The sequence below is a fragment of the Tachyglossus aculeatus genome, chromosome 3 (assembly GCF_015852505.1).
Source record: "Tachyglossus aculeatus isolate mTacAcu1 chromosome 3, mTacAcu1.pri, whole genome shotgun sequence".
In the NCBI taxonomy this organism is placed as follows: Eukaryota; Metazoa; Chordata; class Mammalia; order Monotremata; family Tachyglossidae; genus Tachyglossus; species Tachyglossus aculeatus.
The window spans coordinates 90,185,419-90,473,776 of NC_052068.1; the positions used below are offsets into that span (position 1 = coordinate 90,185,419).

Sequence of the window (288,358 nt, forward strand, 5' to 3'; positions counted from 1 at the left end):
AGTCCAGTGCTCTGCACACAATATGTGCTCAATAAACACCATTGATTGATTGATGGGTATTTATTGCACACAGTGCAAAGCATTACCCTGAGTGCTTGGGAGCTTATAATGAAGTTGGAAGGGTAGATCCCTACCCTCGAAGAGCTCAGAGGCTACAGGCGGGGAGAAAGACAAACTAGATTACAGATAGAGAAAAAAATAATGTGTAAGGACTAGATTACAGATAGAGGAAAAAATAATGTGTAAGGATATGTACAATAACTGCAACAGGGCTGGGGTGATGATCAAAGTAACAGAGTACCACAAATAAGCACTCAATACAACTGATTAACTGATTGATTGATTAATTATGTTGTAAGACCCCTTAAATGCGTGGGCCTAGGTCAGTGGCCCAAAGACTCTCCCTGCAGACCACACCAGGCCAGGGGAGAGTGCAAAATGCAAAGGACAAAGTTAGGAGAAAAGCCAGAGTGAAGAAATTGGAACTGGAATCATTGTGATAATATATTTCTGTTGCCCCAGGAATGTGAAATACAACAGAGTAAGTCAAACTGTGGGGACTGAGACTGCAAGGAAGAAAGACTCTTGGCAGATACCTTTCCTGACACATCCAGGTTGTGCAGAAAAGAACTACGGTTCTGGAGGAAAACATCTGGAATTCCACTTGCGGCATAAACATGTGGACTCTGATTTGCTAAGCTCCCAAAGGGAAGAAAGGTTACAACTTGGAACGAGAAATAAACTTTATGTATGGAAGGTGGTGACACGCAAGGCAGATTTGGCAAAGGGAGGGCGGAAACTGAGTGCTGTCATTTAGGAGCAGTAAAATTTCCCCTACATAGTTGGAGTCAACCCTCTAGAGTGCTGCTCTTGGCCTTGGTCATAAGTTGAATTTGTTCGGTTGTTGGTTTGTTTGTTTGTTTCCTTCTTCCGTTTGCTTGTTCTATCCTTGCTTTCTATTGTTTGCTTTCTTGCTTGCTTGCTTTTGTTTGCTTTCTTGCTTGCTTGCTTTTGCTTTCTTCCTTCCTTGATTGCTTTATTTTGTTTTCTCACTTTCTTTCTTGTTTGTTTTCTTTCTTTCTTTTGCTTGCTTTCTTTTGCTTTTTTTCTTGCACACTTGCTTTCTTGCTTTCTTGCTTCCTTTCTTGATTGCTTTACTTTGTTTTTTTCTTTGCTTTCTTTCTTGCTTTATTTTGCTGTTTTCTTTTTTTCTTCCTTCCTTCCTTACTTTCTTTTACTTCCTTACTTTCTTTTACTTCCTTTCTTTCTTTCTTTCTTTCTTTCTTTCTTTCTTTCTTTCTTTCTATCTTTCTTTCTTTCTTTCTTTCTTTCTATCTTTCTTTCTCTTTCTTTCTTTCTTTCTTTCTTCCTTCCTTTCTTTCTTTCTTTTTCTTCCTTCCTTTCCTTCCTTCCTTCCTTCTCCTTCCTTCCTTCCTTCTCTTTCCTTCTTTCTTTCTTTCTTTCTTTCTTTCCTTCTTTCCTTCTTTCTTTTCTTTCTTTCTTTCTTTCTTCCTCCCTTCCTTCCTCCCTCCCTTCCTTCCTCCCTTCCTCCCTCCCTCCCTCTTTCTTTATTGAGGACATTTTTCTTTCTATTCTTTTCTTTCTACCTTCAGTCAGCAGAGCCATTTTTCAGTCTTCCTCTCCTTTATGTGCTGTCTCTGGCTCTAGGGCTGGGCCTGCCCCATCCTGTATAAACTGGTTTAACTTGATTAGAGAGTCTTGGCTCTTGAACAGGGTTAATCAGCATCCCTGTGCTTTTACTGTAACCATAGATTGCAACTCTTTTCATTTGGGGGAGGTGTTCATTCATTCAATCGTATTTATTGAGCACTTACTGTGTGCAGAGCACTGTACTAAGGTGTTTGTGGGAGGGAGAGGAGAGGGACGGAACATAGCAAGTGAATAGTAGGAGCTTAACAAATACCATAAAAAGGGGGGGAAAAGAGAGGGAAGGAAAAGGGAGGGAGGGAATATAGTAAGCACACAGTAAGCACTTAACAAAAATCATAAAAAGGGAGGGAGGGAGAGAGGGAGGGAGGGAGAGAGGGAGGGAGAAAGAGAAGGAAAAAAAGAGATGGAGGGAACATAGTAAGCACATAGTAAGTGCTTAACAAATACCATAAAAGGGGTGAGAGAGAGAAGAAAAGAGAGAGGGAGAAAGAGAGGGAAGGGGGGAACATAGTAAGCACATAGAAAGGGCTTAACAAATACCATAAAAGGGAAGGGAGGAAAAAATGGAGGGACAGAGGGAGGGAGGGAGGAGGGGAGGGGAGTGCTAAGGACACTTTCTCCAAGGCTGTTCAAGATCAGCAGGAGCCTGGAAGAATTAGGCAAAATGAGGGAAATAGAAAGGCTTGTGAGGTAGTTAAACCTTAGAGGAGAGGGGAGGGAAGGAGAGGGAGACGTGTGCTGGCCAGATATTGGCTCAGAAAATGACAAGATTGAGAATCCAGAACTCTGGTCAGGAATGTTATTTATTGAATGCTTATTGTGTGTAGAGCACTGTATTAAGCACTTGGGAGAGTACAAGACAGTACGGGGTAGACATATTCCCTGCCCAAAAGGAGCTTAAAATTGTAGAGGGGGAGACAAACATGAATATAGATCAATCAATTGATCAATTGTATTTATTGACTGCTTATTGTGTACGGAGCACTGTACTAAGCAGTTGGGAGAGTACAATAGCACAGACTTGGTAGACATGTTCCTTGCCCACAAGGAGCTTACAGTCTAGAGGGGGAGACAGACATTAATATAAATGAATAAATTAGGAATATGTAGCTAAGTGCTACGGGGCTGAGGGAGGGGTGAATAAAGGGAGCAAATCCAAGTGCAAGGGATTTGCAGAAAAGGGAGTGGAGAAGAGGAAATGAGGTCTTAGTCAGGGAAGGCCTCTTGGAGGAGATGTGCCTTCATTAAGGCTTTGAAGGTGGGGAGAGTCATTGTCCGTCAGATATGAAGAGGGAGGGCATTCCAGGCCAGGTCGGTGGCCAGATAGATGAGATCATGGTACAGGGAATAAGTTGGCACCACAGCAGCGAAGTGTGGGGACAGGATTGTAGTAGGAGAGTAGTGAGGTGAGGTAGGAGGGGGAAAGGTGATGGACTGCTATAAAGCCTATGGTAAGGCGTATCTGTTTGATGTAGAGGTGGATGGGCAACCACTGGAGGTTCTTGAGGAGTAGGGAAATACGGACTGATCATTTTTGTAGAAAAATGATCCAGGCAGCGGAGTGAAATGTGGATTGGAGTGGAGAGAGACAGGAGGCGAGGAGGTCAACAAGGAGGCTGATTCAGAGGTGGGATAGGAGTAGTGCTTGGATAAATGCAGTAGCAGTTTAGATGGAGAGGAAAGGGCTGATTTTAGCGACGTTGTGAAGGCAGGACTGACAGGATTTCGTGACATTGATATGTGGGTTGAATGAGAGAGATGATCAATCAGTCGACCGTATTTATTGAGTGCTTAGATGAGTTGAGAATAACACCAAGGTTATGGGCTTGTGTGACAGGAAGGATGGTGGTGCTCTCTATAGTGATGGGAAAGTCAGGGGGAGGACAGGGTTTGAGTGGGACGATATGGAGTTCAGTTTTGGACAGGTTAAGTTTGAGGTGTTGGGGGGACGTCCAAGTAGAGATGTCCTGAAGGCAGGAGGAAATGCAAGACTGCAGAGAGGGAGAGAGATCAGGGCTGGAGATGTAGATTTGGGAATCATCCGCATAGAGGTGGCAGTTGAAACCATGGGAGCGAATGAGTTCTCTGAAGGTGTGGGTGTAGATGGAGAATAGAAGGAAATCCAAAACTGAACCCTGAGGGTGGGAAACAGAGGCGGAGTCCAGGAAGGAGACTGAGAATGAGCGGCCAGAGAGATAGGAGGAGAATCAGGAGAGGGCAATGTCAGTGAAACCAAGGTTGGATATTATAAATAAACCGTTTGTAATATAGAATTGATAGCTATGTATATTCAGTAGATTATAGTACTGTATATTCCCCGAGATGCATGTGCTTCTTGACTGTAAGCTCGCTGTCTACTGTTGCATTGTATTCTTCCAATAATAATAATAATGATGGCATTTGTTAAGCGCTTACTATGTGCCAAACACTGTTCTAACACTGGGCGCTTACTTCAGTGCTCTGTACCCAGTAAGCACTTAAACATACAATCGACTGACTGATATACTTACTGGAATTAGGTTTATCATTTTGGACAAGCTGTTTTGCATACTTTGAAGTAGCGTACATTGTGATAGACGGCTATAGTGGAAATCTGGGCTCTGTACTGGAACCAGAACTCTTTTTTAAAGGTATTTGTTAAGCGCTTATTATGTTGCGGGCACTGCAGTAAGGGTTGGGGTAGATAGGAGGTCTTCCCAGGCTAAGCCCCCCTTTTTGTCAGCTCTTCCTCCCCTCCCCATCGCCCCAACTCACTCCCTTTGCTCTAATAATAATAATAATGGCATTTATTAAGCGCTTACTATGTGCAAAGCACTGTTCTAAGTGCTGGAGCACTGTTCTAAGCGCTGCTCTACTCCCTCTCCCTGCCCCACAGCTCTTGTGTATATATGTAATATCTATAAGTCTATTTATATTAATGCCCGTTTACTTGCTTTGATTTGTATATGTATCCATAATTCTCTTTATTTATATTGATGCTATTGATGCCCGTTTACTTGTTTTAATATCAGTCCCCCACTTCTAGACTGTGAACCCTTTGTGGGCAGGGGTTGTCTTTGTTGTTGAATTGTACTTTCCAATCACTTAAGTACAGTGCTCTGCACACAGTAAGCGCTCAATAAATATGACTGAATGAACAAATTAATAAATACAACTGAATGAATAATAATAATGATGGTATTTATTAAGTGCTTACTATGTGCAAAGCACTGTTCTAAGCACTGGGGAGGTTACAAGGTGATCAAGTTGTCCCACGGGGGGTTCACAGTCTTAATGTTCATTTTACAGATGAGGTAACTGAGGCGCAGAGAAGTTAAGTGACTTGCCCAAAGTCACACAGCTGACAATTGGTGGAGCCGGGATTTGAACCCATAACCTCTGACTCCAAAGCCTGGGCTCTTTCCACTGAGCCACACTGAATGAATGAATCCAAACAGAAGCTAGTCAAGTTGGACCCAATCCATGCCCCACATGGGGCTCACAGTCTCAGTCCCCATTTTACAGATGAGGTGACTGAGGCCCAGGGAAGTGAAATGACTTGCCCACAGTCACCCAGCAGACAAGTGGCAGAGCCGGGACTAGAACCCAGGTCCTTTCCACTAGGCCAGCCCTCCGCCCAGGCCCTTCAGAGTCCCAACTCAACTCCGTCAGAGTGATTTTCTGAACTGCTCGAGGTCGACCCACCAGCGGTTCATGATAAACATCCTGAAACGTTTCAAGTTGGGGAGGGAAGCGATGCAGAAATGCCATTAGGGCTCCGTGTATATTTGTTTTAAATCCAGTTTTTTCCAAAATGGTCCTTCGGGTTGCCTGGGGACAAACTCGTATTTTTATCCTCTGCTATCTCTGTTTATAAGGTGGCCTGCCTTTGTTTGAGAATGCATTTCAACTTGCGAGCTGAAATTCCATCTCTCTGCCGGTCGTAAGGAAAACCACAGTTTTCTCTGCCGGGGAACGTGCCCAGGGAGAAGGAGAAATTTCCCAAACAAAGGAATCACTGCTCTACCGACGGCAGACATAGGACACAGCTGAAGGACACCAGTCCGCTTGGAGCTCAAACTTTGCACTAAGAAAAGATCTGAGCTCTAGCCTCCTCCCTGCCAGTATTCTTAGGGGAAAAGCTGATGAGCTTTACCTTTTTGAAATTTTAATGGTATGTGTTAAGCGCTTACCATGTGTCAAACACTGTTCTAAGCACTGGATTTTAGATTCAATTATTCTATCGTATTTATTGAGCGCTTACTACATGCAGAACACTGCACTAAGCACTTGGGAGAGTGCCATATAACAATAACCAGGCACACTCCCTGCCCACAAAGTGAGCTTATTCATTCATATTTACTGAGCGCTTACTATGTGCGGAGCACTTTACTATGTGCGGAGCACTTTACTAAGTGCTTGGGAGTACAATATAACAATAAACAGACACATTCCCTGCCCACAGTGAGCTTACAGTTTGGGGCTGGGGGGAGACAGACACTAATATAAATAAACTGCAGTTTAGATGGGGAGACAGAATTAATGTAAATACCTAAATTACAGATATGGACATAAGTGCTGTGAGGCTGTTGGGGGGGATTAATAAAGGGAGTGGGAGAAGAGGAAAGGAGGGCTTAGTCAGGGAAGGCCTCTCGGATGAGATGTGCCTTCAATACCTTCTTCCCCTCCCCACAGCAGCTGTATATATGAATATATGTTTGTACGTATTTATTACTCTATTCATTTTTTTTGTACATGTTTATTCTATTTATTTTATTTTGTTAATATGTTTTGTTCTCTGTCTCCCCCTTCTAGATTGTAAGCCCACTGTTGGGTAGGGACCATCTCTATATGTTGCCAACTTGTACTTCCCAAGCGCTTAGTACAGTGCTCTGCACATGGTAAGCGCTCAATAAATACGATTGAATGAATGAATGAATGAATGAATGAATAAGGCTTTGAAGGTGGGGAGAGTAACTGTCAGACTTGAAGAGAGGGCATTCCAGGTCAAAGGCAGGACATGGGTGAGTAGTATGTAGAAAAGGGGCAGAATACTTCAACTTAAATAGGAAGGTTTGGCAATCCTTAAATCTAACTTAGATTTCTGGGGACCTACATATTGCCACCATTTCTGTTTCTGGAAACACTGGATGCTGACTAGGAGGGGGGAGTCTCATTCTACAGGATTCTCAGCTGTTTCCAATCTTCTGAGGTCCTAGATTTGGGATTTGGTAACGTGGAACAGTTCTAATAAAGACATGCTTTTTATCTAATGGTATCTGTTAAGCATTACTAAGTGTCAGGGCTGTTCTAAGCGCCGAGGTAGATACAAGTTTTATCAGGCTGGACCTAATCCGTATCCCACATGGGGCTCACACTCTAAGGTAAGAGGGAGTGGGATTGAATCCCCATTTTACAGTTGAGGAAACTGAGTCACAGAGAAGTTAAGTGACTCACGCAAGGCCACACAACAAGCAATTGGCACAGCCAGGACTAGAACCCGGGTCCTCTGACTCTTAGGCCCATGCTCTTTCCACTAGGTCATGCTGCCTTTTGTGTCTTCTCCTTATTTTCTTAGATAAAGAGAAAGCCTCAGGCCTCTACGGGCAGAGAATCCCAATTTTTCAAGCCCCTTCTCTACTTCCCAATATCCTCATCTTCAAGTAAACAGTTGTTTGGGCAGAGCCAAGTTTTAAACAACGAGAGATTAGTAATTGGGTTTGTCAATGTTCTGGCGCTCAACGCACAGGGCACGTTGAAGATGGAAACCCTGACTTGGAAGAGACTTGGAATTTTTAAACAGTCTCCGGTCCTAGTTTGACGCCAAACCATTTCTACTAGTTGGGGGAAAAACAAATTGAAATACTTTGTCCTTGTATAACTGCCCTAGAGTCCACAATCCCTCCATTCTTTCATTCAATTGTAGTTGTTGAGCGCTTACTGTGTGCGGAGCGCTGTACTATGCACTTGGGAGGGTACAATATAACAACAAACAGACACATTCCAGCCCTCTCTAGACTGTAAAGTCATTGTGGGCAGGGAGCGTGCATACCAACTCTGTTGTATTACACTCTCCCAAGCTCATAGTACAGCTCTCTGCATTCATTCATTCATTCAATCGTATTTATTGAGTGCTTACTGTGTGCAGAGCACTGTACTAAGCGCTCACTGCACACAGTAAGTGCTCAACAAATACCACTGGTTGATCTACTGATTTACGTAAATCAATCCAGCAGGAGCGACAATCCCGAAATAAGTTCCAGTTGGGAGGAAAGGGGAAAAGGAGCCAGGTACAGAATTCACAATCTCCCACAGCACTTCAGTCGATAAATGCCAATGATCGATTGTTTGATTGATTGATTGATTAAGTGCTACCGGAGGAGATTGTGAATTCACAAGTGCTCAGGTTTCCATACTCTCTTATAAATGGTGGGGGGGGTTTTAATCGTATTTGTTAAACCCTTAATAAGTGCCAGAGACTGTACGAAGCACTGGGATAGTCACAGGATAATCAGCAAGCGTTTAATGTTTGCCAAGTGAGCACTGTACTAAACGCTGCGGTAGATACCTCCATGCCCTCATCCTCCCTCTTCATAGCTGACAATTACTCTCTCCCTCTTCAAAGCCGTATTAAAGGCACATCTCCTCCAAGAAGCCTTCCCTGACTAAGCCTTCATTTCCTCTTTTCCTGCTCTCTTCTGCCTCACCCTGATTTATTCCCTTTATTCACCCCTCCCTCGGACCCACGGAAATTATGTCCAGATCTGTAATTTGTTTATTTATGCTAATGCCTGCCTCTCACTCTGTGAGCTCACTGTGGGCTGAGACTGTGTCTACCAATTCCGTTGTACTCTCTCAAGCGCTAAGTACAGAGCTCTGCACGTTTAACTAAACTTGACTGATTGAGTCTCATCCATTTTCTCCTCCCAATGAGCCCCAACTCGTCATCGTCAATAGTATTTATTGCACACTTACTGATGCCCAAAGCCTTGTACTCTTGGGAGAGTACAATATAGCAGTGTTGGCAGACACATTTCCCTGCCTACAAGGAGCTTACGGTCTAGAGGACTCAGACTCTTCCTCTCAAGGTAACTTTGTCACTGTACTTCATTCTCATCTCTCCCATTCTTGCTCCTAATAATAATAATTGTGGCATTTGTTAAGCGCTTACTATATGCCTACAAGGAGCTTACCATCTAGAGGACTCAGACTCTTCATCCCAAGGTAACTTTGTCACTGTACTTCATTCTCATCTCTCCCATTCTTGCTCCTAATAATAATAATTGTGGTATTTGTTAAGCGCTTACTATATGCCAGACACTGTACTATGCGCTGGGGTGGATACAAGCAAATCATGTTGTACGCAGTCACTGTCCCATGTGGGGCTCACGGTCTCAATCCCCATTTTACAGGTGAGGTAACTGAGGCCCAGAGAAGAGAAGTGACTTGCTCGAGGTCACACAGCCGACAAGTGGCGGAGTTGGGATTAGAACCCATGACCTTCTGATTCCCAGGCCTGTGCTCTCTCCCCTCCCCTGCCTGGTATTCATTCATTCAATCGTATTTATTGAGCGCTTACTGTGTGCAGAGCACTGTACTAAGCCCTTGGGAAGTACAAGTTGGCAACATAGAGAGACGGTCCCTACCCAACAGCGGGCTCACAGTCTAGAAGGGGGAGACAGACAACAAAACAAGACATATTAACAAAATAAAATCAATAGAATAAATATGTACAAGTAAAATAAATAAATAAATAGAGTAATAAATATGTACAAACATATATACATATATACAGGTGCTGTGGGAGGTCGAATGGAATAGTAATAATAATAATATGCATTTATTCATTCATTCAATTCATTCAATTGTGTTTATTGAGCACTTACTGTGTGCAGAGCACTGGACTAAGCTTCTGGGAAGTCCAAGTTGGCAACTTAGAGAGACGGTCCCAACCCAGCAGCGGGCTCACAATCTAGGAGGGGGAAACAGACAACAAAACAAAACATATTAACAAAATAAAATCAATAGAATAAATATGTACAAGTAAAATAAATAAATAGAGTAATAAATATGTAGAAACATATATACAGGTGCTGTGGGAGGTCGGGTGGAATAGTAATAATAATAATATTCATTCATTCATTCAATTGTATTTATTGAGCGCTTACTGTGTGCAGAGCACTGTACCAAGCGCTTGGGAAGTACAAGTTGGCAACATATAGAGACGGTCCCTACCCATCAGTGGGCTCACAGTCTAGAGGGGGAAGACAGACAACAAAACAGAACATATTAACCAAATAAAATCAATAGAATAAATATGTACAAGTAAAATAAATAAAAAATAGAGTAATAAATATGTACAAACATATATACAGGTGCTGTGGTACTCCCTCCACCCTTAATATAATAATAATAATGATGGTATTTGTTAAGTGCTTACTATGTGCCAAGCACTGTTCTAAGAGCTGGGGGGATACAAGGTGATCAGGTTGTCCCATGGGGGCTCACAGTCTTAATCCCCATTTTACAGATGAGGGAACTGAGGCCCAGAGAATTGAAGTGGCTTGCCCAAAGTCACACAGCCGACAATTGGCGGAGCCGGGATTTGAACCCATGACCTCCGACTCCAAAGCCCGGGCTCTTTCCACTGAGCCACGCTTAATATCTGACAGTCCACGGGTCTTCCTGTCTTCAAAGTCCTACTGGGTTTTCATTTTCCCCATTTTAATAGCCCTCAAGTCCTACATCAGCATTTTGAGACTTCTAAGCACTCACAATCCCCGGAGTGCTTAGGTACCCGGCATTTAGAACAGTGCTTGGCACATAGTAAGCGCTTAACAAATACCCGAATTATTACTATTATTATTATTACACTTCTTAAATTCCCTTTTACTTCCTCCTGTCTGTATTATACTTTAGGGTAACTAATTATATGTGTCTGTTAGCTCATCTGTAAAATGGGGATTAAGATCCTGAGGCCCATTTGGGACATGGGCTGCATCCATCCTAATTAGCCCAGTGCTTAGTACAGTGCCTGGCATAGTTTACGCGCTTAACCAATACCGTTAAAAAAAAGATAAACAGATTGAAGTCTGTGTCCCATAGGGTGCTCACAAAGTAAAATAAAATAAAGGCGTCCGGCTCTGCCTCACCGTTCTTTCATTCAGTCGGTCAATCATAGCACACAGTAAGAGCTCAGTAAATATGACTGACTGAATGAAAGTAGACAGTATAAAGCGCTTGGAAGAGTACAACGACAAAGCGCTTTTCTGTATATATGTATATATGTTTGTACATATTTATTACTTTATTTATTTATTTATTTATCTTACTTGTACATATCTATTCAATTTATTTTATTTCATTACTATGTTTGGTTTTGTTCTCTGTCTCCCCTTTCTAGACTGTGAGCCCGCTGTTGGGTAGGGACTGTCTCTATGTGTTGCCGAATTGTACCTCCCAAGCGCTTAGTACAGTGCTCTGCACACAGTAAGCGCTCTATAAATACAATTGAGTGATTGATTGATTGACAAAGAGGCACATTCCCTGCCCATAACGAACTCGCCACCGGCCTCTTGCCCACATCCTGCTCATAACAGGGAAGCAGTGTGGCTTAGTGGCAAAATCCCGGGCTTGGGAGTCTGAGGTCATGGGTTCTAATCCCGCCTCCACCCCTTGTCTGCTGTGTGACCCTGGGCAAGTCACTTAACTTCTCGGAGCCTCAGTGACCTCATCTGGAAAATGGGGATGAAGACTGTGAGCCCCACGTGGGGCTACCATAATTATTATTATAACAGACAATTTCTCGACCGTTATTGGGTAGGGATTGTCTCTATCTGTTGCCGAATTGTACCATCCAAGTGCTTAGTACAGTCCTCTGCACATAGTAAGCGCTCAATAAAGCCACTTAACTTCTCGGAGCCTCAGTGACCTCATCTGGAAAATGGGGACGAAGACTGTTAGCCCCACGTGGGACAACCTGATCACCTTGTATCTCTCCCAGCTCTTAGAACAGTGCTTGGCACATGGTAAGCACTTAACAAATACCATAATTATTATTATAACAGACAATTTCTAGACCATGACCTCGTTATTGGGTAGGGATTATCTCTGTCGCCGAATTGTACCATCCAAGCGCTTAGTCCAGTGCTCGGCACACAGTAAGTGCTCAATAAATACGATTGAATGAATGAAGTCCAAGTTGGCATCATCTAGAGACGGTCCCCGCCCAACAGTGGGCTGACTTCCCAAGCGCTTAGTACAGTGCTCTGCGCACAGTAAGTGCTCAATAAATACGATTGAATGAATGAATGAATGAATGAAGTACAAGTTGGCATCATCTAGAGACGGTCCCTACCCAACAGTAGGCTCACTTCCCAAGCGCTTAGTACAGTGCTCTGCGCACTGTAAGCGCTCAATAAATATGATTGAATTCATTCACTCATTCATTCAATCGTATTTATTGAGCGCTTACTGTATACAGAGCACTGTACTAAGCGCTTGGGAAGGACAAGTTGGCAACATATAGAGACGGCCCCTACCCAACAGTGGGCTCACTTCCCAAGCGCTTAGTCCAGTGCTCTGCGCACAGTAAGCGCTCAATAAATACCATTGAATTCATTCATTCAATCATTGATCAAATCAATCATTTATTCAATCATTCATTCATTCAATTGTATTTATTCATTCATTCAATTGAGCGCTTACTGTGTGCAGATCACTGTACTAAGTGCTTGGGAAATACAAGTTGGCAACATCTAGAGACGGTCCCTGCCCAACAGTGGGCTCACTTCCCAAGCGCTTAGTCCAGTGCTCTGTGCACAGTAAGCGCTCAATAAGTAGGATTGAATTCAATCATTCATTCATTCAATCGTATTTACTCATTCATTCATTCAATTGAGCGCTTACTGTGCGCAGAGCACTGTACTAAGCGCTTGGGAAGGACAAGTTGGCAACATCTAGAGACGGTCCCTGCCCAACAGTGGGCTTGCTGCCCAAGCACTTAGTACAGTGCTCTGCGCACAGTAAGCGCTCAATAAATACCATCGAATTCATTCATTCATTCATTCATTCAATCGTACTTACTCATTCATTCATTCAATTGAGCGCTTACTGTGCGCAGAGCACTGGACTAAGCGCTTGGGGAGTCTAAGTTGGCATCATCTAGAGACGGTCCCTGCCCAACAGTGGGCTCGCTTCCCAAGCGCTTAGTCCAGTGCTCTGCACACAGTAAGCGCTCAATAAATACCATTGAATTCATTCACTCATTCATTCATTCATTCAATCGTATTTATTCATTCATTCATTCAATTGAGCACTTACCGTGCGCAGAGCACTGGACTAAGCGCTTGGGGAGTCTAAGTTGGCATCATCTAGAGACGGTCCCCGCCCAACAGTGGGCTCGCTTCCCAAGCGCTTAGTACAGTGCTCTGCGCACAGTAAGCGCTCAATAAATAGGATTGAATTCATTCATTCATTCAATCGTATTTATTCATTCATTCATTCAATTGAGCACTTACTGTGTGCAGCGCATTGGACTAAGCGCTTGGGGAGTCCAAGTTGGCATCATCTAGAGACGGTCCCTGCCCAACAGTGGGCTCGCTTCCCAAGTGCTTAGTACAGTGCTCTGCGCACAGTAAGCGCTCAATAAATAGGATTGAATTCAATCATTCATCCATCCAATCGTATTTACTCATTCATTCATTCAATTGAGCACTTACTGTGAGCAGGGCACTGTACTAAGCGCTTGGGAAGTACAAGTTGGCAACATCTAGAGACGGTCCCTGCCCAACAGTGGGCTCACTTCCTAAGCGCTTAGTACAGTGCTCTGAGCACAGTAAGCGCTCAATAAATATGATTGAATTCATTCATTCATTCAATCGCATTTATTGAGTGCTTACTGTGCGCAGAGCACTGGACTAAGCGCTTGGGAAGGACAAGTTGGCAACATCTAGAGACGGTCCCTGCCCAACAGTGGGCTCACTTCCCAAGCGCTTAGTACAGTGCTCTGCACACAGTAAGCGCTCAATAAATACCATTGAATTCATTCATTCATTCATTCAATCACATTTATTGAGCGCTTACTGTGCGCAGAGCACTGGATTAAGCGCTTGGGAAGTACAGGTTGGCAACATCTAGAGACCGTCCCTGCCCAACAGTGGGCTCGCTTCCCAAGCGCTTAGTACAGTGCTCTGCGCACAGTAAGCGCTCAATAAATAGGATTGAATTCATTCATTCAATCATTCATCCAATCAATTATTCAATCATTCATTCATTCAATCGTATTTATTCATTCATTCATTCATTCAATTGAGCACTTACTGTGCGCAGAGCACTGTACTAAGTGCTTGGGAAGTCCATGTTGGCAACATATGGAGACGGTCCCCGCCCAACAGTGGGCTCGCTTCCCAAGCGCTTAGTCCAGTGCTCTGCGCACAGTAAGCGCTCAATAAATCTCATTGAATTCATTCATTCAATCATTCATTCAATCGTATTTATTCATTCATTCAATTGAGCGCTTACTGTGCGCAGAGCACTGGACTAAGCGCTTGGGAAGTCCAAGTTGGCATCATCTAGAGACGGTCCCTACCCAACAGTGGGCTCACTTCCCAAGCGCTTAGTACAGTGCTCTGCGCACAGTAAGCGCTCAATAAATACCATCGAATTCATTCATTCAATCATTCATTCAATCAATCATTTATTCAATCATTCATTCATTCAATCGTATTTATTTATTCATTCATTCAATTGAGCGCTTACTGTGCGCGGAGCACTGGACTAAGCGCTTGGGAAGGACAAGCTGGCAACATCTAGAGACGGTCCCTGCCCAGCAGTGGGCTCGCTTCCCAAGCGTTCAGTACAGTGCTCCGCGCACAGTAGGCGCTCAATAAGTAGGATTGAATGAATGAATGAAATACGGGGAAAAATCACGCCCCCTCAGAGAAGAAAAAAGTGGGGTGGCCTGAGGCGCGGGGGGGGGACGGACTAGGCGCGTTTTCCCGCGCAATAGGGCGGAGCAAACCATTGCGCAGCACGGTATGGGGGGGGGCCTTCGCAGGGGCAGCCCCCCGCGCCCCGGCCCCGCGTGGAACGCCCTTTTCCCGACGTCCCCCTCGCGCGACGTCACCCGGGCGCCTCCCCCCGATTGGCCCGAGGCCGCGGGGCCCGCTGGGCTTCGTGGTCCAGCGCCGCCCGCGGGGCAGGCCGGGAGCCGTAGTCCCGGGCGGGCCTCGTGGCGCGCGTCACGTGACGCTGGGAGGGGCGCGGCCCGGTGATGTCAGCAGAGCGCGACGTGGAGCTGGACCTGCGGGAGCCCCGGCCGCGGTTCGTATCCCATCCCCCCCCCCCCCCCTTTCTCCCCTCACCGCCCCGGTTCCGGGAGGGGCGCCCAGCACCCCCCCCTCCCCGCCACTCGGCCGCGCGCTGCCTTCTGGGGGGCGCGTGCGCGCGCGCGCGCGCGGGGTGAGGCGGCGGGGTCACGTGACGGGCCCCGGCCGCCGCCGCCGCCGCCGCCGCTTTGTGCGAGGCCCCTCGGCAGGTAACGAGCGTCGCCGTGATGTCCTTCCCCCTCCCTCCCTCCCTCCCTCCGCCGCCTCATTATAATAATAATAATAATAATGATGATAATGGTGTCTATTAAGCGCTTACTATGTGCAAGGCGCTGTTCTAAGCGCCGGTCCTCCGCTCTCCCCCCAGCTCCCCTCACTCCTCCTCGCGCCCCGATTCCCCCCCCCCCCCCCCCCCTCAGGCCCGGCTTCATTCATTCATTCGTATTTATTGAGCGCAAGTCCCCCTCTTTCCTCCTCGCGCCCCAGTTTCATTCATTCATTCGTATTTATTGAGCGCAAGTTCTCTCCTCGCGCCCCGGTTTCACTCATTCATTCATCCATTCGTATTTATTCTCCCCCCCCCCCCCCCCGGCTTCATTCATTCATTCAGTCTTATTTATTGAGCGCAAGCTCCCCTCTCTCCTCCTCGCGCCCCGGTTTCATTCATTCAGTCGTATTTATTCCCCGCCCTCCACCCCCGGCCCAGGCTTCATTCATTCATTCATTCATTCAGTCGTATTTATTGAGCACAAGCTCCCCCTCTCTCCTCGCTCCCCGGTTTCATTCATTCATTCAGTCGTATTTATTCCCCCTCCCCCCGCCCAGACTTCATCCATTCATTCATTCAGTCAGTCAGTCGTATTTATTGAGTACAAGCTCCCCTCTCTCCTCGCTCCCCGGTTTCATTCATTCATTCAGTCGTATTTATTCCCCCTCCCCCCGCCCAGACTTCATTCATTCATTCATTCAGTCAGTCGTATTTATTGAGCGCAAGCTCCCCTCTCTCCTCCTCGCGCCCCGGTTTCATTCATTCATCATTCATTCATTCATTCAGTCGTATTTATTGAGCGCTGACCGTGTGCGGAGCACTGTGCTAAGCGCTTCCCTCTCCCCCTGCCGAGTCCCGGATCTGCTTCCCAGCCGCCCTCCCATCCCCGGTCCCTTCTAATCATAGTAATAATAGTGGTATTTATTAAGCTCTTACTATGTGCAAGGCACTGTTCTAAGCGCCGGTCCTCTGCTCCCACCCCAAGCTCCCCTCTCTCAAGCTCCCCTCTCTCCTCGCGCCCCGGTTTCATTCATTCATCATTCATTCATTCAGTCGTATTTATTGAGCGCTGACTTGTGTGCGGAGCACTATACTGAGCGCTTCCCTCTCCCCCTGCCGAGCCCCGGACCTGCTTCCCAGCCGCCCTCCCATCCCCGGTCCCTTCTAATCATCATCATAATAATAATGGTAGCATTTATTAAGCGCTTACTATGTGCAAGGCACTGTCCTAAGCGCCGCTCCTCCGCTCTCCCCCTAGCTCCCCTCTCATCATCATCAATCGTATTTATTGAGCGCTTACCGTGTGCAGAGCACTGTACTAAGCGCTTGGGAAGTACAAATTGGCAACATATAGAGACCGTCCCTACCCAGCAGTGGGCTCACAGTCTGTCTCCTCCTCGCACCCCGGTCCCCCCCTCCCCGCCTCATTCATTCATTCATTCAGTCGTATATATTGAGCGCAAGTTCCCCTCTCTCCTCCTCGCGCCCCGGTTTCCCCCTTCCCCACCAGGCCCGGCTTCATTCATTCATTCATTCAGTCGTATTTATTGAGCGCTGACTGTGTGCGGAGCACTGTGCTAAGCGCTTCCCTCCCCCCCTGCCGAGCCCCGGATCTGCTTCCCAGCCGCCCGCCCATCCCCCGTCCCTTCTAATCATAATAATAATAGCGGTATTTATTAAGCGCTTACTATGTGCAAGGCAGTGTTCTAAGCACCGGGCCTCCGCTCCCACCCCAAGCTCGCTTCTCTCCTCCTCGCGCCCCGGTTCCCCCCCACCCCCCCGTTTCATTCATTCATTCAGTCGTATTTATTGAGCGCAAGCTCCCCTCTCTCCTCCTCGCGCCCCGGTTCCCCCCCCCCCCCCCACCAGGCCCGGCTTCATTCATTAATCATTCATTCATTCATTCACATTTATTGAGCACTGACCGTGTGCGGAGCACTGTACTAAGCACTTCCCTCTCACCAAGCCGAGCCCCGGATCTATATATATGTATTATATGTATATATGTTTGTACGTATTTATTACTCTATTTATTTATTTTATTTGTACATATCTATTCTATTTTATTTTGTTAGTATGTTTGGTTTTGTTCTCTGTCTCCCCCTTTTAGACTGTGAGCCCACTGTTGGGTAGGGACTGTCTCTATATGTTGCTAACTTATACTTCCCAAGCGCTTAGTACAGTGTTCTGCATATAGTAAGCGCTCAGTAAATACGATTGATGATGATGATGATCTGCTTCCCAGTCGCCCTTCCATCCCCGGTCCCTTCTAATCATAATTGTAGTAATAGTGGCATTTATTAAGCGCTTCCTATGTGCAAAGCACTGTTCTAAGCGCCGGTCCTCTGCTCTCCCCCTGGCTCCCACCCCAAGCTCCCCTCTCTCCTCGCACCCCGGTTCCCCCCCCCCCCCCCCATTCATTCATTCATTCAATCGTATTTATTGAGCACTGACTGTCTGTACTAAGCGCTTCCCTCTCCCCCTGCCGAGCCCCGGATCTGCTTCCCAGCCGCCCTCCCATCCCCGGTCCCTTCTAATAATAATAACGATGGCATTTGTTAAGCGCTTACTATGTTCTAAACGCTGGGGAGGCTACAAGGTGATCAGGTTGTGTCACGGGGAGGGGCTCACGGTCTTTATCCCCATTTTACAGAAGAGGTCAATGAGGCCCAGAGAAGTGACTTGCCCAAGGTCATCCAGCTGACAGTTGGTGGAGTCGGGATTTGAACCCATGATCTCTGACTCCAAATAATAATAATGGTATTTATTAAGCGCTTACTATGTGCAAAGCACTTTTCTAAGCACTGGGGAGGCTACAAGGTGATCAGATTGTCCCATGGGGTGGTGGTGGGGGGCTCACATTCTTCATCCCCATTTTACAGGTGAGGTCACTGAGGCCCAGAGAAGTGAAGTGACTCGCCCAAAGTCACACAGCTGACAGTTGGCGGAGCCGGGATTTGAACCCATGACCTCTGACTCCAAAGCCCGTGCTCTTTCCACAGCCACGCTGCTTCTCCCCTCTCCCCCACCCTTATTCCTCACCCACCTGGAGGGGTTGGGAGCTCTCTTCCTCCCTTCAAAGCCCTACTGAGAGCTCACCTCCTCCAGGAGGCCTTCCCACACTGAGCTCCCTCCTTCCTCTCCCCCTCCTCCCCGCTCCCCATCCCCCCCCGCCTTACCTCCTTCCCCTCCCCACAGCACCTGTATATATATATATATATATATATATGTTTGTACGGATTTATTACTCTATTTTATTTGTACATATTTATTCTATTTTATTTTGTTAATGTGTTTTGTTTTGTTCTCTTCTCCCCCTTCTAGACTGTGAGCCCACTGTTGGGTAGGGACCGTTTCTAGATGTTGCCAACTTGTCCTTCCCAAGGGCTCAGTACAGTGCTCTGCACACAGTAAGCGCTCAATAAGTACAATTGAATGAATGAATGAATGAATGACCGGGAGCCGGGCATTGTCCCCTCCCCACCCACCTTTCATTCGCTCATTCAGTCGTATTTATTGAGCTTGCTGTTGGGTAGGGATCATCTCTATTTGTTGCCAACTTGTACTTCCCAAGCGCTTAGTACAGTGCTCTGCCCACAGTAAGCGGTCAATTCATTTGTGTATGTTGCCAACTTGTACTTCCCAAGCGCTTAGTCCAGTGATCTGCCCACAGTAAGCGCTCAATTCATTTGTATATGTTGCCAACTTGTACTTCCCAAGCGCTTAGTACAGTGCTCTGCCCACGGTAAGCGCTCAATTCATTCGTATATGTTGCCAACTTGTACTTCCCAGGCACTTAGTACAATACTCTGCACACAGTAAGTGCTCAATAAATACCATTGAATGAATGAATTGAGCGCTTACTGTGTGCGGAGCACTGTACTAAGCGCTTGGGAAGTACAAGTCGGCAACAGATAGAGACGGTCCCTACCCGGCAGCGGGCTCACAGTGTAGAAGACTTGCAGCTTTCCACTCCCTTTGGAACCCATCTTCCTCCACCCCTTCCTCCATCTTTGCTGCTTCAACCCTCTCCGCCCATCCCTAAGCTGTTTTTGGGCCCTGGGGTGGGGTCAGCATTCATTAATTCATTCATTCAACCGTATTTATTGAGCGCTTACTGTGCGCAGAGCACTGTACTAAGCGCTTGGGAAGTACAAGTTGGGGGAATCCACCCCTCCACCACCTCCGGAGGAATCCCGACCACCTCCATGCCCCCTTATTTCCGTGGGGTTTTAGGGTTTGCCCCAACCCCATAATAATAATAATAATGATAATGTTGGTATTTGTTAAGCGCTTACTATGTGCCAAGCACTGTTTTAAGCACTGGGGTAGGTAAGGTGATCAGGTTATCCCATGTGGGGCACACAGTCTTCAACCCCATTTTCCAGATGAGGGAACTGAGGCCCAGAGAAGTCAGGTGACTCGCCCAAGGTCACACAGCTGACAAGTGGGAGAAGCAGCGTGGCTCAGTGGAAGGAGCCCGGGCTTTGGAGTCAGAGGTCATGGGTTCAAATGCCGGCTCCACCGATTGTCAGCTGTGGGACTTCGGGCAAGTCACTTCACTTCTCCGGGCCTCAGTTCCCTCATCTGTAAAATGGGGATGAATCCCGTGAGCCCCACATGGGACAACCTGATTACCTAGTACTCCCCCAGTGCTTTGCACATAGTAAGCGCTTAATAAATGCCATTATTATTATTATTATTATTATTATTATTTTTAAGTGGCGGAGCCGGGATTAGAACCCCAGCCCACACTCTTTCCACTGAGCCATCCATTTCCTAACCCAATTCATTGTGGGGAGACAGATTTGGCTTCATCTTTATCCCTCGGCACCTCAGAACCCCCCAGGCCCCGACTTCAAAAAGCCCAGCTCTGGTTTTGTTTTGTTTTGTTTGTTTATTTAATGGTATCTAAGTGCTGACTGTGCCACGCGCTGTACCGAGCACCAGGATAGATACAGTCCCGGGTTGGACACGGTCCCGGCCCTGCAGTGAGGTTCACAGTCTTAATCCCCATTTTACCGACGAGGAGACGGAGGCCCAGAGAAGTGAAGTGACTTGCCCAAGGTCACCCAGCAGACATTTGTCTGACAGAGCCAGGTTTAGAACCCAGATCCTTCCGACTCCTAGGCCCGAACTCTCTCCACTAGGCCATACCGCTTCTCTGCCCAGGGCGGGCAAACGTGGCATCCCTCCCTCCCTGCTCTTCCCGTTCACCTTCCCACCCCATACTGTCCGGGATAGGGGAGAGAGCGCCATTTTCCAGGTTTCTTAGGGAAATCCCTTGTTTTCCTTCATTTCTGCTGGAAGAGAGGAACCCTGCCCAAATGCCATGCCAGGGCCCCAGCTATTAATTTCTCTCCTACACCTGAGACCTGCCCTTTCCTGCCAAATTCGGTTTACGATCGAGAAAGGCTTTTGTCCTTAACTCAATCCCCGGGGCCTGGGAATGAATCTCCCTCTTTCCTCTGAGTCTGCCTCACCCCTCTTACCAGAGTGGGTACATGTAGGAAGAGGAATTTAGAACAGGCGAAGATCGAGTACCTTCCTTTGAGGGAGACCTAACTCATTGGAGCTCCCCTCCTCCCCCCCACCCCTTACTGTCCTACCTGCAGGACATTCAGTGCCTCTTTTCCCCTCGCTTTCCTTGCATCGCTCTCTTCCTCTGGGTTCAGTCAAGGGCTCCCCCTTTTCTTGCCTTAGTTTTCCCCTCCAATCTCACTTAAGTTACTTTCCCCTTTTCTCCTTTCCCAATACCTAATCTCTTCTTTCCCCATAGGGGTTCTCCTTTTTTCAAGGCTGCCGATTCTGGGATTCTTTTTTTTTTTTGTCTTATCCTAGGCAGTAATGAAATGAGTTTCTGGAAACGGCCTTGCCCTCCATTCCTCCCGACGTCCCTCCTGGGGACTCGGAATAAATCCCCTTATGTGCCTTTCTTGGCCTCGGCAGCCCTCGGTTTGAGCGGTTCTTCTGGTTCGTCCTTCACCCCATTCCGTTTCCCAGATGCTTTGGATTCTTCCCGTTCTTTGGGAATCCCCCCTTCCCTTCCTCCCCCATCCCTCTCCCATCTCAGGACATTTCCACTTCAAGGGCTGTGAAGCCGGATTCACTGTTTCCTTTCTATTACTCGGGCGGTGGTATTGGTCTGCCTTCCCCCTCCTCCCCGTCCTGTGCCCAGCTATTCTGGCTTTTCTATCTCAGGGACTTCAGGTCTCCCTTCCCTGCTCCTTAGGAAGGGATGGGGGAAGGGGAGGCTCTGTATCAGACAATCCCCAGGAGGGGGTGGGCCGCGAGAGGAGAGGACCTCTGGGGATGAATCCGCACCGATTCCTGATGCTTTGGGCTTCCCCGGCCTCTCCCTTTAAGTGTGGGAGAGAGGGGAAGTCACATGGAGCTGCCATCAGAGGTAGGCCCTCCTTTTCCTCCTCTTCCTCCTCCACTCCTCCCTCCCTCCGGGCACCAGGAGCTGCCCGAGCTAGGCACGCTGTAGGCACTGCCAGTCGGGGGCTGGCTCTCTTTTGGGGGGTGCCGGTGGGAGCCCCGGAGCTTGGGTGGGGGGAGGCGTCCTCTCTCTCGGTCGGTGATTTGCTAGAGCGAAAGAGGTTACTGCTTCGGCAGTGGAAATCAGAGCTGGAACCCAGCTCCTCCCACCCGCTCAACCAGGGGCCGGTTGTGGGGACCGAATCCAGCCTCCTTCAGTAGTGGAGTCAGTCCAGGTCAGAGATGCGGGGTGGCTTTAACGTGAAGGTAATCGATTGCCTGGGGATGCCCGAGGGGCTTTCTTTTAGGGTGGGGAGAGGAGGTCACAGTGAGAGGGAAGCTTGAATGCCAGGGAGTCTTTCGGGTGGATGGGCCTGAATTTCCAGATGTACAGAGGGAAGCTCCCTCCCGCACACGTCCAGTGGGTCGGGACAAAACCAGAACGCACGTTGACCCCCGTGGGGAATTTACCCTCATGTAAATTCGACGTCTGCGGGTCAAGGTGTCGTATCGTCCTCTCCAGAGTGCGCCATGCAGTGCTCTGCGCACAGCGAGCACTCGGTAGATACCACAGACCGAAAGGCCGTCTCCTTCCTGGGGCGGGGGCCGCCGCGACTCTGTAGTTGTGCGGTGTGTGTCCTGCGACCCCCAGCGAGGCGGGCGGTCCAGGGGTCCCGGAGGTCTCCGGCCGGCCGGGTGGCATTGGCTGGTGAGATGGAGGGGCCCAGCAGGGCTGTGGAAAGCCAGCGGGGTTTCTTGTTGTTTTTTCTTCTGGAGAAAAATCAGAGATGCTCGAGGGAGGAGGCGGGGAGGTGCTGCCGGCGGGGAAGTGAAAGGTGTATCAGCGGAACATTTAAACACATGGAAGCTCGTGAACGGCCACGGTCCCCTGACCCAACTGGATCTGTCGGTGCTGGGAAGCCTCTCGGCCTCTCCGGCCGCCCAATTGGAAAATCCACCCGGCCAAAATAGCGTCCCAGCGCCAGGCTCTGGCGGGGCCCCGGCCTCTGCTCCGGTGCCACCTACGTCTTTGGGCCGTGGTTCGGTTGGAGAGAATGAAAGGCAGAAGGAAGACTTGGGCGTGTGAGACCTTGAAACCCTAATTTGTTGGGAAGGAATCAGCCCGTGTGAGCCCAGATGTTAAATGGGAGGCGAAGTAAGTAAAGGCGGAGCGGAGGTTTAGGCTCCCGGTTGAACGGAAAAGAAACGGATTTGGAAAATCCCGTTTGTGCTTCTGGATGACGTCGAGGTAGAACTTAGTGTTCGGGACTTGGATATGTTCTATAAGTTTCACCCTTTGCAGTATGTGGTGTTTTGATGTGTTTTTTAAAATCGAATTAAGGCAGGAGAATGAAACTGACAAATATTAACCAGCAGGCTGAGTTGAACAAGTCAATTAAAAGCTTTTCAAGTTAGAAAGGTAGTATTGAAACGGGAGGTTGGATTTTAAAATGGCTTCTAACCTTTTGTCCTTTCAAGCTTCTAATACAAACCCGCTGGGTCTCCCCTCAAAAAACCTTGCTTTACAAATCAGACGGCGTTGGAGACAAAGGGAGATACAAATGTTTAGAACAGAATCTGCTAGAATTGTGCCCTGTCACTTTCTATCGCACTCTGAAAATTATTTGATAATTGTAGTTTTCCGCAGTTTCTTCTCTGTTAATGAACGCTAGCAAAATTTCGAGCAACAGACTCAGCCTTACAGTAAAAAGCTGCTTACCAAGGTATAAGCTTTTTCACGCGCGTACGTGTGACTTGAAAATGGCCATCTCAATTCTCTGAAACTTGGCTCTGAAAGATGCCTGGCAAGCTTGAATCTGCAGTGGATTTTTGCAGCCCGAGTATGACTTCTCATTTTTAGGGAGGCCGTTGGGTCAGAACCGCTGACGGTGCCCTAACTGGGGGAGTGCAAGAGGTACTGTCCCCAGTGACTCATGCCTGCGCTTTGTGTTTAGAAAATTGCAGAAGAATGGTAACCCTTCGATAAAAGCTGGACTTGTCCCACTGGGATGGTAAACTTGTTACCAAACCAAGGAGAACTTGTTACCAAAGACATGAAAATCCGCCTCTCTTTCGAAATTTGTGGACCTCCTTCGTCACCGAAAACAGCGTTTTTGAGATTTGCCCCTTCCTTCCTCCATCATCTACGTCCGAGGCACGGTGCTATTTTAACGCTGCTCTGAGGTGTAAAGCATCCCCGATGGTGTCCGTCGAGCACTTACTATGTGCAGAGCACTGTACTCAGCGTTTGGGAGAGTATCCTACGACGGAGCAGTGGGTAGATACGTTCCCGCGGCCCACACGATCTTACCGTCTAAGGGGAAACAAATACAAATCCACAGACCTGCTTTTGTGGCTCCGTTGCTGGATCGGACGAGAGCTGGGCTACGGAAGTCGTAGCCGTGGGCCCCCGGAATGATGATGCGTTTGAATTTGTGTCCAGGTTTTTTGGGAATTCTTTTAGGCAGGTGCGGTGTTTAGGTTCCGACCAAGGATGTTTCCCTAAGCTTCCCCCCGGCCCCCGCCCCGTCAGCCTTCCAGCCGAGTATGGATAGAAACCGTCCTGAGCCAAGGGGGATAATGACACCCAGAGGCGTTGCTAGGAGGAGTTCTCCAGGTACGGGAGCAGGGCCAGAGGAATTTTTGCTCTCGACCTAACGCTGAGGCACTGACAACTTGCATTTTTAACTTAAATTAGCCTTCCTGAAAATCTCCTCTTGCACCGAGAAGAGAAACAGTGTGGCCCCGGTGGGTAGGGTACAGGTCCCGGAATCTGAGGGATTTTAATCTCGGCTCGGCCACGTGGCCGCCGGGACCTTGTGAGCCCGTTGTTGGGGAGGGACCGTCTCTATATGTTGCCAGCTTGTACTTCCCAAGCGCTTAGTCCAGTGCTCCGCACACAGTAAGCGCTCAATAAATACGATGGAATGAATGAACCCTGCACAAGGCACTTCACTTGTCTGGGCCTCTGTTACCTCATCTGCGAAATGGGGATTAGGACTGTGAGCTCCATGTGGGACAGGGACTCCGTGTCCAACCCGACAACCTTGTAGTGACCCCAGCTCTTACTTAGTAGCGTCTGGCACGTGGTAAGCGCTTAATAATAATAATGATGGCATTTTTTAAGCGCTTCCTCCTATTAAAAAAACGAACTGTAACTTTGGCTGGAGAAGCAGCGTGGCCTGCTGGCTAGAGCAGGGGCCTAGGAGTCAGAAGGACCTGGGATCTAATCCCAGCCTCGCCACTTTGTTGTGTGACCTTGGACAAGTCACTGCACTTCTCTGTGCCTCAGTTCCCTCATCTGTGAAATAGGATTAAGACCGTGGGACAGGAACTGTGTCCAATCCGATTAGCTTGTGTCTATCCCAGTGCTTAGACTAGTGTCTGGCACGTAGAGGTACTTAAAAAATACCATTATTGTGATGATTCTCAGGTGGTGAGAGTTAGCTTTTAGTAGTCACTTGCACAAACAGCTGCGCTTCTTCCCTCTAGAGAAGTGTTGTTCTTCGAAGGCATAGAGCCTCTAAATAGTTAAAAACAAAAACAAACCTCCAAATTAAAAAGCACACATGCCCTAATATGGGCTTCTCAACCAAGCGGGTAAGAGCCATGTTTTATTTTGCTTGAAATATTTATTTTTTTGTTTCGCTGAAAGGGAGTCGGAAGGGTCAGCGGTGATCCTTGTCCGTCTCTGATGCCGGGGAGCACCCCCTGTCTCCTCAGGGCCTGGGGTTGCCCCCTCCCAAGCGCCAGTGGATGGGGGGGGCGACTTCTGGACCCCTGGCCTTCTTCCCCAAGCCCCCAGCCTGGCGCTGGTCCCCGGGCATCTGACCGCGCATCCCACGGGGCACCCTGTGGGTTGTTCCACAGCGGCCGTCCGGTACGTTTTTTTAAATGGCCACCTCATTTCCCCAAACTTAGTCACTCCTCATTTCGGACAAGTATTAGCAAGCCACGAGGTGCATCACCCCACTTGGCATTGCAGTCTGTGGCTCCGGCATGGGCCCGGGCACTCTCACCACCCCTCGAGGCCTAAGACAGCAGCTACCAGCCGGTGCCTCCTTGGCTGGAGCCCGCCCTGGCCTAAGTTCTCCCGGGTGGGACGAGAAGCGGCGGCGAGGGGCCGGCGTGGTTCCCTCACTCCCGGCTCGGACCTCTCGGGCACCCACTTACAGAAAATGATGGCGGTACTTCGTTGGAAGGGACCAGGGATGCCTCCAATCTTCGACTTGCCAAACGGGATTGCTAATCATGATGGTGGTAGTTGCGAAGCCCTTACTATATGCCAAGCGCTGGGGTAGATACACGCTAATCGGGTTGGAGACGGTCAGGGCTCGCAGTCTAAGTAGGAGGGAGAACAGGGGTCGAATCCCCATTTTTACAGGCGGACCTGAGGCGCAGAGAAGTTAGATGACTCTCCAAGGCCGCACGTGAGGCGGAGCTGGAACTAGAATCCGGGTCCTCTGACACCCAGGCCCCTGCTTTTTCTGCTTGGCCACACTGCTTGATTCTGACGCCTTTTCTTCCCAATTCCTGAGGTAGCCCATAAATGGGAGGCTCACACTGCAGGGTCAATAGTGTAGCCATAGTGCAGTTGAGGAAATGTTGGATTTTTTTAAGGTGGTATTTAAGCGCTTACCATCTGGCAGGCACTGTACTAAGGTCTCGGGAAGATACAAGTTCATCAGGTTGGACCAGGCCTTGTCCCACATTCTTAATGCCCATTTTACAGTTGAGGTAACTGAGAGAGTGAGTGGTGGTATTTAAGCGCTTGCTATGTGCCAGGCACTGTCCTAAGCGTTGGGGTAGATACAAATTGACCAGGTTGGACCCAGTCCCCGTCCTACGTAGGGCTCACAGACTTAATTCCCCATTTTACAGATGAAGTAACTGGGGCCCAGAGAAGTTAAGTGACTTGCCCAAGGTCACACCCCGTGGGAGGACCGAATCATGCACACGTGTGATCGTTGCCTTCCCTGGATTGGGGAGGTCAGTGGCCTGGATAGGCAGGAAAAAGGTTCCCAGACTCTTGTTCAAGGAAACGACGCTGAGATGGAAAAGAGTAGCTTTTCAGTCCAACCGTTTGATTTAGCTTTGGTTTGACTTGCTCCCTCTCCTCTTTGCCCGCCCCTCCCTGCCCCACAGCACTTATGTCTGTATCTGTAATTATTTATATTGTCTGTTTATTTGCATTGATGTCTGTCTTCCCCCCTCTAGACTGAGCTTGTTGTGAGCAGGGCTTATCATTAGTGCCGTATTGTACTCTCCCAAGTGCTTAGAACGGTTCTTTGCCCACAGTAAGCGCTTAATAAATACGATTGAATGAATGAATGAAAAGCAGATATGCCCCTTAAGCACACTCACACTCTATTTATATTTTCATTTATTTGTCTGTGTAAATACTTGGACCGATACTTTTTCATCTTGCTCTATTTGAACTACCTAATAGTAATGGGAGTGGTATCATCCTCATCAATGGTATTTGAGTGCTTACTGTGTGCAGAGCATTGTAAAAAGTCCAGTGCCGCAGAGTTGGTAATAATAATACTAATAATAATGATGACATTTATTAAGTGCTTACTATGTGCAAAGCACTGTTCTAAGTGCTGGGGAGCTTACAAGGTGATTACAGGGTGATCAGGTTGTCCCACGGGGGGCTCACAGTCTTCATCCCCATTTTACAGATGAGGGAACTGAGGCACAGAGAAGTGACTTGCCCAGAGTCACACAGCTGACATTTGGCAGAGCCGAGATTTGAACCCCTGACCTCTGACTCCAAAGCCCGGGCTCTTTTCCACTGAGCCACACACGTTCCCTGCCCACAAAATGCTTAAAATCTTATCGGCCAACCGATCAGTGGTTTTTATTGAGCACTTGGCGCCCTACTGAGCGCTCGGGAGAGGACTGTATGACAGAATTAGCAGATTCGGTTCCTACCCATAAAGAATTTACAGTCTAGAGAGGGAGACAGACATTAATCCATGTATAGTGATGTTTATCGGGCATCCGCTTGGTGTTCTGCACTGCGCTTGTCTTATGCCGTCGAGTCGTTTCCGACCCATAGCGACTCCCTGGACACATCTCTCCCAGAGCGCCCTGCTGTCCCTCTGCGATCGTTCTGGTAGCGTATCCGTAGAGTTTTCTTGGTGAAAATACGGAATTGGATTAACATTGCTGCCTTCCGCGCAGTAAACGCGAGTCTCCGCCCTCGACTCTCTCCCCTGACGCTGCTGCCCAGCATGGGAGAGTTTTGACTTGCAGCAGATTGCCTTCCACTCGAAACCGCTGCCCAAGCTAGGAATGGAATGGGTAGGCCTCTGCTTGACTCTCCCATAGCCAAGACTGGTGGAGTACTGGAAACTCTGTAGGTGTGACCCTGAGAGGGGCCTGCACTGTACTAGATGCTTTGAAAGTACCAAATAAAGAGGCGACATGTTCCCTGCCCACAGGGAACTTAGACTCCAGCGGGGGAATGCTCATTTCCTCGTCATTCTGCCCAAACCCACTAGTTATGCATAACTTTTGCCCGGCTGCCCCCGTTAGATTATAAACTCCTTTAGGGTAGGGAACCTGCACAATCTGTAGTAATCTCCCAAGGGCTTTAGAACGGTGGGTGCTCAATAATTGGCAGTGCTCGACTGTTAGGCGGTGATTGCACTGGAAAAAAAAATAGGCTTAGCCACCAGAGGCGTGGAAAAATCAGGTTTTGTTACCACCAGGGTCCTCCTCACACTAATCACATTAGTCTCACTTCTTTATAAGCATTCTATTTTCTCAGTCCCAACTTTTATATTTGACAACAGCAGTGATAGGACGACCTGGTGTGGCAGTTTCGAAGTCCCGGGAACCAGAATTGAATTTTCGTACGAGAGCAACGGCCCCCTGGATGCGGCACTAGAGTGAACACCACATTCTCCTGGCAAAGCTCCCCGCTGCTGGGCAGCAGCAATATTCAGGAGAAGAAATCCTGGGAAGGTAACCTGGGGACTGGATTGTATATAAGCTTCCCCTAATCATCAGTGGTGTCTGTTGAGTGCTTACAGTGGGCAGAGCGCTGTACTAAAGCGCTTTGAGAAAGAACAATACAGCAGAGTTGGCAGACACATTCCCTGCCCACAGGGAGCTTACAATCTAGAGAGGGAAACAGACATTAAATATAAATAAGTACTTTAAAGCATATAATAGAATATGTTCCTTAAGGGGTGTAAACCTACTCTATGAACATACATTTTTTTCTCTTGTAGACCGAAATCCTGTGTCAGGTTTCCAGTCAGTCTTGAAATTGTTTTCTAATGAGGGTAGAACTCACTCTTGTACAACCAGCTTGGAAGGGCTAAAATCTTTTGAAGCAGTTCTTCCGTCGTGTAGCATAAAGGTCCTTTAAAGCCGGCCTTCTGCGCCTTCTGAGAAGCGTGAAGGCATCGGTTCCGAGAGGTTTGGGAAAGGATGTTGGTGGGGCTATTTTGGGATCTTGGTGGAAAGAGAAAATTCCGAGGAGAGTTGTTTTCTCGGTGAGAGGTTATTAAGTTAATAGTGGGTAAAGGGAGAAAATTCCCATTCTTGGCAGCGAGCCTGGGATATGTACATGCTTTTAACTGCCAGGGGATGGAGGCAGGGGGAGTAACTTTTGTTTGGGGAAGATGGGTGTGTCTTCACTGGTTAGAGAACGCAGAGCACTGTGGCCTCCATTTCTGATGCTTTTAGAAGAGTACTGTACATACAGAAGACAATCGATAAATACCATTGCTTCATTCTTTACTGTGTAATGTATAGTCACTCAATTGTGTTTATTGAGCACTTACTATGCTCAGAGCACTGTACTAAGCACTTGGGAGTGTACAGTATAACAATATAACAGACACATTCCCTGCCTACAGTGAGCTTACTGTATATACAAACCATGCTTGATATGTCTCAAGTATATTTTTTTTGACCTATACTGCAGTTGAGAGAGGATTTCCCTCAAGTAGATTCGGTTTTTGTATTTATCAGTTGATATTTACTGAGCGCTTACTGTATGCTGAGCACTGTACTGAGCGCTTAGGAGAGTACAGTACAGCAGAGAAGATGAGGCCCTCAATCACCTTTCCCCTTGCTGATCTTCTCCCGTAAGCCGACTTGCGTGCTTCGGTCCTCTAACACCAACCTACCGCCTGTACCTCGAACTCATCTGTTCTGCCGTCCTCCTTGTCCTGGGACTCTCCCTCCCCCTTTGTATCTGCCGGACCACCGCTCTCCCCCACCTTCAAAACCCTCCGAAAATCACAGCTCCAAGAGGCCTCCCCTGCCTAAGCTGTCATTTCCCCTATCTGCCCTTCTCTCTGCTTCGCTTATGTGCTTGGATCCGTACTCCCTAAGCACTTAACATTCCCACCATAGCACTTATGTACATATCCTTACGGTGCACGTCCTTACGGTCTCTAATTTCATGTCTCTCTCCCCCTGTGGAATCAAAGCTCCTGGTAGGCAGGGATTTTGTCTGCTAGCCTGATTGTGTTCTTTCTCAAATGCTTCGTACAGCGCTCTGCACACAGTAAGCACTCAGAAATGTCGTTGGTTGGTGAGAATGTCTTTAAAGTAGGGAGAGTGATAGATATAATTATTGTTATGGAATTTGTTAAGTGCTTACTATGTAATAAGCACTAGGGTGGATATAAACAATTCGGGTTGGACACAGTCCCTGTCCCATTTAGGCTCACAGTCTCATTCCTCATTTTACTGATGAGGTAACTGAGGCACGGAGAAGTAAAGTGGCTTGCCCAAGGGCACGTAGCAGACCCGGAACTCGTGACCTTTTGATTCTCAGGCAGGTGCTCTATCCACTACGCCATGCTGCTTCTAAGATATGGAGGGGGAAGGAGTTTTAGGCCAGAGGGAGGATGCGGGCAAGAGGTGGGCGGAGAGACGGACAAGATGGAGGTACATTGAGAAGGTCGGCAGTTGAAGAGCGAAGTGTGCAGGCTGGATTATAGTAGGAGAGGAGTGAGGTGAGATAGGAGAGGGTAAGGTGATCGACTGCTTTAAAGCTGTGGGTAGGAGTTGGTTTGATGTGGAGGTGACTGGACAACCACTGGAGATTCTTGAGGAGTGAGGAAACACGGACCGAACGTTTTTGTAGAAAAACGATCCGGGCAGGAGAGTGACGTATAGACTGCAGTGGGGAGAGACAGGAGGCAGAGAGGTCAGCAAGGAGGCTGATAGTTATCAAGGCGGGATAGAATAAGTGCTTGGATTAAGGCAGTGGTTTGGATGGAGAGGACGGGGTGGATTCGAGAGACGTGGTGCAAGCGGAACCGACAGGCTTCGGTGACAGTTCGAGCGTGCGGATTGAATGAAAGAAGTGAGTGGAGGATAATGTCAAGGTTGCGGGCTTGAGAGATGGGAGGATGGCGGTGCTGTCTACGGTGATGGGAAAGTCACGGGGAGGACGGGGTTTGGGTGCGAAGATGAGGAATTCTGTTTTGCACGTGTTAAGTTTGAAGTGTGCACCTTCCTAGGGCTTTGCAGGGTGATGCTAGTGAATGCGGGTCCTTATCCAAGGACCTCTGCCCTGAGGCTCTCTCAGTTCTTTCCAGAATAACCCCTGTGGGCAGGGAATTTGTCTGTTCACTGTTGGACCGTCCTCTCCCAAGCGCAACAGTGCCAAGTGCTTAGAACAGTGCTTGGCACATAGTAAGTGCTTAACAAATACCATCATTATTATTATGCTGCTTTGCACATAGTAAGCACTCAGTAAATATGATTGAATGAATGAACAACCACTCATTCTTCCAAGCAGAGCAAGAGTAGGTTTTTTTCTTTTAGACTCTAAACTCATTATGGGCAGGGAACATGTTGACCAACTCTACTTTTCTTAGTGATTAGAACAAAGCTCTGCACACAGTCAGTGCTCAGTAAATACCAGTGATTGGTTGATTCAACCTCCATTTCCTTTCACTCAGTCAGTGGTATTTATTGAGCGCTTACTGTGTGCAGAGCACTGTATTAAGCGCTTGGGAGAGTACAAGAGAACAACGTAGCAGACACACTGTAACTGACTTCACCCTGCAAAGCGGGGGCTCTTGAGAAGTCTGACTTCTCTGCCCCTCTAAACTGTAATCTTCTTTTGGGCAGGGAGTCTGTCGGTTATAGTGTTTTTATTGTACTTTTATCTGTTGTCTTATAAAATGGCAGGGGGCAAAGTAGGGTCTCTCGCAGTGGCAGCCTCAGGTATTCGGCTCTGCTCTGAGGCCACACCTTGCCTCCCTTCTCCCTTCCAGCCGCCTGGAAGAGCGTGGCACTGAGCAAAAGGAGACCAAGGGAGTGAGTGTGGGTGGCTCAGTGCCAGCCATCGCCACTGTTGCACAGACCACTTGTGCTTTGCCGACAGGAAGTCATTCCCCTTTTAACCACCTATATCAGAGCAGGGCTCGCCGGGAGTGGCAGAGTGAGGCAGGAAAGGGGCACTTCTGCGCGCAGAAGATGGCTTGTCCCATTCCCACCCCCGGGTCTCCGCTCACGCTCGGCAGCGACCTCTCGGAGCAGAAGGACGGCTCTACTAATTCGACTGGAAAGCAACGGGCTCTCGGCCGTGAGAGTCTTCAGCCGGGACTAGCCATTCGACCTTTACCCATCAGCTGGCCAAAGTCAGCCAATGTTGCCTTCCAAAACCAATGCTGATTTTAGTCATGGGAAGGGAACGTATCTGCCAATTCTAAGCGGGATTTCCCACCTCTCTCCACGGCTACTCCCCTACTTGCCCTGTGTGCTCCACACCAGCCTTCCTCGTGATTTATCCTGCTGTCTTCTTGGAGCAGGATATAGGGTTGGAATTCTGTCCCCCACTCCTTGACAGGCCTCAGCCTGCCCTGCCTCCAAAACCTGCCCCCCCAACGCCATCTTCTTCGAAAAGACTCTCAACCAATTGGCAGTACTCCACCCCTTCGGAGCCCTTCGGCTGTCTCTTGCACTTAAGCACTTATCTTTTCCCATCCTCAGTACACGCGGGCGTGTACATGTGCATATTTCATATTTCCATTATCTCTCTTCCCCCGCCCGGCCCCGGTTAAGAGTGTAAGCTCCTAGGGGGCAGGACCCGGGTCCAGGAAAAGAGTGCCAAGTGGAGTTACAGGGTCCTCACATTGCATCCAGCGGGCTCGGTCTCAGAGTTGATAGTTCCCACCCGTCCGCTTCCCATCCGGCAGGATCGTCGACTGGGGAAAAATGTAAAGGAGCTGAGTACCCACCCGAACCATTTCAGGATTTAACTGCTCAGGAGATTCCTGAGGAAGTGTTTTCAGAGTGTCCGGCGGATTTGTGGAGCGGCGACCGTCAGATGACTAATGTGTCGTGGCCTTTTCCTACACGCGGGCAGAAAACGCACGGGATGGGTTGCCACAGGTGGTTCCGCGGGCTGAAGTTCAAGGAGTTTGGATCCGTTCTCAGACCAGAGGCCTAGACGTTACTAAAGGAAAAGTTTGGGATGCCTTTGGGATGACGGACAAGGAAGGAGTCCACCACAACTGTTCATCCCTATGTTCTATTAATAATAGTAATAATAGTGCCATTTGGTAATGCTTACTGCACATCTGGTGTGCTGCAGTAAGACGTGGCAGCGTGGCCTAGGGGATAGAGCATGGGCCCGGGAGCCAGAAGGACCTGGGTTCTAATCCCGGCTCCGCCCCTTGTCTGCTGTGTGGCCCTGGGCAAGTCACTTCACTTTTCTGGGCCTCAGTTTCTGCATCTGTAAAATGGGGATTAGGACTGTAAGCCCCATGTGGGCTATGGACCATATCCAACCAGATTAGCTTGGACCTACCCTAGCACTTTGTATGGTGCCTGGCACATAGTAACTGCTTAACAAATACCATTAAAAGAAAAAAAATGGTGCCAGGCAGGTTTAGTTCAATCAGATGGGACACTGTCCCTGTCCCACGTCAGTGTCAGTGAGGGGTATTTTACTGTGTGCAGAGCTGTGGGTCTTACAGACTAAAGGACTGTGGGAAACATGGACTGTTGGTTTGATCCGGTAGTAGTGGTTCTTCTGTTCTGAGGTTGACCAGTCCAATTACAGCGGCCCCTGGGTTTTACAGCACGTAACTCAATCAGTGATATTTACTGAGCACTTACTGTGTGCAGAGCACTGTCCTAAGCTCTCAGGGGAGTACAATACAGTACAGAGTTGGTAGCCACGTGCCCGCATTGTGAAGATCCTGTCCCGGTACTCCCCGGGACTCCCCGTTCTTTGGTGTCGTCACCCATCGTGATGTTCATTTTTTAAAAATGCGGTAGACTGTGCAGATCCTCACTGCCTTGATTTTAACCAAGTTGTGTTTTTTATCAGCGTATCCGGTTTATCGCTTTGCCTAATATTAGCAATGGGAGTTGACGAGCCCTGGTTTAGGTCTTGAAACAAGATAGTCATTTGTAGTTTTTTCGTCAAGATGCTGTAGGGTGGTGAAGGATATGCTCGGTGGATGGCATTCCACAGAAAACATAGTCAATTGGAGCACCCGTGGAAAGCTTCAAATAGTTTGGCTGCAGCTGTAGTAGAAACCCTGGACCTTACCAGATTTGCTTCTTTGTAGTCCTTACTGTTTTCTGGCTGGTGTAGAGGAGGCTGCTAACCACCCCATTCTCATTTCTAATTTTTATTTATTTATGGTGCTCAGAAAGCGCTTACAAAGTGCCCGGCACGGTACTGAATGCAGGGGTAGGTAGAAACTGATCGGGATAGACGAAGTGCCTGTCCCACATGGGGCTCACACTTTAATTCCCACTTTGCAGATGTGGCAACTGAGGCACAGGGAAGCAAAATGACTTGCCCAAGTTCACTCAGCAGATAAGTGGTGGAGCTGGGATTAGAACCCACGTCCTTCTCACTCCCAGACCTTTGCTCTTGTTTACTAGGCCATGCTGCTTCCCAATTGACAATAATTGACATTCTTTGTGTAATGCAGCTGAATCTGTTTGGGAGTGGAACTCTAAAGACCTTGAAAAAGCCAGCCAACCCAGAAAAGGAGTTCTTGATAAAATACAGTCCTCCCTTTGGCATCAGGGATCCAGCAAACTGATGAAATGCATCTGCTTTGTTTTTTGGTGGCAGCAGAGTTGGGCTTGAATGCTTGCCTGGCAGTGGGTTGGTTTTTTTTTTTTGCCTCAAATGGCAGTTTTGTTCCTTCTGGTATTGGAAACTGCAATCTGATCTAGTGAGAATCGAATGAGGTTATCGGTTTGGCTGCGCTAAAATGAAACAACTGCCCGGGCCTCGATCTCTTTCACCAGTGAGCTTTGACTGGTGAGTTGAGAAACACAAGCTGTAAAACAAATCAGTCAGTCAGGGGTATTTATTGAGCACCTAGCCTGGGCAGATCACTGAATGAAGCACTTGGCGGAGTGCAGTGCCACAAGTTAACAGACCCGTTCCCTGCCCGTAACAAACTTACAGACTAGAGGACAACAAAGCGGAGAGAGCAGGGTGCATATAGTCAATCAGTGGTATTGAGCACTTACTATGTGCAGAGCACTGGACTAAACACTTGAGAGAGTTCAGAACGGCAGAATTAGGCGACACCTTCCCTGCCCCTAACAAGCTTATAATCACCTTGCACTTCCTCTAATTCAAGGGCTTCGGGTCTGTCTGAATCTTTCTTGGGGCTATTTATAGAATCCGTTGCTCCATTCTGTTTCTATTCTAGGAATTCTTAGGGAACCTGTTCCAGGGCAATAGAACCGCAGAAGTAGAGGGGCGGGCCGGGAGAGGAAAAAGGCTTTGAAGTGTGAAGTGTGTTCTTGGGGCCTAACAGGAATGTGGGACCCCCCCGCCCCCTTGTTTGTGGATCAGCGTTAGTTTCTTCTGCGCGGCCCGATTGGAAAATGAAGGGCAGAGCGAATTCCCAGCCTGAGCTATTTTGATTTGGCTCACCGCCCCCAGGGCTCGTTGTTCTACCCCGGGGGCAACTCGGGCAGGCCGCTTGGAAGTCTGACCTGCCGAGGAGTCATTTTCACAAGGTAGTGGTGGTGACAAGCCCCGTCAGGTTGTGGCCTGCTTGTAGTCAGTGATTTTCCCGGGTGGACAGCGTACCGTCTCTTCACCCACCAGAGGTGATGACCACCAAACGCCAGATCGTTCGAGAGAGCCTTTGGTAGTTTGGGACCTGGCGCTGAATCCAGGGTAATCATAATATTAATAATCGTGGTATTTGTTAAGCACGTACTTTGCGACAGGCACCGTATTAAGCGCTGGGGCGGATAAAAGCAAATTGGGTTGGACATACGCCCTGTCCTACATGGGGCTCACGGTCTTAAACCCCATTTTTCAGATGAGGTAACTGAGGAACAGAAAAGGGATTTGACTTGCCCAAGGTCATACAGCAGACGAGTGGCAAAGCTGGGATTAGAAGCCACATCCTTTTGACTCCGAGGATCATACTCTGTTCACTAGAAATAAGAAGCAGCGTGGCTTAGTGGAAAGAGCCCGGGCTTGGGAGTCAGAGGTCATGGGTTCTAATTCCGGCTCCGCTACTTGTCGGCCGTGTGACTTTGGGCAAGTCATTTAACTTCTCGTGCCTCAGTGACCTCATCTGGAAAATGGGGATTCAGACTGTGAGCCCCACGTGGGACAACCTGATGACCTTGTACCTACCCCAGCGCTTAGAACAGTGCTTGGCACATAGCGCTTAACAAATACCATCATCATTATCACTAAGCCACATTGCCTCTCTGTTGGTTGACCATGCCTGCACCAACCCCCTACAGTTTCTTTTACCGGAGATCACGTCTCCTCCACCTTCCCTGATGAAGCCCTCTTTTCCTCATCTCTCTGTCCCTTCTGCATGGTTTGCACACCTGAATCTGTGACCTTTAGGCATTTAGTATTCTCCAAACCCTCAGCCCCACAGAGTTTATTCATCTGTTTATAAATCATCTATTATAAATCACTGATTTACGTTAATGTCCGTCTCCCCCTCTAGACTGGGAATTCGTTGTGGGCGGGGAACCTGTCTGCCAGCTCTGCATTGAACTCTACCAAGCGCTCAGTACAGTGCTCGGCACACAGTCAGCTCAAGAAATACCACCGACAGACTGAGTGAAGGAGAAAGCCGAGAACTGCCTCTTAAGCATCTCCAGAATTGACGAAATATATGTTCCTTCCAGGTATAAAGAAGGGTGGAGAGCTTAATTTTTCTCCTTGTTCTCTCTTTGGCTCAACCGAATGTCTAGGAGAATCACCCTTCACCCTGGGGATCCACTGAGGAGACCCACCTCACTTGTTTCTCTCAAAGTGGAGGGTGAGTTGTTTTTTTTTTCCCCTGAGATTCCCTCCGCCAAATGCTCCCAAGTCCTCCTAAGGCTTTGCAGTTCTTTATGACATTTGTTAAGCGCTTACTGTGTGTCAATCTTTTGAGCACTGGGGCAGATTCAGGTTTATCAGGTTGGACACAGTCTCTGTCCCACATTGGGCTCACGGTCTAAATTGAAGGGAGGAGGATGTAATCCCCATTTTGCAAATGAGGTAACTGAGGCCTAACGAAGTAACTTGCCCAAGGTCACACAGCAGTTAGTGGTAGAACTGGAAACCCAAGTCCTCCGACTCATAGGTCCGTGCTCCTTCCACTAGACCACGCTACTTCTCCGGGCTTTAAGGGAAAAAGGGTTCCCCGATATGTTTCCCTCGGTCATCGGTCACCCCCTTTATTTGGTTGAGCATTTCCAGTAAGCATAAGGAGAGGAGAGAAGGAAGAAGGGTAAGAGGAGGCTCATGTGAGATCCAAGGGAAACACGGGCAGGTACAAATGGACCAATTTACAGTCGTCAGGTCTCATATGTCAGACCACGGTAGACGTGGGACTCTATGCAGGACGCCGCATTGAGCCGTCGGGAGAGTACAACAGTAGAAGTAGACAGAGGCCCTGCCCTTGAGGAGCTGTCAATCTAATGAGGCAGCCGGACACTAAAATCCGTTCGAGGTAGGACAAGCTTATGTACACAAGTGCTGTGGGAGTGGAGTGAGGAAGAACTTCCAGGGTTGGGACTGAGTGCATAGGCGATGCCGAAGGGAGGGAAAACAGGGTGGGGGTGGGGGAGTTATTGGGGTGAGTTCAGTCAAGGAAGGCTTCCCATAGGAGATGTGGTTGTAGTTGGACTTTGAAGATGGGGAGAGGGGTGGCCCATGGGTGATGGAGCAGGGAAGAGGTCGATGGAGAGAGCGGATGGTATTGGAGGAGCGAAGTGTGCGGGCTGGGTGGTAGCGGGAGAGGAGCTAGGCGAAGCCATGGGAAACAAACTCAAGCCGATAAATTTAGAGCAGATGAGTAGATCAGTCAGCTCGTGGTATTTATCGAGCGCTTACTCTGTGCAGAGCACTTAACTAAATTTTACAGCGTTGGTAGACACGCTCCCTGCCCGCAACATATCTAAAGTCCACATTGTAGCTGTCGAAAAATTCCATTAGTGATATTTATGGAGCACCTACAGCCTGCAGAGCACTGAACTAAGAGCCAGGGGAAGTGCAGTCACTGGTAGACATGATCCCTGCCCGCAGTAAGCTTACAATCTAGTGCCGGAGGGAGACACCAGATAAATTACAAATGGAAGGAGGTAATGGAGTATAGAGCTGTCACGTGCCTAAGTTGGGGATGGTAGTTGGGGGGCTGTGAGAGTAGCCAAGTGCTTAAGTGGTGCCGGAGTTCAGAAAAGACTATAGGGAGGGGAGGGGAGGAATTGAATCGGGAGGCCTCGTAGAGCTGTGATTTTTGGCAGGGCTTTTAGGGCTGCGGTCTCTTGGATTTAAAGGCAGAAGGGAGGGCAGCAGCAGCAAGCAGTCAGTGGTAGGACAGAGGAGGAAGAGGCAGAGTGTGTGATTGGCTTGAGTGGAGCAAAGCTTTTGAGCTGAGGAGGGGTAAGGGGAGGGAACGGATAAATTGGAGGGAGAGAGCCGATGGATGCCTCGAAGCTGATGGTCAAGGGTTTCTGCCTGATGTAGCGATGATTAGGCAGACTGGTTAAGTAGGAGGGAGAGAGCTGATGGATGCCTCAAAACTGATGGTCAAGGGTTTCTGCTTGATGTAGCGAGGATGGGCAGCAGTTGGTGTTTTTGAAGTCGGGGAACAGATGTGGAGAATGATGTTTTAGAAAAATCAGTCAGTGATATTCAGAGCCCTGTTTTAAGCACTCGAGAGAGTGCAGTTGAGTTGGTAGAAACAATTCCTGGCCTCCAGGAGCTTACAGTCTAAAGGGGGAGGCAGACATTATTAAAAAAAACTATGGGCAAGGGAAGCAAACTGAGTATAAGGGTAACCTTGTTATGGGCAGGAAATGTTTCTGATAATTCTGTTGTACTGCACTCTCCCAAATGGTTAGTACAGTGCTCTGTGCACAATAAGAGCTCAGTAAATACTACTGATTGATAACGATGTGTACTTAAGTGCTGTGGGGGTACCTAAATGCTTTGGGAGAGATTGTAGTAGTAGAAGTAAGTAGAAGTAATAGTATTAAGCACTTACTGTGTTCAGAGCACTGTACTGAACAGACTGAGCCCCCTCCTTCCTTACCCCCTCATCCCCCTCCCCATCCCCTCGCCTTACCTCCTTCCCCTCCCCACAGCACCTGTATATATGTATATATGTTTGTGCGTATTTATTACTCTATTTTATTTGTACATATTTATTCTATTTATTTTATTTTGTTAATGTGTTTTGTTCTCTGTCTTCCCCTTCTAGACTGTGAGCCCACTGTTGGGTAGGGATCGTCTCTATATGTTGCCCACTTGTACTTCCCAATTCCCAAGCGCTTAGTACAGTGCTCTGCACACAGTAAGCGCTCAATAAATACGATTGAATGAATGAATGTACTAAGCGCCGGGAGGGAAGACTCAGGTGAGAATTAGACACGAGGTTACACGGCACACAAGCGGCGGAAGTCGGAATTATTATTATTATTATCAATAGTAATAATAGTGATAATAATAATGATGGTATTTGTTAAGCACTTACTGTGTGCCAAGCACTGTTCTAAGCTGAGGGGTAGATACAAGGTAATCAGGTTGTCCCACGTGGGGCTCACAGTCTTAATCCCCATTTTACAGATGAGGTAACTGAGGCACAGAGAATGAAGTGACTTGCCCAAGGTCCCAGAGCTGACAAGTGGCAGAGCTTGGATTAGAACCCACCACCTCGGACTTCCAAGCCCGGGCTCTTTCCATTAAGGCAGCTGCTTGGAACCCAAGTCCTTCCAACTCCCAGGCCCCAGGGGTGCCAAGCACGCGTTTTCCAAAGCAGTTGAAAGCTGTGGATCGGAGTTTCGGGAGCGAGTCAGCTGTCACCGACCCGGACTTCGGAGCGAGGGAAGGCTTAGGCAGGGGAATTTTAGAACTGCAAGCAGCTGGCATCCCCCCCGGTGTTGTAGACAGGACCCCTCCTTCAGGGATTGAAGCTCCCTGCCACATGAGCTATTGTCAATTCCCAGACCTCCCCAAGGATGGTTTGGGAACCGTCTCTTCAGTGCCAAACCCTTGTTTAAAAATGGGAGCGGGAGGAGATGGCTTCGGACGCCATTTCGTCAGCCTACGAGCGGCAAACCAACCACGTCGTTGAAAGGAGTAGGAAGGGATACGCCCCATTAATTTAGTCAGGCCATTCTCGCTGTAGTAATAATTATAATCAATCAATCGTATTTATTGAGCGCTTACTGTGTGCAGAGCACTGTACTAAGAGCTTGGGAAGTACAAGTTGGCAACATATAGGGATGGTCCCTACCCAACAGTGGGCTCACAGTCTAGAAGGGGGAGACAGAGAACAAAACCAAGCATATTAACGAAATAAAATAAATAGAATAGATATGTACAAGTAAAATAGAGTAATAAATATGTACAAACATATATACAGGTGCTGTGGGGAAGGGAATTACAATTCCTATACTGTACAATTACTATATTACAATTATAGTAATTGTGGTGCTTGTTAAGCACAGGCATTGTACTAAGCGCTGGGGTGGATACAAGCCGATCGGGTTGGACGCAGTCCCTGTCCTACATGGAGCTCACCAGTCTCAATCCCCATTTTACGGATGAGGTAACTGAGGCCTAGAGAAGTGAAGTGACTTGCCCGAGGTCACACAGCAGACAAGTGGCAGAGCTGGGATTAGAACCCATGACTTTCTGACCCTCAGGCCCATGCCATATCCACTATTCCGTGCTGCTTCAGTACAGGGATGAATAACGCTACCAAACAATTCAGCCGTCTTTGATAATTGAATCTGCTACTCTTAGGAGATACCCGTCTGGAGGCTAAAACTTGGATTTTCTGTTGCGGGCTTATCTGTTTCTGTCTTCTGGTTCTCAGACTTAGTTGGTGAAATATTTCGATTTTTGTAAAGAGTAGATTTTCCCTCTGTCTAAGGGTCCAGCCTGTTTTAATGGTTAAGACATTTCAGGATCACTCTCTCTGTGATCCTGCAAAATGGATAAGATTCCATGGATCTACCCTGCAAAGCTATAAGAACTAGTAAGAATGTTTTTAAAGATGTAAGGAAGTAGAATGCCCTTCCCCCTGAAGATAAGGTGCTGTATATTTTGTGGGAGGTGGTTTAGAATTAAAGCTCTTGGGCCTAACAGTCTTGAAGTAATTTTTTTTTTTTAATGGTTTTTAGGTGTTTACTATTCACCAGGCACTGTACTAAATGCTGGGGTAGATGCAAGCTAATCGGGTTGGACACAGTCCATGTCCCACATGGGGCTCACACTATTAATCCCCATTTTACAAATGAGGAAACTGAGGCACAGAGAAGTCAGGTGGTTTGCCCAAGGTCACAGAACAGACGAGTGGCAGAGCTAGGATGAGAACCCAGGTCCTTCTAACTCCCAGGCCTGTGCTCAAAGTATAACCCACTAGAACCCAAACACAAGTTTTAGAAAATTTAGAATTAGAAAGGCCCGTATTATGCTTTGACACATTTCTCTCGGCCAGAGTGTTTTTTCATCATCATCATAATCAACAACGGTATTTATTGAGCATTTTACTGTGTGCCGAACAGTGTAGTAAGCGCTTGGAAGAGTACAGTACAACAGAGTTGGTAAATGCATTCCCTGCCCACAGTGAGCTTGCAGTTTAGAGGGGAAGACGGGCATTATTGTGTTTCAGTATTGGAACTTAAAGATTATTAGGTATTTTTAAAAAATACATTTTCTCTGTCCTTATTGTGCTTCTGGTAGTCAGTTTGGTGGCAAATCCTCCGTCAGTGAGAGAGTTTGCGGTTTCTTGTGGTTTGACAAACGGAAATGTTGCTTAAGTCAGTGTTCCATGTCATTGGTTCGTTCTTGCTGAAATGAGTATTGTAGCAGGCTCAGTTTTTAAAACAGGATTCAATTTATCACCTGAAACATCCTGAGGCGTTCCCATGAATCAGAGCCTGTAGCATTGTAGGTAAAGAGCCACATTACATATGCATCTGCCTGATTCAGCCCAATCTTGGTGAAATAATTGGCAACGGGCTTGAAAGGACAATGGCGTTTGTAAACTGTGACTTTTCTTAGCACTCTATTTAATGAACTGCTCCTCTTTAAGAGCCTTCCCGTGTAAGACTATCATTTCACTTGAGGTGGTTTAACTTTGTAGGAAGGACTGCCAAAGAACGATCGACTATTACCACCCTAATTAAAGTAAAAGCCGATTGGTGTATTAGTACAGGCAGCGTGATTCATTAATACAGCAAGCCCATGGGTGTGTCTCTTATTTCGCCTTTGATGGAATTTGAAAATGGTCTATTAATTATTGCACAGCACCCGAATATTAGTGGTAAAGCAACCCAGTTATCTGACGAAACCTTCCTACACATCCCCATTCATTCATTCAATCGTATTTATTGGGCGCTTACTGTGTGCAGAGCACTGTACTAAGCGCTTGAGAATCCCTATTGTTGCCAGATGCTGGAAAGTCACCATCCCTGACCCTGGAGTAATAGAACAGAAGCCCAGAGTTTTTCAGATCAGTACTCTGGCCAATACAAGTAATCAGTTGAATGATTTCTGACAGTAGAGCACCTTGTTCTAAGCGCTTGGGAGAGTGGAACAAAGCAGGAGGTGATGGACGCAGTCGCTGCCCACTAGGAGTTTACAGTCCAGGGGGTGGAGACGGATGTTAATGAGAACAATTAAATCACGAATGTGTATGTAAGTGCTGAGCTGGGGGATGAATAAAGGGTGTAAATCCAAATGCAAGGGTGACGCAGAAGGAAATAGAAGAGGAAATGCGAGCAGTCGGTTCTGTGGACTAAGTAAGGTCTGTGAGTCGCGTTTTGGTGGCTTTTGAAAGCAGCCTCCCGGGCTGCAATTCTTGGTAGGCTGCAATTTGAGGCTCAGCCTAAGCAGAGCCCTGAAAGAAGGGGACTCACTCTTTTGTTGGGCCCGAGCTAACTTCTGGGGCTATCTAACCTTGATTTCCCCGGCACCGTCCTCTCCTGGTTCTCCTCCTCCTACCTCTCTGGCCGCTTCTGGTTACTGGTTTCTGCCGGCCCCTTCTCTGCCTCTCATCCCCTAAATGTGGGTGGGGCGGGGGGGGGTCCCTCAAGGTTTGATTCTGAGTCCCCTTGTACCCCTACTTCCTTTGCGAGCTCATTCATTCATTCAGTCGTATGTATTGAGCGTTTACTGTGTGCGGAGGACTGGGCCAACCCGATTTACTTGTATCCATCCCAGCACTCAGTACAGTGCGTGGCACATAGTAAGCGCTTAACAAATACCACTGTACTTAGCATAAGGGAGAATACAAAAATGCCAATAAGCTGACCACCACTCTCCCCACTTTCACAGTACAGTTAATGCCCCATCTTCTCCAACGAAGCCCTCTTTTCCCTGGCTCGTTCTCCCTTTTGCGTCGTCTATACACTTACATCTGTGACCTTTGCACATTTGATACCCCACCACCAACCCCATAGTGCTTCTGTATATATCTTTAATTGTAGTATAATTCATGTATATTATTGTGTCGCGCACCCCGTAGGCTGTAAGTTCTTTAGGGGCAAGGAGTGTGTGTACTGATTCTGTTGATTCTGTTGTAAGAGAAGCAGCGTGGTTCAGTGGAAAGAGCCCGGGCTTTGGAGTCAGAGATCATGGATTCAAATTGCGGCTCTGCCACTTGTCAGATATGTGACTTTGGCTAAGCCACTTAGCTTCTCCGGGCCTCAGTTACCTCATCTGTAAAATGGGGATGAAGACTGTGAGCCCCCCATGGGACAACCTGATCACCTTGTAACCTCCCCAGCACTTAGAACAGTGCTTTGTACATAGTAAGTGCTTAATAAATGCCATCATTATTATTATTGTATTGGACTCTCCCAAGCTTCAGTGGTATTTAAGCACTTATTATGTGCAAAACACTGTACTTTGCTCATAGTAAGTACTTAAATACCATTGATTATCCATCTGTAACTCATTTTAATGTCGGTCTCCCCCCTATTCTGTAAGCTGCCTGTGGGCAGGGGTAGTATATACTTACTCTTCTCTGTTTGTATTCTCCCAAGTGATCAGTACAGTGCTCTGCACACTGTAAGTATTCAATAAATACCTTTGATTTAGGCACGTTGTGTTGCATGTTCTTGGTTGACTCAGAGAGTTGCAAGGGGTTTGTTCATTGAATTGGCTAGCAGATGTGGAGGGACGTTTCCATGTCCCTCACCTGAAGGTGCCCTAGCATATTTGCTGAGCCCTCAGTGGCCCACCTAAAATGTAGCTTGGCCTTCCCCAAGGTGAGGCTCCTCCCTCGGCCCGTACAGGGAAGCAGCATGGCCTAGGGGAGCGAGCCCAGGCCTAGGAGTCGAGGACCTGAGTTCTAATCCCAGCTCTGCCACTTGTCTGCTCCATGACCTTGGCCAAGTCACTTCACTTCTCTGGGCTTCAGTTCCCTCATCTGTAAAATGGGGATTAAAACAGTGAGCCCTGGGTGGAACCAGGACTGTGTCCAACCTGATTAGCTTGTATCTACCCAAGTGCTTAGTGCAGTTTCTGGCACATAGTAAGTGCTTACCAAATACTTTTTTATTGTTGTTGTTACTGTTATCATTATTACGCAGGGCTCTTGTCTAATAAAGACACCATTTTCTTCCCAAACTTATTGAATCAGTTGGGTTAATGCAGGTAAACGCTTTCCCTCCAACAAAGCAGCGTGGCCTAATGGGTAGAGTGTGGGCCTGGGTTCTGATCTGCCACTTGTCTGCTGTGTGACCTTGGGCAAGTCACTTGACTTCTCAGGCCTCAGTTGCCTTATCTGTAAAGTGGGGATGAAGACTGTGAGCCCTATGTGGGAAATGGACTGTGTCCAACCTGATTACCTTGTATTTACCCCAGTGCTTAGTACAGCACTTGGCACGTAGTAAATGCTTAACAAATACCATAATTATAATTGTGATAATTATTATTATGCAGAGGTCTACTCTAGTAAAGTTAATGCAGTTAAACACTCCCTCTCCAACAAGCTGTCTCCCTTTCTTTTTGCTTCCCTTCACCTCCCCAAGAATCCTATTTAACTTTACAACCAAGGTGGTGTTCCTCTCTCCTGAACCTTCTCTGCATCATTAAAGTCTATGTTGGTCAATCTGTCGCATGTGTTGAGCACCTGTTGAGTGTGAAATCCAGTTCTAAGAGCTTTGGAGAAGCAGGTCTCCTATCCCTTGCTCTTAAGGAGCTCACGGTCGAATGGGGAGGGGAAATGCAAAAAATTCCCACAGAGGAAGAATAAATGGTTGTAGTAATTGTATACGTTGAGGCCGTCAAAGAACAGTTGAGCAGTGCTGTGCGAAGCACACGGGAGGTGAAGTTCAGGAAACGATTTCTGCCCCCAAGCTCTAGTGAGGGAGGCAGGTCGAGAAATATCAAACGTGCACATTACACCCAAGTGCCGAGGAGGGGCACAGGGAAATACGTACGTGCAAGAGGTGGCTGATGGGTTGATTAGATTCAGGGTTCCGATATCTAGTCGGGAAGGGCTCGTTGAAGGAGGTGGAGTCTTAGAAAGGCTTTGAGGGTTGGGAAAGCTGGAGGTCTGATGGGTTTGCGGAGGGGAAGAAGTTCCAGGCCATGGGAATAATGTGAGCTGGGGCTTGGAGGTGAGTAGGACAAGGAAGTGCAGCTAGGAAGTGGGTTTGGATGAGAGAGTGTGAGCGAGGGACTAGCGGCAAGTAGGGAGTCTGTCAGGAAAGAATGAGTGCAGCTGGTGGAGAGAAGCCATTTGGGACAAGTTCTCGCTTCATATGGAAAGGAGAACCCTTGGAGGGTTTTGAGCAGTGAGGAGATGTTCACTGAAAGATAGCTCACGATATGTGAAGATCCCTCCAGCAACCCTAGACTGGAGGCGTGGCAACCAGTGAAGAGGCCGGAACAGTCGTCGTAAGTTGAAGGGAATCCTTTATTTGAGAAGCTGTAGTTGGAGAAAAATGGTGCTGACAAAGCCTCTGATTAATATCCTGTTTCAGTCTCGCCGCACCTCTCTTTGAACCGGACAATACCGGCCTCTTTTATGGCACTAGTACCGATGGTACTAACAGCCGAGGGCCCGCGTGGTGTAGTGCACTGTACTGGGTACTTGGGAAGTACGAGACAGAGTTGAGACGTGCCTGGTCCACAAGGCGCTTATACTGGAGTGGGGCGACGGACGCAAAAATGTTTGTAAAGAGGGTAATCAGAGTCAGTAATACGTAAACTTGAAATGAACATACACATGCCTAGAGTGGGTATAAATATGTTCCTAAGTGCTAGAGGTGACTGATGGGTTTTATGGCTTAGAGGGCTGGGAATTTTCATTAGGGAAGGCCTTTTGGGGAAAATGGGGTTTTAGAGGGCTTTGGATATAGGGAGGGCCACGGCCTATCAGATCTGGGGAAAGGGTACCGGTAGGTGTGGGGGAATTGAGTGTGAGGTACAGTTGGAGGGTAATTTGGGGAGGAACCAAGAGAGCAATCAGGGGAATAGCGGGGGAAGAGAGCAGGAAGCGAAGATGAGATGAGTTAGTAGACAACCATTAAGGTCGTGAGGAGTTTCCCGTTGGAGGCAGAGTGAAACCAGAAGCCATTGGAGGGTTTGGAGGTGAGGAAAATATGGACCAAGATGCTTCTAAAAAGTGTTTCATGCAGAACTAGCCCTAGCGTCGTGAGTGGTGGCAGACTGGAAGATATAGGGAGGTCCCAGGGAAATGGGGGAATAATTCTAAAAGCCGTAGTAGGGGAAGGGGGGTGGGGGACCAAGTTTCTAGAATCAAGGGAGGGATGGAGCAGGAGGGAACAAGGTTACCTGAAGGCCAGTCGGAATTGCCAAGCAGTCCGCACAGCCGTTTTCCTTCCAATGAAGTAAAACGAAAATTGGCCACCCAGTCATGGAACCTCTCTGACTCATAAATACATTAATGCAGCTGTATTACTCACCTGTAATTGAGATGACAGTTGTGGATAATTTTGGTATCTGACTTTACTTCAGGAACCAATCCCCCATTTATGATATCATTCCCAGAACATTATAACCAAGTTAGGCCATACAGTATTAGGAGTTAATCCATCCACAGTATTCCTCCAAAATTAAGTAGTTAAGGTGAGGCCTCGGGGGTGAACATGGCCTCAGCTCTGGTCAGTCACTTTTTATTTTTTGTGGTATTTGTTAAATGCTTGCTTTGTGCCAGGCACTGTACTAAGCGCTAGGATAGATATAAGATAATCAGGTTGGACACAGTCCCTGTCCCACATGGAGCTCACAGTCGTAACCGCCCCTTTTACAGATGAGGCATCCGAGGCACAGAGAAGTTAGGTAACTTGCCCGGGATCACATAGCAGATAAATGGTGGAACTGGGATTAGAACCCAGGTCCTCTGATCACTAGGCCCCATTGCTTCCAGGTGCTAGGCTGGGCTAGAGTCAATGAGTTAGGGCTTTTCTTGTGTAGGTAGGCAGGCTTGCCCCCTGGACCACTGAGCTTCTTCCCTTGCGCTCTTCTCCCCCCCGAGTTGGCCACCGTACCGATCACTAAGAGGATCTCGGGATCTCTCCTACCTGAGCAGCCGGAGCCAGGTTTTCTCCTTTGAAACTCCCTCTTCTCCAGGAGTAGGGCCAGTGTTCGCTTCCCTTAGCTTTCCCAACTTGCCCCACAATTTAGAGGAGGGGACAGTGCTCAGGGGCGAGGACACACCGTGCCCTGCCCCTCTTCCAGAACTCGATTGATGAATGTGAGACCCAAAGGAGCATCACAATTGGGTCGGCCCACGGCCCACTTAGCTCGGAATTGTGTTTCCCACAGTGGCAACGGGAGGCTCATCCTCCTCACCGTCCGGACTTAGGGTTTTATCGGGTTTCAAGTCCTAGCGCTTCCCTCGCTCTAGCAACCCATTATGGATTCATTATCCATGGATCTGTCGACTACCCTCTTGAACCTACTGACTTTTCCAGCCCGCTCAACTTCCTCTGAGAACCGTTTTCATGTACTTTGCCCCTGCTGAGGGAGAAAAATATTTATTTCCACGGTTCTAAACCTATTGTACCGCTCTCAGTGTTCATCGGGCTTCCCTTCATCCTGCTGTTGTCCCTCCGTATTCCTGGAGTTCAGCTGATCGGGCCCGGCTCTCCATCTCGAGGGATGTGATACTCCGGCTCTTAACGTTTTTCCTCTCTTCCTTTCCCCATTATTTCATAAAATGTTACCGCTGGTGTTCCCCTGTAATCCTTGTTTTTTCTGGGTAACTTTCACCCGCCCTGTTAAACATAGCCTAGTGGATAGAGCAGAGGCCTAGGAGTCAGAAGGACCTGGGTTCTAATCCCGGCTCCAGCACTTGTCCGCTGTGTGACCTTGGACAAGTCGCTTCACCTCGCTGGGCCTCAGTTCCTTCACATGTAAAATGGGGATTAAGACTGTGAGCCCCCTGTGGGACAGAGACTGTGTCCAACCTGATTAGCCTGGATCTACCGCAGCACTCAGTACATTGGCTGGCACATAGTAAGCGCTTAACAAGCGCCGTTAACATAATCCAGAAAACAAACCAGCAACAGAAAAAGCCTTACTCTTCAAAGGCATTCAGTTAGCCGTATTTATTGCATGCTTACTGTGTGCAAAGCACGGTACTAAGCAGTTGGGAGAGTCCAACCTATCAGTTGGCCAGGTGGGCCTCCGTGAGGGGTTAATAATAATAATGATGATGATGGCATTTATTAAGTGCTTACTATTTGCAAAGCACTGTTCTAAGCTCTGGGGAGGTTACTAGGTGATCAGGTTGTCCCACAGGGGTGCTCACAGTCAATCCCCATTTTACAGATGAGGTAACTGAGGCCCAGAGAAGTTAAGTGACTTGCCCAAAGTCACACAGCTGACAATTGGCGGAGCCGGGATTTGAACCCATGACCGCTGACCCCAAAGCCTGGGCTCTTTCCACCGAGCCACACTGCTTCTCTGTCTGGTCCATCTGGTCCAGTCCTCTGCTGGGATGGTATTCTGCCATTTTCCAACTGATGTCTGAGCCCCTCACAGCTCAGTGAGTTTCTGGACCTGTTTGTCGGTGATAATTCAAGCTCTCTGACTCAGAAGATATTCTTTGGCCCTCTCTAGGCATGTACTCTTATAGGCGTGTGAAGCAGTGTGGCCTAGTGGATAGAGCACGGGCCTCGGGGGCAGAAGGACCTGGATACTAATTCCGCCACATGTCTGCTGTGTGACCGTGGGCAAATCACTCCACTTCTCTGTGACTCAGTTACCTCATCCGTAAAATGGGGGTTAAGATTGGGAGTCCTGTGTGGAATAGGGACTGTCCAACCCGATTATGTTGCATCTATCCCAGTACTGTGTGCTTTTGCACATAGTAGGTGCTTAGCAAATACCATTTTAAAAAAAAAGAGTCCCCGAGTAAGTGACAGTATACGTGCCTCATTAATCAGAGTACCAACAACTGGGGGTCACTGCTGCCCATTTTAAACCCTTGCAGTGAAAAATGGCATAAATCATCATCCATGGTATTTGAGTGCTTACTTTGTGCAGAATACTGTAGTAAGCGCTGAGAAAAGCGTGGTACATCAGAGTTGGTAGAAATGTTCCCTGTCATTCATTCAATCATATTTATTGAGCGCTTACTGTGTGCAGAGCACTGTACTAAGCGCTGTCCACAGCAAGTTTACAGTCTAGAGGGAGAGACAGGCATTGATACAAATAAAATAATCTGTAATTCATAGATATGTACTCAAATGCTGTGGGGCTGAGGGTGGGGTGGATATCAAATGCCCAAAGGGCGTACATAGATGATGCAGAAGGGAGTGGGGAAAAGAGGGGTTAATCGGGGAAGGCTTCTTGGAGGAGATGTCCCCTTGAATGTGGACTCAAAGATTCCTTGGTATTCCATGTGAATCAGGGTGGCCAGAGTACTACTGATGGGAGTTGAGTGTAAAGGGAAACGTTAGGCCCCATCCTTTGGGTAAGGAAATTTGAACTAGCAGAAGGAAGGACTGGAGACTTCGTGAATCGAAGAAATACAGTTTGTTGTGATAAGGGAAGTTGAATAGAAATGGAAAACACGCTGACAAGTATTTGGTGAGTGAAATTGCTCCGATGCTACGGTCCTGGGCCAAATTAGTCGTAAGAGAAAGTTTTGGAAGACGTAGTTTTCCCCCTGCAGCCTTAAAGATCTAAGTTGTGCTGATGGCCCTTCAGCTGCTGCCATACGTTATCTTTCCTGAAAGATGATTTGGCCTGGAGAAGCAATGGCTCCTGGCTTTTTTCATTGGGGCGGGGGAGGTGAAAGTGGGGGGTCACTAAAGGACTTGCACATAGTAAGCGCCCAATAAATACGACTGAATGGCAGTATGCCATTGCTTTGGTGATGCAGTTGAAGTGACAGTAGGGGACAAATAAATTGTGGAGAATTAGAAATGAATCAGGTTAGGGGTCCAGAGATGTGATTATCAGAGGGCGTGGCAGGTGGGAAGTGTGTGTGCGTGGTGAGGAAGTGTTAATAATAATAATAATAATGATAATGATAATGTTGGTATTTGTTAAACGCTTACAGTGTGCCAAGCACTGTTCTAAGCGCTGGGGGGGGGTGGGGGGGAATGCAAGGTAATCAAGGCTGGCTCACTTGGGGCTCACAGTATTAATCCCCACTTTACAGATGAGAGAGCTGAGGCACAGAGAAGTTAAGTGACTTGCCCAAAGTCACACAGCTGATGAGTGGCAGAGGCGGGATTAAAACCCACGATGGGCCGGGCAAGAAATCGGTGGGAGGAGCCATGAGAATGAGGCCTAGTGGGTAGGTTAGCGTGAGAAGAACTGAGTCCTGTGAAGACATATGGGTCCCACCTTACCTACCTGCTCTCTCTCTGTCCATTTTTTCCTAACCTGCCGTCTTGGCTCCTCCCAAGCACTTAGCGCAGTGCTGTGCACGCCGTAAGCGTTCAGTAAATACCATTGATGATGATGATCCCACATCCTCCAACAAGCTTTCTCCAGTGAGTTTCCCAATACCGAGAGCCGTATCGTCCCTACAGTCAACTCAAACACAAATGAATTTATTTACACTTGTGTCTACGCCATCTCAATTTTATTTGTTTTGACAACTCTAGTTGTCAATATTTTTATGTTTGTTGCCTCTGCCAGGGCTCTTTGTCTGCAGGGAACGTGTCACTTTGTTAACGCTATAATTCCCAAGCGCTTGCACCAAATGGATGCTCAGTAAATGCCGCTGCTGTAGTTGAGTAGACAGGGAATGTGATTACCAACTCTTGTTGTATTGGACTCTAGCGAGGGCTTAGTTCCGTGCTCTGCACAGAGAAAGTGCTCAGTGAATACCATTGAATGAAGGAGTGAATGAGCGACAAAGGAGAAAGTAAGAGGCTAACAAGAAGAGGACAGGGGAACCTAAAATAAAGATTCAGTCTTCCGAGTTTTTTTTTAGGCAGTCGCTTTGGCTGCCAAGAAGAGGCACATTTGGTTCGTGGTCATGGACTATTGAAAGTATGATTCCTTTTCTTAACTTTAATTTTGGTTAAGCAATCAATCAATCGTATTTATTGAGCACTTACTGTGTGCAGAGCACTGTACTAAGCGCTTGGGAAGTACAAGTTGGCAACATATAATGGTTAATGGTTAGTTCCCGTTCTCCCCCCGAACAATCCAAGATAGGTAGTTACTCTGGGATAAAAGGTACACATTTTACCAGGAAACAAATGCTCATTGGCCATTAAATGAATGCCAAGCACTTTTAATGTTTCATGCTACAGAATAGTAGTGGATCTTTAAAATTTTGAGTTGGCCTCCCTAATTTTTAGAAATCCCCCCCCCCCCCCCACCCCGACTTCCTCCCCTGCTTCACTAATAATTATTGAGGGCAGACACTTGGAAATACACTTCGGTTCCTGACCATAAGGAGCTCACAACCTAGGAGAGGGACAACAAGCCTGATGAACAAATACTATTTTAATGTCAAGCATTTTCAGCATTAAAATCAGTGTTATTCAGCAGGATAGTTTAGCACAGCAAGGCAAATTCTCTCTTTCTTTTCCCTTGGTGACCCAAGACTCCATGTACTGTAGCCTGTAAGTGTTCTAATGTTTCTGAAGTTACAAGATGGTGGGGGAAAGCCGGAGGTTACAGTCTTCAAAGCAGCCTGGCCCCACCGATAGGGAGTTCGGACTGCTTCTCCTCTACCCAATGGAGGACTGGAGCTTTGAGCTGTAATGGCAGGTGGCAAGATGGGAGGAGACGACAGTAATAGGAATAAAAAAAAAAAAAAGAATAATTGTGACATTTTTGCCTTGTACTGTGCCTAGCACTGTGTCAGATACAAGATAATCAGGTTGGACACAGACCCTGTCCCACATGGGGCTCACAGGCTAAAGGGGAGTGAGAAGGGGTCCTTTTTTCAGCTGAAGAAACAGGCAGAGAAGGTTTGTGTTTTGCCCAGGGTCACAAAGCAGGCAAGGGCAGAAGTGGGCTAAGTACTCCGGTCCTCTGAATCCCAGGCCTGTGATCTAACTACCAGGCCATGCTGCTTCGTCAAGTGAGAGGCCTGAAGCCAAGGAGGCCTTAGGTAGCCCTGCCCCAGCCCACAATTCCAACTCTTGTTCTCTTTTCTGTCACCTCCTCTCCCCTTCTCCCATTCCCCCGCCCCCTCAGAGAAACTTAACTCGTGGTTAGCTCACATTGCCTTGCCCCGTACTGGGATCCTTTGGTGACTCGGCATCATATTTGCTCCAGCGCTGCTACGGAAGAGTATGGCATTGTTCAGAAACTCCAGTCACATTGCTCCTAAAAAGACCACGATGGTTACTGTGTAGCACTATTCATGTTACTACTACGACGACTATTCTCATTGCAGCTGGATCCCTTGTTCGTGCTTACTGTCCTCTTCAAACTTTGGGGCAAAACCAAAATATAAATAGAGGGATCTTGTTGACTCTGGAAGCCCAAAGTCAGTTTTATGGGGAATAACAGTCTTAGCTTGGAGGTGTAAACAGTTGCAGACGTAATGAGGTTGAGAGCAGCCCTTATACCAGACAAGATTTTCATGTGAATTATGATGAAAAATAAGATGTATGTTTTCAAAATGTTGCGTAAAAACATTTTATTGTTTTCTACAAAGACTTCATCCTATTAGCTCGTATCTTCACCTTCGTTTATTTAGTTGAGGTGTTCAATTTGTCACAGCACAGGTCATTTCCATTATTACTTAGACCGTGAGCCCCGTATGGAACATAGACTGTGTCCAGCCTGTTTAACTTGTATCTACTCCATTGTTTAGATCAGTGCTTGACACGCAGTTAAGTGCTTAGCAAATACCATAATAATAATGACAGTAGACTGGTATTAATAAGAGGATGGGAGTGGATGCAGAATCAGGTGACAAGGAAATTGTTCATTCATTTGTATTTATTGAGCACTTACTGTGTGCAGAGCACTCTTAAGCACTTGGGAGAGTACAGTACACCAATAAACAGACACATTCCCCACCCACAACGAGCTTGCAGTCTAGAAGTGGGGAGACAGAATCCAGGTTAGAAGGGAGGAAAGATGCCCCTAAACCACAAAAACCACCTCAAATCATAAGGACCCGGGTTCTGATCTCATCCCTGCCACTTGTCTGCTGGGTGACCTTGGGAAAGTCATTTAACTTTTCTTGGCTTCAGTTTTTTGAGCTGTAAAATGAGGATTCAGTACTTGTTCTTCCCACCTCCCTCCTCCTTAAATTGTGAGACTCATTAAAAAAAAATTAATGGTCAGTCGTATTTGAGTGCTTTCTGTATGCAGAGCACTGTACTAAGTGCTTGGGAGAGTCCAACACAGTATTATTATAATAATAATGATGGTATTTGTGAAGCAATTACTTTGTGCCAGGCACCGTATTAAGTGCTGGGGTGGGTACAAGCAAACTGAGTTGGACACAGTGCCTGTCGCACTTGGGGCTTACAGTCTCAATCCCCATTTCACAGATGAGGTAACTGAGGCACAGAGAAGTGAAGTGACTAGCCCAGGGTCATACAGCAGACAAGTGCCAGAGACGGGATTAGAAGTCTAGGGGTCCTGGGTTTTAATTCTGGCTGTGCCTCTAACTTGCCCCGTGACCTTTGGCAAGCTCCTTAACTTCTCTGGGCCTCCGTTTCTGCATAAAATGGAGATTCAGTGTTTGTTCCCCCTCCCACATAGACTGCCAGCACCATGTGGGACAGGGATTGCATCCAAACCAATGATCTTGTAGCTACCCCAGCGGTGCTTGGCATATAGTACCAAATACCAGTATTATCGTGATGGTCATCATTATGATTTTACCTGCAGGTGGAGAATTTTAGGGTCCGTGTGGTTTGTGAGAATTGTATGTCATGCACTTGAATTGTGCATTTGAGAAAGGGAAGTTGGTCCCCGATTGCCTTTCTCTGCTGTGCGGTGGACCAAAGTTGCACATGTCTGATTTAATCCCCAGAGGAGCTTGCGGGATCTGGGGTGGTGTCAGGACAGCTCACCCACCTGACCAGATTGTAGGCGAATTCCCTATTTCTCCCAAGGCCGGGAGGCCTCTATACTGAGTGGGGGTGAGCAGAACCCCTTCTTTGTCTGTAGCCCCGTCCCCAGGGAGGTACATCCTCCCCAGTTGTTTGTATTGCTCTATTTCTTATTTTGTACCTGCATAGGGGGAAGCAATAACACTCAATCAGTGGTATTTACTGAGCGTTTACCGGGTGCAGAGGCCTATACTAATTGCTCGGGAGAGGACAGTAATACAGAGTTGGTAGGCACGTTCTCTGCCCACAAGGAGCTCACAGTCTAGAGGAGGGAGACAGACATTGATAAAATAAATAATTTACAGTATGTCATTTATAGATAAGTAAGTGCTAAGGAGTTGAGGGTGGGGCAGATTCTGATCAGTAATTTTCAGTTGAGGAATTCTGATCAAGTAGCTGGACAGTTCCTGCCAAACGAAACCATTTTTTTTCCTTATTGAACTCGGAGTAAAAAATTTTAGACTGGTTTTCAGCATTAGGCTTTTTGTTGGTTTGAAGGAGTGAGAACTTAGCCTAACTCAAACATTGGGCTTGACCAGGAGGTTGATTTAGTCGAGTTGCCTTTTCTAGCCTGAACATTTTTGCAGCCCAGAGTGGCCCTGAAAGTGTCTTTGTGATCCAGATAGAGGGAGGGAACGTGGCCTTGGCCCAGGAATCACGACAAAAGGGGCCGAACCCAACCACCGCCTCTAAAATGTAGCGCAGAAAAACATTGTTTCTCGCCAGTGGCCTTCCAGCTCCCCCACCTTCCCTAAGGCTGGTGATTTGGAACAGAACCCGGGAGTGATAACGTCCTCTCTTTCTCTCTCTTGCAGATTTTCTATTTTGTACATACACTGTTTTGTATATACTGTATATGATGACTTCGGTGGGCAGCGAACGCTCCCGGGGCACTCGGGACAAAACTCCGATTTCGACCACCCCGACGACACAGCCACAGAAACAAGTAGTCCAGGTAAGTGGGGCGGAGCCCGTGCTCACCTGGCAGAGAGGAAGCGAGACGCAGTGTGGCCCCCGGGGAGAGAGCCCGGGCCTGAAGGCCTGGGGACCCGGGTTCTAATCCCCGCTCGGGCAGGTCGTGTCACTTCCCTTCTCTGCGCCTCAGTTCCCCCGTCTGCGGGATGGGGACTCGATACCTGTTCTCCCTCCTGCTTTAACTGGGAGCCCCAAGTGGGACCTGATGATCTCATATCGACCCCAGCGCTTAGTACGGTGCTTGCCACATAGTAAGCGCTTAACTTTTAGACTGTGAGCCCACTGTTGGGTAGGGACTGTCTCTATATGTTGCCAGCTTGTACTTCCCAAGCGCTTAGTACAGTGCTCTGCACACAGTAAGCGCTCAGTAAATACGATTGATTAACAAATACCACAGTTGTTACCATTCTTAAGTCATGGAAGCCTAAGTGGGTCCCTGGGCAACATAGCCTAGTGGCAAGAGCCCGGGCTTGGGAGCCAGAGATGGGGTCTCTAATCTCGGCTCCGCCGCTTGGCTGCTGTGTGACCTTGGGCAAGTCGCCTCACTTCTCTGGGCCTCAGTTACCTCATCTGTAAAATGGGGATTAAGATGTGAGCCCCACGTGGGACAACCTGATCACCTTGTACAAATATTATTATTATTATCATTGGTTTCCAGGGGAGGCCGAACCTCTGAGACTGTTGATGTACATGGGGTTGCAGGATGGTAAGCGGGGAAGAGGCACCCAATGTTTGGGGTCATGTTAGGTTCCTGTTCTCCTGCTGTAATCTTCAGCCAAATTTAAGGAGGACGCTGAGCATGGTTGATCTTTTCCCCCCTCCCTGACTCCTCTGACAGCTCAGAGATGTGTTCTGCCTGATCAATCAGTGGTACTTGTTGGGCACTTACTACTGTGTGCAGAGAGCATTGTCCTAAGCGCTTGGGAGAGTGCAGTAAGATCTTTTTTTCCCAGCTCGCTCTCCCTTCTGCATCACCCATGCACTTGGATCTGTGATCTTTGGGCTTTATAAATTACTTATTTATATTGTTTCCCCATCTAGACTGTAAGCTCGTTATAGGTGGGGAATGTGTCTGCTAATTCTATTGAATTGTCCTCCCCCGAGTGCTGAGTACAGGGCTCTGTACATAGTAAGCATTTAATAAATACCATTGGTAAATTTCAGTGGGTGGTTACCTTGAAGGCTGGGATCTTACTGGAAAGCAGCGTGGTCTGATGGATAGAGCACAGGCTGGGAGCCAGAAGGACCTAGGTTCTAAACCCAGCTAGGCCACTTGTCTGCTGTGTGACCGTGGGCAAGTCACTTCACTTTTCTGTGCCTCAGTTATTTCATCTGTAAAACGGGGATTCAATCCTACTCCCTCCTACTTAGACTGTGAGCCCCACGTGAGACAGAGACCATCTCCAACCTAATGAACTTGTATCTATACGAGGCCTAGAACCGTGCTTGGCATACGGTAAGCGCCTAACCATTACCACTATTATTATTAATATTATTAATGACGCCTGCGATGGCTAAGATTGCCGTTCTTCAGACAGGTTAGACACAATGGCACTGGAGTGTTCCATGTCACAACAGGCCAGGGGAGGAAAACCTCGGGATTCATGACTTCTCTGATGGTTTCAAATAGGTCAGTGCCACTAGGTATGTCGGGGCAGAGAGAGCGGGGAGGCGGTCGTGGTCGGGGCAAGATGAGGAAGAGAGGAGAGAAGAAAACGAGTACTCTGGCTTGTCTTGGCCAAGCCTCCCCCTTAGGTGCCCATGTCGTCGGTAACAGTTGGCCAGCTGAGCCAGGGGAAGCGGGTGCCCATCCTCCCCTGGCCTTATCCCATCCTGCGGCCGTTGGTTGCCCATCTCCAGAGCAGCAGAGCTTCCCGATTCCCTTGGCCCTTCTTCCAAGTTGGAGAAAATGGGACTGTCAGCTTGGCCTAATGGGTAGAGCTTGGACTTGGGAGTCAGAAGGACCTGAGTTCTAATCCTGGCTCCACCACTCGTCTGCTGCATGACCTTGGATAAGTCACTTCATTTCTGGGCCTCAGCTACCTCATCTATAAAATGGAGATTAATCAACCAATCAATCAATCAGTCGTATTTATTGAGTGCTTACTGTGTGCAGAGCACTGTACTAAGCACTTGGGAAGTACAAGTTGGCAACATATGGAGACAGTCCCTACCCAGCAGTGGGCTCACCGTCTAAAAGGGGGAGACAGACAACTAAACAAAACATGGGAACAGGTGTCAAGTCATCAGAATAAGTAGAAATAAAGCTAAATGCACATCATTAACAAAATAAATAGAATAGTAAATATGTACAAGTAAAATAAATAGAGTAATAAATCTGTACAAACACATATATGCTCTGCACATAGTAAGCGCTCAATACGATTGATGATGATGATGATATGTATATTAAGGCTGGGAGCCCCATGTGGGACATGGACCGTGTCCAAGCTGATTCTCTTGTATCCACCCTGGCATTTAGTAAGCACTTAACAAATAATAATTATAATAACGATGGCATTTATTAAGCGCTTACTATGAGCAGAGCACTGTTCTAAGCGCTGGGGAGGTTACACGGTGATCAGGTTGTCCCACGGGGGGCTCACAGTCTTAATCCCCGTTTTACAGATGAGGTAACCGAGGCACAGAGAAGTGAAGTGACACGCCCAAAGTCACACAGCTGACAATTGGCGGAGCGGGGTTTGAACCCACGACCTCTGACTCCAAAGCCCGGGCTCTTTCCACTGAGACACGCTGCTTAATAAAGATCCTATAAATAAGCATACTTTGTGTTATTTAAAGATTAGGTTTGAGGATTTTCTCCTTAATATGCCAGAGTGGGTGTGGGTAGATTATGCAGTTAGTAAATTTTAAACTCAAGATTAAACTGTGAGACCTATCCTAAAGAATTCCTAAAACGAGGGGACACCCCACAACAAGTCGACCCACTCTGTTGTTTAGTCCTCTCCCAAGCGCTTAGTTCAGTGTCCTGCACACAATATGCACTCCAAAAATTCCGTCGATACATTAGGGCAGCTCAGCTTGTGTGCACCTGCATATATGTTTGTACAGATTTATTACTTTATTTTACCTGTACATATTTACTATTCTATTTATTTTGCTAATGATGTGCATTTATAATAATAATAATAATAATGATGGCATTTATAAGCGCTTACTATGTGCAAAGCACTGTTCTAAGCTTTGCACTTTGTTTATTTAGCTTTAATTCTATTTGTTTTGACGACTTGACACCTGTCCACATGTTTTGTTTTGTTGTCCATCTCCCCCTTCTAAACTGTGAGCCCGTTGTTGGGTAGGGGCCGTCTCTAGATGTTGCCAACTTGTACTTCCCAAGCGCTTAGTACAGTGCTCTGCACACAGTAAGCACTCAATAAATACGATAGAAAGAATGAGTGAATGTCTTGACCCACGGGTAGGTTGTCAGGGCACTTGGAATTTTTTCTCAGTCTGTTATTTTAGAAAGTTCCCTAGTGTTCATGTAAAGCACAGATCTCTGTTGGGGTTTTCCTGAGGGTCCAATCCAATTTGCATATAAATTCGGACAAACCCGTATAGACTCCGAAGTCTATTTTCTGGGACGGTTTTGAAGGTAGCTGCCGGCTTTGAGGTAGTAGTTTCCTGATTTTTTTTTCTCCTCTTTCTTCCTGAAGCACCCACTATTAATTGACCCAGATCTCCGTTCCGGAAGTTATCTGCAGAAAAGGGGGGTCCAAAAGGGAGGGATCCAGATAAAACTTATCAGCGGTACTGAGTGCTTGGGAGTGTATAATAGTGACTGTTCCCTTCCCATAATGAACTTACAATCTAGATACCCCGTGAAAAAGTCAGGGTAGAATATAAAGGGCCACTGGCCCCACCGGCCATGCTCTGCACACAGTAAGCGCTCAATAAATACGATTGATTGAGTAAGGGGCCACAATTTGGGAAATAGTGGCTGATCTCTGGACTCTAAGCTCCTTGTGGGCAGGGAACATGTCTACCAACTCTGTGTACTGTGCTGTTCCAAGCTCTTAGTACACTGCCCTGCACTCAGTAAGCACACAGTAATCAGTCCTGTTGATCAATCAGTAGGAATGATTGGTCAACCAGGTAGAGGGATTGTATAGAAGTTTGGGTAATCTGTTGATTTCCATTTGGAATTGATTTTCACATATTTCCTTTAGCCAGTTTTTTGTTTTTTGTTTGGTGGGAGCTGGGGGTTTCTCCTACCTTGGCGGGGCAGCAGGATTTTTTTAGCTTTCCAATCAGCGGTACTTATTGAGTGCTTACCCCATGCACTCGCTTCCCCTGCTGAAACTCCATGCCCCCACCCTCTGTGGCCTGTTGGTTCGGGAGGACTGTACTCTCCTTTTTCTTTTTTTTTTAATCGTGTTTGTTTCCTGTGTGCCAGCACTGTTCTAAGTGCTGGGATAGAGTTCGATCAAGTTGGACACAGTTTCTGTTTCACATGGGACTCAGTCTTAATCCCCATTTTACAGATCAGTTAATTGAGGCCCAGAGAAGTGCCTTGCCCACAGTCACACAGCAGACAAGTGGCGGAGCTGGGATTAGACGCAGGTCCCTTCCGACTCCCGGGCCGGTGCCGTACCCACCAGGCCACGCGCTGCCACGTTCTGTCGTGTCACCGGGATGAACCTGAAATGGTCTTGGTGATCAGACAGTTCCCGGGTACCCCCCTCTAGGCTGGACAGGTAAACCCAAAGTGAAGTCTCTAAAACCAGGCACTAACGGAGTTAGCGTTTATTTTCGTGTGGACGTGGATCCCCCCCGTATTTGTGGTGGTTTTCCTTAGGCTTGTTGACTCATGGCATTTAGGTAGATTTTTTTCATTCATTCAGTCGTATTTATTGAGCGCTTACTGTGTGCAGAGCACTGTACTAAGCACTTGGGAAGTACAGGTTGGCAACATAGACGGTCCCTACCCAACAACCGGCTCACAGTCTAGAAGGGGGAGACAGACAACAAAACAAACCATGTGGACAGGTGTCAAGTCATCAGAATAAATAGAAATAAAGCTAGATGCACATCATTAACAAAATAAAAGGAATGGTAAATATGTACAAGCAAAATAAATAGAGTAATAAATCTGTACGGACACATATGCATGTGCTGTGGGGAGGGGAAGGAGGTAGGGTGGTGGGGATGGGGAGGAGGAGAGGGAAAAGGGGGCTCAGTCTGGGAAGGCCTGGAGGACAGAGTGACCAGGTTTTGTGAGAGGTACAGTTAACAATGCTGCCTACTGGAAAGGGCACAGGCCTGGGAGTTGGAGGACCTGAGTTCTAATCCCACCTCTGCCATTTCCCTGCTGTGTGACCATGGGCAAGTCGCTTCACTTCTCTGGGCCTCAGTTTGCTCATCTGCAAACTGTGAGCCCCTTGGGGGACACAGTTATCTTGTATCTACCCTTTTAGACTGTGAGCCCACTGTTGGGTAGGGACTGTCCCTATATGTTGCCAACTTGTACTTCCCAAGCGCTTAGTACAGTGCTCTGCACACAGTAAGCGCTCAATAAATACGATTGATTGATTGATTGATCATCATCAATTGTATTGAGCGCTTACTGTGTGCAGAGCACTGTACTAAGCGCTTGGGAAGTACAAGCTGGCAACATGTAGAGACAGTCCCTACAAATACCATAGTAATAACAATATTTTTTTCTTGGAAAAAAATATAATTTATTTCCAGGATTCCTGGGAAACACATAAATGATTAATCTTCATTTCATTCAGTCGTATTCATTGAGCGCTTACTGTGTGCAGAGCACTGTACTGAGCGCTTGGGAAGTACAAGTTGGCAACATATAGAGATGGTCCCTACCCAGCAGCGGGCTCGCAGTCTAGAAGGGGGAGACAGACACCAAAACAAACATATTAACAAAATAAAATAAATAGAATAAATATGTACAAGTAAAATACATAAATAGAGTAATAAATGTGTACAAACATATATATATATGTATATATATATATGTATATATATATATACACACAGGTGCGGGGAGAGGAAGGAGGGGGCTCAGTCTGGGAAGGCCTCCTAACAGTAGGGGGGAAAAAATAAAGCTGTGATGCTTTTGGTTTCCCTACAGGCAGCCAGGAAATTTTGAAGAGTTGAGTAAGAACCCCAAAATCGGGCCATCAGGATTGTGTTCCATTACATGTTTTTCTTAAGGCCGTTGAGACTCTTTTTTTTTTTTTTTATCCCCCCTCTGGCTATTTGGAATCTTCAAAGGTTTCCTGAGCTGTTTCTGGTGTTCTACATTTTTTTTTCCCCTGATTGTTCTTCTTTCCTTTTTCCATAAAGTCAGATATAAGACTGATTGATTGAGTTTACTTTGTATTTTTTGAAGCAGGTGGAAGCGAGGTGGAGGGTACTTCTGTAGTTCAATGTGGAAAGAGTATCATGGCTATGTGATTAGTGGACAGCATTTCGTACATTCATTGCATTTGTTGCAGCTGGTGTTTATAGATGATTTTTCTCCCTGGAGCAGGAAACCTGTACAGGACTTGAGCTGTACAAATAATAAAAATGGTAGCAACAGTGATAACAACTGTGGTATTGGTAAGCCCGACTGTGTGCCAAATGCTGGGGTAGATAAAGGATATAAATTTTATTATAAATAATTTATTCATATTAATGTTTGTCCCATTGACTGTAAACTCATGGGCAGGGAATGTGACTCTGCCAACTCTCTTTTATTATTCATATGTGGTAAGTGCTCAACTACCATTGATTTACTGTTAATAATAATAATAATGATAATAGTATTTGTTAAGCATTTACTATATGCCAAGCACTGTTCTAAGCGCTGGGGTAGATACAAGGTAATCAGGTTGTCCCGTGGGGCTCACAGTCTTAATCCCCATTTTACAGATGAGGTAACTGAGGCCCAAAGAAGTGAAGTGACTTGCCCAAAGTCACACAGCTGATAAGTGGCGGGGCTGTGATTAGAGCCCACAAACTCTGACTCCCAAGCCCGGGCTGTTGCCACTAAGCCACCCTGCTTCGCCCCAGCCCCTGGCTCACATGGGGCTAAACAGTTTTAAACGGGAGGGATAATATCTATTTTCCCCATTTTACAGAGGAGAAAACAGAGGCACAGAGAAGTTACATGACTTTCTCGAAGTCATACAGCCAGCCAGTGCCAGAGCTGGGATTGGAACCCGGTTCTGTGCCCTTTCCTCTAGACCACGTTGTTTAAGAATAGTTCAGGTCGTGAATACTTGCCTTCCCTGCCCAGTTGGTCCCCATCCCTGTTTTTTGAGGAGGAAATAAAATATTATCTGGCCCCTTATATTGGTTATTTTAAGGCGTTAGAAGGAGAAGATTTAGAACAAGGTAAACTCGGAAGAGGAATTTCTTTAAAACCCAGGGTCGGGAGAAAAGGGAGCCGAGTTTACCCTTATTCATCGAGTACCTGTTAAAAGCAGCACTTTTAAAAGCAGAGTGCAGTAGTCGAGGTAAGCGATACATTCTCAAGCACCCTCTTTCCTTCCTTCTCCCCTCATTTTTTATTGTCCTCCTCTCTATTGCTTAACTTGACTCCCTGCAAAATAGCCCCTCCCCTGCTTCCGAATTGTAAAAATCATGCAAAAAGTGGGGCAGTTGCGTTCACCCTTGGAGCGTCTGGAACCTGCTGCCCCGAGTGTTGGTGATTTCTGGAAAAATGCCAGCCAAGTGATTGGCCACATCTCTTTTTGGTCCATTCCGGGCTGGCTGCAATGGCCTCCTTGCCAAATGACCAAGTTTTGCTTTGGTAGAAAATCTGGGAGTACCGCTACCAACTCAGCCATCAACAGGCTGATTTCTTGCCCTTCTCCCTCGGCTCCATCTACTCCCCTTACCTGAAGGGCAACATGGGATTCAGTTTCTTGAGGGAATAATGGTGATCAGCAATGTAGCCGGAGGAGATTCAGGTCACGCGGTAGCTAATCAGAGGTGGACCATTGTAATTGGGTTAACTTGTTCCATTTTTATGGCCTCTATTTTGATATACATTAGAAGTGGTACACATGGCTTCTCTGTGTCCATTTCTGTTTTAGTTACTGAATAACCACTTAATGTAACGTTTGGAATTCTCGGACATGAGTGCAAGTTTTTGACCCTTAACCTTGTATTTTGATTACGGCAAGCTTAAACGGCACTGTGTATTTCCTAGGCAACAGCCGAACAGATTCGCCTCGCTCAAATGATCTACGATAAGAACGACGCAGAGTTTGAAGACAAAGTTAAACAGGTAAATTTTTGCAGAGATCGCACTCTGGTCATCTTGTGCTTTCCTGTTACCGTATCAAATTCTTTCCTCAAAGTGTGGGTGCCGTAAAATGGAAAAAATATAGACAAGCAGTGACAGTAAGTGAAGACCAATGAAAATCACCAACGTCCTCCCTAAACCCCCATATTTAAAATCATGAAACTTAAATAGCACTTTTGGAGTGACACCAGCTATGGCAAATGGTCTCTTCCCCCGGCTTCCTGGCACCAGGCGAGGTGCTGTTCTCCCCCCTTTTCTTTAAAGACAAGAAGTAATCAGGAAAAAAAAATGTTCCGTCTAAAGGGAGTAAGGCAAAATGGGATAGATTTTTCTCCTCAGACTCTTCTCTCAGAATACAGCTTCTTGGCTTTGGTGAGGTCTGATGGGATGTGCTTGGTGTTAATCCCTGGAATGCTTTCCAAAACTTCAGCGATTGAGGTTTTGTTTTAAAGATTAGAAGATTGTACCTGGATCATGGTCATTCTCTCCTCTGCTCTATAGGTTCTGGTCATTCTACTAATTCTTCTACTGTTACTGTTACTACTACTACTACTAATTGTGGTTTTTATATTGTGGTATTTCCCGTGAAGATCTCAGGGTCTCTAGCTTTGGTCAGTTTCAGTTGTCCCTCTGGTTTCCTATCCTCATTCCAAGAAGGCGTGGCCATAGGCCTGGTGGCTGAAGCGCGGCCTCTGTCTTATGGCCCTGGGCTCTTCACTTGGCCCTTTCATACCCTCCCTTCCCAATTCCCCATTATTCACATAGAAAACCGTTTTGTACTCACCCAAGCGCTTAGTTCGGTGCTCTGCACATAGTAAGTACTCAATAAATACCATTAGTTGATTGAATTTCACCTTTCCTCTGGTCCCTGGCTCTTTGGTGAAAATATTCGTTCAGCTTCTGCTTCTTAATTCTTACCTTAGGCTCACTAGGATCTCCCTTTTGAATACCTGAGCACACACATTCATTCATTCAGTCAGTGTCATATTTTTGGAGCGCTAACTGTGTGCAGAGCACTGTACTAAGTGCTTGGAAAGTACAATTCAGTAAAGTACAGTAAAGCGAGATAATCCTCCCCCACTCTGGGTTTACAGTCTAGAAGGGGGGAGACAAACATCAAAACAAATAAACAGGCATCAATATAAATAAATAGAATTACAGATATATACCCATCAAAACAAGAAAACAGGAATTAATATAAATAGACATAGATATTTACATATATGCACAAATACTATGGGGCGGGGAGGGGGGCAGAGCAAAGGGAGCGAGTTGAGGCGATGGGGAGGGGAGGGAGAGCTGAGGACAAGGGGGGCTTAGTCTGGGAAGGCCTCTTGGAAGAGGTGAGCCTTCAGTAGGGCTTTGAAGTGGGGGAGTGTGATTGTTTGTTTGACAGATTTGAGGAGGGAGGGCATTCCAGGCCAGAGGTAGGATGTGGGCCAGGGGTCGACGGCCGGACAGGCGAGAACGAGTCACAGTGAGGAGATTAGCACCGGAGGAGTGTGCGGAGTGTGCGGGCTGGGCTGGAGAAGGAGAGAAGGGCGGTGACGTAGGAGGGGGCAAGGTGATGGAGAGCTTTGAAGCCAAGAGTGAGGAGTTTTTGTTTGATACAGACAACCACTGGAGATTTTTGAGGAGGGGGGTGACATGCCCAGAACGTTTCTGTAGAAAGGTATTCCGGACAGCAGAGTGAAGTATCTCCCTTTGCTCCCTCTCGTCACCAGTTCTTGTTGCCTTTGGACACTTTATTTGGCCGGTTGGGGTGGAGAAGGGGGTGAGGAGCAAGCAGCTTGGTTTTTTTTAATCACCCGGGATAGATGTGATGAAACCTGAACCTCCCCCTGACAAGAGAATTTGGGGGCGAGGGAGATATGGTGGGGCGGGAGCTGACATTTTGGCCATTGTTGCCCTACTTGAAGAAAACGAACCCTACCATTCTCTTGTCCTGACGATAAAGATTGATTGCTTATTATAGAGCGTTTGGAAATTGTAAAGCTCTTCTGAGATTAGTGTAACCTAAATATAAGCCGTTGCTCCTGTTCTGCTTAGCCCACGGGGAAGACGAAATTGAAGAGTTGGAGGTTGGGTGCTACACAGTACGTGATGGCTTTGTTCTCCAGATTGCACTCACCCCCTCCTCAGTGAAAGAACACAGTGGGTCCACCTTCAGCCCCTTGGCTTGTTTCAGCTTGGCCGGGAAATAAGTCTTTGGACGGCTCCTCAAATGACTTCCTGGAAGCCTTGGCATGGTTCTTGGAACTGTGAATTTCCTGAAGGCACTGATTCCTGTATGAATCTTGCTCAGCTGCGGTTACTTTTTTTTTTTTAATCCTGTCCCATCCTTTACCTTGTTCCAACAGCCCCTCCTGTCCCGTCTCCCACCCTCCCCGACAAAATAAAATCCCATATTTAAAAACTGTTATTATTCCTCAGATTTTAAGGTGATCAGGAAATGTGTACATTTCAGGTAGCCTCCACGGCCAATTCCCTCCATCTCCTTTCCCCGTCTAATGTGATCCATGTAATTGTTTACTCGTTGGCTAGAAGAGGTAGGCTTTAATATTGCCAAATGTGCCCGGTTTTGATTTCTAAGTAGAGTTGAGGGTCAGAACTCTCGTAGCTTTCTCAGCTCTGGCTCTGGATTTTTCTCAGCCTGCTTTTAGGTTACACTGCTTGAATCCTCTGGCTGGTCTTTTCCCCCTTTTTTATTTACTCTGTTTTTAAGAAGTTTGTTAAGAGCTTACTATGTGTCGAGCACTGTTCTAAGCAGTGGGGTAGATACAAGTTAATCAGGTGGGACAGAGTCCCTGTCCCACCTGGGGCTCACAGTCCAGTTAGAATGAAGAACAGGTTTTAAATTCTCACTTAACAATTGAGGACTCTGAGGCATAGCGTTCTTAGGCCACACAGCAGGCAACGGGTAGAGCTGGGATTAGAACCCAGGTCCAGTGACTCTTAGGCCTGTGCTCTTTCCACTATGCCAGGAAAATTGGAAGAGAGGCTGCCTTTTCCTCCTCACAATTTGGGACTGCTAATTTAGTCTCTTCCTCTCCTAGAACAAACCTGTTCAGTTTGCCTCCTGGGTCTGGCTGTATAAGAACGTGTGACTTAAAAATTATCCCATGCCTCATCTTCATCCTGAACTGAAAAATAAAACACCCAACCATTCCTCTCCCGTCACCCAAATATCTGGATTGTAGATCCTGTAATTGCCTTATGTCGGTCCAGGAAATGTATAAATTACATCTACTGTGTAGAAGTTTAAATTACATATCGGCAATTTGATTTATATTGATGCCTGTCTCCCTGCCTCTAGACTGCAAGCTCATTGTGGGCAGGGAATGTGTTTATTGTTGTAGTGCTCTCTCCCAAACACTTAGTACAGTGCCCTGCACACAGTAAGCACTCAATAAATACAATTGAGTGAGTGAATGAATGAATGAATGGTGCATGACTCTGGGAATCAGGAGGTTTGGGTTCTTGTCCCAGATGTGCAGGTAGCTGGCTATCGTGAACAGAGACTGTGTGTACCCCCTTCTCCCCCTTCTGCCCCCCATAAAACCTGGCTGCTTGCTCATTGTGTGCCATGCTTGAGGGCACAAATGACACTGCACAAACTATTAGGCCTAAAATTCATTCATTCGTTGTCGTATTTAATAATAATAATAATGATAGCATTCGCAAAGCACTAAGTGCTGGGGAGGTAACAAGGTGATCAGGTTGTCCCACGGGGGGCTCACAGTCTTAATCCCATTTTACAGATGAGGTAACTGGGGCACAGAGAAGTTAAGTGACTTGCCCAAAGGCACACAGCTGACAATTTGCAGAGCTGGGATTTGAACCCCTGACCTCTGACTCCAAAGCCCATGCTCTTTCCACTGAGCCACGCTGCTTCTGGAGCGCTTACTGTCTGCAGAACAGTGTACGGAGCGTTTGGAAAGTACAACTCAGCAACTTCTGCCTCCATTGGGCTTACAGTCTAGAAAATCAATTCCGAAGTCTCCGAACCAAGGCTCATCCGTCATTCCTCATGGGAGATTCCATCAATTGGTTTCTCCCAGAATAACTCCATCTTGGCAAAGGGAGTGGGAGGAGTGGCGTTTTTATCAGCAGCTCCATCTGAACATGTAGCTTTCTACGGCTGCTTGCTTAGGATGCTAATTGTTGTGGTTTTCTCGGAATAGAATCCAACTTTGCTATGTTCTGGGGCAATCACCGCACTGCTCATAGAATTACTGATTGTGTTTTTGGCCCTTTAATTGCAATGTGCATATTGTATTTCAGCTTGGAAAAGGGCATCACCTTGACTGTAGCCTTCGAGTCCATTTCCTCTGGTGGCTTTTTGCATTTTTTTTCATTGTCTTCATCAAGTGCTTACTATCTGACACATGGGGACTTACAGTCCTAACAGGAGGGAGAACAGGTATTGAATCTCCAGTTCATGAAACTGAGGCACAGAGAAGCCACGTGACCCCTCCAAGGTCACATAAATAAGCAGTTGCCCAAGCTGGGATTAGAATCCAGGTCCTCTGGCTCTCAGACCCGGGCTCTTTCCACCAGGCCACGCTGCTTCTCTTGAAATATACTAGAATGGGGGGAGGTTTGGTGGCCACCTCAGGACCCTTAGGACCCTCTCTCTGGTTACTTCAGGGTGGTCTTAAGGATCAAAGCGCATGCTTTGGGAGGAACAAGTCCTCGGGTTTCATCTTTTGAGGTTTAAAGTGCCTACCTGTTTGGGGGCCCCATTTTTAAGTGACAGCAGATTTGCTTCCTTGATTTGTTGGTGTGTTGGTGCCCCTGCCCAACCATAACCTGTACTATAGCATAGTGATTCTGCTGCATTTGGTCCTCAGACGTGAGATTTTAAGCCATTTTAGCTTTAGGAATGTCCAGTCAAGTGTCTTCCGTTGGACTCTCTAGTGCTTCCCTGAGTTTCAGAGGGAATGAGCGTTGGGCTAGGTTTTTGGGCAGCGTGCGGGGAAATCACTGCTCTGTGTAAAGAAAGTAGATTTAGCATTTGGCTGCTTTTCAGGAAATCTTGTCAAAAATGCCGAAAAAGGACTGGAGTTGCCTTTTTAAAATGGTGTGAGATTCCCGCAGAATATGTTTAGGCTTCAAATTTAAACCCTGATTTTAAAAATAGAACTGCGCGAACTCCGTTTCCTCCTTCATTCACCGAAGGCCAAGTTCAGATGCCAGAATGAATCCTGTTCATTTTCTCATACCACCCATTGACCTTCTGGACTGTTTGTATTAAAAATCGCACTCCTGCTTCGTGGAGCTTGTGACACTGAGGCAGTCAAAAAGGGGAAATAAATTTGGTCAGGTTGGCCTCTGTGATTGTCTCTCCTCCCCTCCAACCCCCCCCATCCTTTTTTTTTAAGGGAGTTTGAAGCAAACACTTGTCTTTCACCTGAGGAGGAAGCGAGTCATAGAGACAGTGTCAGTTATATCATGGAAGCTTGGGGCGTATCATTCATTCATTCAGTTGTATTTATTGAACTCTTACCATATGCAGAGCGCTATACTAAGCACTTGGGAGAGTTCACTATAATAATAAACAGACCGATTCCCTGCACACAGCGAGCTTCCAGTCAGGAGGGAGAGACAGAAATTAATATGGATAAATAAATGATAGAAATTACATTACAGATATGGGTAGGGCTGTTCAGTTGAGCACAGAAGGGAGACTCTGGGAGATGAGGAGATAGAGACTTGTTAGCAGAGTTGGGGTGTAGTTCAAGGAGTTAAAACGTCCCTCTGGGAAGAGGTGGGTATTTGGGGAAGGTATAGCCTGGGAGCCGAACTTGTTGGAGGCAGTTAAGAAGAAGAAGCGATGCTGCAGAGCAGTGAAGGGTGATGGTGGAGGAGTTTTGCTTGTTGTGAACAGGGAACGTATCTGCCAATCCTGTTGAACTGTACTCCAAGTGCTCTGCACGTTGCGCTGAATAAATAACATCCTTGATGATGGTGGTGAGGGGAAAGGGCTGAACAAGGCAGAGAAACCAGGGGTTCCTAACTGGGCGTTCCTTGAGGTTCAGTTCTGGGTCCCCTTCTGTTCTCCGTGTACACCCATTCCCTTGGAGAAATGATTCACTCACATGGCTTCCACCACCACCTGTCTGCAGATGATTCACACAGCTTTTTTGTGTAATAAATGGAGGTGATTACGCCGAAAACCCCCGATGGAATTTCTCAAAACTCCACTGCTCTGTGTCTCGGGATGGCATGGCGGGAAGAGTCTGGAAGCCGGTACTAAGTATTCCTTTCTAAGAATATTTTTGTTCTGTAATGTCTCAACAGCTTATGGAGGTGACAGGGAAAAACCAGGACGAGTGTCTAGTGGCCCTCCATGACTGTAATGGTGATGTGAACAGAGCCATCAACATATTGCTGGAAGGGAACTCTGACACGGTAAGAATTCATTCCAAAAACACTCCAGTTTGGAGTGCCAAGTGATCATTTATTGTCTAGCTAATAAGAATAGTATTTGATGCTTCCTGTCCATTGAGGAATGTACTAAGCGCTGAGGTAGATAAAACAGAATCAAGTTGGACACAGTCCTTGTCCTATAAGGGGCTTGCAGTATAAGTAGCAAGGGAGTAGGTTTTAATTCCTGTTGTACAGATGGGGGAAAAAGAGGCACAGAGAGGTCAAGCAACATTCTCGAGCAGGAAAGTGGCAGAGCCAGGATGAGAATCCAAGTCCCCTAACCCATGCCCTCCCAGCGCTTGTTCTTTCTACTAAGCCATGCTAAGCCTCTCCCTCCTGCTCCCCAACCCCACTCCCTCACCTTCTCCTTCCCCAACACAAACACACCTGGGCATATAGCAAGTGTTGTGGGTCAGCCTTGAATAATAGAAAGAGTTGACATAGTGCAGCTTTGTAGACAGCAACCATAGAATCTCGGGGGTCCCCATAACATTTCAGCAGCCGATAAAATAAGAACGGCGTGCCCCCTTTCAAGTCCTAGACTAAGAGCAATCAAGTGTCTAATGCTGTAGAGACTCTGCAGGGGGTGATAATTTTGGGATAATTTTCAGGCAGGCAGAAGGCACACGCTTCCTGGAAGGACTGAATCCCAAGTATCTCAAACAGATGCTGGTCATCCTTACTTTTTAGAGAGCAGATTTAACAGTGTCCCCACACTAGTCCATGAAGTGGCTCGGAAGCCTAACGGTCCAGGAAGCTGACAGAGTAGGTCCTGGGCTTCCGTGTTTAGTGTCTAAGTGCCAGATGTGGTCAGTTTTTTGGCTGTCAAGGCTTTGGGGCTAGTGGCGTTTGTAAAAGGTTCTCGAAGGCAAAACGCTCAGAGGGGTTTGCAGTTTGGTCACAAACAAGCAGAGGAAACTTTGGCCAAATAGGGAAACGGGCGACTTTGACAACTAGATTGACTAATTAGCTGAATAAATTTGACAGTCGGCAATAGATTTTGGTGAGATTCCAGGGAGGGAAATGAGGGAAAAGCCTCCAACTGACTTTTTCAAGGAGGAAAATATGCCGTTGGCTAAATTTCTTTCTGGGAAATCCACTAAATCATCTTAGAAACGGGATCAGTGACAGTCCCGAGGAGGTTTGGTTAACAGGAATTCAACCGTGTATATTTCCCTGGAGTCTTTGAAGTGAAATTCAGGGAGCCCACTGCATTTTGTGGCTCTACGGCACGGGAGGAATAAATCAAATTCAGGGCCGATCTCCACTTGGGGTTTTTACAATAAACCGGGATCAGGACCTACTTGTCCTGATCTTGTCCAGATCTTCCTGTCCTGTCTTGACCTTCAGAGAAGCAGCGTGGCTCAGTGGAAAGAGCCCGGGCTTTGGGTTCAAATCCCGGTTCCGCCAATTGTCAGCTGTGTGACTTTGGGCAAGTCACTTAACTTCTCTGGGCCTCAGTTACCTCATCTGTAAAATGGGGATTAATAACAATAATAATAATGATGGTATTTGTTAAGCGCTTACTATGTGCAAAGCACTGTTCTAAGCGCTGGGAAGGTTACAAGGTGATCAGGTTGTCCCACAGGGGACTCACAGTTTTAATCCCCATTTTACAGATGAGGTAACTGAGGCACAGAGAAGTTAAGTGACTAAGACTGTGAGCCCCCCGTGGGACAACCTGATCACCTTGTAATCTCCCCACTGCTTAGAACATCATCATCATCAATCGTATTTATTGAGTGCTTACTGTGTGCAGAGCACTGTACTAAGCGCTTGGGAAGTACAAATTGGCAACATATAGAGACAGTCCCTACCCAACAGTGGGCTCACAGTCTAAAGGGGGAGACAGAGAACAAAACCAAACATACTAACAGAATAAAATAAATAGAATAGATATGTACAAGTAAAATAAATATATAAATAAATAGAGTAATAAATATGTACAAACATATGCATATATACAGGTGCTGTGGGGAAGGGAAGGAGGTAAGATGGGGGGGATGGAGAGGGGGACGAGGGGGAGAGGAAGGAAGGGGCTCAGTCTGGGAAGGCCTCCTGGAGTAGGTGAGCTCTCAGTAGGGCCTTGAAAGGAACAGTGCTTTCCACATAGTAAGCACTTAATAAATGCTATTATTATTATTATTATTATTATTATTATTATCATTATCATCTGAAGCATCCAGTGTGCAGAGAGCTGTGATGAGTGGGTGCCGGGGTAGAGGTGTGGACGCTGACTGAGATCTGCTTGGTCCCCAGCCCCCAAGGGGCCCACAAGCCAAAGGTGGTGGGGATGGAGCACAGACACAGATTCAAGTCAGTAGGAATGTCCCGATAAGTGCTGATAAATGCAGCGATCCATGAAGTAAAATAGGAAGATGTGACGGTTCACTACTCCCCAGTGAGGGCAGATCCTAGGCTCCTCATTGCTCCGGGCGGAACTGTCTCTGGTATGATGGGCGAGTCTTATTCGCGGTTCTAGGAAATTAGTCAATCAGCAGTATTTACTGAGTGCTTACCATGCACAGAGCACTGTACTCAGCCCTTGGGAGGGAACAGTATAACAGAGTTGGTAGATGCTCTGTATCCGGCTTAGGACACCTCCCTCTTCCTAGCCAACAGGCACCCTTCCCATCCTCAAAGCGTTATTGAAGACACATCTCCTCCAAGAGGCCTTCCCTGACTAACCCCTCATTTCCTCTTCTCCTACTCCCGTCTGCATCACCCTGATTTGCTCCCTTAATTCTCTTACACCTCGCCCAGCCCCATTGCCAGCATCTTGGTAATTTATATATAGTACTGTCTTTCTCCCCCTCTAGACTGTAAGCTAGTGGGCAGGGAATGTGTCTTTCAGCTCTGATATATTGCACTCTCCCAAGAGCAAAGGTGACCTCCTCCCCACCAGCCACATATATGTGGGACGTGGCGTGGCTCTTGGTGGCAGTCAGAGGAAGGGAAGTGTGCCTTGCCTACCTCCCTTTACGTTTCCACCTTATTCTCCCTCCCACCCCCAATAGAGGCCTAGTGATTTTTAGGCCGAGTTGCTAGGTTTCTCACTCTTCTGTTTGGAATAATGAAATTCATTGTGCGCAAGCTAAGCGAAAAGCTATGTATTCCCAGACACAAAGAACTCCAAATTGAAAACCAAAAAGATGGACTATTTTCTCATTCGTTTGGGGGATTATTTGTCCCTCGGGTCATGTTTCTGCTTTTGACTCCATTTTCAATTGAAATGTTGCATTCTGATGGTCACAAGGTCCAAACCCGTGCCTGATGGTCATAAGTCAAAACTCCCTTTTCCCAGTGGTGATGATTGTGCCTCCTGTTCCCTGTGATGGTCAGTTGTTTCCAACTGGTGTGCTGTGGGAACTTCCCCATTTTTGCCCTAGAAATTTTAGGCTCTGCCACCTTTGATTTCAGGGCATGAGCGTGGATCTGCTCAGTCAAGTGAAAGGTGGCACTGGGGCAAAACAGCAAACTTTCTACTCCCAAGGGGACTGAGAGCCAACCCACACCCCTATGATAGGTATTCCTTTTTTCGTTTTTAAGCTTTATTTTTATTTTTTAATGATACTTGTTAAGCACTTACTATGTACCAGTTACTGTATTGAGCGCTGGGGCAGGTATGGGCTAATCAGTCTGGACACAGTCCCATTCCCAGAGGGGGGCTCACAGTCTTAATTCCCATTTTACAGATGAGAGAACTGAGGCCCGGAAAAGCAAAGTGACTTGCCAAGGTCACACAGCAGTCCTGAGACTCCCAGGGCCATGCTCTCTCCACTAGGCCACACTGCTCGTTCATTCAATCGTATTTATTGAGCGCTTATTGTGTGCAGAGCACTGTACTAAGCACTTGGGAAGTACAAATAGCAACATATAGAGACGGTCCTTACCTAACAACGGGCTTACAGTCTAGAAGGGGTCTCACAGTGCTCCTTCTGGTGGCGGTCCCAAGGACACCGTGGAGGGTTTTACATCCACCTGTCAGATCATCATCAGTCGTATTTATTGAGCGCTTACTATGTGCAGAGCACTGTACTAAGATCAGATCAGTAACCTGTAATAGTAGGATTCGTAATAATGGTATTTTTTAAGCCCTTACTGCATGCAGAGCACTGCCTCAGTGTGTACAGATGAGAATTAGACCTGAGCGCTGATGCTTGAAGTGTTCAAAATCTATGATTAGAGGCCGGGGGCGAGGAGAAGGACTGGAGACAAACACACTGGGACACAGTGAAACAGAAATCCTAAAACAGTTTAAGGGACTAGGACCACGTACCCAAAATATAAAAAGTCAGTAGGAAGCTATGGCTAGAGGGGCAGAATCTCTCCTCACGATACAGGGTCCACCGCACCACAGCCACTGTATTCCTCGAGGTCATACAGTAGAACGAATAGTATTAATCCCTAACTATGTGCAAAACACTGTCCTGAACCCTGGGGGGGAAAAGAATACCCAGATGAGAATTAAACAAGGTTCTGGGTTCCCAACCTAAGAATGAGTGAGCCGATAGCAGGTAACGTGAGGGAAGAAGAAAGCACAAATGCACAAGACGGGAAGAGCAGAGTCTTTTTGGCCCCTTGTGATTCAGTGTGACAGGTACAATGTTGTAAAAAGCGAGAAGGCCTCATACTGCCAGAGACCGTTTGCTCTACGGGCCGGAGGGAGGCTTACGTGTGGAACACCCGGTGGCTTTTAGGCCGGTCCGCTTCACTCCCGGACAGCCGGCCCCGGTGCTGTGATGGAGGAGGTTCTGCGTTCGACCTCCTGGAGGGAGGAGCCGGGCAAGGGGCTGACGTGAAGTCCCCGCATTGGGGAGTTGGGCGGCTCTCACCCCTTCCTCAAATTAATTTTTCCCCCTCCTGAAGCAGGCTTGTTTTTCAGATAATATAATAATAATAATAACGATGACATTTATTAAGTGCTTACTCTGTGCAAAGCACTGTTGTAAGCACTGGGAAGGTTACAAGGTGATCAGGTTGTCCTATGGGGGGGCTCACAGTCTTAATCCCCATTTTACAGATGAGGTAACTGAGGCCCAGAGAAGTTAAAAGTCACACAGCTGACAATTGGCGGAGCCGGGATTTTAACCCGTGACCTCTGACTCCAGAGCCCGGGCTCTTTCCACTGAGCCACGCTGCTTAACAAATGGGATTTGTTAAATGCTTACTATGTGTCAAGCACTGTTCTAAGCACTGGGGTCCATTCATTCAATTGTATTTATTGAGTACTTACTGTGCGCAGAGTACCATACTAAGCGCTGATACTAGTAGATCAATTTGGACCCAGTCCCTGTCCCACATGCGTCTTACAGTCTAAGTTGGAGGAAGATTTAATCCTCATTTTGCAGGTGAGGTACCTGAAGCACAGAGAAGTGAAGTGACTCGCCCACGGTCACCCAGCAAGCAGTTGGCAGAGCTGAGATTAGAATTTAGGTCCCATAACTCCCAGGCCTGTGCACTTTTCACTAGACCCTGCTGGTTTTCAAAGGCCTTCACCTCTCCTGGAACCGTGGCCTTCTTTTTATGACGAGCTCTGGGAATCTGTCACGTTGGAAAGAAAGAAGCATTTTAATTACCCAGTTGGCCTTGATAATATGAGCTGCTGAATCGGAGTTCCCTTGCCCACAGGCTCAGTGAAGGATTGGCCTTGGGTGGGTCTTGGGCAAGGACCCAGAGAATCTCCCTAGTCACTGCTTTCTAAACTTAAACTGCTTTGTTTTTTTAAGGGCCAGGGTTTATTATCCCTCTTAGATTAGGCAAAGGAGGGCTGGGGACTTGAGTATCGGGCTGTGAGATTTGAGGGGAGAGCGAATTTGAAGACCATAGTCGAAACCTCTCAAGTACGGGTCCACTTGTTTTGATTTCCCCTGACCTGCTTCACCTATTCCTTATCCTTTGACCAGCAGAATCAGTCAGTGGTGTTTATTGAGCACTTAGTGCAGGGCACTGCACTGAGCGCTCGGGAGAGTACAGCACAGTGGAGTTGGTAGGACATGAGCTTATAGTCTCAAGTCACCTCAGAAGGCAAGGGCCAGTTCTGTAAGGAATTTGGAGTGCCTAGTATAAAAAGCCCAGGGAAGCAGTATGGCTTATATCTACCCTTGCCAGTACTTAGTACAGTACCTGAAACATAGTAAGTGCTTAATAAAGTATTTTTTTTTTAAAAAAAAAGCGATTCGTTTCCGTTCTGCAGAGTGGGTAGCAGAAATCGGAGTTCAGCCTGCTGGGAGCAAAGAGACTTAAGATAAGCAGTGAAAGTTAAGAAATCGTAGCCCACTAACCTCATTAAGCGTTCTTTGTGTCCTCGGAGGCAAACAAGAGTGTGCTGCCTCGGGCGGATTGGTTAGGACGTGTAAATGGAAAGTCCGTGCCTGCAGATCTGGGTAATGCGCAGTCCGATCTTGTAAAGATTGGCCCTTCAAATTTTCTCACATGAAAACTATGCCCTAGCCTGAACCTCAGCCCTCAGTGGACGCTAGCTCATCAGGGTGGAAAAAAATAGCCTGGAGAGTAATTACCAGCACGGTGTCCCCCAGGGCACCAGCTATTTTTAGCGGATGGTGCTGTTTAGCTCAGGATAGAGTCGAGGAGGTGGGTAGCCCAGTCATTTGGAGCGGGCTGGGGATTGGTGGAAGCGTGAGTATGCTCTTATGATGACTCCTTGGGGTGCATTCCTCCCCTTTGACCTCTCCCCCTCAGCTTGGGAGCATAGAGGATGGCACGACATGACCCCGGGTTCCATCTCTTGGGCCATACCGAGCCATCTGCTCGCAGACAGGTCAGCCAAGCAGTGTCGTTAGAACCATAGCCTTGATGGGAAAACGGAGGTGGCATTCGGACGCGTTGTCTGGCGGCTTGAGTGCTGACCTCGGAGTTTTTTTAACCTGGTGCGTCCTCGGGGTTTTTTTTAGTACTGTGCTTTTTCTCGCCAAAAAACATTGTTTGTGGTTGGGAACGTCTCGGCCTAAAACAGAGTTGCTGATCGGAAGCCGCCTGTTGCCAAGTAAAATATCTCTCTGTTAAGCGCTTACTATGTTTCAATGACTGTACTAAGCGCTGGGGTTGATAATCCCAAGCAGATGTAGCATCCCACTTCCTCTCGTGCCAACCAGTCGATCATATTTATTGAGTGCTTATTGTATGCAGAGCACTGAACTAAGCACTTGGGCGAGTGCGGCAGGGTTGGTAGACAGATTCCCTGCCCACAGCAATTATACAGTGCGGAGCCTCGACAGTCAGTGTACCGGCTAATCATCATCATCATCATCAATCGTATTTATTGAGCGCTTACTATGTGCAGAGCACTGTACTAAGTGCTTGGGAAGTACAAATTGGCAACATATAGAGACAGTCCCTACCCAACAGTGGGCTCACAGTCTAAAAGGGGGAATCAGACCGGACGCTTTCCTTGTCCCACATAGGGCTCACAGTCTTAATCCTCATTTTACAGGTGAGGTAACCGAGGCACAGAGAAGCTAAGGCGACTACCCGAGGTCTCACAGCACTCAAGCGGTGGAGCCAGGATTAAAACCCGGGCCTGTGCTCTTTCCACTAGACCACGCTCATTCTCCTGACAAGATCTAAAAAGAAATCCTATCTCCTTGTGGACAGAGAAATTCAGCACACAATTTAAAATAGCCACCCGTTCCCGCTGTGTGCCCCGGCCGCCTGCCACTTTAGCACTTCCCCATCACCTTTGCACTAGGGTGATAGTAGCAATATTCATTAAGCACTTCTTGTGTACTAAATTCTGGGAAATAGTATACAGGTGGCCCACATGCTTCGCTCCTCTAGCGCTAACCTTCTCACTGTGCCTCCATCTCGCCTGTCTCACCGCCGACCCCTGGCCCACATCCTGCCTCTGGTCCGGAATGCCCTCCCTCCCAAATCCGACAGAAAAAGACTCTCCCGCTCTTCAAAGCTTTACTGATCGCACATCTCCTCCAAGAGGCCTTCCCAGACTAAGCCCGACTTTTCCTCATTGCTCCCTTTGCCCCGGCCCCATAGCGCTTATGTATTTATCTGTAATTTTATATATCTGTATTGATGTCTGTCTCCCCTCTCTAGACAGTGAGCTCATTGTGGGCAGGGAATGTTGTATTGTACTTTCCCAAGTGCTTAGTACAGTGCTGTGCACACAGGAAGTGCTTAATTAATACTAATGAATGAATGAATCAATCAATCAGGGAGCCTGAGATACTACTCTCTTCTCCCAAATGGAGAAGTAGAGTTGCCTAGTGGATAGAGCACGGGCTTGGGAGTCAGAAGGACCTAGGTTCTAATCCCAACTCTGCCACTTGTCTGCTGTAATAATAATAATAATAATAATAATAACATTTATTAAGTGCTTACTATGTGCAAAGCACTGTTGTAAGCGCTGGGGAGTTTTGAAGGTGATCAGGTTGTCCCACCTGGGGCTCACAGTCTTAATCCCCATTTTATAGATGAGGTAACTGAGGCCCAGAGAAGTTAAGTGACTTTGCCCAAAGTCACACAGCTGACAAGTGGCGGAGCCAGGATTTGAACCGATGACCTCTGACTCTAAAGCCTGGGCTCTTTTCACTGAGCCACGCTGCTTCCCACGCTGCTGTGACCTTGGGCAAATCACTGAACTTCTGTGCTTCACTACCTCTTCTGTAAAATGGGGATTAAGACTGAGCCCCCTTATGGGACATTGGACTGTGTCCAGCCTGATTGTCTTGTATCTACTCCAGTGCTTAGTGCAGTGCCTGGCGCGTAGGAAGTGCTTAACAAATACCATAAAGAAGTGCACAATGAAAGCCGGAACCAGTGGGAATGAGTACTATAGACACATCTTACCACTTTATGATCATAATTCAACAACTGCTCTCCATTGCGGAATCAGAGCCTCTCAGCCCTTTTTAATTCCAGGATTTCTCCACTTTCCATTAGATTTATGACAACAGGAAAAGCCCAACAAATATCCTGTCTTTCTTCTCCCCTCCTCTCCCTTCCCCCACCCCCCAACACACACACACATACACACACCCCCACACCACCCCCTTATCTTTAAACTCGGCTTCTTCCCCAACGTAATGTAATATAGGGTCCCTTCTCCGGTCAGCGCTCCGCACATAGTAAGCACTTAGTAAATACTATCGATTGGTTGTGCATCAGACCTCAGTCTGAATTCTAATGGCAGCACGTTGCAGTTTCTTCTTCAATTTTCATAACAATTCTCCTCGCCCCGTGGCCAGGACAATCCTGGCATCTTTGTGGCCTTTTTCTGGCTTTGAACCTCTTGGTTCAGTTGCTGCTCTGAAGCAGAGAGCAAATAGGGGCAGAAAAGAGTCAAGAGTCTTTGGAGAGGAATAGTTGAAACGTGACTAAAATAAGGATTTGGGGATACATTGAAACTTGGCTTTATCTACCATTCCTTTCCCAAACTGGTACAGATAGTAGTTATTTAGATGTTATTTTTTAAGGTGAAACCATTTGAAATATTGGTCCTAGGGTTGGATTTATTCCCATCAGGTAAAATCAGTGCCTTAGGCAGAGAATGAAAGGAATCGTCACGACCCACCCGACTCCTCACCACCACTGTTTTCAGAGAAATCTCAACCCCTCCCTTGCAGTGTTCCAGTTTGGGAGACTTCACTCCTAATAATGTAAAGTTTCTCTGCAGAATTGGATAACTTAAGGCATGACTGAGGCCAAAGTACTGTACTTATATATGTGGAAGTAGGCGTCCACCTGGTGTGCTTGCAAAGTCAATTTAGGAGAGCGTTATGTGGTCCAAAAACCTGCAGGATGTTAGAGTTTAGACTGTATATTGTGCCCTCAGAGCTTCATACGGTGCCTACTAATAATAGTTAATAATAATGATTGTGATATTTATTAAGCGCTTAGTGTGTGCCGGGCACTGTACTAAGCGCTGGGGTGGATTCAAGCCAGTTGGGTTGGACAGAATCCCTGTCCTTCGTGGGGCTCACAACCTCAGTTTTACAGATGAGGTAACTGAGGTAACTGACCACTCCGTCATGCTGCTTCTTGTCACGTAGTAAGCACTTGGTGAATACAGTCGAAGAAATAAACGAGGTGGAGGGTGTAAGGGCAGTTGGCATTGTTGTGTGCTGGCCACTGCCCTAATGTGGCCTGCAGATTATGGGGAGGGGAAAGCGAGCCTCTCACAAGGGAAGTGTGATTGAGCTCCTTTTGGGCAGGGATCCTGTCTACCAACTCTGTTGTGTTGCACTCCCTGAAGTGCATAGTACAGTGCTCTGCACACAGTAAGGGCTTGAGGAATACCATTGCTGCTGCCACCGAGGATGATTCACGGTAGGAAGGGCACCGTGGCCTTCAGTCTTTGTAGACCGCAAGCCCTTGCGGGCGGGGGTTGCGTCTTCCAGCTCCGTTGTTCTCGCCTAAGCGCTTCGCCTAGTGTTGTGCATGCAGTTGGCACTCAATAAATAGCATGGACTGATTGACCGGCAGTTGAGCGGGGGTCTTGGAAATGATGCTGGTTCCCAGTCACGCTGAACGACGGCACTTCTGGAAGCTTTTGGCCATTTGGACAGGGTGCCGCCTTTGCCCAGGACTAAAGTCGGGAGGGCCAAAAGTCACTGTCACCAGAGCTGACCTTCCACTCAGCTGTGGCCCCAGGGAGAGGCTGCCGACTCCATCCAGCTCTCACGTGCTCGACGGCGGGTTATCTGTCACGAGAAGCCAGACTAATGCGTCTCCCACTTCATTCCCCCTAGACATCCTGGGAGACGGTGGGAAAGAAGAGGAGTCTAGGCAAAGAAAGCTCAGAGAACAAAGAGAACAGAGAGAAGAGAGGCGACAGAGAGACGAGCCGTGGACGTGGCGGGACCCATCGACGGGGAAGAGGCAGCGGTCGCGCCCGCGAGTGTAAGCGTGGAGCTCTGCTTTTCATACAACCCCCCCCACACACCCACACTCACAAACACACACACACCCTCTCTCTTTGAGTTGATTCTTGAATTCAGAGTAGTCTGATGTTGTAACTTGTAACTTTGCACTGGCTTTGAGTGCACCTGTGTGTGTGTTTGTGTAGCTACCCCGTACTGGGCTTAGAGCCTGTATGTGTGTGCATAGCTCTCCCCCCATCCCCAGCATATATTTTGTGGTTTCAGAGACGAAATTCTTGCATTGAGTTGTGTGGTTTTTTGGTTGGGTTTTTTTGGTGGATTTTTCTGCACTTGCAGACCTCGGTGGTGCTATTCTTGTGTTAGTGCAGACATGAAGACAAGGATATTTTTAGTCCTCCCATTCTTTTTTAAAATCTGGAAGTGGCTCAGGTTTGGTTCCTGAACCCTAAAAAAAGTCAAGGGAAGCTGTAGTTGCCAACTTGTACTTCCCAAGCGCTTAGTACAGTGCTCTGCACACAGTAAGCGCTCAATAACTACGATTGATTGTAGTTTTAAATACAAATCTAGACTAATCACTATCAAGGTGCTTTTAGGTGCCCACGCTGAGAGGGTGATGGGGGTGATGACTCCCCACAGTTTTCTGAGCGTAGACTGCTTGATGTACTCATCCCAGTCCCCCGACCATACCTGACAGTTTCCTGTTTGGATTAAAAAGATCCAAAATGATGGCTTTCTGACTTTTAAAGCCTGTTTCTTCCCAGTATTTTTTCATGGTATTGAAACGCTTACCGTGTGTCAAACACTGTTCTACATGCTGAGGTAGGTTACAGGCAATTAGGTTGGACATAGTTCCTGTCCCACATAGACCTCACAGACTAAGTAGGAGAGAGAACGGGTGTTTTGATCCCCATTTTACAGTTGAGGAAACCGACACACTGAAAAGTAAAGTGACTTGCCCAAGGTCACACAGCAAGCATGTGACAGAGCTGGAATTAGAACCCAGGTCTGGGAATTGGAATTCCGAGGCTTGTGCTCTTTCTGCTAGGCCAGGCGGCTTCTCCAATTCTCACCCTCCTTTAAAATTTCTGCCCCTCTTAACCTTCCCCCCTCTCCCCATCTAGAATGAACAGTTGCATTGCTGTTCCTGCTTTTATTCTCCCAAGGCTCCTTCACATTTAATATTACTAGTGATAATAATCATGGTCTTTGTTGAGCATTAACTGTGTGTCGGGCACTGTACTAAGCGCTAGGGTCGATACAGAATAATCAGGTCCCACAAGGGGCTCTTAGTCTAAGTAGGAGAGAAAAAAGGTATTGAATCCTCATTTTGGAGGTGAGGGAACCGAGAGACCCAGAGACAAGTTCTGCTACAAGAATGGAAAACCTCACAGTGGGGAGAGATTGCGAAAGAGACCGTAAATAGCCTGCATAGAGCCTTTGATGAGGCGGTCGATTCTTTCTGGTAGAATCGACTGTCACTTTTCTTTCTAATACGAAGTGGTAGGATCTAAGGACTCCACTCAAGTTCTCGGTCCCACAAATAGTGTTCTTCCCATGTGCGCCGATGCCCTGACGAAGAACTGTGTTCTTACTGTGGAAGCTGAGTGGTAGATCATGTCCCCAAGATGCCCTGACGAGCAAAGTGGAATTCTCTGCCCTTCTTTTTTCTTCAGTTCGAGCCGAGGAGAACGGAGTGGACAGCAACCAAGGGGAGAGGCCCTCAGATCGTGGCAAGCGCGGCCGTGGGAGAGGTAAGGCCGACGAGGCTGGGCTAGAAGTAGCCTACGGGAGGGTGGGGGGGGCTCACCGGAGTGGCATACGTTGGGGTTCGGGATTACAACAAAGTCACAAGATGTCCGACAATCAGTACGCAGCTTTCAAAAGAACATCAGCTATGAGGAAGGAAACAGCCTGGCTGTCGAAGAACCAATCTTGCTTCTGAAATAATAATCATCTGTTAGGAGAGTGATGTATTCTAACTAGACTTTCTCAAGGTTTTGGTTTCCAACTCACATTACGCGCTCTTTGATAGGTTGGATAAATATCGTCTCCATCATCCCAACTGTTGGGGGAGAGTTGGGGGTGTGGAGGAATGCACCCCAAAATGTGCTTCTGAGTGTCCCAGCGCTCACCTCAGACCAGACTCCTTAGAGACCAGCGTCTTGAAATAGGGGTTGTAAAACCCGGGGTTAATTGGTTTCTCATCGTGAGAGATGGAAACGCAAAGATCACAATGTACACAGTAGAGTTAAACAACCATTTGCATGTATAACAATTCTCCAGGGACAGAAGAGAGATTCATTAGGGTAATTGCAGTCAATTCATTTACGTAAAGGTTTATCGGATCCCGAGTGGCCAACTCGGTACCCAGGATGATATTAGAAGGTTCGTATGTTGGGGCTGCCAAGGGAATGATCACCTCAACTGACTGAGAAACTAGTTATTTTACTGTACAGCATGGAGTCAGCAGAAAATCAGAGATTCACCTGTAGCAACAACAAAAACTGTATCCCGCCCAACCCGAAGCATAGAGTTTTCCTCCCATCAGGTTGTCAATCTCGTCCGGTATTCAGGCCCTTAAAGACGCAGACAGGCACAGGCGTCCACAGCCTAAGAGGCCCCTGGCCCCGAGCTGTCCCTGCCTTCCCTCAGGATAACAGTGAGCCACAAGGCGGATCTCATTTCCCCCTCCTCTTTTACTATCCTTGTTGACCGAAACATCGAACTTCTTCTGGGTACGCCCTCATCTATTACTCCCAAATAGTTTGCTTGGTTTTTGGCAGTTTGGGGTGACAGCGCGGTTTTCTCTCTTCTCCGGTTTTCCTTTCTTCTCTGATCGCTAATCCAGGGGTCCCTCCATCTTGGCAGGGTGCAGTAAGCAGAAAGCTGGACGTAGCGTTTGTTGAGAGAGTTAGTTTAGGAAGCAGATTAGGGGTCGAGTTAATGTTAAAAAGAGTTAGTCTCAAGGATTGGGGCCATGGGTTGAGTTAATGCTGGAATCTTTAGCTTATTTTCCTTCAACCCTCCAGCCCAACCACAGCAAGAGCCAGGCCCTGGCTCACTTCCAGTGTCCTGGCTGTGAGTAGCCCAGTGGGGGCTACGAGCCTGACATCCCTTACACAGAGGCAAACAACAAAGTGTTAGGGGAATCAACAGACACAAAAATACGAGGAATAAAACAATATGTGATGTCATTTGGTCCCTCACTCAGAGCATATCCGTACATCTGGCTGCGATGACAGGAAGCTATATGCCGAAGGGCATTAAGTTCAACACATTGCTTTACGCAAGGTGTAAACTGCACTCGTCAGGGTTACGAAGAGATAGATATAAAGGGGAACTAGTACCATATCAGCGTCCTTCTGGCTAGAGGGGGCCCTGGATTTCCAAGCGGACCTTCTGCTCCCACACTGTTTCGGGTTTCCTGGCGTCAGCCATGGCATTTCTGGACACAAGGCTGAGTCTCAACTCCCTAGATCTTTGCAAGGTCTTACAAACCATTTGGCTGTCAGGCGTCTCAGTGCAGCTGGGCCTCTTATCAGCCCGTTGCCTCCCTGCTAGTCTTATCAATTGATAGACATTTCTTCCTGCCCTGGGCCCATTCAGCTGTCTGCAGGGCTGCCCAGTGCCTTTGTGGAAGGCCACAAATCAAAGTGTTAGGTAAACTGTGTGTCGGGGGATTCCCCCCCCATCCCCAGATGGATGGTCAGTCCTTAGGCACAGCACCCCACATTCCTCTGGTTAACCATATAGGTTTCTCCTCGAGGTCAGTGTTCCCGTGCAAAGCCAACGCCTACATCTTACCAGTTCTGAGACCGGTGTCTTCAAAGTATTTATTTCTGAGCTAGCGAAGGGAGTCCAGTCCATACTTATTGAATTCCCAAACGGGCCCCAGTTGGGTGGAGTTGCTTGCACTTCGGCAGGCCAGAATGGCCTCCTTAGGGAAGTCAGGCCCCCAAAGCAGGGAGAAATCAAGTAAGAGCAAATAGAAGGTGGTGCACTAAAGGATGAAAAACAGCACTGGTATCAGAAGGGGAAAGATAGACTCCAGCGCAAGCAAAATATAATGCCATTTGAAAAGCCAACAGCAGGGAACTGTTTTGTCCAGGCTAACTGATTTGGGAATTAGCCTGCTTTATTCTGCCCTGGTCAGACCTTTATTAGAGGAGCGATCCCAATTTGGACCATTATGCTGGTTAAAGGATGAAGAGAAACTGGAGAGAGTCCTGAGGAGATTGATGGAAATGATTTAGGCATTGGAAAATGGATCCTGTGAGGAGAAGTTAAAGGACGTGGGAAAGCATAGTCCAGTGGAGTCTTCAGGGGCAACTCAGTACCTGTAGTCTTCACATATATAAAGAAGTTCTGAGAAGCAGCATAGCCTAAAACACAGGCCTGGAGGGAATCAAAGGACCTGGGTTCTAATTTCGGCTCCTCCATGTGTCTATTGTGTGACCTTGGGTAAGTCACTTCACTTCTGGACCTCAGTTACCTTATCTGTTAAGTGGGGATTAATACTGCGAGCCCCATGTGGGAAAGGGACTGTGTCCAACTTGAGTAGCTTATATCTATCCCAGCACTCAGAACAGTGCTTGACACATAGTAAGTGCTTAAAAATACCGTCATTATTAGATCAAAGGACTTGGGGAAGCATTGTCTAGAGGAGTCTTAAGGGGAAACTCAGTATCTGTTGTCTTCACTTATATAAAGAAGTTCTGAGTAGGAACATGGCCTGGTGTACAGAACACAGGACCCGGGTTCTAAACCTGGCTCCACCAATTGTCTGCTGAGTGACCTTGGGCAGGTCACTTAACTTCACTGTGCTTCTCGGTTTTCTCACCTATAAAATGGGGATTAAGATCGTGAGCCCCTTCTGGGGCATGGACTGTGCTCAACCTGATTAGCTTGTATCTACTCAGTGCTTGGTACAGTGCCTGGCATGCAGTAAACGGTTAACAAATACCATTTCAAAAAAATGGTCTGGGGCAAGGATGTTAAACACTTGCTCTGTTCTCTGGGCAGCATGTGAACGGGTGAAGGTGGTTGTGTGGTGGAATAAATAAATAAACAGTATTTATTAATGGTATTTACTGAGCACTTACTGTGTGCTGAGCACCATACTAGGCACTTGGGAGAGAGAGGATAATAGAGTTGATCAGCAAGTTCCCCGTCCACAGGGAGCTCACACAGTCTAGGCAAGCTCAAGAAAAGAAGAGACATCCCCCTGCCTCAGTTCATCTAATTCTCTCGAGGTCTCTCTCAGCTCTAGGATTGCATGATGGTCTTTCATTTTGGCCAGTCGTCATAGACTGCATGTCTGAAATATGAAAGACCGTAAGGAAAACCACTGGCCTTGTCTAGGTGAATTGGATAAGGCCTCGGGTAAGAACATTCCCGGGTTGACTTGTGGATCTAGCCAGGGATTCTTTGTCCAGCAGAGGCACCGGGAAGCTTGGAGGAGCCCTGGAATGAGGGCCTTCTTTGTTTCCCTATCTTCCTGACTTAACGACTTCTAACATTTGATCACCTGTGACCAAAGCTACTGTGAAATGCCCAAGCGCAGCATTGGTGTTTGTGGGAAGGGATTTCTTCCAAGTGGCAATTGAGCCGTTCCTGCCATTGGCCTCCTCTCCAGTTTTCTTCGGAACCTATCAGTGGTATTTATTAAGTGCTTAGGAGAGCACTGTTCTAAGCGCTTAGGAGAATACAGTGCAAGAGAATTAGGAGACACATTCCCTGCCCACAACAAGCTTACATATTTCTTGATCACTTACTGTGTGCAGAGCTCTTGGGAGTACACTATAACCATAAATAGACACACTTCCTGCCCCACAACGAGTTCACAGTCTAAAGGGAGAGACAGACATTAATATAAATAATTCAAAATATATAATTTAAAATACATAAGCATTGCGGGGTTGGGTGTGAGATGAATATCCAATGTCCAAAAGTCGCAGCTTAAGTGCATAGATGAAGCAGAAGGGAGAGTTAGCTCACTGTCTTAATCCCCGTTTCACAGACGAGGTAACTGAGGCACAGAGAAGCCAATTAACTTGCCCAAGGTCACACAGCAGACACGCAGCAGAGCTGGGATTAGAAATCAGCTCCTCTGACTCCCAAGCCCATGCTCTTTCCACTAGGCCATGCTGCTGCTGGAAATATGGAAGCAGTGTGGCCCAGAGGGAGAATATGACTCGGGGAGGAGAAAACTTTATCAGGGAAACCTTCCCGGAGAAGGGAAATTTCAAAGAGCTCTTAGCCGTTCCCCTCCCCTTGTCTGGAGCTTCTTTCCCTTCACATCGGACAGACAGACCACAGTCTCCCTCCCCTCTCCCCCGCAGACTTCAGAATCCTTCCAAAATCACATTTCCTCCAGGAGGTCTTCCTGATTAATTTTTAATCTTCCCAGTTTCTATCTCCCACAAGTGCCACTTCAGCACTTCTGCACCACCTAAGCACTTAAAGTGTTCGCAGCCTCCTTTATCACTTACACACATGCCGTACATGCCTTATTAAGCACCAACTCATGGCCGTAACCCTCTTTCTCCCAGGTCCAATTTGTTGTAGGGTCAGTTTCCCTCAACTGGATTGAAGATCACAGAAGGCAGGGGTTGTCGGGATTGGTTGTGTTGTGTTCCCCAATGGGCTCAGGTAGGATGCACTGCATATAGTAAAATGCTCTATAAATGCTGTAATTTGATTGAAAGGCAACTGAGAGGTCAAGGATGACTAGGAACAAGTGGAGACTATTAAATTTTGAAAGGGGGAGGTCACTGATTACCTGGCGGGGATTGCAGTGGAGTGAAGGGGAAGAAACCAAATTGTAACGACAGCAGCATGGCCTAGCAGAAGGAGTGCGGGCCTGGGTTCCAACCCTGCCTCTGTGTGACCTTGGGTAAGTCACTACACTTCTCTGGACCTCAGTTACCTCATCTGGAAAATGGGGATTTAAACTGGGAGCCCCATGTGGGATTGGGACAGGGACTGGGTCTGCCCTGATTATCCTGTATTTACCCTAGGGCTTAGAACAGTACATAGTGACCGTTTAAAAATGGAACGGTGGGTTTATGCAACTCCCCCGCAGGAGTTTGGACAGAGATGGAAACACAGGGAAATTAAGTGGTAGCTTTAAGGTATGGTGGGTTCCAGAGAAGGCGTTTTTAGAATGGGAGAGGCTTGAACAGAAGCTCCAAAATGGGGATCACAGGGTAAACTCTCGATTATTAGCTCACTGTGGGAAGGGAACGTGTCTGCCAACTCTGTTACGTCTTACTCTGCCAAATGTGCAGTAGAGTGCCGTGCATACGGTACACATTCAGTAAATACCATTGATTTGATTGAGGAGGAGGGAGAACAGGTATCATATCCCCAGGCTGCAGATGAGGAAACAGAGGCCCAGAGAAGGTAAGTGACTCACCCAAGGAGACACAGCAGGGAAATGGGAGAACTGGGCTTAGAACCCAAGTGCCCCTACTCCTAGGTCTGTGCTCTTTCCAGTGGGCCATGCGGCTTCTCTTTCTTCAGAGCATTTGTGCCTAATCTTTTAACTGTTTTAAAATAGTTGAGGCCGTCAGGGGTAATGGAGTTGGTAGCAGTGGCCGTGGGCCTTGAGGAGAGAATTAATATAAAAAAAAATGCTACTGCTACTAATAATAGTTATGGTACTTGTTAAGTGCTTACTGTTCCAAGTGTTGGGGTGGATACAGGTTAATCAGGTTGGGCACAGTCCCTGTCCCACATAGGGCTCACACTCTTATCCCCATTTTACAGATGAGGGAACTGAGGCCTAGAGAAGGGAAGTGACATCCCCAAAGTCACACAGCAGACACGTGGCGGAGCCGGGATTAGAACCCAGGCCCTTGTGCTTCCCAGGCTCAGACTCGATCCACTAAGCCCCACTGCTTCTCTGTGATATGAGGATTAGGACTATCAGCCCCATGTGGGTCAGGGACTGTGTCCAACCTCACAGTAGTCACGGCTGTGGCCGAAGACATTGCAACGTTAAGGAAAATCGAGATGTCTTCGCACAGCTGCCGGTTCCCTGCCCTTCCAGCTGGAGAAGGGAAGGATGATAGTTCTGGGGGACACGGGGAGGGGATGTGGGATGCCGTGTCCTACCCAAAAGGCTTGGGGGGTCGGATGTGAAGGCACTGGTGTGGTTTCCCACCTGGGTGCAAGGGGGTTCCAGTGGAGAATGAGTTGTGTGTTTCTGTCTCTGGGTTGTGAGAGCTGGGGATTGATGGTGTGAGATGGAAGGTGATGGAGTCGAGTACAGCGCTTGACACATAGTAAGCGCATAACAAATGTCACAGTACAGTGGGCAGTACTGAAGGCATGGATTTGTGCATGAAGGGAGTGGAGCGTTGAGAGGGAGTCAGGAAGGGATATAATGATTTGGAACAAGGGGAAGGAACTAAAGAACGTGTGTTGGTTACACTGCTGTCTTTGGAGAGGGCCCACAGGTGCGTTCAGATCTCATGATATGTGAGCTCAGCAAGTCTTCTGATGCTAACGGAGTTCAGGTTTTCTTGAGAGGCATCAGAGTATAGTCAGTAAATCGATCAACCGTATTTATTGAGCGCTTATTGGATGCGGAACATTGTACTAGATGCTTGAGGGAGTACAAAATAACAGTGTTGGTAGACGTGCTCCCTGCCCAGAACAAGGATACAGTTTCAGGGGGCTATGATATTAATAGAAATAAATAAATTCCAGATATGTACCCAAGTGCTGTGGGGCTGAGGGAGAAGTGGTTAAAGAGTATAAATGCTAGTGCAACAGTTACGCAGAAGGGGAATGGGAGAAGAGGAAATGAGGGCTCAGTCCAGAAAGGCCTCTTGGAGGAGATGTGCCTTCAATAAGGCTTTGAAGGCACGGAGGTGGGGAGAGTGACTGTCTGTGGCCGGGCTGTGGATTTTTTAGGAGACTTGGGCATGTTTGAAAGCAGTGGGGAAGTAGCCATTGGAGAGCCAACCTTTGAAGATGGCTGCTAAGGAGGGAAGAAAGGATGGGGTCAGAGACGCAAGTGGAGGGGGTGGATTTTGAGAGAAGGCAGGAAGGCAGTTTTAGAGAGAACACAACTTGCAGTTTTGATGTATTTTTTTTTTTTGAAAGTAGGTGGCCAGGTCATTAGGGGCAAGGGGTGGGGGAAGCGAGGTGAAGAGGGAGTTAAATGTGTGGAACAGCTGGTGAGGGCAATGGGCATGGGTATCAATAAGGATGGAGAAATAATTCTTCCAGGCAGTGGTTAAGGCAGAGTTTAAGCACGTAAGGATAAACTTTGTGGACGAGGTCAGCCTGATATCTAGATTTCGCGAAGGAAGTAGACTGTGGAGGTGATCCAGTGCTGCAGATGAGTGGCATGACGTCGAAGATGAAATACACTCAAGAAATATTTTAAACCGAATCTGAGCCCTGGGGAATTTCAAATTCTTAGTGCGTCCATCCTACTAAATTTTCCTTCAATTGTAAGGTGGCTGGGAGGACAAGTAGGTGGCTGGGAGGACAAGTAGGTGGCTGGGAGGACAAGTAGGTGGCTGGGAGGAAAAGTAGGCGGTCTTAAGCACTTAGTACAGTACTCTGCACACAGTAAGTGCTCAATAAATACATGTACATGAACGAATGAACTTACAGTTTTATAGGTTGAGATTCAGGGTGATAGCATATGGGACAGAAGCGGTTTAGCTAGCCCAACCAACCCAATCAGAATCTGACTACTTTTTAAACAACCGTGGAAAAGTTAACGGAAAGCATTGTGTCGTAAGAGAACACCAGCACTGCCCCCCCCCTTACCTCCTACACTGTGGTGTTAGAGATCATGAAGAACGGAGGTGGTCTCTGAGGAAATCCAGGCCGAACACGTAACCCGGGAGGTGGGAACAAGGCGCCGACCTGTCGTAGGCTCGCTCCTGGTCCTTGCTGCCCCTTCTAGTCTGGGCTTTTTTAGCCTCTTGGGGGAACTCCAGCCCTGAAGAGCCTCCTCCTCCCACACCCAAAGGAAACGTGCCAGAGGCAAGGGAGGGCAAACAACAGCAACTGGAGCAAGCTAGAAGGAGACAGTGCTCAGGGCTCTGCCACCCACCACTGCTGCTCCCAACTCTTGGAAGGAAAACCAGGAATTTGTGCTTATAGAAGCGTGACGGGTTTTTCTGCTTCTGAAGTTCCCCTCAGCCAAGACATGAACTCCAAGTCAGCAGGGCAGCAGTCGCAACAGGGGCTGTTTTTCACTTAGCCCAACTGCCGCCACCTCTGCTGTGCCTTCACCATCTGGTGTAGCTACAGGCTGCCGTCTCAAACCTGCCCAAGTTCTTCTAGGGGGCTAACCATTTCAGAAGGGAGAATCTTGATCATTCCTCATGTTGCTGTTTCCAAATAGCGTGCCGTGTTCCGCCAGGAAGGTAGGATTCTGTCATTTGCTAGCATCAAGCCCTCTTCCCCACCCCACCAACTCTCCCTCTCCCTTCTGCATCACCCACTCACTAGGATCTGTGCCTCTTCACCCACCCCTCCCTCAGCCCCTCAGCATTTAGATGCATGTTATAAATTAGGCATTTATATTAACGCCTGTCTCCCCATCTAGACTGTAAGCTCCTTGTTGGGAAGCCATTTCTGTTGTATTGTGCTCCCCCAAGCACTTAGTAAAATGCTCTGCACACAGTAAGTGCTCAATAAATAGGATTGAGTGAATGAATGACGATATCCATCTCCTACTGATATTAACGATATCCATCTCCTACTGATATTAACGTCCTCCCCGCTCCAGGCTAGAAGGGGCAAGGTGATTGAGTGGTGTAAAGCCATCAGGGATGGCTGAGGTGGATGGGCCAACCACTGGAGGTTTTTGAGAAATGGGGAAACGTGGATTGAATGTTTTTGTAGGAAAATGATCTGGACTGGAGTGGGTAGAGACAGGAGACTGGGAGATCAGCAGGAGGCTGATAGGGTAATCAAGGTGGGATAGGTTAAGGGATTGTATGAATGTGGTAGCAGTTGGGATGGCTATTTGGTTATTTGGTAAGCGCTTACTATGTGCCAGGCACTGTACTCACCTCTGGGGTAGATATAAGATAATCAGGTTGGAAACAGTCAGTGTCCCACAAGGAGCTCACAGTCTTAATCCCCATTTTATAGATGAGGTCACTGAGGCCCAGTGAAGTGTTTTGCCCAAGGTCACATGGCAGACAAGTGACGGGGTCTGGATTAGAACTCAGGTCCTTCTTACTCCCAAGCCTGTACACAAGACTTCGCTGCTTCCCTCCTTGTGGGCAAGGAATGTATCCACCACCTCTGTTTTGTTACACTCTCCCAAACGCTTAGTACAGGGCTCTGCACAAGGTAAACACGCAATAAATGCCATCGATCGATCGATCAAGTGAACTGCGATATTTTCCACCCTCTCTGCCATGGAAGTTCAGGTGGATAGCTTGAACCCTTACTAGATTTCACTACCAATTGATAACGACCTGTTTACATAGCATCTCTAACGGGAGAACTGATCAATCTGGATTGTTAGCTTAAAAAGTAATGTCATAGACCTTAAATCCAGTTTTGGGTAGCTTATTAAAAGTCACGGGTGTATTTGCACAAACACCCATTACGTTTGACATAGTATTAGGTTGAATTGTGGGTAAGAACATTTTTTTTTAATTAGAAATGTGACTTGAGTAATTGTTATAAGTCATCAGGCATCCTAGGACGAATAGGGGTGGTTTTGCTTAATTTCAAGACTCATTTATTCTTCAAAGGGCACTTACCCTAACCTGTAAGAACATCTTCTCACTGTGGTAATCCACTGGTCAGTTACATGCTGCAAATGGTCTAAAGATTTTTGTTTTGGAAGGGTTTTTTCCAGCGTAAATCCATCAGCTATAAAAAGGATAGGCCAGTGCCTGGGGAAAAGTCTCTCGTGACTTGGAGATTTGGAGAAGATTCAAAGTTCTCGATCTCAATTTTAGGGTGGTACTTTCTTCTAACGTCCTTCCTGGAAACTGCAAAAGTTACAATTCCAAGCAGATTTTCAGTAGCATGGCCTGATCTGCTGGCCCACAAAATTACTGATTAAAACACTGCATATAAAAATCAGATTATATGTCAGGATTCAGTGCAAATGGCCTCTACCCTTGAAATCTAAGCCGAATTTCCTTTCAGGGGGTGCGCAGATATCTTAAAAAGTACTGCTTTGTCAGACTCCAGACTGTAAGCTCGTTGTGGGCAGGGAACGAGCCTACCAAATCTGTCGTATTGTACTCGGTCAAGTCCTTACTACAGTGCTCTGCAGAGGAGGACCACCCAGTGAATATCATCAGTTAGCATTGTTTGCTGCCACTTGCCTCATACTTAATAGTGAGTCCGTCAGTTCCAAGTGACTGATTTACCTGTAATTCCTTTTTGTCTCTCTAAACAGGATTTGGACGAGGCAGAGGCAGAGGAGCAGGCAGGTTCTCGGCCCAAGGCATGGGGTAAGTGTTTTTCAGTTGAGCCAGACTAGATGAGAGGCTATCACTTTATCCTCTGAGCCTTTGCTTATTTAGCTCTGAAAACAGAGGTGACGGTTACCTCAGAGGCCGCTCAATCCCAGCTCTTCCACTTGTTTGCTAAATGCCTTGAGCCAGTCACTTAACTTCTCTGTGCCTCAGTTACTTCATCTGTAAAACGAGGATTAAGACTGTGAGCCCTGTGTGGGACAGGGACTTGTGTCTATCCCAGTGCTTAGTACAGAACCTGGCCCTTGGTAAATACCATTAAAAAAAAATATTGAAAATAAACAGTCCACCCATTCAGCAAATATCCAGACCTTTCACCAGACACATAGCCATCTCTTAAATATCCAAATGTTTAGTCATCTTTTTGCTTTGCCTTCAGCCCTGCTTTCCAAATAAAGTGATGAAAATTGAAAGTTGAGTGAAATATGCTATGTTGATGTCATCATTCATATTTTGGTTCAGGTTCTCATTTGAAAACATTGTGTTGTACTCTCCCAAGCACTTAGTACGGTGCCCTGCACAGAGTAAGTGATCAATAAATACCAGTGATGGATTGATTGTAGTATTTGGCCTCAAAGGTAAAAAAAACTAAATTGTTCTGTTCTTGGGTAACCCTTGATGTGTTGTGTTTTGGGCGTAAGTGCTCTATTCAGTATTGCATCACCTACTGTCGAGAGTACATAAATTATTTATATTCATGTCTGTCTCTCCTCTAGTTCATGGTGAACATGGCCAACTCTATTGTGTCGTACTCTTCCAAGCGTTTAGTACAGTGTTCTGTGCACAGGAAGCGCTTAATAAATGCCATTGATGAGGCTGGTGACTGTCAAAAGGGCATTTCTTGGCTACCAAGGCTTTATCCAGAATACACAGGGAAAACATATACGGTGAAAAACCTTAGTTTGTTCCTTCCTGAGATTAGAGAAGTTGCTGCTGTTCAAAGATTATCTGTAACTCATTCTTCATTACTAAGTCTGCCTCTCCCTGTTCCCTTCCAAATCCCAGGACATTTAACCCTGCAGATTATACAGATTCTTCCGCCGCTGATGGCTTTGGGGCAAAAACAGATGCTTGGGAAAGTGGTCAGAATGATGCCGAAGATGGAATGGGTAAGATGCTTCCAAATAGATGGAGTTGAAAGAAGCTGTAGCCAAACGGGATTAAAAGCCGGGTGCCTGGGCAATTTCCTGGGCACCTCCCCACCCCCATATGGGTGAAATTTTCATGATTGGCTTACGTTTGGATTTATTTGTGTCACACACATGCCCAAACTCAAGGATTCATGGTTTGGGTTCTAAACCCGTAGATCTCTGGAATGTTATTTTTGGTCTGGATGAAGCATTGGCAACTTCAGTAATCAGCAGAAAAGGTCTGTTGAAGACATTTTTAGGGATGAGTAATCCTAAATGTAGCCAAAAGACAAAATTCATGTGGGGAAGGGGATTTGAATGACCTCACAGCAAATTCCATGTGTATCAGTTTTGACTGTGAGCCTCAGATAAATTGTGTCCACATTGAATTTCCTTTTCTATGCTCTGGAACTTCCAAAAGTAAGAAGAGTAGAGTCCCTTCTTTTGGTAGTGTTTCTTCGGTCGAAATGCAGGAATATAACTTTTCTTTAGTGCTGTGCAGATTTAAAAGTGTACACAAATGCAGATTTGTTCATTTCCACACGTGACAAGTTAATAGTTTGAACGTCCACAAACATGGGAAACTGTGGGCCAAGTTCCATCTTTTGCCTCTTCATGTTTTGAGGTAACCCATACTAACATTGAAATTGGAAATTTTGAGAAGGTTCGTGAACCCGTTCACTCAAAGTGGGATTAAAGGAAAGGAGGAAAAGATTGCGGTTACGGATCGTGGCCACGATAGTGGGTTTGCAATAGCTCATAGGAAACTTAGGTTCTAGTTCCCATCGAAGTAATGGATTATGAGAAGAATCTCATTACTCATGCCAGAGTGGAAGTATTAGCAGAACATTTGTACCTGGGCCTGAGTAGCACAAACCCAGGCAGATGTTTATGGCTAGCAGAGCATAAATTCCTAGGAGGTCTGGGGAGGAAGAAAAGCACCACTCTGCAAATGTTGGAAGGCCAGGACAGGTGGTGTTGAGGTACTGGAGGCATATCTAAGGAAATGGTGAAATGGCAAACTCTTAAATATACCCTGACATCACCCCACCCCGCCCAAGTTAGTCACTTAAATATGGTTTGGATAATGCGCTAGGTATTAAACTTTGAAGGAGCCATCTAGCCATGAGAACCTTAGAAAATGGGTAAACTTCAGCTGTGATTTCTTCGTTTCTAGTTTCTGTTTCTTACGCTGTTCTTCAGTATACTGACCCATTTAAACGTTTTGAGGTAATCTAATCATGCTATAAACCAAGTGGCAAAATAGCCCCCCCCCCCCCCCCCCCCCCCCGCATCAAGAGTATTCAGATTACTTTCCCCAACTCTGCCATTCACTTGACTTCTCCGTGGGGATTAAGACTGTAAGCCACATGAGGGACAGGGACTGTGTCCATCCCTATTCATTCAGTCGTATTTATTGATCGCTCACTGTGTGCAGAGCACTGTACCAAGCCCTATTAGCTTGTTTCTACCCCAGCACTTAGTACAGTGCCTGGCAGAGTAAGCTCTTAATAAATACCATTTAAAAAAAAAAACGGAGACGGAAACTAAAGGACGAACTTTAGGAAGGAGTTTCAGGTGGAGCTGGTTTTAATAATTCCAATTAATGTGATAGAGGTCATTTTTTGTTGTTCCTCAGAACCAGCCCAGAGTGGACATAACCTTGCGCAAGAACTGCCAAGTAAAAATAATTTTGGACTCAAAGGTAAGGATCCTCCCTTCTTCGTCATCTTCATTTTCTTTAATATGTCTGGGTGACCCACAAAAATCCCAGCAGCTATTTGGGGTGAGGAAGGGAAGAGATCACACGGAGGGTTGTCACTGAATTCAGAGAAACTGCATCAGACGTTGAGGCCTTTTTGGACGCTAACCAAGTTTGAAAATTCCAAGAAATAGTCGAATCTAACTTTGAAGTGCCACCTTGGCTGTTGTACGATATTTAGCCGAATGATTTTGCAGTTTCCAGTGATAAACATTTAATGTTTTTGAAGTTTCCTATACTCAAGGTGGAGATCCATTGTACTGTGTTCTCCCAAGCGCTTAGTTCAGAGCTCTGTACACAGTAAGCACTCAGTAGCAATTGATTTATTTACAGCCGGGCAGTAGTCTGGGGTTTTGTATAAATAGTGCTAAATCAGAGCTGCAAGAATCTTTTCTCACCAAGACATGAAGCAGCGTGGCTTAGTGGAAAGAGCACAGGCCTGGGCATCAGAGGACCTTGGGTTCTCTACCCGGCTCCATCACAGATCTGCTTTTAGGCCTTGGGCAAGCCACTTCACTTATCTGTACCTCAGTTTCCTCATCTGTAAAATGGGGACTCCCTCCTACTCAAACTGTGAGCCCCAAGTGAGACACGGACTCTGTCCAACCTGATTAATTCCTATCTACCCCATCAGCTTTTGCTGCTCTGTTGTGTATTGTACTCTCTCAAGCGCTTAGTACAGTGCTCTGCACACAGTAAAGGGCTCAATAAATTCAGTTGATGGTGAGCAATGATATATCCCAGCACTTAGTATGGTGCTTGGCACATAGTAAGTGCTAAACAAGTACCTCGATTCTTACCGTCATCATAAGAGTAATAATTAGTGGTGTTTTTGAAAAAGATTTCGGTTCCTAGTATATTATGCTTTCCACATCTGGATCTTGGCTGAAGGTTCTGGGAAAATTCTTGACCAGGGTACGCCCGAGTCACCTCAAGTGATTGTTAAATACTTGCTGTGGTGAAGTTCTCCACTGCAGCTAAATTAGAGGTTCGCCTTGAGCAGCCCTAAAGGAAAGGTGATGGGTCCGTCGGGAGAGTTGGGAAAGAGGTCTGTGGGTGCAGTCAGTTCTGCCAGAGCTCACGGTTTGCCGTGGCCAGAAGGCAACGGTAGAATTGGCCACACTTCTCCGGCCAGTACTAACCCATCTGGCTTCAGGATGGAAATGGCGTTGAAAGAAAGAATTGCACGGTTTTCAGCATGCTAAGTACGCACGCCCACCTATCCCCTCTTCACTCTGCGCGTTCTCGTGCAGTGAACTTTGAGCAGGGAACAAGTGTTGTGAATTCAAGCCTTCCGTTTCCCCCACTTAAAGTCGGATGTCTCCTCAGGGAAGATGAGGGCAGCTTAGGTGATTTCTCAGAGTCATTTGAACTCGCTGTATAAATCAAGTCCAGGTTGTGGCATGTACCTGTCTTGCTGATGCAGGCTCTCAGATCAGCCCTTTCCACCAAACCACTTTTGAACAGAGATGAGGTAACGATGCAGATGTCTCTGTAACTGGCTGGGAGAAGGTACAGCTGTTTTGGGCCTGCCGGGACAGGAATTGTTTGAGATCCTAGGTGTCAAAAAGTGACGCCTAGATTAATCAGAGTTCGGGGGACATAAAATAGATTTCAGAGGCCTTAGGAAAAGCCCGAGTTTAAATTTATCATAGAAGGGAAAGGTGAGATCACTGTCAGTCGTATTCGTTGAGCGTTTAGTGTGTGCAGAGCACACATTTGTAGAGAGAATTAGGGAGCAGTAGCATCCAATGGGACTTGGGCAGGATTCCAAATTTCTAAGTCCCTAACATTTGGGTGTTGTGCTTTTTGGTTTTGGTTTTTTTTATTCCTCTCTCTGTGCTGTTTCTCTCTCTGCAAATATGGGAGCATACCTCTTCTGGTGTGGCCTGTTTTTGAGCTTTTGAGGATAAGGGTCGTAGTTACTCATTCTGTCGTACTGTCCCAAGCACTTAGGACAGGGGCTCAGTGAATACTGTTGATGTGAAATACCGACTTGCATTTTACCGCTGAAAACAATTAAATGCCCCTCTGTGTTTCTCATTCAAAATGAGAATTTGAAGTTTCTGGGGAGCACAGCGACTTACCCCGATTCTTGAGCGGAATTTTTAGTGGCTTTTGTGGTCACGGTCCCCCTAAAGTAACCCGGATACTCTGCAGTCTGAAGAATAATAATAATAATGGTATTTGTTGAGTGTTTACTATGTGCCAGGCAGTGCAGTAAGCACTGGGGTGGATACAAGCAAATCAGGTTGGACACTGTCCCTGTCCCTCATTTGGTTCACAGTCTCAATCTCTTGTTTATAGAGAAGTAAAGTGACTTGCCCAAAGTCACACAGCAGATAAGTGGCAGAGCTGGGATTAGAACCCATGACCTTCTAATTCCCAGGCCCGAGCTCTAGCCACTACACCATGCTGCTTCTATAGGACCTAGCCATCCCTCAAGTAGCGTTTCAATGTCTTAACTTTTAACTCTGTCAAATCCCAACAGGGGCGTGGAAGAACGCGATAGAAGAATGGACAGCAGAAGACTGGAATGAAGACGTGAGTGGAACCAATATAGTTGGCCAGATTACATGATTTCTTCTGGGGTTGAGGTGTTCAGAAATCTGGTGTTGGGTATTTGAGTGCTAATGTGTGAGTCTGCCATGGCTTTCCTTCATGTTTCTCCTGTTCAAAACACTTTCCTTGTTTCACTAGAAGATGAGCCTCTTTAAGCAGGTTCTTCTGGTGAACGGGAGAAAAAGCTTGCCAGGTCTTCATTTGGAGCTTTAAGGGCCATGCTTGGGAGTTTTTAATAATCCTTTTGAAAAATTTCCGAGTCTGCCATTTCTTATCCCTAAGAAGAGTGGCAATCTACTCCTAGCTTCCTCGATTCCACTTGTCCTAGTGATCAGATGTTTATAGGATTCAGGCTGCTGCTTTCTACTATGCGTGTCTACAACCCTTGGAAATAAAGGGTCAACAGAATTGAGGTGGTGTAATCCGTTTAAAAAGCAGAGAACTGGAAGAGCAGATTCAGACTCAGTGCCCTTGAATGAATCACTTAGCCTCAAGTTTTCCTCAAGGTGGGGCTTAGATTTTCCCGGTAGAAGCTCAATAACTAGATTATTTAAGTTAGGGTGGGCAGGTGAAAGTTTCCATTCCTGTGAAGTCATTAGGAGGGCTGTGCTGCCCGTCTCTTGCTTTTCCATCCTTAGTCAGTTCACTGTGTTGTCTCTAGAAGTCCCCAAGTTGCCTCTTGCTCCGGAGGTCCCTGCCACACACACACTTTGATGAATTACACACAATGGGTAGGCAGGCAAGGCTTTCACAGTTCACGGCACGGGAACAGGACTGAAGATCTTTCGGACTTCTGTCTTCCTTGGGAAAATGGCATCTCCGTGCCAGGGTGGAATTCTGGACACTACTGAAAACGGTGCTATTCATTCTCAGTTCTAGAAATGTCAAAATATCTGGAGCGGTTCCTGCTCCCTAATGTGCATGTTTGTGTCTGTGCACAACACACACACACACACACTCTCTCTCTCTCTGCCCCTCTCTCCCCTTCTCCCCCCAGCCCCCAACACACACTCTGCTCAGAGGCAGACACATTCTTTCTACGAAACCCTGCTGACATCTGTAACAAAACACGGTTCAGCTGCCTCCTGTGTCATGTGATGTGGCAAATGGCATAATCCCAGTACACTTTCTGAACAGCTACTCATTTGCTGTTCTGCCACAGTCCAGACTGGTAGTCACCTGTGTTTGGGAATACCGTTGCTTTTAAGTTTCTCCAACTAGGTAAATCCACTATGCTTCTCATGGAAGCTCAAGGCTTTTTTTACTTAGTTTTTTATCTGTGGTATTGGTTAAATGCTTACTATTTGCCAGACACTAAGCACTAAATACAGTCCATGTCCCACAGTCCCCTTAATCCCCATTTTTCAGATGAGGCAACTGAGGCAAAGAGAAGCTAAGTGACTTGTCCAGGGTTACACAGCAGATAACTTTCTGGATGGCCATGCATTGATTCATTCAGTCGTATTTATTGAGTGCTTACTGTGTGCAGAGCACTGCACTAAGCGCTTGGGAAGTACAAGTTGGCAACCTATAGAGCCAGTCTATAGACTCAGATATAGAGGGACTGTAGGGACTGTCTGTATAATTCTTGACATCAACTTAAACGTCTTTCATTTAAACTTACCCCTCATCCTTCCCCACAGCTTTCGGAAACGAAGGTCTTCACGGCTTCCTCTGTTCCGGCGGAGAATCACGTCACCCCTGGCCAGAGGTAAACTAATCTGCTTTTGATCCAGTGCTTATTGGCCTAAAATGATTTTGTAGTGGAAAGCATTGTCAGGGATTTCCTACTCTTAGCAAGAAGGCCATATTTAGTAGACGCAGTTGAGACATTGCAAGTTTTTCACCCCAACTTTTTGTTGTCCCAAACTAACTGTCCATCTGTACCTCACTCAACTCTCCCGCCTCCATCTCCTTGTAAAGACTGTTCACTTGGCTTGGCACTCCCTCCCTCCCAAAATCTGACCGACCTCAGCTTTCTCACCATTGTCAAAGTCCTTCTGAGATTCCCCCCACATATTTGTTCAGTCATTTTTATCGAGCGTTTAATGAGTGCAGAGCACTGTACTAAGTGCTTGGGTTACTAGAATGTAACAATGCACACTCCCATTCCACTTCACAGGCTTTGTTCCTCTCAAGTCAGCTTGGTCTTTGTGCTTCTTTATTCTTGTCTCTCTCTTCCCACCTCTTGTCCACTCCATCCCTTTTATGTGGAATCTCTCCCCCTTCACATCCATCAATCCAGCGCTCTCCTCATCTTCAAGGCCCTTCTGAAATCAAACCCTTTTCGGCAGGTCCTACCTGATTAATTTCTCATCTACGCATCTTCCCCCCACCAACTTCTACTTCAGCAGTCCTAGGTCACATAAGCAAAACTTGAGTCCACTCCCTCTCCCTTCCCCAACTTCAGCTAGGTGTGTATCTTTATATTCTTACCGTGCCTTCCTACCTGTAATTTTTTTTTAATGTTGGTCTCCGCCACTAGATTGTCAGCTCCTTGAGAACAGGGATTACGACTACTAACTAGTCTACCCTCCCAAGGGCTCAATACAGTGCTCTGCACAGAAGCATCAGCTTGGCCTTGTTGAAAAAGCATGGTCCTGGAAGTCAGAGGACATAAATTGTAATCCCGGCTACTTCACTTTGCTGTGTGACCCTGGGCAAGTCGCTTCACTTCCTCTGGGCCTCAGTTTCCCATTTTACAGATGAGGTATTAAGAATGTGAGCTCCACGTGGAACATGGAGTGTGTCCAACCTGACTAGCTTGTATCTACCCCAGCACAAAGTACACTATCTGACACGTAGTGGGCACTTAATAAAAGCCATTTTTTTAAAAAAAGCCCTCAAGTTCTATGGATTGATTGCTCTCTAAAAGCCTCTACAGAAATGAGGGCATAGGTTGGAAGCCAGCAAGCTGGAGGATTCAGATAGCGATGCACGTGAACAAAGTAAGAGAGAAATCATTTTAAGAAGCCTCTTTTGAGAGTGCTCTGTTCGACCCCCTAATGCCATTGATGGTTGTAGAGCCCCGCTGTAAAAGCAAAAAATAAAAAACAACAAAGTACTACTGAATATCAGATCATCGTTAACAGTACTTTTTGGCTTCTGAGAATTGCACTTAGGTTGAAAAGGTTGTGGAATATTCCTCAGGGTTTCTGCATGTTCTTTGACTCTGTTTCTTATTGCACTGAAGCCTCTGTTCTCATGCAAAGGTCATTAGTAAGTGAAAAATGATAACAATTGCATTTAAAAAAAAATGTCCCTGACACGTCAGTAAATATCAGGACAAGTTATTCAGTAATTGTTTTTATGGCCCCAATTTGTGTCTAGAAGACAGTGATGTGGTATTTTCCAAGCACATATCTGATTGGCATGTGTGGAAATCATTCTTTCTGAATTTTCTGGACTAAGGACCTACAGTATTATGTGCATAATTTCCCACTCTTTTGTATAGTCATCAATTGTATTTATTGAACGCTTATATTGTGCAGAGATCCTTACTTCACATTTGGGAGAGTTGGTAGGTTCCCTGCCTACAAGGAGCTTGCAGTTTTTCTTATATTAAAAATGGGTGGGGTAGTTATTGGCGGTTACATAGCATTGAAGTCTTAAAAATAGGAGAGGTGAAGGAAAGGAGGAGGAAAGGAAAAGCCCTTGAAATTGTGGTTTTTCTGTTGCACTCTCAGAAAGGGCTACATGTAATTAGGTATTCAGTGAATTAACCCCCATATCAATGAAGAAATACTCCACACACAACCTCTTTCCCAGCCCTCGCTCGAGACTGCCTCTGGTGAACTGTCGGTTCTCACCCTTCTCCTCCACCCCCAGGGTTTGCTGCTACGACCCCCTCATAATTATGAGGCACAAAAAGCAAACCTTTATTTTCTTCCTGGAAAACAGGGCGGGGACAATCATACACCTAAATATGGTCTACCAATATATCGCCGCACTTGGTGTGAGAGGCGTGGTTGAGCTGCCCGTACTTCGGGCGTACTGCTCAGTGTAAAACTGGGAAATTTAGCATCCAGCCCAGCAAATGAAACCCGCCCTTGAAGCAGACTCCAGGGAAGGAAGAATTTCATAACTAATGAGCAAACCCACAGGGCTAGTACGTACCCTGGGTTATGTCAGCAGGGTCAAACGGACGGGGTGGACACTGCTTCCCTGTCTCCTAAAAGCCCTTCATCCTTCTTGGGTAGAGTTGGGACCCCAAGAAGTCAAGCTCCTGCCCCAGAGGCGGGGAAAGCGGTGAGTGGGGTGGTTCGCCGGCACCTCGCCACAGCCTTGGAGAATCCTGAGGGAAGGATTCAGGTTGTGCTGAAACGGAGATCTGTATTTTTGGGGGGTTTTTTGGTTATTTTTAATGGTATTTGTTAAGCGCTTACTATGTGCTGGGCAGTGTACTATGCACTGGGGTAGTTAAAAGATTATTGGGTAGGACACAGTCCCTGTCCCACATAGAAATCACAGTCTAACCCCCCCAATTTGCTGTTGAGGCAACTGAGGCACAGAGAAGTGAAACGCTTGTCCGTGGTCACACAGTACAGAAGGGGCGGAGCCGGGATTAGAACCCAGTTCCCCTGACTTTTTGGCTCTTTCTACTGGGCTATGCTGCTTCTCAATCGATTCCTTGAGGATTCCTGAGGGGAATGGACCAGGGCAACACGAGCACCAAAGCCTTCGTGGAAAGTAGAGTGGATCCTGGGGAGAGGCACGTGTTGGAGGAGAGGGAATGGCTTTTGTGGATTGGAGTCATTCTGTATTTGTTAGGTAATTGACTCCTCCATCCCCACCTTCCCTCCCGCCCCCCCAAGATGCCCCTGCTCCTGGCCGTTTCCATGCTGCCCACCGGGCCGGGGAGCCAAGTGGAGAGGGGTTCCCTTGGTGTTGGGGTGCTCTTCTGAGAAGCAGAGAGAGGTTCGAGGTTGTGGACAGAGGCTGGACCGTCATCAGTCCGCCATTCTCCGCAGATACTGCAAGGGAGAGGCCGGATGGGTTTCTGAGACTTCTTATCTAGCTGCCTGGAGAAGGCTGATGAGCTGAACATTTTTTTTTTTTCATCTTTTGGGTGCTAGGCACAGTACCGTACCCCAGTGCTTGGCACATAGTGTGCGCTTAACAAGTACCATAATTATTAGTATTATTACTCTGCACTAGGGTTGATATAAGATAAATCAGGTGGACACAGTCCATGTCCCACATGGAGCTCACAGTCTTAGCCCCCATTTTAAAGATGAGGTAAGTGAGGCACAGAGACGTTAAGTGGTTTGCCCCAGGTCACATAACAGTCAGGTGACAGAGCCAGGATTAGAACCCAGGTCCTCTGACTCGCAGGCCTGAGTTCTCTCCACTAGACCACTCTCCTCCTTCCCTTCAGCTGTGGCCGTCTCTTTCACCCCACCAGCAGCAGTGCTCCTATCCGCCTAGAATATCCCCTATGACAGTAAATGCACTAAATGGTATCAACTGCACTTTCCAGCATGAAAAGCAGTATGGCCTAGGGGACGGAGTGAGAGCCCAGGATTCAGGGGACTTGGGTTCTCACCCTCCCTCTGCCAGCTGCTTGCTGCGTGGCCTTGGGCAAGTCCCTTAACTTCTCTGTGCCTCAGGTTCCTCACCTACAAAATGGGGGTTAAATCCTTTTCAGTTAATGGTATTGATTGAGCGCTTCCTTTGGGCAGAGCACTGTAGTAAGCGCTTGGGAGAGTAGAGTCGGGAAGATCAGCAGAATTGGTACTCCCCTCGTACTTAGACTGTGAGCTCCCAGTGGGACAATGCCTGTGTCCAACCTGATGAACTTGTATCTACGACAGCACCTAGAATAGTCCTAATAAGCGCTTAACATACCATAATAATAATGGCGTGCCACCATTTCAGAGAAATGTTGATCGTGGAAAGGTATCTCAGATTTTCAAGAGAGTGATCTCCCCTTGCTAACCTTCTGCTGCCTTTCCGCATCCCCTCCCGGCTCCATCTGTTTTATTAACCTCTAGGCCCCTGCTCAAACTCATCTAGCTCTCAACGTTTCTCGTGGCCGCGGCCTCCCCCTTCTTCCAAAGGGCTGGAGGCTGCTTCTCGACCGTAAAAGTCCTCCAGTTCACCCCTTGAACTGCCACTCTCCCATTTCCTCCTGATTGATTCCTTCTCCACTTGAGGAATGTGTCGGTTATAGCGTACTCTCCCAAGTGCTTAGTACAGTGCTCTGCCCACAGTAAGTGCTCAGTATATGCGACTCACTGACTGACTCACTCCCCCCCGGCGCTTAGCATTGACCTGGTGGCCCTGCTCCAGAAGCCCGCTACTTCCAGCCAAGAGACGGAGGTCAACTCCTTTGACCCTGCTCAACAGCAGAGCTTTGGACAGGCGCTGGTCTTCACCAACTCTCAACACAACACTCAGATGGCCACGGGAACCGGCGGCTCCAACACCGTTAACTCCTACGCTCCTCAAAGTCTGGTAACCGAGTTTTAAGAACTCTGCGGTGGCGGGCTTTACATCTGGAGTTTCCTTGTTTGGAATAAGCAATCATCCCAAGAGGGTCCCAGCAGCAGTAGTACGAAAAGGGACACTGCCAACTGCTGAGGTTGGAAGAAGTGCCTTGTGTCGCCTAGGAGACACTGACTTAAAAAGAAAAAGAGCTTCCTCCCTGTGTAGCCCTTTCATTCTGACCCCAGAAAACCCGTTTCGAGTCCAGGAGACGATGATGTGTGATTTCCAAGCACATATCTGATTTCTCCATGTGGAAATCCAACCTCGACTGAGTTTTCTGGCCTAATAGTCACGGGTGTTGGCAAACGGAGTTACAAAAACCTGCCCACCGATGTGGTGAATGTTGTTGAATTGATTTTTTCCCTTTGGAATCTGGTCTTGCCGTTTAATAAGAATGCAGCTATGATGCTCTTACTGTCTGCATGTCTCCAGGTTGTGTGTCATCTCTGCAAAGCCAAAGTAGGTGTTTTCTTTAAGCTGGACAGTTTTGGGGGGATTGTACTCCTATTTTCTTTGAGGCCAGAGCCCAGCGGGTGAGGTCTCTGAGGTCTGGGAGGGAAGAGGTTTAGGGGAACCATTAACCGGGTACTGGTGAAACCTCCATGGAACAAGAGCTAATAAAATCCCAAATGAGTGTCCCAACACAGCAGATACCGTGACTGTGCAGTAAAAGAGTGCTTCGGTTTCCTCTGCCCGGCCTAAATTGGTCACTCTCGGCCTTTCAGGTTACCTAGAGGTAATGCACCAAAGCAGTGTAGCCTCGTGGGAAGGGCGAGGATTTGGGATTCAGAGAACAGTGAGGCTCAACGTAGCTCCCACTGACACGTGGCCATAGGAAGGAAAGGGGAGGATTGTTTGGGTGACGCCCCTTCTTAGAAGGGGCTGATGTGGTCAGCGGTACAGAAACAGTAGTATAGTCAGTGTTTTATCTTCTTGTCCCGGGTCATTTTTTCAGTTCCCCCAATGGGTGCCTTAAAGTAGGATTCAGAGAATTGAGCCGCCCGGTTTGGAAAGCAGAGACTTGCACATTTTGTCCTTTTTTCATCACCACTGAAACAAACAGGCTGAGGCCAGAGTTGAGTTTTGCGTTTTTAGTCATCCTGAGCCAAACCAGAAGGACTATGCAGGCACCAAGACCTGAGTTGTATTGGTGTTATATTCGCCAAGACCAAGAGTCAGAGTTGTTCCGACTAGACCATTCTGTCGTGTTCTCAGTTACCTTTGTCTATAAGAGGTGAGGTCACCTGGGCAGATGATTATAAAAAGAAAAGGCAGCTTATTTTTAAAAGTCGATATTTGAGATTTGAAGTCTTCGGATAGAATTCCGAGGCATCCATAGCATTTGTATTTGACCCACATGTGGCTGTGCATGCTGCTGTTTTGGAGTATTAGCTGTCAGATTATTTATGAGTACCGAGACCTAGAACAGGGATTAGAACCCAGGTCTTCTGACTCCCGGCCTCGAGTCATCTCCCTTAGGCCAAGCTGCTCTGGAGCATTAGCTCCATGTAATTCATCTCTGGACTGTAAGCTCGTTGTGAGCAGGGAACACGTCTGCAAGCTCTGATGTATTAAACTCTCCCAAAGCACTTAGTACAGTGCTCTGCATACAGTAGGCACCCAGTAAACACCAGTGATGATGATGTTGTTATCAGAAAGGCCTAGAGCCAACAATTCAGGATGGACAGAGGAAACTGAGGCGATCTCTTACTCCACAACTGAGGGATTTGCTTTGAGCATAGTGACACTCATTCTAATAAATCATCTTGGGATTATATTAGTGCTTGTTTTGAGGAAGTTTCACCGAACCTGGTTAGTGATTCCCCTAAATTTTCTCTCACCCAGCCTTCAAGATTCGAGAGAGGGAGAAACCCTTTGGGATTTTGTTTGGGGTTTGGGGAGAGAAGGAGTGTTGTGAATAGATAATGAAATGGAAACGGGCTGTTGAGTGAGTTGGTGTTAAAAAAAAAATGATCAAGTCCACAATAAAGGATTGAACTCTGTATCAGCATGAGAGAGCTGAGAAGGTTGACTTCAGGTTTATGGGTTCTTACTGACAGAATTGCATTTCTCAGTAGCATTTTCTGAAGTTTTCCTTCAGTACAGTAAGCAAGTGCATACACTAAGCAAGCACATGTAAGTACTGTCTAGTGCTGTGGGCCAAATGTAGAAAAGATTAATGTCTGAGAGTGCACGCTCTCTTTCTCTCTGGTTTTTCCCTCCTCTCTGCAGTCTTCAGTTCTTGGATCTGGGTTTGGAGAACTTGGCTCTTCGAAAATGGCCAACTCGACTGGTTCCCAGATCTTGGACCAGTTGAAATCCCCTAGTTTGGGCCAGTTCACTCCCCAGAGCTCCCAGCAGAGCAGCAGCCCTCCCACCACCACATCCTCCTGGGATCTGAAGCCCCCCGTTCCCCAGTCCTCGGTTCTCAGTCAGTTTGGTAAGTTGTGTGAGTCTGGGTCAGTCTTTTCTCCGTAAACGGCAACCAAACGGATGATTCAGCTCTGTGTCTGTTTGCTGCAAAATGCCGACGTACCTCTCAAGCTGTTTAAAAGCAGTGGTCACCTTAACCTCACAGCTCTGCGGGGGAGTGTGATAGGGTTGCTTACTGTAACTTGCAGTTATAATTATGGTATTTGTTAAGCGCTTTCAATGTCCCAAGCACTGTGCTAATTGCTGGGGATAATTATGGTATCTGTTAAGTGCTTTCAATATGTCACACACTGTACTAAGCGCAGAGATAGATCGGATTGGACACAGCCCCTGTCCCACATGGGGCTCACGGTCTTAATCCCTATTTTACTGATGAAGGTCCTGAGGCACGGAAGAGTTATGTGACTTGCCCAAGGTCACACCGCAGAGAAGTGGATTTGTCTTGCCGTACCGTAAAACCATAAACTGGCCAAACCGGGAATTTCTGCCCGCTGTTCTGGCAACCGCAGTTTATGAAAGATGCAGATTGCTTGGAAGGATACAGATATGGACAATCTGGGAATCACAGTCAACTCTATACCAGTAGTAGTAATAAGAATGGTACACATTAACTATGTTCCAAGCACTGTTCTAAGCACTAGGTCAATAAAGGTTAATCAGGTTGGACACAGCCCTTGTGTCTCATGAGGCTGACACTCTTAATCCCCCATGTTACAGATGCGGAAACTGAGGCCCAGAGAAGTTGTGACTTATCCAAGGTCACACATCAGACATGGCAGAGCCAGGATTGTAACCCAGGTTCTTCTGGATCCCAGGCCCGTGCTCTATCCACTAAGCCACACTGCTTCTCTATGATTCCCAAGCGCCTAGTACAGTGCTGTGCCCACAATACACAATCGAATACCTCCGATTGACTGATTGGGCAGAATAGCTTCCTTACAAAAACAGGCTAGAACGATTAGCTCTCTTTAGTTTCTGGAATGACAGAGGGCCAAAAAGAGGCACGATGGAGGTTTCCAGACTCACAAAGGCCAAACCCAAGTCGCCGTTCACAGTACCGGGACTGGAGGGCCACCCAGTGAAGCTAGAAGACGATGGGTTCCCTTCAAGGCCCTACTGAGAGCTCACCTCCTCCAGGAGGCCTTCCCAGACTGAGCCCTTTCCTTCCTCTCCCACTCATCCCCCTCTCCATCCCATCTTACCTCCTTCCCTTCCCCACAGCACCTGTATATATGTTTGTACATATTTATTACTCTATTTATTTTACTTGTACATATCTATTCTATTTATTTTATTTTGTTAGCATGTTTGGTTTTGTTCTCTGTCTCCCCCTTTTAGACTGTGAGCCCACTGTTGGGTAGGGACTGTCTATGTTGCCAATTTGTACTTCCCAAGCGCTTAGTACAGTGCTCTGCACATAGTAAGCGCTCAATAAATACGATTGATGATGATGATGATGGGTTCAAGACAAACACAAAGGCACTCAACACAACAGGTTGTAAGGATGTGAAATTTGTTTCCACAAAGCTTCTTGGGCAGAAAAAGTGTTGAGTAGACTTAGGGACAATGGATCCCCAATAGGCAGTCAGAGATGAGTTGGAGTTGTTGGGCGGTACTTTCCTCCCACTCTACAGTCAGTCGTCCTCTGTGGGAAGGCGGGGTATATACTGCAACCAGAATCCTAGGCTGGGTGGAATATCCTTTCGACCCAGTGAGGTGTTCATCACGTCACCGCTGGCAGCCCTGGCCAATTTTATGGCCATTAAGAGGAAGCAGGCTGTATCGTGCAATCGGTGAAACACTGTATTACTCACCATCTTAATACAGTGCCGTTTCTGCCTTTCCCCTCCCCCTCCAAAAAAAAAATACAAAATACCGCACAGCTACCAAACGAAGGGGATACTGTATTTTCAAGCAACTCCCTAAAATCCAGTGATCCAGAATGGAAAAGAAATACGATGCCTACAGTCAGTCTGTCTGGTTTAAGTATTCCTAACCGAAGTTTAAAAGCAAAAAAAGACTCGATGCTATCCACATCCAGAAAGTGTCATAATCAACCAGATAAAGTGTCAGGGACGGTCAGCAAAGCGGAGCCTGGGGAACCACAGGCCCAAATAAGATATACGGGGAGCCGGGTCTGGAGCAAAGGCAGAGGATTCAGGGCTAGAGACCGACTAGGGCAAAGGGACTGATAAAGAGCCCAGAGAAGCAGAGCAGGACCAGACCGTTTGGTGAGGCGGGAAGGAGCTTTCCTCATCCCTCGCTAACGGAGGCTAGCGCTTAGAACAGTGCTTTGCACATAGGAAGCGCTTAACAAATGCCATCATTATTAGTACTTCCGTGCTCTTGGCCTGTACATACTAGTCAACCCGGTCTGCGTGTCGCATCAGCAGTTCCTCTTGCAGTGTGGAACTTCATGAGAACCCCAGGCCTGGGAGTCAGAGGACCTGGGTTCTAATCCCGGCTCGGCCACACGTGCCCTGCCGTGCAACCATGGGCTGGTCACTTCTCTGTGCCTCAGCTACTTCATCTGTAAAATAGGACTTAAGTCCAACTCCCTCTTGGTTAGACTGTGAGCCCCGTGTGGGCAGGGACTGTGTCCAACCTTATTAACTTGTATGTACCCCAGCGCCGAGTACAGTGCTTGGCACATAGTAAGCGCTTAACAGATACCGCTGTATGTTATGAAGATGGTGGGGATTGAGGCTGGGCCTTCCTCTCTGCTCCTTTGCTTCTTCCTAATTGTTCTTCCTCCCAGCCCCATCCCACCGTATGCCACGTGGTGGACGAGAACCTTTGCCATCACCCCTTGGCCTTAGGGAAATGAAGCCCCTGATTTTAGGGGTACGCTCCATTTTCCAATGTTTGTTCAGTTTTTCTTGGTTTCTTTCCTTCCAGTCTTTTTCTGCGAAGGGACTTGGCGATGGCTTCCCAAACTTAAAAAAGCCTTACATCTTCTATCCTGCGAATATCCCCAACCCTTGCATTCAAACCCTCACTTTAGGGCCCCTTGGAGTGATAATAATAATGATGGCATTTATTAAGTGCTTACTGTGTGCAAAGCACTGTTCTAAGCGCTGGGTGATGCATCTCACCTCCCCCTCTAGACTGTAAACTCGTTGCGGGCGGGGAATGTGTCTGCCAACTCTGTTGTACTGTACTCTCCTAAGTGCTTAGCACAGTTCTCTGTGCGTAGTAATAAACACCATCGACGACGATGACTCCCATCTAACAGTTACCTCCTTTCAAACATTCCAGTGATATCTTTAAAAAAACAACTAGAAAATAAAGAACAAAAAGCAAAAACTAGCTGTTAAGAGATGAATCCGGTCATGGGGGAATAGATGAATGGCTTACGTGATGTCACCCTCCCATGGAACATGTACTCTTGTAGCGAGCCCCAACCGAGGGAGGGCTAAAGCAGAGGGCCTAGAAAATCCAGAACCTGGATGACCTGATTTTTTTTTCCTTTCCTCCCTTCCCCTGTGGCCCAGACTTCAAATCTCAGCCTGAGCCATCCCCAGTCCTGAGCCAGTTGACCCAACGGCAGCAACACCAGACCCAGGCGGTCCCCGCCCCCCCTCCGGGGTTGGAGACCTTCTCCTCCCAGGTCAAACTCCGAGAGCCGTCGCCTGTAGACAACGCCACAGCCGTGAACAAAATGCTGCAGCTCCCCAGCATGTCTGTGGAAAGCCAAGTGGTCTCTGCCCAACAAACACAACCAAAACAGATCAAACCACCAAAACGGAGGATACCTCCAACTTCAAAGGTGGGTAGCACATTTAGGGCAAAGCTTCTCCTGGCCAGTCTTTGAGGTCTGGGTGGTGGGGTAGAGTGGGTGGATATTTGGGTCAAATGGAAATTGTATCTCTTCATTAGTCCAAGCCCATATCCGCCTCCTCTCTGTGGGAATGAAACCATTCCTGAGCGACAGGGGTAACGAGAAAGACGGAAAGAGGCGGCGAGTAGTTGTGGGTGAAACCTGGAGTCTCTCACATGGGCCGAATGGCCAAATCCTTCCAAATCCAATAAGAATAATAAGTATTATTATTATTATTATGGTGCTTGTTAAGCACTTATTATGTGCCAAGCACTAAGCCCCGGGGTAGATACAGATCGATCAGATTGGACACAGCCCCTCTCCCACATGGGGCTCACTCTTAATCCCGATTTTACAGTTGAGGTAACAAGGCCCAGCAAACCGAAGTGGCTTGCTTAAAGTCGCGCAGCAGACGTGACGGAGCCGGTATTAGAACTTAGGTCCTTCCGGCTCCCGGGCCTGCGTGCTATCCACGAAGCTGTACTGCTTCTCTAACAGAATTCCGGTAGCGAAAACCTCTCATCCTTCCCTGGAGCCCAACTCTTGGAAAGTAGCAGTTGTTTCAGTTACATCATCATCATCATCATCATCAATCGTATTTATTGAGCGCTTACTATGTGCAGAGCACTGTACTAAGTGCTTGGGAAGTACAAATTGGCAACATATAGAGACAGTCCCTACCCAACAGTGGGCTCACAGTCTAAAAGGGGGAGACAGAGAACAAAACCAAACATACTAACAAAATAAAATAAATAAGATAGATATGTACAAGTAAAATAAATAAGTAAATAAATAGAGTAATAAATATGTACAAGCATATATACATATATACAGGTGCTGTGGGGAAGGGAAGGAGGTAAGATGGGGGGGATGGAGAGGGGGACGAGGGGGAGAGGAAGGAAGGGGCTCAGTCTGGGAAGGCCTCAGTTACATGGCGGGAAGGTACGTGTGATAGGCATGCCCTAGTCGTTGGCGTTTTCTCTGAAGTGATGTGACCTTGCTTTCAGATCCCTTCATCCGCAGTTGAAATGCCCGGCTCAGCCGACGTCACGGGCTTAAATGTTCAGTTTGGAGCACTGGAATTTGGAACAGAGCCCTCTCTCCCTGAATTTGGATCAGCTCCAAGCAGTGAAAGTAGTAATCAGGCCTCTATCAGCTTGTATTCGAAACCTGTAAGGTATACCATTTCTCTCTACTATTAATTTTGGGTCGTCCAAGAACCAGGGCGCTATCCATAAGGAGATTGGGTTGAGGGAAGCATGTCACCGGAGGAGCTGAGGTGTCTTGGGGAGTGGGTTTTGGGGCAGAGATGCAGTGGCCACTGGAAGGTATGGCTCTGGCAACTGACACGGCCATGTTTTTGTTGCCTGGAGAAAACTCCTGGGATTGGGTTGGAAAGAGGGAGAATAAAACATAGTTTAGCGTGAGTCTGAGGTGTCTCCTCTCCCATTATTTATCACTTATGTTACCTAAGCAGTTAACAGATACCCAAATAAACGACCAGATCTTGAGAAGTTTTATGAGCTCTAGAAGTTAGAGGATAAAGACCCCAAGGTAGTGAAGCCTCAGTGGAAGCAGGTAGATATCCAGCGTGGTCACTGTTCAATCCCTTCATTAAGACGTGGACAAGAGAAATTCTTTCATTCAGTCATATTTACTGAGAGTTCACTGTGTGCAGAGCACTGTACTGAGCCCTTGGGAGAAGACAATACAGTCTCATCTAAATGGTGAAAATTGCCAAAAAGTCTCTCAGCGGGCGTGTGAAGGTCTTCTGAGCGAGGAGTAATTCTCCCAGCCTCGTCCGGTTGGCCGCTCCTTTCCCCAGATGGCAGATGAAGATTTGGAGAGACCTTTTAATCAATCCATGGTATTTGAGTGTTTACTGTGTGCAGAGCACTGTGCTAAGCCCTTGGGAGAGTCCCATGGAACAGATTTAACTGATGATTAACTGATGTTTGGCTAAAGTGGAAATGCAGGTGCGCTTCTGTCCCTGGGTGGGTCGCCATAATGCCTTGGGTGATTTACTCTAAACTTGACAAGGTGCCAGAATGATTCTTTCCTTTGGGCTCTGTCAAAGAAGGCTATTAGTGTGACATATAGCTAATACTGCATGCCGCCGCTCCCCCAGCCCCTTTCTTATGAGACACAGTTGGTTAAATTGTGGGCTGCACATTTTGCCCTCATCACAACCCCACACTTGGCTCCAGTGACTGGGCCTGGCCCCCAGGGGAGAAGGGAAGCCACTCAAATCTCTCTGGGGACCAACGGAGGAGTTCATGCAATCTGAGAAAAGCCAGGCGACGGCTTCCGAGGGGTATAGCGGTGCCATTCCCCCGATGTTAGCTTAGTTGTAGAATGTTAGATGGTAGCCTGTTGAGGTGAGGGTAAATTTCATGAAGGTCTCTCAAATGACACGTATTTACTGAGATGATAAATAACTTTTACTTTTTTCAGTGATCCTTTGAATACCTCTTTGCCAATATCCAATACAGTACAGGAGTCCACTTACACAACCTCCGTCATCACCTCTTCCAGTTTGGCCAGCTCCTGCCAGAGCACTAGCCCCGTAACCACATCTTCCTACGACCAGACTTCTGTGCATAGCAGGATAGCATACCAAAGCTCCATGGCTCCATCCGAGGCCTCCCCGGCCGCCGTCACGGTGCGTATCTCTCCCGGCCCCCGGCCGCGGGACCATCCGGGGGATCCCGGGGTGGGTCTGGGAGCCGGCGAAGCCTGTGCCCGGTGCACTGGTCCGTGCTTCGATCTCGTCCCCATCTCTTGTCTGTCCTGAGCCAGGCTCTGGGCCGGCTTCCCCTCCCGGTTCTGGATCATTTGCGGGAGATTTGTGTGGTCATTCGCCTCCTTCCTCGCCTCCCCGGCAGTTCAGTACGTTGAGCAGGAGCTTTGGCTGTCGTGCTGTCCTCCATCCCTCCTTGCCCTCTGCCGTCGGCCGTGGCCACTTCTCTTGGGCCTGGGCCCGCTCACGGTGGGAGAGTGCGTTCAGGAGGATGGAATGGCCCCTGGAGCCGACGGCCCTTGGTGGGGCTGTTGGGCTCAGAACGGATTCTCAACAGGAGCCAGGCTGGCCACCCTTTCCCGTTGGCTTCCTATCCTGGAGGGTGCCCAAATCGGGGTCACGTGAGCCATCCTGAATTGAAGCAGGGAAGCAGCACGGCCTAGTGGGTCTCTACAGGCCATGGGAGTTAGAAGGGTCCTGGGTTCTAATCCCGGATCAGCCACTTGTCTGCTGTGTGACCTTGGGCAAGTCACCAAGTCACTTAAGTCTTCTGGCCCTCATCTGTAAAATGGGGATTAAGACTGTGAGCCCTATGCGAGACAGGGACTGTGTCCAACCTATTTATATCCACCCCAGGGCTTAGAACCATGCACATAATAAGCGCTTAACGAATATCGTAATTATCAGTTACAGTCAAGCGACTTGTCTATTCTCTGGTGACCTGCAGAGTCCGTAATGCCCAGACAGCCGCAGGGCCCGTGGGTCTATTGACTTCACGTGCCTGTGATCTTTAACACTTGAAATGGCTTGTCTTCTGGGATGGTGTAAACCAGCCTTCTCAATTTGTATCATCCCTATCTCTCTCTGACAGGCTGTGAGTTGCTTGTGGGCACGGATGGTATCGACTAACTCTGTAGTATGGTATTTTCCTAAGCGTTTAGTACAGTGCTTTGGATCCAGTGAGTGCTCAGGAAATACCATTGAGATCTTGGAGCCGTGGCATCCCATGGCTTTCATAACCTCAGTTGGCCCCGAGAGCTGTTCCTCAGGAAATTCTTCGTGGTTATCTAACCTCCTGCTACAGTCTAAACCGTTTTGTCTTGTTCCGTCCACAGTGGAGGAGAGAACGGTTTATCAGCATGTATTTCCAGGGGTCAGCTGCCTAGCCCCAAATTTATCACAGCTCACTGATAGTAAAACTTGTGGGAGAATTTTCCCTTTTGTCTGGTATTCCCGTTAAAAATTACAAGTCCAGTTCTGGGATGTATTGACTCTGCTCTGTTGAAGATAACCAGACATGCCTCATCTTACATTTGGGTAGCTTGTCTTTCTTTCTAAGCTTTTCTAACTTGTCTAATTTGAATCCCTTTTATCAGCATCATTGGTGTTTATTAAGCACTTACTGTGTGAAGCGCACTGGACTAAGTGCTTGGGAGAGTAGTAGAGTACAGCAGAGTTGGTAGACACATTCCCTGCCCACAACGAGCTTAGATTCCCCCTCTCATTTATGAATTTCACATTTGGATATAGTATGCGCAAGTATACCCTTCCATCCAACAACCTAATTATTGAGTTAATTTCATTGGCCAAAATGCCAAGGACCTGTGTAGCCCTTTATCTAGTGTTTGGTTTTTGAGTATTCTCAGCCCTCACTATCCTCTGTACTCTGCTCTTGAGGAGTGTAAAATAGGAGACAATAGGAGTTTATCCAGTTAGGACTTGTCTTCTTTCCTTTACTGGCAAGTTTCCGTTTTAGCTTTCTGTGGCCACGACAGACTCGAGTATGTCCGCCCAAGTACAGCACTTCCGAAGCCGTGCCTACACAGCTACCAAGTTCTATTGCTTTGGTGTCTTTTTGTTGCTAAGTGGCATTTGTTAGGCGCTTATAGTGCACCAGGCACTGTACTAAACACTAGGGTAGATACAAGCTAATCAGGTTGAACGTAGTCCATGTCCCACGTAGGGCTCACTGTATTAGCCGGTAGATGAGGTAACTGAGGCACAGGGAAGTGAAGTGACCTGCCCAAGGTCCCACAGCAGGCAAGTGGCAGAGCGGGGATTAGAACCCAGGTCCTTCTGACTCCGAGGCCCATATTCTGAGAAGCAGCATGGCGTTGTGGACAGAGCACAGGCCTGGGAATCAGAAGGTCATACGTTCTGATCCTGGCTTCGCTGCTTGTCTGCCGTGTGCCCTTGGGCTAGTCACTTCACTTCTCCAGGCCTCAGTTCCCTCATCTACAAAACGGGGATTAAGACTGCGAGCCCCATGTGGGACAGGGACTGTCAAACCCCATTTGCTCGTAACCCACCGCAGCACTCAGTACGGTGCCTGGCACAGAGTATACCCTAATTATTATTATTACTATCGTTATCCATTAAGCCACGCTGCTTCCAGGGTCCTTACGGGGCTCTGAAAGAATTCATCTTAAGTCAGAGGGTTAGTGCAGAAGCTGTTCCTGCAAAAGTTGTTGGGTTTCTTGAATGTCTGCCAGAAGATTATCTTGCTCTCCGGAACCGGTGTGAGGATTTGAGGACGGGGCCTCGGTTGAGATGACCCCCTCCTCCCTCTAAAATATCTTTTTTAGGGTGATGGGTTCCTCCCAACTGTCAAAATGGGATATTGTGAGTGTGAAGTCTTCCCAGCTGTGTCATCTTCCATTTAATCAGGCTGGGCCCCCTTTAAATATGCTGACAGCCCTGTTACTTTTCTTTTCTGAGTCTTCTGTTTGGTAGAGCTGTTCTCTTGTAGACAGAGAGGGCAAAGTTCTGTGCTTTTTCCCTCCCTCTTAATGCAATTGAGACTGGGTTGTGACAGATTAGCTCAAACCTGGGCAAAGGAATCCTCCTCCAATTTGTTTAACTCTTCTTCAGTTCACTTGGAGGCTGCCCCCCGCCAATCCCTTCCTCTAAACGCCCCCAGCCTTCATTCTCCCCTCCTCGGGCAGATCCCAGAAAAAATTACAAGCCATGGCACCTCCTTCACAACACATCCAGGAAACAGCTGGATTTCATTGTCGGTGGTTGTGACCTCGCTTCTCTCCCTACTCCCTGAGAGAGAACTGATTTCAAGAACAGTGTGTCCTGTGCAACTAAATTAATTGAAGGTTTAGTGATGGTGGAGGCCTCTGGGGTACGTTTGAACAGGAACTTTACTGGCCTGTGTTGGTGGAGCACTGTCTTCTCCCTCTGAGTTGCACTTTAAGCTTTGTATCCTAGAGATCTTCCTTCACGACGGACTCTCCTTAATCCTCTCCAGTTCTTGAAAGCATTATCCCTTTTGGAGTCTGCTAACTGAAATGAGCATAAGATTTTGATTGAGAGCTGAGCGGACACTCAGCAGAGTGATTCAGCCCCCTCCCCCCCCCCGCCCCGGCCTTAAAAAGCAATCATTTTTTGTGCATGGCTAACTGTTCTCTCTTCCTTCCCTTACAGAATGGACACAGTGGTGTTCGAACACAGCAGACACTAGACAGTAAGTACACAGAGAGCAGGGCGCCCTGCTCGGTCTGCACCGCTAGCAGAGAATTTCATTTCCATTTCACCTTTGGCTGGACTGCGAGTGTGCCGATTGCCAATGACACGACACCCCTGACCGATCCGTCTCCTTGTTCAGCCGGCTGGGTTTCATTTGTCTTCAGAGGCTTCTCGATTCCTGGGGTGTGGTGCTTGGTTCACCCAAGAGGGGCCCTCGGTTTGGATCTTCACCGAAAACCCGCAATCTCGCCCGCTCCTAATCTGGTGGGAGATTTTCCCGGTGCCTTTTGCGACGGGCATTAGATCGGCCGATTTTTGGATCGATTTCAGCCCGCTACCATCATAGGGAGCTGTGGGCGTTCAGGTTCCTGAACCGGGTTGAGTTTGAGTCTTAGGCTGGAGAAACCCACGTGTCATCTGCTCCTGTAAACTTGTCGGGGATTACTCGATCTGGCTGTGGTTTGGGTAACCGACATGGGATGATTGGCTTTCCGCGGGATGTTTTGAAAGTAACTCGGCTCCATCGAGGGCTCAACATCCCAAAAGCTGGTCATCCGACCTGTGGAGATTGAATTAAACGGAACGGTTCTCAGGTCAGTTGGCGGGGGCGTGCCTCGAGGGGACCCGGGCGTGTGAAGCGAAGAGAAGAGTCCTTGAGGGACGGGGGCTGGAGCGGTAGAAGAAAGGGGAAAGAAAACAGGGCCCGGGGAGAGAAGGGAGAATCCCCCAAGCCTGGAGCGTGAGGTGGGTGAGTTGGGCCCCAGGGTTGCAGCTGTCACAACAAGAATCATGAGTTGCTCTAGCGAAGTTGGGGGCGACCTTGGGGAGGAGCGTCTGGAGTATTCCAAGGCTGTCCCAGGGACAGTGTCAGCTGAGGAGGGATGGACAAGGAATCTAGGAGGCAGGAGACGCTTTTCTGGAGGGCGGTTGCTGCTTTTACAGGCCGATGTAGATTTCATTGAACGTGCAGTGGTGGAGCTGGTGGAGTTCTCATCTCAGTGCTTGGAAACCTGGCCCTTCAAATTAAGGCACAGAGATCATGAATTGTGGCCAGCTAACTTGACAGAGCGATTGGCACCGAGGCCTAGAAACGGGACTGTTACAGAGTGGGGTGAGCAGGATAAAGCTATAGCGTTGAGGCCAAACTTGAGAGACGAGAAACCTGACCTCCCTGCTTCGGACGCTCTCGCTTTCAAACTAGACCTTTGCCTCATTTTGTCCACAAATTCTCTGTTCACAGTCCTTCTTCTGGCATACTGTCCCCCCCCCCCACCAACACGCACACCCTAAAAGTTCCAAACACGGGGTTGGCCGTCTGCATCCTCTCTTGGACACGGCCCTTTGAGCAGAATGATTCAGTGCGTCTGCTTCTGTTTTTTAAAAAACCGCACTTTAAAAGCAAAGACTCCCCGAGCCCGTGGAAAACTGTCAGATGCTGGATTTTTTTCTCCTTTCTGTATTTTGGCTCTTCTGGCGCCTGGCACCGGTCAGTGCTGGCCACTCCTTTCGAGATCCTTATTTTCCGTCTTGGCTGTAATCCTCCTCACTTGCCCCAGCCTTGTGTGTTTCCTCTGGGAGTGACGTTTTTGGAGGGGAGCCCAGAAGACTTAAAACAGTTCTGCTTGGGAGGAACCCTGCTTTGTAAACATGGGCTTGTTCAATGAATTGGATAATGTCCCCTTAGGATAAAACATTTCTGGGGCTAACGTGATTGACAGAGGCGTGCCATCCGGGCTTCTAGGCTCAGTGTTAACCATTCAAGTGCTGAAGGATGTTACTCTCTGGTGGCCATCTGTAACCTTGCAGTGACCGTATAGTTTGGGTTTTGAGACCCGTTGAAAACTGGATTGGAATAAAAAGTACAGACTCGCCACCTTCCTTGGAAAAAAAGCAAATTCCTTCGTAGCTCTTGAATGAATTCTGATCTGTAAATAAAGTTCTGAAACTCTTCTCCTTTGGAAACAGAGAACCCTGCCTGTTAAAAGACAGTGCGGTAAGAGGGCAGAATGATCAGGGCATGTAGGTGGAATCTTAGCCCTTCTGGGAGTTTTGTTAGCAGGTGAAACTGTGAGTGCAATAATCATGATGATAATTGTGGTATTTGTTAAGTGGTCACTACTAAGCGCTGGGGTAGGTAGAAGATAATCGGGTTGTACACAGTCCCTGTCCCAGTTAGGGCTCCTAGTCTCAATCCCCATTTTACAGATGAGGTAACGGAGGCCCAGAGAAGTGAAGTGGTTTCCCCAAGGCCACAAAGCAGGCAAGTGGCAGAGCCAGGATTAGAACCCACGTCCTTCTGATTCCCAGGCCCATACTCTATCCGTTAGGGCACGCTGCTTTGATGCCTCTCATTTATTTTTTGGTCTGGCATTACCGGGTTAACAGAAACATGATGCTAACGTTGAAGCCCGCTCTGGCAGATTCCAGGATGCTTCCTGTCTTGGAGACATTTCCGCTGGTGCCGTCTTTGGGTGGCATCGTTCGTAGGTGTGACGGCCACGCCATGGCACGCTCCACCAGCGTCTCCCAACCTCCGGCTCTGGGCCGGCTGTCCCGGGATTTGAAGCTGGCCACCTTTCTCAAAGCCGTGCTCAACCTCCCTCACCCCTGCCCCCCTCCCCAATTGGGCAGCCGTAGCCTAGCCCCTCAGTGGCACCTGTTCTTCTTCAGACCTCATAGGTATCACGCAGCCCACCCTGCTCCTCACCCGTCAGTAGTTCACTGGGAGGCAGTGTGCTTTAGCAGAAAGGGCGTGGGAATCAGGAGATGCTGGCCTGCTGAGTCATTCATTCATTAAGTCATATTTTTTGTGCGCTTACTGTGTCCAGAGCACTGTATTAAGCACTTGGAAGAGTACAGTACAACAATAAGCACAGTTCTTGCTCACAACGAGCTTACAGGCTAGAGGGAAAATAAAGGCATAACTAAACAGCACCTGCCAAGATTCGTGCTCGCGTCGCCGGATTCAGAGTCCAGAGCACTAACCGGTACAACGGGAGTCCCAGCTGCCCTGGGCCTTGGTTTCCTCATCTGTAAAGTGGGGAAAATTGGATTGTTCCTGCCCCTCTCTTCCTCACAGGGTTGTTGTTGGGAGGGTAATTGAAATGAATGGTGTCAAAGCGCTATGGAAAGAGGACAGCGCTCAGCCCAACCCCAGATATTATCATCTTCATCCTTATAATAATAATAACGATATTTGTTAAGCACAAATAAGATACAAGTTAATGAGGTTGGACCCAGGCCTTATCCCTTATGGGGCTCCCAATCTTGATCCCCATTTTACAGATGAGGTAACTGAGGCACAGAGAAGCGAAGTGACTCGCTCAGGGTCGGGCAGCAGCACGACCTCTGACTTTCCGGCCCGTGCTCTGTCCGTGAGGCCACGCTACTTCTCGGGGGCTCTGCACTTTGAGGCTGATGGTGCCTTGAATTTGTTGGGAAGAACAGCTCTTCACGAATACTGATGAGGCTGCCCAAGAACATGACGTGATTGACAGGCTCGGGCCACACGGCTACAAACCCCGCCGCACACAACCGTCCCTCTGCAGATAGATCTTTCCCAGACCCCGGGCCACCTTTTTTTTGCTGTTGTTGTTGGTAGTGGTGGTTTTGGGGTGTTTTTTATGGTATTTTTTAAGCACTTCTTACGTGCCGGGCACAGTTCTAAGCTCCGGGGTAGATACAAGATAGGTTGAGCACAGGCCCTGTCCCACGTGTGGCTCACGGCCTTAACCCCCATTTTTACAAGTGAGGTAAATTCCAGACAGACACACATGGGGCCAGCAGTTGTTTCCTCACTTGAGATGTTGGACCCCATCCTCGATGGGTAGAGAGAACCCATAGCATAACTGCGCAGAGTAGAACACCCCACTATTTCCCACCTTCCAAACGACAGAGCGGATCCGAGTTAGAAACGGTGCCACTTTGTCCACTGGGTCACTGCTCGTCAGAGGGAAGAGAAAGACATTTGGAGTCCCAAAGCTTTTAGAAAGCTTGTTTTTAAAACTTAAGTTTTAAAACACCCAGGTTTTAAACCGAGGTGGTGTTCTGGCTTTTTTTTTTTTTTTAACGCCTTTGCGTTCCTGCTATTACATAGAAACTGGTTCTAGAGATCTCACCTTGACCTAAAGCCTTTCCCACAGGAATGTCAGTTGAAAAGACAGTGATGTTTCCTTTCCAAGCACATATCCGAATTGTGTGTGTGTGGACAACTTGAAGACTGAGTCTTTTCCTTAGCCTAAGCGCTTTCTTATCCACTAGGTGTTTACTCATTGAAGCCGTGAGGTCCGAAAAATGAGGTGTGTCAGTCCGGGCAGGGTGTATCGGATTGCAGGTCTGACCCTTAGAGTCAGAAGTTAAAAGAAGGCGGCTCTTGAGAGTTTGAATGTGAAGGGCAGGAGGGAACGACATATACTCTCCAAACCCAAAAGGTTTAAAATATGCAAGCAAGCCAACAAAGCAAAGACAGTTGGATTTTTTTCAACCTGATCTGCATGGTTAGCTGATAAACTTGAAGGAATATGTGATCTGACACTTTCGGGGGGTGAGGGTGGAGAGGGTAGCGTGTACGTGTGTGCTTCCCCTATCTCAGCAGTTTTCTTGGTTTTTTTTTTTTCCTTATCTGATGTAGCACCCAGCGGGCCTTCCTCTCGATTGAAGGATTACACCGCAGTCCCAAGTAAAGATGGGAGTTAGGGCTGTCCCACACTTTCAGCCCCGTTTTTAAAATTGGCCAATCCTTGTCGGGAAGATCGTGACTTCTGCCGTGCAACCCTAGCTTATGCGATGGCAAGAAAAATATCCTTTGGAAACGGAAAAGGAACAATTCCCAGTCATTTACCCTCGCCTCAGCCCGGCCCCCTCAGGTAGAGGTCGGCCGCGGTTCCTAATCCGGCACCTGACCCCAGTTTGACCCGACCCCCGCATCTTGCTGCTCACAAAGTGTCTTCTTTTTTCTTTGACGCTCAAGGCCAGGGTTTCCGTTCCCCCCACCCCGGGGGGAGCCCTCTCTGACTTAAACCGCCTCGTTGCAGCTACGTCATCCGTCCCGTCGCCGAAGACCACCGATCCCTCTCCCGCGTTGCCAGCGGCGGGGTCTCTACCCAGCACGGCTTCCACCACCCCGCTTCTGCCTTCAGCTCCACAGCACACAGCCACGCTGCCCTCCTTAGCCCAGGCCAACGACCTGTCCGGCAGCTCCCTCTCTCAGCTGAGCAGGTATATCTGAAGGGGGAAGGCGGGGGGACCCGCGTGGAAAGCGGGGTGAAAGCCAACGCGACACCCAAGAGGGTGGGCGCACACGTCATGGGAGACGCGCCCGGGTGGTATCGAGGGGCGGTACGGTTTCTTGACCCCGCCAGCCCGTCCTGTTCCCCGGCGAGGCGCCTCAGGCTCGTTGGCATTTGGCTCCGGTTCAGGATGGACCTACCGGACCGGAATTAACAGGACACCCGAGAAAGACAATGATGCCTGATTTCCAAGCACATATCTGACCTCATTTGAGGAGAGCTCAAGACTGAGTCTTTCGGCACGGGTTGCAGTGCAGTGGACTTTGGGGTCTGGTGGAACTGTCTACGCTCCTACCCGGGTGTTGGTTTTTTAGGAAGGAGGGGCGATCCTGCCTCTGATTCGAATCACGGAGGCTATAGGGGTTTAGCTCTTACCCAGCCTCTGATATGGAGCATGCTGAATGTGGAGTCAGATCATTCGTCCTGTACGGCCCTCTCAGGTGCTGGCTGGCAGCACGTTAGGGAGAAGGCCCTACTTCTCCCAAAAAATCTGGTGTTTTTTCTCACGGGGAGTACATTACTGGTCACCAGGACTTGTAGGTTTATTTGTAAGGAGCCATTTTACGGGAAGGGCAGGGAAAGAAAACCAGAGCTTTTCCTACCACGACCCACCCGTGTAAGTGCATAGCACAGTGATTTGCACACAAGTGCTCAATTAATAATAATAATGATGGTATTTGTTAAGTGCTTAGTTTGTGCCAAGCATTGTTCTAAGCACTGGGGTAGATACAAGGTAATCAGGTTGTCCCACATGGGGCTCAAAGTCTTCATCCCCATTTTACAGATGAGGGAACCGAGGCACAGAGAAGTTAAGTGACTTGCCCAAAGTCACACAGCTGATAAGCGGCAAAACCGGGATTAGAACCCACGACCTCTGACTCCCAAGCCCGGGTTCTTTCCTCTAAGCTACGCTGCTTCCCCATTGAATGAATGCAGCTGGGGGGACTTGGAGAGAATTTCCTGTTGATTCAAGGCCTCTTGGGACGGGGAGAAGGAGGAAGCACGAAGAGAGCCTGGCAGGGTGCTGCCTTTAGGTTGACAACTCAGCCCTCAGTACAGTGCTCTGGATGCAGTAAACACTCAATTACTATCGACTGATTGATCCCTGGGCCAACCCGGGCAGACGTCTCAGAGCTGGAGGCTGGGCTGCCAGAGGCAACCCTCGCTGCCGCTTCTCAGTTGGCACCTCCTGGGTTCGGTGCCCATCCTCCTCCCTCCCTCATTCCCCAGGGGGTCCTTGCTACCTGAGCGGAGGTGGGGGCAGACAGGCGGAAAGCCGGCCAAGGCGGCCACGTGGGACTCGGGAAGCGGCTGCTGTGATGCAGGCGTCGGGGCTGCAGTCTAGCAACGGGAATCGACGCCGGGTCAGGTGGTGACCGGAGCTGTGGGGGCAGCCGGGGGGGACCGACTGCCCACTGGCATTTGGCCCTGGACCCCTAGGTGGGCCCTTCTAGGTGTCAGTAAAAAGCAGAGCGTAACTAACCCCTGAGCCGAGGGGACCCTGGCTGCTGCTCTGGTGCCGGGCAAGTCTAACTGGAAATCCCACTGTCTCCGCTTTTTTGTCTCGTAGCTCACTCTCCAGTCATCAGAACAGCCTTTCCTCGGCAGCAGCACTGTCATCTAGCACTTCACACACAGTAAGTTCTCCTCCGGCTACCAAGGCCAGCCTTACGGTCCGCTTTCCGCCCGCGACCCTGAGGTCCGCCGTACGTCTTTCTCAAAAGATTGGCCGTTTTGCCGGAAGGTCTGTAGTCCCCCCGAGCCGTCCAGATACATCCGAACGCGGAGTCCTGGCCACAGTCGGGTCCGTGGAGCCGTTGCGTTCCGGGAAGGTAGGAGGAGATTCGGAAATGCCTCCGAATAAGGTCCCTTCCGAGGGTTGGGCTTCCTGGCCTTCCATCGTTTTCTTTCATGGAGCGCTTACTGTGTGCAAAGCACTACACTAGGCGCTTGGGAGAGTTCAGTAGGTGTTTGCGGCGGAAAATGAAATACTAGCTGGCTGCTGATGATTGAGGGCTGTCCTCGGGGGCACCACGTGGTCAAAGAAAAGGCTCCTGTGATGATCCATTGTCAGAGGTCATGGGTTTGAATCCTGGCTCCTCCACATGTCTGCTGTGTGACCTTGGGCAAGTCACTACGCTTCTCTGAGCCTCTCATCTGTAAATGGGGATTGACTGTGAGCCCCACGTGGGACAACCTGATCATGTTATATCCCCCCAGCGCTTAGAACAGTGCTTTGCACGTAGTAAGCGCTTAACAAATGCCATCATCATTATTATTATTATTATTATTATTTCCTCCTTTGAGTAAGGGAATTGAATTCCAGAGAAGGCTGAGGTGAGCGGGCCTTGACATTTTAGGCATTGGTAGTCGCTGCCAAATTGAAAGCAGCTCAGCAAGGTGGTTAGCGTTCCTGCTTAGACTGTGAGGCCCAGGTGGGACAGGGACTGGGTCCCATCTGGTCACCTTGTAGCTATCCCAGTGCTTAATACAGTGCTTGGCATATAATGAAGTGCTTAATAAATACCACAATTTATCATTATAGTATGATTAGAGAAGCAGCGTGGCTCAGTGGAAAGAGCATGGGCTTTGGAGTCAGAGGTCATGGGTTCAAATCCCGGCTCTTCTGATTGTCAGCTGTGTGACTTTGGGCAAGTCACTTAACTTCTCTGGGCCTCAGTTACCTCTTCTGTGAAATGGGGGTTAAGACTGTGAGCCCCCCGTGGGACACCCTGGTTACCTTGTAACCTCCCCAGTGTTCAGAACAGTGCTTTGCACACAGTTAGCACTTAATAAATGCCATTATTATTATTATTATTATGTGCCGATGGTTTGCCACTGGGACACAGAGAAGTGAAGGGACTCGCCCGAGGTCACACAGCAGACAAGTGGCAGAGCCAGGATTAGAACCCACGTCCTTCTGATTCCCAGGTCTGTGCTCTGTCCACTGAGCCATGCCACTCCACCTCGCCAAATCAGGTGATCTGTCCCTGGCCAGCCCGGAGTTACGGCCGCTTGGCTGGTGCTTGGGGGAGATGGGGACCCTTGGGCCGCGCTGCTCCTTGACGTTCTTCCAGTAGTGCCCCCAGGGACTGCCCACCGGGCTCGTCTCCCCCATAATGAAGGGGCCCAAGCCTTGCCGCCCCCCTTCTGGGCCCCTGCATTGCCAGAGTTCCCAAGCCTGGTGACCCCCTCCTCCTCGGCTTGTGCTACTGGGACGGACCACCTGATGGGGCCACGGCCCAAGCACATGTTCTGGGGGAGATTTCAGTGAGGCCCGTACTGAAATAGGGACATTTGGGAGTTTCCCCCACCTCATTGAATCTTTCCAGCTTCTTAGGAAGGAGATCGTAGCCAGTGTTGCAGGGTGGACTAGCCCTCCGCGTCCTCCATCACCATCAGGAATGGTTTGATTGGAAGGAAGAGGGAAAAAAAGGGATATCAAAGATCCCCTTGCAGCGAAGGAAGCGGTTCATTGTTACCACTCTGATCTTCTCTTATCTCTGACCAGAGCCTCCCATCAGCAGCCCCCCGTCCTCTCCCCATTTTGATTCCCTCCTGTCCGCTTCTGTTTTCCTTCCCTCATCCTGCGCCCCTCCGCTCCCCCTTCCCCGGCCCCACACGTGCCCCCAAGCTACACTCGTGGCTCAGTCGGGCGGGTGTGATGTTGTGATGCTTGGTGTGCCTGTGTTGTAGGAGTGCATCGTGGTGGTGTGGTGCTGTAGGTGTTTCTGTTGGAAGAGTGCACTGCGGTGGTTTGATCAATCAATCGATCGTATTTATTGAGCGCTTACTGTGTGCAGAGCACTGTAGTAAGCATTTGATGCTGGGTGTGTGTCTCCTGATCTGTTTTCCAGCTCTTCTTCCCCCCCTTCGACTTAGCAAAACCTGCAGCTTCCCCCATCTGCTCTTTCCCAGCTGTCAAGGTTCCCAACTCTTGCCTTGTGTCCTCATAAGGGCTTATTGTAACGGCTCAGCGGCGGGGAAGGTGTGCCATCCCCAAGGGCGCGTTCTGTGGCCAAGGATGACGCCGCTAAGCATTTCTCCCTCTGCCTCAGACCCGACTCTCCTCCCCTCTCACACCTCCACTCCGTCCTTCACAACTCTTGCCAAGACACCGGGCCCCTGAAATGCCCGGCCGTGCCGCAGAATTTTCCGTAAGGGATAAAGGTGGTCTTCCGTAGGGACTCGCAGCCTTCAGGCCGGGAACAGGGAGGGTGCCATCGGGACTGGTATCTCCGTTGGGGCGGCTGCCCTGGGGCCCCGGGAGATGCCAGGCTGCTTCCACCCCCTGCCTTGCATGCCGTGAGCCTCATTTGGGTGGGCTTGAAGCGGCCAGTGGCAACAGCATCTGGAAAAGGAAGGAGATTGTAGCCATTGTCGCAGAGTGGAAATATCCCTCCGCTTCCTCCACCCCCATCAGGAATGGTTTGATTGGAAGGAGAAAAACAGAAAAAAAGGATATCAGAGAACCCCTTGCAGCGAAGGAAGCGGTTCATTGTTACCACTCTGCAGCTTACTCCTGATCCCGTGTAATGGGAGCCCCGGTAATAACTGTGTTGGGACCCGCTGATCGAGCCAGGGAGCGTGAGGAGGGGTGGAATATCAAGGCTTAAGGGATCCAGGCTTCGCAAGCTCTCATGAAATCGGAGATTTCTACTACTTCTCTTCAGAACACACATACCCTGGTTCCATCTCTCCATATGTATCAGTTGCCAGTCCCCTCTTCTCCTTTTTATTTTTAGGTTGTGAGGCGCTAAGGGACAGGGATGCTGTCTAATTCCCACCTGTTTTTTTCTCTAAATGCTTTTAATAAATAATAATAATAATAATGGTATTTGTTAAGCACTTACTACGTGCAAAGCACTGTTCTAAGCGCCGAAATACCGTTCTCAGTAAGACCGGGGCTGGAGGGGGAGCTCTTGCCTGCTCCTTAGTCCTCTTTCTGGGCTGAGAACAATAATAATAATAGTATTTGTTGAGCACTTACTATGTGCAAAGCACTGTTCTAAGCGCCGAAATACCGTCCTCAGTAAGACTGGGGCTGGAGGGGGAGCTCCTGCCTGCTCCTTAGTCCTCTTTCTGGGCTGAGAACAATGATAATAATAATAGTATTTGTTAAGCACTTACAATGTGCCAGGCACTGTACTAAGCGACAAGTTGGATACAGTCAGATCGGGTTGAACACGGTCCCTGTCCCACACGGGGCTCACAGTCTTAATCCCCATTTTACAGTTGAGGTGACTAAGGCACGGAGAAGTAAAGTGGACCTGACATCCACTTGAAGTGACGGGAAGCTCACACAACAGACACGTGGGAGAACTGGGATTAGAATCCAGGCCCTTCCGATTCCCAGGCCCTTGCTGTATCTTCTAGGCTGTGCAGTAAGCAGCAGCCATGTGGCACGGGTGGCCAGGTTTCAGCCACCGGCCCCCCCGGCTCCTTCAAGCTGAATATCCGGAGGCGCTCGGCACTCCCCCATCATCATCATCATCAATCGTATTTATTGAGCACTTACTATGTGCAGAGCACTGTACTAAGCGCTTGGGAAGTACAAACTGGCAACATATAGAGACAGTCCCTACCCAACAGTGGGCTCACAGTCTAGATGGGGGGAGACAGAGAACAAAACCAAACATACTAACAAAATAAAATAAATAGAATAGATATGTACAAGTAAAATAAATAAAAAAATTAATAGAGTAATAAATATGTACAAACATATATACATATATACAGGTGCTGTGGGGAAGGGAAGGAGGTAAGATGGGGGGGATGGAGAAGGGGACGAGGGGGAGAGGAAGGAAGGGGCTCAGTCTGGGAAGGCCTCCTGGAGGAGGTGAGCTCTCAGTAGGGCCTTGAAGGGAGGAAGAGAGCTAGCTAAGCACTTAGTACAGTGCTCTGCACACAGTAATGCACGGCAATAGAGAGGAATACGGCTGCGGGGGGAAATGGGGGCTCTGGACGAGACCGCGGGTGTTCCCGGCCGATATAAGGGTTATGAATTAGCCAGCTGGCCACCCTCCTTCTCCAGGCAGTCCTTCTTCCGTGCTGCTTTCCTGACCTCATGCAGGCTTACGTTGTAAATCCCAGCCGAAAGAGGTGGTGTTTGTCCCGGAGAAGGAGCATGGGTCCGGAGACCCGGGTTCTAACTTCACTGGACCTCCATTGGACATCCATTTCCTCTGATGACTCCCCAGGCCAGTAATGGTATTTATCGAGCGCTTACTCTCTGCAGAGCACTGTGTTAGACGCCTGGGTGTGTACGATACAACAGAATCGGAAAACACGAGCCCTGCTTTCAAAGAGCTTACAGTCCAGCGAGGGAGACGGGCGTTCAGTCGATCGTATTTATGGAGAGCTCACTGTGTGCAGAGCGCTGTACTAAGCGCTTGGGAATGTCCAGGACAACAGAATCGGTAGACATGATCCCTACCCACAAGGAGCTTACAGTCTGAAGCAGGGAGAGACGTTAATTTAAGAAAATAAATTACAGCTATGTACGTAAGTGCTGTGGGGCCGAGGGTGGGGAGAATAAAGGGGGCAAATCTAAGAACAGGGGCAAGACACTAAAACATATTACAGCTTCCTGCTGACGGCGAGCTTGCAGTCTACGTAGTGAATGATAGGGATAAGGTACTTTCTCTTTCTCTCTCTCTGTCTTTGAACAGAAACTCTTGTCTTTATCTATCATGGGGTAATAAACCTAATAAATACCACAGTCATTAAGGTGAGCAAGAAAGAGCCGATAGGGCTCATTGCCTGTAGACGTGAGCACTCCTCAGCTGATTTTGTTGTACTCCCCCAAGCCCCTAGTACAGTGTCTCGCACATAGTAAACTTAAACTCAGTAAATGCCGTTGATTGATTGATTAGTCACGCCAGCCACTATCCTGTTGAAGGATCTTTCCTTTGGACCCTTCCCCCTGGGTTCGGATCCCGCTCCGCCACTTGTCTGCCGTGTGACCTTGGGCAAATCACTTCACTTCTCTGTGCTTCGGTTACCTCACATGTGAAACGGGGACTGTGAGCCCCATGTGGGATGGGGACCGTTTCCAACCCGATTAGCTTGTATCTACCCTGGCGCTTAGAACTGTGCTGGACGCGTAGTAAGCGCTTAACAAATGCCATTTGAAAACTGAAAAGACATTTCCGTTTTCCTTTTTAAACAACTGCACAAGTCATGGCGTTGGGGCTGTTGCCACCTGTTAAAGTCTGCTTTTGCCATTACTTCTATTGGGAAATTAACTACATCAGTCACCGGCTCAGTTGAGAGAGAAGCAGCGTGGCTCAGGGGAAAGAGCACGGGCTTTGGAGTCAGAGGTCATGGGTTTGAATGCCGGCCCCACCACATGTCTGCGGTGTGACCTTGGGCAAGTCATTTAACTTCCCTGAGCCTCAGTTACCTCAGCTGTAAAATGGGGATTAAGACTGTGAGCCCCACGTGGGGTAACTTGATCACCTTGTATCCCCCCCAGCGCTTAGAACAGTGCTTTGCACATAGTAAGCGCTTAACAAATGCCATTATTATTATTATTGTCAGTCAATCCATTGAACATATTGAGTGCTTGCTGTGTGCAGAGCACTGTACTAAGTGCCTGAGAGAGTACAGTCTAACAGAGTAGGTAGAAACGTTTCCCGCCCACACCAAACTTATGGTACCTAGAGGGGATAGTGGGCTGTCACTTTCCCCGCCCGTGGGGTTGCACTTGCCGGACATGGCTCTCCGTGTCCTTAGTTGAATAATAATGATGGTATTTGTTAAGCACTTACTATGTGCAAAGCACTGTTCTCAGCGCTGGGGTAGATACGAGGTGATCAGGTTGTCCCATGTGGGGCTCACAGTCTTAATCCCCATTTTACAGATGGGTAACTGAGGCCCAGTGAAATGACTTACCCAAAGTCACGCAGCTGATCAGTGGCGGAGTTGGGATTAGAACCCGTGACCTCTGACTCCCAAGCCCGGGCTCTTTCCACTGAGCCACGCTGCTTCTCTGAAGTGAGTCCCGAAATGCAGCCCCTGTTCCCCCATCCTGCAGAGGGAAGGCAGATGGACAGAGGCCTTTTTTTTTTAAAAAAAAATGCTATTTGTTAAGCACTTACTATGTGCCAGTCACCGCGCTAAGTGCTAGGGTAGATAGAAGCTAATCAGGTGGGACGCGGTGCCTGTCAGTCAGTCAATCAGTGGTATTTATTGAGAACTTAATATGGGCAGAGCACTGTACTATGTGCTTGGGAGGGGACAATACAACAGGATTAGCCGAGACATTCCCTGCCCATTGCAAGTTTACAGGCTACGGGTGGTGGTGGGGAGCAGACATTAAATATAAATAATTCATAATATATAATTTATATACCTGTACATAAATGTCGTGGGTTGCGGGTGGGACAAACATCAGCTATCCACAGGTCATAGATCCAAGCGTATCAATGATGTGGCAGAGAGAGCAAGCTGGGAAGAAGAGGGCTTACTGGCATATAATGGCTTAATGTCACACATGGGGCTTATGTACAGTCTTAATCCCCATTTTACAGACAGAGGTAACTAAGGCCCAGAGAAATCAAGTGAGTTGCCCAAGGGCACACAGCAGACAAGTGATGCTGATGATGATGGCATTTCTTAAGCGCTTACTATGTGCAAAGCACTGTTCTAAGCGCTGGGGAGGTTACAAGGTGATCAGGTCGTCCCACAGGGGGCTCACAGTCTTCATCCCCATTTTGCAGATGAAGGTAACTGAGGCACAGAGAAGTGAAGTGACTTGCCCAAAGTCACACAGCTGGCAAGCGGCGGAGCCGGGATTTGAACCCCTGACCTCTGACTCCAAAGCCCGGGCTCTTTCCACTGAGCCCCGCTGCTTCTCTAAGTGGTGGAGCCGGGATTAGAACCCAGTTGCTCTGATTCCCAGGCCCGGGCTCTAACCACTAGGCCACGCTGCTTCTCGATTTCTTCTCAGTGGGCTCCTCCACCAAGCTCTTCCTGCCATCCCCCGGGCCACCCCAGCTGCCCATAGGGCAGGGCGGTGCGGAGGGGCTCCGGCCTGGGACCCGGGGCAGGGGCAGCGCCCCTGGTATGGGCCGAAGGGGTGCAGCTAGCTCTCAACTCATTCATTCATTCATTCATTCAATCGTATTTATTGAGCGCTTACCGTGTGCAGAGCACTGGACTAAGTTACAGTACTGTAGGACGTTGATGCTTCAAGGCTGTCCATCACCTCGCCCCCTCCTACCTCACCTCTCTTCTGTCCTTCTACAGCCCAGCCCGCACCCTCCGCTGCTAATCTCCTCACCGTACCTCATTCTCGTCTGTCCCGCCATCGACCCCCGGCCCACATCATCCCCCGGGTCTGGAATGCCCTCCCTCTGCCCATCCGCCAAGCTGGCTCTCTTCCTCCCTTCAAGGCCCTACTGAGAGCTCACCTCCTCCAGGAGGTCTTCCCAGACTGAGCCCTTTCCTTCCTCTCCCCCTCGTCCCCCTCTCCATCCCCCCCATCTCACCTCCTTCCCTTCCCCAAAGCACCTGTATATATGTATATATGTTTGCACATATTTATTACTCTATTTATTTATTTTACTTGTACATATCTATTCTGTTTATTTTATTTTGTTAGTATGTTTGGTTTTCTTCTCTGTCTCCCCCTTTTAGACTGTGAGCCCACTGTTGGGTAGGGACCGTCTCTATATGTTACCAACTTGTACTTCCCAAGCGCTTAGTACAGTGCTCTGCACACAGTAAGCGCTCAATAAATACGATTGATGATGATGATGATGATGATGCCCTCTGCGAGGCGAGGCGTCCGTTCAGGTTGCGCTGGTTTATAGTCTTCCCCTTTTGCTGGACTCTCCCATCTGGCACCCTGATGGGTATGGAGCCCATCCCGACACCGCTACGTCCCCCTCCCCGGCCCCCGAGTCGTTTCGCCCGTTACGCGGGACTCTCCCTGGCGGGGCCCGAAAGCGTTCTCCGCTGTCGACGACCCACTCCGGGTCGGTAACGTGCCCGTACGCAGACGTTCTAGCCAGAGGCGAGCCGGCTGGCCCGGCGGGGGGCCGGGATGACCCGACCTGACCCGGGCTGGTGATTTGTAGTTAACGCAGGACGTCTTCCCCTTCCGGCCAAGGGTTGGGCCTCGGCCGGCCCCCCGGGCTGAGGCACCCCGGGTTTTGTCTCCGTAGCATCCGGGGGCTGAGAGCACCGCCGCCGCCGCCGCCCTCCCATCCTCCACCGCCACCGCCACCTTCTCTCCGGCCGCCACCTCCGCCACGAGCACCACCTCTTCCGTCGTCAGCATGGCCAGCAGCAGCATGAACACCACCAACAGCCTGGGGCTGACTGTGCCCAGCGCGTCCATGCCAAGCGGCACCACCCGGGCCGCGCCCTTGGTGTCTTCAGGTACCGGACCGGGCCTTCCTCTCCGCCCCTCTGCCCGCAGCCTGGGACTTCTTAAGAAAGAGCGAGCGCTGTCACCGGCTGCCGGGCTTGGCCTCCGTCCCTCCGGTCCTCTCGGCCTGCTCCTGGGTTCCTGGGGCATTCCTTGGGTTCCGTGTCGCGGACAGCGGCTGAATTGGATCGAGAAGCCTGTTTTCCCTCGATTGTTCCCCTGAGTTGGGTTTCCCAGAGAGGGCGTGGTGAGGGGATGGTCCCCAAATCGCCCCAACCCAGATGGCCGCACCCCCTCCCCACGGAGGGCTGGTGGGTCCAAGCACACAGCTCAGAGGTAGAATCAGTCCCTGCTGCCCCTTGTCAGGCAGGGAGGTTTGGACGGGGCGGCATCCTCGTTTACTCCCTGCCAAAGCAGGGGCATTCAATCGTATTTATTGAGCGCTTACCGTGTGCAGAGCACTGGACTAAGCGCTTGGGAAGTGTGAGCGTGTCTCTGAGTCGGGTCGGGTGGGGCCTTCCAGGGTTTGGACCCACTTAAACGATTTGTCCCCTGCATCCGGCCACCCCCTAACCCCCTTTCTGCTCACGCGAGAATTCGGAAGCCTCCTGGCTCCCGGCGGGCTTGGTTCCCGGGACCCTGCGTTCAGGGAATCAACCCACCTAACCAGCAAACGGGGGCAGGGACTGATCGCGGGAGGAGAAGAACCGGGTGGAGTCTGTCTTAGCCTGGGCCAGGAGGACATCAGGAAGAACGTTTGCTCCCCCTTGACTTCCACACCTCCCCGCTATCCGCTCAAGGCTATCTTTATTCCGGGCCCCCAGTTCCCGACCGTCCTCCCTTCTTAGAACATGCCAGCGCGGATACCCGCGCGCGTACATGCGTGCCCACCACCTGTCTCTCTCATTACCCGCATCCCCACCCCCTGCTCTTCCAGTGCCCTGCGTACCTGGGTGGGTGGACTGCCGTGAGTTCCTTCTGCCACCCACCCTCAGCCTCAAGAGGCCCCCGAGGATCCCCTTCCCTCCAGTGGGTCCGACCCGGGTGCCCACGCCACTTCCCTCCCTTCCCCTGCCCGAATCTGCCAGGCCTGTACCTCTTGGTCACCAGGGCTGCACCAGCCGGCTCTGAACGCTTCGGTTTTTGCTTTCCCAGGCAAAGCTCCCCCAAACCTGCCGCAGGGAGTCCCGCCGCTGTTACACAACCAGTACATCGTGGGCCCCGGAGGACTCCTGCCCGCCTACCCAGTAAGCCCTCAGCTTGGACTCTCTCAGTCTGGCGCGTGAAGGGCCCGGGTCCGAGATGGGCTTGGGGGCGGCTTCGGGGGTGTTGCTGGTTCGCCAGCGTCCCGGCGGGTTTGGAAAGGGGAGGAGCCCCCGAGAGTGGCTGTGGAAAGCCCCGGGAATCGAGAGTCAGCGGGCAAGGAGCTGCTGGGAGCCAGCCCGCCCCCTCCAAGGCACTTCCTTTCCCCATCTGCCGCCGCCTCTCCAGAGGCTCCATTTCCCCCGCGGCCCTGGGAGCGCCGGTGGTCAGAGCCCGCCGCTCGGCCAAGCGTCCCGCTGCCCGCCCCGGCTCCACGACGGTCCGGCAATTTGAGGGCGACGGCGGGGTCTTGGGAGGCACTGCTCCGGCTAGCTGGGGAGGGTAGATGAGGTCTCTCCCCCGCACACCATCGGGTGCAGGCCAGGGCTTTCGTGGGGGATCCCCAGCCCACAAAGCGGCGGCTCGGGTACCTGCTGGGTGCTGCTGGATGGCGGGCGGGACGCGGGGCGCCGGATCCCACGCCTCAGTGGCCAAGCCCCGGGTGGCCGGTGGGAGCACGGACCCTCCGTGTCTGCCAAGCAACACGCCCCCCTCGCGGCTCGTACTTCTGCCTTGGAGCTGACTAGTAATCAGAGTCCTTCCGTCCTCTACCCCCCGGCCCACAGTCTCACCAGTGTTCTCTGGACAGTCTCTGGGAGCCCGCCCATCCTTGGGGAGAAGGTGGAGGAGCGCTGTGCCCCCTGGGGTCGGGGGGAACGGGCCCGGCCAGAGTTTTGGGGCACCTGAAAGGGGGCCTCGGACCGCTCCGGTGCCGCCAAGGACTGATACGATGGCTTCGTCTCCTTACTGTGTCTTCAAGCAGATTTATGGTTACGACGATCTCCAGATGCTCCAGTCCAGGCTGCCGATGGTAAGTCAGACGTGGTCGCGAGAGTGCCCGTTGTGCCCACCGGGCCCATTGTGCCGGAGGAAGCCCGGTGTGTGGGGGGACGGGAGGGTTGCCCTTCTTGCCGGGAGCCGCCCGCTTCCTCTTCCCTTGACCCTGCCGTTCAGGTGGATCTGGCTGAGGTCACTGGGCGCCGTTGGGTCTCTGTGGAGTGCCGCTTCCTCAGAGGACCCAGGAGCCGGTGAAGGGAGAGGAAGGCAGGAGAGAGAAGGTTTTTCGAAACAGAGACTCGATGCCCGAGGGACACCCGCTGTCGCTTTGGCGCGGAGTCAGAAACGGCCGGGGGCGGTCCCGTGCCGGGCCACCAGGAGTTCGGTCAGCTGCAGGCCCCTCCGGGTCTCCGCCCGGACGATCTCCCAGGCGCAGTCGCTGTGGTTGCCCCGCCTCAGGAAACGCTGGACCCTCCGGAAGTACTTCCTCAGCTTCCCGCCGGCGGGTCGGGGGCCGCCCCGGCCCGCCCCGCAGGGCCCCAACCGCTCCGCCTGCCGATCCAGCAGCCGCAGGAAGGCCTCCAGGCTGTCCCGGGCCCAGGCGGCCGGGGGCAGGTTTCGGCTGAAGACGTCGAGGACCTGGTGGCAGACCTGCTGGGCGATGAGCGCGGCGTTGGGCCGGCGGGGCCGCGCGGGCCCGAAGACCTTCCGGGGGAAGTGCAAGTTCCCCTCGAGCCCGAGGCACTCGAGGGGGAACCTGCCGGCCAACCGGTCCAGGAGCTGCAAGGCGCGCGAGAGGCCCCGCGGGAGCTGGTGCCACAGGCCGGAGCAGTGAGGGGAAGAGGCCCCGGCCCAGAAGAGCAGAAGGAGCCAGGCTCTCAGCAGCCCTCGTTGAGCCATGCCCGCCCGACCACCCACCGACCGACCAACCGACTTGCGGCCGGCTTGTGGGTGAGCCGGCTCCATGGCGCCCTGGCTTTATTCACCGGCTCATTTTCCTTTCATCATTGTTTGGTTTTCAAGAATTTCCCCCTCTTCTGCACCTTTTGAGGAGGCGTCGCTTTCATTTTCCATTTGGTCATTCGTTAACCTCCGGTACTTTTTTGATCCAGTTCCTCCTTTTTGAGCCTAAAGAGCCTCATCCATCTTCAGGGCTCCTCCTCCTCCTCCTCTTCCCAAGACCCCGCCGGTGGCCCTCTCCTAGGCCCCCCGGGAATGACGGAGGGGCCCCTCGGAAAGAGACGGAAGGGCCCCCCTCCGCCTCCGCCCCGGACCCACGGAGCACGTGGGCGGGAGGGAGTGAGAGCGGGCCTCCACTTGGGAAGACTGAGGAGGACGGAGAACGGGGACGGATTGGCGGTAACCCCCCTCGGGCCCTTTGGCTGCACCGGGCTTTTCCCCTCCGTCCCAAATGCGTTCTCCACAATCCCGGGCCAGAGCCGAAGGGCAGGACCGACGGTCCCGAATCTGAGCCCGTGGTGAGGAGGGGCCTCCGAAGTCTCGGCCCCGAGGCTGCCGCCCGCTCAGTTCAGTCTGGGGCCCGGATGGTTTCTCGACTTCCAGCCCGGGAGAGGAGCGGACGAGGCGGCATCTCTAGCGGAAACAGGGAGGAACGCGGCCGACGGATTGGAAGGCGGCAGTGGACCGGGGCCGGCTTGGCCCCCGGAGCTCGCGGCCAGGACACGTTCACGCGCTCGGGCCGTCCCGCCTTCCCAGGGTGGGAGAAGAAAGCAAAACTTCCCCGAAGATATCTCTCTGCAGTGGAGCCCGAGCCAGTCGTTTCCAAGTGATACTGGTGAACTGAGGCAGAGTTGAGCAAATGGGAAGTCCAGGCCCCGGGGGAGCAGTGGGAAAGGTGGGGAGGGATCCCCTCCCCGCCCTCCCCGGGGCACCGCCACCTGGGACAAGGCATCAAATGATCTGCAAGCGGTGTGTGAAGCCGCAGCCGATGAACCGGCAGCCGGGCGAGAGTCGGGCCAACTCATTCCTGGACTGGAAGTCCCGCTCGGGCCGTCGTCCTTACCCCCTCCCTCGCTCCCGGCTCCGACCCCACGCGAACGGGCCCCGGGCACGCCCGGCTTCTCCGCCGTCGATGCGGTCGGCAGCTGAACGTGGTGGATCTTTGGACGGGGTCGGTTTTTTTAACCCCTGAGCTTCTCGCCAGTCCCCCGGGCCCAAAGGGGGCCGTGTCGGAGGCCAGGGGAGGGGATCGTCTCACCGGGCCCGAGGATCGCCGGGCCCGGCTTCCCGGGGCCTCCTCAGGTCGGGTCATCCCCCACCCGCACCGGGCGGAGGCGAGAGCTCTCCGGGAACTGAGAGTCCCCCTCGCCCGCTGGCGTCGGAAGGGCCGACTGCCCGTTTCAGACTGAGTTTCCTTTCTTCCGATTCCCCGCCCCCGAATCTTCCGGTTAAGCGGCCCGGCCCAGAACGCTTGGGGCACTCAGAGGCCCGGGGGGCAGCCGGGTCTCCCAGCTCGCACCGGACAGGGGCCCGGGGCACGGCGGAGGAATTTTCAGGAATTCTCGGCTCCCGGGTCGGGGGGGATTGGGGGAAGAGAAGGTGGGGATTCTCAGGAGCCGGGCAGGGCCCCCTCCACCCCCGACCCCTCAGGCTTCCTGGCTTCTCGGTTCCGGTGCCTGCCCCCTCACCCCCTTGCTCGCTCCCCTCCCATGGCCCTCTTCCCCCCGCCCCCGCTGTCCGAGGCCCGCCAAGGCCCGGGCACCGAGCGGCTCCGTTGCGCCGGGCTTCCTCCGTTTCCTCCCTCCCGGGCTCGGGGCGGCATCGCCAGCGCCCAGCCCGTCCACCGAGAAGACGCAATCCTCCACCCAACCCCGCGCCCCTCCAGACGCCCCTCCTTTCCCCCCCTTAGAGTTAGGCGGGGGCTCGCCCCTCAGCCTGGACCGGGAGCCCAAACTAAGTCATGCTGTCCCCTTTCTAACCCTTTAGGCACCTCCTCTTCTGATGACTCCTTTTCAGGTTTGTACCGTTCAATCCGCTTTCTCAGCTGCCGTCCCGAGTCCCTCGAGTCGGACCGAGGGTAGTGCCCAGGCCTGCGGCATTCGCAGCCGAGCAGAGGAGGGGCGGAGCCGCGGGGGTCCGGGCCCGCCCCCCCAGCCCAGTCCCCCCCCCACCCCCCCCCAGGGGTCCTCCCGCCCCGCGGCCCCTGGTCCTGCCCCCGGCGGCGGCGCGTGGCGGCGGGGAGCGGGGCCGGCCGGCGCTCGGCTGTCCCGTGGCGGGGCCCGGGGCCCGGCCTCGTTGACGGCAGCGTTCCGGCCTGTCTTCCAGGATTATTACGGGATCACCTTCCCCGCTCCGGCAACCCTCACGGGCCGAGACGGCGGCCTCGCCAGCAATCCGTACTCAGGTTGGTCTCGCCCCCGGAGAGGCGGTATTCATCCGGCGCCTGCCGTGCGTGGAGCACCGTGCTGGGCGCTGGGGGAGGATGCCCGGGTGGGAGTTAGGCACGGACCCCACCCCTCCGGGGGCTCACCGTTCCCTGAACGTAGAAGGTCGGGGGAGGGACCCGTCCGGAACAACGAAACGCTAAAGCGGCCGGGGTGGGGGGACCGCGAGGGGCACGGAACCCCAAGAACAGTCGGCGGGGGGGTGGCACTGAGGCGGGCCGTGGGCCGCGGACCTTCCCCCTCAGGTGATGTAAGTAAGTTTGGCCGGGGAGACTCGGCGTCGCCGGCTCCCGCCACCACCCTGGCCCAGCCGCAGCAGAACCAGTCCCAGAGTCACCACACGGCCCAGCAGCCCTTCCTCAACCCCACGCTGCCGCCCGGCTACAGCTACACCGGCCTGCCATACTACGCCGGCGTCCCGGGGGTGCCCAGTGCCTTCCAGTACGGGCCGACCATGTTTGTGAGTACCGGGGGGCCGCCGGCCCCAGCCCCCCACCCCCCCGGCCTTCCAGTAAGGCCTTGCCTCGGGGCGGCGTCCCCTCCCGGGCGACCGCTGGGAGGGGGGGTACCGTCCCGCCCCGATCCCCTCCGCCCGCCACAGCCGCCTCCCCGCTCCTCAGGTCCCCCCGGCGTCCACCAAGCAGCACGGCGTGAGTCTCAGCACGGCCACCACCCCGTTCCAGCAGGCCGGCGGCTACGGCCAGCACGGCTACGGAGCAGGTGAGGAGGCCGGGCCGGCCGCAGGGGGACGAGGGGGCGGGGGGCGGAGGGGGCGGGGGGCGGAGGGGGCGGGGAGCGGACACCTCTTCCTCGACCCCCGTCGGCGTCTCCCGCGGCAGGTTACGACGACTTGACGCAAGGGACGGCGGCGGGAGACTACGGGAAAGGAGGCTACAGCGGCTCATCTCAAGCACAAAACAAGTCTGCTGGGCCCGGACCCGGGAAAGGTAATCCCGTGGCGCCCGTCCCCCTCACGCCCCGGGCTCACCCTACGGCCGTGCCCATTCTGAACCCTCGTGCCCAGGGCGGGTCCCAATGGGCCCCGGGTGCGGTTCCCGCCCTGGGGGAACAGCTGCCTCTGACTTTGCAGGGGTGGCAGTAACCTCAAGCAACACAGGTGTGCCTGACCTCACGGGCTCGGCCTACAACAAGACTCAGGTGAGCGTGCGCGTGCGTCGCGGGGCGGGGTTGGCGGGGTCCCGGGGAGACGGGGCCGGGCTCTGAGCCTGCTTCCCGCCCGTGTCGTGCAGACGTTCGACAAGCAGGGGTTCCACGCGGGGACCCCGCCGCCGTTCAGCCTGCCTTCTGCCCTGGGGTCCACGGGGCCCCTGAACCCCGGCGCGGCCCCGGGCTACGCCCCGGCCCCGTTCCTGCACATCCTGCCGGCCCACCAGCAGCCCCACTCGCAGATGCTGCCCCACCACCTGCAGCAGGACGGACAGGTCAGAGGGCGCTTCGCGGATGGACGGCCGGCTTCCCCCACCCCGCCCCGCCCTGGGGGCCGCTGGGGGGGGGGAGCACACGGGGATTCCCATTGGGAATCGGAGAGGGAGGGAGCTGGAGCCGCAGCCCGGGCACGGAGACGGGGGCAGCCTGGAGTCGGCCCCGGCACCCTCGTCCCGAGAGACCTTGGCTACAGCCGGTTGGTGCCTCTCCTGTTAGAGAGGTCCCGCTGGGCACGGTGCCCCGTGCGTGACGAGCGCGAGCCACGTTCTCTGCCCACGGGGGGCTCGTGGGCAGCAGCCGTAGAAGGGGGATGCGAGCGGTGCAGGGACCGAACGTACGGCCGGCTAGGTGGTGGCGGAGCGAGCCGCGGTAGGGGTTCTCCGTCGGGGGCCTGACGGGCGCCTTCTCCCCGGGTCCGTCCGCAGGGGGGCTCGGGCCAGCGCAGCCAGCCCAGCTCCATGCAACCAAAGTCTCAGGCCAACAAGAGCGCGTACGGCAGCTCCCCGTACTGGACAAACTGAGGCGCCGAGAGGGGCGGCCCGGCCCCCGAAGCCCGGCCCCGCCGGGACCCCCAGCCTGCTCCCAGACGAATAGCGACAGAGGAAGAAGTAACTGTGAGCGCCAAACGGCTCCGTGGGTGCCGCCCCGCCGCCGCCGCGGGCCTTGGTCCCCGCCCGCCTCCACCAAACCTCCCCCCTTTGATTTGCTGTTGTATGTAATATATTTATGTATGTATTTGTAAATGTAATAGAAGCCTAAATGTGGTGTCCGCCACCCGCAGCCTTTTTTCTCTGGGTGGGGGTGGTGAATCCCCTCCTCTCCCCCACACCCTCCCCTACCCCCCCGCCGCCTTGGGCTCTGTGAGGCCCCCAAGGCAGGCGGGGCTGCGGGGGGACGGGACGGGCCCCCCACTGAGGGCAGGTGACCGCCGACCTGGCCGAACGAGAAGCCTCTGCCCCCCACCTGCCCCCGCCGTTACTTGGAAGAACTTAATTTTTCAGCCCGTTGGGGGACCGACCCGCTGGTGGGGGCCCTCCGGCCGCCCCGCTTTTCTTTTCGAGCCGGCGGCCGCCAGGGCAGCAGCTCCGCAACCTTTTTCATACCTAGAGGCTCCCCGACGTAGCGGTTTCTTAACTCGGCCGTCGTCAGCCGTGGCTCCGGCCCGTGGCGGGGGCGGCGGTGGCGGCGGCAGGCCCACCTCCCTCCTTCCCTCCCACCCCATCCCAGCCCCGGGCGGGCCTGCCGGACGCCCGCCACCAGTTTGGTGACTTGTTTCAGTTCTTTTTAGCCCCTATCCACCCAATAAAGTTCTGAGAGTAATCAACGGCATGTGTGGCTTGTCTGGGAACGGCACGTGTGCCCCCCCCATCGCTGCTCCCGTTCCCTTCCGCCACCAATCCCGCTTCGCCCCGTGCCCGGCAAGGACTGCAGCGCGGCAGTGAGGAACTCCGCCGGGACCCTCGGCACCCCCTGGACAAAGCGGTGGTGCGGAGGGCGGGGATGAGGGGACGGTTCCTCACCTTGGAGGCCTCCCGGGCCCATCAGATCTGCTGCTCGTCAACCGGCAGGAGTTAAAACCGATCACTCTCGCTCCCCCAAGGTAAGCCGGGGGACGGATGGGGAGACTGAAAGGCGGCTCCCCCAGCTGCCGGGACTTGGTTGAAGGGCCCAATCCTCATCACTTCCCGGCTGTTTTCTCCCCTCGCCCCCCAACCACAGGTTGGTGGCGGGCTGCTGGTGCCCACAGCCACCCTCTGGCTTCCTGGGCTGCGAATAAAACTTTACAGACGAGAAGCCCGAGATGAAAACGATTGGAAATAACCCCGTTCGGGCGCAGTCGGATCCGGACCGTGCCCTCGCAAAGTCCCGAGCAAAACCGTTCAGAGATGACACCTCCACCGCCCCATCTTCGCTCCCCGCATCTCTGGAGGAGTGGAAGTGGCTCAGCGGGGTGAGGAAGCAGAGGCTGTTGGGCCCACCCGCCGTTATTAATTACGGCGCTTTTTAAGCGCTTGCTATGTGCTAAGCACTGTTCTAAACCCTGGGGTAGATACAAATTAGGCTGGACACACAGGGCTCGTACTCGTAATCCCCATTTTGCGGGCGAGGTAAGAGGCCCAGAGAAGGGACGTGACTTGCCTAAGGTCACGAAGCGGGTACGTGGTGGAGCAGGGATTAAGACCCTTGACCTCTAATTCCCAGGCCCGTGCTCTACCCACTGAGCCACCCTGCTTCACCCGTCCCAATCACCTTCTCAGATGAAAAGTTCAACCCATCTGGGAGGGTAAATGTAATCACTTAACAGCAGACAGGTCCTCTGCCCGGACACTGAGCCCGCTGTTGGGTAGGGACCGTCTCTAGATGTTGCCAACTTGTACTTCCCAAGCGCTTAGTACAGTGCTCTGCACACAGTAAGCGCTCAATAGATACGAGTGAATGAATGAATGAATGAACGAAGATCCCAGCAGAGGAGGTTCTTCACACGGAGGAAAGACGGGGTTAGTTCGGTGGGGAAGTAACAATACAGCTATGTTTTATTTCACCTTTTATTAGTAGACATGTGCAGAAAAAGAAAACAGTTTACCGAAGAAGGTGGGGGAGACAACACAAAATGCATCAGTTAATTGATTTCAGGTAAATTAGACCCAAGAAAAGGAAACCATCCGGAATGGCAGCTAGAAAGTCTGGCGCCTTCTACCAGTTGCCCAAGAGGGTTGTTGCATCTGAATTTTGTAAACCTTGTGGCTCAACGGGATGGGGAAGGATGGTGGGAAAGTCAAGGAATGAATGCACAGTCCAAGTAAACACTGTTTCCCTCAATCTTTTAAGTAACTTTATAGATCAATTTCAAATCTCAAAAAAAAACCCAACTTGCGAGGAAACAAGCAAATGATACATAGGAGGAAGGGGTTGGGGGGAGGAAAAAGAAGGACAAGAAATCACTAATCTAGCCAATGGAAAAAACCAACTTGCGAGGAAACAAGCAAATGATACATAGGAGGAAGGGGGTTGGGGGGAGGAAAAAGAAGGAAAAGAAACCACTAATCTAGCTAATGGAAAAGGCTCTTGGAATCGTTCTTAAAAGATAGACAACAAAATCGTGATAATGCATTATTAAAACACCAAGCCTGAAAAACGCACATCATTGGAGCGCAGTGGACACTGCCATAGCACAAGGGGAAACAGATCCCGAAAGACGCAGTGAACTCGTTTCCGACTAAATCACCAGGACAACTGGGCCACAGCCAAGTTACTCTAAGCGTCTTTCCTCCGACCCGCCGCGGAAAAGCCCGTCCGTTTCCCCTAGGAAGCACAGGCCGCTTCCCAAAACGACGAGTACCCGACGAGTCCTGGGAACAAAGGATTTGGCTCGAGGATGGGATGAGTTCCACAGAGCCGTTTCGACAGCGTTGTGTCCATCTGTCCACCCCCATACACACCCCCACACAACTTTCCTGAGTGCACCTCTGCTGCCCTTGGCGACATCTTCCCGTAGACCCCTTCTACCGGGTGTCTCCTTCCTGAGTCCCGGGGATTTGGGGGCGGTCAGATGGGGCTCAGCAAAATCCGGGACGGGGCGGAAAGGAGCCCGGCGTCTCCTATCGGGAGGGGAAGGATCCCGGGCAGCGAGGGAGAGATGCCGGAATCTATCCGGGAGACGAGACTGTGAGCCCACTGTTGGGTAGGGACCGTCTCTGTATGTTGCCAACTTGTACTTCCCAAGCGCTTAGTACAGTGCTCTGCACACAGTAAGCGCTCAATAAATACTATTGAATGAATGAACAGGACCCCCCGATCCTGGGCTGACAAGCAGCTGCTCCCTGGGGAAGCCTGGGGAGAGTGAGGAGGCACCTCACCCATCTCAAGTCTGACCTCCACGTGTTGGAAAGTTCAAATCAACACACAAATTTGTAATCCTCCCTCCCCCCACCCCCTTCTGCGGGAAAGGGCCGGCTGGAGGGGAAACCGAGGGCCCCGCCAAGCGCTCCGCTCGGCCAATTTACCCGACCCCCTAGGCCTGCTTCCGCGCCGACTCCTCCCAACCGGATCGGCCCCCGGCGGGGTCGGGGAAGACGGGACCACAGAGGGCAAGGCTGAGGAACTAGTGAAAACCCTGAGATCATCAGAAGGCGTGGGGAAGCTCGGCTATTCGGAAGGGCCAAACGTCCCTCCCGCGCGGCACCGCCGGTCCATCGGTCCTTCCTGGCGAGCGTGCCCCCCGACCCACACCGTGGGAAGACCGCGGTGGGCGGGCCGGGGGGTCCCCTGCTGTTCCATTCCCTCCCCACCCCCCGGGGGCTGGGAGAGGGAGGTTTTCCGATTCGGGGGATGGTTTCCCCTCGGGAGGACACACTCCCGAACGCCCGAGCGGCGGGTGGACGGAACCTGCTACGACACGGACCTCAGCTGGGGCAGCCGCCGGGTCAACTGGGAATAGTTCAGAGAAATGGCAAGTTTAGGCTCCGCTCTCCCCTGGGAACCCCTCCCGCCTCCCCCTCTCTAGAGACAGATCGGGAGAGGGAGGGATTCTCCCTGCCGTTCCCACTGCCCTTGGGCAGGTCCGCTGGCTTGCCGCCGCTCATCTGACCTGGCCACCGTCTCCCCCTCCACCGCAAGCCGGGACCCTACCCGCGCTGCCCCGCCGCCGGAGGGAGGCAGGCAGGCCGCCTTTATCCGGATGAGGACTGCCAGAAGGCAGCCCTGGACTATCTGTTCCATCTTGGGCGTTACAGGGGGCAACAGCCGAATAAAAAGGCCCAGACCTCATTCCCGGCCTCTTCCTTGAAACCCCAACACCTCCCCTCTGGGCAGAGTGGGGTTTTTCCCTACAGGGAACGGTGGGCCTGGAGGCCCCGAGCCAGCAAGGAACAAGCAGAGACACCCGGGGCCTAACGCTCCTTCACCCTCCCCAAGCCCCGAAGCCCCCACCCTGCCCTCCACCTACCGAGAGAGAGAAAGAACAAAAACACCAACCAAGCCACAGGGCCACCCACCTGAACAAGAAAACAGCAACCAAGGGCTCGGTTCTCCGTAAAGTATGAATGTTTATTTCAGGCTTTGGATCCTAGTCAGATTTCAAAAGCAAAAATCGGATTTCCTTTCCTCTCGGCCTCAGGGTAGCTGAGGTCCGGACGATGAGATTGTTTTCAGGAGGCTGAAAAGGAGTACTGTACCTCTCAGTAACACATTTCATCAAGCTCAGCACACAGTAGCTCACACTCTCCGCCCCACACACCTTCGAAAAGGGGGAAAAAAACCACCACAAGGCTAAACGAATGTGCACACGCTAGTATCGTAAATAGAGCAGCTAAGCCTTGGCAAATTTGTTTTTCGTTTGGTTTCTTTTTTTTGTTTGGTTTTGTGAGGGTTTTTTTAATTTTTTTTTTCATTTTTCTTTTTTTCCCCTCTCGCTATCCAATAAATGCAGCACTTGTGAACTCTCGTAACCCCAACTGCCCAATGAGTTCCCCGCTTTAAATACATTAAATGTCTGAGTGACTGTATTGAATTCTTCAGGAATCTTAAACGCGGACCGAAAAACTGTTTCTCTGTGAACGCCTTGTAGAGACCCAACTGAGAAGGAAATTTGGGGTTTTGTTGGTTTTTTTTTTTTTTTGCCTTTTTTTTTTTTTTTTAAAAAAAAAGAAAGAATCATAATACAGTGATGGAAGAGGGGAAAGGATCGCAAGGATTCAGACATTCTGGAGGGCTGCATCCCCTCGGTTAAGAGGTCCGTAAAAAGGAGCAAACTCGGATCCGCACACCCGGGACCGGCAGTAAGACACCCACCCCTCCCTGCGTAACGGTTCCGTCGCTGGTCCGCCGCTGAGGTTCCCGCTGCTTCCTTTTGGCCCGAGGGGGTGGGGGGTGGGTGGCAGTACAGGGACCCGAGGCGGGGGCAGGTCACGACTCCTCGTTCCCGGAATCGTCGTCGTCGTAACAGTCGGCGTCTTCCTCCTCCTCCTCCTCGTCGTCGATGTCGTCGTCGTACAAGTCGTCGTAAAGCAAATCTGAGCTGTTGTCATTGGAAGGCACTTTAGTTTGGATGCAGTACTCGGCCAGTGTAGTGGGGACCTTCACGCCGTCCTTCTCTGCTTCGGCCTTGGTCGCCAAAACCTGTTTCCTGCGACGGGAGAGGCGGCGGATGACGGCAGCCCGGCCCCCCGTTCCCCGCGCTCTCCCGGCCCGCTTGGGGTACCGGGTCACCCCCGGAGGGATCCTGCCGCTTTCTTTCGGTTACAGGACGGACGCTGGAGAGCTTTTCTCTCGCCTCTCTGCTCGCCCCTCAAATCCGGTCCGCCACCGCGTCATTCGCAGTTCACAAGACGCCGATCCTCTCCGGTTAACTCAAAAGTTGGGAGTTGACAGAGAGAGGGCTAGCCTGTTATCTGGCACTCATCACAAAGGTTTTGTTGTCGTTGGGTTTTTATGGAATTTGTTGAGCGCTTATTAAGTGCCAGGTACTGTGCTAAGCCCTGGGGTAATAATAATAACAATAACGATGGCATTTATTAAGCGCTTACTATGTGCAAAGCACTGTTCTAAGCGCTGATACAAACTGCTCAGATACAAGCTGCTCAGGTCGGACACAGTCCGTTGTCCCATGTGATAATAACTGTGGTATCTAAAGTGCTTACCGTGGGGCAGACACTGAACTGAGCGCTGCGGGGGAAACACGCAATTTGGGTCAGATCCAGTCCCTGTCCCACCTGGGGCTCCGGGTCATAATCCCCATTTTACAGATGAGGTAACTGAGACACAAAGACAAGTTAGGTGACTTGCCCAAGGGCAACCGGCAGGCTGTTAATGAAACTGGGAATTCAATACATATCCTCTGACTCCCAGAGTCCATTAGGCCCCGCTGCTTCCCACAAGAAGCAGTTGGGCGTAGTAAACAGAGCCCGGGCCTGGGATTCAGAAGGTCATTGGTTCTAATCCCGGCTCCGCTACTTGTCTGCTGTGTGACCTTGGGTAAGTCACTTCACTTCTCTGGGCCTCAGTTCCCTCCTGTGTAAAATGGGGATTGATACACCGAGCCCCACACGGGACAGGGACTGTGTCCAACTCGATCTGCTTGTATCCACCCCAGCGCTCAGTAGAGTGCCTGGCACATCGTAAGCGCTGAACAAATACCATCATCATCATCATTATTATTACAACATCCCAGCAAAGCCCCCCTCCTCTGAGTCCACTTTGTTTTACGGCAATTAACGAAGGCGCCTCCTCGTCTCCTCCCATCGCTTCCAGTGAAAAGCACAGCAAGGGGATCGGCTGCAGGACCGAGACGAGCCCGGGTGCCCCTCGTCCCAGTCCAGTTCCCGTAAAGGTGGGCGATACACGTTCATCCCCCTTCTCTCTCCCCCTCCCTCCCTCCCCACGAAGCTCAGACGGAGATCCACCTGAGCCTCGGCAGAGAGCGCCCCGACTTTTCCCGGGGGATTGGAGTTTTTGATCACGCTGCCGGGCTCCTTACCTAATGATTTCGGCATACTCCTTGTCTTTCCCTTTACTGTCCCTCCATTTCCTGAACATGACTGAAGCATCCACATTGGCTGGAGAAAAGGTGTTGGGCTCATTAAGCAGGGAGATCACACTCAGCAGGATAGTCCTAGAAGAACAAGAGGCTGGTCAATTAATCAGAGCAGAGCACACTGTACTAAGCACTTGGGAGAGTCCGACACAACAACAGACCCATTCCCTGCCCATAGCGACCTTACAGTCTAGGGTCAGCTGTGAACACTCTTGAAGTTCATTCATTCATTCAATCGTATTTATTGAGCGCTTACTGTGTGCAGAGCACTGTACTAAGCGCTTGGGAAGTACAAGTTGGCAACAGCAATACCTGCAGTCCCGGAATCCTGGGGCAATTTACACAGGGATTCTGCCTTTTTGAACCCAAGGCAACAGATGAGTTTCTTTGGCCACTACTTCAAAAAAAAAAATACCCCCCCCCCCCCCCCAAAAAAAAAAAACCACACGTACACAAAATCATCATATTAGATAAGCTTGTTTTGGGGGTTTTTTTGTTGGGGGTGGGGAGAGGCTGCAATCACTTATTCTATTTTACATCCAGTTCTTGTCTGATATCTTTACAAGTACACGCCTAGAGCACGCACACTCTAGAGTCGGTGGGTTTTTCTGAATTTTGGGCCCATGAGGTGTCAGCCACCAAACCGAACCGGCTGGGGGAACTGCTGGGAAATGGGCTCAAGGCCCATGACCCCACAGCAAACCCCCCAAAAACCCACTTAGTGGGTCAGAGGACCCCAACGGGGCAACCCAAGAGGCCAGTGCCGCTTCGTCCCACAGCGGGGTCCCAGCGAGGGGAAGCAAGGACCGCTGAGAGTCACGGACACCCGACTGAGCGAGGGAAGAAGGAAGAGGCGGCTCGGGACGCCCAGAATGACGAACCGTCTTCAAAGTAAGGGCAGAGCAGGGTCCGGGGATAGTGCCAGGGGGGATTACCACCCACGGCTGGAGTGGAGGTGGAGGGAGGGGGGGTTACACAACAGCTTGGCCAAAATCCTTCCCTCAACGAACAGACCGGGGGCACCTGGGGAGAATCTGCCGTCGCCAGAACTAATGGTGGTGAGAGCCCCGGTAGGTTCGCCCAAGCTGCCACCGAGGCAGGAGGAGGGATTTCTGCCGTTTTAGGCCACCAGACCACGGAAACTCACAGAAAAAACTCCACCTGCTCTTCCCAGGACCCTCAGACCGAGCTGACAGTCATAGTGGATGGGGGACTAGGGTTCACCCTATCCCCCTTCTCTTCTGAAGAGTAATAGCAAAAGAGGAATTGAGAGGGAGAGCCGCTCCCGAGGGGAAGGTTCAGAAAAGGAGAGAATGAATGCACACAGAAAGAGGCAGGAAGACCCAGGCAAAGGCTCTGAAATCCCGCCTTGGACAAATGGTGGAGCGATCCAAGGAGGAGCCCAACTGAAGCAGCCTGCTCAGTTTGAGGAGTCCCGGACTTAACGGGGGAACCCCCCCCGCCTCTGGCGGACCCCCTGGATGGGTGAGCAGGACAGCAGAGATGGCCCCCATGAAGCTCCGCTCTCCTGTCCTTTCTCTCATCACTACGCAAAGGGGAGCTGTTTAATGGAATCAACTCCAACTCACTGGAAAACCTAAGGTGCTCTGATCTCTCTTACACACACACACAAACACACACACAAAAGCGCGTGCACACGTGCACGCACCCATCCCATCCTTCTTTGCTCTGAAGAGGATGCTGGTGGCGGTGAAATTTATCCACACACCCCTCAGTGGCTGAGACAGTCCCAGCCTCGCTATGTGCCCACAGAGATGGTCAGCTGCCTTTCGCCTACACGACAGCTGTTCCCAAACAATCTGAAGTCTTGATGCAAGCTCTAAACCGCGAGCTCGTTACGGGCAGGGGATTTAAGCGCTTAGAACAGTGCTTTGCACGCAGTAAGTGCTCAATAAATACGATTAAGTGAATGAATGAACGTGTCTGCTAATTCTGTTGTACTATACTCTTCAAAGCAGGCGCTTACCGCTGATCGACTGATTTCCTCTTAAGGCTGTGCCCACAGATCCACCCCTGAAAATTCATTAGGGCCCATTTTCCACCTAGTTGTGGTGAGGGGACAGAACTCGGGGATCCTGCCAAGCCAAGCTTCAGTTAACTCACGAGTATTTGAGGGCCTAGCAGGAGTGTACAGTTAGGAGCAAAAATCAAGGCCCTTGCCCTCAAGCAACTTACAATCTGATGAGGGAGACGCGCCACAGGTCACGTACATTCAGTGGAAAAGGGAGAACTTCCAAGACCCCAATGGTAGCAGCAGAAAATCAATCGTATTTATTGAGCACTTACTGTGTGCAGAGCACTGTACTAAGCGCTTGGGAAGTACAAGTTGGCAACAAAATATGGAGAAGAAATGCAGTAACCTGGCAGACGTGCATGATAGCTAAAGGAGCGTATGGTAGTTTGCTTCTGCTGTGCTTTTCCAAGCACTTAGCATTGCCTTCAGTAGGAGCTCCAAAAATACCGCTGCCTCTACTAGTCATTTCATTTTCTGGATGGGGGAAGAAATAACGGCTGGTTTCCTTTGAGGGCTGCTGCCCAAAGAGGTGCATTTATTTCTATTAATGCCTGTCTCCCCTTCTAGGCTGTAAGCTCACTGTGGGTGGGAAACGTGTGCTTGGTACAGTGCTTTGCACACTGTGAGCACTCAAAAAATACAACTGACTTAGATTAATGCTTTCAATATATTTTGATTAATGCCTGCCCTCCCCTCCAGGCCATAAGCTCCTTCTGAGCAAGGACCAACTCTGTTATGGCACACTCTCACGAGTGCTTAGTGCAGTGCTCTGCATATAGTAAGTGCTCCGTAAATACTATCGATGGACTCACTGAATTCATCGGCAACCCAGCTAACGGGGGTGGTCGTATTTGTCGCGAGAGGGGAATCCCTCCCAAGGGGACCGTGGTCCCGTCCGATTCCACAAGCTGGATAGACCTGATCCTTGTCAATAACTTGGGGGAAAGAGTCTGAACTGTGGTGGTCCAGGGGAGGTGAGAGAGAGAGGAAAAGACCAGGAGGCTCAGAATTTGGGCAGCTTGTGCTAAGTAATGCTCCCATGACACTTTTCACAACAGCAGAGGTGTTGCTTGGCCAACTTCCAGTTTAGGAAATTACAACATCTAAAATCCTTTTATAGCTTCGACTTGTGGGGGGTGGGGGGGTGAGAATCTTCAATTTTCTCCCCCAAATGTTCTAAGATGCTGCTGCGTACCATGGGGAGTGAAACGCTCCCTTAGTCGGCACACATCACGGGCTGCGACAGGTCACAGAGAATTAAGCGAGAAAGGGGAGTTGGTGCCAAAAGAAGAATATGCACAGAAATTTGTTTTTGTAAGAATTTCAACCCTTGCTCAAAGTTCTCAGGGAAGACCGATGCAGGACACGAGCCCTGGCGAGAAAATTCCTGTGACAGAAAATGCCAAATCCAAAAGTTCCCACTGTTCCTTTAAGAAACTGCACACTTCAGAGTGAAACGTTTCCAAAGAGTCCACTTGGCAGGCTAAAAAGCCTAGGCAAGCAAGTTATCTGTACCAGTTTCAAAATCCATTTTTGGACTTGTGACCAGATGGGACTTCACCCTCTAGAGGGAAAGCAGGGAATGGAGTGCCCCCCTCTCCCTCCCCAACTCGCTTTAGGCTTCCCCCTCCCTCCACCGCCCCCCCCCCCGCCATCACTATTTCTGCTAGCATCCCCCGTTACCTGACGTTCTGGGTAGGGTTCCACCTCTCGGAGGGCAGTTCTCCACTCTGTGGGTCGTCTACTGGCGGATGAAGAATTGAAATGCACACATCTCCATTCTAAGAGACACAAATGTCAGACTCGGTAATCACACACGGGCCCCAAAGCACAAGCTGCCCCAACCGAAAGGGACGGCGGGTCTGATGCCAAGCGGCTTCCAGCTGAGTTTAGGGACAAAGGCTGAACTGAGTTTGATCTCTTTTTAGAACATTCCCGTTTGAACGCATTTGGCTTCTCTTCCGCTGTCTTCTGGGGTGGTTTCCTCCCTCAGTCAGCAAACATCCCTCATGGAGTCTCAGTCTTCTCAAAAGCACTTTATCAGTCACCATCAATGGTATTTATTGAGCGCTTATTGTGAGCAGAGCACTGTACTAAACCTTTGGGAAAGTACAAGACAAGAGAGTTGGTAGACACACTTCAGATTCATCTTTGGAGAAAGGAGGCGATGGCAAGATGGCGAGAATCACCTGCCTTGTCTCACTGCCCTGACGCAGGAGTGCTCCCCCCGCCAAGCCACACCAGAAAGACTCTCTCCCCCACCCACTTGCGTCAAAAACATCTCTAGAGAAAGATCTTGAGACCCACCTGGGTATCACTTTGAAGTACTCTGCATTCTAATTTCGGAAAGTTTTCTAATACCAGCTCTAAATCTCCCTTGCTGCGTCATAAATCCAATCGGTCTTGTCCAATTACTCGGGTCCAGGGGGTCAGACCAATGCCTCATCGATCTAAGTCGACCATCTCCGACAACGGTGACAGGACGCCTAGAGGAACTGTGTGATTGGACGTTCCTTGACATGGAACTTCATAGTTAGGGAAGAAAGTTGGGCAGGTTGAAAGTTTTGTCCTCAACAACGTGTTTCTCATCCACGAGTCCTCCCGAGCCCTTCTTGGACCGAGTGATATTTCCTCCTGCACAATTTCTGTGGTAATGAATGCCACGTGCTCTCCAGCCAGGGGCTGAAGTAGTTCTTCTTTTGATTCTGAACCCATGTGTTTCAAGGGATTTGGCGAACAATGCCTCACCCATCCCCCTTCTTGATTAAGGACGTACACTTTAATCAAGCTACCTCTTCCCAGGCTAGACTAAATAGTCCCTAATCTCCAACAGAAATTGCTCCAGAGCTCTGGTTATCTTGACTGCCCTTCTCTGGGACTTTCTCCAGCTCAAATGATATTCCAACTTGAAACTGGGGAACAGGGCACGGGGGAGGAACATTCCAGGTGCTAGAAGTCCAATGAGCCCCCCAATGACTTGGGGAGATGGCCAGGGAAATGAAAGAGAAGCAAAAGCTTCTGGGGAGAGGTCAGATACTCAGTCTTCACCACTCTGTGCTCCAAGTAGCCAGAAGACACTTTTAACAAGATGCACAATAGCAGAAGTGAGCAGAAGGGTTCGTTGAGAGCCAGACACAGGCTCAGAAGTTACTTGAGAGAAGACGAGAATATTAAAAATAGTCTATAATTATGGTATTTGTTAAGAGCTTGCTCTGTGCCATGCACCGTACTACACTCTGGAGTGGATACAAGCAAATCGGGTTGGACACAGTCGCTGTTCCACGTGGGGCTCATCTGGTAAAATCCCCATTTTACCAGGAGAGGTTAACTGAGGTACAGAGAAGTGAAGTGACTTGCCCAAGGCCACACGCAGACAAGTGGCAGAGCAGGGATTATGGAGAATGAAGCAGTACTGCTCAAAGTGGGGTGGAGGAGGAGGGGGTCAGAGAAGACTTCCAAGGAATTTAAAAGGAGAGCAGCTGCCTCGTTACTCTTCCCGCCTAACCCTCTGGCTGCATCCCTCCTGATGACTGTCCCTTCTCCCCTTCACACATGCAGGCCCCTTTCTCCATCCCTGACCCTCTCCTCCCTGGAGGGAACACATCGAACGACTGCTCTGAACTTTTCCATTTTTTCCAAGGGAAGAATTAGAGTGGGACTTGGGAACCTTAGAGGGAATCACTAAGTGGAAAAAAAAAACTTCAGAATTTACTTGGGATGGGCAGAATCAGGAATCCTAATAAAACTGAAGTGATCTTTTTACCAAGGATGCCCCAGTGTAGCAATCCTACATGGACATTGGCATGGATAAAAATGTCAAGATCCTCATTTTATTAAAATCAATCAAGGGTACTGAGCATTTACCGCATGCTGAGCCCCGTACCAAGCGCGCAGGAGCGTTCAACAGAGTTGGTAGACACACTCCCTGCCCACAAGGAGCTTTCGGTCAGTCTCGATCTATTGAGTCCTTCCAAAACTCCTTCCCTACTTTAAAGGCAGACTGAACTAAATCAACGTAGCTGAGACTCTAAAGAGAATAGCTACCTACATAAAGCACAAACACCCAGCAGCTTCTTCAAGCCCCAAACTATTGTAGCTGTTTACAGGTCTCATACCATGGCTCTAAAAGGCCAATAAAACCAAGAAATCCATAAGCACAAGTACATTACGTTTGGCACGTCGTGCGATTTATGTTTTAAATCGAATCGGCCTGATGGAAAGAGTATAGCTCCGGAAATTGGGAGGCCAAACCCAGCTGGTAGGGGAAAGCCAGCCGGGGTTACGCCTTCAACTGGGAAGGTTTCTGACTGAAGAATCACCGGGGGCATTCCACGACGGGGCACGAATCCTGAAGGACAGCCGACCACAGTGGCTCCCCGCTGGGTTAAGGTACTGAGGCCCAGCCCCGGCCCCATGTGGTGGTCCCTCTGGCCGTCAGTGGGTCCCGCAGAAGTAAGGAGACTCTGGTGCCCCTAACTACGTGCCGCGGCCCTGCCCGCGTCCTTGCTCGCTGTCTGCGCGGGTCAAAAGCGTGGGAATGGGGGCGGCCCAAGCCTCAGCGCGCGGGTTCTCGGCCCCAAAGTCACACAGCTGAGGTTCACCCATCTGTCACTGCCATCTTAAGACCATCACCCCATCGCCCTTTAGTTTTTACGCCAGTGAATGTACAATGCTGATCTTCTAGGCAGGTAGGGCTGCCAGATCCAGATCAGCCTCACGGCTCGTTATGGGCCGGGAACGTGTCCGCTGGCTCTATTACATTGTACTCTCCTGAGCACTTGGTACAGTGCTCTGACCGTAGTGAGTGCTCAATAAATGCCACTGATAGACTGATACTGCATCACTTCTGAGACAGAAGGGACATCACAGGGGGCCCAGTCCTCTAAGCCTTAGAGCGGCAAGACAAAAACATGACATAGCCGTGGGCTGTGAAACCGAGGGGTGAGAGAAGAGGGAAAAGGAAAAAAAGGCTCAGTGAATAGGAATTCCCAAAAGGTGGGTGGCAACGGCAAGTAAGACAGCGGGACCGGGTGGCCTACTGCCGATAGGGCTGGAGCAGGAGCAGGGTTGAAGCCCGCCGTCGCCACAATGACAAAATAAATCCGCGTTTTTTACGTGCACGAGCTGCACTGCAAGCGAAGACGAGCCGCGTGTGGCTCTCCTGAGCGGCGGCTCGGCCACCCCGTCGGCATGGAGATAAAGGCAGATGGCATGAGATCCAAGGGTGCCAATGGAAGGACCGCGCTTTCTACGGCACCATTCAAACGCGTCGTGAAAAGATCGTCGAATGAAACAAAAACTACTCCGAGTTCATTTCAAAACCAAATCTAGGTCCCTTGCCAGTTTCAATGACTCTTCCTTCTTGATTCATCTCACATGGTTTCTGAGCCATTTTGGTTCACAGGAAGAATCTAAAAACTCAAGATGAAACTTGCAGCTTTGGCGGGGTTCTACAATGTAAATCTTACCCATCTTGGGCAAACCTTTCACCGAAACTCCCCGTTCTTACCATTTCGGCATTCCGCACCAGCCAGCTCGCCGAAAAGGTTAATACGATCTTTTTTGCGCTCCACAAAACCGCCCTACAGAGTGTTACACCGGAGGGGTGGGGAGAGGAACACCCTATCTCCAACAAAATACACCTAGGTTCAGGTGCTGTAAATACCGCACCCAGCCATTCCAATCCCACCTTTAGACTGGAAGGTCCTTGTGGGCGGGGATCGTACCTACCAACTCCACTGTGTCGTACTCTCCCACGTGCTTAGTTCAGTGCTTTGCACAACACCAAGTGCTGAGTAAGATAAACATCAACTGAATGACTGGTCAGAAATACTGAGGAACTGTGTTTGGCTTTGAAAAAAAACCCCCCCAAAACCACTATTCCCCCTGCAGTTAGGCATGGTACCAACATGGGGATGGGAGTCTGCTGACTTCGCCCGAAAACCAATCAAGCAGTTTCTCTCACCCTGATTCTGCAGCTCTCTGTACAGTAAGCCCCAAGCCACTGCCAGACTCTCCATTTGTAAAATTACAAAGCCCAACCGGTTCCTAATCTGCGGTGACATACGGGATCAGACCCATTTATCTGAAGCGCATTAGGGAAGAAGTGGAACGAGACTGGGAAAGGTCTGCATGGGCACATTCATATTAGCAACCTGCATCTTTCCTCCACATATTACTCTAGTCATTATTCTCAAAGGTCCTAAAGCTAGGCAATCACATTAACGAGGTGGACTTCATCTACCCGAGTCGACTTTTATTCTTCCTTTCTAGCCTCAAGGAGTGCCAGCTAGTTTAGGAAACTGAAGAACTGAGGTAATGGACCCGGGCAAATCCACCCAAATGCCGACACAGGATTGTGTACTTTCACCTCTCAACAGCAGTTTCCATACTTCCTACCAAGGACTTGCTCTTTTTCCCAACATACTGGCCCACAGGCAAGCCTCGGTGGCTGCTTAGGGTGTCACCGCTTTCACTGAGGGGCCTAGCAGTAGTGCACTTGGGAAAAAGAGAGACAGTGTGGCCTAATGGATAGACCACACACCCGGAAGTCAGAAGGACCCGGGTTCCAATTCCGGTTCTGCCACTTGTTTGTTCGTTCATACATACATATTCATTCACTCAGTCATATTTACTGAGTGCTTGCTGTATGCAGAGCACTGTACTAAGCGCTTGGGAAAGTACACTATAACACACAGATCCATTCCTGCCTACAATGAGCTCACGGTCTAGACGGGGGGACAGACATGAATATAAACAAATAAATTACAAATATGTACCCAAGTGTCGTGGGGCTGGGAGGGGGATGTGAATAACGGGAGCCGGTCAGAGAAGCAGCGTGGCTCAATGGGAAGAGCCCCGGCTTTGGAGTCAGAGGTCAGGGGTTCAAATCTCGGCTCCACCAACTGTCAGCTGTTTGGCTTTGGGCAAGTCACTTAATTTCTCTGTGCCTCAGTGACCTCATCTGTAAAATGGGGATTAAGACTGTGACCCCCCCCGTGGGATGACCTGATCACCTTGTAACCTCCCCAGCGCTTAGAACAGTGCTTTGAACACTGTAAGCGCTTAATAAATGCCATCGTTATTGTTACTATTGTCAGGGCAAGTCACCTTGGGCAAGTCACTTGGCTTCTCTGGGCCTCAGTTACCTCAGCTGGAAAATGGCAACTAAGACTTTGAGTCCCAATTGGGGCAAGGACTGTGTGCAACCTGATTATCCTGTATCTACTCCAGCGCTTAGTAGGGTGCTTGGCACATAGTGAGCACTTAAACGCCATGAGAATAAAATAGCTCTTGCTGCCCCCAGCACCAGCAAAGCTGCCTTAGCCCAAGTCAAAACGAACACACTTGGGTAGGAAGGGGAGGTAGGGGTGGTGGGTGAAGAGAAGAGACGGGGTAAGGGGCATCAGCAGGCAGCACACCCAGGATCGTCTATCAGGTGGCAGAAACAGTGCTGACCCCGAGAAAGCCACACATGTGGTTTGAAGCCCCAGTGGAGAGGGGAAAAGAGACTCGAGCCGCTCTGGCGGTCCGCCCGCGCTGTTAGGGCTGGAGAATCCTCGCCCCGATCCGCCCCGGGAGGGCATTTCCGCCCCTCGCCACAGCGGGCACGGAGGGGAATTCCCACCCACTCTGGATGGCCCCATAAGGGCGGGAGCTTTTTGGTCGGCGCGTGAGTGGAGTACGCAAGATGGGCTTGCGACAGCTGGCATGGTGGCTAGGCTCCCACCTGCCCTGTTGCTTCCCTGGCCCACATGCAGCACAGCGGCAGCCACCATCAGGGCACCTGGCACCCGATACCGGCGCCGCTCTTGCCCCTGGCACGCGTGTGGGATGAGCTCCTTGCTTCTCCACCCGGTGTGGCTGGCCTGCCTTGGCACCACTTCCCGCTGGTGGCATCAGGGAGGTGGTGTCTGCCAGGGAAGGGTCGGGGAGGAGATGAGAGTAGGGAAACGCAAGAGAACTCGGACCGCTCTGCAAAGTCGGTGCGGCGCCACGAACTCCTGAAAGAGATCTTACCCAGCCCAAAGTCTCTGCTGAATTCTATTTCTTAGACACCGCGTCCTTGAAAGGACTAAACGGGCAGAGAAACGGTTCAGAGAGTCGACCTACATGGCTCCCAGACTTGGATCTGTCGCGGGTGCCACAGCCAACCCTGCCACACGCTTTAAGGGTCATCGATTGAATGATGAGTTATGCTTCCTTCCCCCAAAAAACAGTGCCAAGCTCAGCCACCCGTACCCAAACGATGCCAGCTGCCTCACTTGGGCATGCCGACTGACCGAGTGCTGAGGATTAACGGCCTTAGAAGGTCCGGGAACCTTCTGCACAGAGAATTTGACTGGAGACTCCACAAGCAGGGCTAACGGAAAAATCTCTGAACGGAAGGCACCGCACGACCTCCCAACGGTTACTTCCTGGGCCGTGGAACGCTGCTAACTCAGGTAGCCCGGGGCACACGTGAGCTGGGGGCAAGGCTGGGAACAACAGCAACAGCTTACAGGCTACTGGAGAGTCTGTCTGCTGCCGTCCATCTCTTTCTAGCTGTCCAAAACACAAATGGATGGCAAGAGTGAGTGTGTGTGTGTCTGCGTGCGCCTGCAGTGTAGCAGTGTTGGAAAACAAAGGAGCTTACATGTTTTTCATTGCTCAGGCTGTCCGTGACTGAAGTTGCCCATCTAAAACCAGACGACTGCCTAACTGAAAAGATTTGGTTATCTCAGACTATTTCCTAACACCCCCCAAAACCTCTAATACCAATGTTCTCAGCATTTCAGAAGAGGCAGGGCAAAGGAATAACGATATCGCAAAAAGCCTAACGGGGCACTACCCCCCGCAGGGAGGGGGTCTACCACTATTTCCCGAGTTGGCCATTCTTTTCTGAAAATACTTTCTCATATCAAAGATGATCACACACACACAAAAAGAAAGCCTACCAACCCTATAAGAAATTCATTCATTCAATCGTATTTAGTGAGCGTGTACTGTGTGCAGAGCACTGTACTAAGCGCTTGGACAATACAAGGCACCTGTCCCACCTTCTGGCAGTCAGAACCACGGAATCTGACGGTAAAACCTCAGTGAGACTCAAGTGTGCTAGGGAATGATTGCCTAAAACACTTACATGAACTTTTCCTCCATACGGATGACGACATCTTAAAGATGACACCATTATCAGGGATCAATCCATCGGTGGTATTCATTGAGGGCTTACTGTACGCAGAGCACTGTACTGAGCATTTGGGAGACTACCAGACAACAGAGTCGGTGGACACGTTCCCTGCCCACAACTAGCTTATGGTCTGGAAGGGGAGTCAAAGAAGTATCGATCCACTTGTACCGATACTTCGTGACCTTTCAATACTTGCCACTGCTGACGACACTTTCCGTCTCTTCCTCCCAGCAATGTTAACTTCTCCTCTCCTATCGACTCATACGCCCACAGCTCCCGCCAGCTATTCCAGCCCGATGACACCCTTCTGAAGTCCCAGTTCCCTCTCTTCACCCTCTCTGGCACCTGCCGACTTTGCCGGGTACTTGGCTGTCACAACTGAAACTATCAGGTACGGGCTCCCCAGTTCCCCCTCACCTCCCCTATTCCATCCCAACTCGACTCTCTTTTCCTTCCTAGCTATGTCAAGAGATGGCCCATCTGCTCTCATCAACTTGTACTTCCCAAGCGCTTAGTACAGTGCTCTGCACACAGTAAGCGCTCAATAAATACGATTGAATGAGTGAATGAAAATCTACTCCCTCTACCCTGGCCTTTGACTCCATCCCCTCTCACCTCCTAAAATCCCTTTTACCCACTTTGATTCCCTCCCTGACCATCTTCAACCACTCCACCTCCAACTTCTCCTTCCCTCTGCCTTCAACCATGCTCCTCCCTCCCCTGTATTTAAAAAAAGTCCCCATCTCGTTCCGCTCTCATCCAAACTCCTCAAATGGGTGGTTCATGCACACTTGAACAAAAAAAATAATTGTCAAATGTATTAAAGGTGCTAAAATGTAATAATAACAACAACAAAAATAATAAGGCTATTTGTTAAGCATCAACTATGTGCCAAGCACTGTTCTAAGCACTGGGGTAGCAACAAGATAATCAGGTCAGACACAGTCCCTGTCCTACATGGGTCTCACAGTCTAAGTAGGAGAGAGAACGGGCGATGAATCCCCATTTTACAGATGAGGAAACTGAGGCTCAGAGAAGTTAAATGGCCTGCCCCGGGGCACACAGCAGGTATCTTAGCTGGTCATCCAGCAGACAAGTGGAAGAGCCGGCATTAGAACCCAGGTCCTTCTGACTCCCGGGCTCAGACTCTATTCTTTAGGCTGCACTGCTTATGTTCATTTGTGACCAAATTTCCTGTGGATGTCTTCTTTCTGTGGAAGCTTGGTATCCAGCCTTACAGCTCACGGCCCGCTGTCTGCTACTTGTTGTACTTTACGCACCCAAGTGCACAGTACAATGCTCTGCATAGAGTAAATGCTCAATACCACTGACTGATTGATTTGCCCAGCACTGGTTATATCGTGACAGAGCTTGAAGAGCATCAAGCCACAGGCGGGTGCGGCTCTGAGCATCTTGCCGGGCCGTGGCGACCCGAGCAGCCTTCAGGTTCTGCAGCCGCACGCTGACACGACTGATGAGGTGGCACTGTTCGGATCTCGGGCGCACCCACAGGGTCTCCCTTATCCCTCTTAATCGGGAAGCAGAAGATGGCTCTGGCGATTTACAAGCGTTAGCAACTCTGCGCTAGTGCTTGGCACAATCCCTGATTAGGAGGAGAGTGCGGCTGTTATCTTCCCAATCCCATGTGGTCTGCTGATTCTTTTTTTTTGTTTTTTTTTCACACAGTGACACCAACAACACCTGACAAACTGATCTGGAGTAAACGCTCAGGTTGAGAGCAATATTGAAATACTATAAAAATTATGTGAAATGCTGGAAAGCAACACACTTGGGGGAGATTGTTTCTCGCAAGGAAAGTACCTCCTAGAGTAGTTCTGTAAATCGTTTTTAACAATAACTGGGCAATAAACTGAAATGTCAGTTTATGCACACACAGACTGAGAGCCCTGTGTGGGACAGGGAGTCTGTCCAACCTGATAAACGTGTATCTGCCTCAGAGCTTAGGGCAGTGCTTGACATAGTTTAAGTGTTTAATACCTTAAAAAACAAAACATGCACAACAAGCTGCTCAGTAGGGGCTATGGTACAAATTTTCAGGACCTGGGCTCTTCTGCCCTTCAACTCCTGGGCTAGAACCACCACTGACGTGCTCAGTTCAGCCCCAAGAAAGGGATTCTCGAAGTGTCTGCTACACCCAGGCCACATCTACAGTGGTGGAAGAGGAAGGGATAGAACTTTTCTGTCACATATGAGTCCTACTGGTACCCTGAAAGAAGAGCTGGGGAATGCCAAGTGGCATTTCCGATTTTCCGAATGGGGTTTCTTGGGAAAACAACAACAATGGCACTTGAAAGGCAATACCTTTCTTAAGCACTCAACAAGGATTCAAAAGCTAGCCTCACGGTTAAATCTAGCATCAGGCCTCACCTACTAGGATGATCACGACCTTAGTATTAATCTCCAAAAGGCTCTAAAATGCACACCGGCAAGTGTTTCCAGATCAAAAAGAGAAGGAAAATTCCCCCAATTAAATTCCATATCATTACTCAAAGGCAAAGGGTAGAAAGAGAAATGCATTTATATGGCTTCTTGACCCCTGACTGAACACCTCACTTTCCCACGCTATTCACCCTCCCCTCTGCATCGCATATGCTCTTGGATGGATACCCCTTCAGCACTTTGAAAGTCACCCGACTCCCAGCCCCCTACTGTCTAGACTCCCCTAGACTCCCCCTACCTCTCTAGACTGTAAGCTCCTGCTGAGCAGGGGTGTGTCTACCAATTCTCTAGTACTGAATTCTAACAAGTGCTTAGTGCAGTGCTCTGTATGCAGTAAGCACTCAATAAATACCACCGACTGGACGATAAAAGTGCAAGTGCCATTACACAAACACTGAGCTCCTAACCCTCAAGGACCAAGGCTAATGGCCACTCTTTCCTAAAATTCTGGCTCACGCCTAGTAAGACAAAACTCGTTTCAGTTTGGAAAAAAAATGAAAGATTAAGTCTCAGTTTTGAATCAATACCTGGATTTTAAATTAGATAATAACTAGAGCTTACATTTAGTCATTAACTATGTGGCATGATCAATATTTTCTCTGTGCGTCTGTTAACGGTTACTACCGCTTGATGAGGCTATAATAATAACAACGATGATGGCATTTATTAAGCGCTTACTATGTGCAAACTGCATACTGGGGGCGAAAAAAGAAACACCTGAGAAGTTTCTAGTGGTAGTCTCTTACCTCATAAATGTTGGGATGCCACATTTTGGTCAGGAATCTGAAGGTAGGTGGTGAATATGGATAGTCAATAGGAAATTTAATATGAGCCTGGAATGAGAAAGATACAAAATACAAATAAGTGATATTAGTTACTGGACCCCCCCCCCCCCTTAATGATGCACCTACTTAACACCTCACCCCTCAAGAACACCAATGAAGCAAAGCTGCCCTTTGTAGGGGGTTGCCAGCTCACAAAGCAACCATAAAAACACCACCGTTTAAATTTAGTGCTGCCTCGAGGAGCAACGTCCACACTTCTACTCTAAGTCTTCATTTCCAAACATTTGCAGAGAGCCTCCTAAAACCATGCCAAGCTGTCAAGCTAAAGAAAGACTGCTCTAGAAAACTAACTTCGGGAATCAAGGCCCTCCACTGGCAGCTCTTGCCAAAACACTTAGTCGTGTGGCACTGCCAAAGGACTCTGTTTCAAGTTGAATATCAATCGATTTTAACTAATGCTAATAGATTCTGAGACCCTAAAAGCACTGCCCAAATCCAAAAACGCTAAGCAGATGCAAGATTTTGGTTGCAGCACACAACAGGAAGGGGAAGAGGGAAGACAAAGGGGGGAAAAAAAAAACCCACCTCCCAAAGCATCCTCCTCACTTGAGCTACAACAAGGCAGCGATGAAGAGGTATGGCTCCAGAGTAGGTAATGCAGACAGACAGGGGTAAGCCAAAGTCAAGATTGAATATCAAGGATGAATAAAATTTATCTGACTCTGGAGCCAGAGATGCGCTCACTCCAAGTTCTTAAAGCAGTCAAGTTACGTTAGGACACAAAACAATAGTGCAGGCTTTGTAGTTGAAATATTCTAGGGTAACCTATGCACACCCTGACTCCCCATTTCAAGCAGATGAGGTATTATGAGGCCGCCTGTTACAAGTCAATGATTAAAGTCAGAAGCAGGGCCTTCCCACCCAAGTCATCCTGCTGTCTGCTTATGGGTCCCTAGCAGGAATCAATCTGACACCCCCGTACATCATAATTCACGATACAAAAACGTTTCCCACATAAAAAAAAAAAGACTTGGTACTCCTCAAAAAAAATGTAGAAAAGAAAGTCCCCACCACGTCAACTTGGTAGGGACTAATATTAGGCACTCTTCAAGTGAAACCGTTCTGTGGCAGTATCAACTGGCCTTGGATACGTAGAGCCATTATATGGAAACAAAGGCTAAGTGTTGACGTTCCCAAACCCTCAAAAGCTAAACAGAAGTCTAGGCCAAAGAAAACTCTAAAGGAGCAAACGTCGGAGTATTTTAGGCACTCTCAACCAAGATTTTGCAACCTCATCCGCTTTGAACCCAAGGCACAACAATAAAATCCTCACCACAAAAATCTCAGAGAGGTTAAGGCTCAGCTGGGACAGCGGTGGCAAAAGTAGCTTTTTTGTTTTGTTTTCTTCTTGATGAGCCTGTCAGGAGAGTCACCCCCAAGTGTTCGCTACGAGAGTCAGAGGCACCCGCGTGGTGCCATTCGGTTCCAACCTTCATTTAACTCCCCTTTGGGGACTCGGGCAGCTCGGTGTAAAAGTCTCCCGACAGTACAATTACAGGGACAAACTTCCACCTCAAAATGGTGATTTCCCCCCAAGGTGACTTAGACTTTTAGCAACGGAAACCGAGACTTTCTTTTGTAAACTGCTAGAACAGCATCTACACTGGAAATCTGTCTTCAACCTCGGGGAGGGGGGCGGGAGGGGCCCAGAAATCAACATTGGCAATCATTTATAGGATGGTAAAATACAGCTTCCTCCTCCTGCAGAGGCCTTGTTATCACGAAAGCCAAGCTGCAGACTCATCACTTGCTTTTATTATAGATTATGCGGTTGGGTCAGGAGGGCCAGGGAGCAGTATTCTGTTCCGGAGGCGGTAAATATAAGCCATCCGTTTGGAGCGCGCACCGTGCATACATGGAGAAAATCACAAAGTTCAAGAATAGGGAGGGGCTCTCAAGTCCAGTGCCTCGGCCTTCAGTGCATACATGGAGAAAATCACGAAGTTCAAGAATGGGGAGGGCCTCAATGAAGTCTAGTCCAGTGCCTCGGCCTTCCGGCGACTACATCCAAATCCGCCTCAAGTGAGTAGCTCTTCCCACAGCTCTCCCGGAGAGTCACAGCCTGACTCTATAATCCTGCAGGTAGCAGCATCTTCCTTAGATCTAAACTATGTCTTCCATGCCATAATTTGATCTTATTTTCTTTTGCTTTGTCCTCAGGGAATTTGGAGAACCAGTCAGCTGGTTCTCCACGCTCTGGACACCACCACCTTACATATCCTTAATGACCTTTAAGTCACGGTCTTCTCTTTGACCGCATGAAAAATTCTAGTTCCAGTTTCCCCTCCAGTTCTCCCCTAACCCTCTCCAAGCTCTTCTCGTCCCCCTGGTTCTTCTTGTGCTGCAATCACAGTCACCCCCGCTCATATTTAGGTCATCTACTCTTGCTCCCCAAATGTATTACGTGACCTTATCCTTAATGAAGTTTACCCTCCGCTCAACCGAGGACATTTTGAATCCCGATCTTTCCCTCGACATACTGCCCAATCCATCTGGTCTGAAGTCATCTATAAACTCAGGGAGTCTACGTTTGTGTTCCCGGACGTACGCATGGCCTGGTGGAACACAGGAGTGCCAACTTTTCAACTGGGCACAAGAATGAATAATCTCTCCAAGATAGCTAGCCCAATTAATTTACTTCTTTTTTTAAGGTATTTGTTAAGCACTTCCTTTATGCCGGGCACTGTACTAAGCGCTGGGGAGGATACAAGATAATCGGGTTGGATGCAATCCATGTCCTACGTGGGGCTCCCGGTCTTAATCCCCGTTTTACAGACGAGGTAACATGCACAGAGAAGTGAGGCAACTTGGACCAGGACACACAGCAGACAAGCGGTGGAGCCAGTATGAGAACCCAGGTCCTCTGAACTCCTAGGCCCGTGCTCTATCCGCTAGGCCACGCAGCCTTCTCTTCTCCCCACATCATATGCCAACCCCTACCCCTGGGCTTCCACAACCATCTGGCAGCACTTCCGCACTCACTACGCACTTACAGACCCTCACCCGAAGCAGGAGTGAATGCCAAGGACCATCTTGGGTATTCCACGAGACGGAAGGTGCAATAGGAATTTTGAAAAATAGCTGGCTAACGAGATAAATGCCTGCTGGGTCCGTCTGCCTCCAATTCTTCCACCTGCTCACAAAAATGCCCGCGATACTTCCCAGAAAAGACTTGAGTTATTCTTCCTGTTTCACATTTCTTCATTAGAATGAAAAGAAAGTAACCTTCCCAATCACATACCAGCCCGCCTGGTGGTAGTGGTGGTCAAAGTTTTCGAAGAAACTTCTTTCTTTGAAAAATAATTTGCAAAAATCCCGTTGCTCGGTAGGGACAGTCTCTATATGTTGCTGACTTGTACTTCCCAAGCGCTTAGTACAGTGCTCTGCACACTGTAAGCACTCAATAAATATGACTGACTGAACCAATACCAACAACATCCATAACTGCTGGATGAGGCCGGTGCCCTAACTTCACTTCCAAAATGTGGTGTTTAAGTCCAAACACATTTTCGAAGTAAAACAAAAGCTGGACACTATTCTGTGATCCTTAATAATAATAATAATAATAATAATAATAATGGCATTTATTAAGTGCTTACTATGTGCAAAGCACTGTTCTAAGCGCTGGGGAGGTTACAAGGTGATCAGGTTGTCCCACGGGGGGCTCACAGTCTTAATCCCCATTTTACAGATGAGGGAACTGAGGCCCAGAGAAGTGAAGTGACTTGCCCAAAGTCACACAGCTAAGTGGCGGAGCTGGGATTTGAACCCATGACCTCTGACTCCAGAGCCCGTGCTCTTTCCACTGAGCCACGCTGCTTCTCGTAGATCCTTTTAGTAGTAGTAGTAATAGCAGTATTTTAAATCTGTTACATCGTACTCTCCCAAACACTTAGTAAAGTGCTCTGCACATCATAAGTACTCAATAAATACGACTGATTTGTAAACTTTATTCATCTCACCCTACAGCACTGAGGTTCCTATCTCCCCCTTCTAGACTGTGGGCCCGTTGTTGGGTAGGGACCGTCTCTATATGTTGCCAACTTGTACTTCCCAAGCGCTTAGTACAGTGTTCTGCATACAGTAAGTGCTCAATAAATACGATTGAATGAATGAATGAATGTCTTCCCCTCTAGAACTTAAGCTCCTTGTGGGCAGGGAACATGTCTACAGCACTGTACTAAGCGTTCTGGAGAGTACAATACAACAACTCTGTTATATTGAACACTCCCGAGCACTGAGTACAGTGCTCCACACACAGTAAGCGCTCTATAAATACAACTGGATGACTGCTTGATGACATCTGGCTAGCACATCTCTTGGCATGATGCTTCACTTATTTCACTAAATGCAATTTCACAACAATTTAGAAAAAACATCAAGTTCCGATTCGAAATGCATAAGATTTAATGCTATAATTTCCAATAATAACAATAATAATAATAGCATCAGTTCAGCACACACTACGCACCAAGCAGTGTTCTGAGTACTAGGGTATACAAAATCATCGGGTCAAACACAGTCCCTGCCCACCTGGGGCTCCCAATCTAAAGGGAAGGAGAAGAGGAATTTAATCCTCATTTTACAGATGAGGAAACTGAGGCAGGGTTCCCTTAGGTCATTCGGCTGACAAATGACAGAGCCTGCACTGGAACCCAGATCTCCCAACTCCCAGGCCTGAGCTCTTTCGTCCAAGCCTCCTTGCTTCAGAATAAGACCAATAATAATTATGGTATTTGTTTAGTGCTTACTATGTGCCAGGAAGTGTACTAAGCACTGGATTCAAGCAAAGCGGGTTGGACTCAGTCCCTGTCCCCCATGGGGCTCACAGTCTCAATCCCCATTTTACAGGTGAGGGAACTGAGAGGCACAGAGAAGTGAAGTGACTTACCCAAGGTCACACAGCAGACAAGTGGCGGGGCCAGGATTAGAACCCATGACCTTCTGATTCCCAGGCCCGTGCTCTATCCACTAAGCCACGCTACAGTAGCTAGTTACTTTAATAGAGGATCTTCAAGAGTTCTCACCTTCTAAGCACTTTAGTTCTCGACCCATCTACCCCCACCAACCATTTAAACTTTAAACTGTTGTTTCCCCTACCTGTAATTAATTTTAATATCTGCCTCCCCTCACTAAACCGTACGCTTCTTGAAGGCAAGGAGAGTGTTTACTAATCACCGTGCTCTCCCAAGGACTCAGTGCAGTTCTCTGCACCGAGTATTCAATAAATACGACTGATTGATTGACTGATGATCTTCTCAAAGCCTCCCTTGGCACGATATTTTGAGTTGAGGTTCTTCTGGCCCACAAATGCTACTACCAACCCTTCCATTTCTCCCATAAGCAAATTTCAGGACTTGGCATTCGGTTAGTATAATCAGTGGAGAAACCAAAAAACACGCACAACCCTATTTTCCTTTTTCTGATGACTGTAGTAACAGAATCATTTACACAGATTCCTGCAAATTATTTTTACCCTTGTTCTTCCATGTTGCTGTCTCCCCTTCGATTTGTTTGCCCTCCACTGGACTGTTCCTAATAACTTATTGGCGCAACCACTGGCAAAATTTAAAATAATGAGCATTACTTGGATCTGCTCCTGCTGGGTTGGGTGTATTAAGAAGGGCATACAAATTCAGTCAATCAATCAATTGTATCTGAGTGCTTACTGTGTGCAGAGCCATGTACTAAGCGCTTGGGAGGGTACAACGCAACAGTATAACAGACACTTTCACTGCCCTCAACGGGCTTACAGTCTAGAGGGGGAGACGGACATTAATATAAGCAAATACATTACCGATGTGTACCCAAACGCTGTGGGGCTGAGGGGTGAATAAAGGGAGCAAGTAAAGGTGACACACAAGGGAATGGGAGAGAAGGAATGAGGACTTAGTGTGGGAAGGGTTCTTGGAGATGGGCCTTCAATAAGGCTTTGAAGGTGGAGAGAGTCTGTCACATATGAAGAGGAGATGAGGACAAGGTAAGAGTGAGTAGGTCAGCAACAGAGGAGCCAAGTGTGTGGACTGGGTTGCAGTAGCCGAACAGTGCAAAACTGTTCAACAATGTGTTCTCTCTTCTGTCCACTCAGCATTAAAAAAGATAGTGCAAGTGTCTTGGGTAGATAAACTGCAGAGACGGAGCCCTGATTTATAGGCTTAATTTCTCTCCAATTATGCAACCGTGCGTCAACCAGCATTCTGGCCCTCTTCAGTTTGGAATTGCCTTCATTCTCCTAGGGGGAAAAAGTCACGGCCTGCCAACATAGGTGGTGTCGAGAAGACAACCACAAATTTAAAGAGAAATATTTCAGCACGGATCTTTTTAAAGAAAAACACTTTAGGCTCTTTTTTAAGCCCAAAGGTAAACAGATTCTCAGCACCATATTGCCAGGATTTAAAAATTCCACCAAAGCCAGAAGGAGGAGAAACTGTGCGCTTTGTTTTAGGAGAGGTCCCAGAAGGCAATTTGAGAACAACAAAAAAAGATCAGGAGAATGGAAAATGCCCAAGCAGGGAAAATGGATCTGCTGGCATCCCGCTGAGCACTGAAGGATAATGTGGGCAAAGACCACACGTGCACTTTGTCCTGTGGCTTGCTTGTTGGTCTCCGGGCCCCAGAAGAAACAAGAGGATTTCTCTGCGCCGGTTACGGTTATGTGTCTCGGGACTGAGGCTCATCTGTCCCTTCTGACAGGACAGTCCATTCAGCACTGCTCTAAGGGATTCGGTTCTACTTAAATCCAGAGGCCGACTTGAATCTTGCCTATTTGGGGAGTCTCCCTGGACCACTTACGTCACTGGCACGGCGGTGCGTACTGAAAACACAAAAGGAGGATTCATGGCCCAAGGTAAGAGAAGCACTATGGCGTAATGGAAAGAGCCCGGACCCTGCGAGTCAGAAGGACCTGGGTTCTGATCCCACCTCCGCCACCTGTGTGCAGTGTGGGAAAGTCAATTCACTCTCTGGGCCTCAGGTCCCTCGTCTGTAAAATGGGCATTAAGACTGTGAGCCCCATGTGGGACAGGGACTGGTTCCGACCCAATTATCTTGTATCTACCCCGGCAATTAGTTATGGTGTTTGGCAAATAGTAAGCACTTAAATGGCATTAGAGGGGGAGAGGGGTGGACAGAGAGGCCAGAAGAAGCCAAGCAATCAGGACTGGAGAAGAACCTAGCCTCTTTTCCAAGCAACTGTACCTAGATAAACTATTTTCTCTCTTTCCTCTCTTCACTCTCTCTTCCCCCCCCAACCCCAATCCCCAATCCATGGACTACAGAGCCCCTGCCCCTATGCTGTAACACCTTCTCAATTTGAGAGACGAGGGGGTGGGGGCTAGGAGGAAAGTTTTGAGCCTCACCCAATTTTGGCCTGGTTTCGGACTTAACATCCAGAGGAGAAGCGTGCTTGGCCAAGCTATACAGAAGGGCCAGGTTTCAGAGTGGCAGGCAAGGCCGGGCTCTGAGCTTCACAGAACGAGGGGGAAGGGATCACTTGGGGTTTGAGGGACCATCACCCCCAATTCTACAATACTTCTTGGCTCATACCCAGTGCCACCACAGGCAGAGGGAAAGGGAGACAACAGAGAGGTGATGTCAGGGCCAATCGGGTCCAGCCAAAAACCAGTCGTACAGGAACTCCCTAGTTAAGCACTCTCAAGTAGCTCCTTGAAAATAGACTCTTCAGCAAAAAAGCTCTGAACAACCGTTTCCCCCAGGAAAAAAAATAATATAATGAGCATTAATGTGGTCCCAAGATCCAAAAAACAACACCAATACATCAAGTAATTAAGAAACCCGATATAGCTGCATGGTCAAATAGCAATGTAAATAAGCACCACTAAGAAAAAAAATTTTTTTAATTAGGTGCTTTTGTTGCATACATATAAGTACCCATTCCTCCTGAATACTGAAAGAGTGGGGAAGAGAAAGAAAATTATATATTAAATTAATATTAAATATTAAATTTAATAATATCAAATATTATTAAATTAAACAGCGAGAGTCTCACTCAACAGCAACTTACAAACTCTATACAAGCATCAGGAGGGCACCATCATCATCAATGATATTAACTGAGCGCTTACTTTTTGTAGAGCATTGTGCTATGCGTTTGGGAGAATACAACAGAGTTAAACACGATCACTGCCAAAGACATGCTTAAGGTTTAGGAGGCCAGTATGCAGGATGAGACATTTTTCTTTTCTGGGTTCTTTCACTGTCCGAACCGGAGGCTTCTAGGGAAGTGGGATTCTCTGCTCCAGGCTGGGAGTGAAGAAGCTGGGCTTTTATCTTTTTTCCACCTTTCAATCAATCCAAGATATTTATTGAGCCACTTGCTGTGTGCAAAGCAGTGTACTAAGCGCTTGGGAGAGTACACTATAACAGCATTGGTAGAGGTGTTCCCTGCCCACAATGAGCTCACGGTCTATTCCACTCCATCATTCTCTATGAGTGCCACTTTTTCTGCCGTTCCCCTTCTAATCGGGGCGTTGGGTGACAAGAAGAGTTACCGCCCAGGGAGGAGTGGGGGGTCCCTTGTGCTGGCGGCCCAGTTGTGGAGTCTAGCTCAGGGCAAGGGTTGTACCTCTTGATGAAGGATGGCTCGCAGAGACATGGGATGGGTATATCTTGTTTCCTAGCTGGGCCGGTGATCACTTTGGGGGTACTGGTGGGGGATACAGGCAAACAGCACTAAGTATTTGGGTACTCAGAGCTCCCCTGACTTCCCCCTATCCAAAATGTCTTTTCAGTGCCTGCCTCCCCAGTTAGAAAGCAAACTCCTTGAATGCAGGGATCGTGTCCACTAATTCTATGGTATTTCCCCCAAGCTCTTGGTACTGTGCTCTGCACACAGAAGGCACTCAACAAACGCTATTGATTGACAAGAGGCCGCGTTACCGATCCTTCCCAATCCGCCCAGAGACAGAAGTGACACTAGTGACCCTATAGTACCCTGGGAAACGACCTCCCTTGCCTATGTACGGCCCTGCCAATTTCCAGCTCTGCCCTAGTTGCCGAGTTGAAGGATGGCTGTCGATTCTTTTGTTGCTGCTGTTCTGGGTTTCGTTTTGCCGAACAGCGTGCTGCTCGAAATACGGGCATTAAAATGCAATAGCACTGTCGCAGAAGAGCCCTAAAAAGGAGAACGTTCCAGCAGAGGATCCCTGTAACAGAACAATCGTAGGTACAGCACTCAAGGAGGCCTTCGGGCTCGCATGGAATTCCGGCACACCTCTTAATTAAAGCCACCATTGATTCCGTGCAGATGTGTTTGTGTTTCTAGCTGTACTTTCCTCTTTTTGCCATTTCCTCCACTTGAGATCAGAAACTCCATAAGGGCAGAAAGCATCTATTTCCTCTGTATCCTTAGTAATCTACTCTCAGTGGCTATGATTTCCAAGTGCCATTCACGGCAGAGAAATATTGTGAGTAGAATTAAGTGCCTCATAAGCCGCACCAACCACCGGAAAAACAAGACTCCAGCGATAACGGAAACCTTACAGCGCTGGACAAAAACTACAAGCGACCTATCAAGCACAGAGTCTATTAAACCCGTGGTGTGGGCCACTGTGGTAACACAAACTGTTTGCATCAATGATAGAGAAAGCCAGCTTCAATTGGCTTGAAGTACTCTAAAATATGACCGTGGCTAAGACACTTTAAAAGTACCATTTTGGCTCCTGGAGAAACTGACAGTGCTTTGGTGAAATGATTCAACTAAAAAGTTAGGGTTAACAGCCCATTCACTTTTGAATATTTAATCCCTGGGCATATAGTCTAAAAAGAATTGAAAGCAACTAGCAGCAATTTAGTTTTGTTTTTTGTTTTTTTTTTTTAAAAAAGTCACTTACCGGCTCTCCCCCACCCCATATCAATGGAATCTAAAAACACAAACTGGCAGCAATCCCTTGACCAGCAGTCTTCGGTAGTTATATACGGCTAACGAACGCTTAGTCCCTGTCCTAAAAACATATCTATTAACATCCTAAAGTCTGCTCTATCCTCTTCTATATTGTACATGGATTAATCAGAATTCTAAGTACTATTTATGATTTCTAAATGGAAAGGAGTCCTGCAAACAAGATCCACTCAATATCATAAGGCCCCTACAATTCTTCCTCCTCATCCAGGGACATGATTTCAAATGATGCTCAAGATATGGATCCAGGGGGATTCACCCACATACATTCCAATGACAAACTGCAAAGAGTCCTTAAGATTAGGAATAAAGGCAACATTACCCATTAATGGGAAAACGCTCAAGGGTACAGCGAACTCAAAAAAGTGCCCTTCAGGTGCCACTTGCCTTACATGTAATTTATTTATATTAATGTCTGTCTCCCCCTCTAGACTGTAAGCTGGTTGTGGGCAGGGAATGTCACTTACTCTACTCTTCCAAGCACTTAGTACCATAGCGCTTAGTACAGTAAGCTCTCAATAAATACAACTGAGTGAATAAGCAGATGGCAGCAAGTGAAAAAAAGCAGTGAGAAAAACATCCCTTTTTACCATGTGGTTGAATGTGAGCCTATTGGATTGATAACAGCAGGCAAGAGTGGGCCTTCACTGACTCAAACCATTTTTAAAATCTTTTTTAAAAAAAAAGCTACAACATACTTAAACCACACCCTGAAGACTATGCTTGCTTTTTATTTTTGTATTTGTCACTCAATAGCTCATTCGGCACCACATCCCCGAGGGCATTTAATATTTGATGAGTGATCATTTTCAGAATAAGTGAGAAAGATGAATTCCACACTCTCCCTACTTTCAGTTCTGCTCAGGGGATCATGACAGTCATGAAGGTGCACAGGCAAAGAGGAAACAGTTGCTAAGGGGCAAATATGACATCCAGAGTCCGTTTCTGACACACTGCTTTCCACTGTTGCGCTCACTGGCTCTGGGGCTGATGACAAAGATGAAGCAAGAATTTCCTGACAGGGAGGATGACTAGATTTTAAGCCGCATTTACAGAACCATGTGACAAAACACTTTCTCTGAATACCTTTAAAACAGTGATTTACAGACAGTTTGCATGTGGTCTTCCCTGAAGACAGGAGACTGGACCAGATGATCTCTCAAGGTCCCTGGCCCAGTTTTTTAATTTTATGAAAACAGCAGCAATGGAAGAGGAGTGGTTGTTGCAACAATCCAGCCCTATAGGAGTTTGTTTCAAGGCAAAAACGAATGGGAAGCAAAGGCTCCCCACACAGACATCCTCTTGACACCTATAGGACACACCTTTAAATGGGCTGGAGCTATATATTCTGAATAAACTTGCCATGAAAATTGGCATGGATGCCAATTACTTAAATTTACTTGTTCTGTGATTCCTATAATAATAATAATAATGATGATGAGGAGGAGGAGGATGTTATTTGTTACGCGCTATGTGCCAAGCACTGTTCTAAGCACTGGGGGAGATACAAGGTAATCAGGTTGTCCAACGTGGGGCTCACAGTCTTAATCCCCATTTTACAGATGAGGTAACTGAGGCACAGAGAAGTTAAGTGACTTGCCCAAAGTCACAGAGCTGACAAGTGGCAGAGCCAGGATTAGAACCCACAACCTCTGACTCCCAAGCCCGTGCTCCTTCCATTAAGCCACACTGCTTCTATAATAATTGTCACTTTCTCCTAATAGTATTCTGGCAAAGCAGAATAAGCTGAATTCCATAAACCAACACAGTTGTTTATGCAAACTTCTTAACAACAAAGTTCTTTGGTGATGAAATTAGAATTTTTTTTTAATATCGGGAGGTTCCAAGGGAACTTATTGATATTAATTTTAAGTATAACAACCCATCTTCTTTACATCCAGTTACGTGTGTGACTCAGGTCACACACTATTAAGCACAGTGGCTGGATTTCCACCCGAACAGCAAATATATGCTAAAACTGCAGCACAGTAGATCATAGAAGAATTCAAGAGTTGCTAGAAATCAAGCAGGCTTCAAAGGAAGTTTTCACATCCTTCTTGTGATTTTTAGAAATAAGACACACTCCCATCTGCCATGGACAGTTTAGGTGCAGTCCTACGAAAGAAGCTGTGCTTGTAGCTCTTTTCATCAGTTGGCATTCTATGAACAAGGACCTTACTCATAACTGAAAAAAAGTTTTGTCGTCACTGACATTCAGGAGTAAGCAGAAGCCTAAAGACAGAGAACCTGCACTGATAACAAAAGAACATTTTACGCTACTTCAATTTAAATATTATGCATCCCACGGTTTCACTAATCCTTTACATTAATTCTTCAGAATGAACATTAAATGCAATTCCAATCATTAAAATACAAGACACTGCTTAACTGGGAAGAATACAAGCCGTCCAAGGCTTCCGTTGCGTCATTCCTTCAGTGGTATGAGCGTTACGTGCAGAGCACTTTACTAAGCTCTTGGGAGAGTACAATACAACAGAGTTGGTAGGCGTGTTCTCGGCCCAAAACGAGAAGCAACATGGACTAGTGGGTAGAGCATAGGCCTGCGAGTCAGAAGGGAGTCAGCATTCACCCTTGTAGGTGGCAGGGATACAGGCAGGGACTCCAAGAAGCCACACAATTTATCCTGGAGGTGCCATTTCTGGTTTAGGATGGAGTCCTAAAATCAGGCACCCATCGTTAGAGTCTCTCTCTCTCACACATACATACATACACAACAACAAAAAAGCCATGGGACCCAGACAGGATCTAACTAGCTTTACCTCTTTTCCAGTGGAACCTACTGTATTTACCTGTATCCCAAAAGGGCATTTCTGGCATTCGTGAGTTACTCTCACCAGAACTTGGGCATGTAATGGCTGAACGTCTTTCATTCATTTAACCAGCAATATTTAGTGAGCATCCTGTGTGTAGCAAACGCTGTACTGAGCAGAGTAAGCATCTAACCGCAGCGCCCTGAATCACACCACTTCCCCTATCTCAGTGTCCTGGGTGCTCTAAACTGGTTGCTGCTGATCTCCACTGATAGTGACTTGCCAAGGGGAAGAAAGAGTCAAGAATGTGCACGGTAATGGGAGGACAGAGGCACTGCTAATTTTATGCTTGCAGCTAGTCCAATTAGTACCTACACATTTGAAGACAAAAATCACAAAGAGTTTAACCTGTAACATGGCATGGTCTCAATCGATGGTATTTATTGAGCGCTACGGTGCGGAGCACTGTATTAAGTGCTTGGGAGAGTACAATACAACAGAGTTGGTAGGCACGTTCCCTGCTCACAACGAGCTCACTGTCTATTCCCGCTGACTCTGCTCTTGCGATGAAATAACAGGGTGTATGCCTTGTTGATACAACTGCCTACGCGTTGCTCAATTTAGAACGTAAGCTCCGAAAAGGCAAAGGCTGCCAACTCCCATTTTATAAGGTCCAGCACACTCCTACATTCACGTGGACACTAAATCAGGGCTATTTCGTCACGACAACAATGATAGAGGAGAAAGGACTGAAGCGTCAGGGAAAGATCTGGGATCTCACCAAAGGATGAGTCAAAAACAGTTCACTTGGGCCAAACAATCCATTTGCCCCCAGCCAGGCACAAAGATGGGTCGCTACCTTTCCCAACCACAGCAGATATTTTTAATTCCAAAAGATCTTATTTCCACAGTTTAGACTGAAGAGAATTTTTTTTAAATTGTATTTGTTAAGCGTTTACTCTGTACCAGGCACTGTACAAAGCGCTGGGGTCGATACAAGTTAATCAGGTTGGACACCGTCCATATCCCACGTGGGGCTCACAATCTTAATCCCCATTCTGCAGATGAGGTAACGGGCCTAGGAAAGTGACTTGCCCAAGGTCACCCAGCAGACAAATGGTAGAGCCGGGAGGAGAACCTGGGTCCTTCTGACGCCCAGGTCCTTGCTCTATCCACTAAGCCACGCTGCTTCTCAGTTGTGTCTCAAGTGGCAAACAGCACGGTGAAGTACGATAACCTCAGGATGATGTGCCTTCACCGGACACAGGAAGATGCCTTCATACAGAAAAAGCTGCCAGCCCACGTGACACCACAGTTTCTAGAGGCCTGGATGAACCATCCAACACACGGCATGTGTTTTGGCCCAGGGCTTCACTTTCTCAGTAGAGGCCACTTGGCTAAGGCCCTCAAAAGGCTAGGCTTGGAAAAATCCCTCTGGGGTCAGGCCAAGCCAGCCCTGAGTCAAACCCAGGCGTTCCCCATCAATAGCAATAGTGTATATTGAGTGCCTATTGAGTACAAACACTGAAAGAGGCACTTGAGGAGCATGTGGAAGTCAAACACAAGATCCCTACTCTCGGGAGTTGAGGAAGCAGTGAAATGAAGACATACACAATGATTAAAGAGAGTGGAGAGAAGACACATGGATAAAAATCAATAAGCAGCACAGAAACGGACAAGTGTTCTGGTGACTGATGGTATGCCATCCCTGGGAAGGTGGGAGAGAGGACGGAGAGAGGGATTATCATATAGTCCACCTGTTCCACGATGCAGGGGGTACCTCAGTATAGCAGCAGGGGAGCTACAATGCATGGACAGTAAGAAAGAACCACCTGACGCAGACTTGGATTAACTTGCCGGGAAGCAGTGTGGCCTAGTGGATGGAGCCCAGGCCTGAGAGTCAGAAGGACCTGGGTTCTAACGCCTGCTCTGCCACTTACCTGCTGTGTGACCTTGGGCAAGTCACTTCACTTCTCTGGGCCTCAGTTACCTCAACTGTAAAATAGAGATTAAGTCTGAGAGCCCCATGGGACAGGGGCTGTGACCAAACTGATTAGATATATATATCTACCCCAGTGCTTAAAATAGTGCTTAACACATACTAAGCGCTTAACAAATATCATCATCATCAACAACAACTTCGGATTTGGCTTCAAGTTACTCTCCGGGGTCAAAGTCAGTGTTGGGCTGGGCACGCACTGCGATTGAGGTGGCCCATCGTTCTCTAGGCCTGTATTGAAAGCAAGACTCACTTAAGCAGTTCTTAAATAGAGTGTAATCCTACTTCCCTCCTGGACTGTGAACCCCATATGGAACATGGACCGTGTCCAACCCGATTATCCTCTATCCACCCCAGAGATTAGCACAGTGCTTGCACAGAGAAGGTGCTAAACAAGTACCGTGATTATTATTTAAAGTAGCAAGAAGGGACACACACCAACCACTTCAATTGAACAGTCCCCAACAGAATGAAACCCAGAAAATCTGCAGGTCACAGGAGTTGGAGAGTAGTACATTTCTTGAAAATCCATTTTAGTTTCTTCAGGGCACTTTCACCAAAATGTTTGGTTGCTCTTAGTAGGCATTTAAAGTTGATAATGACTGCCTCCATCAGCTAAGAGGGACAAAGAGTATGTGTGTGTGTGTTTTAGAGAGAGAGAGAGAGGAGAGAGAGAGAGAGAGGGAGAGAGAGAGAGAGCGCACAAACTAAAAATTGACGGTTTTGTGCATACACTGTCCATAGTTGCATATGAGGATACTGGAGAGACAAGATAAGCCTGTTGGTTCTGCCCTACCCTATCCACCCAATGGGCCCCCATTAATCCACCAACACCAAAGGGATAGCTGGCTGGCAAAGCACTGTAAACCTTGCCAAGGGAAAGGGAAGTGGCAAGTAGACCCAAGAGTCAAATGGGTCCAGCACAAATGGCAGCAGCCTCTGCTTCTGCGAGGTATTGTTCAGTGCAGTAAAAGGGGAGGGAGAAAAGGCACTGGGGTTGGACAGGGCAGTAATTCCCCTGCAGCCTCTGTTCCCTTTGGTGTATCTATAACCAACAACACCGAGGGGAAGAATGTTCATGGCTCAGTGGTTTGTGTTCCCAAGACTGCGGGTGGATTCAGTACATTCACCAATAAACAGCTGCTGGCCCCGACTGTGATCAACTGCAGAAGAGAGACATAGACCTACACACAGAGACACACACAGAGAGGTGGAGACACATACACACACAGAGCGACGTATTTATAGAGTACTCATTTCTATTATACCACAGACAGTGCTATCAATCTTGTACCACTTCCTAAGTAAATTTGAAAAGGAAATTCAAATGAATATTTTTTTTTCTGAGCAAATATCATGAGTCCAGATTTGGGAGAAAATTAAGTCCCAAAAGGTTGAAAATCAAGCAGAAACTCCAGAAAATTGGATATATCAGCTCTCTCCCCCATCCTTATCCTCACTCCTTTCCTCCTGTATGCCAGCTCACCTGCTTCACCAACCTACCGATTCACTGTGGCTCCATCATATGCCACCAATCTCTCGCTCACAACTTCCCCATTTAACAGTAGGCAGACCATGTCTCTCCCCATTTTCAAAGATGTCCAAAATGACACCTCCTTCAGGAGGCTTGCCCTGATTCACCTTATCTCCCCACTCTCTGTTTCCCCCTACTACCTCCTCAGCAATTTCATGTCAAAGTACTTGGGTTCTCTCTCCTCACCGCCTTCCCCTGGTAGAAGTTACATTCATTTCTTTATACCCTATCCTCACTGCCTTCCCCTGGTAGCAGTTACATTCATATCTTTATACCCTATCGCCTCTCCCTACTTGTAATTTATTTTAGTGTGTCTCCCACTCTAGACTGCAAGCTCCATGAGAGCAAGGGTCATGTCTACCAACTACTGTACTCTTCCAAGAGTCAAGCACAGCGCTCTGCACAGAGCAAGAGCCCAAATATCGCTACTTCTCTGATGTCTCTGCTTCTCTGCAGTCAATCAATGGCATTTACTGAGCACTTATTTTGTGTATAGCACTGTACTAAGTACTTTAGAAAGTAAAACAGAGTTGGTAGACATGTTCCTAGCCCACAACAAGCTTACACCCTTGCAATATCCCTCTGACTTTGGGAAATTTCTACCTGGATGTCCAGCCGACACCTCAAATTCAACGTTGTCCAAAACAGAACTCCTTAAGATGATGGCATTTGTTAAATGCTTACTATGTGCAAAGTACTGTTCTAAGTGCTGGGGGTGGGGATACAAGGTGATCAGGTTGTCCCACGTGGCGCTTACAGTCATCATCCCCATTTTACAGATGAGGTAACAGAGGCTCTGAGAAGTAAGTGACTTGCCCAAGGTCACACAGCAGACATGTGGCAGAGCCGGAACTCGAACCCATGACCTCTGACTCCAAAGCCCGTGCTCTTTCCACTGAGCCACGCTGCTTCTCTAATCTTTTCAACCAAATCCTGTCTTCCAGGCATCATCATCAGTGGTATTTATTGAGCACTTACTAGGTGCAACACACTGTACTAAGCGCTTGTGAGAGAATAATACAAGAGTTGGTAGACAAATACAATTGAATGAATGAATGAATGAATATTCCCTGCCCACAACAAGCTTACAGTCTAAGGAGATGTGATTTTAATAAGGCTTTGAAGGTGGGGACAGTGGTGGTCTGGCGTATGTGAAAAGGAAGGGAAATTCCATGCCAGAGGGAGATACGGGAAAGGTGAGAAAGACGGCACTGAGGTGCAGAGAGCAAACTGGGTGCTAGCGGAACAATGTGTGCAGGCTGGGCTGTAGTAGTAGCGAGATAAAGTAGGAAGAGAAGAGTTGATTGCTTTAAAAGTTGATGGTAAGCCTGAGAAGTAGCATGGTCTAGTGGAGAGAGCACAGGCCTAGGAGTCAAAAAGACCAGGGTTCTAATCCCAGCTCCACCACATATCTGCTCTGTGACCTTGGGTAAATCATGTAGCTTCTCTGGGCCTCAGTTCCCTCATCTGTAAAATGGGGACTGAGAGTCCCATACGGGACGGGGACTGTGTCCAACCTGATTAGCTTGTATCCAACCCAGAGCTTAGAACAGTGCTTGACACACAGTAAGCGCTTAACAAATAAACCATAAAAAACCCTCCAATTTTAGGGATGTTCTACAGCCCATCCCAAACATAAGGGTGGATTCCAAGGGGACCACTATGATACGGTTCCCTCCACACATCGGCAGATGATAGGGATATTGTGGCTTACTCAACTATACTCTCCCAAACACTCGGTACAGTGCTCTAAATAAGGGAGACAATAAATGATGATAGTGCGTGCCTCCATCCAGTCACAAATGGGACCGTGAGCCTGCCTGAAGGAATGATTAGAGTGCGCCATTGGTCCTACTGCCGGTCAGAAACAGAATACTGGATGGAGGACAACTGGTCTCGATCCTGTACAAATGAGTGTTTTAACATTAATCCCCACTGACCAGATATTATCAAAAAACTGGATCACAGACTACTAAACAGTACTTATGTGTCACAGTCAAACCTACATAAAAATACAGGGGGTTCTTCAGGGGGTTCTTAAGTTTTTCTAGGGGGGAGGAGCACGAAAGGAAAGTGAGGGAAGTTGGGGAGGGGAGGACACTCCAAAAGGCCCTACATCTTTAAAGAAGATAAAACCCACCAATCGGCTTATGCTATTCTGGCTGATGTTTCTCTTGCCTAGTACAAAATTTCCTTTTCTATCTAGAGAACCTAACAAACATTCACCACCTGGAAGCCTTTCACACTCAATGTCCTTGCTTTTCGTGGAAAACCACTGGGGGAAAGTGCACTGGAAAGTTTACAGAACTCTACACTAAGAAATAGTATGGCCTAGTGGGAAGAGCACAGGCCCGAGAGTCAGGGAGCTGGGTTCTATTACTCTATTTATTTATTTTACTTGTACATATCCTATTTATTTTATTTTGTTAATATGTTTTGTTCTCTGTCTCCCCCTTCTAGACTGTGAGCCCACTGTTGGGTAGGGACCGTCTCTATATGTTGCCAACTTGTACTTCCCAAGCACTTAGTACAGTGCTCTGCACACAGTAAGCGCTCAATAAATACGATTGATTGATTGATTCTAATCCCAGCTACTCATTTGGCTACTATGTGACCTCGGGCAAGTCACAATTTCAGTGTCTCAGTCTGGGGAACTACTTTGTCCACAATCTCTAAGCCCTCCCTTGAAAAATCTGCCCTTGACCCGAGTAGTCAAATGACTATAAAGAATTTGTCCGCAAACATACGAACGCCCGTAAAGTCTTTGAAAGGCAGCTACAATATTTATTAAAAGATGAAATGGATGGTCTCATTATTATAAGTGGCTTAACACAGAGTGGATCTTCGTTTACTGCCCCTACAAAACTTAATATTTTACAATACTTAATATTTAAAGAAAAAACTGTAAATGGTCAAATGTTATATCTCAATATTGATAGGTTCCTAAGGAAAAGTCACACATAACCACTCAATACAAAAACCGGCCATCTAATTTATTTTTTCCTATCAACTGTCGGTACTCAGTTTGGGAAGTTTGGTTTAAATAAATACATCTACTCATACTTTTCACACCACACTCAATGTGCTTACTTTTCGTGGAAAACCACTGGGGGAAAGTGCAGTGGAAAGTTAATGGAACTCTACACTAAGAAGTAATATGGCCTGAGAGTCAGGGACCTGGGTTCTAATCCCGGCTTCTCCACGTGGCTACTGTGTGACCTTGGGCAAGTCACAGTCTCTCTGTCTCGGTTTCCTCATCTGCAAAATAGGGATTCAATGCCTATTCTCCCTCCAATTCAGACTGTGAGCCCCATGTGGGGCTTGATTACTCCAGCACTTTGTACAGTGCTTGACATGCTGTAAGGGCTTAAAAAATACCACAGTTATTATTATTGTAAGGCAGCAATGTCACCATACAGTAAGCTCTTACCAAATACCGCAATTATTATTGTCATTATTATCATCAATGGAAATGGCCTCTCAGCTCTTCTCTTGTAACCAATGTTGCTTTAACACGATGTCTCTGTGAGGAATGGGAAAATTCTCATTTTGTTTTGGTTTATGAGGAGCAGCATGGCATAGTGGAGAGACCACGGACATAGTAGAGAGACCACGGGCCTGGAAGTCAGAAGGTCATGGGTTCTAATCCCCGCTCTGCCACTTGTCTGCTGTGTGGCCTTAGGCAAGTCACTTAACTCCTCTGTGCCTCAGTTGTCTCACCTGGAAAATGGGGAGTAAGACTGTGAGCCCTCTATGGGACAGAGACTGTGTCCAACCCAATTTACTTGTATCCACCTCAGTGCTTAATACGCTGCCAGGCATAGAGTAAGCGCTCAACAAGTACCATAATTATTATTATTAATTCTTGTTTTCCTGCCCAGGTATCCTCCCAAGATCTGGAACATACCCACTTGGAGTGAAATCCGAGAATGATTCCCCACACTGAAAACTCTGCTATAGCACAGTACAAGGGCTATGAACAAAACTTCCTCTTCTGCTGCCTCATTCCCACCTGCTTCAAACAGGGCTCCCCATTCATTCATTCAATCGTATTGAGCGCTTACTGTGTGCAGAGCACTGTACTAAGCGCTTGGGAAGTACAAGTTTGCAACATACAGAGACGGTCCCTACCCAACGGCGGGCTGACAGTCTTAGGTTGGGTGTGTTTCCAACCACAAAAAGCCAGGAAAACAACCATCCAGATGAATCTGCAAATTCATCAACACGTTATGATTTAACATAACCAATAAGGAATCATGAACTAACAAGTTTTAATTATTTTTATGAAAAATATAGAATACCTGATCAACCATGACAAATTATTTTCTGGACACTCTTATTTGGAACGCTCAGTGGTCTAAACACTCCCCTAATGCCACAGTGCAAAATCGTAAACCACTGAGATCAGCTTGACTGGAAATTCAGGGAGTGGTTCTAGAAATACCACATTAAACAACCCTATTTCAGTGTTTGAACTGTCAATCAAATATCCCTGAATTCCAGACCCTGACAGCTCACCCTCCACTGAACTACCTAGTGATCTAGCCTTGCTAGAAAATCTCAAGTTTCCTGTTCCCTCAAACTGTACGCTCCCTTTAGCCAAGAAGGGGAGGAAAAGCAGGGCAGGGTAGGTGTTGCAGTTTGCCTTCTATTTAAAAAAGAAATTGAATAAATCAAAACCCAGAACACCAGACTGTAGGCAAGCTTCCGGGCAAGAGAGGAGAAAACGGCATTCGACAGGAACAGACCGGTTCTGACCAGAAGTCTTTGTGCTTTTGAGTGAGGAATAAAAGTATCAAAGTGACCTCAAAGTGGACCAGTGGCCTGGTGGACAGAGCACAGGACTGGAAGCCAGGAGCCTTGGGTTCTAATCCCAACTCTGCCACAAGACTGCAACTTCTTTGTACCCTAATTTCCTCACCTGTAAAATGGAGATTAAATACCTGTTTTCTCTCTCCCCCTTAGAATGGGAGCCTCGTGAGAGATGGGCACTGTGTCGTGTCCAATCTGATTGTCGGACGTCTACCCCAGCACTTAGCTCGGTGTTCGGCCTCAGTACGTGTTTAACAAATACAGCGGTTATCATAATTTATACCATCATCATCGAGAAGTCAAAGTCCAATAAGTACTTTACAATAATGACTATGGTATAATACGAGTATAATGGATTTCTTAGCTCAAAGCCAGCCAGAAGGCGTTTGGGGTGATTTTGTTTTAAATTAAATGCATACAAAATTTTAGGCTTAATTCTACACCACTAATAAAAACTTAGATCCTGGCTTATATCACATGTCCCCCAATATTAGCAATATTGAAATTTTACCCAGTCGCTCTTTCTCTTCATTCATTCGTATTTACTGAGCGCTTACCGTGCACAGAGCACTGTACTAACCACTTGGGAGAGTACAATATAAGAATAAACCGACACATTCCCTGCCCACAGCAAGCTTACAGTCTAGAGGAGGAGACAGACATTAATATAAATAAATTACATTCTCCTCGTTTTAATTACATCTCTTCATTCAAAGGCTACTTGAAAGTGCATGAAAGGTCTTGGTGCAATCAACTTGTTCATAAGCAGAGTGTCTTGGCAGAGTGCAGAAAGAGAAAAAGCCTTATTTTTAGAACAGTAAATATGCACTGAAACCTTGCTGATGCTGCAGCAGTGTTATACAACTCCGCACTTTCCCAACATTCAGGAGCAATTCTTTTGCAGGTGAAAATTACAACGGTTACAATTTCATTAACTGAATAGGGGTGCTTAATTAAAACTTCTAGGACCAATCACCTTTGGGGATATAAACAAGCCCAAAAATACAGGAGTTCCATGTTTCAGTTTCAAGCGCCTTCAAAAGGAAACTGAAACGTGAGTTCTAAATGTGTTTTGGGTGTGTGGAAGGCCAAACAGGGGACCCTTCCCACTTTCCCACACTGTTAACGGGTATAAATCGGTCCTCTGACGGGTGGTAGCGGTTGATCATTATAGGCCTCAACTGTTAATCTCCACGCCCTGCCTCATGATGTAATAATGATGCTTATTGCAGGGCCACCAATGGACAGCCGAAGGAGAACATTTTGCTCGTTCATAATTACTCTCAAAGCAAATGAGCATTTGAGAGAGGGGGAAATCTGGATTTATGGCTCGGATGTGTCTGTCTCCTGATTCCCTGCACTTTCTATACTCATAGAGCCCCTTGAGGGACTGGGTCCATGTCTAATTCCCACCTGTATATTCTTCCCCAGTGCTTAGGGCAGTGCTCCACACACAGTAAGCTCTTGATGAATACTACTGCTACTACAGCAGTTCTCTGTACCACCTTGAAGGCTATTTCAATACTAAAGGGAAGCGTCTATAAAGGACTGAAGTTTCATTTCTGATTATGTAGGTCACATAAAGATATTTATGGACCGCCTGTTGGGTTTAGGAAGACACGCAGCATAATGTGATGACATCACAAGGGGAGGCTGGGGAGCGGGTGGGAGAAAAGCAAATTTTTCCCTACTTCACGTTGACCAAATGCCAGCCATAAAGGGGTGGCCTAAAAATAATCTACTTTGATAGTTGTCCTTAGTGACCAATTGCCCGAAGGGACCACGGCCGAGTCGAATAGCTCCTCTCCCTTGAGGAGGGGGGTGTCATCTGGAGCCAAGACAAGTGCAATTTATACCCCTTCCATGTGAATTGAATGTCAGCCCTGTTATTGCTGCTCCTCTCCAAAGCAAATGAAAGCTCTGAATCATTTACCTTTTCATTTTTAGTATGCAACCGTGAGAGACCTAGTTAAAACCCATTTTTATTTTTCCAAATTTTATCTTGGGAAAAAAAGTACTTAATGGATAGTCTTCAATAAATCAAAATGCTCTACCTTTTACTCCCACAATGCCACAGTATACTGTCCCCTCCAAACAGGGCAAGCTTGCTTGTATGGTCTCTTTTTGAAGGTCAAACATCATAAAGTAATCACCATCACATGACTAGCATGAATGTGGGCTCTTGGCAACGTCATTAAGGCGTTAGACCACCATATGTCCAAATATTTGAACTAACTTCAAAAAAAAAAGCATGTTTGTACTTCCTACCGCTAATAATAATTAATAATTATGGCATTTGTTAAGCACTTACTATGTGTCAGGCACTGCATTAAGCACTGAAACTGGAAGATACTTCACCCAAGGGCAATGGATGAATTTTACCCACTGCTTCACGCTTGAGGCGAAGTCACCGACTGCTCATTTCTCATTTACCTGAGATAATTCCTTTACATTCCTTCACTTTGGAGGACCTCTGTGTATTAGGCACTGACAGTCTGCTTCCTTTCCCTTAAGTGACTACTTAGCATTTCCACGGCACTGAATGGAAAACGAAAATATTTGCATTCTACTCCCTGACATCGCAAGATTACTGAAAACCAACACAATTGCTTTCATGGTCAGAAGAACTGAAATATGTTGCATTAAAACCGACAAAAGATTACAACAGAGTTGTAGTGACAACGAGTCAGGCCCTCTTTTAATTCAGCACCCCGTTTTACCCAAATCTGGTCACCAGAACCTTAAAAAGCCCCCTTTGGTTCATAAGGGAACCTCTATGAACAGAAGTAGAACCAGGTTAGCACTAAGTCAACAAAACTGAGGCCTGATAGCCTTTCAAGGAGGAAGGGGGCGGTTATTAAATTAAACGTCACCAAGGCCGGCAGTTGTACCTTTACAACATCACAAAAATCCACCCTTTCCTTTCCATCCCAACTGCTACTGTGTGGCTTCAAGCACTTCATCCTATCCCATCTTGACTATCCCATCTTGAGCTGTCTCGACTCACTGACCTCCTTGCTTCCTGTCTCCCTCTACTCCAGTCCATACTTCGTTCTGCTGCCCAGATCATTTTTCTACAAAACCGTTCAATCCATGTTTCCCCACTCCTCAAGAACCTCTGGGGCTTGCCCAGCCACCTCTGCCTCAATCAATAACTCCTTACCAACGGTTTGAAAGCACTCAATCACCTTGCCCCTTCCTATCTTACCTCTGATTTTTCTACTACAACCTAGCACACTCACTTTGCTCCCCAAATGCCAACCTATTCACTGTACCTCCATCTCGTCCACTTCGGTCAACCCCTTGCCACATCCTCCTTCTGGCCTGAAACTCCCTCTCCCTTCATATCTCAACAGACCATCACTCTCCCCGCCTACAGAGCCTAAGATAACATCTCCTCCAAGAGGACTTCCCCGATTAAGCCCTTGTTTCCTCTACTCCCTCTCCCTTCTGCCTTGCCCTTGCACATGGATTTGTACCCTTTAAGCACTTGAAAATCACCCCACCCCCAGACCCACAGGACTTATATATAGATCTTTAATTTATTTTAATGTCTGTCTCTCCCTATAGCTAGTAAGGTCGCTGTGGGCAGGGAATGTTGTCTACCAACTCTGTTGAATTGCACTTGATCTACTGACTGTGTGTGAATGCCACGTGGGTCAGATGACTGTGTCCAAGCTGATTATTCTGAATCTACCCCAGAGTTTAGCATAATGCTCAGCACAAGCTAAGTGCTTAACATTCAGGTACTATTTAAACAGCATTTGTTGAGCACCTACTGGCAGAAACACACAATAAAAGTCCTGGTTCCTGCCTTTCAGACTGCAACCTGTATTTAGTCAACACACACACTCTACTACTGAACTAAGCCCTGATTTCCTCTTCCTCCCACTCCCTTGTCGCCCTTGCACTTGGATTTGCACCCTTTATTCACCCCTCCCTCAGCCTCACAGAACTTATGTACATATCGATAATTTATTTAGATTAATGCCTGCCTAGACTGCCCCTCCAGACTGAAAACTCTGTGGGCAGGAAACGTGTCTACCAACTGTTATACTGTACTCTCCCAAGCGCTTGGTACAGTGCCCATCCTCTACACTCATTTATGTAGGCTTGGTCAAATTATTCATCTTGACCATTCTAGCTTTAAATATTTTACATTTGTCTCCCCCACTTAGAGTACACGTTCCTTAAAAGCAGAAAACATGTCACTTCATTATCCTGCACTTGAATTATTACCTGTGTGCCAAGCTCTCTGAGAGCTCAGCTGCCTCAAGACAAAATGCCTCCATCTTTAGCTGAAACTCAAGTACCCTTCACAAGCACCCCAAAATAGCAGCAGTTAAGAACTTTTTGGACCGATCCATATAGAACTAGGTCTGCCAACAAAGCTAGTGGGTCAAGACCACGGTGAACTAAATAACTTTAGAGTTCGGCTCTGGAGAGGCCTGAGGGTGGGTGGGTGGGCCGGTGGGAGCAAGTCAGAAGCTCGTTCCTTGCTTGCTGCCTCCACACCTGCTATTTAGTAAATACTGTCTCCCCTTTCAAGTTAGGGCTCTTAAACATTACAGGAGCAAAAGTTTAGACGAGGGCAGCTGCCATTTGTTACACAATGATTGTATTCCATTTTAGTGATATTTTCCAATTCACACATGACACAGTTAAGTACTAGAATCCACCTTCCTCTTCATTAGCCTTTTCACCAGTACCACAAAATGTATTTATTTTATGGATATTAATAAGATCCAAATTGATATACTGTATTCCAGACCCCCTTCATTTAAACTGTTTCCTGAGAGATAAGGAGCATCCTGGCCTTATCCTATTAACCAATTGAAAGTAATGGACAAAATAAGAATAACTTCTGGCTTGGTTTTTTGATTTTCCCCTTCCACTATCAAATACGGGCTTAAAAAATTCAACTTGATATTTCAACAAGTTTGAGAGGCTAAAAAGTTCCCTAATGTTTGCTCTGAGATTTTCTTCATTTCCAAAGGGGTCTCAGGAAAAATCTCTGAGAGAGAACAATATTAATCAGCTGGACTAAGATATATGCATTTAAATGAAAACTACGGAAGTGGAACCATTATGTTCTTTCCTGTGAATTAGGGAAAATATGCCACATTAAAATGTTGTCAAATAATAAACATTTTTGCATATTCATAGTAGAGAACAATTACCAGAAAACAGACTAAGAAAAAACACCTCAGACCAAATAGCACATATTAATTGTGCTTCTTAAAAAATATATAGAAGACAAAGATCTAATTAAGTTCGTGTAAACTACCTTTTAAAAGAGACAGAGTACAGAATTCACAAAACCCAAACTCTCTCACCCTAGATACGTTTATTGAAAATCTTCTTTTTAATCTAACCCAAAAGAGGGAAAATCATTTTAAAAACCTAAAGCTGAATGCATTTAAAAGCTTATGTTTATATAACAGGCTTTCCACATCAAATTCAATGCTAGAAAAATCATATTATCCTTCAAAAATAAATGATTCAAAGTGGACTGTAAGTTTGTTGTGGACAGGGAACGTGTATATTATATGGCACCCTTCCAAGAGCTTAAAGGTACAGTGCTCTGCACACAATAAGCACTCAACGAATATGACTGGTTGATCGATAATTCCCTGCTTCAATCACGACCTCGTAACAATCTAGACAAGTCTGATTAATTTGCTAGGCCATCTCTCAGAATTACCTTAATCTATTAAGAATTATGGGATGCATTAAGGTGCATTAAGGTAAAAAGGTGCTGGGCTCAATACAAGATCATTAGTAATATTTATTGAGCACTTACAGTGTATAGAGCACTGTACTAAACACTTGGGAGAGTACAACAGAAGTGTTGGTAGGCACTATCCTGCCCACAAGGAGCTTACAGTCTTGGAGGGGGAGAAGGACACTGAAATCAGGTGCTAGCCTCTACTGTACATAGGGCTTATAATCAAAAAATTGTGTTAGCCACAGGCTTGAATGTCTTTCAGAGTCAACTGAATAAAATCATAAACAATGTCACACTTCATTCAGAACACTGCAGTTAAAATGTTTTAAAAACTGGAATAGGCATGTAAAGTCATAAAAACTTCCTTGATATAAAGTTTACTGATACTTTACGACTCAACATACTCTAGTCCTAATGACCCTCCCTAGACTGTAAGTTCGTTATGGGCAAGGAATGTCTGTTTATTGTACTGTATTCTCCCATGTGCTTAGTACAGTGCTCTGCACATAGTAAGCACTCAATAAATACGATTGAATGAATGAGCCCTAAAGAGGTAAAATGCTGAATCCAAGGAATGACGAGTATTTGGGAAGAGGCAGGGGAGAGAAGAGATTTATAAAAAATAAACCATCAAACAAAAGCTTTTCCTTCCCACAAAGCTACCTTATTGTATTGTGTAAGTGTTGGTGGCATTTTGTTTTTCATAATTAGTTTACTTGTAGCTCAAAGTGCCAATGTGCTACAGAAAACACGGCTTTTTTTTTTTTATGGTACTTGTTAAATGCTCACAATGTGCCAGGCTCTGTACTTATCGCTGGGGTAGATAAAAGCTAATCAGGTTGGACACAGTCCATGTCCCACATGGGGCTCAAAGTCTTAATCCCCATTTTACAGATGAGGGAACTGAGGGCCAGAGAATAATAAAAATAATAATAATGGTATTTGTTAAGCACTAACTATGTGCCAAGCACTTTTCCAAGCCCTAAGGGGTGAAGCAAGGTAATCAGGTTCTCCCACGTGGGGCTCATAGTCTTAATCTCCATTTTACAGATGAGGGAACTGAGGGCCAGAGAAGTTAAGTGACTTGCCCAAGGTCATACAGCAGACGTGGTGGAGCCGGGATTAGAATTCAGGTCCTTCTGATTCCCAAGCCCGGGATCTATCCACAAGGCCATGTGATAAAAAGAGACTGGAGTTCCATTCCTGGTTCTGCTTTCTGACCTCCTGTGGGTTTTTGGGCAAATCCCTTCCTCATCTCTAACATGGGGATAAGATAACTGTGAACTCACTGTGGTCAGGAACCGTGTCTACCAATTCTGTAGTACTTTCCTCTCCAAAGTATGCAGTGCAGTGCCCTGCACACAGTATGAACTCAATAAATACCATTAATGATGATGATGCTCTCTCTCCACTTAGACTGAGCCCCATATGGGGCAGGAACCCCAGCACTTGGCATGGTACTGTAACACACAGGTTGTTTTATGCTGTCAAGTAGTCTCAAAACACACAGGTAGTGCTTAAAAAATGCCATATTATTCAAGATAATAATAATGATGATGGCATTTACTAAGCGCTTACTATGTACAAACCATTGTTATAAGCGCTCGAGAGGTTACAAGGTGACCAGGTTGTCCCATGGGGGGCTCACAGTTTTAATCCCCATTTTACAGATGAGGTAACTGAGGCCCAGAGAAGTGAAGTGACTTGCCCGAAGTCACACAGCTGACAACTGGCAGAGCTGGGATTTGAACCCATGGCCTCTGACTCCAAAGCCCTTTCCACTGAGCCATGCTGCTTCTCAGCTTCTCAAGATGAATTTTGATAAATTCAGGAGTGTCACTCTATGAAGTCAGAGATGGAAGAGCTGGGGTCAGTAAGTGCTGCCCCCCTCGACATCCACCCTCACTGTTATGGACACACTATCACAAGTTTCCACCAACCTTTCAGTGATGTAACAGACAGAATCCTGGTCAGCAGGGCCCATTGTGGCATTTTTAATGGGACATATGATAATTCACTCTAACTTGCAAAGGCACTCTTTTATATATGGCAAAATTCCAATATGGAACAGGTACTGGGGTTGTTCCTTGATTCCAAGAGCTAATCTCTAGGTCCAGAACAGAAAAAGAGCAGCTCCTTTAAGGGGATCAATTTCCATCCAGTTGAGGAAACAACCTTACAGAACTATGACAGGCAGATTATATTTTCCCAGTTTGGCACTAAGGTACTATGGCCTAGTGGATAGAGCATGGGCATGTAAATAGGAAGAACCTGGGTTCCAATCCCAGCTCCATCACTTGTCTGCTATGTGACCTTGGACAAGTCACTTCAGTTCTCTGGGTCTCAGATACCTCACCAGTAAAAATGGGATTAAGACTGTGAGCCCAGCGCTTGGTACAGTGCTTGGCACATAGTAAGCACTTAACAGGTACCATTTAAAAAAATAAAATCAAAACCTTTGATAAAGTTAAGCCATCATAGATGCTTCCCCGACTTATCTTCCAGGTTTCTCATTTTATTTTACAAAGAAATGATATTAGCTGGCTCTTCTTATTCCTCATAAAGTCACGGTGACTATTATCCTAAATCCTGTCCTCTTTTAAATGCTTTTCAATTTAACAGGGTTATTTGTTCCAGGATTCTTTCCAGGTAGAGGAGTTGAGCTGACAGACTGATCATTTCCGAGATGATCTTTTTAAAGAGATGTTTTCTTTCCACCCCTTTCTAGGCTGCAGAAATCACACGTCACTACTCTCCAAAAATATTACCTAATGACAATCAATTTCTTAAATATCTTAAACTGCAAGTCTTCGGGATCTGTGGATTTGAATAGAGCCAGCTAATTAAGCACTTTCTTTCACTATTTCTTCCCCTCCCAGCCTCCTGTTTGCCTAGTATCCAGAAGGGCATTTGGAACCAGAGTAAAGACTGACCTTAAACAAAAAAGATGAAAAGCCTTTACCATCAATTACTGGCTTTTCCTTCCCACCTTAAAAAAACAATGAACAATTGTTTACCTACCTCTTGTGGCTTAAAAAAAATGTTTCCCCACTTCTCATTTTATATCTCTTCTAGGTGGCAATTCATCCCGTGCCTTGATGTTTTCTAATTTTGCCTCAGTCCTCTTGGACTACTTGGCTCATTAGCACTCTCAATGTTCTGATTAAAATGTATTTAAAGTATTCTAATTAAAGAAAGGACCAAAATGGTTGGCTATTAAGCAGAGTGGTCTAGTGGATAAGGAATGGGCCTGGGAGACTGAAGGACCTGGGTTCTAATCCCAGCTCTGCCACTTGCCCTTGGGCAAGTCACTTCACTTCTCTGGGCCTCAGTTATCTCATCTGCAAAATAGGGATTAAGACTGTGAGCCCAATGTGGGACAGGGATTGTGTTCCAACTAATTAGCTTCTATCTACTCCAGTGCTTAGTACAGTGCCTGGCACATAGTAAGCATGTAATGAATACCATGAAAAAGACAATTAAAAAAAGATTGTTTCCAACTCTTAAACCAGTCAATAATCAGTAATACATTTCACAAAGAATGTCAAATTTCCTCCAATAATGGTGTTGTTTGTATTAACCACTGGAGTAGAGAAAAGATAACCGAGTCGGACATAGTTTTTTGGACCAAAGCTCCGGGTGGTGTGAATTGAGGACACTCCCATGGCTGAATTTTTTTTTGCTATGTCATCAGCTCACTCAGATGTAGCAAGCATCTGCCATATGATATGTGTTTCCAACGTGACATCAGCAAAAACAATCTGAACATGTTTTCTTGTTCGCTGTGCTTTAGATTTCAGAAGTTTACCAAATAACTACTATTTTGAACAAACCCTTCAATTCTGCTTATATATATTAGGGCCACGTTTGGCTCAAAAGTGAGCTCCCGTATTTAGTGTGGCAAACAACAAAAGGGGCAAAACTGTAAGGAGTTTGAAGTTGCAATTCTCATCCCAGCTCAGAGTTCCTACTCCAAAAATCAAATGGATAATACTGAATAAGTTAAATATTCTTAAAGTAGTCCTTTTCAGTCCTAGTGATGAAATATTAAGAATCATAGGGCCTTTGTCCCTATCATTATCATTGACTCCAAAAAAGTAACGTAAGTGAAAAAGGTTATACAAGTGGCAAGAAAGTTCACATACTTATTTTAATACCATTTCTCCACTAAGACCTGTATCAGTAAATGTTTTTTATGCTTGGCGTTCTCTCCATATTTCATCCAGATTGAACAGGCATGACTTTTCCCTGTTTTGTTACCTCTGGGAGCTACTACCGCTCCCAAACGCTTCAATAAATACCACTGACTGATTAATGGAATTCTGCACACAGTTTTTTAAAGTTCCTTCTTCGTTATAATATCAGCAAGCCTGAGAAATACAACTGATATCACTAGAAACCCTTGTTGTCAGTAATAAAGATTTAAAGAATAATTTTTCATTGAAAGTTTCAATTATTCCAGATGGGAGTCAACTGCAGTAAGTGTGAGGAGACTGTGGTGGGTACCTGCTAAACATGCCAAAGTGCATACTGAGCAATATAATAAATATTTTCGTTATCCAGCAAGGATCACTAATCAGCAGAACGGATCAAAAGCCAGGCTGATCTTGCAGGTATCATCAATGATATTTCTCGGGCATTGTGTGCAGAGCACTCTAAGCCCTCAGAGAGTACAATGTGACAGAGTTGGCAGACATGTACCCTGCCCACAGGGAACTTACGGTCTAATGGGAAAGACAGACATTAAATTATGTACGTACATAACTGTGGGGTGAATAAAGGGTACAAATCCAAGAGCAAGGTCAGTGCAGAAGGAAGAGGAACTAGGGGAAATGACGGCTTCGTCAGGGAAGGCCTCGTTCACTCAATCATATTTATTGAGTGCTTACTTTTGGAGGAGATGTGCCTGCAGTAAGGCTTTCAAGGTGGGGAGAGTGACGGACAGTTGGATATGAAAAGGGAGGGAGTTCCAAGCCAGAGGTAAGACGTGGGTGAGGGATCGGCAGCGAGATAGGCAAGCTCGAGGTACAGCTCGAGGAGATTCGGCATTAGCGGAGTGAGTGGGCTGGGGTGCAGGAGGAAAACTATGAGCTAAGACAAGAGAGGACAAGTTAACTGAGGGCTTTAAAGCCAAGAGTAAGGAGTTGCTGCTTGATGCAGAAGTGGCTAGGCAACCACTGGAGCTTCTTGAGCAAAGCGTGGACTGAAGGATTTTTTAGCAAAATGATCCAGGCAGCAGAGTGAAGTAGGAACTGGAGTAGGGAAGACATGGGAAGCAGGGAGGTCAGCAAGAAGGCCGATACATTAGTCGAGGCGATACCTGTTTCTTCAAAACGCGACATTTGAGAACATTAGTCGGCTCGTTGTGGGCAGGGACTGTCTCTATTACTGGATTGTACTTTCCCAAGCACTTACTACAGTGCTCTGCACACAGTAAGCGCTCAATAAACGTGACAATGAATGAAGTCACTGCGGAGTCCACGGCCACTCAATGCATGAGTCAAGTTCTTCCTCCCACACACTGATTTTCTTTTATTATTACCAGGCCCCTGTAGAGCTCTTTATGCATAGCGAGTGCTTAATGAATGTATTAATAATAATGAAAAGAACTTCAGCTAAATAAGTTGGCCTTCCATTACCTATCATGGCAAGTTTCGTATCACTCGAAGGGAACACGTCTACCAACTGTTGTGATGTCCTGTCCCAAGTGCTTAGCACAGTGTTCTGGAAAGTAAGCACTAAATCGATATCATTGATTGTGATCATCGGTCTCCAGGAGTGTAGACTGTAAGAGTCATATGAAAAGACTCGGTGCCATATTAGTTTCTGCCAAGCCAATAGTCTGATTCAAACACGACTATCAAAGTGTACCTGGAGGCATCAGGTGAGGGTTGCCCTCCTGGGGGATGTAAATGCCAAAGAGTTTATTATAAAAAAACCCCTTCCAACCTTGGCCTAATTTGTACCTGGTTTGTCAACTGGCAAACGACTTAGGTTTCTAAACTAGTGGTGAATGCAGGTTATTCAATAAGTTGATTCAGAAAACAGTAATTCAGCTGAAAAATATTAAATTTGTATTTTCAAAGGATCAATATTTTAAGCTTCCAAATGACATTGAGGCTGAATCATAAAGCAATATCACTTTTTTTAGAAGTAGAACATGTCATTTCGTCTTCTGCGGTATATAATAGAATTCTCATTAAAATTACAGAAGCAAAGCACTATGTAGGATACTGCCGTCTCACATTACCCAATTACTGAAGAATACCTTGTTAAATTTTAACATCGAGTCGACTGATGCTCCTTTCCACTACTCTCCCACCCCCAGAAAGAAAAGAGGGAGCATGTGTCAGACATGCCAAATATCAGCTTAGAATGGAAATTTACTGTTATGCAATCATTGATCAGATGAACAATCTGATTATACAGAAGTCGCTCACATAGCTGAACGACAAATTAGAGAGTGACCATCGATCCGGGGATTCACTCTTAGAACTTTTTAAAGCCTTCTGCTCTTTTAAAACAGAAATTCCATGTGCAATTAGGTTTGAATATCTTAGATTCATTCAATCAATCGTATTTATCACCCCCTTCGGGTACAGCGCCGTACCTGGTTTCTTCACAATGACCTGATGTCTTACAGGGGTGGTAAATCAAAGCCTCGGACACTGTGTCAAAGTACTAGATCGATGGCTGCTAGATGACGGTGGATGGCGAATCGGCGTGGTGGGCTACACAACACCGGGGCCCGGGAGAGGCTGTTTCTGAACAAATGTTTCGGCAGACGGTGGCTAGACTGAGGCAAACGCCACCCCGGGCATTGTGAAAAGTAGAAGCAGTAGCAGCAACAGGCTTTTCTTGCAAGGGACTCTTGACCGAGCACAAATCTCTTCAGCTCTACCCACACAAAGGATAATGACGATCCTCAGGAATGTGTTTTCAAACAGAAAAGCAGTGATAATGCTTAGAGGGTGGCACGCACGCTCACCTAAGGTTTCGGCCAGAGTGCCAATGTCCATACCACCGGCCTCCCCCTAGTGCTGCTGCTGCTTCTTGATTCAGGTTGCCACTGCCCTGACTGCCCGCAGGCGCTCATGGTCACCCTACCACTCGCCCCACCTCCACTTTTCCATAGCAGACACGCACAGAAGGTCCTGGGCTCGGGGAGCAGGTCGCCCGAGTGACGAGCCCAACTTCCAAAAGAGGAAGTTCTCGCTGGACTCCGCAGAGGAAGATGGGGCTGAGAAGCAGCCACCACTGCTACTTCTGGGTTTGGGTCTGTCTTCGCTCCAAACACCTCTACCCCAACACACATTAAGCGCTTAATAAATACAACTGAATGAATGAATGAATGAATGAAAAGTGAAAATGGGAAAAGAAGCAGAAAGACAGATCAAATGCCTGGGTCTCTCAGAAGCCATGCCCTGAATCCAAGTGCAGGAGCAGCAGCTGCTGCTGCTGCTGCTGATGGCATTTGTTAAGCGCTTACTATGTGCAAAGCACTGTTCTAAGCGCTGACACTCTCTGGCCTGGCATTACCCTTCCTTCATTCCCCTAGATGCCAAAAACCGGGCACCTTTTTCACTTTTTTGACACTTTTTTTATGGAATTTGTTAAGCGCTTATTGTGTGCCAGGCACTGTGCTAAGCACTGGGTTAAATACAGGGTTATGGTTGGACCTACTCGCTGTCCCACTTGGAGCTCACAGTATTTATCCCCACTTTACAGATGAGGGAACTGAGGCACAGAGAAGTGAAGTGAGTTGCCCAGGGGCACACGGCAGACAAATGGCAGAGCCGGGATTAGAACTCAGGTCCTTCCGACTCCCGGGCCTGAGCTCAATCCACTAGGCTGTGCCGCTTCCTGTGCTGCTACACTTCTTTTGGTTGATTAAGTAACAAGCACTTTTCACACCTTCAAAACCACTCAATTAATGGTACTGAGAGCTTACTGTTTGCAGAGTTCTGCACTAAGCACTTGGTAGGGTACAGGGTCCAGTACAGTAGAATTGGCAGACACAGTCCCTGCCCACAAGAGGCTTACAGTCCACACTGGAGAGAAATATTAAAATAAATTACGGCTATGCACGTAAGTGCTGTGGGGCTGAGAGGGGTGAATATCAAGTGCTTAAAGGGTACAGATCCAAGTGCAAGGATGATGCAAGAAGAAAGACGGGATAGGGGAGATGGGGACTCAGTCATCAGGGAAGGCCTCTTGAAGGTGGGGAGAGTGGTCTGTCATTTATGAAGGGGGTTCCAAGCCATGGGGGAAAAAACACATCTTCTGAGGTAAAAAGCTAGACTGATTTTGGACAAAAGTACTTTTTTATCTGTTTTTCTTAAATGAAGACTAGGGAGAAGTCGGAAAAGTACAGTATTAGACAAGCTGTCCAAGAACATTTTGAGTAAATGATCTCCATAAAAAGAAGCCTGTATGTGGGGCTTTAAATGTATTTTCTATCCTTTGCTGAGCACCCTGATTCATTTAACACTTCTATTTTTTCTTGTTTTCACGGAAATACGATCATAATTTGCAGGTAGAGGTCTCTTTTTACCTACAAATAGAAGGCATGTATAACTGGAAAACTCTGTAGATGTATGATGAGGCCAAAATCTATTTTTACAGCTTTTTACAGCTCTTGCAGTTTTCACTTTCAGTCAGCCACTAAATCCTGTCAGGCACTTCTCCCCAAGTTCCCTGATCCACCCCTTCCCTCTTTGTTCAAATGGCCAGCACCCTGGTCCAGCCACTTGTTACATTCTGACCAGATTATGGGATCCACAACCTCCCTGTTCTCTCCTCTCTGTCCTTACTTCACTTTGCTGCCTACGTCGTTTTTTTTTTAAAAACATTCTGCACACTACCCCTACTCCTCAAAAAGCCATCAATGGCTACTCATTCCTCACCACATCAAGCTGAAATTCAACCACTGACTTAGACGCGGTCCATCCGCTCTCCTTTCTACTTACCTGTTCTTCTCCCACTACAGCCCAGCTCAACACTTTTACTCCTCTCAAGTAAAGCTATGTTCTGCACCCTGGTCTCACCTCTCCCACTTCCAACTACTTGCCTTGCTTCCTGCCTTGAACTCCCACCCACTTCAAATTCACCAGACTACAGACCACTCTACCCATCTTTAAAGCACTTCTGAAATCTCACATCCTACAGGAGGCTTCCCCTGATTTCTTTTTCCTTCTCCCCCGGCCACAAATTACCAACAACCGCTTCAGCACTACAAACTTTTTCTTAAATGGTATTACTATGAGCCAGGCACTTAGCTAAGCACTGGGGTAGGTACAAACTAATCAAGTTGGACACGCTCCACATCCCACAGGGTCTCACAGTCTTAATCCTATTTTTAAGAAGAGGTAACAGGCACCGAGAAGTGACTCATCCAAGGTCACACAGCAGATACGTGGCAAAACTGGGAATAGCAGCCAGGTCCTCTGATTCCCAGGCCCACTCTCTTTCCACTAGGCCATGCTGCTTCTCAAAAGTACTTGGGAGAGTAAGACACAACCAAGTTGGTAGAAACTATTCCTGCTCACAACATTTCTACACATATCGACTTACAGACTCTATTATTTAAGCACTTACCCCTCCGAATACCTTTCTTTCCTTTTTTTTCCTCTTGTCTGTAATTTATTTTGTAACTAGACTGCTAGATTATAAGCCCCTGAGGGCAGGCTCATATCTTTTCCCACTCTTGTACTCTCCCAAACGCTTAGTGCAGTGCTCTGCACACAGGCAGTGCGCTAAGTCTATTGATAGACTACAAGGTTTCATTTTTCCTTTGGAAAAGAGCTCAGATTTAGAGAAGTCGAATTGGGCCTGTCCTGATGATAAAGCTGCAAAACCCAGCTTGTAAAAAAGTGTGGCTGGAAATGGGCTCAACTATTCATCAGCCCATGCAATCCAGGCAAAGGACCATTGGCAGTATTAGGACAAAAGAAGAATGAAAACAAGTTTACAAAACCTTCTCCAGCTATATCCAAAGGTAAATAGTTCATTTGGTTTTCAACTGTGATTAAGAGTCCCTTTTTTAAGTCAGGGCAATAAAACAGATTAATGATCCTGCAGTTTGCTCCACTAGTTCATTACACTCTACAGTTGAGTTGTTTAACATAAAAAAGCTGCAACAGCAAGATTTTAATTTGCAAATTAAATACTGACTAATCTGACTTTCAAGTGTGTATTTATCACAGGACATTAACACTTTACAACAGAAAAACGAAGTTATTTAATAAAAGGCAGGATTTACATTCAAATGCGATTCACAAGACAATCAACAAAACAAATTATAACCACTTTGCATTTTCTTAGAGGTTTAATAAATGAACACTAAACGTTTCTATTTTAAAGGTACAGTTATGTGCTATTTCAAAATAGATTAAGACCAAGATTTAAGTGATTCCTGTCCCATCCCTACCCAGACAGATTATGTTTACTGTGGCATTCTCATCGACTTCCTTCCACTTGTCTACAACAGTACCGTTCGCTGGGCTCCCTGCCTACCTGCCTCCAATTTCTCTGTGTGGGGGGGGGGGAGGGGGAGGAGGCTGCAGTGGTGTGCCTAACTGCCAACTCTTCAGTTTGAGTCTGGCCAGAGGTGAAAAAGGAGTCTGGTTTTGCGGGAAGAAAACAGATGGAGTTGGAAACGGTGGGTGGGCCTTGCCTAGTTAGAAAGACCCAGTTTGGGGCCCATTCAACCCTACTAAGAAACTCTTGGGATCTCACCAAGTCCTGCAAAATTCTAACTTTGTGCCGAGCACTACTAAGCACTGGGGTACAGACAAGATAATCACGTTGGACAGAGTCTCTGTCCCACATGAGGTTCACAGTCTAAGTAGGAGGGAGAACATGTATTTAATCCCCATTTTACAGATGGAAAAGTTAAATGTCTTGCCCAAGGTCACACAACTGGCAACTGGCAGGTCTGGGATTACAGCCCAGGTCTTCTGACTGACAGGCCCATGCTTTTTCCGCAAGGCCAATATAGTTTTAATTTTTTTTTGTATTTGGGGGAAGCACCAGTGAACTTTGCATTAATCTTATGTTATCCGGTAATGTACCTAACGTTCTTTCTTAATGCTCTACTTTAATGGAACTAAGAGAACTAACCAGGTCACAGCTATAGAAGGCTGGACTCCACTATGTCTTCATAGACTTCACTTTGGTATGCAGCTGGACTGTCTATTGCTACCCAACTGCTGATCTTCCAAAAGCTTTGCTGGAATTCTCAATTTGGGTTTCTACTTTTTGTGTGTCCAAACGTCATTGGATAATGCCCTGCCTTGGGTACCAGAAATTTGGTGACCGCAACAGGTTCTACGATGCCGATGGAAGTGTCAGGCTTGTTTTCAGTCCCAAATTGTGGGGTGACTGACGCAAATCCATCACCTTTACCTCTTCCTGACCTTGTACCTTGGGGAAATGTTCATCAGCACCAGCCCCTCCTGGAAAAATTGCCAAAGACTTCTGATGATGGTTGAGGGTTGTTTCGGTTTGACTTGTCCAAATCTTAGTAAGTCAGACTAAGCATCATACTCTTCCCCACCCTCCCCCAGAAGAGGGAAGGGGGATCTGGGGGAGAGAGGGCTGGAGGTGGAGGGGAAGAAGAGGACGCAATTGTGTCTGCTGTGGTTGAGATGGAGATATTTAGTTCTGGACTGCAGTTTGCTCCTGCTCCCGTGACCAGCTACAGAGGAACTGTGTGATAAAAACCACAGTACAGATCATCATCATTACTACAAAAATTCAAGCACATGTCCTGCAGGAGATAGGATATACCTTTCCCCTCTTAATCACTGCTGTCTAAACAATGCTCATACCGAATGATGTGACCAGAAAAGGTACACTTCATTTTTATGTGCAGTGTGCATACAATATTTAGGGTGTCACACCACTGCACCCCAATAGATGCAGCCTCACCTTCATCTGGGTCATCTTTAAACAAAAAGGACAATAACTCTAGAATAGTTTGAAGAGAATCCTGGGGATCAGATGCTTATTCTGATTCCAGCTCCCAAGTTCCTTACTGTAAACTCAAACACAAAGGCAAAGAGGAAATAAAACCATACTGGGCCTACTATACAGTGCTATTTTACCCCAATAGTGATGGTGAGTAATCAACTGGACGAACCATGGAATAGTCTAAGGGTTTGCAAGGGCCAGTGCCATCTTTCTACGGATTTCCAGTATCATCTTTCTAAAATGCCAATCCTATTTACTGAGCGACTGTGGGCAGAGCAGTGCACTGAACACGTGGGAGAGAACAAAAACAGTATGAGACATGATCCCTTCCCTCAAAGAGCTTGTAACGCATATCATGCCCCCCCAGCAAAATTTCCAATGGTTTCCACTGCTTTTTATGGAAAGCAAGAGCTTCTCCTGACTGGTTTTAAGGGTCTTCGTCAGTTGGCTCTCTTTAACGTCCTTACTTTTCTCCAGCTTTACCCCAGCTCATACATTTCATTCACTACTGACCAAGCAAATCCCCTAATCTTCCCTCACTCTTGACCTCCGACCATGGCTGAAATACCTCCTCTTAGCTTCACAAACTTCTGACCCTCTCTCTCCCCCTCCAAAGCCCTTCTGGAAAAGTCACCTCTGTGTGTGGCAGTCCGTAATTAATTTTCCCAATGTTATGGCCATACCAATCCCAGATGCCTCAGGGCTTTTATGTACTTTTCCATTTGTTATTGACTTATCTGTTTGTGTTTCTTATTCATCTCTATGCTCAATTTTCTTGGCTAGCCATTTGTTAATTCAGGTCTCCCCTTATTAGAAAACCCTCAAGGGCAGCAATTGCTTCTAATAAGCACTTAGTACAGTGCTTTGCACACAGTAACCACTCAATAAATACGATGGAATGAATAATATTTCTTCTGAATGGCCCCTAAGTGCCTCGTATAGTGCTCTATGTACAGAAAATACTGTTGATACTAAATAAATAAAACGGTTTGTCAAAAGCAAAGGCTTTCATTTATTCCTAGCTCAGATCCACCCGAGTTTTCTGCATGGACTCTTATGCCTCCAAAACATCTCCCTTTCTAAAATCTACAATCTCTCCTCATTACTCTTTGACAAGCCATGTCACTTTTGTGCAACCCCCAAGCAAAAGAAGCTCTGATGTCATTCGGGAAAACCTTTAATGGATTCTGAGGCAGAATCCTCTCAAATATGGATTTTTACACGTTTCCCAAAGCAGAAAATGCAACAGAAAATTACAATCTCTCCCCTCTGGAAACCTGATACGTTTTAGACAAAGTAGCTATTGAAATGGAATGGCATGTCCTATTATGAATTCAGTACTGCCAACCAAAGAAAAAACTTGCATTCCTTGTTGACTTTTGTTAGGCAACAACAGCTACTGCAAGCATTTGGCTTGTAAATACTATCTCCCAGAAGAAAACTATGGTTAAGGAGGGCTTTGTCCTGTCATTCCACATCATTTTAATGAAGTTTAATTACTTGCAGAAAGTGAGAACCTTCCTAAATGTCAGTGAAATGTAAACTGATTCAAAGTTTGTGGGTCTCTTACATTAAGAAATACTCACGAGGCTACTTAAAAATACCCTTTTACTACGTTACGGTGTGTAAACTAAGACCAACACCTTTAAAGGTAAAACTCGGAAGGATCGAGAACGGATAAGTAATTCTGAGGAAGGGACTGCAGTGGGTGGGGGGAGGTACTGAAGACAGGAATGTCAACAATTTTCAAGTAGGATGTAAGATCTAAGGGCAGGGATCATGTCCATTTACTCTATATACTTTTCCAAGCACTTAATACAGTGCCCGGCACTGCACTCAAGTGCTAGTGATTGAAATTAGCATCATTTGGAAAAAAAAAAAAGAGTGTGGAAGCCCTGTTTGTTATATAAAGTGTTTCTATATAAGGTAAGTCAAACTCAGCACAGGCCATAGTGGTGAACCGCAGCCTGAAGGACACATTGCTAGCTATTGTTTCACCTCCATTTTTATTATTGTCAATTATTATTTGTTGAGAGCTTATTATGTGCAGAACATTACAGTAGTGTAGTGTCAGAGAAAGGCACAAGGATATTGGTTCAGGTAGGGTCTCTAGCCCACAGGCAGCTCGCACTCTAAAAGGAGAGAACTAGCATTAATATGAAACAAGGCAAGGCACGGCCTCATACGCCCAACAAATATCACAATGAACTGCTGAAGAAGGAAGAGTTTTCCAGGGCCTGCCTCTTACTTAAGTCAAAGTCACAGCAGGCTTTCTGATGGTCTAACAGTTGGGCTGCGGTTTCAGCTTTTCTGTCTGACCTTCTCCAGCAGGTTGAAACTTCATCCCCAGTGATAACCCAGAGGATGGGGGGGGTGGGGGAGAGTGAAATTTAGGACATCCACATGCAGCCTCTCCCCTCTCCAGTCTATACTTCGCTCTCCTGCCCAGCTCATTAGTCTAAAACACCGTCTTGGGCACATCTCCCCACTCCGCACAAACCTCAAATGGTTGCCCGGAAACCCTGACTGCGGGTTTTAAGGCACACAGTCAGGTCTGCCTATTACTTATCTTTGTTCCTCTCCCATTACATCCCCGATGGCATGCTTCAAAAAGCAATCAATTAATAGTATGTATTGAGCATTTACTGTACGCAGGGCCTTGTTCTAAGCACATGAGAAAATATAATACAACAGAGTTGGCAGGTACGATCCCTGCTCACGAGGAGCTTACAAACCTCATGGGGAGTCTGAAAATTAAATAAATTACAGATAAGGGAAATAGTAAGGTACGAGGACATGAACCTAAGTGCTGCGGGGCTGAGGCAAGTATCAAAGTGCCGAGTGTGTAGGTGATGCCGAGGGGAGGACGTGTAGAGGAAATGAGGGCTTAGTCAGGGAAGGCCTCTTGGAGGAGATGTGATTTTAGGATCGTTTGGACAGTGAGGAGAGCCAGATATGAAGGGGGATGGAGTTTCAGGCTAGGAGGAGGATGTGGGCAAGGGGCTGGAGGGGGACAGATGAGACTGCGGTAGAGAGAGCGGGTCAACGTTAGAGGAGCAAAACTTCGTTCCTCTGAAGCCAACCTACTCTTGCTCACACCCTCCCCAAGACATCTTGTTCTCAGATCTTCTAAGTCCTTCTAAAATTACCTCACTCTGCCTCCTCTTCACCTTTCTCCAGCGACCTCTTGCTTAAGCCCTCCCCTGGGACATTTGGCAGAGGGTTCTTCTCTGATCTTCAAAGCCCTTCTAAAATCACACCTCCTACTGAAAAGCCCTCTCTGATTAAGCTCACCCCCCCACTTTACTGCCACTTCTGCATCACCTACACGCTCAAATACTTACTCCTCCCTCCCCTGCACCACTAATCTTTAAACTCCAACTGCTTCCCCCACCTCTAACTTTAGTGTCTCCCCCCATAAGATTGTAAGCGCCTTGAGGGCACAGATCAGGGCTACTAATTCTATTATATTCTCTCAAGCGTCTAGCACAGCAACCTGCACAAAGTGCTCAATACGATAGATTAATTTTCTTCCATGAATCATGCTCCACTGTGACTCTGCCATAAATGAAACCCTTTCCAAAACAAAATGTTTAAGATTTATAATCCTGTCACTTAACATGCCATTTTGTAATCAGAGGTTTCCTCGTTATTTTTGGCTGTTTATATTTGTGAGGGAAAAAAGACTACTTCTGAACTCTCTTCTGTGGTGCCTCTCTTCCCTCACTTTCCCCCTCCTCAACCCTTCCATCGCTTTGACTCCTGATTTCTCCACCTTCCCTAAACTGTGTTTGAAAAATGTTTTCCTGATGGATCACTTTAATCTTTAAAACAAAGAGAAACAGTGATCTCAAAAACACCAGAAAAATTTTAAATCACTGGAAAGCCCCCTAACCTGATCATTACTCTCACTCCAACACAGACCCTTTTTTGCATTTGCAGCTGAAGAATAGTTGGGGTTACCTATTCGCACACAGAGTATCCTTTTTTATTTATGGTATTTGTTAAGCACTACTACGTGCCGGGAACTGTACTAAGAGCTGGGGTAGATAAAAGCTAATCTGGTGGGACATAGTTCATGTCCCACATGGGGCTCATAGTTTTAATCCCCATTTTGCATATGAGGTAACTGAGGCACAGATTAGTGAAGCGACTTGTCCAAGGTCACAACCCAAGCAAATGGCAGAGCCTGGATGAGAATCCAGGCCCATGTTCTATCCACTAGGCCAGGTTGCTTCTCAATATTTTATTGAACAATGTCAATCTTCTAGGGATATAAACTTTGGCAATGGCCATGTTTCTCTCAGAGGGGAAAAAACAGAAAAATCCATTTTATTTCAACACTATATTTCTATTACAGATTAGCCATAAACTTTGCTTATCTAACACATCAAAAGCAAAACGTCTTCATGCTGATCCCACAATGAGTACATACAAATGACAGAGGTAATAGTTTTGTTTCGATACTGGTGTATCTGAATCATATATAAACTATTTCTAATTAGTACTTAACGATATCTTGCTTAAGAGCTGAGCAATTAGAACCCAGTAGGCCGAGAAAAGCAATGAAGTGTGGTAATTCTAATCCAGTGGTTTTTATCCCAGATAATCTGGGCTCCTAGTCTACATTTTCATTAGCACTGAACATCATATTTTGGTGGCCAAAGTGGGAAAGAATCACCTTTGGGGAGAGATGAAAGAAATTTGCATTCAGATTTCATTCAGTGATCCAATTTTGTCACCTACAGAATGCTAATAGAATGGGAAAAAACTTCCAACAATACATCCTCAAGATAAGTGGCACTTATGCAAAATGACAATTGAGGAGGTAAAGGCTATGCTTATTCATCAACAGGGTGTGTCAAGTTCAAAAAATGTGACTGGAACCTGGAACACAGACACCCTGAAGATCCAGCAGCCTTATAGATACCGTCTCAATAACTATCCGCAAAGATATACACCAATCTAAAAGTTTAAACTAGGGATAGTACTGCCCGTAATTTAAAAAAATCAGTTGCCCTACCAATGTTCTCTCACTGGTCTTCAACACAGATGCAACTGATTGGGGGAATTTTACACTCCCAAGTTTCCACATGAAACCAGTGACTGTCATAAGCATAATTAAGATCAAATTAAGCTTGAAATTTAAAATGGATGTTTTCTTTTCCAAAATCTGAGACTAACCACAAATACATTCAGATGAATAGGAAAAGAATCTACTCTAATTACTCACTTGAGCCAGAACTGCTTCTCTCAATAGCAGAGTACTATGTGGAAAGCTAGAAGACCCACCAGCCAAGGGCCTTGACTCCCTGAACCAAAACTGCTGGTACAGTAGACTTCATTCATTCATTCAACAGAATTTATTGAGCACTTACGGTGCGCACAGCAATGTACAAAGCGCTTGGGAGAGAACAAAACAATAAACAGACATTTCCTGCCCACAATGAGCTTACAGCCTAGTGGGGAGGACAGACAATATGACTAAATAAATGAAAAAAAAATTAATTACAGCTATGTACATTTATCCCATGTGATTTCATTATCTAAATCCAAGCTAACTCCGCCTGAAAATACCTATTACCTTACTAAAATATTGTAAAATCATCTTCACGATGTAATGAAAAAGATATCTGCAGGCCACTTCTGGGATAGTTTTCAACTTTTAAGACAACATTCTGAAAAGACGACACCTTAACAAATGGAAAAAACATTTCATAAAACCGAATAGTTACCACTGAAGTCCACTACTACTAGACTGCAAATATTATGAGTTATTGGTATAGAATTGTTGGAACTTGGGTAGCAGTCGAATAGTTCAGTGAACAGATCTCGGTTCCCTTTCTCAGGGGATGATAATAATAATAATGGCATTTGTTAAGTGCTGACTATGTGCCAAGCACTGTTCTAAGCACTAGAGTACATACAAGGCAATTAGGTTGGACACAATCCCTGTCCCACATGGGACTCACAGTTTGAACTGACATTTTACAGATGAGGGAACTGAGGCAAAGAGAGGTTAGGTGACTTGCCCAAGGTCGCAGAGCAGACAAGTGGCAGAGCCAGAATTAGAATCCTTGACCTCTGATTCCCGAGACCGTGTTCTTGCCACTAGGCCATGCTCCTTCTCTGCTGCTTCTGAGTTTGGAGGTCCAACCCCTTTAGATTCCTTTAGACTATGAGAAGAAATCTGAACTTCTTGACACCGACAAGCCTATAAAGCTGGTCTTAAAGCCTGAAGCTTCAGACCAAACATTAGACAGAAGTAACTGAGTAGAAGTCCAGAGAAACAAGCAGTGCCATTTTGTCTTCTGCTATTAAGATACCTATGTGATTCTGAGGAATCCCTCCAATACCATGAGTGTTTGGGGTCCAGGCAGCCCAGAGGGTAACGGACACCTGTGGCACTTTGACATATGTAGGGTAACACTCTGGATATCATACCTACACTGCAGCACAGTACCGTGAGGAAAGTGGATGAATCGTGCGAGGATGGGAGGCACCCGAGTCGGATCCAGATCTGCCTCTGCTGGGCTCTACCTGGGCGAGCTGGCGATTTGACGCCATCACCAAAGGTCAAGAGGTATGAAACGGACCTTCCTCCTCAAACTCTCAGTCACCTGCAAGCAGCCCTGGTGGTACCCATCCCAAAAAGCTCCCTGACCACCCCCCGTGAAGGCGTATTTTGAACTCGGGTGAGTTGGGACTCTTCGAAATGGTCTGTCAATCCACAGGCCCGACGGTCTAAGGATGCCTCTAGCATCCCCCCTTCCTGTTTACGGCTGGACTCGGGCTGGAAAAGTCACCTGGCCCAGGAGCAGAATGGCCTTGGATGACGCCGTTCCGGAGTGCGGGATCGAACCGGGACAGAGATCGGGGCAGAGAAATCTGGACCATGCAGGACTCCAAGAAAGGGGAAGGAGGTAGGCAGAGAAGACACAGGGTCAGCAGTGGCAGACAGCTGACTTTTGGGGCAATTTTTAAAAATCGGACTGCACTTCCATACCTACCGTACGATATTAAATTATATGAATTTTATGGTTGGGAGGGCACGGCAATTTTTCAAGTTTTTCTTAGGTATACTTTAGAATGGCTAAGCCTCCACCCATCAAGGATAAAGACTAGTTACCAGCTGAAAATTAGTAGCCCCAAAACTGTAAGCTCAATGCTAAATTCCCCCTATTGAGAAAAACATTAAGCTATATCCTAAAGGAAGGGTGTTCTAAGTTCTTAGCTCAAGTAACAGCTTTCATAAGACTGTTTTAATATTTAATTCAATGATACCGAGCTTGAATGTAAAGTATTTTGAATTGTAAGTTTACCAACTACTTCTTCATTCTAGACACATCAAGAGTTCTCTCCCCTATAGTCTGTTTCTATGGTTATGAGATTTTGCAGTGACTTTACAAAGCCTGTACCAGCCTACACGATAGCATTCCTGGCGGCATTTTGTAATTAAGGATGTAATTCTGCTCCCAGCCAGATTCCTTTTTTCACGCTCTTGTTACACGTCACATGAAACTTCTCCTTTTAAAATAAAATCCTACTTATCTGCACTAAACTGACTGATATTTCCCTTCCCTAACTTCTCTCCCTCCAGATTTTAAAGGTAATATATTCCATTAAGTTACACTGAAAGAGAAAATATTCACCTACGTGACTCTCGTTCCTTCATGGGGTTTTTTGTACGGATTTACAAGCCTCTGCATTTATTATATTATGAATTATTTATACTAACATCTGTCTCTAGACTGTAAGCTCACTGTGGGGAGGGAATGTGTCTGCCAATTCTGTTGTACTGGACTGGCCCAAGCACTCAGTGCAGTGCTCTGCACATAGTAAATGCTCAACAAATACCATTGATGATAAGGATGATATATAAAGTTTCACTTAACTTCCCAATCATCAGTGAAAATTGGTACCAGCTGATTTTCCAGATTATTAAAACACTGTCCATGCATGCCCCAAAACTTCATTCTCATCGCTGGCCTATAATGTGGAAGTTCCGTTCCCGGAACACCGAGCGCTCTGACCGACATGGCGCGCTTCGCCCACAGCTATTTCTTCTTCAGACACTGCATCGAGTTTGACCCAGAGAAAAGTGCATTACTAAATTCCCTAACAGCGTTCTATCCAAAACATGTAGTCAGAGAATGGATTTAGGGAAGAATGGAGTACTGCAGAATTACAAATCAAATAAGCCATTAGCTGAGAAACATATTCATGTGGCCAGTAGAGCCATGCTCACTCATCAGCAATGGCTTCACTTGCCACTAAGGCCCTCATTTGATATATTTTTAAACTTTACATTTAAATGCTACACTTGTAAATGCAAACTTGATTTTCCTGTTTACCCTCCCACACTCAAAAACTATGGTTTCCTTTCCTCTTTAGAGAATAGCAATAAATACAGCATTTATTAAGCCTTTACTTCATACTTACTCTAGCCTGGGAGCTCCTTGTGGGTAGAGAACATGTTGACCAATGCTGCCGCATTGTACTCTTCCATGCACTCAGTATGGCGCTCTGCAGACAGCAAGCGCTCACTAAATAGCACTGATTGATTGCTCGTTAGGTGCCGAGTCCGGGGGTCGATACAAGGTTAAGTGGTTGGACACAGTCCCTGTCCCAGTGGAATTAGCCATTTATCCTATCACCATTTTACAGGCGGGAAATTGAGATGCCAAGAGGCTAAGCGACTTGCCACAAACACAGCAGGCCAGTGGCAGAACTGGCCCTGGACTCACACCAGGGGTTTCTAACTCCCTCTTTCCATTAGGCCACGCTCCTTCCCCTAGGCGGAAGGTGAAAAAAGTTCAGAAACACCCTAACCCAAATAGTTGAAAGACTAAGGTAAAAATATTTGGTTTAAAATGTCACTGAACATCTAAGACTTGCAACTTTAATTACCATATTAATTTTTTAACATCATTATGCATTAAATGTTCTTCCAAAGCTTATAAAATGACTGCTGTTTTGAGATGCCCCTACCGGCTCTATCTCCATCCCCCTCCCCCCAACCCCACTTTTATCTTCAAGGAGTACAAACATGCTTTTGTCTGCAATTTTCCCCCCTTAAGTGAAGATAAAACTGTTTCAATAGGATAATAGAGCTGGAAAGAACTTGAAGAGGTCACCTGGCCCAGCCTTGGCCTTTTACGCATTGGACTCTTGATTAATCTAAAACTCTGAAAAATTCCATGTAACCTTGGACGTTCAGCTCTGAATCATTCCACGCTGATAATGTTTTGTGGCTAATCTGGGCCCTTTCTTTCTTCTCCTCCACTTCTTCCCTGCTCCTGCTTATGATTCCCTAGTCATTAACACCTCAACAGGGTGAGCTAAGGAAGGGAAAGGTGGTGAATTACAAATCGGGTATTGGTCTGGAGAAGAGGAATTTGAAGAGGTGATCTAAAATAAAGTTTGGGAATTTTGTTTATCCATTCTATTCCCGATCCTATCCTCATGGAAAATTGCCTATTTGGGAAGCATGTCTCTCACTAAGAACATGTAAATACTCTGCCTTAGTGCGAGTGACAGAATGCTAATGTTTGGCTCGAAGTCGTACTGATCCCCACCAAATGAAAAGTAACATGCTGAAAAAGCTCAGTAACTATCAGATAGCAGCGACATTCAGGTTGCTTTCTACCTCTCCTCAGTTGTTGAAATCCATTACCTATGGCTGGGGCCTTCAAGTCAGTGTCCAGATTCACTACATTATCTAGATTATAAACCAAAAACACACTAATCACAGAAGAAGGGACCACAAGAGGTCATCAGGTGCAACCTTCTGCCGCCAAGTAAATGAATGCCAAAGCGGTCCAGGGCAGAAGAAAGCGGAATATAGTATTTCACAGACCTTCGTGAGTGGAGACTGTCTTAATCCTCAAGTGGTTATGACATGGGAGGATGACAAATAGGATCTAAAAGCCGATCCAAAAATTCTTCCAAAAATTAAAATCAATCTGTTGATAACTTTGTGTTGAAATGATTCAGCCCCTACCTTCCTGTAGTGAATCACTTCCCCCTCACCACCATTTCTAATAAGCAACAAGATTAACTTTAGTCCATTTGGCCAACAAGATAGTGAAGGTTCAGCTGCCTCCATGACCTAAACAGACCAAAGGTCAGTTGTAGCCCCGTGTTACCTGGCCACCCTTGCGGAACTGGATGTTACCGAAGAGTCTGCTGTTTCCATGAGTGGAATCTCGCTCCCACTAATATTGGGGCTATAGGTGACACCGCATCATCCCAAATTAGACAAAATACCCTCTGCTGGAGAGGAAAAAACAACTCAATCGGTGAGGGGATGGCATCACCGGAAGATGGTGAGGGCCAGAATTCAGGGAATAACTCCTGGGGGAGGAGGCTTTGAAGGTAGGAAGGCTAGGGATTGGTGAAGAAGCTGTTGTACTTTGGGCACCAAAGCACTTAGGTATATACCCCTAATTTATTTTAATGGCTGTCTCCCCCTCTAGACTGTAAGTTCCTTGTGGGCAGGGAACGTGTCCACCAATTCTGTTTTATAGCACTCTCCCAAGTGCTTAGTACAGTGCTCTGCACATGGTTAGCTCTCAAATCGATTGATTCTAGCCAGGGGAAAAGTATGAGCAATCGATCAAAGAACTGAATGGGTCTATGCAATGGATCAGAGGAAAGACATGTGCTGCAGAGACTAAACCGTGTCTGATCCGATCAACCCAGAGCTACCCAATCAATTTTTTTATGCGCTTATGTGACAGGCACCGTACTTAGCACTGGCGTGGATACAAGATTATCGGACTGGACACAGGCCATGCCCACGTGAGGCTCCCAGCCTCGAACCCCATTTTACACATGAGGTACCAGGCAGAGAGAAATGAAATCACTTGCCCAAGGTCTCACAGCAGACAAGAGTCAGGGCCCATTCATCAACTTCAACAGCATTTATTGAACACTTGTGTGCACAGCACTGAACTAAGTGTGGAGGAGAGTACCCCAGCACTTAGTACAGTGCTTTGACACCTAGGGATCACTTAATATCATAATTACTATTACGGTTATATTAGGAGCAAGAACATGCACTAGATTACAGTGAGAATGCTGCAGATTTGTAAGCAAGCAGCCAGGGAGTTTTGTCTTAAGAAAGTAGCAGTAGGGAGACAAAGGGGGGGGAGGGGGGCTCAGAAAGGGAAATGATGCTCATGTTAAAATACAGGCAATTTACAATTGGAGGAAGGGAAACCAATACGATCTTTCCACGTAGAAGAGGTTGCTCCATTTGGGGAACACATAGTTCTCTTCACTTTGGGGGAAGTTGTTTCACTAATCCACCTTCCTCTGCCACAATCGGCAAGTCGACTGTTTCCAGCGTAACATGAAACTGAATCAATGGGCGGGCACCCAACCGCTTGTCTGAAACTGTTATCACGCCATACCCTTGGATTTAGAATTTCCCCTGATTTTTAACTGACCATTTATCCCGTAGACTGTAAGCTCGTTGAGGGCACGGAACGAGTCTACCAACTCTGCTAGACTGTAGTCTCCCAAGTGCTCTGCACACCATAAGTGCCCAATAAATACCATTGACTGATCGAACTAGTTTTTCCAAGTCAGTATGGACTGAATTCTAATCTTCAACACGTTCAACAAACCTGCCTGTTAAGTTTACAGATAACGATAAATCGGACACACTCAACTCCTTTGCTCGGATAATTAAATGTGTTGAAAAGTACTGGCCCCAAGTGTGATGCCTGCAAGGAACCCCTCGATAGCTTCCTCCACCAGGTCGATGGCAATCGACTGGTAACCACCCTGGAATAAATCTCCCCCTAGTCATTTCTTCCCCCATCTTGCGATCAATTCCACTGTTGTTAGAAGTACACCACAAAAATTACGAGTTCATAAAACTGTTGTCACCAGTAATTGATACTGCAGGTGTGGAACTGAAGCCAAATACTTAACACTACCAGAAAACAAAAGCTACCGCGTAACTTTATGGATCCTGACAACGGATGGGCCCTCTCGAGGTACCCGTTTTCTAAAGGGGGAAAGAAAAAAAAAAAGAAAAGCAATTTATTATGAACTCATTGAAGGAAGTAGCATAGCAGAGAAGAGTCTGGCCTTTACATTACGCCATCCTCCAAATCAAGGTATCACTGAGAGTATTACCCTCTTGGGCTAATTTAAAGTTCTAAATTTTTAACAGGTGAAAGGGAGGGAGATGAACAGAGGAGAAAGCAGACTTTTTTTAAAAAAAGGAATCCAACGGGTTAGTACTTTTCAACTCAAGAGCTCCCCTGGTAGGCCATGAGAACTTTGGAATAATGAGAAAATTCTGCAGCTGGCTACAAGTATCAAATAAAGACGACAAGATACTAACTGAAGATTTTCAAGTACGGTCGCCTGTGGGACAGAAGAAACTGGCCAACAGGAAATCCAACTATTGTGCATGTGTTAGAGGTGAAAGATGGTCCAGAAGGATCATAAACTGCACAAATCCATGCCATGTTGTAGGCAGGGAACGTGCCTATCAACTCTGATGTATTACACTCTCCCAAGTGCTCAATACAGTGCTCGGCACACAGTAAATGTTCAGATAGCATTGACAAAGCTGACACTCTTTTGCAGATATACTCCAGATTAGGGTAAGAAAATAAGGCTGGGATAGACAACCACGATCTTCCTTTCCTGTTTCATTATACCCCTGAACGCAATGTAGTAGGCTATGTTTTTCCAAAGGTTTTCATGATATAAGACTTTCGGATCAACTGAAAAACATGGAATTCCCTTAATTGCTAAAAATTGTAACGTTAAAGCTCACTACTGTTTAGTCTTTGGTGAAGTAATAGAGCACAGTCTCCTAATAATAGTAATGATGGTATTTGTTAAGCACCTACTATGTGCCAACCGCTGTTCTAAGCGCTGAGGTAGATACAAGGTAATCAGGTGGTCCCACGTGGGGCTCAGTCTTAATCCCCATTTTCCAGATGAGGTAACTGAGGCACAGAGAAGCCTAAGTGACTTGCCCAAGGTCACACAGCTGATAAGGAGCCGGGATTAGAACCCACGACCTCTGACTCCCAAACCCGGGCTATTTCCACTAAACCATGCCGCTTCTCCCTCCATCCTCTAGACTAAGCTCCTTGTAGGCAAAGAACGTGTCTACCAAGCAGCGTGGCTCAGTGGAAACAGCATGAGCTTGGGAGTCAGAGGTCATGGGTTCTAATCCCGGCTCCTCCACATGTCTGCTGTGTGATCTTGGGCAAGTCACTTAACTTCCCTGAGCCTCAGTTACCTCATCTGTAAAATGGGGATTAAGATTGTGAGCCCCACGTGGGACAATGTGATTACCCTGTATCCCCCTCAGCACTTAGAACAGTGCTTTGCACATAGTAAGCCCTTAACAAATGCCATCATCATTATTATTACTCTCCCAAGCACTTCGTACAGTAAGTACAATAGTACACATGGTAAGAGCTCAATTAATACCATTAACTGATTGATGAGTTGCACTACAATGATGAATTTTCACAGAAAGAGTGGAGGTAGATGTTCATTCTGCTGAGCTTGGTAGTGCTTTGTCAACTTTAGTGGAGGATTTATCCTATTTAGATTAAACAAGAGCCACCTTCTTTCCTTCATGAAATACTCTATAGAAGGCCAATTCCTCCCCAAAACTCAGTGCATCTTTAAACTCTCTTCTTCATCACGGTTGTCTTCAACTCACATTTAACTAATTTGATTTCTAGAAAATTGATGCATGACTTAAATCCCCAAATCCTACCTGAAGTTGGAGAGACCACAAGCAGTAACAGTAATGGCGCTATTTGTTGAGCACCATCTGGGTGCAACGCTCACCACTATGTGATAATTATAGCATTTGTTACGCTCCTACTATATGTCAAGCACTGTTCTAAGTACTAGGGAAGATACCGGATGACCGGGTCAGACAGTCCCTGTCCCGCACAAGGCTCACAATCTAAGTAGGAGAGAAACGGGTATTGAATCCCCATTTTACAGATGAGGTAACAGGCATAGTGAAGTAAAGTGACTCACCCAGGGTCACAAAACAGGCATGTGGCGGAGCCTGGATTAGAAACCAAGTCCTCTGACTCTGAGGCCCACGCTCTTTCCACTACGAGAAGCAGCGTGGCTCAGTGGAAAGAGCACGGGCTTTGGAGTCAGAGGTCATGGGTTCAAATCCCGGCTCTGCCAATTACCAGCTGTGTGACTTTGGGAAAGTCACTTCACTTCTCTGGGCCTCAGTTACCTCATCTGTAAAATGGGGATTAAGACTGTGAGCCCCCCGTGGGACAACCTGATCACCTTGTAACCTCCCCAGCGCTTAGAACAGTGCTTTCCACATAGTAAGCGCTTAATAAATGCCATTACTATTATTATTACGCCACTCTGCTCCTCATACTACACGTCTGAGAAAGTTCCAGAGAAGCACAAGCCACAATCCCTGCCTGCAAGAACCTTACACTCTTCTGTGGAAGATGAACTTCATCCTTTTTCATCTTGCAACCCTGCACTGAATTGTCACAATCTGCTAACCTCTCCATTGGACAACAATTCCTTTGACTGAGGTACAATTAAGTCAGACCTCTGCATCACTCATGTCTATATTAAGGTCCCTCCTCACGTCAACAACTTCTCTGGTTATCGCCTGGCGATCTTACATACCTTGAAAATCTGTCACAATCTGAGGGCAGAGCTTCCTTCACAAGATCAATTTTCTGTTGATTGTTTAATCTCAGCCCAGCAGGGGAGAGGAGGCAGGGAGGGATTTACTTTCCTGTCGCACTTGGCAGGAACATCAGTGAAGTTGGGCTTTTGCATGGGAGTGAGCCATCAAAAAATATAGCTTATATCCCTGGAATGGTGGTAACCCAGGCACTGAACACTATCGGTTCTATCTTTGGGTTGTATGTACCTTAGGGTGGCTGTAACCTGGGGCAAGCTGGTAACGGAGTACCGACAGAGGTATCATCATTAGTGGCATTTACTGAGCGCTTACTGTGTGCACGGCACTGTACTAAGCGCCTGGGAGAGTTCCCAGCCCACAATGAGCTTTCAGTATGGACAAGGCCAGTTATTTACAAAATTGAAATTTAAAAAAAAGTGCAGTCTTTCTCCTCAGATTAAAAGAAGCACAGACACAATTTTCATTTTAAGAAGAAGCACCATCAAAGGGCTATAGTTTGTGTTTGGAGTATCACTTCTTCAACGGCCTTGAAGTGCCCAATCACCATTCGTAAGTTAAATAAATTGTATCACTATAGAACTAGGAAAGCCAAGGCCTGAGGAAAGCTGACAATTACACATTATCGCTACTAGAGAAGTCTTTCCCTTGCCAGAGAATTCTTGCAAGGCTGAAATCAGAACCCTGCACAAGAGGCTTCAAAGAAAATCTTAGTACGCCATGAGAAGCAGCGTGGCGGAGTGGATAGAGCTCAGGCTTGGGAGTCAGAAAGTCATGGGTTCTAATCCAGCTCTGCCACTTGTCTGTGTGACCTAGGGCAAGTCACTTCACTTCTCTGGGCCTCATTTACCTGATCTGTAAAATGGGGATTGAAACTGTGAGGCCCATGCGGGACAGGGGCTGCTTCCAACCCAATCTGCTTGTATCCACCCCAGCACTTAGTACAGTGCCTGGTACATGGTAAGTGCTAAACAAATACTGTGATTAGGAGGAGGAGGAAGTGAAAATAAGGAGTTCCGGGCCACACTTCCTATGTTACAAGAGATACTACCACAAGATGCTTGATTTAAAGTTTCAAGTAATATGGGACTACTTAATTTAAAATATCCTCGCTGCAATCCAGAGACCTAGCAATTTACAAGGAATATTTTGTGGCAACTGCAGTTCAGTTGTCACTGTTGGGATCCAGCAGAAAGCCAGCTTTGCCGTTCTGCTGCATTCCTAAAAAACCAACAAGGACACCAGACTAACGTAACTCATTAGGGTCAAAAGTTGGAACAAGGTAAACAGGACTAGAAGCTTCACATATTTCCTTAAGAAAAAGTCAGCTTTCCCAGTGGAAAATAATTTTCCACCTAATTTTACCAACTGGTCAACACAATTCCATTCCCGAACGTCACATGGGTATTAGGCAAACTTCGGTTCGGGGCATAAGTACCGATATTAAAATCAATCAACGGTATTTATCGGGCACTGAATTGCAGGGCACTATATTAAGTGCTTGGCAGAGTACAAAACAATAGTCGGTAGACATGATTCCTGCCCACAAGGAGCTTACAGTCCAGTGGTTACTCCTCTACACTGTAAGCTTGTGGTGAGCAGGGAATGTGTCTGCTGATTGTTATACTGTACTCTCCCAAGCGCTTTGCACACAGTAAGTGCTCAATAAATATGATCGAATGAATGAACGCTCTGCCCATTTTACTTCTTCCTTAACCCCGCCTAGGAGTGCAAAAACGTCTTGGCACATCAATTCCTCTGGGCAGGATTCCTCCAGTGTTCCTCATGGGAGACTCCGCCATCATCCTCACTGCCTGCAATGATGCCCACCTCTTCCTTCATTCCAAGAACTGATTTGCAATTAAAATTAGTTTAGCAATGGAAAAATGTTGTTTTGCACTTGAATAATTTTTAGCCGGTGAGAATTTCTCCATATTCATAAAAACATTTTTAGAAAAAGTCTTTTTAAGCAACGGTACATTCCCTTTTTCTTATGGTATATGTTAAGTGCTTACAACGTGCCAGGCGCCGTACTGAGCGCTGGGGAAGATACAAGCTAATCGGGTTGGATGCAGTCCATGTCCCATACGGGGCTCACAGCCTTAATCCCCATTTTACAGATGAGGGAACAGACACGGAGAAGGGAAGTGACTTACTCAAGGTCCCAGAGCAGACAAGTGGCAGCATCGGGATTAGAACTCAGGTCCATCTGACTCCCAAGCCCCAGGCTTTTTCCAGTAGGCCTCACTGACCCCCGCGCTCCCGCCCCCCGAGTTTTTCTTCTAAAAACTCTGCAAAAGCTTTTCTGTACATTAAGTTTGGGGAAATTTAAACAGCACTTATCTTCTTAAATTGTTTAGGAAACTTGAAAATCATCCAGAAACTGCGCTCACTTTAATTTTAGAGCTGTTGTCCTGTATAGCCCTTTCCAACTGCTATCGTCCGATCCATTTGGTGCAACAGTAGGACTGGAAAATCAAATGAGAATAATCGCTTTTGCTACAGCGACGAGTGCTCTTCGTAAGGCAGACTCTGAAATAGCCAATGTAAGGACTCTTTCACTCATTATTATTAACACAGTTCCTACATAAAACAACACTGGATGCTAAAGTCTTTGCTAGAGAAATTATTCCTTAACGCTTTCACTTCACATCAGACTTCTCAACATCTGTCTGATGAGGAAGCTGAGGCAGGAGTGGTTAAGAGCCTTGCCAATGATCACACAAGGCAGGTCTCCCTCACTTTGAATAAGCTGCTCTTGAATTTCTCTTGACAGTTTGTTTTTTGCCATCAAGAATTGCAGAAAATAAGGGGGTCCTCACAGGTTTATGCTCGAGTCTGCTGTGAGCCCCACGTGGGACAACCTGCTAACCTTGTTCTAATCTATCCCAGCGATTAGAACAGAGCTCGGTACTTAATTACGTGCTTAATAAATGCCGTTATTATTATTATCTGGCCAAACTCCTCCTATCTAATTATTCCTCATATGCCAGGTGGCTACCTCTCGTGGTCACTAAAATGGCAAACGGAGAGTCAAGTTAGCCAAGGGGCAAAGCGGAGACACAGATGCAGGAGTGTAAGGCTGGGTAAAGCGAATTCAGCCTTACGTGTAAACGGGGAGGTTAGCTCTAATTTAAACTCCAAAACTCAATTCACTTTCCACTAGTTATGAAGCAGCATAAAACTGCTAAGTCTTCCCCTATATCATCCCTTTACTTACCGTACAGCGAAACGGGCAACCACCGAGCTTCAGCATTGTAGGTTAAACTGCAATTGCTCATCTAATGGAAGACACAGTTCCCTTCAGCCATATATCACTCAATTAGCACTGAAAAATCCAAATTACAGATTACAAATTAAGTAGGCCTCAAGATCTTATAAAATAAGTGGGTCAGTTGTCTGCATGGCAACTAAAAGAACTGTGAGACATGAGGGACTCCAAATATAGAGTGGATGAAAACCACAGCACAGATACAGGGTTTTCCCAAGTGGAGGGAGGAGAAACCCTGTTTATCTCAACTGTCACTCATTAATTTATCTTGAACTTGACTTACGAAGGTGCACATTTACTATTCTCATGCTTTCCCGTTTTCTGGGTGCTCAGTGGCGCTATTGACTTTAGCCACCCGTGCTTTCAAGAAAGACATCGAGATACTATTAAAAAGGTAACCGTTTTCAAGAAAAACAATCTCAAGGTAGTCTCGAGAAAAAATATCCATTCCATAATAAATAATATCACGAGGAATGCACTTCTGACAGGCGACTATAACCCACGACGTTTTGAATAATCCTTACTCCGCTTGAGGGACTTATTCCAACACCTCTCCCCTTCCTCTCCATCCAAACGGCCACCATGTTGTTCCAGGAACTTATCCATCAACGGTATTCACTGAGCGCTTATTGTGTCGTACCCTTAATCAATACTGAAGCAGCTTTCTTGTCTCTGGTCTCTCCCTTCTCCATACCTCATTGTGCTGTCTGGATCATTTTTCTAAAACATCGTTCTGGGTGCATCTCTCCACTCTTCAAAAGCCTCCGACGGTTGCCCATTCTTCTCTGAGTCAAGCAAAAATTCCTGAGCAATTCCTTTCGGCTGTGGTCAAGGGAACATGCCTACCAACTCTGTTGTACTGAACTTTTCCACACGCTCAGTACAATGCTCTAAACACGGTCGGCACTCAGTAACTACCATAGATTGGTTTAAAACCCTCAAACAGCTGTTTCCCTCTTATTTATTCATTTTCTCCCAGCTCGCAATCTCTGTTCCTCCAGCTAACCTACTCACTGGGTCTGTACTCCTCCCTCACACCCTTCCCCAGGCTTGAATTCCCTCCCGTTCAAATCCAACAGACGGCTCTCCCCATCTTCAAAGTCTTTTGGAAATATCTCCTCCAGGTAGCCTTTCCAGATTAATTTCAGATCCCCCCACCTTCTATATTCCCAACTGCCACTTTGGTGCCTATGATTTCACACCCTCCCAAAGCACTTATGTACTTATATTTTATACCCCATTACCTATGCACTGCATCATGCCCTTCTCTTGTAGGTAATTTACTTGAATTCCCCTGCTAGTTTGTAAACTGTGAAGCAAGGATCATGCCTCTGATTCCAACGCACTCTTCCAAGAACTTAGTAGAGTGGCCCGCAAACTGTAGGGGCTCAATGAATACGACTGATTGGCTAAAACTGCCAATCAGTTTTGAAATTGAAAGCGTCTCAACCGACAAACACTAAGCCGATCGCTTTCTGTCCTGTTCTTTACGAGTCAAACCCATAAAACATTAAAAATTGGCAGTTTGCACAAGTCTTTGAATTACGTAACATTCCACATCCCAAGCACTTCTGGTCCTTTAACTCACAAATTTAGGAAACGTTAATATTGAGCTGTTTGAGATGGAGAAACCTGAGAAGGTGGGGTGGGGAGAGGAGAGGAAGCATCTTAGATCAGGGCCTAAAGCATTCCAGTCTCGTCTCTCCCCAGAGGGAATATGGGCACAATTTATTTATGGGCAAGGAGGTACCTTGGCCTTCACAAACTTACACTACAACAGAAAGGTCACTAAGGACCTTAAATTAGGAATCAGTTCTCATTTCAGTTATTTTTGCCTAAATCTTCAACTCAGAGGGGAAAAAAAAATCCTACACCCTGCTGTGAAGCATTTATTTTATTTATAAGCATCCAGAAAGATGCCAGTACTATCAGAATAGGCAGAAGGAGGCTCCAATGAATTGATTTTCCTGCTAACAAAATTAGTGGAAATGAGCCAAGTAGACTATGTTATTTGGTCAGCTGGATACATCAGTTAGCTTTCCTAATTAGCTACCAGGAAGCCTACTGGAGACAAAGGGTCAACACTCCATTAATTGTCCATTCTACTGGAGGAGAGAGAGAGACAGAGAGAGAAAGAGAGAGCATCGATGAATCACGCCCATAGACAATTTAAACATCTTCTTTAAAAACTGGGCTTCACCAAACTTTTCTTTGAGCTCCTCTAGGTACGGCTTCCAGAATTGACAGCTATAGAAAAAATGACTTCTCTTCACTGATGGCAGACCTGTCGGCAGTGCTAATGAGCAGTGAAATGACCAAGAGGATCTGAAGACAAATAGCATAATCAGCCTACCAATTAAAGCATTTTTTGGTAAGCTTAGTAGAATGAGACCCTTTAGGAGCCTTAGGCATATGTGTCACCCCATCCTAAAACTACTAAACTGCTATATTCTCCTTTTATCAGATTGGAGGGACAAAATGGAGGAAGACAATTAGGTTTTTTTTGTTAAATGCAATGAATTTTAATGACTCTATTATTTAATTCCTACAAGGTAGCCAGGCAAATGACTGAAAAGGCTTAGAATACTTTTTTTTATATTATGTGTGCTATTTTACATTATTTGTGCCCAAGATGCACTGTGACCTTGAAGTGGCATATCTACTCCCTCTTTTTGAAATGTTTACCTTGAAATTTCCTCCTATAATATGGCTCAATTGAAAAAATTAAATGGAGGAATCTCCCGTCATTCATTCAGTTGTATTTATTGAGTGTTTACTATGTGCAGAGCGCTGTACTAAGCGCTTGGGAAGTACAATTCAGTAAGAGAGAGAGACAACCCCTGCCCACAACGGGCTCACAGTCTAGAAACGGGCTCACTAGAGATTGTGAAAGTCTTCAAGGTGGAAAAGTATGGGTAGAACCAGTAAAAGAAAGAGGAATCAATTTTAACAAGGTCTTGCCTGGTCAAAAGTTTATTCTTTCAGTAGTGCAATACAACTCTGGCGTGCCCCACAGCAAGTACAAGTTCAGGGAGAAATTGCAGACAAAGCCCTCTCTCCAATAACGTGCTAAAAGTTGCTGTGATAGTCTGGGACTAAAATGAATAAGCTTCCACTGGGGAGATGAGGAGTGGGGGAAAGCACACTCCAAGAGTCAGTCGATGACCGCTGAATAAAAGCACAGACTCCAAGACCACAATTCAAAGACACAGCGAGTTATTTCAAGTCATGGAGTTGTCCTAAAACCCAAGATGGCTGGGCCAACCTCTTTCTACAATAAGAACCACGCTGATTAGAGAGACTGCAAAAACACCCACCCGGATAGATCACAAAAAGGGAGCTGGACAGGCCTCTATCAGAATAGTTGGAGGGGAAGCTAACTGGTGAAAGGATCAACTTAGACAGATATACCAGGGTAAAGAGGCTCAGAGTAGGAAGTCACTTAATGTAAAAAGGTTAGGAAGCCAAGTTCCGAACTGAAAAAATATCTGGCAGTTTCACTAATGTTGGAAAATAGTACCCAAATTAAAGGGAAAGAAAACTCTACAAGGAACTCCTCGGAACCTAACGTTAACATCTGATAAAACAGCGGAGTGGCTGAAGGCAAACCTCCAACTGCCTAACTGCAGCTGTGGACAAAGGACCTAAAACCCTTGTCCAGTAAAAGCAGTAAAGCAGAAAACAATGGGGTTTGAAGCTATTGCTACTGTTAATTGTTCATGTCTCCTCTGTCATCAGTTTGCCTCTAACAAATATCGTCCTGGTGGGCTTAAAGAGCTATAAGGTCCTTGTTACTAAACAAACACCATTATTTTTTTCAGTGCTTACTATGTGCCAGGCACTCTACTAAATGCTGGGGTAGATACAAGACGATCAGGTTGGACACAGCCCATGTCTCACCTGGGGAATCACAGCTTTAATTCCCATTTTACAGATGAGGTAACCGAGGCCCAGAGAAGTTAAGTGACAAGTCCAAGGTCACCCAGCAGATGAGTGCTAGGGCCGGGATTACTTGACAGGCAAGGCAAAATGCTAAGGGAGAGAAAGGCAAGCACAGGAGGCTAAATCACAGGATTTGAGCCGGGGGGGAAGGAGGGTAGAAAGGGAGTGGCCATGTCTACTGACATTTTTAAGTCCAACTCTACACCTCCCTGTGGTGGTTAATAACTAGAAGTCAGGGAGTGCTTACTGGAACCACACCAACGGCTGGGAAAAGTTTATTTATTTATTTTTAACTAAAAGAACCATCTAGGGCATTTCACAAGGTGGACGGGCTCGGCCGGAATCCCGAATATAACTGGCAAACGTGGGTGGCGAAGACCACAGAGGCTACTGATTCATGCAGTTCGACGGCGCTGGCACTATTCTGATGTCGATTTAGCCCTCAAAGGGCCGTGCCCACAGATCTCCACAGTGTCCTACGTCCATGCCCATTTACCGCTTGCTGCCCTCTGTGCCCCAGAGCGGCTGGACTGTATATATGTTTGTACGTATTTATTATTCTATTTATTTATTTATTTTATTTGTACATGTTTATTCTATTTATTTTATTTTGTTAATATGTTTTGTTTTGTTCTCTGTCTCCCCCTTCTAGACTGTGAGCCCACTGTTGGGTAGGGACCATCTCTATATGTTGCCAACTTGTACTTCCCAAGCGCTTAGTACAGTGCTCTGCACACAGTAAGCGCTCAATAAATACGATTGAATGAATGAATGAGGCGCGCTGACACTGGGCAAAATGCCATCACTATAATCAACACCTTCATGCAAGTTCTGGGCCCTGAGGCTCACCTGCCCGATGGAATCAATCAATCGTATTTATTGAGCGCTTCCTGTGCGCAGAGCACTGTACTAAACGCTTGGGAAGTACAAGTTGGCAACATATAGAGACAGTCCCTACCCAACAGTGGGCTCACAGTCTAGAAAGCCCCTACAGTCCACTCAGCCATCCATCAATCATAGGTATTGAGTGCTCACTGTGTGCAGAGTACTGTACTAAGTGCCTGGGAGAGTACAATACAGAGTTGGTAGACATGTTCCCTGCCCACAACCAGCTTACAGACTAGAGGATGAGTTAACAGCCTAGGTGGATGCAATGGCCGAATTAGGATACGTTCTTCTAACAACGTGCACTTGGCGGGGTAGAATGCGAGCGTATCGGAAGAAACAACTGCCTGCATGTCGACAGCACGAGAACAGAGTGAGGAGTAAATCACGAGCTTTCCATAACTTGAGTTCTCCAAAGACGCCCAACCTTCAGAGTGTAGGAGAGCAGACGTGGCAGAACGCTCTCCATTAACCAGACGCACTTCATCCGTGTTGCAGATCAACCACGCCCCCACCTCCATGAGGCTTGGGCACGCTGATCACACAGTTGACACGGTCACCACACAAACCCACACACACACTCACCCCACCCCCGCCAGAAGGCAAAATTGAGTGGCAACGGTGAAGACGGCTGAGGCTACCCAGGCTTGCTCAACCCCACGGCTCTCGCCACGAAGAACGGCAGCTTTTCGGCTCGATCCTTCACCCCAAATATCAGCCTGGATACCTGACAAAGGGGCTTGCCGGAGCCAGACCACCACAAGCCTTTGTTGAAAAGGGTATTTTTCAGTCATCCGAGCTTTTCCACTAATCCTGTTGGCCGGCACCAGCCATTGAGAAGAATCAATTAAACTGTACTTTAAAAAAGAATGTTTCAACCCGCCTGTAAACTTCAGAATGAAAGGATTAAAGATGGAGGAAAATAGCTATAGTAGGCACTGGATCCTGAACTTAACTGCAATGAAGACATTTTTCAGGAGTAGAAGAGGAGCTGACAAAGATGAAAATCAAAAGTTTTGCCGCCTGTGGAATTCCTTTTTTCCATTCTTCCTCATCTCCAGCTCACACCTCCCTTCCATCCGTTTGGCCTCTGATTTGGTTAACCAAAGTTAACCATTCTGCCCCCCACCCCCAAACATGGATTGAGAATGAAGCCCGGCAGGATGAGGTTCTAGACGACAGTCAATTCCCCCTCTACGACTACCGGCCCCTAAGATACTAGGATCAGATCTTTGGATTTCCCTCTATCTCAGTGAAAGGAAAGCGGGTGGTAGAAACACTCCATTTGTATTAAGGGAAAAAGGTATTCACCTTACATTTTAAGCTCTCTGCACTATTCCCCCAGGATCCACACATGAACCTTGAAACCGCTGGGAAAAAAAAGTCCATTAAGGCAGGACCACTACCCAATTAAGTGTTTTGGGCCTCTACATAGATACAGCAAAATGCGGATACGGTTTGACTGACACCTTCCTAAAGAGATGAAAATTACTCTGAAGTGCAGAAGTATGGGTGGTGACTTGGACGGGGCCAACCAACTCGACCCTTTAAAAGATAAAATGAAGTGCCGGGCTTGATCCGAGTTAACAAACACCTTCTGAGGTAACGCGCTTTGAACTAGCATTATTCCATTATTCTGGATCATAAGGCGAACCCCCCCCCCCCCCACACACACACACACACACTTCACTACTTGGAAAATCCACCCTACAGACTGACCCAGTTAAGCAGCATGGCTCAGTGGGAAGAGCCCGGGCTTGGGAGTCAGAGGTCATGGGTTCTAATCCCGGCTCCGCCACGTCTGCTGTGTGACCCTGGGCAAGTCACTAAATAATAATAATAATAATGGTATTTATTAAGCGCTTACTACATGCAAAGCACTGTTCTAAGCGCTGGGGAGGTGACAAGGTGATCAGGTTGTCCCCCGGGAGGCTCACAGTTTTAATTCCCATTTTACAGATGAGGTCACTGAGGCCTAGAGAAGTGAAGTGACTCGCCCAAAGTCACACAGCTGACAGTTGGCGGAGCCGGGATTTGAACCCATGACCTCTGACTCCAGAGCCCGTGCTCTTTCCACTGAGCCACACTGCTTCTCTAAACTTCTCTGAGCCTCAGTTACCTCCCCTGCAAAATGGGGATGAAGACCGTGAGCCCCACGTGGGACTACCTGATCACCTTGTAGCCCTCCCGGCGCCGAGAACAGTGCTTTGCATGTAGTGAGCGCTTAACAGATGCCATCATCATCATTATTATTATTAATATCTAAAACCCGGAGCTCCCATCTGAAGGAAAATAAGAGTTAAGTAATTGGGAAGCGCTAAAAATACTGGCTATACATCACACCTCCATGACTAAGGCACTCTGCCTTAAGGCTTGTGCGAAAATATCCCCTCCCTTCAAAACAATAACATAACCCCCAAAATGACTCACTGATGGCTTCTCCCTTCCCACAGAAAATTCCCCAGCTCTCCTGCTCTCCTTCCCTGGGCCTTAGCTTTCCTCCCCACCACCACCACCACCTCCAATAAAAGGAACTCCTTGATCCCTGTCACTGAGCAACTTCACGCCGAGTGGTCCCTAACTTCACCTGACCGGCCCAAGCGGGGCACTACAAGGAGGCCGATTCCGACCCGGTTTTCTTGATGATGTTAAAACTACCTCTCTTCCTCCCTTCAAAGCCCTCCTAGACTGTGAGCCCGCTGCTGGGCAGGGACCGTCTCTATATGTTGCCAACTTGAACTTCCCAAGCGCTTAGTACAGTGCTCTGCACACAGTAAGCGCTCAATAAATATGCTTGAATGAATGAATACTGAGAGCTCACCTCCTCCAGGAGGCCTTCCCAAACTGAACCCCCTTTTTCCTCTCCTCCTCCCCCACCTCCTTCCCCCCCCACGGCACTTGTATATAATTTGTTCAGATTTATTACTCTATTTTTACTTGTACATACTTACTATTCTATTTATTTTGTTAACGATGTGCCTATAGCGATAATTCTATTTATTCTGACGGTTTTGACACCTGTCTACACGTTTTGTTCTGTGGTCTGTCTCCCCCTTCTCGCCTGTGAGCCCGTTGTCGGGGAGGGTTGGGTAGGGACCGTCTCTGTATGTTGCCAACTTGTACTTCCCAAGCGCTTAGTCCAGTGCGCTGCACACAGTAAGCGCTCAATAAATACAATTGAATGAATGAATGAATGAGGGACCGTCTCTATCTGTGGCCGACTTGTCCTTCCCAAGTGCTTAGTCCAGTGCTCTGCACACAGTCAGCGCTCAATAAATACGATTGAAAAGAAAACTGAAGAATGACGCAGATGAGCCCTGCGGCTGCTGTTTAGCCCGGGCTTTGGAGTCAGGGGTCATGGGTTCAAATCCCGGCTCCGCCAACTGTCAGCTGTGACTTTGGGCAAGTCACTTCACTTCTCTGTGCCTCAGTTACCTCATCTGTAAAATGGGGATTAAGACTGTGAACCCCCTGTGGGACAACCTGATTGCCTTGTAACCTCCTCAGCGCTTAGAACAGTGCTTTGCACGTAGTAAGCGCTTAATAAATGCCATCATCATTATTATTATTTAGGCGGGGCACTTTGACAACCCCGGCCAGACTGGGCATGGAGCCGTCCATCAGGCTTCGCTCCCCCCACCCTCGGGCTGCTTTCTGGGGCAAGCGCTTAGTGCAGTGCTCTGCACAAAGTAAACGCTCAATAAATACGATTGAAGGAATGGAGGAGGACGCCCCTCCAACCCCACACCCACAGCCCCCTCCGGGGTCATAGATTCATTCATTCAATCGTATTTACTGAGCGTTTACTGTGTGCTGGGCACTGTACTAAGCGCTTGGGAAGGACAAGTCAGCAACACAGAGAGACGGTCCCTACCAACAACGGGCTGATCTGTAAAATGGGGATGAAGCCTGTGAGCCCCCCATGGGACAACCTGATCATCCTGTGTCCCCCCAGTGTTTAGAACAGTGCCTGGCACATAGTAAGCGCTTAACAAATGCCATCTTCATTATTAGAAGGGGGAGAATCCCTCAACTGTTAATAATAATAATAATAATGATAAGAATTCTAATTATGATATGTGTTGAGCACTTGGCAGTCATTCAATCGTATTTATTGAGCACTAACTGTGCAGAGCACTGTACTAAGCGCTTGGGAAGTACAAGTTGGCAACATACTGTGCCACACGCTGTTGTCTGCCCTTTTTAAAAATATATTTTATGGCATCTGTGACGCGCTTACTCTGCGCCAAGCCCTGTTCTAAGCACCTGGGGGGGAACACAAAGGTGATAATAATAATAATGGCATTTACTAAGCGCTTACTATGTGCAAAGCACTGTTCTAAGCGCTGGTCGACCGCAGGTCAGGTCGACGGCAATTTTGCTTAGCCAAAATGGGGGGGTGGGGGGGTCGGGGCACTCTCCTGAGCGCTCAGCACAGCGTTCCTTCCGGAGTGAGCGCCGATCGATCAATCGATCTCCCCGGCAGGGAAAAGACGAATGGGGGGAGGCCAGGCGGGGGGATTGTTTGGTTGTCTTGTCTCCCCCTTCTAGACCGGGAGCCCGTTGTCGGGGAGGGCCCGTCTCTAGACGTGGCCGACTTGGACGTCCCAAGCGCTTCAGCAGCGTGGCTCAGTGGAAAGAGCCCGGGCTTTGGAGTCAGAGGTCATGGGTTCAAATCCCTGCTCCGCCAATTGTCGGCTGTGTGACTTTGGGCAAGTCACTTCACTTCTCTGGGCCTCGGTTCCCTCATCCGTAAAGTGGGGATTAAGACTGTGAGCCCCCCATGGGAAAACCTGATCACCTTTAACCTCCCCAGCGCTTAGAACAGGGCTTTGCACATAGTAAGTGCTTAATAAATGCCATTATTATTATTATTCAGCGCTTAGAACAGTGCTTGGCACATAGTAAGCGCTTAATAAATGCCATTATTATTATTATTCAGTGCTTAGAACAGTGTTTGGCACATGGTAAGCGCTTAATAAATGCCATTATTATTATTCAGCGCTTAGAACAGTGCTTGGCACATAGTAAGCGCTTAATAAATGCCATTATTATTCTTATTCAGGGCTTGGAACAGTGCTTGGCACATAGTAAGGCGCTTAATAAATGCCATTATTATTATTATTATTCAGTGCTTAGAACAGTGCTTGGCACATAGTAAGCACTTAATAAATGCCATTATTATTATTCAGCGTTTAGAACAGTGCTTTGCACATAGTAAGCGCTTAATAAATGCCATTATCATTATTATTATTCAGTGCTTAGAACCGTGCTTTGCATATAGTAAGCACTTAATAAATGCCATTATTATTATTATTATTATTCAGTGCTTGGAACAGTGCTTGACACACAGTAAGCGCTTAATAAATGCCATTATAATTATTATTATTATTCAGCACTTAGAACAGTGCTTTGCACATAAGCACTTAATAAATGCCATTATTATTATTATTCAGCGCTTAGAACAGTGCTTTGCACATAATAAGTGCTTAATAAATGCCATTATTATTATTCAGCACTTGGAACAGTGCTTTGTACAGAGAAGCAGCGTGGCTTAGGGGAAAGAGCCTGGGCTTTGGAGTCTGAGGTCATGGGTTCAAATCCCGGCTCCGCCAACTGTCAGCTGTGTGACTTTGGGCGAGTCACTTCACTTCTCTAGGCCTCAGTGACCTCATCTGTAAAATGGGGATTAATGTGAGCCCCCCCGTGGGACTACCTGATCACCTTGTAACCTCCCCAGCGCTTAGAATGGTGCTTTGCACATAGTAAGCGCTTAACAAATGCCACCATCATCATTATTATTATTATTATTCTTTGGGCCTCAGTTCCCTCATGTGTAAAATGGGGATGAAGGCTGTGAGCCCCACTTTGGGACCACCTGATCACCCTGTAACCTCCCCAACCCTTAGAACGGTGCTTGGCACATAGTAAGTGCTTAATAACTGCCATCATTATTATTACTCTCTGGGTCTCCTCTGTAAAATGGGGATGAAGACTGTGAGACCCACTCTGGGACCACCCGATCGCCTTGTAACCTCCCCAGAACGGTATTTTGCACATAGTAAGCCCTTAACAAATGCCATCATTATTATTATTATTCTCTGGGCCTCAGTCCCATCAGTAAAATGGGGATGAAGACTGTGAGCCCCACTTTGGGACCACCCGATCACCTTGTAACCTTCCCAGCGCTTAGAACGGTGCTTTGCACAGAGTAAGCGCTTAACAAATGCCATTATTATTATTATTATTCTCTTGGCCTCAGTCCCCTCATCTGTAAAATGAAGATGAAGACTGTGAGCCTCACTTTGGGACCAATCACCTTGTCACCTCCCCAGCGCTTAGAACGGTGCTTTGCACAGAGTAAGCGCTTAACAAATGCCATCATCATTACTATTATTATTATTCTCTGGGCCTCAGTTCCCTCATCTGTAAAATGGGGATGAAGACTGTGAGCCCCACTTTGGCACCACCTGATCACCCTGTAAGCTCCCCAGCGCTTAGAATGGTGCTTTGCACAGAGTAAGCGCTTAACAAATGTCATTATTATTATTATTATTCTCTGGGCCTCAGTTCCCTCATGTGTAAAATGGGGGTGAAGGCTGTGAGCCCCACTTTGGGACCACCCGATCACCTTGTCACCTCCCCAATGCTTAGAATGGTGCTTTGCACAGAGTAACCGCTTAACAAATGCCACCACCATTATCATTATTATTATTCTCTTAGCCTCAGTCACCTCATCTGTAAAATGAGGATGAAGGCTGTGAGCCCCACTTTGGGACCACCCGATGACCCTGTCACCTCCCCAGCGCTTAGAACGGTGCTTTGCACAGAGTAAGTGCTTAACAAATGCCATCATCATTATCATTATTCTCTGGGCCTCAGTTCCCTCATCTGTAAAATGGGGGTGACGACTTGTGAGCCCCACTTTGGGACCACCCGATCGCCTTGTCACCTCCCCGGCGCTTAGAACGGTGCTTTGCACAGAGTAAGCGCTTAGTAACTGCCACCATCATTATTACTATTATTATTCTCTGGGCCTCAGTTCCCTCATCTGTAAAATGGGGATGAAGGCTGTGAGCCTCACTTTGGGACCACCCGGTCATCCTGTAACCTCCCCAGCGCTTAGAACGGTGCTTTGCACAGAGTAAGCGCTTAGTAACTGCCATCATCATCATTACTATTATTCTTCTCTGGGCCTCAGTCCCCTCATCTGTAAAATGGGGATGATCATCATCATCATCTTCATCAACCGTATTTATTGAGCGCTTACTATGTGCAGAGCACTGTACTAAGCGCTTGGGAAGTACAAACTGGCAACACATAGACTTGTGAGCCCCACTTTGGGACCACCCGATCGCTTTGTCACCTCCCCGGCGCTTCGAACGGTGCTTTGCACAGAGTAAGCGCTTAATAACGGCCATTATTATTATTATTATTATTATTCTCTGGGCCTCAGTTCCCTCATGTGCAAACTGGGGATGAAGGCCGTGAGCCCCACTTTGGGACCACCCGGTCGTCCGGCGCTTAGAACGGTGCTGGGCACATAGTGAGCGCTTAACCAACACCATCATCTCCCCCTCGTCCCCCTCTCCATCCCCCCCATCTTACCTCCTTCCCTTCCCCACAGCACCTGTATATACGTATAGATGGTTGTACATATTTATTACTCCATTTGTTTATTTATTTTACTTGCACATATCTATCCTATTTATTTTATTTTGTTGGTATGTTTGGTTTTGTTCTCCGCCTCCCCCTTCTAGACTGTGAGCCCACTGTTGGGTAGGGACCATCTGTATATATTGCCAACTTGTCCTTCCCAAGCGCTTAGTACAGTGCTCTGCACACAGTAAGCGCTCAATCAATACGATTGAATGATTGACTGATTACTGAAAACGAAGCATGTGGACAAGTCATCAGAACAAACAGAATTCAATCTAACTTCAGTCAGTCAGTCATAATTATTATTATTAAGCGCTCTGAAATATCCTCTCCATCCCCACTGCCTTACCTCCTTCCCTTCCCCACAGCACCTGTATATATGTTTGTACATATTTATTACTCTATTTATTTATTTTACTGGTACCTATCTATCCTATTTATTTTATTTTGTTGGTATGTTTGGTTTTGTCCTCCGCCTCCCCCTTCTAGACTGTGAGCCCGCTGTTGGGTAGGGGCCGTCTCTATGTGTTGCCGATTTGTACTTCCCAAGCGCTTAGTACAGTGCTCTGCACATAGTAGGCGCTCCCTAAATACGACTGATTGATTGATTGATTATTAATAATATTATTATTGTTATTCGTACGAAGGGCCGGCCCCTTTACCTTGAAGTATCCCCCCTCGTAGAGGGTGTTGGGGGGCCCGAAGATGGCCACCTCCCAGTTGTAGAGGTCGGACTCGTCCACCAGGGTGATCCGGAAGCCCTCCACCGGCTCCTCCTGCAGGGACTTCAGCTCCAGCATCAGGGCCTTCTGGGAGCTGCTCATCTGCTGCTGGGCCATGGCGGGACGGACGGACGGACGGACGGACGGGAGGGACGGACGGACGGACGGACGGACGGACGGGAGGCCGGGAGGGCCGAGGCCCAGGCCCCGGGACCCGGAGCCCCGGCCCCTCACACCGGACCGCCGACAACGACCGACAACGGCGGACGGACGGACGGGGACGGGCGCGCGCGCTCTCCTCAGCCCTCCTCCTCCTCTGCCTCAGGCCGGAGGGCGCGCGGGGCGCCGGAGCCGAGGCGGGCGGCGCGCGCACGCGCAGAACGTTGGGTGGGAGGGGGCGCGCGGAGGCCGATCTCGCGACGTCTCCGCGGCGACTGACGGGCGCGCGCGCGCTCTCCCCCCCCCCCCCCCGAGGGGGTGGAAGGCGGACCGGACCGGCGCGCGCGCGCTCTTCAGCCCTCCTCCTCAGGCCGGAGGGCGCGAACGCGCGCAGAACGTTGGGAGGGCGCGCGCGGCGGCCGATCTCGCGGCGATTGACGGGCGCGCGCGCTCTTCAGCCCTCCTTCTCCTCCTCAGGCCGGAGGGCGCGCGAGGCGCCGGAGCCGAGGTGGGCGGCGCGCACGCGCGCAGAACGTTGGGCGGGGTCGCGCGAAGGCCGACCTCGCGGCGATTGACGGGCGCGCGGTTCTCCTCCTCAGGCCGGAGGGCGCGCGTGGCGCCGGAGCCGAGGTGGGCGGCGCGCACGCGCGCAGAACGTTGGGAAGGGCGCGCGCGGCGGCCGATCTCGCGGCGATTGACGGGCGCGCGCGTGCTCTTCAGCCCTCCGCCTCCTCCTCAGGCCGGAGGGAGCCGAGGCGGGCGGCGCGCACGCGCGCAGGACGTTGGCAGGGGGCGCGCGAAGGCCGATCTCGCGGCGATTGGCGGGCGCGCGCGCTCTTCAGTCCTCCGCAGGCCGGAGGGAGCCGAGGCGGGCGGCGCGCGCAGGTTGTGGAGCCGGGGCGGCCGATCCCGCGGCGATTGACGGCTGCGCGCTCTCCGACGGGGTGGAAGGCGGACCGGGCCGGCGACAGCGACGGACGAGCGCGCGCTCTTCGACCCTCCTCCTCCGGCCGGAGGGCGCGCGAGGCGCTGGAGCCGAGGCGCGCGCAGAAGTGGAGGGCCGGCCTCGCGACGTCTCCGCCTCGGATGACGGGCGCGCGCGCGCTCTGAGGGGGGTGGAAGTTGGACGAGGGCGGGCGCGCGCTCCTCTAGACCTCCTCCTCCTCAGGCCGGAGGGCGCGCGAGGCGCCGGAGCGAAGGCGGGTGGCGCGCACGCGCGCAGAACTGAGGGGCGGCCGGTCTCCGCGGCGACTGACGGGCGCGCGCTTGCTCTGAGGGGGTAGAAGGCGCGCGCTCTATAGTCTCCTCTTCAGGTGGGCGGCGCGCACGCGCGCAGAACGTGAAGGGGGGCGGTCTCGCGGCGAATGACGGGCGCGCGCGCTCTCTCCGAGGGGCTGGAAGGCGGACCGGAACGGGGACAGCGGAGGACGGGCGCGCGCGCCCCTCAGTCCTCCTCCTCCTCCGGCCGGAGAGCGCGCGGGGCGCCGGAACTTAGGCGGGCGGCGCGCACGCGCGCAGGACTGGAGGTTGGGGGGGGGGCCGGTCTCGCGACGTCTCCGCAGCGAATGACGGGCGCGCGCACGCGCGCGCTCCGAGGGGGTGGAAGGCTGGCGGGGCGCGCAGGCGCGCGCGCGCGCCCCCTTTCTCCCGCTCTCGGCCTCCTCCCCCGCGCGCGCCCGCCCGGCCCTTTGTGACGTCACAGGCGCGGGAGGCCACGCCCCCTCTTAAAGGGACAGGACGCCGACCCCTCCGAGGTGAGGTCGGCGGTCATTCATTCATTCATTCAGTCGTATTTATTGAGCGCTGACTGTGTGCAGGGCACTGTACTAAGCGCTTTTCATTTAGTCGTATTTATTGAGCCCTGACTGTGTGCAGACTGCTGTGCTAAGCGCTTTTCATTCAATCGTATTTATTGAGCGCTTACTGTGCAGGGCACTGTACTAAGCGCTTTTCATTCAATCGTATTTATTGAGCGCTGACTGTGTGCAGGGCACTGTACTAAGCGCATTTCATTCAATCGTATTTATTGAGCGCTGACTGTGTGCAGGGCACTGGACTAAGCGCTTTTCATTCAATCATATTTATTTATTTATTTATTTTACTTGTCCATATCTATTCTATTTATTTTATTTTTGTTAGTATGTTTGGTTTTGTTCCCTGTCTCCCCCTTTTAGACTGTGAGCCCACTGTTGGGTCGGGACCGTCTCTAGATGTTGCCAACTTGGACTTCCCAAGCGCTTAGTACAGTGCTCTGCACATAGTAAGCGCTCAATAAATACGATTGATGATGATGATCATGATGATGATGATGATTGAGCGCTGACTGTGTGCACAGCACTGGATTAAGCGCTTTTCATTCAATTGTATTGAGCGCTGACTGTGTGCGGAGCACTGTACTAAGCGCTTTTCATTCAATCGTATCTATTGAGCGCTGACTGTGTGCAGAGCACTGGACTAAGCGCTTTTCATTCAGTCGTATTCACTGAGCGCTGACTGTGTGCACAGCACTGGGCTAAGCGCTTTTCATTCAATCGTATTTATTGAGCGCTGACTTTGTGCAGGGCACTGGACTAAGCGCTTTCCATTCAGTTATATTTATCGGGCGCTGACTGTGTGGACTAAGCGCTTTTCATTTAGTCGTATTGAGCGCTGACTGTGTGCGTTGCACTGGGCTAAGCGCTTTTCATTCAATCGTATTTATTGAGCGCTGACTGTGTGCGGAGTACTGTATTAAGTGCTTTTCATTCAATCGCATTTATTAAGCGCTGACTGTGTGCAGAGCACTGTACTAAGCGCTTTTCATTCAATCATATTGAGCCCTGACTGTGTGCAGAGTGCTGTGCCAAGCGCTTTTCATTCAATCGTATTTATTGAGCGCTGACTGTGTGCAGGGCGCTGGACTAAGCGCTTTTCATTCAATCGTATTTATTTATTTATTTATTTTACTTGTCCATATCTATTCTATTTATCTTATTTTGTGAGTATGTTTGGTTCTGTTCTCTGTCTCCCCCTTTTAGACTGTGAGCCCACTGTTGGGTCGGGACCGTCTCTAGATGTTGCCAACTTGGACTTCCCAAACGCTTAGTACAGTGCTCCGCACACAGCACTCAATAAATACGATTGATGATGATGATGATTGAGCGCTGACTGTGTGCGGAGCACTGGATTAAGCGATTTTATTCAATCATATTGAGCGCTGACTGTGCGGAGCACTGGACTAAGCACTTTTCATTCAATCGTATCTATTGAGCTCTGACTGTGTGCAGAGCACTGGACTAAGCGCTTTTCATTCAATCATATTGAGCCCTGACTGTGTGCAGAGTGCTGTGCTAAGCGCTTTTCATTCAATCGTATTTATTGAGCGCTTACTGTGTGCAGGGCACTGGACTAAGTGGTTTTCATTCAGTCGTATTTATTGAGCGCTGACTGTGTGCAGGGCGCTGGACTAAGCGCTTTTCATTCAATCATATTTATTTATTTATTTTACTTGTACCTATCTATTCTATTTATTTTATTTTGTTAGTATGTTTGGTTTTGTTCTCTGTCTCCCCCTTTTAGACTGTGAGCCCACTGTTGGGTAGGGACTGTCTCTATACGTTGCCAACTTGCACTTCCCAAGCGCTTAGTACAGTGCTCTGCACACAGTAAGTGCTCAATAAATACGATTAAATGAATGAATGAATGTTGTCTTGTCTCCCCCTTCTAGCCTGTGAGCCCACTGTTGGGTAGGGACCGTCTCTAGATGTTGCCAACTTGGACTTCCCAAGCGCTTAGTGCAGTGCTCCGCACACAGCGCTCAATAAATACGATTGATGATGATGATGATTGAGTGCTGACTGTGTGCGGAGCACTGGATTAAGCGATTTTATTCAATTGTATTGAGCGCTGACTGTGCGGAGCACTGGACTAAGCACTTTTCATTCAATCATATCTATTGAGCTCTGACTGTGTGCAGAGCACTGGACTAAGCGCTTTTCATTCAATCATATTGAGCCCTGACTGTGTGCAGAGTGCTGTGCTAAGCGCTTTTCATTCAATCGTATTTATTGAGCGCTTACTGTGTGCAGGGCACTGGACTAAGTGGTTTTCATTCAGTCATATTTATTGAGCGCTGACTGTGCAGGGCACTGTACTAAGAGCTTTTCATTCAATCATATTGAGCGCTGACTGTGCGGAGCACTGGACTAAGCGCTTTTCATTCAATCGTATTTATTGAGCGCTGACTGTGTGCGGAGCACTGGACTAAGCGCTTTTCATTCAAACGTATTTATTGAGCGCTGACTGTGTGCGGAGCACTGGACTAAGCGCTTTTCATTTAATCGTATTGAGCGCTGACTGTGCAGAGCCCTGGACTAAGCGCTTTTCATTCAATCGTATTTATTGAGCGCTGACTGGGTGCGGAGCGCTGGACTAAGTGCTTTTCATTTAATCGTATTTATTGAGTGCTGCCTGGGTGCCGAGCCCTGGACTAAGCGCTTTTCATTCAATCATATTTATTGAGCAATGACTGTGTGCGGAGCACTGGACTAAGCGCTTTTCATTGTCGTATTTATTGAGCGCTGACTGTGTGCGGAGCACTGGACTAAACGCTTTTCATTTAATCGTATTGAGCGCTGACTGTGCAGAGCCCTGGACTAAGCGCTTTTCATTCAATCGTATTTATTGAGCGCTGACTGTGTGCGGAGCACTGGACTAAGCGCTTTTCATTCAAACGTATTTATTGAGCGCTGACTGTGTGCAGGGCACTGGACTAAGCGCTTTTCATTGTCGTATTTATTGAGCGCTGACTGTGTGCGGAGCACTGGACTAAGCGCTTTTCATTCAATCGTATTGAGCCCTGACTGTGTGCAGAGTGCTGTGCTAAGCGCTTTTTATTCAATCGTATTTATTGAGCGCTTACTGTGTGCAGGGCACTGGACTAAGCGCTTTTCATTCAGTCGTATTTATTGAGCACTGACTGTGTGTGGAGCACTGGACTAAGCGTTTTTCATTCAGTCGTATTTATTGAGCGCTGACTGTGCGGAGCACTGGACTAAGCGCTTTTCATTCAATTGTATTGAGCGCTGACTGTGTGCAGAGCACTGGACTAAGCGCTTTTCATTCGATCATATTTATTGAGCGCTGACTGTGTGTGAAGCACTGGACTAAGCGCTTTTCATTCAATCGTATTTATTGAGCGCTGACTGTGTGCAGGGCACTGGACTAAGCGCTTTTCATTCAATCATATTGAGCCCTGACTGTGTGCAGAGTGCTGTGCTAAGCACTTTTCATTCAGTCGTATTTATTGAGCGCTTACTGTGTGCAGGGCACTGGACTAAGCGCTTTTCATTCAATCGTATTTATTGAGTGCTGACTGTGTGCGCAGCACTGGACTAAGCGCTTTTCATCCAGTCGTATTCATTGAGCGCTGATTGTGTGCGGAGCACTGGACTAAGCGCTTTTCATTCAATCGTATTTATTGAGTGCTGACTGTGTGCGGAGTACTGTACTAAGCGCTTTTCATTCAATCGTATTTATTGAGTGCTGTGTGCGGAGCACTGGACTAAGCGCTTTTCATTCAGTCGTATTGAGCGCTGACTGTGTGCGCAGCACTGGACTAAGCACTTTTTATTCAATCGTATTGAGCTCTGACTGTGTGCGGATTTCTGTACTAAGCGCTTTTCATTCAATCATATTTATTGAGCGCTGACTGTGTGCAGAGTACTGTACTAAGCGCTTTTCATTCAATCGCTGATTGAATCACTGATGAATCACTGATTCATTCAATCAATTTAAGCGCTTAGTACAGTGCTCTGCATACAGTAAGCGCTCAATAAATACGATTGAATGAATGAATGAATGTATATATGTTTGTACAGATTTATTACTCTATTTTACTTGGACATATTTACTATTCTATTTTATTTTGTTAATATGTTTTGTTGTCTGTCTCCCCCTTCTAGACTGTGAGCCCGCCGTCGGGTAGGGACCATCTCTAGATGTTGCCAACTTGGACTTCCCAAGCGCTTAGTACAGTGCTCTGCACACAGTAAGTGCTCTACTTCCCAAGCGCTTAGTACAGTGCTCTGCACACAGTAAGCGCTCAATAAATACGATTGATTGATTGATTGCAGAGCACTGGACTAAGCGGTTTTCATTCAATCGGGTCCAACCCGACTGCTTTGTTCTAATCCCGGCTCCGCCGCTTGTCTGCTGTGTGACCTTGGGCAAGTGACTTCACTTCTCTGGACCTCAGTTACCGCCTCTGTAAAATTCATTTGTTCATTCTTTCAGTCGTATTTATTGAGCGCTTACTGTGTGCAGAGCACTGTACTAAGCGCTCGGGAAGTACAAGTTGGCAACATATAGAGATGGTCCCTACCCAACAGTGGGCTCACAATCTAGACTCGATTTGCTTCTATCCGCCCCAGCGCTCAGTACAGTGCCTGGCACACATGAGAAGCAGCGTGGCTTAGTGAGAAGCAGTGTGGCTTTAGTGGAAAGAGCCCGGGCTTGGGAGTCAGAGGTCATGGGTTCTAATCCCGGCTCCGCCACTTGTCACCTGTGTGACTTTGGGCGAGTCACTTCACTTCTCTGTGCCTCAGTTACCTCATCTGTAAAATGGGGATCAAGACTTTGAGGCCCACCTGGGACAACCTGATAATCTTCTGATTATTTTGCTAATATGTTTGGTTTGTTCTCTGTCTCCCCCTTCTAAACTGTGAGCCCACTGTTGGGTAGGGACCGTCTCTAGATGTGGCCAACTTGGACTTCCCAAGCGCTTAGTACAGTGCACACAGTAAGCGCTCAATAAATACGATTGAATGAATGAACAAATAACATCATTATTATTATTATTACATAGTTCTTACATAACCTAATAAATACCATGATTAATATTTTTATGATCTATAGCAACACTGAACTAAGTTCAGTGTCTGGCACAAAGTAAGCACTTAACAATACCAAAGTTATTAACAGTAGAAGTAGTAGTAGTAGTAATAGTACTCCTCTCCTGAGCTCTTAGCATAGTGCTGTGCACACAAGAAAGTGCTTAATAAATGCCATGGACTGATTGAGTGAGTGGTTAGGAAAGGACAGTTGAAGCATGAAGCACAGGCCCCTGTCCACAAGGAATTTATACTCTAATGAAGGAGGCAAATGTACAGACAGATTTCCTCTTGAACTGCCCTGGGGGTGAGGGCTGAAACGTAGCCCACCCACCCACCGCTTTGCATCCCGTTTTGGTCCCTGCGAGCTGGGAAGAGATTGAGGGAGGAGATACTTCACGCTGCTGCCCGGATCGTCTTTGTGCAGAAACGCTCTGGGCACGTTAGTCCCCTCCTCAAAAATCTCAAGTGGCTACCAATCAACCTGCGCATCAGGCAGAAACTCCTCACCCTGGGCTTCAAGGCTGTCCATCCCCTCGCCCCCTCCTACCTCACCTCCCTTCTCGCCTTCTACAGCCCAGCCCGCACCCTCCGCTCCTCCGCCGCTAATCTCCTCACCGTTAAGCCTCGTTCTCCGCCCGTCCCGCCGTCGACCCCCTGGCCCACGTCCTCCCCCGGGCCAGGAATGCCCTCCCTCTGCCCATCCGCCAAGCTAGCTCTCTTCCTCCCTTCAAGGCCCTGCTGAGAGCTCACCTCCTCCAGGAGGCCTTCCCAGACTGAGCCCCTTCCTTCCTCTCCCCCTCGTCCCCCTCTCCATCCCCCCATCTTACCTCCTTCCCTTCCCCACAGCACCTGTATATACGTATATATGTTTGTACATATTTATTGCTCTATTTATTTATTTATTTATTTTACTTGTACCTATCTATTCTATTTATTTTATTTTGTTAGTATGTTTGGTTTTGTTCTCTGTCTCCCCCGTTTAGACTGTGAGCCCACTGTTGGGTAGGTACTGTCTCTATATGTTGCCAATTTGTACTTCCCAAGCGCTTAGTACAGTGCTCTGCACATAGTAAGCACTCAATAAATACGATTGATGATGATGATGATATGTCTGTACAGATTTATTACTCTATCTTGTACATATTTACTATTTATTTTATTTTGTTAATATGTTTTGTTGTCTGTCTCCCCCTTCTAGACTGTGAGCCCGCTGTTGGGTAGGGACCGTCTCTTTATGTTGCCAACTTGGACTTCCCAAACGCTTAGTACACACGATAAGCGCTCAATAAATACGATTGAATGAATAAATGACCGCTCCTGTCTTTTCTTGCCCTTCATTCACGGCAGGGAGAGGGATGGGAGATGGTCTTCTCCGTCTCCCCCTTCTAGACTGTGAGCCCACTGTTGGGTAGGGCCCGTCTCTAGATGTTGCCAACCTGGACTTCCCAAGCGCTTAGTACAGTGCTCGATAAATACGATTGAATGAATGAATGAATGGTCAGGGAGACAGGATGGAAAAAGCTCGGTTGGGTTTGAGGATCTGGGAAGGATGTTGGAACCGGGCAGCAAGACTTTCCCAGAGCCTCGTAAGGGCTGTGAGCGTGAGGCAAGACTCAGTTGAGGCCCTTTATCCCTGCCCAACTCCAAAACGATCTCCGGCCCCCTCCTCTGCCACTTGTCTGCTGCGTGACCTTGGGCGAGTCACTGTCACTTCTCTGGGCCTCAGTTGCCTCATCGGGAAAGTGGGGATTGAGACCGTGAGCCCCTCGTGGGACGGGGGACTGCGTCCAGGCCCGATTTGCTTGTTTCTACCGCAGCGCTTAGTACAGTGCCTGGCACACAGTGAGCGCTTAAACAAATACCACAATTACTATTAGTACTAACTCCCGGGACCTAAGTGGTACTTTTCTATAGGTGGTATTCTGCCCTGGCATAAATCATTGCCGTGCTTATTACCGAGAGGGAAAGAGTAATCTCTTTACTTCTGTGAGGACTCCAGATCGCTGCGGGGTCCCTTTAGCGGAAGGAGGTTGTTGACTGTAAAAGTCCCAGAATTATCAGTTTTCCAGTCTGGTACTCCTGGCTGTTCCATAAGGAGCATGGCACCGGCTTGGGAATCAGAAAGGACCTGAGTTCTAATCCCGCCTCTGCCTCTAGTGTGCTGTGTGACCTTAGGCAAGCCACTGCACTTCTCTGTGCCCGTGACCTCATCTGAGGGTTTAGACCGTGAGCCCTAGGTGGGACAGGGACTGTGTCCGACCCAGGAAGCAGCGTGGCTCAGTGGAAAGAGCCCGGGCTTGGGAGTCAGAGGTCACGGGTTCTAATCCCGACTCTGTCAGTTGTGTGACTTTGGGCAAGTTACTTCTCTGGGCCTCAGTTCCCTCATCTGTCAAATGGGGATGAAGACTGAGCCCCACATGGGACAACCTGATGACCTTGTATCTACCCCAGTGCTTGGCACATAGTAAGCGCTTAACAAATACCATTATTATTATTATTATTATTATCTTGCATCTCTCCCAGTACTTAGTACAGTGCCTGGCTCACAGAAAGTGCTTAACAAATGCCACAGTTATTATTATTTTTCCTTCCCTGTCAGTTCTTAGTTGGGAAGGAGAAGGAGAGAAGGGGGCAGGGTGGAGCCTCTATCCTTTCTAAATTACAGTCTCAGAGCAAAGGTTGAAATGGGTTGGCCCGGGCAGGGATTAACTCTGGCGAATTTCCTTCTGGTCCCTTTTTTTTTTCCGTTCCTATAGGCTTCTGGTATCCCCTTTGCGTACCAGTGGAGTAGAGAGAAGGGAGAAAGAAATATGTCCCTGACAAACAGGGCAGGAGAGAGAAATCTAGCCATTTTGATTCGCCAGCAAGTCTCTAGACTCTCCCAAGCGCTTAGTACAGTGCTCCGCACATGGTAAGCGCTCAGTAAATACGACGGATTGAAATACGATGGAAATCCAATCAGAAGACATCCCTGGACCTCAGTTTTCACCTCTGTACGGCGGAGATCGGTGCCAGAGGTTAGTAGAGTGCTTTGCACATGGTAAGCGCTTAACAAATACCATTATTATTATTATAGAGTGCTCTCTACACAGGGAGCGCTCAATAAATACCATTGACTGATTGAGCCAAAATCTGGCCCTCGTCCTTGCCTGAAGGGAAAGCGGTGAAAACGGATTAATGTTTGTGAAACTCCCTCAGGTCCTTGAGTCCATTTAGGTGCTGATGAGCTAGGGCTAAACGCAGTTGATGTTGAGGTGGCTCAGTGAACGTACCTAAATGATGATGATGGCATTTATTAAGCGCTTACTATGTGCAAAGCACTGTTCTAAGCGCTGGGGGGGATACAAGGTCGATCAGGTTGTCCCACGTGGGGCTCACAGTCTTCATCCTCATTTTACAGATGAGGAAACTGAGGCCCAGAGAAGCGAGTTGCCCACAGTCACACAGCTGACAAGTGGCGGAGCCGGGATTTGAACCCATGACCTCTGACTCCAAAGCCATACCATACATATATATGTGTATATATATATATATATATATATATCTGTATATCCATCAATCAATCATATTTATTGAGCGCTTACTGTGTGCAGGTACTGTGTACCTAAATGGTTGGAGGGAAATATGATCTTTCCTGCCCTAATCATTTGCAAATGAACCAACTCATCCAGGCTGGGATCTCCCCTCTTTAATCTCTCCCTCCACATTCCCAGGCGGAATATCCGGTAGGGTTTCCCAAGAAAGTTTGGTTTCCTGTCCCGGAGTTGCACTCATAGCCGAAGAGACACAGTTTGTTCTGATTTATGAAGCAGTGAATTGAGACTAGGGCTTTGCTCAAGGGAAGGTGAGTATTGTCACTTCCAGAGAATAGTTCTGGGGAAGATTTCTGACTCCTCCAAGAGACCTTCCCCGATTAGGCTCTTATTTTCTCTCTCCATCCTCCCCTCTGCATCAACCACGTACTTGGCTGTGTACCCCTTAAACACTCTGATACTTAATAATAATAATAATAGTGGCATTTATTAAGCGCTTACTATGTGCAAAGCACTGTTCTAAGCGCTGGGGGGGGAATATGACATGATCAGGTTGCCCCACCTGGGGCTCACAGTCAATCCTCATTTTACAGATGAGGTAACTGAGGCTCAGAGAAGTTAAGTGACTTCCCCAAGGTCACACAGCAGACATGCGGTGGAGCCGGGATTCGAACCCATGACCTCTGACTCCAAAGCCCGTGCTCTTTCCACTGAGCCACGCTGCTACTCTAGATACTTCGCCCCACAGCGCTTTCAAACATATCCTTAAACTCTACTATTGCCCCTACCTGGAACGGATTTTAAAGTCTGTCTTTTCCTCGAATTCCTGAGACTTTACATTCTCTCAACGCCTAAAAGTAATCTTTCGTCGTGTTAGCCTGTTTGGAAAGGTCCTTCACTCTACTGACCCACCAGTGGACTATTCATTTTGTTAACGATGTGCATTGTAGCTATAATTCTATTTGTTCTGACGATTTTGATTTCACCCGTCTACGTGTTTTGTTTTGTCGTCCGTTTCCCCCTTCTAGACTGTGAGCCCGTTGTTGGGTTGGAACCGTCTCTATATGTTGCCGACTTGTCCTTCCCAAGCGCTTAGTCCAGTGCTCTGCACACAGTAGGCGCTCAATAAATGCGATTGAATGAATGAACGAATGAGACTTGAACAGGCCCTTCTCCCCCTCCGCCTTCCGGGATCCTTTCCTGATCTTTTCCTACGGCCCCATTTCCTGCACCTCTGTAGCTCCAGGCATTAGTGTGACTCCTCCAAAGAGAAATGATGCCATTCATCACTGGGTAGTGGGCAAGGGTAGCAAATGGAATGAAAAGAGGAGGGTGCGAAGTACAAAGCAGCTTGGTTCATTTTAATAACTGGCTCATCTCTGTGCCAACCTCCACCGCCAACACCTTAGACGCAAATTAGGCCCCTCAGAGATGCCTCGTAATGTCACGTAATCATCACCGTCGTGATCTTAGTCACCTAGACTGTAAGCCTTCTGTGGGCCTGCGACATATCAACACTGTATTGTACTCTCCCGACCTCTTAGTTCAGTGCTCTGCACACCGTAACGATAAGCAGAAGGGAAGCTTGGCCTAATGGAAAGAGCTCAGGCCTGAGAGTCAGAGGACCTGCGCTCTAATCCTGACTCCGACACTTACTACTACTAATAATGATAATAATAATAATAACAGTGCTCTGCACACAGTAAGCGCTCAATAAATACGATCGATAATAATGATGATGATGGTATTTAAGTGCTTACTATGTGCCAAGCGCTGTTCTAAGCTCTGGGGTAGATACAAAGTAATTAGGTTGTCCCACGTGGGGTTCACAGTCTTAATCCCCATTTTACAGATGAGGGAACTGAGGCACAGAGAAGTTAAGTGGCTTGCCCAAGGGCACACAGCAGACAAGTGGCAGTGCCGGGATTAGAACCCACATCCTCCGCCTCCCAAGACCGTGCTCTTTCCACTAAGCCACGCTGCTTCTCCTGTCTGCTGAGTGACCTTAGGCAAGTCACTTAACTTCTCTGGGCTTCGGTTTCCTCATCTATAAAATGGGAATGAAGGCTGAGAACCCTACGTGGGACCGGGACTGTGTCCGACCTGATTATCTTGTGTCTACCCCAGTGCTTAGTCCAGTGCCCGGCGCATAGCAAGCGCTAAGCAAACGCCACAATTATTATTATTGTTAAAACCATGGTTTAATTCCTTCCTCTCCCCCTCATCCCCGTCTCCATCCCCCCATCTTACCTCCTTCCCTTCCCCACAGCACCTGTATATATGTATATATGTTTGTGCATATTTATTACTCTATTTATTTTATTTGTGCATATCTATTCTATTTATTTTATTTTGTTAGTGTGTTTGGTTTTGTTCTCTGTCTCCCCCTTTTAGACTGTGAGCCCACTGTTGGGTAGAGACTGTCTCTATATGTTGCCAATTTGTACTTCCCAAGCACTTAGTACAGTGCTCTGCACATAGTAAGCGCTCAATAAATACGATTGATGATGATGATGATGATGATTAATTGCATTTATTGGGAACCTACTGTGTGTGCAGAGCTTGGGAGAGTCTGGAAGAGAAAAGCAAGGAGCTCACCGACTAGATGGGAAACCGACCCTTCAATAAATAGTGGGAATGATGGAGTATCTAAGATACGAACCTGTGTAACCTAAGTGGTTTGGTGGCCACCACTAAGCTCTCATTTCCCCTACGCCCTCTCCCTTCTGGGTTACCTATGCACTTCGATCTTTACCCTTACATTGGATATTCACCCCCATCCTCAGCCCCACGGCACTTCTAATTGCCATGGACCGTACTAACCACTGAGATAGTTACGAGATAATCAGGTCCCACCTGGGGCTCCCAATCTCAACAGAAGGAAGAACTGGCGTCGAATCCCCATTTTGCAGATGAGGGAACTGAGGCACAGAGAAGTGACTCGCCCAAGTTCACACCGCAGGGAAGTGGAGGAGTTGAGATTAGAGCCCAGGCCCTTTGAATCTCGGGTCAGGGCTCTTTATCGTTAGGCACGCCGCTTCTCACTTATGTACACATCCAGAATTTATTTCGGGGTCTGTCTGCCCCTCTAGTCTGTAAGCTCGATGTGGGCGGGGAACGTATCTACCAATTCTGTCATAGTGTACTCTCCCCAGCGCTCAGTACAGTGCTCAGCACACAGTAAGTGCTCAATAAATACTATGGATTGATTGAAAAGTAAAAAGTGGAAATGGCAATCAACCAATCAATCGTATTTATTGAGCGCTTACTGTGTGCAGAGCACTGTACTAAGCGCCTGGGAAGTGCAAGTTGGCAACATATAGAGACGGTCCCTACCCAACAGTGGGCTAACAGTCTAGAAGCCAGTTGAGGGATACAAGGTGGGAAGATTAGTGATTACTCCAGGTAGGTAATTTCCTGAAGAAAACGTGATCTCTTATGATTTCTATTTTGAGGCCCATGTACAAAGCGACCGTGACTGGCCCGATTGCGTCGCGTCCACCACGCTGCTTAACACAGTGCTTGGCCCATAGTAAGCATTTAATAATCACCATTATCATCATCATCACCACTCAGCATTTTGCTTTAGAGGAGGGTTAGTGACGTTGTTAGCTGGGGAAGGGGTGAGTGACCTCCTGACTGATCTGCAGTCTTTGTAAACAGGAGATAATGAATGCTTAGTCCTCCTCACAAGACTTTAAAGCATTCAATCCCCTTGCCCCCTCCTTCCTCACCTCACTGCACATCTCGCCCCTCTGATGCCAACCTACTCGCTGCACTTCGATCTCGTCCATCTCTCGCCCACGTCCTGCCTCTGGCCTGGAACGCCCTCCGTCATATCCGACAGGCAATGACTCTCCCCACCTTCAAAGCCTTAGTGAAGGCACACCTCCTCCAATCAATCAATCGTATTTATTGAGCGCTGACTGTGTGCAGAGCACTGTACTAAGCGCTTGGGAAGTCCAAGGTGGCAACATATAGAGACGGTCCCTACCCCACAGTGGGCTCACAGTCTAAAAAGGCCTTCCCTGACTAAGCCCTCAATTCCTCTTCTCCCGCTTCCTTCTGCATGGCCCTGATTTGCCCCCTTTATTCACCCCTCCCTCAGCCCCACAGCACTTCAGTACACAGCCATAATTTATTTACTTCTAGTAATGCCTGTCTCCCCTGCTGGACTGTAAGATAGTTGTGGGCAGAGAATGTGTCTACCAACTCTGTTATATTGTACTCTCCCAACTGCTTAGTACAGTGCTCTGCAGACAATAAACGCTCAGTAAATACAATTGATTGATTGAAAAGATTGCCTTGCCTTTTGTCCCTTTATGTCTTATATTCCTGTCTTGACACCCTCCCCCTCTCTCACCCCCAGGCATCTTTCCTTGGCCTAGCAGATACTATTATTAGTAGTAGTAACAATAATAATAATAACAATAGTAATAGTAACAATAGTAACAATAATAACAATAATAATAATAACAATAATAGTAACAATAGTAATAATAATAGTACTTGTTAAGCACTTTGTGGCAGAAACAGCTCAAAGCGCTGGGGTAGATTCATTCATTCAATCGTATTGATACGATTATAGATTGATAGATAATAATAATAATGATGGTATTAGTTAAGCGCTTACTATGTGCAAAGCACTGTTCTAAGCACTGGGGAGGTTACCAGGTGATCAGGTTGTCCCCCGGGGGGCTCACAGGCTTCATCCCCATTTTACAGATGAGGTCACTGAGGCCCAGAGAAGTGAAGTGACTTGCCTAAAGTCACACAGCCGACAGTTGGCGGAGCTGGGATTTGAACCCATGACCTCTGACTCCAAAGCCCGGGCTCTTTCCACTGAGCCACGCTGCTTCTCTAACTACTATGTAGAGAAGGAACAAGAGACTGCGGGGAAGCAGTGTGGCTCAGTGGAAAGAGCACGGGCTTTGGAGTCAGAGGTCAGGGGTTCAAATCGGGGCTCCGCCAATTGTCAGCTGTGTGACTTTGGGCAAGTCACTTAACTTGGCCTCAGTTACCTCATCTGTAAAATGGGGATTAAAGCTGCCCCCCCGTAGGACACCCTGATAACCTTGTAACCTCCCCAGCGCTTAGAAAAGTGCTTGCACATAGTAAGCGCTGAATAAATGCCATAAAAAAAAGAGGCTTTTTCAGCCAATTCTTTCAGGGATCCCGTAAAAGTAGACAGTCGGGACTTTTGTTTGAAAGTAGTCTCAAGTGAGAACTCCCCAAAATATGGGTGCAGCTTCCAGGGCAGGCTTCAGACATTCAGTCTGGGTAGTGACCGTCTCTATACGTTGCCAACTTGTACTTCCCAAGCGCTTAGTACAGTGCTCTGCACACAGTAAGCGCTCAATAAATACGATTGATTGGTTGATTGATTGGCACTTCCACTTTTTACTTTTCAATTTACTTTTTGATTGATTGATTGATTGAGATAAACCAAGCGGCTGACGCCTTTGGAAAGGGCAACGATGCAGCCGTCTTTGAGGGAAGTCGCGCAACTGCCATCTTGGAAGGTCCAGGCGACTTACCCCATCACGCAGTTCCCTGAGATGAGCGGTAAGTGCTCAGCAAATACCGCCGATTGATTGACTGAAGCCGGCCCAGGCTGCTTCTCGTGGCTCGGTGGAAAGAGCCCGGGCTTTGGAGTCGGAGGTCAGGGGTTCAAATCCCGGCTCCGCCAACTGTCAGCTGTGTGACCTTGGTCAAGTCACTTCACTTTTCTGTGCTTCAGTTACCTCATCTGTAAAATGGGGATTAAGACTGTGTGTCCCGAGTGGGACAACCTGATCACCTTGTAACCTCCCCAGCGCTTAGAACAGTGCTTTGCACATAGTAAGCGCTTAATAAATGCCGTCATTATTACTATTATTATTATTCTCCTCAAAAACTACCTGTTCTTAGCATCTTTTATGTAGGCCACCGGGCCCAAGTGGGCTGAATTCCACAGCGGCTTAGGACGCTGGCCCCTTGCCACGCTGAGAAGCCGCATGGCTCAGTGGAAAGAGCATGGGCTTTGGAGTCAGCGGTCATGGGTTCAAATGCCGACTCCACCACAAGTCTGCTGTGTGACCTTGGGCAAGTCACTTAACTTCTCTGAGCCTCAGTTACCTCATCTGTAAAAATGGGGATTAAGACCGTGAGCCCCACGTGGGACAACTTGATCACATTGTATCCCCCCCAGCGCTTAGAACAGTGCTTTGCACGTAGTAAGCGCTTAACAAATGCCATCATTATTATTCCCAGTCCCAATCCACCCCTGCCCACCGCAAGCAAATGAATCAGTGGCTGACTCCGTTCCGCTCCGGCATCATTATCTCCGGATCAGGTTGGATCTCCAAATTTAGCCTTTGGGGGTGGCACAGCTTGTGCGAGGGGAAGGCTCGGAGACAGGATCACCGCAGCTGGAGCTCAAAGCCGCCTGGGCGTTGAAGGCGTCCCTCGCCCGCGAGCTGAAACAACAGGTGCGGAAGGGCCAACAAGGAGGAAGTCCACTTCAGCCCCCTCCCTCCCACCCCCACGTACCCCGCTTTCCTCAACCTACTCCTCTTTACCTCCCCTTGCTGGCCCGGATTCAGGGTGGGGTGCCAGGACTTAGAAGAAAGGGAATGGGTGGGAAACAGGGAAGGATTGTGGGCCCAGGCACTTAATTATTGGCTTAACTGGCCTCTGGCGTCGGCGGGTGGAGGCTGGGAGGCTCCAGGCTTTCCTCTGCGGGATCCTTTTAGACTGTGAGCCCACTGTTGGGTAGGGACTGTCTCTATATGTTGCCAACTTGTACTTCAAAGCGCTTAGTACAGTGCTGTGCACACAGTAAGTGCTCAATAAATATGATTGATTGATCGATCCTGTCCTGGGGCTCTTCCTCTAAAGCTAGGCTCCCTGAAGTCAAGAGGCCTCACCTGTCCCGGCGAAACGCAATCCCCCGAACCAACTGTTCATTCATTCGTTCATTCATTCGATTGTATTTATTGAGCACTTACCGTGTGCAAAGCACTGTACTAAGCACTTGGGAGAGCACACTATAACAATGAACAGACACATTCCTCGCCCACGGCCATCAGCGCTGAGGCACTAGATTCAGCCCAGAACTTGCGTGGCTCAGTGGAAAGAGCCCGGGCTTTGGAGTCAGAGGTCATGGGTTCAAATCCCGGCTCCGCCACTTGTCAGCTGTGTGACTTTGGGCAAGTCACTTCACTTCTCTGGGCCTCAGTTCCCTCATCTGTAAAATGGAGATTAAGACTATGAGCCCCCCGTGGGGCATCCTGATCACCTTGTAACCTCCCCAGCGCTTAGAACAGTGCTTTGCACATAGTAAGCGCTTAATAAATGCCATAAAAAAAACTCAGCTCTGGGGCTTCTGAAGTTCCTCAGTGGTATTTATTGAGCACTCACTATGTGCAGAGCACTGTACTAAGCACTTGGCAGCGTACGGTACAACAGAATTAGCAGATGGGTTTCCTGCCCTTAATGTTCTTACGGTGTAGAGGACTTCTAGAAGTCTACCTTGATTTTTCCACACCCTCTCCAAAATCCTTTCGCCTCTGGCACCTTTCTCAGTTCCCTCATCTGTAAAATGGGGATTAAGACTGTGAGCCCCCCGTGGGACAACCTGATCACCTTGTAACCTCCCCAGGGCTTAGAACAGTGCTTTGCACATAGTAAGCGCTTAATAAATGCCATTAAAAACCCAGCTCTGGGGCTTCTGAAGTTCCTCAGTGGTATTTATTGAGCACTCACTATGTGCAGAGCACTGTACTAAGCACTTGGCAGCGTACGGTACAATAGAATTAGCAGATGGGTTCCCTGCCCTTAGTGTTCTTATGGTGTAGAGGACTTCTAGAAGTCTGCCTTGATTTTTCCACACCCTCTCCAAAATCCTTTCACTTCTGGCACTCCCCTCCAAACTCCTTAGGGTACGGCTGGGCCAGTCTGTCTGGATAGAAGGGCACTGTTTGGATAACTACCCTTCCTTTCCATCAAAATGAGAGCTCCCTGCGGGCAGAGAATACATCTCTAAGGGGGATCCCTAAGGGCTCGTTATAGGGATCCTGTAGGTGTCAAATACAGAATTGTTGATGCAGATTTTTCTTTGTTTTTTGTCTGTTTTTTGGTATTTGTTAAGCGCTTATTAGGTGCCAAGCACTGTACCGAGCGCTGGGGTAGATACAAGGTTGTCAGGTTGGACACAGTCCCTGGCCCACACCGGGCTCACTGTCTTAATCCCCGTTTTACAGATGAGGGGACTGAGGCCCAGGGAAGTGAAGTGACTTGCCTAAGGTCACACGGCGGACAAATGGCGGAGCCGGGATTAGAACCTGGGTCCTTCTGACTCTCAAATCCATGTTTTATCCACTAGGCCACCCTGCTATTGGTGGTAAAATGACAGGAGCAATGATGAAAAGGATTGTACATATCGATTCTATTTATTTCATTTTGTTAATATGTTTTGTTTTGTTCTCTGTCTCCCCCTTCTAGACTGTGAGCCCAGTGTTGGGTAGGGACCGTCTCTATATGTTGCCAACTTGGACTTCCCAAGCGCTCAGTACAGTGCTCTGCATACAGTAAGCGCTCAGTAAATACGATTGATTGACTGATTAATTGATTCAGTAGAAGCGCAGGGATCAGAGAATCAGGAGATCTGCGTTCTAATCCCACCTCTGCCTCAGCCTCCTGGGTGGCCCGAGGGGTAAATCACTCAATCAATCAATCAATCGTATTTGAGCGCTTACTGTGTGCAGAGCACTGTACTAAGCACTTGGGAAGTACAAGTTGGCAACATATAGAGACAATCCCTACCCAACAGTGGGATCACAGTCTAAAAGACTGTGACTAAAAGACTAAAAGACATTCAATCTCTTTAGGACTCTGTTTCCTTGTCTGTAAAATGGGGATAATGATACCGGCCTCTACCTACTTCACAGGGATGACGCGAGGGTGAGATGAGGTCGCTGACGTGAGGCGCTTTGGAAAAATACAAGTACTATTCAAATTTGCGGAATTATCATTATCCTTATTAATGCTATTATTATTACTGTGAAGCAAATCTCTCAAGTGGCCCTACTCTCAGTGCAGCCAGAGAGAAATGATTCATCAGTGATTGCACGTAACTCTTTGAAAACAGCCCTGAATGGAGCTTCGCGTCTTTTTCTACCTTTTTTGGTGTGTCCTGAAAGTCTTCTCCTGCCTGAAACTGTCGCCCATCAGCTCAGCACGCAGCAGCTGCTGGCGGAGCCCCATTGTCATCCGTCTTTCTCACGCGTTCCCCTCCGGCTGAATTATGTAGAATCGACGCTGGCGTGGCTGACCACCTTCCTGGACCAGGTTTCCGCCCTGTATCGTTAAGAGCGGCACACAGATGACACCGAAGACGCTGGATGTGTCGTCCGTGGCGGTCCCAGCTTCCACAGCCACGTAGGATACCGGACACCATCACAGTTTCGTAGACCTTCAGTTTGGCCCGAACCTCGACTCTACGTTGGTTCTTCCTTCCATCCACCAGCCTCCCCAAGAACCTTGTAACCTCCCTGACTTGGTTCTCCACGTCGTTGCCTAGCAGGATTCCAGTGGTCCAACTTGTGCTTCCCAAGCGCTCAATACAGTGCTCTGCACACAGTAAGCGCTCAATGAATAGGATTGAATGAATGAATGACCGGGTGTCGCCTAGGTAGCGGAATTCAGTGCCCTCCTTGGGCTCAGCACCGCCGACGAAGCCCCTCTAGAGTGAGTCGGGATTTTTGAGAACCGGTGGGTTGGTAGCCTCGGTCTTCTTCAGGCTCAGCATCCGCCGACATTCTTGCGCCACCGCTTCGAAGCCGGTGGTGATCTCCGGCTTATCTCCCGACACCCGTGCCTGCCAGAGTCTTTTAAACCTCCGGGCCTATCTCCGGAAAACAGACCGGCGCAGACGGGCGGTGAATCGGAAACGGGGCAGCTTGGTTTTACTTGAACGGAGGCGTCGGAAAGGACGCGATTCTAAGAGGCAGAGTCCGAGACGGCCCCAAGCGCGGTCAAACTGAAGGCCAGCGCGCCGGTGGTGGGAGGGATATGTGGATCACCAGCGTGTCCTCTCAGCCACCCCACGCCGGGGAACTCTCTGTACCAGCAGAGTTATCTTTGACTCTGGAGCACAGTGATATCGATGAGGCCCAAGGAAGCATTTCTGGGCGCTACATTCTTTATAAACTCACTTCCAAGGGTCTTAGATTAATCCCTGTGGTACTGTTGTCTACGGTTGACCTTTTCTGAAAGGTGAGGTGTTTGTTCAAGGGTCAGGTTTCCTGCTCAGGGGGAGGCCGGCCTCCTTCAAGGCCTCTGGGCGGGGCAGAAAGGGGTGGGATGGGTACCCCTGCACCCTGCTGTAGCTTAGTACAGTGCTCTGCACACAGTAAGCGCTCAATAAATATGATTGATTGATTGATTGATTGACCCCACCTCCACACACTGGATTGGGGGCTCACTTCTGAAACATCAGTGGGCGCAAGGCCGAATCAGCTCTGGAACCGAGGACTCCAAGCCACAGTACGAGAGGGGAAGTGTTTCAAGGCAGTTCTTCCCCTACACTGTAAGCGCGATGTGGGCAGGGAATTTGTCGCTAATTCTGGTGTATTGTAATAATAATAATAATGGCATTTATTAAGCACTTACTATGTACAAAGTACTGTTCCAAGCGCTGGGGAGGTTACAAGGTGATCAGGTTGTCCCATGGGGGGCTCACAGTCTTCATCCCCATTTTACAGATGAGGTAACTGAGGCACAGAGAAGTGAAGTGACTCTCCCAAAATCACACAGCTGTCAATTGGCGGAGTCAGGATTTGAACCCATGATCACTGATTCCAAAGCCCATGTTCTTTCCACTGAGCCACGCTGCTTCTCTAATAATAATAATAATAATAATGGCATTTATTAAGTGCTTACTATGTGCAAAGCACCGTTCCAAGCGCTGGGGAGGTTACAGGGTGATCAGGTTGTCCCACGGGGGCTCACAGTCTTCATCCCCATTTTACAGATGAGGGAACTGAGGCACAGAGAAGTGAAGTGACTCACCCAAAGTCACACAGCTGACAATTGGCGGAGTCGGGATTTGACCCCATGACCACCGACTCCAAAGCCTGTGTTCTTTCCACTGAGCCACGCTGCTTCTCTAATAATAATAATAATAATAATGGCATTTATTAAGCGCTTACTATGTGCAAAGCACTGTTCCAAGCGCTGGGGAGGTTACAAGGTGATCAGGTTGTCCCACGGGGGGCTGACGGTCTTCATCCCCATTTTACAGATGAGGGAACTGAGGCCCAGAGAAGTGAAGTGACTTGCCCAAAGTCACACAGCTGACAATTGGCGGAGTCGGGATTTGAACCCATGACCACCGACTCCAAAGCCACGCTGAGCCATGCTGCTTCTCTAGTCTCACAAGCACTGAGTGAACACTCAATAAATAAGATTGATTTATGGATCGTGTCAGAATCAATCAATCAATCATATTTATTGAGCACTTACTGTGTGCAGAGCACTGTACTAAGCGCTTGGGAACTTCAGTTTAGGATTAAATAAAGGCATATGGGGAGGTAGGGCCAGAGACAGGGATGGAACCGCAGGCGGTCCTCCCCATAAGCAGTAGCAGCAGCAGCATTTACTGAACTCCGCTTGGGGTGACGCTCTGTACTAGAGAAGCAGCATGGCCTAGTGGCTAGAGCACTGGCCTGAGAGTCAGAAGATCATGGGTTCAAATCCCAGCTCTGCCACTTCACTGCGGTGTGACTTTGGGTGAGTCACTTAACTTCTCCGTGCCTTAGTTCCCTCATCTGTAGAAGGGGGATTAAGACTGGGAGCCCTATGTGGGACAGGGACTGTGTCCAACCTGATTATCTGGTATCTACCTCAGCATTTAGAATAGTGGCTGATACATAGTAAGTGCTTAACAAATACTATAATAATTGTAATTATTATTATTATTATTTGGTAAGTATAGAATTCATTCATTCATTCATTCAATCGTATTTATTGAGCGCTTGCTGTGTGCAGAGCACTGTTCTAAGCACTTGGGAAGTCCAACTTGGCAACATATAGAGGCGGTCCCTACCCAACAGCGGGCTCACAGTCTAGAAGGGGAGAATAAAGAAGTGACCCTTTCCCTGCCCACAAGGAGCTTACAATCAGAGACCATGTCCATTCTCTCTATCTAGAATGACCCTCCCCAACAAATTTCTAACCAAAACATGACCTTCCCTGCCTGAGTCTTTCTCTTCCCGACACCTCAAACTAAACACGTGCAAAACAGAGCCCCTCATCTTCCCACCCAAAGCCTGTCTTCCTCCTCCCTTTCCCATCACTCTAGACAACCCCACTGTCCTTCATTCATTCATTCATTCAGTTGTATTTACTGAGCGCTTACTGTGTGCAGAGCACTGTACTGAGCGCTTGGGAAGTACCAGTTGGCAACATCTAGAGACGGTCCCTACCCAACAGTGGGCTCACTGTCCTTCCTATCTCACAAACCTGTAATCTTGGCATTATCCTCGGCTCATCTCTCTCACACAACCAGTCAACCAGTTGGTGGCATTTATTGAGCACTTTCTGTATACAGAGCACTGTACTAAGCGCTAGGGAGGGTGCAAACCAGAATTAGCAGGCACACACCTGCAGTCTGTCGCCCAATCCTGTTGATTCTACCTTTAACAGCACTGCTAAAATCAGCCCTCTCCTCTCCATTCGTTCATCCGATCGTATTTATTGAGCACTTACCGTGAGCAGAGTGCTCTCCATCCAAACTGCTACTACGCTGATCTAAGCACTTACACAATCCCGCCTTCCCTACTGCTTCTGCCTCTTCGTTGACCTCCCTCGCTCCTGTCTCTGTTCCCTCGGCTGCCTGGATCGTTTTTCTAAAAAAAGTTCAGTCCGCGTCACCCCGCTTCTCAAGAAGTTTCAGCGGTTGCTCACCCACCTTCGTGTCAAACAGAAACTCCTTACCCGTCGGCTCTGAAGCACTCGATCAGCTTCCTGTCTCCATCCTCACCTCGCTGATCTACTTACTGCGATCCAGCCCGCATGCTTCGCTCCTCTGGCTCCAGCTTGCACAGTAAACACTCAATTCATTCATTCAGTCGTATTTATTGAGCGCTTACTGTGTGCAGAGCCCTGGGAAGTCCAAGTTGGCAACATATAGGGACGTTCCCTACCCGACAGCGGGCTCACAGTCTAGAAGGGGGAGACGGACAACGAATACGATCGAATGAACGAATGTTCCCGCTGCCCCGACCTCGTCTGTAATAATGATGATGGTATTTGTTAAGCACTTACTATGTGCCCAGCACTGTCTATCTCACCGCCAACAGTCTTCTAGACTGTGAGCCCACTGTTGGCTAGGGACCGTCTCTATATGTTGCCAACCTGTACTTCCCAAGCGCTTAGTACAGTGCTCTGCACACAGTAAGCGCTCAATAAATGCGATTGATTGATTGATTTTCCACATTCTCCCTCTTGCCTGAAACTCTTTCCCCCTCCATGTCCTCCAGATTGCCACTCTCCTCACCTTCAAAGCTTTATAACAGGCACGTCTCCTCCAAGAGGGCTTCCCGCAATAAGCCCTCTCTCTCCGACTCCCTTTCCTTTCTGCACCTTCGGTACCCTTTGGGTACTCGGTATTCACTGCCCCCTCAGAACTTGCAAACATGGCCTTAATTTATTAATTTATTAATTCATATTAATGCCTGTCCTCCACTAGACTGAAAGCTAGTAGTAGGCAGGGGATGTATCAACCAAGTCTGTTGTACTCTCCCAAATGCTTAGGACAGTGCTCTGCGTACTATAACCCCTCAATAAATATCACCGATCAATTGATAATAAATGCCATCATCATTATTATTATTATATATGTTTATATGTTTGTGCATATTACTCTATTTTACTTGTACATATTTACTGTTCAATTGATTTTGTTCGTGATGTGCATCTAGCTTTATTAGTATTTATTTTGATGACACCTGTCCACATGTCTTTATTTGTATTTATTTCTATGACTTGACACCTGTCCACATGTTTTGTCTTGTCTGTATCCCCCTTCTAGACTATGAGCCCGTTGTTGGATAGGGACCGTCTCTATGTGTTGCCGACTTGTACTTCCCAAGCGCTTAGTACAGTGCTCTGCACACAGTAAGCGCTCAATAAATGCAATTGAATGAATGAATGAATGATTGAAAAGCACTTCCTCCAGAAGGATTAATCCCCTTCCTTCCTGTCCAGGCCTCAGCCGTGTGGCCTAATGGAAAGAGCACGGAGCTCGTTCTGATCTTGGTTTCAACACTCACCTGCTGAGCAAGTCACGTAACTTCTCCGTGTCGTGTTTCCCTTCTCTGAAAAATGGGGATTAAATACCTGTTCTCCTTCCCTCTTTAGATGGTGAACCCCAAGTGGGGCGGGGACTGTGATTATTCGGATTGAACTGCACCTCCCAGTGCTTGGCACCTGGTAAACACTTAACCAATACCATAATTATCATCATTACTGTCCGCCTCCACTCTTATTTAATCGTCTCTTTGTTATTGAGTTGATTAGCCACCTGGGTCTATTATTTTAACCTACTCGCCCTCTTTTAATTATTAAACACTTGTCAATTTATAGCCGTTTCTCTCCATCTCATCCTCTCTTAATTATTAAACACTTGTCAATTTATAGCCGTTTCCGTCTTTAGACTGCAAAGTCTTGGGGGCGGGAACTCTGTCTTTCTTCTCTTCTGTCTGTTCTTCAAGTGCCTCCTAAGGTACATACTGTTGATTATTAATAGAGTAGTCGAGAGAGAAGCAGCATGGCATAATGGATTGAACATGGGCCCGGAGGACAGAAGGTCATGGGTTCCAATCCTCGCTTGCCTTCTCCGTGACCTTGGGCGAGTCACTTCTCTGTGCCTCAGTTACCTCGTCTGTCAAATGGGGATTGAGGCCGTGAGCCCCTCAAGGGACAGGGACTGTGTCCAACCCGGTTTGCTTGTATCCACCCCAGCTCCCGGCACATAGTAAGCGCTTAACAAATACCATAATTAGTAGTAGTAGTAGTAGTAGTAGTAGTAGTAGTGGTAGTTATTCATTCATTCATTCAATCGTATTTATTGAGCGCTTACTGTGTGCAGAGCACTGTAATAAGTGCTTGGGAAGTACAAGTCGGCAACACATAGAGACGGTCCCTACCCGACAGCGGGCTCACAGTCTAGAAGGGGGAGACAGAGAACAAAACAAAACATATTAACAAAATAAAATAAATAGAATATGTACAAGTAAAATAAATGGAGTAATAAATACGTAAAAACATTCATTCATTCATTCAACATTTATTGAGCGCTTACTGTGTGCGGAGCACTGTACTAAGCGCTTGAGAAGTACAAGTCGGCAACACATAGAGACGGTCCCTACCTGACAGTGGGCTCACGGTCTAGAACGGGGAGACAGAGAACAAAACAAAACATATTAACAAAATAAAATAAATAGAATATGTGCAATTACAATGAATAAATAGAGTAATAAATCCGTACAAACATATATACATATATACAGGTGCCATGGGGAAGGGAAGGAGGTAAGGTGGCAGGGATGGAAAGGGGGAGGAGGGTGAGAGGAAGGTCTGAAAGAGAATACTCAGGTGGGAATTAGACATGGTCTCCATTCATTCATTCAATCGTATTTATTGAGCGCTTACTGTGTGCAGAGCACTGGACTAAGCGCTTCGGAAGGACAAGTTGGCAACATATGGGAGAGCACATAAAACAATAAAACAAACAACAGAAACATTCCCTGCCCACAACAAGCTTACGGTCCTACAGCCTGGGGTCTGGATCCCGTCCTGGGCTCGGGGCAGGCCACCCCACCTTTATTCAATCATACTGGGCGCTTACTGTGTGCAGAGCACTGTGCTAAGCGCCGGGGAGAGTACAACGATAGATTCCCTGCCCACAATGAGCTCTGCCCACCTTACTATCCCTCCAGAGGCTCACAGTTGAAATAAAATAAGGTGTGGAAGGGTTTGGGAAAGGTGAACCGATAAGCAAAAGGAGAATAAAAGGCAAAGTTGAGTGTGTGACAAGTCAAGTGGGGAAGGGAGGCTCTGCTGCATCTTAAATCCCCATGGTGTGGCCCACACATGGGGCACGGACACGTTGGGGAAAGGGACCCTGCGTGGGTTTTTTTTTTTTTATGGTATTTGTTTAGTGCTTACTGTATGTCAAACACTTATCCAAGCACTGGAGTAGGTGCAACTTAATTAGGTTGGACACAGTCCCTGTCCCACCTGGGGCTCACAGTCTAAATAGGAGGGGGAACAGGATAACATTCATTCTTTCATTCATTCAGTCGTATTTATTGAGCGCTTACTGCGTGCAGAGCACTGGACTAAGCGCTTGGGCAGTCCAAGTTGGCAACATATAGAGACGGCCCCTGCCCAACAGCGGGCTCACAGTCTAGAAGACATCTGGCACGGGGAATAATAATAGTGGCATTTGTTTAGCCTGTATATATGTATATATGTTTGTACATATTTATTACTCTATTTATTTTACTTGTACATATCCTATTTATTTTATTTTGTTAGTATGTTTGGTTTTGTCTCCCCCTTTTAGACTGTGAGCCCACTGTTGGGTAGGGACTGTCTCTATATGTTGCCAATTTGTACTTCCCAAGCGCTTAGTACAGTGCTCTACACACAGTAAGCGCTCAATAAATACGATTGATGATGATGATGTATATATGTTTGTACGTATTTATTGCTCTATTTATTTATTTATTTATTTTACTTGTACATATCTATTCTATTTATTTTATTTTGTTAGTATATATATATGTATATATGTTTGTTCATATTTATTACTCCATTTATTTTACTTGTACATATCTATTCTATTTATTTTATTTTGTTAGTATGTTTGGTTTTGTTCTCTGTCTCCCCCTTTTAGACTGTGAGCCCAGTGTTGGGTAGGGACTGTCTCTATATGTTGCCGACTTGTACTTCCCAAGCGCTTAGTACAGTGCTCTGCACACAGTAATCGCTCAATAAATACGATTGATTGATTGATTTAGCACTTACTATGTGCCAGGCACCGCACTGAGCGCAGGGGCAGAGAAGCAGCGTGGCTCAGCGGAAAGAGCCCGGGCTTTGGAGTCAGAGGTCATGGGTTCAAATCCTAGCTCTGCCAACTGTCAGCCGTGTGACTTGGGGCAAGGCACTTCACTTCTCCGTGCCTCGGTGACCTCCTCTGTAAAGTGGGGATTAAGACTGTGAGCCCCACTTTGGGACAGCCTGATCACCCTGTAACCTCCCCAGCGCTTGGAACAGTGTTTTGCACATAGTGAGCACTTAATAAATGCCATCGTTATTACTATTATCATTACAAGTTTATCAGGTTGGACAAAGCCCCTGTCCCACCCGGGGCTCGCAGTCTCAAGCCCCGTTTTACAGATGAGGCAACTGAGGTATAGAGAGATGAAGCGACTTGCCCGACGTCACACACCGCAGGCAAGTGGCGGAGCCGGGATTAGAACCCATGACCTCCTGACTCCCGTCTAGCCACTAGATGAAGAGAAATGACTTGTCCAAGGTCATACAGCAAGCGGTTAGCATAGCCCGAATTAGAAGCTAGGACTCCCAAGCCCGGGCTTTTTCCACTGGGCCACCCCACTGTGGGCAGGGATTGTCTCTCTTTATTGCTGCATTGTACTTTCCAAGCGCTTAGTACAGCGCTCTGCACACGGGAAGCGCTCAATAATTATGAGTGAGTGATGGGAAGGCAGCGGGGGGTTTCATTTGGCAGGTGCTCACCGCTAGGTTCTCGTTGCCGATCTTGCGGAGGGATTACTGTTTTTGGGTTGGGTGGAATCACTTCTCCCTCGCTTTGTCTTCCCACTTCTCCTCCCTCATCCCCTCCCTGTCCCACCCCGCTTCCCGCTTCCCCACCCATTCAGTCCGAGACTGGGACTCACCAAGTGGGAGGGAGAACGGGCATTGCATCCCATTTTACAGATGAGGAGATGGAATTTTTGCTCCGAGCCCCACTCCCTTCCCGCCAGCTGGACGTCCACGCTGGTCTCCCCTCGGCGATCGTCCCCCGGTTTTCAGCGGGGCCCGGCTTCTTCATCTGAGGGCCGGTTTTATTGCATATCGTCGGTTCGGCAGTATAGGAGGTCGGACGCCGCACGTTCTCTAAAGAATTATTGTTATATGAAGCTTCAAAACTACATTTTACTCAGTAGGTTCTCAATAAAAACCATTCCCACTACTGCTCTAATTTCTTTTAGCGTATGGAAAGAGCACAGGCCTGGGAACCAGAGGATCTGCGTGGCTCAGTGGAAAGAGCCCAGGCTTTGGAGTCAAAGGTCAGGGGTTCAAATCCCGGCTCCGCCAATTGTCAGCTGTGTGACTTTGGGCAAGTCACTTCACTTCTCTGGGCCTCAGTTACCTCATCTGTAAAATGGGGATGACTGTGAGCCTCATGTGGGACAGCCTGATCAGCTTGTAACCTCCCCAGCGCTTAGAACAGTGCTTTGCACATAGTAAGCGCTTAATAAATGCCATCATTAATTAATTAATTAATCCCAGCTCCGCCACTCGTCTGCTGTGTGACCTTAACGTTTCCGTGCCTCAGTTTCCTCATCCGTGAAATGGGGATTAAATCCTACTTCCTCCTACCTAAATTGTGAGCTCCACACGGGACCGGGACTGTGTCCCAACTAACCTCATATCTACTCCAATCCTTAGAATGATAACGGTGATAATAATGATGGTATCTGTTAAGTGCTTTTATGCTAGGCACTGTACTGAACTCTGGAGTGGGTACGAGCAAATCCTTCTAGACTGTGAGCCCGTTGTTGGGTAGGGACCGTCTCTATATGTTGCCGACTTGGACTTCCCAAGCGCTTAGTACAGTGCTCTGCACACAGTAAGCGCTCAGTGAATACGATTGAATGAATGAATGAGTTGGACACAGTCCCTGTCCCATGCACAGTCTCAATCCCCATTTCACCAATGACGTAACTGAGACACAGAGAAGTAAAGTGACTTGCCCCAGGTCACACAGCAGACAAGCGGTCGAGCTGGGATTAGAACCCATGACCTTCTGACTCTATGTCCACTACGCCATAAGTAAATAATCGCTTAAGGAATACCGTAATTATGGTTACTACCTGAGTAGCAGTTTGTTTCCACACTTTTTCAGTCTCCCAGTGGAGAGTCTGATCTTCTCGACTCCGTTTCCTAATTCTTCGTCTATCTGCGTGTCGATCAGTCAATCATTTGTATTTATTGAGCGCTTACTGTGTGAGCTGTAGTTTGTTTTCACACTTTTTCAGTCTCCCAGTGGAGAGTCTGATCTTCTTGACTCCGTTTCCTAATTCTTCGTCCATCTGTGTGTCGATCAGTCAATCAGTTGTATTTATTGAGCGCTTACTGTGTGAGCAGTAGTTTGTTTCCACACTTTTTCAGTCTCCCAGTGAAGAGTCTGATCTTCTTGACTCCGTTTCCTAATTCTTCGTCTGTCTGCGTGTCGATCAGTCAATCATTTGTATTTATTGAGCGCTTACTGTGTGAGCAGTAGTTTGTTTCCACACTTTTTCAGTCTCCCAGTATAGAGTCTGATCTTCTTGACTCTGTTTCCTAATTCTTTGTCTATCTGCGTGTCGATCAGTCAATCAGTTGTATTGATTGAGCGCTTACTGTGTGAGCAGTAGTTTGTTTCCACACTTTTTCAGTCTCCCAGTGGAGAGTCTGATCTTCTCGACTCTGTTTCCTAATTCTTCGTCTATCTGCGTGTCGATCAGTCAATCAGTTGTATTTATTGAGCACTTACTGTGTGAGCAGTAGTTTGTTTCCACACTTTTTCAGTCTCCCAGTGGAGAGTCTGATCTTCTCGACTCCGTTTCCTAATTCTTCGTCTATCTGCATGTCCATCAGTCAATCAGTTGTTTTGATTGAGCGCTTACTGTGTGAGCAGTAGTTTGTTTTCACACTTTTTCAGTCTCCCAGTGGAGAGTCTGATCTTCTTGACTCCATTTCCTAATTCTTCGTCTATCTGCGTGTCGATCAGTCAATCATTTGTATTTATTGAGCGCTTACTGTGTGAGCAGTAGTTTGTTTCCACACTTTTTCATTCTCCCAGTGAAGAGTCTGATCTTCTCGACTCCATTTCCTAATTCTTCGTCTATCTGCGTGTCGATCAATCAGTTGTATTGATTGAGCGCTTACCATGTGAGCAGTAGTTTGTTTTCACACTTTTTCAGTCTCCCAGTGGAGGGTCTGATCTTCTTGACTCCGTTTCCTAATTCTTCACCTATCTGCGTATCGATCAGTCAATCATTTGTATTTATTGAGTGCTTACTGTGTGAGCAGTAGTTTGTTTCCACACTTTTTCATTCTCCCAGTGAAGAGTCTGATCTTCTCGACTCCATTTCCTAATTCTTCGTCTATCTGCGTGTCGATCAATCAGTTGTATTGATTGAGCGCTTACCATGTGAGCAGTAGTTTGTTTTCACACTTTTTCAGTCTCCCAGTGGAGGGTCTGATCTTCTTGACTCCGTTTCCTAATTCTTCACCTATCTGCGTATCGATCAGTCAATCATTTGTATTTATTGAGTGCTTACTGTGTGAGCAGTAGTTTGTTTCCACACTTTTTCAGTCTCCCAGTGGAGAGTCTGATCTTCTCGACTCCGTTTCCTAATTCTTCGTGTATCTGCGTGTCGATCAGTCAATCAGTTGTATTTATTGAGCGCTTACTGTCTGAGCAGTAGTTTCCACACTTTTTCATTCTCCCAGTGGAGAGTCTGATCTTCTTGACTCCGTTTCCTAATTCTTCATCTATCTGCGTCGATCAGTCAATCAGCTGTATTTGTTGAGTGCTTACCGTGCGCAGAGAGTGCAGTATAATGGGAGTGGTATCACTGAACAATCTGTTGCCTGGGTCGCAGAATAGCAGCTCTCATTGGCACCCATGCATCCATGCACATTCTTACAAACAACCACACATGCACACTGTGCCTAAACCCATACAGAAATAAATGCAAAGGGATCCGGAACACTTAGAAGCACTGGGAGAAACAACCGAACGAGACTTGACTCAAAGAAGCAGAAGTGAGTGTATTGAGACGGAAGACAGTGCAAACCACAGCTATTCTGGGGGCGTGTCTTCCCTTGGAAAACAGGAACCCCCCCAGAGGGAGTCTGGCTTGGGTGGGAGGGGCTGTGCCCTCTAATTAATAATACTACTAATAATGATGGTATTTGTTAAGCGTTTACTATGTGCCGAGCACTGCTCTAAGCATTGGGGTAGATACAAGGTGAGCAGGTTGTCCCACGGGGGGCTCACAGTCTTCATCCCCATTTTACAGATGAGGGAACGGCGGCCCAGAGAAGTTAAGCGGGTCGCCCAAGGTCACACGGCAGACAGGCGGCGGAGTCGGGATCAGAACCCACGACCTTATGTTGCCAACTTGTCCTTCCCAAGTGCTTAGTCCAGTGCTCTGCACACAGTAAGCGCTCAATAAATACGATTGAATGAATGAAGAGTGCTCTTTTCACTAAGCCACGCTGCTTCATTCTAGTCTCCATCCTGCCCATCTGACAGGAGTCGAACTCTTGGAGAAGCAGAGCGGCCTAGGAGTAAGGTGCGGGACCGTCGGAAGGACCTAATCCCGGCTCTGCCACCCGGCTGCTGGGTGACCTTGGGCGAGTCACTTCACTTGTCTGGGACTCAGTTACCTCATCTGTAAAACGGGGGTGAGACTGAGAGCCCCATGTGGGACATGGACTGTGTCCAACCTGATCTACCCCCAGCACTTAGCACAGGGCCTGGCACATAGTAAGCACTTAAAATAAAATCACGGGCCTCGGAGTTGGAGGACTCTATCCCCACTCTGGCACTTGCCTGTTGTGTGACCTTGGGCAAGTCACTTAACTTTCCTGAGGCTCAGCTTCCCCATGATGATGATGATGATGGCATTCGTTGAGCGCTTACTATGTGCAAAGCACCGTTCTAATAAATACGACTGAATGAATACCAGGGGATTGGGTTGTCCCGCGTGGGGCTCACAGTCACCATCCCCATTTTACAGATGAGGTAACTGAGGCTCCGAGAAGTTAAGTGACTTGCCCAAGGTCACACAGCAGACACATGGCAGAGCCGGGATTCGAACCCATGACCTCTGATTCCAAAGCCCGGGCTCTTTCCACTGAGCCACGCTGCTTCTCTATCTGTAAAATGGGGACAAAATGCCTGTCCTCCTTTCTCTTTTGACTGTGAGCCCCAAATTGGATGGGATCTGTGTCCAACCGTTCTAATAAATACGACTGAATGAATACCAGGGGATTGGGTTGTCCCGCGTGGGGCTCACAGTCACCATCCCCATTTTACAGATGAGGTAACTGAGGCTCCGAGAAGTTAAGTGACTTGCCCAAGGTCACACAGCAGACACGTGGCAGAGCCGGGATTCGAACCCATGACCTCTGATTCCAAAGCCCGGGCTCTTTCCACTGAGCCACGCTGCTTCTCTATCTGTAAAATGGGGACAAAATGCCTGTCCTCCTTTCTCTTTTGACTGTGAGCCCCAAATTGGATGGGATCTGTGTCCAACCTGATTATCTTCTGTCTACCCCCAGCACTCAGCATAGTGTTGGGCACACGGTAAGTACTCAACAGATACCACAGTGACTATCATAATTGAAGGTCCTTAGCAGAAAGACGTTGGGAAGATGCCAACTTGTACTTCCCAAGCGCTTAGTACAGTGCTCTGCACACAGTAAGCGCTCAATAAATACGATTGATGATGATGTCTTTTAGGGTCCTTGTGGACGGGGCTCGCGTCTAACAGTATTATATTGTACTTTCCCAAGTGCTTAGTTCAGTGCTTTCTTTGCACATGGTAAGCACTCAATAAATACTACAGATTGATTCTTCTTTCTCTATGCCTGGTGTTCTTGGGGTCCAGTGATAATAATAATAATAATAATAATTAATTATAAAAAATAATAAAAATTATAAAAATAATAATAATTGTTGTGTTATGATAAATACAACATAATCAAATTGAACGTAGTCCCACATGAGACTCAAAGTCTGAGGGGGAACAGGTAGGGAATCCTCATTTTACAGATGAGGAAGCTGAGGCCCAGAGAAGTGAAATAATAATAATAATAGTAATAATGATGGCATTTGTTAAGCACGTACTATGTGCAAAGCACTGTTCTAAGCGCTAATAATAATGGTATTTGTTAAGCGCTTACTATGTACATCCCCATTTTCCAGATGAGGTCACTGAGGCTCAGAGAAGTGAAGTGACTTGCCCAAGGTCACACAGCCGACAAGTGGCAGAGTCGGGATTAGGACCCATGACCCCTGACTCCTGAGCCCGTGCTAATATGTTTTGTTTTGTTGTCAGTCTCCCCCTTCGAGACTGTGAGCCCGCTGTCGGGTAGGGCCTGTCTCTATATGTTGCCAATTTGGACTTCCCAAGTGCTTAGTCCAGTGCTCTGCACACAGTAAGCGCTCAGTAAATACGATTGACTGAATGAATGAATGGACTCACTTTCTCTTACCTGACCGAGCCGGGCAGTAGCTGAGGTGGGGGGATTGTGCCCGGCTGTGCCAGAGAGGGCAAGGGGGCACTGGCAGTGGCAGAACTAGCTCAGCAGAGGCCCAGGACGGCCCTAAACTCTGCCACAGCAAGGTGTGATGAAGACCTGGAAGCAGCGTGGACTGAATCAGAAGGACCTGGGTTCTAATCCCGGCTCTGCCACTTATCTGCCGTGCGGACCGTCTCTGTATGTTGCCAGCTTGTCCTTCCCAAGCGCTTAGTCCAGTGCTCTGCACACAGTAAGCGCTCAATAAATATGATTGAATGAATGAATGGAGTTCAAGTCATTATTATTATTATTATTATTATCATCAGGATGTCCCACGGGGGGCTCACAGTCTTCATCCCCGAACATTTAGTAGAGTGTTCTACGCACAGTAAGCGCTCAATAAATACGATCGATTGATCGATTGATCAGAAGGGTCAGAGGAGAGTAGGGATCACCAGATCTGTCGGTTGGAAGGAAAAGAATTACCTCCCATTCTGATCCCCGTCCCGATTCTGCGGGGTGATGCTTCTAGACTGTGAGCCCGCTGTTGGGTAGGGACCTTCTCTAAATGTTGCCAACTTGTACTTCCCAAGCGCTTAGTACAGTGCTCTGCATACAGCGCTCAATAAATACGATTGAACGAACGAATGATGGCCCCTGCAGAACTGGATTCACACCCTGACAGCTGCCTAAAGCAGCTGTTGCACAAACCAATCCCTCAGGAGAGAGTTGGTCCCCTCTTAGTCCAGTCCTAAGAAAAAGGGTCTTCTGAGTGGGCCCCCAAAGAGTGCTGGGGTTGGGGCTTATTCAGCGCTTAGAACAGTGCTTTGCACATAGTAAGCACTTAACAAATGCCATCATTATTATTATTATTATTATACCAAGGATCCCACTTCTCTTCCCTTACCGGGCCAGGTTTTCTAGCCCTGTTTCCCCTGTGAATTGTGGAATGGGGGCGGTCTTCCTAAGAAAAGAATCAATCAATCAATCAATCGTATTTATTGAGCGCTTACTGTGTGCAGAGCACTGTACTAAGCGCTTGGGAAGTACAAGCTGGCAACATATAGAGACGGTCCCTATGCAACAGTGGGCTCACAGTCTAGAAGGGGGAGACAGAGAACAAAACCAAACATACTAACAAAATAAAATAGATAGGTACAAGTAAAATAAATAAATAAATAAATAGAGTAATAAATATGTACAAACATATATACATATATACGGGTGCTGTGGGGAAGGGAAGGAGGTAAGATGCGGGGATGGAGAGGGGGACAAGGGGGAGAGGAAGGAAGGGGCTCAGTCTGGGAAGGCCTCCTGGAGGAGGTGAGCTCTCAGTAGGGCCTTGAAGGGAGGAAGAGAGAACTATCCGATGGCCCTGGGGTGCAATCACTGAGAGTGAATGGACCCCGGGGTCAAGAGCGGGGTGTGGGGAGAACTGGTGTGGTGGAGAAGAGGTGAGGGGAAGTGGAAACGCAGACTCCGGCCCTTTCCGTCTGTACCGAAGTGAGACCTGAGGTGGGGACAGGCCGCAACCGCAGAGGACAAGCAACGGGGAAGGAAGGGGAAGTAGCGTGGCCTATTGCATAGAGCACGGGCCCGGGAGTTAGCAGGACTCTGTGCCTTGGCTGCCCTGTAATAATAATAATAATGATGATGGCATTTGTTAAGCGCTTACTATGTGCAAAGCACTGTTCTAAGCGCTGGAGGGGATACAAGATGATCAGGTTGTCCCACGTGGGGCTCACATCATCATCATCAATCGTATTTATTGAGCGCTTACTGTGTGCAGAGCACTGTACTAAGCGCTTGGGATGTACAAGTCAGTACAAGTCAGGAAGTACAGTCAATCCCCATTTTACAGATGAGGTAACTGAGGCTCAGAGAAGTTAAGTGACTTGCCCAAGTTCACACAGCAGACACGTGGTGGAGCCAGAACTCGAACCCACGACCTCTGACTCCAAAGCCCGGGCTGTTTCCACCGAGCCACTCTGCTTCTCCCTGTGGCCCTGTGACTCTGTGATACTTCACTTCTCTCGGTGACCCCCTCTGTGAAATCAATCAATCAATCGTATTTATTGAGCGCTTACTGTGTGCAGAGCACTGTACTAAGCGCTTGGGAAGTCCAAGTTGGCAACATATAGAGACAGTCCCTACCCAACAGTGGGCCCACAGTCTAGAAGAAACAGGGATTAAGGCTGTGAGCCTCATGTGGGACCGCGACTGTGCCCAACCTGATTTGCTTGTAGCCATCCCTGCAATTAGTACTGTGGCTGGCACGTAGTGAGTGCTTACCAAACACCACAATTATTATTATTATTATAAGGGGAGCGCACCATGGGGATGGGGCTGGGAGGCAAAGCCCCTCCGCAATGGCATCCTTCTCTGGGCGGGTCTCTGTCCTAGTGTGGGTCTGAAGGGTGTCTCTGTCTCTGGGTGGATCTCCGTCCATTTCATTCATTCATTCATATTTATTGAGCGTACTGTGTGCAGAGCACTGTACTAAGCGCTTGGGAAGTCCAAGTTGGCAACATCTAGGGACGGTCCCTACCCAACAGTGGGCTCATAGTCTAGAAGGGGGAGACAGACAACAAGACTAAGCATGTGGTTTCTGTCTCTGGGTGTGTCTGAGGGTGTCTCTGTCCCCCGTGTCTTTGTCTCTGTGTGTATCTGAGGGTGTCTCTGTCGCCTTTGTGTGTGTGTCTGAATGTGTCTCTGTGTGTGTGCCCCTTTGGTCTCTGTCTCCCCCGCCCTACCTCCTTCTCCTCCCCACAGCACCTATATGTATGTTTATACAGATTTATTACTCTATTTATTCCTTCCCCTCCCCACAGCACCTATATGTATGTTTATACAGATTGATTACTCTGTTTATTTTACTTGTACGCACTTACTATTCTGTTTATTGTATTAATGTTGTGCATCTAGCTTTATTTCTATTTATTCTGATGACTTGACACCGGTCCACATGTTTTATCTCATTGTCTGTCTCCCCCTTCTAGACTGTGAGCCCGTCGTTGGGCGGGGACCGTCTCTGGATGTTGCCAACTTGTACTTCCCAAGGGCTGCACACAGTAAGCACTCAGTAAATACGACTGAATGAATGGGGCTGGACACACTACGGCGTTGTTGTGCTGGATTGTCTCCCTCCGCCCACACCCGTCTGGCCAGGGAGTCCAGCAAGTCCATAGCACGGTTGGGATCTGAATACAAGTCCCCAGGGCTCTCTTAACTAGTTACCATCGGCGACTTCAGAAAGTTGTGCTTCCATAGAAGAAGTTTTGCGAATAAATGCCTAACTGAGCTCCCCTCACGGAAAGAGTCAACTCTAAATTGTCTTTGGTTGTGGAGAATTGGAAGAGTGCTCTCCCGTCCCTCAGGGTCGACCCTTGGATAATGATGATAGTGTTTGCTAAGCACTTACTACGTGTCAAGCACTGCTCTAAGCGCTGAGGTGGATACCACTTAGGTCGGAGGCGATCCTCCTTGTTTCCTTCCTCTTGGAACTCCCTTCTCTCTCTTTTTTTTTAATGTTATGCGCTTACTATGTGTCAAGCACTGCTCTAAGCGCCGAGGTGGATACCACTTAATCAGGTCGGACGCGATCCTCCTTGTTTCCTCCCTCTTGGAACTTCCTCCTCTCTTTTTTTTTTATGTTATGCGCTCACTATGTGCCAGGCACTCCGCTAAGCACCGGGGTAGATACGAGATAATCAGGCTGAACACGGTCCATGTCCCATTCATTCATTCATTCATTCAATCGAATTTATTGAGTGCTTTTAATGTTATGCACTCACTATGTGCCAGGCACTCCGCTAAGCACCGAGGTAGATACGAGATAATCAGGCTGAACACGGTCCATGTCCCATTCATTCATTCATTCATTCAATCGAATTTATTGAGCGCTTTTAATGTTATGCACTCACTATGTACGAGGCACTCCGCTAAGCACCGGGGTAGATACGAGATAATCAGGCTGAACACGGTCCATGTCCCATTCATTCAATCGAATTTATTGAGCGCTTACTGTATGCAAAGCAATGTACTAAGTGCTTGGGAGAGTATAATACGACAACAACGGACACATTCCCTGCCCACAGCGAGCTCACCGTCTAGAGGATTTGGTTGCTTCTTTTCAAAATAAAAATAATACTGATAACAATGATGGTATTTGTTAAATGCTGACTATGTGCCAAGCGCTGTTCTAAATGCTGGGGCTGATACGAAGTGATCAGGTTGTCCCACGTGGGGCTCACAGTCTTCATCCCCATTTTCCAGATGAGGGAACTGAGGCCCAGAGAAGTGAAGTGGCTTGCCCAGGGTCACACAGAAGACAAGTGGCGGAGCCGGGATTAGAACCCACTAAGCCACGCCGCTTATCGTGTCTGGCCGCATCAAGTGGAGACCTCCTTTCCATTTGACATCAAAGCTCTTCACCTGTTCCTCCAAAACTCACATTCTTACTGTCCTTCGCTGTCACCCTTCCCATTACCTGGAACCCTTTCCCCTCTTCAGTTGCGCCAAATGACATATTTCTTACGGCACTCATTAAGCACTATGTGCCAGACACTGTACTAAGTGCTGGGATGGATTGAGCTTAATAAGGCTGGACGCGGTCCATGTCCCCACAAGGGGCTCACAGTCTTAATTCCCATATTACAGATGAGGTACCTGAGGCACAGAGAATAATAATTATAATTGTGGTATTTGTGAAGCGTTTACTATGTGCCAGGTACTGTACTAAGTGCTGGGATGAATACAAGCAGATCGGGTTGGACACAGTCCCTGTCCCACATGGGGGCTCACAGTCTCATCCCCATTTTACAGATGAGGGAACTGAGACACAGAAAATCAATGAATCAATCAATCGTATTTATTGAGCGCTTACTGTGTGCAGAGCACTGTACTAAGCTCTTGGGAAGGACAAGCTGGCAACATATAGAGACGGTCCCTACCCAACAGCGGGCTCACAGTCATTCATTCATTCATTTGGGAAGTCCAAGTTGGCAACATCTAGAGACGGTCCCTACTCATTCATTCATTCATTCAATCGTATTTATTGAGCGCTTACCGTGTGCAGAGCACTGTACTAAGCGCTTGGGAAGTCCAAGTTGGCAACATCTAGAGACAGCCCCTACTCATTCATTCATTCATTCATTCAGTCGTATTTATTGAGCGCTTACTGTGTGCAGAGCGCTTACTGTGTGCAGAGCACTGTACTAAGCGCTTGAGAAGTCCAAGTTGGCAACATCTAGAGATGGTCCCTACTCATTCATTCATTCATTCAATCGTAGTTTTTGAGTGCTTACTGTGTGCAGAGCACTGTACTAAGTGCTTGGGAAGTACAAGTTGGCAGCATCTTGAGATAGTCCCTACTCATTCATTCATTCATTCAATCGTATTTATTGAGCGCTTACTGTGTGCAGAGCACTGGACTAAGTGCTTGAGAAGTCCAAGTTGGCAGCATCTAGAGACGGTCCCTACCCGACAGCAGGCTCACAGTCTAGAAAGACTGGAAAGAGCCCGGGCTTTGGAGTCAGAGGTCATGGGTTCAAATCCCGGCTCTGCCAACTGTCAGCTGTGTGACTTTGGGTAAGTCACTTCACTTCTCTGGGCCTCAGTGACCTCATCTGTAAAATGGGGATTAAAACTGTGAGTCCCCCCCCGTGGGACAACCTGATCACTCTGTAACCTCCCCAGCGCTTAGAACAGTGATTTGCACATAGTAAGCGCTCAACAAATACCATCATTATTATTATTGTTATTAGAAGCCCCGGGGAGCAGGAAGTGAATCAGTGGGTGAGGAAGGGCGGGTGGGGCGACACCCCTGGCCCTCACCCCGATGTCCTGAAACAAACATGTTATTTGCATGTGTCCCGGCACCGGGAACCAACCGGGCAGCCCTGCCCACTCCTCCAGTTGGGCTCGTTGGGACAGGTGGCTCGACGGCCGGAGCGGCTGAGTCACTTGCCCTGTCCCCTGAGGGCCCTTCGAGGGCAGGAGAGGCCTGGGCAGGGGCTGCCCTGGCACCGAGAAGGGCACATGCCACTGGCCCACGTCTCCTGGTGGAGGGGACCAGCAGTCGGGAGAGAAGAGATGGCGGGAACCTCCTCACCGTACCTCGTTCTCGCCCGTCCCGCCGTCGACCCCCGGCCCACGTCCTCCCCCGGCCCGGAATGCCCTCCCTCCGCACATCAGCCAAGCCAGCTCTCTTCCTCCCAACAAAGCCCTACTGAGAGCTCACCTCCTCTAGGAAGCCTTCCCAGACTGAGCCCCCTCCTTCCCCACCCCACAGCACCTGTATATGTGTTTGTAATAATAATAATAATAATGGTATTTATTAAGCGCTTGCTATGTGCAAAGCACTGTTCTAAGCACTGGGGAGGTTAGAAGGTGATCAAGTTGCCCCATGCGGCGGGGGGGGGGAGGGGGGCGGGGGCTGGCTCACAGTTTTAATCCCCATTTTACAGATGAGGTAACTGAGGCCCAGAGAAGTTAAGTGACTTGCCCAAAGTCACAAAGCTGACAGTTGGCAGAGCCGGGATTTGAACCCATGACCTCTGATTCCAAAGCCTGGGCTCTTTCCACTGAGCCATGCTGCTTCTCTACAGATCTATTTGTACAGATCTATTACTCTATTTTACTTGGACATATTTACTATTCTATTAATTTTGTTAATGATGTGCAATCTAGACTTTGAGCCCGTTGTTGGGTAGGGACTGTCTCTATATGTTGCCAATTTGTACTACCCAAGCGCTTAGTACAGTGCTCTGCACGCAGTAAGCAGATGCAATTGAATTTGGCTTTAATTCTATTTGTTCTGACGACTTGACACCTGTCCGCATGTCTTGCTTTGTTGTCTGTCTCCCCCTTGTAGACGGTGAGCCCCTTGTTGGGGAGGGACCGTCTCTATATGTTGCCGACTTGTACTTCCCAAGCGCTTAATACAGTGCTCTGCACACAGTAAGCGCTCAATAAATACAACTGAATGAACGAATGACCTGCCTTAGTTTCCCCCTCTGGAAAATGGGTGTGGTTTGGCTGGCTTATTAATGATAATAATGATGGCATTTATTAAATGCTTACTATGTACAAAGCACTGTTCTAAGTGCTGGGGAGGTTACAAGGTGATCAGGTTGTCCCCGGGTGGGGGCTCACAGTCTTAATCCCTATTTTACAGATGAGGGAACTGAGGCCCAGAGAATCAATCAATCAATTAATCAATCGTATTTATTGAGTGCTTACTGTGTGCAGAGGACTGTACTAAGCACTTGGGAAGTCCAAGTTTGCAACATATAGAGACAGTCCCTACCCAACAGTGAGCTCACAGTCTAGAAGGGGGAGACAGAGAACAAAAAACCGAGTAACTAAGCAGAAGCCTTCATGAGGCCAAAATGAAAGGGTTCTGCTGAAGCGGTAGCAAGCCGAGACTTGATGGCTCCATCTTCACGCCTCCTAAAGACGATTTCTTACTTTGTCATTGGCAGGCACTGACTTCAAACGTTTGTCTGTGGGGTGCGATGAAACCAATCCAATAACCTGTTTTGAACGCCCAACTCCTCCTCTAAACTCCTTGCGGGCAGGGGTCCCATCGACCAACTCTGTTGGAGCGTACCCTCCCGAGCGTTCTGTACGGGGCTCTCCACAAAGCGAGCGAGCGCTCAGTACATAGCAGAGATCAATCGATAACCATCGACAGATCAGCAGTATGGCATAGGGTTAGAGCGCGGGCCTGGAAGTCACGAGGTTTGCTGCTATTTGTCCGCTGCATGTGGACAGGGCACGGGCCTGGGAGTCACAAGCTTTGCTGCCATTTGTCTGCTGCATGACCCCGGGCGAGTCACTTAACTCCTCTGTGCCTCAGTTCCCTCATCTGCAAAATGGGGATGGAGACCGTGAGCCCCACGTGGGATAGGGAGAGGGTCCAACCCAATTTGCTGGTTTCCACCCCAGCTCTTAGAATGTTGCTTGGCACGTGGTAAGTGCCTAGCAAACAAATAATAATAATAATGATAGCATTTATTAAGCGCTTACTATGTGCAAAGCACTGTTCTAAGCACTGGGGAGGTTACAAGGTGATCAGAGAAGCAGAGAAGCAGTGCAGCTCAGTGGAAAAGAGCCCGGGCTTTGGAGTCAGAGGTCATGGGTTCAAATCCCAGCTCCACCAATTGCCAGCTGTGTGACTTTGGGCAAGTCACTTCACTTCTCTGGGCCTCGGCTTCCTCATCTGTAAAATGGTGATGAAGACTGTGAGCCCCCTGTGGAACAACCTGATCTCCTTGTAACCTCCCCAGCGCTTAGAACAGGGCTTTGCACATAGTAAGCGCTTAATAAATGCCATCATTATTATTATTATCAGGATGTCCCACGGGCGGCTCACAGTCTTCATCCCCACCTTACAGGTGAGGGAACTGAGGCACAGAGAAGCCAAGCGACCCACCCAAAGTCACACAGCTGACAAGTGGCGGAGCCTGGATTTGAACCCATGACCTCTGACTCCAAAGCCCGGGCTCTTTCCACTGAGCCACCCTGCTTCTCATCCAAGTAACACAGTTATTATCATTATTCTTAGTATTATCATTAATTGGGCTGCCCCTTGAATTAATTCAGTCCCAGCAGGAGGAAGGAAAGGATCATCGCGCCAAGCCCATTGCACAGATAGGGAAACTGAGGCTCAAGGGATCCGAAAACCCCAGATCAGGCTAGATCAAACACTAACTTCCCCCTGAATCGAACCTCCCCGATTGCTGCTCCTGCATATTCCCCTCGGAGCCAAGATGCCAGCAATCCCCGCTACAATCTTCCCCACATCGCTCCTTCTCGCTTGACGACTGCGGGATACGGAGGCTGAATTCATTCATTCATTCATTCATTCATTCAATCGTATTTATTGAGCGCTTACTGTGTGCAGAGCACTGTACTAAGCGCTTGGGAAGTACAAGTGTACCCTCCTAAGCGTTTTGTACGGGGCTCTCCACAAAGCGAGTGAGCGCTCAGTACATAGCAGAGATCAATCTATTACCATCGACAGATCAGCAGTATGGCATAGGGATAGAGCACGGGCCTGGGAGTCACGAGATTTGCTGCCATTTGTCCGCTGCATGGGGACAGGGCACGGGCCTGGGAGTCACAAGGCTTGCTGCCATTTGTCCGCTGCATGGGGACAGGGTGCGGGCCTGGGAGTCACGAGGTTTGCTGCCATTTGTCTGCTGCTTGGGGACAGGGCACGGGCTGGGGAGTCACAAGGGTTGCTGCCATTTGTTCGCTGCATGGGGACATGGTATGGGCCTGCGAGTCACAAGGTTTGCTGCCATTAGTCTGCTGCATGGGGACAGGGCACGGGCCTGGGAGTCACAAGGTTTGCTGCCATCTGTCTGCTGCATGGGTTTAGGGCACGGGCTGGGGAGTCACAAGGTTTGCTGCCATTTGTCTGCTGCATGGGGACAGGGCACGGGCCTGGGAGTCACAAGGTTTGCTGCCATCTGTCTGCTGCATGGGTTTAGGGCACGGGCTGGGGAGTCACAAGGTTTGCTGCCATTTGTCCGCTGCATGGGGACAGGGCACAGGCCTGGGAGTCACAAGGTTTGCTGCCATTTGTCTGCTGCATGGGTTTAGGGCACGGGCTGGGGAGTCACAAGGTTTGCTGCCATTTGTCCGCTGCATGGGGACAGGGCACGGGCCTGGGAGTCACAAGGTTTACTGCCATTTGTCTGCTGCATGGGGACAGGGCACGGGCCTGGGAGTCACAAGGTTTGCTGCCATTTGTCTGCTGCATGGGTTTAGGGCACGGGCTGGGGAGTCACAAGGTTTGCTGCCATTTCTCCGCTGCATGAGGACATGGTATGGGCCTGCGAGTCACAAGGTTTGCTGCCATTAGTCTGCTGCATGGGGACAGGGCACAGGCCTGGGAGTCACAAGGTTTGCTGCCATTTGTCTGCTGCATGGGGACAGGGCACGGGCCGGGGAGTCACAAGGTTTGCTGCCATTTGTCTGCTGCATGGGGACAGGGCACGGGCCTGGGAGTCACAAGGTTTGCTGCCATTTGTCTGCTGCATGGGTTTAGGGCACGGGCTGGGGAGTCACAAGGTTTGCTGCCATTTCTCCGCTGCATGAGGACATGGTATGGGCCTGCGAGTCACAAGGTTTGCTGCCATTAGTCTGCTGCATGGGGACAGGGCACAGGCCTGGGAGTCACAAGGTTTGCTGCCATTTGTCTGCTGCATGGGGACAGGGCACGGGCCGGGGAGTCACAAGGTTTGCTGCCATTTGTCTGCTGCATGGGGACAGGGCACGGGCCTGGGAGTCACAAGGTTTGCTGCCATTTGTCTGCTGCATGGGTTTAGGGCACGGGCTGGGGAGTCACAAGGTTTGCTGCCATTTCTCCGCTGCATGGGGACATGGTATGGGCCTGCGAGTCACAAGGTTTGCTGCCATTAGTCTGCTGCATGGGGACAGGGCACAGGCCTGGGAGTCACAAGGTTTGCTGCCATTTGTCTGCTGCATGGGTTTAGGGCACGGGCTGGGAAGTCACAAGGTTTGCTGCCATTTGTCTGCTGCATGGGGACAGGGCACGGGCCTGGGAGTCACGAGGTTTGCTGCCATTTGTCCGCTGCATGGGGACAGGGCATGGGCCTGGGAGTCACAAGGTTTGCTGCAAAGCACCTAAGACTTGAACCAGGATGGCATGCTGTGGGGGGCCAGACTCCTTGAAACTCTTCTGACGTGAGTCTGTCTTCATGACACCTGGAGAAGCCAATTGGATTGGTAGCTATTTTTTGTTGTAATCGTGTGTGTATGTGAATGTGTGTAAGAAACCCATTAGTACAGTGCTCTACACACAGTAAGCGCTCAAAAAATATGATTGAATGAATGAAAGAATAATAATAATGGCATTTGTTGAGCGCTTACTGTGTGCAAAGCACTGTTCTAAGCGCTGGGGAGCTTACAGGGTAATCAGGTTGTCCCACAGGGGGCTCACAGTCTTAATCCTCATTTTACAGGTGAGGTAACTGAGGCACAGAGAAGTTAAGTCCAGCGATTAGAACAGTGCTTTGCACATAGTAAGCGCTTAACAAATCCCATCATTATTATTAAGTTGACTTGCCCAAAGTCACACACTTGACAATTGGCGGACTCGGGATCTGAACCCATGAACTCTGTCTCCAAAGCCCGGGCTCTTTCCATTGAGCCACACCGCTTCTCTGTGTGGTAGGCATCTACTCCCCTTTTAGTTAGGTTAAGCATGGGATGAAGTATTCTGCTGTATCCAGTGGTAATAATAATGACAATGATGTCATCTGTCAAGTGCTTACTGTGTGCCAGACATTGTATTAAGTGAAGGGATGGGTACAAGCAAATTGGTTTGGACCCAGTCTCTGTCCCACTTGAACAGGGGACAGTCTCAATCCCCATTTTACAGATGAGGGAACTGAAGCACGGAAAAGTGGAGTGACTTGCCCAAGGTCATACAGCAGACGAGTGGTGGAGTCAGAATTGGAACCCACGACCTTCTGACTCCCAGGCCCAGGCTCTTTCCACTAAGCCATCCTACTTCTCAAACGGTAGCTTGGTTTCACTTTAGAACTTGTACTGAGCACCCTGAAACTGAAGGGGAGCCAATTCCCCTGTGACAGGCTCATAAAGTTGAGCACCTGAATTGAAAAGGGAGACAGTCCCCGTGGAAGGGCTCGTACACTGAGTACCTGAAACTAAAGGGGGGAGACAATCCCCCCGCCCTTCCCCCTTCCCCCCCCACCTCCGTGACGGAGTTGTGTGGGTTCCTAGCTGAGATCAAGTCAGCAGGAGTGTGGGCTGGGAGGACAGAAAGTAGGTATTGTACTACTCAGTGGAAAGAGCATGGGTTTGGGAGTCAGAGGTCATGGGTTCAAATCCCGGCTCCTCCAGTTGTCAGCTGTGTGACTTTGGGCAAGTCCCTTAACTTCTCTGTGCCTCAGTTACCTCATCTGGGGATTAAGACTGTGAGCCCCACGTGGATGGCCTGAGCACCATGTATCCTCCCCAGTGCTTGGAATGGTGCTTTGCACTGAGTTAGCGCTTTACAAATGCCATCATTATTATCATTATTATTATTCTTAACTGCATTCTATCCACTGTGCAGTTCTGCACCTTCAACCAATCGCTCGGGTTGTTGGAGCGCTTATTGTGTGCAGAGCTCTGTATTAAGAATTTGGGAGAGTGCCATACCACAGACACATTCTCTGAAATGTCCTCTCCATCCCCCCGCCTTACCTCCTTCCCTTCCCCACAGCACCTGTATATATGTATATATGTTTGTACCTATTTATTACTCTATTTATTTATTTATTTATTTTACTGGTACCTATCTATTCTATTTATTTTATTTTGTTAGTATGTTTGGTTTTGTTCTCTGTCTCCCCCTTCTAGACTGTGAGCCCAATATTGGGTAGGGACTGTCCCTATATGTTGCCGACTTGTAATTCCCAAGCGCTTAGTACAGTGCTCTGCACACAGTAAGTGCTCAATAAATACTATTGATTGATTTGTCTGCTGCATAGGGTTAGGGCATGGGCCTGGGAGTCACAAGGTCTGCTGCCATTTGTCTGCTGCATGGGGACAGGGCACGGGCCTGGGAGTCACAAGGTTTGCTGCCATTCGTCTGCTGCATGACCCCGGGCGAGTCACTCAACTCCTCTGTGCCTCAGTTCCCTCATCTGCAAAATGGGGACGGAGACTGTGAGCCCCCCGTGGGATAGGGAGAGGGTCCAACCCAATTTGCTGGTTTCCACCCCAGCTCTTAGAATGGTGCCTGGCACGTGGTAAGTGCCTAGCAAACAAATAATAATAATAATAATAATAATGATAGCATTTATTAAGTGCTTACTATGTGCAAAGCACTGTTCTAAGCACTGGGGAGGTTGCAAGGTGATCAGAGAAGCAGAGTAGCAGTGTGGTTCAGTGGAAAAGAGCCCGGGCTTTGGAGTCAGAGGTCATGGGTTCAAATCCCAGCTCCGCCAATTGCCAGCTGTGTGACTTTGGGCAAGTCGCAGCATGGCTCAGTGGAAAGAGCACGGGCTTTGGAATCAGAGGTCATGGGTTCTAATCCCGACTCCACCACCTGTCTGCTGTGTGACCTTGGGCAAGTCACTTAACTTCTCTGAGCCTCAGTTACCTCATCTGTAAAATGGGGATTAAGACTGTGAGCCTCTCGCGGAACAACCTGATCACCTTGTATCCCCTCAGCGCTCTAAACAGTGCTCTGCACGTAGGAAGCGCTTAACAAATGCCATCAAAAAAAAAAAAAGTCACTTCACTTCTCTGGGCCTCAGTTCCCTCCTCTATAAAATGGGGATTAAGACTGTGAGCCCCCTGTGGGGCAACCTGATCACATTGTAACCTCCCCAGCACTTAGAACAGTGCTTTGCACATAGTAAGCGCTTAATAAATGCCATCATTATTATTATTATTATTATCAGGATATCCCACGGGGGGCTCACAGTCTTCATCCCCATCTTACAGATGAGGGAACTGAGGCACAGAGGAGCCAAACGACCAGCCCAGAGTCGCACAGCTGACAAGTGGCGGAGTCTGGATTTGAACTCATGACCTCCGACTCCAAAGCCCGGGCTGTTTCCACTGAGCCACGCTGCTTCTCATCCAAGTCCCACAGTTATTATCATTATTATTAGTATTATCATTAACAACACATAGAGACGGTACCTACCCAACAGTGGGCTCACAGTCTAGAAAGGGGTGACAGAAAACAAAACCAAACATATTAACAAAATAAAATAAATAGAATCGACACGTACAAGTAAAATAAATAAATAAATAGAGTAATAAATACGTACCAACTTATCTGCATTTATACAGGTGCTGTGGGGAAGGGAAGGAGGTAAGGCGGGAGGGATGGAGAGGGGAAGGACGGGGAGAGGAAGGAGGGGGCTCAGTCTGGGAAGGCCTCCTGGGGAAGGTGAACTCTCAGTAGGGCCTTGAAGGGAGGAAGAGAGCTAGCTTGGCGGATGTGGGGAGTGGGGGCATTCCAGGCCAGGGGGTGTACGGCGGATGTGTAGCGGGCCAAAAGTGAGTAAAATTGAGTAGCTGGATGTTCCCCAATACTGCAGGTGCGAGATCCAATTTTTCTTCATAATCAATCAATCAATCAATCATATTTATTGAGCGCTTACTGTGTGCAGAGCACTGTACTAAGCGCTTGGGAAATCCAAGTTTGCAACATACAGAGACAGTCCCTACCCAACAGTGAGCTCACAGTCTAGAAGGGGGAGACAGAGAACAAAAAACCGAGTAACTAAGCAGAAGCCATCATGAGGCCAAAATGAAAGGGTTCTGCTGAAGCGGTAGCAAGCTGAGACTAGATGGCTCCATCTTCACGCCTCCTAAAGACGATTTCTTACTTTGTCCTTTGCAGGTATTGACTGAAAACGTTTGTCTGTGGGGTGTGATGAAACCAATCCAATAATCTGTTTTGAACGCCCAACTCCTCCTCTAAACTCCTTGCGGGCAGGGGTCCCATTGACCAACTCTGTTGGAGCGTACCCTCCTGAGCATTCTGTACTGGGCTCTGCACAAAGCGAGCGAGCGCTCAGTACATAACAGAGATCAATCGATAACCATCGATATGGCATAGGGATAGAGCATGGGCCTGGGAGTCACAAGGTTTGCTGCCATTTGTCTGCTGCATGGGGTTAGGGCACGGGCCTGGGAGTCAGAAGGTTTGGTGCCATTTGTCTGCTGCATGGGGACAGGGCACGGGCCGGGGAGTCACAAGGTTTGCTGCCATTTGTCTGCTGCATGGGGACAGGGCACGGGCCTGGGAGTCACAAGGTTTGCTGCCATTTGTCCGCTGCATGGGGACAGGGCACGGGCCTGGGAGTCACAAGGTTTGCTGCCATTTGTCTGCTGCATGGGGACAGGGCACAGGCCTGGGAGTCACAAGGTTTGCTGCCATTTGTCTGCTGCATGGGGACAGGGTACGGGCCTGGGAGTCACGAGATTTGCTGCCATTTGTCCGCTGCATGGGGACAGGGCACAGGCCTGGATGTCACAAGGTTTGCTGCCATTTGTCTGCTGCATGGGGACAGGGCACGGGCCTGGGAGTCACAAGGTTTGCTGCCATTTTTCTGCTGCATGGGGACAGGGCACGGGCCCGGGAGTCACAAGGTTTGCTGCAAAGCACCTAAGACTAGAACCAGGATGGCATGCTGTGGGGGGCCAGACTCCTTGAAACTCTTCTGACGTGAGTCTGTCTTCATGACACCTGGAGAAGCCAGTTGGATTGGTAGCTATTTTTTGTTGTAATCGTGTGTGTATGTGAATGTGTGTAAGAAACCCATTAGTACAGTGCTCTACACACAGTAAACGCTCAAAAAATATGATTGAATGAATGAATGATAATAATGGCATTTGTTGAGCGCTTACTGTGTGCAAAGCACTGTTCTAAGCGCTGGGGAGCTTACAGGGTGATCAGGTTGTCCCACAGGGGGCTCACAGTCTTAGTCCTCATTTTATGGGTGAGGTAACTGAGGCAGAGAGAAGTGAAGTCCAGCGCTTAGAACAGTGCTTCGCACATAGTAAGTGCTTAACAAATCCCATCATTATTATTAAGTTGACTTGCCCAAAGTCACACAGCTGACAACTGGCGGAGCCGGGATCTGAACCCATGAACTCTGACTCCAAAGCCCGGACTCTTTCCACTGAGCCACACCGCTTCTCTGTGTGGTAGACATCTACTCCCCTTTTAGTTAGGTTAAGCATGGGATGAAGTATTCTGCTGTATCCAGTGGTAATAATAATGACAATGATGTCATCTGTCAAGTGCTTACTATGTGCCAGACATTGTATTAAGTGAAGGGATGGGTACAAGCAAATTGGTTTGGACCCAGTCTCTGTCCCACTTGAACTGGAAAGAGTCTCAATCCCCATTTTACAGATGAGGGAACTGAAGCACGGAGAAGTGAAGTGACTTGCCCAAGGTCATACAGCAGACGAGTGGTGGAGTCAGAATTAGAACCCAGGACCTTCTGACTCCCAGGCCCGGGCTCTTTCCACTAAGCCATCCTGCTTCTCAAACGGTAGCTTGGTTTCACTTTAGAACTTGTACTGAGCACCCTGAAACTGAAGAGGAGCCAATTCCCCTGTGACAGGCTCATAAAGTTGAGCACCTGAATTGAAAAGGGAAACAGTCCCCGTGGAAGGGCTCGTACATTGAGTACCTGAAACTAAAGGGGGGAGAAAATCCCCCTGCCCTTCACCCCCCCGTGACGGAGTTGTGTGGGTTCCTAGCTGAGATCAAGTCAGCAGGAGTGTGGGCTGGGAGGACAGAAAGTAGGTATTGTACTACTCAGTGGAAAGAGCACGGGTTTGGGAGTCAGGGGTCATGGGTTCAAATCCCGGCTCCTCCAGTTGTCAGCTGTGTGACTTTGGGCAAGTCCCTTAACTTCTCTGTGCCTCAGTTACCTCATCTGGGAATTAAGACTGTGAGCCCCACGTGGATGGCCTGTACACCATGTATCCTCCCCAGTGCTTGGAATGGTGCTTTGCACATAGTTAGCGCTTTACAAATGCCATCATTATTATCATTATTATTATTAACTGCATTCTATCCACTGTGCAGTTCTGCACCTTCAACCAATCGCTCAGGTTGTTGGATCACTTATTGTGTGGAGAGCTCTGTATTAAGAATTTGGGGGAGTACCATACCACAGACACATTCTCTGAAATGTCCTCTCCATCCCCCCCACCTTACCTCCTTCCCTTCCCCACAGCACCTGTATATATGTATATATGTTTGTACATATTTATTATTCTATTTATTTATTTATTTATTTTACTGGTACCTATCTATTCTATTTATTTTATTTTGTAAGCATGTTTGGTTTTGTTCTCTGTCTCCCCCTTCAAGACTGTGAGCTGAATGTTGGGTAGGGACCGTCTCTATATGTTGCCAGTTAGTACTTCCCAAGTGCTTAGTACAGTACTCTGCACACAGTAACCGCTCAATAAATACGATTGATTGATTTGTCTGCTGCATTGGGTTAGGGCGCGGGCCTGGGAGTCACAAGGTTTGCTGCCATTTGTCTGCTGCGTGACCCCAGGCGAGTCACTCAACTCCTCTGTGCCTCAGTTCCCTCATCTGCAAAATGGGGATGGAGACTGTGAGCCCCCCGTGGGATAGGGAGAGGGTCCAACCCACTTTGCTGGTTTCCACCCCAGCTCTTAGAATGGTGCCTGGCACGTTGTAAGTGCCTAGCAAACAAATAATAATAATAATAATAATAATAATAATAATAATAATAATAATAATAATAATAATTCTATTTATTTTATTTTGTTAATATGTTTGGTTTTGTTCTCTGTCTCCCCCTTCTAGACTGTGAGCCCACTGTTGGGTAGGGACCATCTCTATATGTTGCCAACTTGTACTCCCCAAGCGCTTACTACAGTGCTCTGCACACAGTAACCGCTCAATAAATACGATTGTTTGATTTGTCTGCTGCATTGGGTTAGGGCGCGGGCCTGGGAGTCACAAGGTTTGCTGCCGTTTGTCTGCTGCGTGACCCCAGGCGAGTCACTCAACTCCTCTGTGCCTCAGTTCCCTCATCTGCAAAATGGGGATGGAGACTGTGAGCCCCCCGTGGGATAGGGAGAGGGTCCAACCCAGTTTGCTGGTTTCCACCCCAGCTCTTAGAATGGTGCCTGGCACGTTGTAAGTGCCTAGCAAACAAATAATAATAATAATAATAATAATAATAATTCTATTTATTTTATTTTGTTAATATGTTTGGTTTTGTTCTCTGTCTCCCCCTTCTAGACTGTGAGCCCACTGTTGGGTAGGGACTGTCTCTATATGTTGCCAACTTGTACTTCCCAAGCACTTACTACAGTGCTCTGCATACAGTAAGCGCTCAATAAATACGATTGGTTGATTGATTCCCCACAGCACCTGTATATCAGCATGGCTCAGCGTGGCTCAGTGGAAAGAGCCTGGGCTTTGGAGTCAGAGGTCAAGGGTTCAAATCCGGGATCCGCCACTCATCAGCCGTGTGACTTTGGGCAAGTCATTTCACTTCTCTGGGCCTCAGTTACCTCATCTGTAAAATGGAGATTAGGACTGTGATCCCCAAGTGGGACAACCTGATCACCGTGTATCCTCCCCAGCGCTTAGAACAGTGCTTTGCACATAGTAAGCGCTTAATAAATGCCATTATTATTGTTATTATTATTATTTATGATTGTACATATTTATTACTCTATTCATTTTACTTGCACATAATCTATTCTATTTATTTCATTTTGTTAACATGTTTGGTTTTGTTCTCTGTCTCCCCCTTCTAGACTGTGAGCCCGCTGTTGGGTAGGGACCGTCTCTAGATGTTGCCAACTTAGACTTCCCAAGCGCTTAGTACAGTGCTCTGCACACAGTAAGCGCTCAATAAATACGATCGATTGATTGATTGACTGCTGTAACGGAAGTTTGGCCAGGCCACTTCTCCTCCTCCTGCATCTTCAACAACAAGCTTCCATCCCTGATGCCCTCTCTGCCCCTGCAGCAGTGCGGGCCATCCCAGGGGCCCATCCTGACTGTTCACAGTATGACCTCCACCACTTGTCAGCTGTGTGACCTTGGGCAAACCACTTCACTTCTCTGGGCCTCAGTGACCTCATCTGGAAAATGGGGATCAGGACTGTGAGCCCCACGTGGGGGAACCTGATCGTCTTGTATCCCCCCAGAGCTTAGAACAGTGCGTTGCACATAGTAGGCGCTTAACAAATACCATTATTATTAGTATTATTATTATTATGACCTGTCAGTCAATCAATCAATCAATCATATTTATTGAGCACTTACTGTGTGCAGAGCACTGTACTAAGCGCTTGGGAAGTACAAGTTGGCAACACATAGGGACGGTCCCTACCCAACAGTGGGCTCACAGTCTAGAAGGGGTGACAGAGAACAAAACCAAGCATATTAACAAAATAAAATAAATAGGATCGATATGTACAAGTACAATAAATAAATAAATAGAGTAATAAATACGTACAAACATATATACATATATACAGGTGCTGTGGGGAAGGGAAGGAGGTAAGGCGGGAGGCATGGAGAGGTGGAAGAGGGGGAGAGGAAGGAGGGGGCTCAGTCTGGGAAGGCCTCCTGGAGGAGGTGAGGGAGGAAGGGAGGGAGTATGTTCCCCAATACTCCAGGTGCGAGATCCAATTTTTCTTCATAAAACCGAGCACGGGCCTGGGAGTCACAGGGTTTGCTGCCATTTTTTCTGCTGCATAGGGTTAGGGCATGGGCCTGGGAGTCACAAGGTTTGCTGCCATTTGTCTGCTGCATGACCCTGGGCGAGTCACTTAACTCCTCTGTGCCTCAGTTCCCTCATCTGCAAAATGGGGATGGAGACTGTGAGCCCCCCGTGGGATAGGGAGAGGGTCCAACCCAATTTGCTGGTTTCCACCCCAGCTCTTAGAATGGTGCCTGGCACATGGTAAGTGCCTAGCAAACAAATAATAATAACAATAATGATTCTATTTATTTTATTTTGTTAATATGTTTGGTTTTGTTCTCTGTCTCCCCCTTCTAGACTGTGAGCCCACTGTTGGGTAGGGACCGTCTTTATATATTGCCAAGTTGTACTTCCCAAGCGCTTACTACAGTACTCTGCACTCAGTAAGCGGTCAATAAATACGATTGGTTGATTGATTCCCTACAGCACCTGTATATCAGCGTGGCTCAGAGTGGCTCAGTGGAAAGAGCCTGGGCTTTAGAGTCAGAGGTCAAGGGTTCAAATCCAGGCTCCGCCACTCAGCAGCCGTGTGACTTTGGACAAGTGACTTCACTTCTCTGGGCCTCAGTTACCTCATCTGTAAAATGGGGATTAGGACTGTGAGCCCCAAGTGGGACAAACTGATCACCTTGTATCCTCCCCAACGCTTAGAACAGTCCTTTGCCCATAGTAAGTGCTTAATAAATGCCATTATTATTATTATTTATGATTGTACATATTTATTACTCTATTTATTTATTTTACTTGCACATATCTATTCTATTTATTTCATTTTGTTAATATGTTTGGTTTTGTTCTCTGTCTCCCCCTTCTAGACTGTGAGCCCACTATTGGGTAGGGACCGTCTCTAGATGTTGCCAACTTGGACTTCGCAAGCGCTTAGTACAGTGCTCTGCACACAGTAAGCGCTCAATAAATACGATTGATTGATTGATCGACTGCTTTAACAGAAGTTTGGCCAGGCTGCTTCTGCTCCTGCATCTTCAACAACAAGCATCATCATCATTATCATCAATCGTATTTATTGAGCGCTTACTGTGTGCAGAGCACTGTACTAAGCGCTTGGGAAGTACAAATTGGCAACATATAGAGACAGTCCCTACCCAACAGTGGGCTCATAGTCTAAAAGGGGGAGACAGAGAACAAAAAACTGAGTAACTAAGCAGAAGTCATCATGAGGCAAAAATTAAAGGGTTCTGCTGAAGCGGTAGCAAGCTGAGACTAGATGGCTCCATCTTCACACCTCCTAAAGACGATTTCTTACTTTGTCTTTTGCAGGTACTGACTGAAAACGTTTGTCTGTGGGGTGCAATGAAACCAATCCAATAATCTGTTTTTAACGCCCAACTCCTCCTCTAACCTCCTTGCGGGCAGGGGTCCCATCGACCAACTCTGTTGGAGCGTACCCGAGCGTTCTGTACGGGGCTCTCCACAAAGCGAGCGAGCGCTCAGTACATAGCGGAGATCAATCGATAACCATCGACAGATCAGCAGTATGGCATAGGGATAGAGCACGGGCCTGGGAGTCACAAGGTTTACTGCCATTCGTCTGCTGCATAGGGTTAGGGCACGGGCCTGGGAGTCACAAGGTCTGCTGCCATTCGTCTGCTGCATGACCCCGGGCGAGTCACTCAACTCCTCTGTGCCTTAGTTCCCTCATCTGCAAAATAGGGATGGAGACCGTGAGCCCACGTGGGATAGGGAGAGGGTCCAACCCAATTTGCTGGTTTCCACCCCAGCTCTTAGAATGGTGCCTGGCATGTGGTGAGTGCCTAGCAAACAAATAATAATAATGATAACATTTATTAAGCGCTTACTATGTGCAAAGCACTGTTCTAAGCGCTGGGGAGGTTACAAGGTGATCAGAGAAGCAGAGAAGCAGTGCGACTCAGTGGAAAATAGCCCGGGCTTTGGAGTCCGAGGTCATGGGTTCAAATCCCAGCTCCGCCAATTGCCAGCTGTGTGACTTTGGGCAAGTCACTTCACTTTTCTGGGCCTCGGTTTCCTCATCTGCAAAATGGGGATTAAGACTGTGAGCCCCCTGTGGGACAACCTGATCTCCTTGTAACCTCCCCCTGTGCTTAGAACAGGGCTTTGCACATAGTAAGCACTTAATAAATGCCATCATTATTATTATTATCAGGATGACCCATGGGGGGCTCACAGTCTTCATCCCCAT

General features: G+C 48.0%; 2 protein-coding genes, 1 long non-coding RNA gene and 4 other non-coding genes across 15 annotated transcripts; 6 read left to right on the top strand and 1 right to left on the bottom strand.

Annotated features, from left to right (window-relative positions):
* Positions 1-21,874: 21,874 nt before the first annotated feature.
* Positions 21,875-142,099, top strand: UBAP2 (ubiquitin associated protein 2). Of its 8 annotated transcripts, none has more exons than XM_038743518.1 (30): positions 21,875-21,962; positions 55,521-55,660; positions 63,860-63,937; positions 70,259-70,369; positions 81,112-81,262; positions 82,917-82,994; positions 93,647-93,701; positions 94,731-94,834; positions 96,495-96,560; positions 99,109-99,161; positions 100,823-100,890; positions 105,446-105,635; positions 107,901-108,108; positions 111,596-111,870; positions 112,929-113,098; positions 114,376-114,583; positions 118,094-118,133; positions 123,169-123,352; positions 124,994-125,060; positions 133,596-133,812; positions 134,957-135,048; positions 135,924-135,974; positions 138,887-138,916; positions 139,226-139,304; positions 139,590-139,804; positions 139,965-140,064; positions 140,184-140,291; positions 140,435-140,502; positions 140,595-140,786; positions 141,216-142,099. In XM_038743518.1, the coding sequence occupies exons 2-30, from the start codon at positions 55,562-55,564 to the stop codon at positions 141,309-141,311; spliced, it is 3,453 nt and encodes a 1,150-aa protein (XP_038599446.1). In that variant the 5' UTR covers positions 21,875-21,962; positions 55,521-55,561; the 3' UTR covers positions 141,312-142,099. The 8 variants fall into 8 exon arrangements, with proteins under 8 accessions (XP_038599446.1, XP_038599452.1, XP_038599445.1 ...); XM_038743524.1 differs by lacking the exon at positions 21,875-21,962 and adding an exon at positions 28,616-28,701; XM_038743517.1 differs by lacking the exon at positions 21,875-21,962 and adding an exon at positions 36,980-36,995.
* LOC119925940 lies at positions 102,504-102,586 on the top strand. The gene has a single exon (XR_005449862.1). It is a non-coding gene; the product is annotated as a small nucleolar RNA SNORD121A (small nucleolar RNA).
* On the top strand, positions 105,868-105,951 carry LOC119925941. The gene has a single exon (XR_005449863.1). It is a non-coding gene; the product is annotated as a small nucleolar RNA SNORD121A (small nucleolar RNA).
* On the top strand, positions 122,286-122,369 carry LOC119925942. Its single transcript, XR_005449864.1, has one exon. It is a non-coding gene; the product is annotated as a small nucleolar RNA SNORD121A (small nucleolar RNA).
* LOC119925943 lies at positions 123,586-123,663 on the top strand. The gene has a single exon (XR_005449865.1). It is a non-coding gene; the product is annotated as a small nucleolar RNA SNORD121A (small nucleolar RNA).
* Positions 142,100-145,811: 3,712 nt separating the features above from the next.
* On the bottom strand, positions 145,812-233,019 carry UBE2R2 (ubiquitin conjugating enzyme E2 R2). Its single transcript, XM_038743664.1, has 5 exons — positions 232,675-233,019; positions 162,735-162,821; positions 152,040-152,137; positions 148,265-148,399; positions 145,812-146,914 (listed from the first exon to the last, which is right to left on the bottom strand). The coding sequence occupies exons 1-5, from the start codon at positions 232,849-232,851 to the stop codon at positions 146,695-146,697; spliced, it is 717 nt and encodes a 238-aa protein (XP_038599592.1). The 5' UTR covers positions 232,852-233,019; the 3' UTR covers positions 145,812-146,694.
* A 9,506-nt stretch (positions 233,020-242,525) lies between these two features.
* On the top strand, positions 242,526-257,943 carry LOC119925657. 2 transcript variants are annotated; one of them, XR_005449821.1, is made up of 4 exons: positions 242,526-242,782; positions 243,479-243,609; positions 252,229-253,555; positions 257,702-257,943. It is a non-coding gene; the product is annotated as an uncharacterized LOC119925657 (long non-coding RNA). The 2 variants fall into 2 exon arrangements; XR_005449820.1 differs by lacking the exons at positions 242,526-242,782; positions 243,479-243,609 and adding an exon at positions 249,498-249,768.
* The last annotated feature ends 30,415 nt before the right edge of the window (positions 257,944-288,358 follow it).

Bases quoted from the DNA above. Each gene is read 5' to 3' on its own strand.
- UBAP2 (XM_038743518.1), top strand. From the start codon at position 55,562: ATGATGACTTCGGTGGGCAGCGAACGCTCCCGGGGCACTCGGGACAAA. The intron at 96,561-99,108 runs GTAAGGATCCTC...AAATCCCAACAG, and splicing joins AAATAATTTTGGACTCAAAG to GGGCGTGGAAGAACGCGATA. The intron at 139,805-139,964 runs GTGAGTACCGGG...CCCGCTCCTCAG, and splicing joins AGTACGGGCCGACCATGTTT to GTCCCCCCGGCGTCCACCAA.
- UBE2R2 (XM_038743664.1), bottom strand. From the start codon at position 232,851: ATGGCCCAGCAGCAGATGAGCAGCTCCCAGAAGGCCCTGATGCTGGAG. The intron at 148,400-152,039 runs GTAACGGGGGAT...TTGTTCTTCTAG, and splicing joins AACCCTACCCAGAACGTCAG to GACTATCCTGCTGAGTGTGA. The intron at 146,915-148,264 runs GTAAGGAGCCCG...CTCCCGTCGCAG, and splicing joins GAGTATGCCGAAATCATTAG to GAAACAGGTTTTGGCGACCA.